The 288358-nt window shown below is 40.1% G+C and overlaps 3 long non-coding RNA genes across 10 annotated transcripts in view; all 3 read right to left on the bottom strand.

Moving 5' to 3' along the window:
- Positions 1-73899: 73899 nt before the first annotated feature.
- On the bottom strand, positions 73900-211039 carry LOC308194510. 8 transcript variants are annotated; one of them, XR_013950623.1, is made up of 9 exons: positions 210912-211039; positions 131647-131741; positions 131367-131498; positions 112067-112393; positions 105355-105448; positions 103974-104054; positions 102990-103114; positions 95822-95869; positions 73900-85454 (listed from the first exon to the last, which is right to left on the bottom strand). It is a non-coding gene; the product is annotated as an uncharacterized lncRNA (long non-coding RNA). The 8 variants fall into 8 exon arrangements; XR_013950625.1 differs by lacking the exon at positions 105355-105448 and adding an exon at positions 97487-97539; XR_013950621.1 differs by lacking the exons at positions 102990-103114; positions 105355-105448 and adding an exon at positions 121373-121483.
- A 6912-nt stretch (positions 211040-217951) lies between these two features.
- Positions 217952-263114, bottom strand: LOC308194512. Its single transcript, XR_013950630.1, has 3 exons — positions 262979-263114; positions 218943-219093; positions 217952-218688 (listed from the first exon to the last, which is right to left on the bottom strand). It is a non-coding gene; the product is annotated as an uncharacterized lncRNA (long non-coding RNA).
- A 5028-nt stretch (positions 263115-268142) lies between these two features.
- The window catches only part of LOC308194511, a 22512-nt gene continuing 2296 nt past the window's right edge, over positions 268143-288358 (bottom strand). Inside the window, exons 2-4 of the long non-coding RNA XR_013950629.1 lie at positions 288278-288358; positions 271715-271862; positions 268143-271613 (exon numbers count right to left, since the gene is read on the bottom strand). The exon at positions 288278-288358 is cut by the window's right edge and continues 92 nt beyond it. This is a non-coding gene — a long non-coding RNA (uncharacterized lncRNA). The remainder of the gene's footprint in view (positions 271614-271714; positions 271863-288277) is intronic.

Here is a 288358-nt window from a genome sequence, read left to right as displayed (position 1 = left end):
AGCCTGCCTGAGTTGGCTTGTAAGTTTTGCCTTATATGTTTATACTCAAATCTTTTTAAGGTTCCTGTTTCATCTGCGACTTGCACTTTAAAAGACCCCTTTTTGTTATTCCGTGTTATTTATGTCCTCTGAAATTTGTAGACCTGTAAGTCAGGAACAATTCCTTCCTGAACATCCATTGCCTAATGATGATAAACAAAAAATCATTATTGTGGTAGGAAGAAAAGGCTGGGAATGTCCTCTTAGATGCAATGTGAGATAGTACTGAAGTGTTTTTTTTTTGTTGTTGTTGTTGTTAATTAAAAGCTCCTATATTCTGTAATTTCCTGCTTGAAGACAAGATCTTACATGAAACTCCTCCCCTTCACTTATGAGAGGCAATGTTTGGATATTTGTATGGTACCAACCCGTTCAGCAGTACGTCCTGCAGGTCCTTCTGGGAAGTGACATAATCTGTGGTAGGACCTAGCACAGCCATTTGCCCATTCTCTTTGCAGAAGGGAACATAGGAACTGCCTTAAAAGGGGGTGTTGTGAACAAAAGGGGGCCACAGCTTTATCAAAGATAATAAACCCCTATTTACAAGCCCTGATTTGTTTGAACTGATTGGCTTCAGTGGGTCTAGTGCCTGCCCAGTACAAGTTAAGGAAAGTTGAATCTAAACATTACACAGAATTAAGTTCTGACATAGCATTCTCTGAGGAATAGCACAGTAGGAGCTTTTCACCAGGCCATCCTTAGAAAAGGACCATCAATGGCAATTAGCGTCTACCTCTCAGTGATGCAGAGATGAGCCAATATAAGGTTTATACCTAGTTTTCAAGTCTCTTATGTATTTCCCCTAACTAGCTTGGAAAAACAATTTTGCTTCACTCATATGCTTATATAGCTTAATACAAGAAGCACAACAAGACAATCTGTCAACTTCTGATAGTTGATTCTGTATTGAACCCTATTAGTAACATAATGTTTGACTAAAGCATATCTTCTGGAAAAGACTAATTTTGATTAGAAAATATGTAGAGATGGAGAATTTTTTCCCCTTCCCCGTCCCCTTCCCCATCCCCTTCCCCTTCCTTTTTCTCCAGGAGTAAATAATTAGCTTAAAATACCTTATTTAAATTTAAATATGTCCAGCATCAGTTTCTTGACATTGGATCTTGAAACTTTTTTTTTCTAAATTTAATAATTCTTTAGTGTCTGGTATTTTCTCTCAACGAAGGTATTTATATATCATTATTCTGCTCAAGTATTGTCAGTTGAAATGAAGAAAGTGAGGTCTTGAAGTGTATCCCATCTCAGTGTAAAGAATTTTTATCCAGCCTTCATTTTTGTAGCTTTTTCCCTTTAATTGTTCCAGTTTTCCTATCTTCTTTTTAGAAAGTGAACATCAAAACTGTGAGCAAATATTTTGCAGTGGATTAATCAGCTCTACAGGTTAAAACACACTTCTACTCAATACTTCTCCATTTATATATCTAAGGTTTCTTTCTTTATATTTGCTAAAGCATCAAGCCCAATTTAAATTTATACACTCATGCCTAAATCCCTTTCTATTCCTGCTTTTAAAGATCTAGCATCCCACTGTATAGGTCTGTAATGGCCTAAATACATGTCTCTGTGAAAGTCCCACTATGGAGGTCAGTAGAAATTAATATTAGTAGATCACCAATGAAAATGTTGAATTGCATTGCACCTAATACCAATTTGACAGACCTCCCTCAGGTATCTTCCATTCAATGGTTATTCCTCACTGACAAACGATTCTAAGCTACATCTTAATCCATTGATATGTCTCATTGACATTGGGTAATGCTAAAGAAATCAGAACTGCGTGTCTTACAGAAGTCCGAGATTATTGTATCTGTACAGTTACTTCCATTAATAAAACATATAATCTCCTGAAAAGATTGAATGGGATAAGATATATTTGACAAGATCTGCTTTCCAGTAAAACATGCCAACTGGCAGTAATTATGTTCCTATCTGAGAGTTCTTTATCAATTCAATCCCTTATTGGTTTTCCATTATTTTGCCTAAAATAGATGTTACACTAACCAGCCTGTAATTACCTGGGTCATCCAACTTGCCCTTTGTGGGTGCTGGCAAATCGTTAGCATTCTTCCTGTCTTGAATTTCCCCATTATTAAAAGATTTATTAAAATTACTTCATCGGGCCAGATGTATAGTCAGCCAACTCTTCTAGGAGTCAATTGGTTTTAATGTGGTTATAGGTAGCTGATACCATCTACCTTGACCCTAAACTTCATCCAGTGATGTCTTTTTTTTTTTTTTTTCCCCCCAGCTTTGAGGCTTATGCTGTTTCTGCCTTGATATTAACATTTTAACCATTGCTAACTATGGTGGACCTTGATCTCAGTACTAAGATGATTTATTTTGTTGTTTTGGCTGATTTATTAAAAAAAAACCAAAACACAACACTTGCTGTCCTTAACACTTCTATCATTCATTTTTAAGCTTTCTTTGACAGGTTTCTGCACTGTGTATAACTCCCGATTTCTATGGATTGCGGACTGCTATTTTTCCATGAGTTATGTACTGTATCTATTCTCCTCCATTATTGTCTTAATTTTGACCCAGCTGGTGGTTTAGTCAAGACACTGTCTTTCTTTGTGTATGGTTTTGTGGTCTTTTCCCATATGATACACTTTTTCCTAAATAGTTGCTGGTTCACTTGTTCTTTCCTTTGTAACTTCTCCCAGTTTAGCTTTTTTTCTTTTTTTTTTTCTTTCTTTTTCTTTTTCTCCTCGTCTCTGGGAAGTGAGTTGTTTTAAAGCAATAGTTTATATATGTATAAATAACCAACTGTGTCCCTCTAGCCAATTCCGCTTGCCAAGCGGTATGATTTTGCCATGCAGGCTAATGTGCTAGTTAGCTCAGCATGCCACCAGTGATTCTGGATGAACTTAGGAGCTCTTGCTCTGGAAGCAGACAAGCACAAAAGTATCTCAACCCCATTCTTTCTGATCCCATGTGTGGTTCTCAGAATGTTTGTTTCTGGAAGTAAATAATACTTCCCATCACATTGTGATATAGCACGAAGTAATGTGGCTGAAACTGCAGTTCTGTTACTGTTTATGATGATTATGTCAGGCTTTTTTCATAAACTTCTGATGTGTCCAAACCACTGGAGGTAGTTCTTGTTCAGTAATTCTTGTTGAAGAAAAATATTTTAAAAACAGTTTAAATTGGTGTTAAGCTGCGGCTGATGGAGGCAGCCACATTGGTTTTAAGGGTGCAATAAAAGGATCAAGGTGATCTCAAAAACTGAATCTTAAAATGTTAATATTGTAATGTTTCCCATGACTTCCAGAAGGCAGAAAACACTGTTTTCAAGAGTGCTATCTGCAGTAGCATGCACTTCATGTATTATTTTAATGGGGCTGCTTTCAGAGATGAATGCCTATCATGGCATGAAACAAGTTCTTGTAATAATAACTCTTGTTTGTAATGCTACTGCACATGTGTGTGTGGGTGACAGTAAATCCTAACTGTCTTCACCTGCTTTCAACATTAATATGGGATACAAACAAATACTTGTTTGTAATAAAAATAAATAACACATTAGATAGCTTCCAGAGGATGTGTAGCTCTTTTGGTTACTGGCTTTGGTTAATGAAATAAAATTGACAAAGGAAAGCCCAGAAAAGATTTATTGTTACATAAATCTTAGGTATATTTTGTACATCCTTGGAACAACACAACTTTAGACATTAGCTTTAAATAGATTTACAGGAGTCAAAGGTCATAGTTCCTGAAAACAGAGGAAACTGTGCATAGAGATCATGTTTATTTTCAGTCTCTTAAAAAAATCAAATGAAACCATTCAGTGTATAAAGCAGAAGCACTTTGTTATGAGTAGCAGAACCAAAGACCGTGGATATTTTCATCTCCCTGGTTACCATGTGTAACTAAAACAGATGTAGAAAACTTGTGGCTTTTTTTCATCATTACTTGCCTTAACAGATTTTTTTTTTTTCCAGTTTGTTTAAATAAATACAGTAATTCTCTTGGAATATCTGCCCATAGGGTATGCACCAGAAAATCCCACAGCAGATCGGAAGAGAAGGCAATATGCAGTGGCCTCTGAGGAGGAAGTCCAGTAATAGATCTGTCACACCTTCCTAAATGAGTGACAGTTGAATTACACAGTTTTACTTAGGACAGATGAAGATAGACTTACAGGATAGATGAAAACCCAGCACTGAGATGTTTTTCCACAGATCGAATGCCAACAATTTAATTTTAAATAACCCCTTTTTTAAATTATAAACAGTTTTTAAATGAAGATTATTTTGCTCAATTGTTGAATACCAAATGTCATGGTTATTTAAAGCTAAAACACAGAATGATTCAAATCCCCTTTCTGACTAGCCTGGGCATAGCACTAGGCTCCTTTGGACAGGCTGCATACTAGGGGCTGGGTCACTGGTACTTGCTTAGTGATTTCAGTATTGTTCCATACGGAACTATCCAATTTCCATCCATTTCCATCCATTTTAATGTAAATCTCGATCTGTACGCTAAGTACCATTTCATGTCTTTCCTAATTTCTAGTCTTTCCTAGCATTTTTTTTTTTTTTGGAGGGTAGTTAATTAGTTTGTGGTTATTGCAGAGAAAGTTTCACTCGATGCCTCTTACAGGCTTGCCGTTTATAGTGAGTTATGAAGCTGTTCTTCATAATGCTGATGAATCAAACCTAGCATTCCCTTTTTTTCTGCTACAGAACAGGCCAGTAACCAGTCATAGGATTGTTTGTGAACTTCCATCTCGTCTTTCCCACAAGGCTTTCAGCAGTATAACTCTTTTATCTGACTGAGAGAGAAATTGGGTCATTTGGGTTACGTCAGTTACTGTATCTGTGGTTCATCAACTGGGATGGTAATGGGTTCCTCCCACTGAACAGTTGCTTTTGGAGTGTATTGGTGCATAACCTAATGTACTAATGTATTTACTTATTTGCAGGGCTCTTATCTGAGTAGGGGATAGGTGTTTATTTACAAAGTAAAACTAAATTACATTGAATTAGTAGCATGGGAGCTGCTGCAGCTGCTCAACTCTGTTCTGAATACATTTGTGAGTGGAAATGTTTAGTGGAAGTATATGGCTCCTCTGAATGCACTGGATGTGGTGGACGTTAAAGGTGCCTGAAATACCTGGAAAGTGTAACACATGGGAGAAAATATGAGAAAAAAATGGAGGGAGCATGAATAGAAACAGAAAAGGGAGTGAGTACAGTGGTTTATAGGCCTGAAAAGGCTTATGTATATGTTTAGCACTTCTGCTTGTGTGTTCTGAAACATGGTGCATTTTTCTGTTGTGGACACAGGTATAACAGAAGTCCTGCCACATAGATTCTGTTTAGCACAGCTTCATGGGCAGTATCAATTGGTTATTCTTCGGGCCTAATTCTGGGCATGCCAGTCAGATGCTGGTTTAGAAATGTTGTTTCCCAAGGCTCCCTGTGTATCTAATTCACAGAAGAACATTAATATTGGCAGCAAAACTGTTCTCCTAAGCTTTCCTACACTCCTGCCTTTCAATCCTTTAGCTAGAGTTTGCCAGAGTATCTCCTTTCAGCTTCAATTAGGGCAGTTGGAATTGTCTGAACGATGTCAAATATATAATGCACAATTGATGTTTAGGATCAAAACCTTTCAGTGCAATTAGGCTTTTGAAACAATGTTTTCTGAAGTACCTTATCCTGAATTTCCCTTTCTTTTTATTCCCTCTGTGGTGCTTTCTGAAGTCGTTAATGAGACATCTGTCCCCAAAAGCTGGCTGCAGATTGCATTTGGACAGAGGGCTTCCTTAGAGGCCAACAATTTCATACTGGTATCTCTCTAAGTCCTTTTTATTATTGTGATCATCAACAAAGTTCATCTCTGGGATCAGTGACTAGCCAGCACTGCTGTCATGTATGCAGTAAGTTTCATAGCAGCTAGCGATGCTTGTACTTGTGTTTAGTCACAAAGGAAATACTTTGCATCTTTAATATGCTCACCAGTCCTTGGCTCTCACCAACAGCTAGGACTGGGGTCTGTCCTTCAGTGCTGGAGGAGAGGAGAGGAAGAACGGAGGGAGGGCGGGAGGCACTGGGCATTGTGGAGAGTGTTTAAAGCACTGTATAAAGCCAGATTTAACTGCTCTTGGCCAGTTTAAATTGACCCTATAGGTACACCCAGGGCACGTTCATAAAGAACAAAAGGTCAAAGTGTCAAAGACTTGGAATAATCAGCCAACAAATGAATGGGAAAAAAAAATACTGGTTCCTTTTCTTTCCTTCAGTTGGGGATCGGATATTTGCCACCAAGCTTCAGACATAATTAAAGCAGGGGCCTTGTTCACAGCAGGTACAGCAGAATACCTTCTTTCATAGCTGCTGGACTACGATAATATTGTTTCTCTTGCATTAGAAAGATTATTTTGTTCAAATACTTCTTTGGGGCATAGCTTTTCCTATGCTAGGGAGAAGCCCATGTTTCCAGTACAGGACATCTTCTCTTCCTTCCTTTCAGGTTATGCCTTTTTAACAAGGTGCGGGAGAATGTCCCCTAATTAACAAGGAAGTTCTGGAGAGATGAGATTCCACAGACATAGCTATTGGCAAAGTAAATGGTAATGATGTAGAGGACTGAGATAATCAGACTACAGTTCTGCTTTTGGAAGACAGTGAAAAGTCTGTGATGTAGGGAGGGATGATATCTGCATTGGTGTGTCCAAACATGTCCTGAAACAGAGTAATGAAGGTGTGAAGAGTTGTTTCTCTGCAAAAAGATGTAATCAGTTCCTGGATGTAGTGAAGCTGTTGGACATATTTCCACATTTCCACTTCAGCATGTTTTGCAGGAGACCTGCAAATAAAATGAAGTTACGAAATAAGTAAAATATATAAATGAATAACATAATAATCAATCACTAGAAATGATTTTTGTCTGTCGTGCAGTCATATCCATGTCTTACATGGGAGAGACTTAGCATCCAGAAAGCGTCTTGGGGGTTTTAGGCAAAGCTTTCAGAAGACTGTGCTTTCCCTTTACGATTGTACCTCCTGAAGCAAAGTCAGTCTGTGAAGACAGTGATGAAAAGATTGTTTGTACTTACATTTTGTGCATGGAGCTTGGGTCCATTTCCTTAAAAAGGTGCTTTACAATGCTGCAATTTTGTGAATATGTCTTCTAAGGTTTGAGGAATCCATGCTGAACTGGCTCAGTTCAGTATAGTGGATTTAAATATACTTTATTGTTTATAAATCCAGCTGGTTTCCAAATGTTCTCGGGTCCAGTCTAGCCTTCTAATATAATTATGAAAAAAAGGTCAGGCTAAATGTCAGGTGTTGACAAAGTACTGATTGTTTCCACTTTGCAGGCTTCATAAATGTCAAGAGAAAAGAACTCTGCTGTCTTGCCTTATTAGAAAAGAATTCAGTGAATGTAATGCGTCTGAAGACTATTAGTGTGGCAGCACAGCAAACAGTCTCAGTCTCCCTCTGTACCAGGTAGCTCATGGGGGATGGATGGGTATCCAGGTTTCTCCATTTTGACTTTATGCTGTGTATCTAAGCTTACTCAGAGAAGTTGGGTATGTGCCTCAAAATCTTTTTCATTCCCATTTTCCATTCCAAGTTTTGGCCTTTCTGCAGAAGTTACTCACTACTCTGCGTTGGTTTTGTTTTCACCCATCATTCTGTGTTTTTCCTTTAATTTACTCGAGCATATTTGCCAATATGCTTACAATCGCCATCACCCTTCACTCAACTTTTTCTGTCCACTCTGCTAGTTAATACCTATAGTAATAAGGTGCACATTCCCAGGAAGTCTTCTGCCTGCAGCACTCCTTATCATCTTCATCAGTCGTTAAGTTGTATCTACCAAGTAAATACTTGGCACCAGATTCAGGACTCTTGAGTCTGGTGGTCCTAACAGGTAGTAAGGGATTTTGAGAAAGTGAAGTACAGTACAGTAACTGTTCTGGAGAACTGCAACATGTGGTCACAGTGTTTCAGTTTTTCTTTAACTGAATTGTAGCATTATTTAATGGTTCAAAGCCGGAGAGAGGGATAAGAGAGCATTTCTTTATAACAGTGGTCCAGAGTTCTAGGTGAGTCCCAGAAAACGACAACACTATCATTGCAGGCAAGTATTTGTCTGTTCTTTCTTCATAGAACCTCTCTCTGAAAATGAGCTGTGAGGGTATCTCTATGGTATTCTGCCTATATAACTTTATCGGTGTGTCCATGCATGTGCATAGCTATGTATACACACCCATACACCTTTTACTCATTTGAATCTGTGTGTTTTGCTGGATATTCCTTAAAGCAGATGGTCCTTAATCTGGTTGCATGTGTGCATTTCATTCCTTAGATGCTCCTTGGCAAATGTGAGGGTGAAACAAAATAACCAGTTACCTTGAAAATAATCTCCACCAAAGCAAATTACTATTAACCTCCCTCCTGTGTTCTGCTTTATAGTCTGATCTCCCAGAGATGCTGTGCATCTGTAACACAGCAGGACAGAATACAAGTTTTTCTTTCTGTCTTGAAATTTTCTAAACCTTAGAGATCTACTCTTATCTACGTTTTCACTGAAAAGAATTGAAATGTGTGACTAGTTCTGTGCTTGCAGGTCTAAGCAGAGGGAATAGGAATTCCACCTTTTTTTTTCTTTTTTTTTTTTTTCCAAATTTGATTTAATTTTGTTTTGCTTTAGCAGAATGTATGCTAAGACTAGCAACAGGAGAGCAAAGATCTGAGTGCCCAGTGACATTCTGCTCTGTTTGTGAGGTCCTTGGTGCAGACTGCCGAATTATTATTATAACAGGAATAGTTATAGTAGTGACTGGATCTTGTGCTCTTGAAACCAGAGGTTAGGCATTGTTTCAATGATAGTATATTTGTAACTGAATGTGTTGTTCTAGTTTAGTCCTGTGGTATCTATCAGCAGTAGCATGCTGAGTTCCTAAACACAGAAAAGTCTTTTGAAGATATGTAACATGGAAGTGTAAAATGTCCTATGGTCCATATCAACACATACACTAAAATGAGTAAGAATAATACTTAATAATTTCCATTTTGTTTATCTTCTTGCATAATATTTAAATTAATAACATTTAAATTACCATCATCTAACCTTTTGTTGTTTCTGATATATCTATTATAAAATTAATGCCATTAGGTGAGGACCATTTTAGGGTAGAAGGTATTATGTAATGACTTAGACCTCTAAGTGTTATGGTCTTTCCTACCATGCATGAAGACACACGGAAATTAAGGTTAATCCTGAGAAAAAATGTATGAGTATAGGTGAAATTCTACTTTCAATATGTACTATCAGCACGCAAAGACTGGGGCTGTCCCATTTGGATCAACGGGGTCTTTTAGGTGACAAAGAGTATTCATGCACTTGATGGATTATCCCAAAAGGATTATGCCCCTGTACTCGGCTCTGGTGAGGCCGCACCTCGAGTACTGTGTTCAGTTTTGGGCCCCTCGCTACAAGAAGGACATGGACGTGCTCGAGCGAGTCCAGAGAAGGGCGACCAAGCTGGTGAGGGGTCTGGAGAACAAGTCTTATGAGGAGTGGCTGAGGGAGCTGGGCTTGTTCAGCCTGGAGAAGAGGAGGCTCAGGGCGACCTTATCGCTCTCTACAGTTACCTTAAAGGAGGCTGTAGAGAGGTGGGGGTTGGTCTGTTCTCCCACGTGCCTGGTGACAGGATGAGGGGGAATGGGCGAAAGTTGCGACAGGGGAGTTTTAGGTTGGATGTTAGGAAGTACTTCTTTACCGAAAGGGTTATTAAGCATTGGAACGGGCTGCCCAGGGAGGTGGTGGAGTCACCATCCCTGGAGATCTTTAAAAGACGTTTAGATGTAGAGCTTAGCGATATGGTTTAGTGGAGTACTTAGTGTTAGGTCGGAGGTTGGACTCGATGATCTTGAGGTCTCTTCCAACCTAGAAATCTGTGATTGAAAGCTGGCAAAAGCTATACAAGACAGCTTTTAAAAGTTTATTTAAAATACAATTTTATTTTATTTTTAATGAATAAAATAATAGTATATGTCTGAGCGGTCACAAGAAGAAATCTTCTCAGTTATGCCATTATGAATGAATTTGAAGTATATCATTTGCCTTTTAGTGTATGCTACTCCAATTTGTTTAAATCTCAGGCAGAAGAAAAGCAGGGGAAATGCCTTTTGGCAGGAAGCTGCCTCTGCATTTTAAATACATACATTAAAGGTAGCTATCACTGTTTGTTCCTTTTATATCTGTATCAGTGTGCCTATCTTTTGTGTGACATCTTGGTCTATTACTGTGAAGTATGGCATAAAAAGGGTATGTGAAAAGCAGGAATGGATAACATAGATTGCTCTTGATCTGGGAAACTAGAACAGAGAGAGAGAGGAGTTTTTTTCTATGCCACTTGGGAGACTACAAAAGGCATTCATTTTAAAAGTAGACCAGGGTAATTACCACTACATTTATGTTAGAGGTTAACATTAGTGTTATTTCCTCTATTGCCTGGTTTTACAGAATGTTATGCCCCACTGCTTTTATTAGATCCAAGCAATGGATGAAATAAGTGTTATTAACCTCTAACACTTGAAAAAATTAGTCTTAAGGAAAACAGAGACAAAGCTAGGCAGTGACTTTTCTTTGCTAGTTGGGCAAGGTGCTATAAAACTTCGCAAATTTAATAGTTATTTCATAACGTATCCATGGGGGAAAAAAAGTGAAACAAAGTAAGAACAACGGAAGTCAGTAAAATGTTTGCAGCTTTTCTTAAGTTATTGAAATTTTACATAAAATAGAACAATAGAAGGTTTTTTGCTGAGCATAAGATCGTTAGAATCAAAGAAAAATGACTGAGTCTGAGTCTTAAAATGTTAATCAGCTGTATTCACTAACATCATATTTGAGAGTCAAAAACATTTTAGATACTTTACTTAATGGTTACATTCAGGACCTCAAACAATGCTAGCTAAAACTAGTCCAAGCCCTGAGTGCTTAGTATAGAAAGGGAGTGGTTACAGCATCACCAGAAATAAGAGCTGAAGAGGTTCCCAATCTACACAGATTTAGCAAAACTGCATATCCTGTCATTGTTAGGGAAATCCTCAGGGGATGAAATCAGAAGAAATATGGCTTGATATACTGGAACTCGGATTCCTGAGGTCACATCCTAGGCTGGTCACAAACCTCATGAATTTATGACCATGGATGCACAGCTCTCTCTTCCTGTTCCTCACCTGTAGTGTTAAACAGTGGTGTTTCTTACCATACTGTTCTGAAGTTAATTTGATTAATAAGGTAATTAGGGAAAATGAACAATAACATAGAATAATAACATACAGGGGCCATAGATGTTCTGGTGTCCCTGGGCTCATTTGAATTATGATTTTGAAATTTTTTGAACGTATTTTTTGAATGTTTTTTGAAGAATTTTGAATGTAATTTTTTTTTCTGAATTTAAACTTAGATTTAAGGTCTTCTAACCAATTTAACTTAACTAAAAGTAAATAAAATCTTAAATAAAAATCTAACTTCTCTCTCCCATTTGCCACCACAGCCTTTGCTAACCTTGCAAAGAGTTAGGCATGCCCTACTCTCCCTGACTCCAATCAGAACTGTAGATTTGGACGTAGTTTGACTTTAAATGTCTGTTTAAACTCCACTTTCTTCCATCTGAGTTAAGTCTATACTTAAGTACTCTTTGAAATACAATATCTTTTACCATTATGTTTCTTCATTTCTTACTGTGAATCCTTCATACAGTGACCTTAGGAATGAAAAAGATTTTGAGGGAAAATAAAGGTGTTGTTCTAAGGCCACAGTCATTGTTAGGAAGAAATAGAAACAAGAGAACAGATCTACCAGAGAATTTTAATGTATTAAATACATGTACGCAACAAACTACTTCTAATTACTGGTGTTTTTGTAAAAGCTGATATACCTGCCTTACAGAGCTATCACAATACTCAACATTTTGGGAAAATGGACCAATGATCTCATTGGTCCTTCCTATCTCTAACTGCTACATGGTTATATTTTATGCTGTATTGGATTTTTTAAAAAGATTATAACTAATCGCTGGTGATAAGGATATGTGTTATTGCTTGAAATGAAAAATCTACCATAGATCCATGTGGAGGGGGAAAAAAAAGAATGCTTTTAAAGGTGACTTTAAAGGATTCTGTAGGACTCGTGTAGTATAATTTCTGTGGGGAGCAATTATGGTAGAGAGCACTCCCTTGAAATATAATTTCTATATTCTAGCATTTGTTATTGCTCTTCTTTAATATTGCTGAATTTCGGAATGTAAATACCATCATTTTCTAAACACCTAGAATATTCAGTGACCCAACTAATTTACTTTCAGAATATTCAGTTTCTACTTACTTTGTTAGCTAGCTCCTCAATTGCTTAATTGAGTATTTTAAGCCAATAAATTACCCTTCAACATTTCTGTCTGGAAGCTCAGTCAGTATCCAAAACAAGCTAGTCATTAATGAACACTTCCTCGAACAAAAGAAAGGAAGGCAGCAGATCTGAATTGTGGACCTTGTTTGGTTCCCTTATTCTAAACACATTAGTACACTGTATTTCCCCACTTATATAGGCTTTTGTATGGTGAGCATGTGACGGTTTAAATGTCCCAGCAGGGCATCCAGGGACTGCAAAAAGGAAAAAAAAAAAAGAATGAAAAATAAAAGAAAATTGTTTGGAACAATTTGCATTAGTTCAAGGGCAATGTTAAGCATTTTACAGCTGGTTTATTGCTATTCTTGTGCTGTTTAAGCTGTCTTTCATGTCAAAAGTCCTTTCCTGCTTACAAATCATCAGGAAGAATTGCGGCCACCACGCTGTTCGCCTAAGCTCCTCCAGGGGTTCTGGCCCTTTGATCACAGATATCGTTTGCAATCGAGTTAAAAATAGGGGGCTGCTGAGATAAGCCGAGGCTCTGACAGGAGAGCAGCTTTCCTTTTTCTTTTGGACTTTGTTCGCCCCTTCCCTAGTATGGGAACACGTAATCTGGGCACAGAAGGAGTAGTGTTATGGCTTTAGAAGATGCGTTTGAAGGAGCTGGGGAGGTCATTAAAGAGCTCAGCCCCTTGCCAGCACAGGCCAGCTTTGCAAGATCCTTGGGTTCAAAGGCAGACTTGTAAACCAGAGCCTCAGTACATAAAATTAACAAAAGCGAGCTTGCGTCCATCTTTGAGGCAGATTCAACTCAATGCCAAAATTTTAGCATTTCCCAGTTCTTTTTACTGGGGAGTCTTTTCCAAACTGATGAACATCGCTTCCCCAATAATTCCATTACAGTTGTCAAAGAACCCTGTGTGTATTAAGCCTGATAGAAAATTGTGATTGACAGTGGTGGGCATTAGATCAAGTTTGAAGTAAGGGGCTCTGTTGTGGGGAAAATCTCCAGAACAGTGCGTGTGCTTTTCTCCTCTAGGTGTGGTAGAGAAAACTTTTCTTGAACAGTGTCTATGTGTGTGTGATTCTGAAGAAGAAAGGATGGCGTGACAAGTTAGGTTAATAACCCCAAGTAAATTCATTATATTTTTGTGCCATTTTCCTTTACAGTTATACTAGCACCTCCTTTTGGAAACATTCAGGTTTATGGTACAGAGAGAGGTCTTTAATTCCAACTGATTTTCTTTGTCCTTAAAAAAAAAATAAAATCAAATAACCCAAGATGTAGTCCACACAGAGATGGCCCAGGCAACATCCAGTCTACCTTTATTAATATTATTTATTTGTTTAGTTATATTGCTTAGGAACCTAGGTCATGAGCCCAGAGGCCTGTTGGACTAGATGCAAAACCAGAAAAACATATAACGAGAAACCAGTTTCTGCAGGCCTTTTGTAACCAACAATCTAAATACAGGGAGAGGCAGACCAGCTGTCACAGCACATCAGCAGCCTATGTTTTTAGCAGTCCTCATGGCAAAAGAGTTGTTTTAGAAGGGATTTGAATGCGGATGCAGAGGTAGCTTTGCAAGATGTGCAGTTTATATTTCATTTGATAGAGGAGAGGGAGTCAGAGAATATATAGGAGAGCTCAGTGCTGTTATAGATATGATGTTTAAAGGATATCAGGGAGGAAAGATAAGAAGGGAGAAGCAGATTTTATTAGTTGCACAGATTTATTTGGGGAAAAAAACTCGCAAGATCTTAAAAAGGGCATTTGTGCCTGGAAGATTTTTTTTTCCCAACATAGCAATTAGTATAATAGAAAATATAACTCTACCCATAAACTTTTTCTTGTTTATAGGGAGGACTTGTGTGGCCTATGAAATAGGCTACAGATATGATCATGCTGAATTTTGGCTTCACTGATTAATAATGTAAAGTAGCTCACTGTTGTCTAAGAAAGGACTGGAAGTTCTTGTCCCCCAAAATAAATGGGGGTGGTAGTTAATTGCTCTGCATTTTTTGCTGAGCGCAGTCACATAGGAGCTGTGATCTGACAAATCAGTAATTCTGTAAGTACATGATATTTTATGAAATCAGGAAAAGGTGAAGTTGGAGAGAAAAGTAAATCAGACTTGAATTTTAGGTGCAGTTTAACTGTTACAGCGCTGCCTCAGTGTATGCAAGATTAACAGGTCAAAACTTCTGCTGCTGAGTTTTGAATCTGGGACTATTTTAGCTGTATAAATACTACCAGCAGTAAAACTAAATAAAAAAAAATCACTGGAAGCTTTGTGGGTAAAAGTTGCTTTTAGTTTTTTCCCCCTTTTTTATTTTTCTGGTAAGATAGAAGCTTTTTTTATCTGGATAGTTTTACTGGTATATATCTGGACAGAAAAAGAATCAAATGGCTTCTTTTATCTTTACGACAAAAGATATCTTTTCTCCAATGTGCTCCAACCATTCACTTAAGATTTATTACCTATAAAATAAAAGGAGCGCCTTTATAATTTTTCAGAGACTGCATTAATATCTCAGATTCATTGGTCACCTTGGCAGCTGAAGGCAGCCATCAAAAATGTGAAACAGAACCATGAGCTGGAATGAAGAGAATTGTTTTTCATGAGCAAAGCACAGGTATGGCCAAAGAAACTGTTGAATGTGGAAGTGGTGATCCAGGAAAGGAGTGAGATCACCAGGTTTGCTCGTGGTTAGCTGAAAAGGTAAAGGAGTAACATGACCAGGTGCACATCTCTAACATCTTTCAACTTACTGTACTCAGCCCCTTTCGCAGTAAATGGGGAAATATGGGGACTTCTGCTATAGGACAGGCTGGTTCTGTAGTGTAGTTGATGCTAAAGCTGAAAACTGATCAAGTGAACCATGTATTTAAAACCTCCCATCTCTCTTTGTTGACCCTGGAGGGGGATCTGAGACAACTAGCTTGGCTGTAGATATGGCAGTGTACTCATCTAAGACTACATGACCTGAAATGCAGTCACCCGCACCTTAGGACTTGGGTCTCACCTCCTTCTGTAGATGTAATGCAGGGAATAAGCTTATGAATGGTTTCCTTTTGGTGGAGAATGAATGTGTCTACTTCAGTTTTTTCCCATCTCTGTTGCCCTTGAGGACTGGAAGCCTGCCCTTGGCCTAGGGGAAGGAGGTGGGACAGAAGATGGCCGGTTGTGGAGAGATTCTTGTCCCCTCAACTGCCCCTCTTTGAATCGGTACCATGTGCCATGGAGCAGCCTACTTTGGGGTGCTTTGTCTGACTGTGATCAACGGGGACAGGCAACCGCAGAAGAGGCAGGTGAAAGCTAACATCTGCAAAACACTGAATAGCCTTCTCTTGGGCAGCATTGTGTGCTCTCTGAGCTTGCTTCTGATGTGTCCAGTTACAGAACTGATCCAGTTTTGTTTGACATAATACTGAAAGAAAAACACAGAGTATATTAATACTTGTCCCATGTGGAGAAAGCAAAGCATTTATTTTAAACATATGTAAAATATATAATTAATATACAGAGAAAAAGTATTTATTGCTCCTTAATACAAAACATAATACAGTAAGTGCTAATAGCAAGCCACCATAAATCTATATTGTTGATGATGTCAGAACGCTCATCAAATTCAATTCTTACATGGTTTATGGTAATTATACAGCTCATTTGCTAGTTAAAGGAGTCCCTGTTGTAATTTCTAGTAGTGTGGTGATTGCAATTTGTGTTAGGAAGCTGCTTAACTGTGTGATATTAAACTGTTGTACTTGCTTGTTCTTGAGGCAAATGTAAGCAAAATTGCTATACTCCTGAGGCAAACTTTGGAAATGTGCTATACCTGCCTCTGTACCTACCTTCTGCTGTCCAATGTGAGAGAAAGTCTCCTCACCAGTCAGGAAGATTAAGATATACTTAGAAAATAAGCTGTGTGGTGTGTGTATCTTTGAAGGAGACGATCTTTCACATGGCTTTGAATTTAATACATTTGTGGTTTTAAACAGAATTAATTCTGTGGCTGTGGAAAGCATAATTTCCACTATGGTCCTGTAATCACTAACATGTAGGTTTGACCTACCACATATGTAGGCTTTTGAGATGGGAAAAGTATTGTAAATGGAGATTTTATGTAGGTATTCCTCTTTGAGAGGAGATGTAGACTCTACACATGAGCCTCAGCTTTTAGAACAACAGTGAAAAAAGACGAGATGTTTTGCTCTTGAAAAAAATAGCTTGTCTCCTTCCAGCCCTTTAGAAAGTGCTGCTTGAAGGTGGCCTTGCTTGCAACTTACTGGTTAGAACTAGCACCTTCTGTGAAATGGCTTAGCTCTAACATGATTGAAAACACCAATTCCTAATGTATTGCCTTTGTATCTGAGTTTGCTTCCTTGTTCACTGTTGTTTTTTTACTCAGTTTCTAATATATTGCAAGGTTATGTGTAGTGACATCTATGGCAGAAATGGCATTATGCCTTTATATAGGGAATAACATAAAAACAGTCTCCGGGATTGTTTTAAATTTCCTTCTGATGATCTGTGCCTCAGGGAGGGGAGATAGGGAAGGGATAGAAAAAGACCTTTGAAGAGAATGGAAAATCCATTTGCACAGATGTCTGGAAAATCGGTTTCCTCCCAAGCTGTTGTAATACTTTTGAAGAAATCATTATATTACCTTTTAATCCCCTAGTGCCAGCAGTTGCCTGTGTGACCAGATATTGCCAGCAGTGGTCTGTGTCTGACAATCTTTCCTCAGTGTGCACATGTTAATTAGATTTGTTCCTGTGGAGAAGCACACTCATGCACATAAACACATGCATTTTTTCATTTTCAAATTTTGACAGAGATTAAGAACTGTAAGGACCTGTCAAGCCATATGGAACACCATTTACTTCCTTTTTGGCACCAAGTATATCCTGTCCCTATAGAAAGGAAGAACTGCTGCAAAAATGTTGGCATGTGCATTGCTTGTGATAGTCCATGCACCAAGAAAATGGGATACTCAGGCTTCTTTCTTCTTTTTGCAAGACATACAAGACAATATAAACTGAATATTAGTTCAGTATTTTTTGTATATTCTATATTATTTATTTCATATATCTGTATGAGAGTTTGAAATCTGTGATGAAATAATCTGTGGCATTACTCTTATTTATGTCTAAGATGGTGCTGTATAGATAAATACGTATCACCCATGAATTTACTTGCATTTCTGTATACACATTACACAGTTTCAGCTTCTTAGTTTTGTCGACTTTGCAGTCACATCCTGGGGAAAAGAAACTGTGCAATCTGTTACTGGAAAATACATAATACTGTCACAAGGGCACCTGGACTACAGGGGGGTCTGCTGGGTGTACAATGGAATATTCCTGCATGCATTTTTGCATGTTAAACTTTTGTCATTTAATGGATTAATAGATTATATCATGCTTTGAATACCAATATCATTTGTCAGCCAAATCTCTGTCCCTTCAGTCAAGGAACTGTATATAAGTTAAAATGTCACACACTTAAGTAACATTAAAGAAATAAAGGGAGGAAATTAAAAAGAAGTCTCATGATTTGATGACTAGATGATGATTAGATCAGTACAGTTACTAATGTAGAGGTAATACTATGTAATTAGTATGATACCCATGTAAACAATATTGTCTTTGTAGTCATAATACTGAAGGCACAAATCCATACCACTCCTTCAGTAACAAGGCTTTGCTTCAATTGCTAACAAAATCCGGAAAAGTTCTTGTTGAGGATGTGTCTTCATATAAAATGCTTTATTGGGCACCCTTGGGTAGGAAGTGGTGAGCCAGACTGATTGCTTAAGCCTCAGCCACTGAAATTGTAATTGTGTGTGTTGGTGACCTTGGGATTAGGATAAGAGAAAGAAAGTCGCTCTGTTTTCAAGGTCATGTTGCTGTTCAGATTTCTTAGAGGAGACTATTTTCCAGTTGTGAGGATGTACCCCCCCACATTTTTTTTCTGTCTCTTTTACAGTTCCTTTGAAAGAGTGATGCAGATGTTATCTGAGCTTTGTTTATTCTGCCATAGACAAAGATGATATGTCCAAAGTCAGCTAAGTAACCTCTCAAAGCCACTTAAATGTGCATTATCTCACAGACGTGAGCAGACACATGGTAATTGGCTTTCTCCTGGTAGTAAGTAGAGTTATGTTAAATGTGGGCCTGAGGGGAACCCCTGTTTTGGGTTGTAGTTTATTATTAGGTGAGGAAATTACTGGACACCTCCAGCTGCCATTAATCAGCCATGGAGCCTGACTGGAGCCAAGTGAGAGGCCTGTGGGTGGATGCCGCTGAATGGCAGGGAAATACAACGAGACAGAGACAAATGTTTTCCAGCCTAGCAGCACTAAACTCTGCCCTTTCACAGTCCTTAACATGCATGTTCAAATTGATTTAGTCTGTTTACCCCCTCAGCCTAACCATCCATTTCCATTGAAGACTGACAGTTTTATGTGTTGCTACCATGTTATTATGTGTGGCTGTGCTGCCAGTAGCTATAGGATTTCAGAAGGGCTCACTTCCAGACATAAAGGGAGAGGGGGGTGGGGAGCTTGAGTCATTTAATTCCCTTTTACAGGGTGCAAAACATGTTGAGCATGATACCAATTCTCTCTCTCTCCCTCCCTCTTTCCTTCCTTCCTTTCTTCCCCCCCCTTTATTTGTTTATTCATTTATGTATTGACTTTGGGTCAACACACGCCATGAAAAAGCCTTAAATAAACTTGCGTGCTTGAGAAACACATCTGTCAGGTGATGTAAGTGTCTGGCTTATTCCTCTTCCTGTTTAGTTTACAAACATGCCATTCCTTCAGGGCTCTGGTATGCTGACAGAGAGGCAGCTGGAGGTGGGTGCTGCTCAAGCGAGAAGGAGCGCAGGTAGCAGAGCCATGAGCTTCAGCCGCCTCCTGAGCATACTTGAGGTTCTTCCCCCCACTCAGATGGGAGGTCAACGTGCCGAGGCTGCAAGAAATGCTGAACTCATTTGTTGCATGCATGCAAAAAATGGAAACACGGGGAAACTAATGGGAGGAATTGTTTTTCTGTTTTGCAGTTTTTGAGGCAGAAAGCATCAGCTCTAGAGGGAGAGCCAGGATGTGGCTCTTTCTCCCCACAGAATGATCTGTATTGAAATTGCAAAAACAAACAAAAAACTTATGATTTGATCTGAATGCAGGAAGCTCAGGAAGCCCCAAAGAGAAAGAAGTGGCAGACTGAATTTTGAGCAACCCTATGTTCAGGTTTTCCTCATGGGCTCACTTAAATCTGTCTTACGAATACTCGGGTTCATAATTTTAGTGCAGTCAAGTGGTTTTGTCTTCTAGCTTTGAATTTTTTCTTTCTCTTTTCCAAACATTTTTCCTTTCAGGGCAGCCTGTGTCCAAATTAACAAATCATTAAATTTTAAGAAGAACATAAGATGATTCCTTCCTTCCTTCCTTCTTCCCTTCCTTCCTGTGTCCATATGTAAAATACATGATTACTGTGGAGCAATTGCATCAAAGTTAGCCTGCAATAATGGCATCATCCTCTGGCTTCCCCTTACATCGCCTGACTTCATTCCTGTTGAATCATACCAAGCTCAGAAACCGAAAATGAAGGCAAAAAGTACTTACACAATCAAAATGCTAATTTCTGTGCTGAGGCTGATATGTGCCTGTCATACTGCATGTCAGGCCCTGTGTACAGACAGGCAGATCCTCTGCATGCTGCTTTGCATTGAAACATCTGCAGAAATGCTGCAGTATCTTCAGGAGAGTTTTAAAGTTTTAAATAATACAGCAAACTAATGCAATAAGCAGAACAGCTGTAATGCACAGTGCTGCATATACAAAGCAGATACATCCCTTGTGGTAGTCCTGTCTCTGTAAGAGAGAAGTTATGTGCTAAGATGTCTTCCAAAGCTAGCTTTCACACGCAGGTGATCTTGAATGACATAGTCTTTGACATCTTTTAGGGGGTAATTCCTGAGAGACATAATTCCTTTAGGGGTAATTCCTGGCATACATGTAAAATTCAAATTGGGTAATATAGCATTCCCCAGATAAACTTACAAAAAGTTAATAAATAAATAAATGAAAATGATGGTCTCAGAAAAACATTGCTTGTCTGTTTAATGGCAACTGCCTGATAGGTTTATATTAATCCTTAAAAAGAAAAAAAAGGGAAAGAAAAAAATGTATGTCTTGTAACAGAGTTGGCATAATTTCATAGCATCTGGTATTATTACATGAATGCACTACTACAAGGCCAATTTATTGAAAAACCCTCCCATTTTCAATATAAGTAGTACTATATTCCAACATTTTGCATTAGGAAAGCTAAAGGTGTGTCTTAACCATTCTAAACCTTATGTTTTCAAAAATGGATCAATTTTTCTTTCAAAAATTACTGTATATGTATTACTACACAATTAAGGCATTAAAATCAAAATGAAATTATGATCTCCTTTTGGGGGTGGAGGAGAAAGGAAGGCAGGTGCTGAAGAGGCAGGTGCTGTAAAAAAAAGTTTCTATTTTGATGGATAGTGACATTCTCCAAACTACATTTTTGTACTCTTTTTAAAATGACATTTCTACTGTGTTCACCACTTGCATTTATGCAGGACCTGTGGTGTGAAGTGGCTTCTCCTGAGTACTCTTTGCCCGTGATCACATTCTATCTGTGGATGGTGGGGTCACTGTTTACAACACCTGGCTGTGTGGTTCTGGAAAAAATATTTAGGAAGATGGTGACATAGTTTGTGAAAGCCTCTGTCAAGTCCCTAGTGCCATAAACACTGATGAGTAAGTCAGGAAGAGCTTAGAGGTCAGAGTGTTTTTGGTTTCTTTCCCTGTAGTAGAACCTCTGCTTTTGCAAAAATAGCTCTTTGTGGCTGGCTCTGCAAATCCTGTCAACCCCTCCTCCCCTCCGCCCCCCTCCTTAATGGCCAGATTGGTGAAATTTTTTGTGTGCTAGGAGAAACACAAGTTCTTAGTCCTTCCCGAGGCGTGCAGACATGGCAACCAGTCCCTTGCAGAGATCCCGTGGGTATTTCAAATTAACCACTTCCATTTTGTGTCTCTTTTCCCTTGCTGCCCTTTTCAGCTTTGTTTTACTGATCATTCTCATCTCCAGCACTGTTGGGTTCTCCAAAGTCAACAAAAGATGTCCCTGAGTTTTTCCGCTGCTCTGATGTTGTAGTTTTTATGTGCCAGCGTGAAAAAAAAAATAGTCAAACTTCCTTTTTTTAACTTTCAGATTGTGAACACTGAGATACAAAATACAATGTCTTTTCTGTTATATCCATTCATCTGTTCTATGACAGTTGCATACAAAATAACCCTAAAAAGCTTGCAGAAGGCCCAACAGTGGGGAAGGCAAAAACAAAAAACAACCAACCAACCAACCAAACGAAAAAACAAAGCAAGGAAGCTTTTATAAAATGTGAATAAAACTTTAACTAAGATTTATGTTTTTCTAGTTAGGCTTATGTTTGTGTCAGAGTCTCTGTTAGAAAAGGAGGAGAAGAGAAAGCAAAAGCCCAGTATTAGTGGATACTTCTTTTCTTGGCCCTTGAACATGAGTAAAATATTTGTAAAACCATTTGGAACCATTATACTTATTTGTAGTAAAAATCATCCTCAGACTTCCTCCACATCAAAGGTAAAGTTTCCATTATTCTGTCAATGCTATGGCATAAAGGAACCCTTGCCATTTAGTCATTTTATATTTTAATTGTTTTCCAAATGCTTGATGAGGGAGTGGGGTGAACACTGAGGCTGGGGAGCTCTGAGTGAGCTGCAGTTGAAAATGGGGAGGCAGTAACTGCAGGAATACCGAGTGGCTCTCACTATTGATCTTTGAACCAAACTGTTGCAGAGTCACTGTATTTACCTGCCATATAACGAGTAAAATAGTCACCAGGAATCCTTTGTGATGGCTTTGGTTCAACTACAGAATTGACCTCTGAGTGTGAATGAGTTGAATATTGTACATAATAACTCTAAGACTTAGTGTTTGTAAACAAGGATGAAATTATTGTGGCATCTTATGCCTGCTGGTGACTGGCCTTCGTCTGGGTATCATGCTGCTGATTTACAACCCTCTGAGCCCAGCGGTTTAGCCAGTTTTCAGTCCACCCCTGTGTCCAGCTATCTGGGCTGTTCTTCATCAGTTTGTAAATGAGGATGTTGTGGGTGGCAGTGGGCTTGACTTTCCGTGTTGTGTTTTACTGACTTAACAAGAGTATAAAGCAGGGAGACAGGCCTCTCTCAATTGCAGATTTGACGCTGGTCATTATTAGTGGATTTTTTAAATGTATTTTTTGAACATAAAGCTATGCCAGATTAAAGCAATTGTCTTGAATTGATGTATACTGCATATACAGTTCTCTTTGAACTAATCTTGTTTCTTAGCACTTTCCATTCCCGGTTGTGACTCTCAAGTCCTTATTTCATGAAAAGTGGCGTTCACATTGCAAATTGTAGACATTTTTCTCACACACATTGCTAAGTATTGCAGTCACTATTTTAAAAATTTTCTTTCAAAATGTGATTTGTGAAGTGAGAGCATCTGTTCAGTCCCTGTCTCTACTGAAATATTGCTATGTAATTCTTCAAATGAATATGCATTGAAAATATATAAAACATTTTGTTCTTGAGGAGCTAAGACTTACTGTTCATATCATTGCCTGACATCATTACTTTTTCATTGCTAAGAATTAAAAAACAAAACAAACAAACAAAAAAAACACCCCACCTTTTTAATGGTGTGCCTGTCTAGAGAAATGTGTAAAATGATGCTGCGGTATTTGAAGATATAAAATGGTACTGGAAATAGACCCTAAGATATTTAAAAATTGTTTTCCATTGAAAAGGATATGATAATACTTAAAGTCCCAGCTTTAGATTCTATAAAAACTTAACCACATGGTGAGATTTAAGCATGTGAATTGAAGGGACAGTGCTATAGGAACAGTTTTATCACGTTTCATTTAAAAGCAGCCTTTTCTGCTGGGGAAAGTAAAGCACAGCATCTCCAACATTTTCCAGCATAAGAGCAAAGGAGGACAATAGAAAAGCCAATAGTTATCAACCTATTAATAAATGCTCAGTGCACAGGTAATTTAATAATGGCCTTCCCTTAATTTTCCCTGCCTTCAGCTTGTTCCTGTAAACACGCAGGCAACTGCATGCTATAATGTAAGAAGTAGCTGTTTCTTTATGTAATGTAAATCTAATTTTTGATGGTTTACATGTAAAATTGCCTTGGTTGCTGCAGAATGTTTTAAAATTCACCCAGTGAATTTTCAATAGCTGGCCTATACATCCCTTTCATTCAGCTGTTTTTCCTTCTGGAGATACTTAAATAATATCTTGAGGGTGTTTCCTCTTAATGAGGTAATAATACCCATATCCTGGGCTAAATAAACTTGAGGCCAAAGGCCTAGGTGTTTATTAGCAGAGGATGTGGTTATTAACAAAGTTAACAGGAAGCACCCTCGAATTATTATTTTACTGACATTTCTAATGATTATGCATTTGAGAAATAATTGGTTGAAAAATAATGCTTATGCTTTTAGGAGGGCAGGTGAAGCAGAAGATGATTTATAGAAGCTTTGTTTGTCAGGAGCTGATGTCTCAGTCAGGCACCTTCTGAACTGGCTGGTGATAGCAGAGGTAGGAAGATCAGCATGCTTTCAACAATTGCTGCCTTGGGCACTTCGGGTCAGCACAGTACTTCCCTTCATGCAAAAATGCCAATGGAAGTTTTGGTTTTCAGTTCAAAGCCAGTTAGACCATGCATCCTCTTAAGACACTGCAGTTATTTGTCAACAACAAAGGTAGCAAAAGCGCATGGATTTGCTACGTTTGTGTCTTGTTAGCCTTGATAAGTGACAACCGGCAACCTAATCCTCTCTAGTAAGGGAATTGTGCCCCCAAAGGAGCAATAATAATGAACTTAGCACTTAGAGAAACTGGTTCTCCTCTCTGGATCTAAATTGGTTTTGCAGAGATAGACAGAGGAACCGAGACAAAGGGAACTTAAATAGCATGCCAAGTTTTTGTCACAAGTAAACAGGAGTTTGGAGAAGACTCTGGACTCAGTCTGGTGTTCCTTCTTCTGTCTTGTAATACCTCCGTCCTGCATGAATAGACTCAAAGGCCTTGGCTCCACTTTCCAGGCATCTACCACTATGGATAGAGTTTCATTTACAACACTTCTTCTCATTTGTTTTGTATGATGCAAATGCTGTCAGGCTGCAAACTTTACAGATGAGAATGCGCAAACTTCTCACAACCTGGAAGCTAAATACACGTACATGTTCTCAAGGCTGGAGTCTAAGAGAGATCAGATTAGTTTTAATTCACTCATATGAAATCAACAGCTGTATAAAATCTCACCAGCTTCCCTTTATATCTACAGAACAGAAACTCATTGGATTTAAACATAATAAGGTGATTCAGTGAACTGACATGTCTCTGCTGTTTGTTCGTTACGGCAGAAACTGTAGCAAACTACTTTTGAGTCAACTGGCATCTGTGATCCAAAATTTTGCCAGGCTTAATACCCTCTGTTGAAGATATGGCAGTGACTAATTGCTATGCTGACGGCTTGTTTAAGTTGAATATAGGATGTTTCTCGTGTTAGAACAAAAACAAAAATACAATGGCTAACTATGTTTTGCCTACAATTAACAGAATAAACATCTTATTAGGCATAGAGGACACAAACAGATGTTCTAATTGCACATCTGTGAGAAATTGGTATTTGCTAGTTCCACTGTAGCTTGACCTCTGTACCTCGGGAAGTTTCAGTCCCATAGGATTTAAATGATTTATTGATCTGGATGCAATGAATATTGCAGAAACAAGACGTATTTCTAAGAAGTTAAATACATCCTCATTCTGTGTAGCACTAATTCATGTTTGAAGGGAATCTACACTCTGCTTTAATCAGAGCAGAGACATCAACAGTGCTTAGTGTGTCCTTGAACAAGTGGGAGGAAAGATGAAATATGCAAAGGATATACCAGGGAACTGGGGGAACATGGAAACAAGGAAATCAGTTCCAGTAGTTACATCTTTCTCTGTAGAGTTCTGAAAAACATTTTGTAAGACTGACCAAAGAAATTGGTCGGTTTTTTTTTTTTGGTAACAATTTTTTTTTTTGGTAACAAGCTAAACAAGTTAAAACCCTCACACTCTACACTGAAGATTAATTTTACATCACAATTCACTATCCATAAACTTGACAAAGCTTCATATATGGTATGAAGAGAGTTATGATTTATACTGACAGATTTTCTTGACAAGTTTAAAAAATAGCAAATAATGAATAGCATGTGGCCTTAACTCCAAAGATCAGCTGCAACATAGGAGACTACAAAATAATATGCTTACCTCTACATTGAAAAATTAGCCATAGTGGATTTGTTTTTATTTTATTTTATTTTATTTTATTTATTTTATTTTATTTTATTTTATTTTAATTTTTGATACCTATGCCTTTGGCACAGGAAATGCTTGTTACTGTGCATAGTTTTGAGCATCTTAAGAGTTCCACTGAAGGCAACGCTGACATCAGAAGCTGGAAGACTCTATTCCCAAGCCCAGTGCTGGTTGTCAGGGCAATGTTATCAATTTAGCTATCTATCTGTTCCTGCCAACAACAATTAAACCACGTTAAAATGAAGGACAACAAACCTCTACATTTTTAACTACACTGATTTCGTATACAGCCGTCTGAAATCAGCACAGAGGAATCAACAAATGGCATGGCCCTCGATTTGTCTGACCTTCTAGAGATCACTCAGAAAATTATTATTTTTTATTAAATGTCAAACAAAGCTGAAGTTCATTTTGCTAAAAGAAAATGAGCTAGAGGAAAGTAACAAATTTATTGCAATGGAAGAATGGCTGGATCTTACCAGCTATAAGCAAAAGGTTTGTAATCAATGTGGAAGTACCCAGAGTACGAGTTCCTCATCTACAGCTTACCTCTGGCCAGTGACATGGTGGTATCCTTGTTTCAGTGTGCTCATTGCCACAGTCTGGCAGCACATCAGGAAAGTGAACTCAGAAAACAAAATGGTGAAGTGAAAATGAAATGGTGAATGAAAAATGTAGAAAGAGCAGACAGAAGATAGCAAGATGATAGGGGAGGAGAATTAAGAGGTTTGAAGTGAAATGGTGGAGTGGAGTGATTCACTGAATGAGCAGTGAGGGAAGGAAGACCTTCCTCCTGCTCATCTGAACGGGGTCTCAGGCTGGTTGTACCAGTGGCTTGTTTTGCAGGGATGTGAACGATGATAAAAGTTGTCTATTGTCATTGTCGTGCTGGCTCTCTGTGATGTTATAAAGTTTGCTAAGGGGTGGGAAAACAGAAAGAAGTGATCATCTGAGTGATCATCACACGGGTCATTGTGCCGTGTGATGGCTGGACCTTTAACCAGCTCTGAACTCTTCCACTGGGCAGGCTGGGATACTGTTAGTTTCATGGAAAACAGCTTCTTTAACAGAAAGTTATAATCCCTTTTTAGGCTTTAAACTCAGCTTACTCCTAAGGAGAACCCCAGTTAGTATTAGAAAATAAGCTCTTATCATTAAAATACTATGGTAATATATTTCCAATACAAACAAACCACAAAATTGATAGGAAAACACACCCACACATTCATGTGTGCATATATAATTTATGTAAATCTCTATCCAAAGGATGACTTCATTAATGATGGGTATTCAGTGAGAATTCAGTACAGTGTATCCTATTTATTTGTTTCATATAATTTCGTAACTTATTCTTTACGTCACCATTTTTTCTCCCTTTTTAGGAAGATATGCTCTACCTTACAGTTTTGAGAATATTTCTGTGGTGCTTTATGGGTTTTGAACTATTTTATGTGGCACATAGAAATGTTGAAATAAGAAGGCAGGTTCATTCTTTGCTATGTGTTTGAGAAGCTAATTCACGGCTTCTGAATTTATATTTATCTTTTATTTTAGGCTGGTATAAGGGCATCCTCCAGGTATTTTCAGTTAACTGTTTGGTACATTGCAAACACATTTTATACGTTTCGTGTATTTTCTGTGTACTATCTGTAGCTGTTGTAAGACAGTATTTACTGAGGAAATCTTTCAAGAGTTCATATATATGGTTTTAATGATATTATTTCCCTTTCCCAAGAAGTGATTTATACATATATCAGATTTAAAATATATGACTCCTAGAAAGGCAGCCACAAAACACAAGACTGTGGTCATATAACACAACTCCAGTGTCAAAGAAAGGCTGTATTTTAGTGTTTTGACACGATTGTAATGAAATATGGCTTAATATAAGACTAACTGAAAGTCAAATGTTGTTTTGCAAGAGAAAGACACAGTAACTTGTTGTTCTTAAGTAAAGTTCTGATGGTGATTTGGTTATGTTACATGCAAACCTTATGATTAGACACTGTTAATACTAAAAACTGAAAATTAAGAAACAAGAGAGAGATCACGCAGATCTTCAATTCCAAGGCAAGTTCAGCTGTCAGCTGAAAGCCTTCATTTACCTTTATTATTGTGTGAATGACTCTGAATCTGGAGAATCAAAGTCCTTCTGTCCTACAGAATGTACATAATGAGAAGGGGACATGCTTGTCTCTCTCATTCTCTGTCCTTGCAGAAATCTCCTAAAGCAGCAGAGCTGGCAAGGTTCCTATTTTAATTTGTTCCCTGCACACCGATGCACTTGTGCCCTTTTGAATGCCGCGACTGCTGGGTTCAAGTAACAACGCTCCAGTATTTCTTTACCTTCTAGCTAATCTATGGACAAAAGCATTGGTATTATTGAATCACTGTGTATAATTTTATGGACAAAGCAGACTTATAAAACTTGTGGTTATTATAGATTGAAAACAAACAATTTCAGTAAAAGCAGGTCCTGGATTAGCACTTTGAGTGTGAGACAGTCTCTTAGGTCAGCAGATGTTTTATTCAGAGTTTATTCTTACATATGGGCAAAAAGATGTCATTTTGTCTGTACCTGAAATGAATACGAAATAGGAAAATGAATAATTATTCTGAGCTTGTGGGACAAAAATGATGCATGTAACAAGTTTCACCTCAGAAGGCTACTGATAGTGTGAGGAGCTTGTCAGAAATATAATGCTAGTCTTACTTTGCTCTATATTTTTAAAGATATTTTTTATACTCTAGCAAAAAACAGGTTATTTACTGAAACCTGTGCTAATGAATGATAGAACTCAGATGCAGTAAAAATCAGACCTCTTCATTACTGTGGTTGATGACAGTCTGTAATTTGTCATTATGTGTTGATCCTTAAAAAAAAAAAAAAGTACAGTAGGGTTGATCTTGTAGTAAAAGATATGAGCCAGAGTATAAGGACGTGGAAAAAAAACAAACAAACAAAAAAAACACTTCAACTTATGTAGTCTGGAAAACGCACAGAGATAATGTCAACTTTAATTACTGTTTTCTTCCGAACACAGGGAATAGGCCAAAGGGCATGAATGGAAATTAAAGAAAAATGGAAAACAGATGGTAGGAAGTATGCTACAGGAACTGGAATACAGGCAGCACTGTACATAATTTACCAAAAATAAAAGGAGCCTTATGAATTATTTTGTCCCACTTTAAACAACATCTTCTTATGGTCTGTTTCACAACAATGTTATTACTAAATCAAGTCCGCATTGATAGCTACAGCTGTAATGTTGCCAGAATTTAAAATTCTTCCTTCTCCAGCTTTTATAAGACATCTTTGAAATATAGGTCAAGCAAAATTGGATGCTGAAAGATAGCCACATAAATTAATGGCCTGACATTCAAAAGTGCTGGCCACCATATATTTCAGGGGGTATTGCTTGAATACTTGCCATTTTGGAAAAGGTTGACATTGATTTAAATGCTTCAGTGTGGGATTAGGAACCTAATTTTAATAACCATTTTAAAATAAATCATGTCAATATTTACGATGATATATAGTAAAATGCTGTTGCATTGTTTAAGGGGCTTTCATTTGGATAGGAAATAATTTAGTCCAAGCAGAATTTCTTCCCCCTTTACAGCAGATTTTTCTAAGTTGAAGGAGCTGATTAGGGTATGGCCCTGATGTGTAGTGGGGAGGTTTCAGAGTCTGAAATTGGGAAGACTTTAAGTCACGCAAAGCCATAGGCTGGTGAAACACACAAAAAAGAAATAGCAGCCATTGAAATAAATCCTGAAATTCCTGCTTGTTTTGAAATCTATCTTTTCTCCTCCATGTCCAATCCTGCTGCATGCAGCCGTGGGGTGGCAAGGCAGGGCAGGTGGTAGGGCTGACCCATATTCTCAGTGTATGGCTGAGAACCCCACAGGCTGCCCCTACAGCTGTGCCCACTTACTTGCCCTCCAAGTGTTTTGGCCACCTTCAGCTGGCCAGGGGCATGGGACAGCCCACAGTCTGCTTTCCCAGCCCTGTAGCTGCAAGCACGTCTCTCTGGAGCCGCTGCACCTTTCTTTTTGGTCATCGTCTTCTTCCAGGCCAGGCCCTTTGACTCCGTACTGGCCCTGTCTCTGCTGTATAGAGGCATTCTGCAGTCTAAATACCAGCCATAGGGCCTTAGTGGACCTGCAGCTAAAAGCTGCCTTGACGTTGGCCTTCTCCTGAATTATAGGTTTGGCAACTAGCTGGTGTGCCCAAATGAAGGTACTCAGCAGTCTGGGTGCTGCCCAGGGTAACACTTGTGCCTGCACCATGGTCAGAGCTACTCGTGCTTGCTTGAGCTTCTGAACCAGGTTTTGCGTGTGGGTGTGAGTACACAGCCAAGCCCCATTTGGGTCAGCTGAACACACAGGCACAGCTCTCCCTCTCCTGTCAGCATTACCTGCATTACTCAGCATTGTGCAGGCCAGCAGTAGATTTAGTAGCAGACAACTCTCCTCTGGGCTACCTCACATAATATTTATGGGGAGCAAGGTCTACACTTTTCAGGGGAAGCTTCTACCTTGGGTTCTCAGGTGAAAGAGATTTGCATTCGAATCATGTATAAAACATCATGACCGTTCTCTGAACAGCCTTCATCAGAAGACCAGTTTCAAAGGAGAGGAAAAAAGGCTAATTGCTATTGCAAGCATGTTAACATAAGCTCAGTCATCCCTAGGCTTCCAGCACCACGATGGGAGAAGGTAATGAGGTCATGGGTTGTTTTTTTAGGTTCTGAAGACTGACTTTGAGAACTGAGGAAAAGTAAACAAAGGATTATTTATTAAATGAAGAAAGGATTATCCATTACAGGGTAAATCTTGCTTGCCTTACATGTACAAATAGTTCCCATTGACTATGAACAAGACAAATACTTACATAAGACATTTATAACTTTTTATGTAACCTTATAAAACCACATGTACTTCTGTATTCTGGGTTTAAGAAGCACGCAGGAGTTATTCAGTTGGATAGGTGTGTAGTGAAACAGAGTAGCCTCATTTTTACTACAGATATCTTCCAAGACAGGTTTAAATGAGAAAATTTCTTATCTCTCTAGCCACAAGGCAAATTTATCCAGAAAAATATCCAGATAACTAAGCAAGTTTCACTAGAGAGTCTCGACTGCTGTGAGAACAGGGTGGCTGGGAAAAGGAGAGGAGGACCAAGGCAAAGCATGAAAAAATTCGGAAGCTATTCAAATAAAAAGTTTCTCCTCCTCCCGTGCATTCCTCAGTCTTTCAGAACATGGGGCAAGGCTGGCCCAGGAATGCTTCTTGCTGGGTAACGGTAACCCTTATTATAAGACACTACAAATTCATCTTAGAGTAATTCTCTTCCGGCCAGCCAGCTGCAGTTACTCAAGTAAGATTAACCAGAATGTGATTGGTTTCAGACCCTTTCCAACAACTTGAGCTAAATGCCACAATTATACAGGATGCAAAGACAGATAATGTTAACCGTTTACTTAGTGATATTCCTGGCTAATCCCAACTGTACCGTCTCTGGGCTGAGCTTTTCCCAAGTACACGTGCAGTGCCACTGAAGTATCAGGACTGAGGTGCTTCTGTCACCCCCTGCACAGGTGGTGCATGGATTTGTACCCACAAGATACTCCATGACATATAGGTGTTCAGCTCCTGCCTCGACTTCTCTGTCAGCTGTACATGACATGTTTGTACTCAGTGACTGTGCACCAAGTACGTCTGGTTATTAAGTCACTTGGCAGTTTGTGCAGCTTTTAACTGATGCTATGCTCTGTATACCAGATACAAAAACTATTCTCATCATCTTTCATCCTTATTGATTCAGTTAGAAATCACCCTGCTTTATGTTTCCCATAGTTTATCTCAAGAATGCGTAAATAATGGCCTGTCATAAACAGAGAAGGAAACATTCAGCCTCCTATTTTAATTTTATTCAGAGGAACAGCTGAATCCAAAAGGAAGATTTGGATGTTTTCCCCTCTTTCTTTGAAAAGTCAGCTACAGAAATTGAGAAGAGCAGACTTGAATCACCACTAGACAAGTGCATTCAGTGCTTCTTTGGAGTAGCTCACAGACATTCTTTCCCCTGTGGTGAAATATTTTGAAATCCCTCATTTTTGTCTGAATGGCAAATGCCAAAACCTCAGTGTTTTTCATGAGGAGGAATTCTTGTCTTCTGGCCAGGTCAGTTAGCTTCACAGCAAGAAGTAGGAAGTTAAGGTTATGGCAAAGGGAGGATTTCCACATTCATGTGGAAGCAGACAGCAGTTGTGTTCAGGCCTTTGACCTCCTGTAGCACTAAGATGTCAAGCACTGGAATCACGACACTGTATGGAGAGTTATTGAATTAACTAATTCCTCAGGGCTTTTTTGACCATTATCTTTAATTTTTCTCTGAAGATGATTTAGTTAAGCCTCGACATTCTTCATCTGCAACTAAAGATCATGCCAGGAAATTGTCACAGCAGCTATCAAGTACTCCATGCTAGCTCTTTCAAAAACGTGGAGGGGTGGAGGGGAGGTGAAATGATGCGTTTGCCCAGTTCCAAGTTGGAATGTATTTCCTTTCTCGATCACAGTGCATGTTGCCATGGTCCAACCTGTCACCCGTAATCTGAGTTCAGTCTTCAGCTTGACCTATGCTTGTGCTGTAACTTTTGTAGATTCTCTGTTTTATATTAACTTAATGGTAAAGCAGTTTTTATCCAGCTAAAATATTTGACTAGGCTCTTCCTTGTGTCTCTTCCATGACAACTGCAGCCCTCCCTTGTGCAGCTCCCCCAGAGTGTGGTTGCCAAGATTACGCTCCTAGATCGCTGTTTCGAGTACAGCCCCCTTCCCTTGGCATCTTTTTGCTATCTGCTTGTCCTCAGGCTGAAGGCTTTTCCTCTCCCCACTATTAGTCACTATCGTGATGTCTCCATCCGGTCTATAATGCCACGTTGATCTCTTGTTTTGTCCAACAAGCACTTCTTAACGATGTGTGGGCTTGGCAATTTCTAAACATGCAGAAAGTGACTTCGCTGCTGTCCTTCAGACTCCTCTTCGTTAACATGCTACCAGTCCACGGCCTTGGGAAGGGTGATGTTGCGGGTATGGTGACTAGGATTGTTTCACAGTATTTTTGTGCTTCCATGCCTGTCTGACATTATTGTTTATTTCCTGCAGCTTGTGGTGTGGCCTTTCTCTTTGCTCTGTGTCTGTGTGTCACCTGGCATGGGGGTTGGTGAGCAGCACTACCTTTTGAGGCACCCTTGGGAGGCTGTGGCTGAGCACCAATTCTCCTCTGCCTCCCCAGAGTCTCATCAGTCACCTTTGGCCCTTCAATCCTTTCATCTCCTTAATGGATGGGCTTGTAATCATGATCCAAGAAGTCTTCTGGAGTCTGATTTTCTTCTACCTTGCTCTGCTCCAATGTGAATTCATAGGTAACTGTCCTGGAAAACTAACCTTCCTTCCTTTCCTTCCTTTCCTCCCTTTCCTCCCTTTCCTCCCTTCCTTTCCTCCCTTCCTTCCCTTCCTTCCTTCCCTTCCTTCCTCCTTTCCTTCCTCCTTTCCTTCCTCCTTTCCTTCCTCCTTTCCTTCCTCCTTTCCTTCCTCCTTTCCTTCCTCCTTTCCTTCCTCCTTTCCTTCCTCCTTTCCTTCCTCCTTTCCTTCCTCCTTTCCTTCCTCCTTTCCTTCCTCCTTTCCTTCCTCCTTTCCTTCCTCCTTTCCTTCCTCCTTTCCTTCCTCCTTTCCTTCCTCCTTTCCTTCCTCCTTTCCTTCCTCCTTTCCTTCCTCCTTTCCTTCCTCCTTTCCTTCCTCCTTTCCTTCCTCCTTTCCTTCCTCCTTTCCTTCCTCCTTTCCTTTCCTCCTTTCCTCCTTTCCTCCTTTCCTCCTTTCCTCCTTTCCTCCTTTCCTCCTTTCCTCCTTTCCTCCTTTCCTCCTTTCCTCCTTTCCTCCTTTCCTCCTTTCCTCCTTTCCTCCTCTCTTTCTCTCTTTCTCTCTTTCTCTCTTTCTCTCTTTCTCTCTTTCTCTCTTTCTCTCTTTCTCTCTTTCTCTCTTTCTCTCTTTCTCTCTCTCTTTTTCTTCCCTTATGGCTGAAATAATGCCCTCTCTCTCTTCCTCCCTCCCTCCTTCCTTCCTTCCCTCTCTCCCTCTTTCTCCCTTTCTCTCTCCCTTTCTCCCTTTCTCCCTCTTTCTCTCTCTCTCTTTCTCTCTCTTTCTCTTTCTCTCCCTCTCTTTCTCTCTTTCTTTCTCTCTTTCTTTCATCCTTCCATCCTTCCTCCCATACTTCCTCCCTCTCTCTCTCTTTCTCTCTTTCTTTCTTTGTTTTTTTTTTTTTCTTTTCCCTGAGATGGGAAGAGAAATCCTGTGGCCATTTTTTTTTTTACTTTTATTAATTCTTCTCTAAAATTGGCCACAGACTTCATTTGACCAAGTCCATCAGGTGCTTTCTTCACTGACTGTTCTGTGTTGAGATTGTCCCATCAAGTCTGGATGTGATGGGTGCCTCAATAACATAGGTTAAAATCTGCTATCAGGCAAAATACACATCATGTGTACTGTAAAATGGATCAGTTGAGAGGCTCTGTCCTACATTGAATGCATTAGAATAAACATTTTTAAAAGGGTGCTTATCTTGTTCTTGTCAAAGATCAGAATGTCAGATTAGAATCCTTTTCCTGCCACTGGGATGTGCTTGAGTTTCTGTTGGTAGTTTTATTTATATTACATAAAGAAGCCCTTGTCCTCCATACCTCCACATAAGCTAAGGGAAAGTATATCATGAGAGCTGTTTCCTTGAGGAAGGTCTGGGCCTTGGTTCTTCCAAGCAGAGAATTACCCGGAAAGGGGTTGGGAAGGCTCCCAACCTGAGAGATCTTTCTGCAGATGAGAGCCATGCATGTCGCTGCGACAAGGAGCCCAGCAGTCTGCGACCCAAGGTGACCTGCATCCTCAGTGGTCTGGGCATACTTAAATGGCTGGTCACCCACCCTTCTGAGTCAGATGAGAAGAGCTACGCAGAGGAAGGAAAATAGAAAGAGGTTTTGTCCGCTCTCTAATTAGCCCCTGAATCATCTTCATTCTGCTTCCTATTCCTCACTTGACATTGGCAGTTTATACCCGTTTGGCTGTTCTTCAGAGAGTAACTGTGCATGTTGTGTTCCTTCTTCCATTCTCTCTGCCGTACAAAGAGCGCTGTCACAGGCATAGATCTGGGATGAAATGTTCAGCCCCTTTTTGAATTTAAGGTTGCATCTATCACTTTGTTGGCCAGAAAGTCACCTGTGCAAAATCGAGGTAGCAGGCCTCCTGGTTCCCATAGCTTGCAGGTATGAACTTGAGGGGTGTGCACTGTCTGCCACAGATGAATATGGGGTTTTCTGAATGGGGCTAGAAATTAAACTTGTGCTGGGTATATTTTTTTTCTTATGTTTGATAATGCAAAGGGAAATTGAAGATTCAAATTTAGTTTAACTGGAATCAGTTCTCTGCTTTCCCCTGGATGTTCAAGTCCTCCAAACCAGAACTATTACTTGTATGACCTGGTTAGGATATAATTTATGTAAAGCAGTGGAAATGCTTTTCATATTCACATCTTATCTCAGGTTCTTCCTCAAAGCTAGAAACAAGAATGAAGATTTTGTAGTAGTAATAAAGCACATGTTGACTTGTGCAATGCAATGTAGAGACCTGCCCATCAAAACTGTCTTCCAAGAGAAGGTGGGAAAAAATCTTTGTGGTTTATTATATCCGACTAAACTTTCTAACCAGTTATAGCTACTAATTCTAAGGAATTTGTATTCTAAAACTTACCTTATTCAATTTAGTCCTTTTTCACAGTTTCAAGTATAGTTGTTACTATTACTGAACATTGCTTCTGAAGTGTCTGCCACTACAGTCTGTAGAGTCTGTAATTCTTCCAGTGGGAAGCTTAGAAGGGCAGAGAGCCCTTGTTCGATGGATGGTGTCAGCTGTTTTCCAAACATGCAGTAGAAATGAATGATGGGCTGTTTTTCTTCAGAAAAGTTATGGATCTTTCTAGAGAGAGAAGGATTTTGAAGCCACTGGGAAGAGGTGAGGGAAACATAGGTGTAAGACTGGAGATAAAGGTCTGAAAAGTAGCAGCAGCACTCTTGAAAAACTCTTAGAAGTGAAACTGGAAGTTTGAGCCACTGTAATGTTGGCCGAGGCAAACGAAACTCTTGATAGAACAAGTTGTTTACATGTGCTTGGCTCCCAGGACTGACGTCCAGCCTAAACACCACTTGGTTATGGTATCTTCTTGATCAGCACTCAAGTCCAGGTTTCTTTTTTACCTTCACACAGTTTCGTGTTGTGTAACAGGTCTCACACCCCAGGCCTGTCCTGCATCCCTGGTAAACTGAAACTCAGAATCTGGAATTCAGTCCAGTGAACTGGAATCTTTTTGGGGTGGACACAAAGTGCTGTGAGGATCTGTGTAAGAGCTGAGAGTGGGTTAAGTGCTTTGCCATACCCACACTAATCGAATGTGAATTCAGCAGCTGCTTGGGATTAGGTCTCTCTTATTGAGAAAGAAAGGAGCTTTCCTGGAGTCATGAAATACTCTGTGGAAACAAATTAGTCCCAAGAAAAGTGATTTTTATTCTTGGACTCATTAAAATCTGTAAGAGCTGGATTCAGCTTGGTACTTAAGGCTATGCAGATCTGGGTCTCAAGCAGTGCCATTTATTTGACACAGTTTAAAGCCACAACTCTAGCTGCAATTCAGAGCATGAAAAATAGTTTCCACTGGATTCCTGTAGTTTTGACTTCATCACTTGAGTTACAATGATTTCTTGTTGTGCCTGAACAGAGTCCACAAACTCTGCAATTTACTGCTTCCTGCAACAGTCTGACACAGTCCCCTGTGGGAGAAAAATAAGTTAAACACAGAACTTTTTCCTCTTAAGGAATTATATTGATCTTGCAGATGCTGAGTTGACTTACTGTGTTTTTCCTTAGAGTACTTGGCTGCAGATCCACTTAAGAATTAATATAAGAGCCCTATCATCTCATTTCCCCTTAAGCCTAAGTATTATAATCTGTGTCAGTCAATGACATGCAGTTTTCTTCTAAAGATGAGATTTAATAGTATGAAGCAGCTCTTCAGTGCTTGCTAAATTCTGTGTCATTATTTCTGAACTATGATAACTATTTCATTTCTCTCAAAAATCTGTGGCTTATGTGCAGCCTGAATTTCAAGTGCAATATATAGAAAATATAAATATTTAAATTTAAGATATGGTTTATACTGGTCTTTGCTGGAGTATCTCTTCTTGTTTCAAAAACCACAGGAGTGTAGCTCAAGTAGTCCACTTGAGAGAGAAAATTCATCATGTGTCTACTTCAGGGCTCTCTTGTTGTTTAAGGGCTAGCTAGGCTGTGGTAAATAATCCACAGACCTTAACAGCAGGCAATGCTGACTCACATTCCTCTGGAAGAGCACCAGTTTGCCTCTCTTGGTATCCTCCTCCTCCTCTCTTTTACCCCTTTCCCATCTCATTTTCTCTGAGATGGGAACAGTTTTTTTTTTTTTTTTTTTTTCTTCTCTGGGGTCTTCAGTGTTTTTTATTTAGCATAGAACTTGATAGTTTTATTTCAGCTTGATTGGGCTCCTCAAGGATGGTTTCTGTACATAACAGCTAGCTACAATACAGTTCTTCCCTGTGGACTGTTATCCGTTGCTTCCAAAATGAGAATGGTCCTTGGCATCTGCCCAGAGACCCCGCACAGCACAAATCTGTCACCTTTCTGTAAGGGAACTCCTCACAGGCTTTTCTACATGTGAAGCTCAAGCCAGGTCAGGCTATGAAGAGCACATAGCCATTAGTTTGTCCTCAACCAGGTAGTGTGCAATGATTTTTGTCTTGTCATCAGATGAACTGTGGTAAGGCAATGACACATTGTTAGTGCAATATTATTCTATTTGGAATTAATGTTCGAGAACTGATCTTTCGTGCTCGGTAATGTTAACAAATAATAAAAGAGAGAGTTTTGGTCCCAGAGGTCTGCAGTTTTAGCATATGAATCTAATGTGCTAGTCTCTTACGTGTTGTTGATGTGTGTAGAATGTGTAGCTTGAAGGCTAAACACACTGCCATGGCACTTCCCTTAAAGCTCAGTGTGTTGTTCACTGTCCACAGTTACTCTTGTACTCTGCTAATCGATTGCTTTATTACAAGTTATTTGCACACCAGTGCTGAGGTGATTTTATTCTGTTGGCAGTTTTGCCATAATTCAGCAAAAGCAAGTAGCCTTTCCTGCAGAGCTCATGTGGCTAACACAAGATGGCCCTGACATGCAACTGTTGTATTTCCACAGCAAAAGAGACTGTGTTTAGGGCAAAAGACTTTAATTTCCCTTATAAATAAAGTTAAAAAAAAATCTTATAATCTCTGACACTGTTTTACAGGTAATAGGTTTAAAAAATTGACTTGGCTTTGTTATTTATGGCTAGGAAGCAATAAAACCACCAGCCCATACAACTCAGAAATTCACCACAGAGATGTTGCAAGTAGAGAGAGCCAGGAAAAGAGAGGGTGTAAAATACCTTTTAAACCAGACATCCCATTTCTCTACAATGGTGGATTACTACAGTCATTTTCCCTTCCTTCTCAGAACACAAGGGGTATAATGCTTATAAGAATTATGTCCCAGCCCTTCAAATGCTAGCTAAGTTATTATGCAGTTTAATCAGAGATTGTAATTGCTGGAGTGAGTGAGCTGCAGACAGCCACTGGGCATTACTGTGGAATGCAGGAGCAAAGGAAAGTCCTTCCTCACATTTGGCTTTGAAAATGGGACATCCTGCAGGGCGCATTGTGCTCAGCTCAGGCTTTGGTGACAGAGGTTCAGATACCTGTCCCTTCTCTTGGGTTGCTATGTTGAGGTTGGGCTTTCTTTTTTTTTTTTTTTTTTTCCTTTCTGCCCAGTTGTGTATGGGAGCCTTCCGTGGTCTTTGAGGATAGGCTGGACAATCATGGTGGCAATGAAGAGATGATTCTCCTGGAGCAGTGCACTGCACTTGGGTAGCTGGGAAAAATAGGGGAGAGGTCAAGGGCTAGGCCTTCCCAATTTAAGCAAAGAAGCATAACCTAGAATTTAATAAAAAATCTGTGACAACACTTTCTGAACTTTCATTTCAGTGCATGTGTCTAAGGTCTCACAATGACTGTTCTCCTCTGCTTTTGGCAAAGCCTTGATGCTTTTAATTGTGCTCGTGCACAGAAAGTAGCATGCTAGCTTTTCTCTAGGCTAGCTTTTCTCTAGCAGTCTTAGATGCCAACTAGAGATGCACCAATGCCTCTTGGAAAGAGGAAGGAGCAACTGAGTAGGTAGCTTGTGAAGATCTAACCATTCCCAAAAGAAGTTTAATAGGTTTATGTGGTCTGTGAGGTGGACTTGAATTTTCTTTTTTTTTTTTTCCTTTTTTTTTTTTTTTAATCTATTAGAATTATTCAGAGGTAAGTGTCCAGCAAGAGGAGACTTACGAGGGGAAGAGGAATCAGTGATATCCATTTCCATCTCAAATCACAAAATGAGCTTTTAGAGGAGTTTTCATGGGCAGAAACATCTCACAGGACTGGGAAACGTAAAGCAACTTCCCCAAGTCTATCCCATGTCTCCTGTGAATGCTAGTCAAAGCTACAGTTTGTTTTTCTATGGTTGATAGTGGTTGCAAATGATTATGGGGTTCTGTGACACAGGAATTAATGAATTGCAACTTCTTTTTGAAACTCAAGTGGGAAAAGACTTTGAACTTCTGCAGTGACTGCTCCTGCTTCTTCTGTCCATAGCCATGATGGCCACACTCTCTCCTCCTCCTCCTCTCATTCTTCTCTCCTTTGACCCCATTTTTGGCTCTGCTGAGTTCATAATAGGATACCAAATATTGTAATTGAGTTAGGCTAGCAGTTTCTGATACATATGAGTCCAGGAGACTCCCTAAATTATATCGGAAAACTGCCTTTTGAGAAGTTTGTTTCTGGGGTGAATATTTTGTAACAGTAGAGAGCATGAAAGGCAAAGTATCGCAGAGGGCTGTGGTATTCTACAGATTGTGTTCCTTTTAGAAGGAGTCTTGCTTCTTAGAAAAACTGTTTGGTGCCTGTGTAACATCAGTTTTTCAGTTTTCTCTTTGACACCTTATCCAAGTTACTATGACAACTGAGGCCTTAGACTTGTTCACTTTATGGATGGACAAATAATGCGATCATTAGAGATGTATGCTAAGGTCAGAGGGTGGCTGGCTGATGTTTGTTTAATTGAGTCCCATGACAGAAGCTGGAAAATCCTGAGCAGGAAAGGTTGTCTTCCAGGGCACATAGGAGCACTGAAATAGGCCAAATTATTTGAGTCTGACCTTCCTGCATCTGGTGGAGCTTTGGGGTTTGGAGCAACAGTGACTTTAAACCACTTTTGCAATTTCCTGACACTAAACCTGGTAAATCTATTCCTGTGCAATACTGTAACACAACTTCAGGGTCCTAGCATGTAAGATAATTATTACCGGATTTGGTATTTTTGAATTATAATAAACTGGATTTTACAGTGCTTTAGCATTTTACTTCACATCCAGTTAATGAAGAGGGGAAAAAAGAAAAAAAAAAAAAGAAGGCAAAGCATGGAAGAGAACAAACTCCCCTTACTTGAAGACAAACCATGGCAGTTCTGAAACTGAATGAGCTACTGGCACAAATCGTTGATGAACACGGACCCAGAACAGCGTGCTGTTGCTGCTGATTTTGCAATGCAGACTGAAAAGGAAACAGAGGTATTCCTAGTTAAAGAGATGGGAATTTCATGGTGTGCATCTAGTGCCAGTTGGTGTCAGGAACACCAGAAGATCTTTAACTCACAGAAAGGGTTTAATAACTTAATGAACCTGCTGTACAAAACCAGTCAAAAAACAGCATGTAGAGGTTTTAGAAAAACATTCTGTCTTCTGGCAAGAACTGCTTATTTATTGGGCTTCACTTATTTTCTGGGCTATGACAGATCATTGTTTTCAGATGCTATATGAGGATAATTACCAGGATTTCAGTAGAGTGGCCATTTCTTGATTTTTTTGGGAACAGTTCATGTATATAGAGAAAAATGTTGATTTATGTGATTTCCCTCAAGAGTACTCCAATGCCTAAGGATGTTTTACCAAAGTGTTCTTCCTCTTGAAATTTATTTCCATGAACATATAGATCTACTGTGTGCTATACCATCTAGGAGAAGATTAATAATGAAAATTGTGAGAAAAATGTATGTTTTTGCACTGAGACTGTAGGAGACAGTCTATTGTCTGAAACAGAAACTTGGAATGTTTGTATTGTATTACTCTGCCACTACTTACCATGTTAAAGAAGTGTAGAATATTATTTTTACTTTTCACATGTCATCTATATTAAGAACATTAGATTGAAAGAGAAGTGAGTGTACCAGAAGCTCTAATGAAAACCTGGGTATAGTGATGGAAATGGTGGGCATGTGAAGGCAAAATCAGGATGCTTAGAGTATGGTCATGGAAGTGAAAATGCTGGCTTAGATACTTAGACTGTGGTGCTTGCTGTCCTGCAATGTGAGCAATACACTTACAAGACAGTAACGTGTGACATTTGACATCTACAGCTGAGAAGTATGGGAATTTATGCACATTCTTATAGTTATCTATATGGTGAAGATTGCACATAAAACTCTTTGCAAAATAAGGCAAAAGCATATTAATATATCATAAAGGTCAGACCCAAGTAATCTCCAACAACTTTTCAGCATAAGTAACATTGCATATAAAAATGGGTTTGAAATTTTACACTTAGAGTCACATCCTCCCCTTGCGTAAGGCAGAATAGATTCCGTATGTCCAGTTGAGCTGGGACCATCTATAGCATCTGGCAGCTCAGCTATCAACATTTTAAGTACATATATAAATACAGAGAGGAAATTTATTTAAGAAATATGCAAATTTTCATAGCAATGGAAACAACAGTTATGTATTACAAAGAACTTAGGCATGCCCCAGTTTCAGTTACAGAGCAAGCCTTAGAAACCTGGCCTATATTCCCTAAGTGGTTTGCAACCACAGGCCAACTTTCAAGGGGAACACGCTGCTCCCCATGGGGAAGGATTTATGATTTTATTCGGGATATATGAAACGCGATGATTTTGGCTGGATTTCAAGAAACAAAGGAGCAGGGCAGAATCAGCATTCATTTGCACCCCTTTCAGTCTGCTTGCTGTCAATGAAGTTTTACTGACAATGAAACAAGGCAGAAAATGGGCTAGAGAGAGGGAACCACTTTCTTTATAATCATGAACAAAAAATAATAATTTTCTGATCCCTCTGTGAGCAGAAGCTGCTAGTGCTGGCAGAGCTCTGAAAAACAAGGCTGCAGCGGAAAACAACAGCAGACTCAGCCCCTGTCCGGGACCTTTCTTCTGGATTCTTAAATTCTTATTCTCTCGATCTACTGAAATGATCTGTTTTAACAGTGTGAACTAAATCTTTGTAAATAGGTGAAATCAGTTGTGTTGCCAGAATTCAGCTATGTGCAGACAAGTAACTGTGTTTCTGGAGTAAGCAGGAATGTTCCGTCCCCTAAGCTGCAGTAATAGACATTTATGCATTTTGAGGAAAACTGCTTGAAACTAAATTTTTAAGACCTCAGAAAAGTGCACGGTATCCAGTCAGTTGAAGGAAATGCTTCCCAGTGTTCCTTGTCACTTTTAGTTGAATGCTAGCTAACACCTGGTAATTTTTCACTTAACGGAAGCGGAGTGCACGGGGAGAACCGCTATCTAAAATGAGCAGTTTCTGAGCTAGACCCCTGGCTTGCATCCATTGCCTTTGCACCACTGATGCAGGAGGGAATTCCTTGGCACTGCCGAGCTGCAGGAGCCTGGCCCCCAGCTCCCCCCGGCTCTGCCTTTCACAGGGGGATCACGCCTGGGACATCGCCGAGGCGAGGCGGGAGGGATTCTTAAACCATTTGTGAACTCTGGCAAGCCCCAGCTGCTGCAACAGCCCTTGAGAAGATGTTGCAGCTGAAGGCAATGTTGAGCGGTCTGAAGCGGCCCCGTGCTGCCGAGTGGGGTCCTGGCAGGCCTCCATGTGGGACGGAAAGTCCAGGGGCTCGTGCAGATTTGTGTTGTGGCACTGGGATCTTGCTGCAGCAGGTGATACCTGAGTATCTGTGCCCAAATACGCTATCGGTGGCTTCAAAAGAGATATGCAGGCTTCTCTGGGTGGGAGTAAAGACCCCTGCCTGTTGTCTAAACATATCTGCATTTTGTAAGCAGAGCAGTAATTTAATAACACGCTGGAAATAACAGGTATTGCCTAGGAGGCTGAAAGTGAGAACTGAACTGGTGAGCTGTGTTCCACCTGGGATCCGTGAGAGCCTTGAGGTCATTGACAAAGATGTCTTGACTTGAAACTGTAAACTTTCCTTGGGATGTGCTCTGTGCTTGAATAGTCAAGTATGGAATGATTTATTGACATTTTATGCAGGTAGGAGACTGGGTCTAAAGGGAGACAAATACCCTATTGAAATAGGTTTCTTTTTGATGGAAATAAAAATAAAATGCTTGGCTTGCTTCCTATCATGATGTAGCTTGCAACCTTCTACATGTCCTCAGAGAAAGAGGGTTCATGCACACTACAGAGGTATAATGTTGGCTAGCATTACATTTTTCACATAGTATCCCACACATTTTCACTGTAGTCCTTGTTATTGCTCAACGAAAAGCTTTCATAGCCCAAAATTAATTAAAAAACACAGCAGCAATGCAGCAGCATGCCCTCATGGAACGAGAAAATCGCTGCTAGAAATGTTAGCCACAACAAACTGAGAGCCTTACAGTCTCACCGTACCAAGCTGCTCATGTCTTTGTTCCTTTTCATGTACTAATATTCCTAAATACATGGTAAAATATTACAGTGTAATTACACAGTGGATATTTGACTGGAAAACTTTCCCTCACCTGTAATATATGTCTAGCTGCTTGGTTAATATTGCCATTCAGGTACAATTTAAAATCAACGGGGAAAGTTATTCCAGAACCTACACAAGAAGGTCACAAACTCCCTTTGAAAGCCCTGATACTTCCTTTTGTTCGCTCTTATGTATCTGATTACAAATTACTAAATCCTACTGCTATATGAGAACTTTTAGATTCTAATCAGCACTTTGATGAATGTACAGCACAATAATGCAGATGAGTGATGTCACCCTTTATGCATACAGCAGCATGCATGGACAAAATCGCAGAGAAGCCATTCAAAAGCACTGGGGCCTTTGTGATCTAGGAGCTTCCTTTGTAATCAATCCTGACTGTAAATTATTGCCTAACAATTAGGCATTGTTAAAACATCTAATTAAGCATTTAAAAAAAATCACATAAATAACTAAGTGTTCTGCTTCAAATGTGACGAGTTGACTTTACGATGATAAAATAGAATGAGAATGTGGAATAAGGAAATACTACAGAAATTTGCTTGAATAAACAAGAAGGAAACATGAGTAAATCCCAGTAATACCTGCAAATTAAATCTCTCTTCTTTGGCATTTAGGCATTAGGTGATGTCCCAACACTTTGTGCTACCAGAAAGAAGACTTTTATTAAATGAAGCTGAGATGAACATCATAACACTTTCTCATGTAAGGAAAGAAAATCAGTGTAGATACCTGCTAATAAATTAGCAAAATAAATCTTTAAAAGTTTTTAAAAAATCTTAAAAGGTTGGGTGTTTTCATAAAAGATAATGAAACTGGGTCATTGAAGCAAAAATGGTAGTATAAATGTAAACGTCATGCTTTTTTTTTTTTTTTTCCCTGATGATATCTTCCTCAGATCTTTTTTAGTCTGTTTACCACACTTACATTCAGTCTTTTCATTGGGTGTGAAAACACTGTAGGATTATTCTTTAAACTAAAAGCTATGCTGAAGGGATATAAGGATGCTCTGAGTTTAAAAAGGGGAAGGAAAGCTGAGAACTGCCTTTCTGCTATCTTTTCAACATCAGACGAGGTCCCAAAAGGGACAAGGTCTGTCTCTTCTTATGTCGTCTCCATATTTCTTTCCTGTGTGGTTTTGCATTATAATGTCAATATTATTTTAATGTGAATTATGAAGGAGTGACTTTTTTTTTTCTTTTTTTCTTTTTTTTTTTTTTCTCTAAGTATAAGCCTTTAAACTAAGATGATTGGGAAATTTTCTGTAAAAAGGCCCTTACTGCCACTTTGCACTGTGTATGGGTAAAAGTGTGTGTTGGTCTTTTGAGGCTTCCCATGCCCATGGAAATGATAACAAGAGGAAATGTAACCCAAGCAAATATACCAAAATGCTGTGTAGTGCAAAGCAGAAGGTTCTCTGCAGAGGTGCTGGGAATGGAAAGCTGCTGCCTTTTGGTAACCTTCCTCCTTTTCTCTGCCAGGGATTGCTGACAAGTTTGTCTCCAGAGCTGAACAGATCTTCTATGGTACCAGCTGTGGTCATAGTTATGTGGTTAGTGTAGTTTATTGGCAGTTCAAGAACTAGAAACCAGCTTCTGCACTGATTTAAAATTAACCTATATCCTGTGATTTTTCAATCCCATTCTTTTTGTGTACGTATATGTATTTATATAGCTCCATTTGTCTCTGCTGGTTTATCTGGGAAGTCCATTATTCAAACCTAATGCTTTTGCCAGCTGCAAATAGGTTCTCTTTGCAGTGTGTCACTTCCCATTATCATGGGCCGCTGTCTTTTCAACACTTAAGGATGTCATGTCACCACATGATTAACATTTAAAGCAGTTGTACGCTGCTTTTAGCAGTGAAAGTCAGAATTACTTAGGTAGTCGGGTTCCCTTGTTGATTGTAATATGGGAAGTCACTATCCTCTAACTGGACAAATTTCTTCCAAGTGAGGTTGAAGTAAATACGGGTGGTAACACAGTATCAGTTCTTTTCATTCCCCCTCCTTCATTGTCTTCCTTCACTTCTAATATAGCTGATGCACTTCAAAAGATCACAACCATAAGATAAGCTTTAAATAGTCTCCAGTTATTTCTAAAGATATAAAGAGAGTCTGAAACACTGGAAGAGGTCACCTTCAATCTGTGTAAGTATGAAAAAGTCATTCTAGCCCAGTTGGCCTTTCTTTATTCATTTTATGCCATAAAGAGAGACATTACAATTGCTTGGAAGGAAGGTTTTTTTATGATCAACAGCAGAAGAAAAGGATTTAGAATTGTTAATATGCTGCTTGAGTGCTTAGCCATCTATATTTACAGTAATTGCTTCTGGAAAAAAAAAAGTCATTTTCCTGCCAAAATAAAGGCTGATTGAATTAAGTCTGGGAACCAGTTTGATTAGAAATTGAAACAAATCTCCTGGGACTCTAGGAACCCAGTTCATTCATGGCATTCCTTCCATACTCTAATGTGCTTTAATGCTTGATACTGAACAATATGAAATGCTAGTTTCTGAAACCAGCTGTTGTGGGTTTGGTAGTTTGGAACCACATTTCAAGAGCTGAATGTAAACCATAAATACGTGCGAAGGCAGGCGTTTCAGCTTATTCCTCCAGGTACAAACCAATGGTCATTATTTCAAAAAAGTTATTAAAGGCATTAGAATTATGCCTTTCACTTTCTGAAAGACAAGCAAGAAGCAAATGGATAATGCCATTATTCCAGTGAATGATATTATATAAAATGTCAGTAATATATAACGACATATATAAAACATAGGACTTTTAATAGATGCTTGGAGGCACTACTTATCAGCATTTTGGTATTTTCTGTTTCCTGAACTGAAGTCCAGTGGCATTTTGCTGGAACGGTGCAAGTATTGATTCAGAATCTGATTTAACAAACAAACAAAAAATAAATAAAATAAAACAACACCATTTCTGTTCTACATTCTTGTTAACAAAAGTCAGACCTTAAATACCTGAAAAATCAAGACCCCGATTTCTCACTTTTCCGTCATTCTTTAAAACTTGTCAGAGATGCTTGGGTATCATCAAGCAGGGCTTGGGGCTCTTTGCCTCTAGCATCTCTCCCAGTGCAAACAGGAAAATGACTTTCTTGTGGCATTTTGTGTGCCATAGCTTGTGAGCTGAAAGCAACAACATCCTTTGATTACTAGACATAGCAGCTTGCTTCACTTCCCCACTTCCTTGCTCCTGTTACTTCTGCTCGTCACAGTTAAATTAGGTCAACTCCTTGGGCTGTCCCTGGCACAGTCTGCAGTTTGAAGACTCGTATATCACAGCCTCACAACTGAGGCTTGCAAGAATGGCGGTAAACACTTCCTAACCCACAGCAGTGTTGTTGTTCCTAGGCTTTGTGATAGTGTATGCAGAGGCAGAAAAACTGCTCAGGGACAACAAGTCTAAATAGCTAGTGAATGTTGTGGATTTCTGGTATTTTTGCCCATTTTGTGAGTCATGGACAAAACCAGAAATGTCACATGTGAAATTGTTCCACTAAATAGTAGTGGAAGTATACAAGCACTGAAACAAAGAGGGATGTTTATGGTGTATTTATGAATCACGGGTTAGGAAAGGAGTTTCTCCTCTGTCAGGCTTAGAAATGGACACTCTACTTTTGCATATTTTTTTTCCATAATAGTAAAAGTTTCCACATATTCTTCTTAAACAGAAGTTGTGTAATACCAAATATATTGCACAGGTAGCTCTGTTTTCCAAATACTCTTTGAAAATGACAAATTAACAATGATTATAATTTTATATAATGTATAATTATCTATTATTTACAGAATAAAGAGTGAACAGTGAAAGTAGAGGTCATGCCATAACATGCAGTACATGAACAGTTGGAGAAGAATACTTTTTTATGTGTCCACTTCTTTCATCATTCGGAAATTGTGGGAAAATATTTCTAAAATACAGCCTTGAAAGGCATTATATTTCAAACTGAATTCCTTGAAGCAGACAGCACAACAACTGATTAACATTGACTTCATTTAAAAAAAAAAATCTTAACTCCTGATTTTTGTATCAGCTAATTGTTGTGGAGTCTTGTTGAACATTATTTTTTACAGGATTTTTTATGACTTTTGACATATAAAATATATTAGAACCAAACAATGTAAATGCAGCCCACATTTTGGAAAAAAAAAAAAAAGATTTTCACCAACTTCATTGTGTGATGGAATAATATTTGATAATTTGCAAAATGTTGTTAGTCAAATAAAAATATGTAAAGAATTGTATGCAGAAGCAGTGCAGTAATAACTTGTATACAAGCATTTTGTGCAAGGACAAATAAGAAAAAAAACAAACATGTAGTGCAACCCAGAATTATAATGCATGGAAACTGTATATGTACTTCTGAAAAATGTTTTTATAACCTGGCTTCCTTAGGGCAAATTCATCTTATACCAGGATAATTTACTGAAGGCAGATCTATATATCTTCTGCCTTAGGAACACAAAACTTCTTAAAAAAAAAAGAGGGGGGTAGGAGCTAATCTGAAGCATTTGAATTATAAATGTTTACAAATCATTGAATTTAAAAATATGAAATTTTGCAGTTAAATTAAAGAAATAAATACGATAAAAAGCTGATGAGCTAACAGGTTCAAAAGAAAGTTTACCAAACGTTTTCGTGACCCAAATCTGTGGACTGGATGGGGCAGATAAGGGGAAGAGGGTGATGCATAGTTGATGTTTCAATCTATTCTTGTACATTTTCTGTTGTTTCTGTTTCATTTAGATGCATGTTTAATTAGATCTGCATGCTCACTTGGACTCTGCATTTTTGCAGGCACTTGATGTTATGGTTGTTGGTTAAAACCTGCAGAATACCTAAACTACATACCTAAAAGAGCTTACATGATTTTTACAGGGTTTTATGGTAATGATTTCAGTTTCAGGCTTAGGAACAGAACGGATCCATTTATCACTGGAGACTGAGCAGGAAGGAAAGGGAAGGGCAAAGAGGTTACACTGGCAGTGGAAAGGTAGGCAAGAGAAAGTGGGAGAAAGCGTCAGGTGTAGAGGTATGGAGGGACGAGACAAGTAGAAATGAAGCAAAAAAACGCAGTCAAACACACTGGTTTTCCTTGCTTTAAATGCCCTATAGGCAGAGCAGTCAACAGGCAGACAATTGTACCACTGGGCACTTTTGATTACATTAAGGTGTCAGGCAAACTTTGCTGTCCATGGTTTATGGTATCAGCTGAGCAACCTGAAAGAATAAATGATATAATTTGTGATGTGACTCATACAAGAAAGCAGACAATCAGTAGTGTGCCATAATACAAGTGAGAAAAAGACAAAATGAAACTCAAGGAGCAGTTATGGTAGACATTGTATTTCTTCTATCTTCTGGATATGTTTATCATATTATTATTATTATTATTTACTAATGTTATCATATCACCTAGCGACAGAAATTCAATGCTCAGAGCCAAGATACTAGGCAAAACAACCTAAAGCTTATGGCAGTTTCTTCCTTTGCTGGTTATTAAATTGTTTCTGTGAATGAAAATAATGATAACAAGGAGAAATGTACACCATGCTGTGACCAATTTCCTTCCACACCATGAGTGATCTGCATAACTGCCTCTTGCAGCTGTAATGACACTCTTAAGTGGAGGGAATCTGAATGTGGGCCTTAAGAGCGTGGCTGGAGTGACCTCCTGAATTGCATTGTTAACACTGAGAATGCAGATGCCTAATTTAGTACTTCAAATTGCACAGATTACTGCATACTGAAAAATGAGAATACAAGAAAAGAGGTCTTAAAGGGCTGGTAGACATTCAAACTGAATTCCACTATTGATTTGCTCTGGGGATATCAGTTTTATGATGAAGTTAAAAATTTCCAAGCTGACCATCTTCATCTTCATTTTGCTGCATGTTCTTTTCCGGTGTGTTTGTTTATCAAATTACACTGAAGGGTACCAGAGCAAATTACTGATGCAAATGAAGTGCCCCATTTTTCCAATAAATGAGTAATAGTAATAATAAAATAAAAGCTATCATCTGCAATTTTATGCAGAGCCTTGAGCTATGTTTTTCTAAAACCTTTTTGTTAATACTTTTGTAGGCACACTTGAGAACTCCAAGGATTAGCTAATGTTACGCCAGTAAAAATGATTCTTGAAAATGACAGATATAGGCAATGTTACTACTGGGGATTACGTTTGGTCATATTTTTTTCCATTAGATCATGCTTCTATGGAGTTCCTAGACTCTTACTGGAAGATCCTGCTAGCTCTTGGACTGTGGTGCAGAATGTCCCTTATGTTCATTAGTAGCTTACATTGGAAGCAGAAGGCTTCTGAGCTTTTCAGCTGTAATTCAACATTAGTCTTAGGCAGGAAAGCGAAAATGTATTTACTGAAAGTAAAATATTTATTTTGGCCAGAATACAATTTTTGGCACTGGTACTTATGCCTTTTAGGTCAAATTTTGGTAGTAGGCTAGTAAGCCTGTGATTGCAAAACACAGACCAATTTAATAAAAGTTCAGTTTAATTTCATTCCTCTTGGTGTAAATCCAGAGTATTTTGCAGAAATCCGTTACCATCTGACTAAACTTTCTGTTTCTAGGGTCTGCAAGTGCACGCAGTATCCAGTGTTATCAGCCCAGAGTAGGTATATATTTAGTTTCTCATTAGACAGTAAAGACAAAAAAGCCAACCCACTTTATGATTAACTACAAGTATAGTGGCAGCCCAGCAATCCTAAGCAGGTGACATAAGCTCGTGTTACTGATGTGAAAGTTTTCTGGTTTAGTAATAATGACCAACTGTAACAGCAACAACAATAACAAGAATATCCTCCAGAGGAAAGTGAATATTAATAGCCCTTTTACACAGACAAACTGAATCCAAAAGGTTAAACGACCCATCTAGCACTCCCGTGTAAGATGGAAATGAAACACGTGTAGACCAGTGATGACTTATGCCATGTGCATAGTGTTACTAGTGATTTTTAGATCAAGCTTTGCTGTACTTGCATATTAAAGCTGGTGGAGGTAATCAAACCAAGTCTGAGTACTTCCCTTCCTTACAAGATGAAACTCCATGTGCTACACAGATTAATATAGTAAAGAACCTGTGTTTCATTGCACTCAAAAATGTTTTCTGCATGTATGTAATGGGGTGTCTTTTTCCATTCTTTTCTACTTTGTTACCATTTTCATGCTTCCATTTCCACGAAACAGCTGCTAGCAATCTGACCTTTGATGACTCAGAGAAGACATCATTTGGATCATTTTCGATCATTTGGAGTCCCTGACAGTTAGTCTCCATGTTTTCCAAGAGACTGTGTAGGCAGTAAGTGCTGAGATTTCACATCGTGGTCAGCTGCTAGAGAAGTGTGAATACCTGGGTGCTGGGCCATGCAGAGTTCTTGTCACTCCACAGAATTGTAATCTTATCTAGAGAATTCACACAGATTTTACTCAATCCAGAATTTCAACCCTCTTTTCAGTGTCCCAGCCCTTGGGCCAGAATTTCCAATTGTGATTCCCTGAATTGAGACATTAGGAACTGGAGCTAGACACTTACTAGAGTAAACTTGCTCTGGAGGTTCTGAGCACGCTGCACTGACAACGTCAGAAGCCTAATGCAGATTTTTGCACACTCAGCTGTGGGAGCCTGAATTTTGCAGCTAAGCCTATGAGTTTTGGTTTATGCTTTTAGATCTGGCCTATGCTTTTAGATGTCAGAAATGATTTAAGCAGCTATTAGGCCTGCAACAAATTGCAGTGGAAAGATCAACTGAGCGTGGAGAAACCAACGTTCAGATTATACAAGGGATATATTATACAGGGACCACTTGCATAGCAAACCTGTCAATGATTTATAAAGTGTACAGACATAGTACCAAGGGAAGTCTTGCTCAAAACAATTGGTTACTCATTACCACGTTGTTTCAATGATCTTCTCATCTTACTGAATGTACTGGACAACAGGAAAGATCTGCCTATCTCTTTAGCACCTGATGACTCTCGGACAACTTTGTTGCCCTCTGTAAATTAATGTCAGCCATTCTTCAGAAGTATAGGACTACTTACTGAAGTACAATGCCTGTTTTATTTGAGAGTTTTCTGGGAAAAGTTTTAGAGAACATCCATATCAAACAATTTCTGTACAGCAGTATTTGTACCTTGAAGAGTTAGGTCAAGAGTTTTGGATCAAAGCCTAGCTGAGATCCAGAGACTGCATACATCATGGGGCCCAAAGAGAGAAGCATTAAGTTTCTTCCTTAAAATTGGCTGTTAAATGTGAATGCATCATCTTTTGTGTTATATAAAATCCAAGCTGAGTGTTCTGCATTTTCTAGAGGCAGCAAACTGTTGAACAGATGCCCCTTCATTTCAAGGTCTTTGGATCAGGCTCTTGATGAATTCATTAAACTATATATTCATTATAGGTGGTGAAAAGTATATAACCTTTCCGGGAGGGAAGTGGTCCACTCCATAAATAAATCTACCCCAGTAAATTACAAATGTGCTAGAATGAAATACCTGGATCCAACAGTGCTGTAACTTGAGCAAGGCAACTGTTGATAATGGTAGCTTTGGGAAGGAGGCTGTTCACAGTGGAATGGATGAACGTTACGAAGCGCCCTGATGGTCTAAAAATCCAGGCTGTACTGGATCGGGGGAAGAAGTAAATTCCAGAATGAAAGTCCCTCAGGGAAGAGGACCTGCCAGAATTTCTCTTTTGCTATATATTGAGCTCCTGTCTGAGCATGAGCTCAGATCAAAACCACTGCATTCCTACGCTTCCACAGAGGCCTAACACAAGTTGGAAAGTTTGAGATTGCATTTTGAGAGGTTATCTCTTACAACCTGTATCCTTTAGAAGTCAGAGGACAGACTCTAATGGAAGACTCTTCCTAGTTACTTGCTCTACTAAATACCAAGTCCGTTGCTTTCTGTGTTTTTTTTGCAGTTCCTGATGAACATGAAATCTGGCTCCAGCTTTGGAAGCACTGCAGTAGTCTAAGGAAGAATTAATGGTGAGTTTCCTATATCCATGTTGACCAGAAACAGAAGAGAACTCTGTCTTTCTCACTGTGGTTTTCAAGCCAGTGACTATCAGGTGGCAACTAAGTTCTTAACCGAATCTACATCCAGTAATTTTCAGGTGACAAATAGCAGATGTGCTTCGATGGAGAAGGGTCAGGTATAGTCTTTGCCATATCTTGCTAGAGATTTTCCTAACTTTGGCTTTCTGTGGATTACACCCCATGTGTATCCTAAAAGCAAAGCATCACTTAGTCCCTAATTTAACCTGTGACTTCAAACAAACAACCCCCTTCCCCAAAACCCAACCCCATTCTCTGCTTGCATTTTCAAGATTTCAGCACTTTATTACCATTATTATTTCCCCTCGTTTCAAATGGACTGTTAAACTGCATATTTTGGTTCTAAATGCGAATGCACTTCAGACACCATTCCAAGGCACAGTTTTCTGACCTTTTCCTTAGTTGCAGCTTGTTCATGGTATCATTGTCAAATTCACTGGCACAGGGAATTGGCCACAACTGGCTTATTCCACAGCACTTGCTAGAGCAATCAGATGCCAGTAAAGAATGTTTTATAGCAGTGAAAATGTTACAGCATCTCAGTGTTTTGTGTTTTTTTTTTTTTTTTTTAAATCATTGGGCACAGTCCAGTCATAAGCATGTTAGAATATAAATGTAATCTGTGTTTGTGGAAAAATAAATATCCCAGCTAAGACCTAGGTAAATCCTGCTCAGTACTGACTGTGACCAAGGTATGAGCCAGATCAAGTATGGAGAAACAAATATTATCCCCGTGTAATGTCATATGACAGCTGTACTTTATTAAATCTGTAAGTGCATTACATTTGGGTACCAATTCATGATACAACCAGTTTGCCAAAATCTATTAATTGCTACCTTCCTTTTTTTTTTTTTTTTTAAGTTGGGACTCTCCCTCCCCACCCTCTACCACTAACTGTATTTTGATCCTGTGGAAACAATTCTGCTCTCAATGAACCTCTCAGGAGCCCTGCAAAGCTACTGTAGACAAAGGGGCTATAGTGGGTCACTCACCAGATGCTTTTTTTTTTTTTTTTTAACAGTTTAATGTCGACTCAAAGTAAGAGCCACGTTTTTTAATTTTAGCATGACAAGTCATGTACACCCACAAATCATGCTTTTGTCATCAAGGTCTTAAAAATCACACTTCTTGGAGAAAAAGTAGACTAAAGCAGTTAGACAAAATACATTATAGAAAGAAGGGGGGAAACTCACAGAGGTGGAAAGGAAAATGAGTGTACTGCTTTTTAAAATCTCATTTCTGTGCATGAAATACTAAACAGTAGGCTGGAAAAATGTAGCCTCCCTGCAAGAATGTCTTGCTTCCTTCAGCATAGTAGTGTCTTAAAATGAGAGTTTGTCAAAGTGTGAACTGTACCCTTTGTGGTGCAAGCAAATGCTTCATGCCATTGAAACAGTTTTCCTTAATAAAATGCAGAGGCTAGAATGGTAAGTCTTTTGAAGTTGCTCCTAAACATGTAATATTTAGCTTGAGAAGCAATAGTGAGGAAATGAACATGATAAGAGCTCATTCAGTAACAGCCCTAAATTGATTATTTCCTTCCTTATGTAAACTTATCAGTCAGCCCTTTGGGCTCACTTCCGAATACCAGCTCAGCACAAGGGGCTTATCACAAGGAAATGGAATGTAAAAGCCCTGACAATTTTGATAAGGCACGTACTTCGGTTATGATCCTTGCTCTCCCCTCCTCCCTTTTAAATAATTTGGCTGCCCTAGAGTGAGAGATGCCTTCCCTGTTTAACTTTGTATAAATATAGTTTGATGTTGTTTTATTCAGAATAAACCCCACTTCCTTATTCTGCTGGTTTCTCAGAATATTCTTAGGTAAAGAGACTAGAAGATTTTTTGTCAGTTAAAGGCAACCTTGGGATGGGGTGGCGTAGTACTCTAAATTATTTCTGAGTTTTTAGACACACTTATTAGTCTTTTAGCATAAGCTAAAGATTCTCAGTACAGGGGGTGTCACATTTAACTAAGATTTTTATCTGCTACCTATAGTCTTACCTCATCCGTTTTGCTGTGGTTCTTGCATCTTCACATGATGGCAGAACCCAGTCTTAATAAGAATCCATCTGCTCACAGTACAAAAGCCAAGCAATCAAACCTAAAAAAACAACCAACCAACCAGTCAACCAAAAAAAACCACCAAAAATACCCTACCATGGAAACACCAAGCCACACACAGAAACACACATACCTATAGGGAAAAGAAAACTGACAGGAAAGCTCTACTGCCAGCTGCCACAGCCTGAAACTTCAGAGAACTAGCAGCCAGAAAAACAGCAAAGCACCCCAAAATACAAATTTGACTTCATTCACTTGCCTCAGTAATAATTTAAAAGTGTATGTAAAGAGTTTCATGGTTCATTGAATGCCAGAACAGCAAAACCTGATAAAAGTGCTCAAATGACAGTACTGTTATCATTTGAGATATGATGACATGCTCCTTAAGCAAATATCATAGGCAGCAAATCCATGACCCAGTAAAATACACTCCAGACCATCAAAGTAGTTCTGCAGCTTGATGAAATCTACTTGTCTCTAGCAAGAATGACCTAAAACTCTTTAGAGGGGAAAAAAATGTGTGGTGGAATTCAGAAAGAATGTTTTTTAAGCAAACAGTGACATACCAAAGTTGAGAGTAACTTTTCTAGTGAAACCTAAACCTACCTGATTTATTTTCTCCACAGAAACTCAAATTTTGAGTCAAATTTTATGCAAATTAGGGAAAAGTCTTGACTGAAACTGAACTGGCATACGATTTTTGTTGGTTGCTTAGCAAAATCTCCTCTCCGTGATACACATCACTAAAACAACAACATAAATAAAGAGAGGGCTTAGTCCTGAGTCTGTTGAAGTTAGTGGCAAAGATTGTTGATTGTAATAGTGTTATGATTTCTTCAAAATGTTCGTTCTTGTTAGCAAGCCCCTAGCCATCTCCATGAAACATCCTAAATGTTTACTGTTCAAGAAAAGGTCTGTTGCAATGGTGAGTACATCTGGTGAAGCAGTGTGATTGTGACAGAAACAGGACTGGAGAAAGGTCGTGGAAGCCTTAGGGCCAGAGATGAAGCAAATCTATGTTGTCTTTGCTCTTTGTGTGCAATATGTGCTTTCATAACTCTGTGCTTTCTATGCCATACTGATACCACCACACCTGTAACAAAAACTCTATGTACCAGTAAGAAACTGTTGTTAATGTTTGGAAAAACAAAAGATTAGAATTAAAAGGGATAAGGAAACTATAAATTTGTAAAGTGAGTGAGTGCTAGGTAGCAAAATAAAAAGGGTGTAACTGTATTTTTTTTTTGGGGGGGGGAGGTGGAGTACGTACAGTCTTCAGGGAAAGGAATTACAGTAGGAGGTGTTATCTTCCTTTAGTGCTATATTTCCTATCTTAAATTAATAGAGTGTAGGATTTTTATTATAATTGATATAATCATTTGTGAGGCTGTTTTGTTACACATGTGAGTAAAGAGCTCTATACTTCTCCATGAAGTCTAGCTTATTTTATGATGTTTAAATAAAAATCTACAATATATTAGTAAGGTAGACAAAATACTATTTACTTATTTTTATATGTGTGTGTTTTCTTGGTAGATGAAATTTCAACCCAATAGCCAAACTAGTGTTCAAAGCAGAGAGCCCATGAAAGGGCTAGGACTTTGCATCCTTGTCTGTAAAATCTGATATTTATGTATAACTCCACAGGGAGAAAATTTTAGTGACTTCAGATAACCTGTAACAACTGGCTATAGGATACACAGGCTTTGCTTTGTTACACAGATCTCAAGCACTGGAGAAGTGCTGAACAAATAATTAGAAAGTCTGTAACGCAGCACAAGCTCTGTTCACAGTAGGCTTTATTGTTGGTGATAAAAATGAGGGTGGCGTTATACTCATCAGTCATTGATTGCTCAGATGTAGAGAATGGTAAATTTGGAGAGGGCTTTCAGAGGAAGTTCCCAGCAAAGCTGTCGTCCATCTGTGCTGTGCATGGACAAGCCTCTTTAGGTTGGATTCTGCCACCTTTACTGAACGTAGTGCTGCTACACTGCGAAAAGAAATGTGTTGGAAAAATTTGTGGTCTGCTTAAAGGTGGCAGAATTGGGTATTTATTTAGGTCAAATAGGCTTGTGTACTTGGAGACCTAGGGAGCTTCTGTGATGCACTGGCTAAGTGAGCGTGGTATGAAGAAGCTACATGAAGGAGCACAGCTGGGGAGAAGCTGAGACAGGATAGCTGCACATGCTCTGAGGAGGTGTCTCCTGACATTTTATGGTGGTCTGGAGACAATTGTGTGGCCACAGACTTTCTAATAAAAAGATCTGCAGAGTCTCAAATGAAAAAAATACAACACCAAACAGCAACAACAACAAATTCATGAAAGGAACCCAGCACAGAAAAAGAAAGACTTCCACAGCCTGTGCTTACTAATAAGGAGGTTCTGGAAACAAATGAAGATCACCTACTACCTAGGCCAGCCTTCGGGCTTCTGTACTACTGTGAAAAAGGTTGGGGTGAATTCAGATCTCAGGTGTTTTAAAAGATAAAACAGTACAATTTATTGCCTTGAAACTTGCATAAACTGTTTTAGGGAATTCAGCTTGTCTGTTTGTGTTAAGTAGAAGGGCAAAAAGTCAGTCTGGTTTGTTAACTAACAATAAATGTGTTTCCTTTTTTTGCTAAACAGGTACACATTGTAGGAAAATAATACAGAACACATGTAAGGATTCCTTCAGGTATAGCCAAAATAAATTGCAAGATAGTTTTCTGGTGGCTGAATTCAGCTTTTAATAGAGCATTTCCATTACTTCTCTTGGTCCTTTTTGTTTTTTTTTTTTTAAGGTACACTTCCACTAATTAAAGCTAATTCTTGCTAATAGATGATACATTTTCTGCAGTGTTGCCAGTCCTGAATAGTTGCGGAGAAAAATGCAAAGTCTTGAATCAAAAGTATTTATTGTATACTGTAGCTCTACAGCTAGTTTTGTATCTATAAGATATGTGAAGCTGCATTGTGCATTGTCATCTGCATTTCCAACAAGCAAGTAAGAGGTCAGGTGAGCAACATATATCCACTTTTGTGCATAATTGCAAGATTCAAGGGAGTGGTATAGCTCCAGAGCCTCTGCCAGCAGGTGTGATAAGCTGTGAGGTGACGTATACGTAGTGCTCTGTGCCAGACTGACAAACTCACACGCTGAAGGATAGTGCAAAGGTTGTATAACATGGGGGCAGCATGTAGCTGCTCCACCAAGAAAATTCCCAGGGAAGGGTTGTTACCTATCCTACCTGTATGCTCCACACGGCAACATCGTGCTGTGTAAGCAATTCATCCTCACATCCTGGGGCCATCTCCTCAGTGCCAGTTAGAGTCCCGGGACTGGAAGGGTTATTGTCCGATCGGGTAGAGGTTGTCTTTTGTACGAGAGCCCTTTTCTACCTGCTTCCTTGAGTTCTACTCTTTATGGCTGGCCTTGGGGTATAAGCTCATAGTTGTGTTTTTTTTTCTGTGGACAAATTACAAATGCAGCTGAGACAATTGGGATCTGAATTGCTGCCAACATGGTGTGTGTGTGTGTGTGTGTGTGTGCATGTGTGAAAATAGCCTGGTGCAAACCAGATTCTTGTCCATCTCAGATAGTATTGTGTGATAAGCCAATATTGTGCTCTACAGTGGCCTTACAACTGAGCTGGAGATAGGCATTAAATTGACTTCCAGCTTAGTATGGTTGTTCAGTGTTTTTTTTTCTCATGACCCCATGAGTGATATAACAAAGAACATTACACACCAAAGCTGCTGAGTTTTAAATGTATGTTAAATTCTCCACTCTATACAAGCTGTACCATCCAGCAGGTATGTTTCCTCTTTTGGAGAGTTAATCTCATAAATTAGCATTACAACAAAGCCTGAAGAAATTACCTCTCCTTCCATTTCCTTTTCTTTTGTGGTAGATCAGTTATTCACAGCACATTCTTCCTTTCTGGAACCAACTCTTTGTTTTGCAAAACCTCGTTCCACCCTTGCTGTCTAGTAGAGACCTGTTCCAAGCTGTGTTCTACTGGCTGGGAACAGGTACAGGCAACAGAAATGCTTTTCTTACAAAACTGTCTTTGCAAGTATTGTATCTGCTCCCCGCCCTACAGAAGAAAGATTTTGTTGAGAACGAGTATAGTTATGTGCACTTCCCTTGGGAAATTCTCCTTAGCAGCTTCAAAAGCTATTACTGAAAATCCGCATTTGATGAAATAACCCATATATCAAAATGAGTGAACATCTTTCTCAGATATCTTCTACATGATCTGTGACACTTCAGTGCTTATCGTTTGTGCTACTATGGGAATACATTTCTAAAGTAGCATACATTGTTCTGATTTTAATGATTCCAAAGTCTTGAGTCAAGTCTGTGAAGTACGTTTTGCTTAACTGTAGCTAGTATTAAAGAGTTGCCATTCTTTCAGAAACTGGATTAACTGTTAGTGATGGAAATTACTCCTTTCATCTCATAACCAATAATCATAGTAACTATTATCTATGTTCTGTACATTTATTTTGTTTGGTATCATTGACTATTGAGGTATGCATAACTATAGGTGACTGTCCCAATGCAAATGCATGAATGTTCCCAGGGTCTGCATTGCCTTGTGTAAGTTTCAAGAAGAAAATTTTTGCTAATGTAGAAGACAAGGAATATTAGAAATGCTTGACAGGAAGTTGGATAAAAGTCTCACCAACCACTAGATACTTTTTTTTTTTTTGGTAGAATGGAAATAGAAAATATGTTTCTAAGGAAATGACTGTGCATAAGATGTGATTCAGGCTCATTGAGAAATTTGTTTAGTGCAAAGTATTACATTTTACTACAAAAATAGTATGAAACAGAAGACATGGTTTTGTTGAAGGCAGTGAAATAAATGGGATTAAGATAAAAATAATGATTATATATTAAAGTCAGTAACCTCTGTGTCTCATCCTTATGCACCTGTCCTGGTGACGTAGGTGTAGATGGTTTCTGCATCACATTCCTGCTATATATAAACTGAATGTGCTTTTTAATGGTCTGAGGGCTTGCTGAGAAATTGGTTTGTTAAGGCAAATAAAAGAAGATCTCATTAGTCAATTATTTCTTTGTCTAAAAGAGGTCATTACATTTGATGATAGAAGCTGTCAATATATAAAAATATACAACTGAATGGAAGGTGAGAACAAATGCTGACAAGTGTCGTATACAGCCAGTGTTCTTGACAAGACACAGGACTGACTTGAGCAAATGGCTTATAAAGACCATTTAGCAGGAGGACAGTAAAATCCTTCCTTTAAGGTGGCTTAGTTTTTTTAGTAAGCATTTATGTGGAGACAGGGTTCTATCCTGATAGGTGTGGGGGTGCTTGCTTTTACTAGGCACTGCAGACACCACTGCAATATAACTTTAATTTATTATGGCACTAAAATGAAACTGTTATAGTCTTTTTTTTTTTTTTTCCCTCTTGAAATGAGGTTTGTATCTACCAAAAGGGGGTAGCCATTCATTTGCTATACTGGCTATTGTTTTTGAAAGACAGTCATCTCTGTGTCTTTTTTAAAAGCATGAGTTCACTATGTGCTAAATGGTTGCAAGAGAAAATATGTTATTGGTTAAGAGAGGAAATTATATGTTATATTATATATAATTACAGGGGTTGATTGGTAACTCACGACTACAGTAGTCCCACTAAAAAAATGTTAAAACAGCTACTCCATTCTTTGTCTTCATTGATTAGCTTCACCCAGATGATGAAAATTAGTGATGGACAGCCACAGAGCTGTCCAGCTCCCTGAGGCAAATAACACAAGAGCTTTGGTAGGTGCAGAGAAAGCCTGGGTTAGAAGCCCTCCTTCCAGGGTGGGGCTCTGATACCCTAAGTAGCAGATATCTTTGGTGGCCGCAGAGCAGGATGGCTAAGGCAGGGCATACCCCCAAGAAACCATTCACTCTGCAGCTGGCTGTGGGTGTTGGGTAAGTGGCATCCCCAGATCCACTGGCATCAATTCTCCAACAAGGCAGCTGATGATGTTGGACTAAGATGGGGGGCTGTCTCAGAGGAAGCAGGTCCTCTGACGTCCTGGCCTTCTTGTGTCCACCAGCAGTGCATCACCACTACTTGTGGAAACAGTCCTTTGAAAATTACTGCCAGAATTTTCTCTGACCAGATCATTATATGTGTACAGAAAAGGAGGATGTTTTGTAATATTTATACATTTTATGTCAAACTGAATGGGGGTAAAGGTTTTGCTGCATGCAAGCTCTCATTTGGACTCATTTAAAGCTCAAATTTAAATTCATGAGTTTAGTGGAAAAAATAATAATCTGAGAACACTTACAAATCAGTGCTTTTAAAAACAGGTTTACAACAGTGTTTGAATCTCATGTAAGATTTAGATCAATTCTTTATTGATTTTATTCAGCTGGCTCTTTGGATAGAGTGTGTAAATGAAATGATATTGTGAGGAGTTGAATTTGTCTTTGCCTTCCTGTAACAATCCTTGTGTTGAGTAAGAAGAGACATATGCACTCGGTTGTCAGGAGCCTCTGTTAACAGAAGTCCTCTCATATCTACTTTGTTAAAAAAAAAAAAAAAAAAAAGAAAAAAGAAATGAAAAACAAGAACATAGGCTGCCATTACAACTCCTGAAACATAGGCTATCTGACTGGTCCTAAATCAAGGTCAGGTGTTGTGGGTCTGGTTGAATGTTTTTCACTATATTTATCTCATTCCAAGACAGAACAACAACAACACAATTGTAAATGGTCTCATCTATCCCATGTTAGCTAGGCCAGAAACCACTGGTCATATCATAAAGTTATATCATTCGTCTGGTAGATCAGTCTACCATAGCATGCTTAAATTTAAACCCATAACTTTAAACTCCAGCATGGCAGTTCTGTTCAGAACGGACCTTTATGACTTCAAGCCATCCTAATCCTTCTGATGACAATTACTAATCTAGAACTTTGAGACATTTCATGTCTTTTGTAGCTGCATAATTAAGCATTATGCAAAATGCTTAAAAATGTATGGAAAAACTGTCTGTGGTTAATAGCTAACAACTGAACAAAATGAGAGCAGTAAAACAGCAGGTAAGTTAGGAAGACGTGGCAGACTTGCACATAGAGTGAGGTCTGCTTCTTAGTGGATGAGACAGACAACTATTTACTATATTTTGAGAGCACCTGCCAATAAGTCTATTGGCTATCAGGACAACTTAAGTGAAAGCGGTGTTTATTACTGTGCCATGTTAAGTGGATTTGAGTGCAACAGAAATAAACAGAACAGCCTCTGGAAAAGTTTCAAGTTGGTGAGTGCTCTAGTGTTGCAGACAGCTCAGGTCATTTATTAGAAGCCAACTAATCAGCACAAATGACAATATGAGCTTTTATGTTTGTTGGTTTCCTTGTAAAGAAGGTGGCTTTCATACAGATATATTAGCGTGAAGTTATGTCCTGTTTCACTTGAAAGCCAGCTCTAGCTTGCCCATCTGACAGATCCTATATCTTCTTTCAAATACACTCCTTTGCTTTTCCTCCTCACAAGGAAAACTCTTCTTTGCTTCTCTACTTCTACTACTTCTTTTTTTTTCTTCTCTTTTTTTTTTCCTGATATTAGCTAGACAGTTCTGATTCCCTGTAAGTGTGGTAAACCATTCTTATTTTTTTACTTAGCATTGTGATACATGCTCAGAAATTTCAGAAGGGATACCTAAAACGGATTGCATGCTACTAATTCCAAATGTAATCATCTTGCAATCTTGTATCTTGCTTGCAAAGGATACAAGATTTGTATATTGGCTCTTTTCTGCAATTAGAAGTCACCTTTCTAGCCCTAGAATATGCCTCCCATTACTTCTAGCCAAATATCAGTTCTTCATTTCAAATGATGAATGTCAAATCATTTCTGAATCCAGCAGGTACCTGATTTACCCGGCGCTGCAATTTCAAGGAGTCCAAGATAGAAATCCAGGACTTTGTTTTGGGGTTGATGATGATGGTGGAGAGTTCGTAAAACAACCACTCAGCCTCTCTGATCTACTAAAAATTCTAGGTAAGACGTGGAAATTGTCTCTACGTTGCCTTAAAAGTTCTCTGTTGCAGACAGAAGTTTAGTGGTGGGAGAAATCTCTTGTAAGCATTTTCTTGTCAGTAGTCTGTTGTGACAGTTGCAGTTGCTCTCCCTGAATGTGACATGGAAAGATGAGTGGATAATTGGGAGAAGGTTGTGGTAAAAACCTCATTCTTCTGCACTTACTCCTCTTCTGCCTTTAGATTCCTGATTTACCTTATTCAAGTGGTAGAAATTACTGCTGACCCTGGAAAGAATTCAGGCAAAAAGTGATTAAAAATGAATAAAAGTAAAATCAGTGAATACAGACAACTTCAGGATTTTTAAACAAACAAACAAAAAAACACAACGACAAAAAACAAAAACATTGTATTTTACTATATTGCCTTCTGTAGTTAAAATTTGAACATTATTATAGTTTTCATTCTTAAGAGTTAAGAATTTTACCTTGAAGTCTAAGAACAAGTTCAGGAGGTTTGTATAAGATACCTTTTCAAAAATTTTGGCTGCTATGAGTATTGTTACTCTAAAGAAAAAAGGCAGCATGTTTACCTTTTAATGGCATGGTATGAGTCTAATTTTGATCCTTAGCAATTTCTAATTTTTTCATGTAAAATGTATTTGCATCTTCAGTTTATCATTTTGGGATAAAAGTTTGGCATCTATTTGGCTTTGAAATCCAAGCATAGTATTTCATTCCTTTGGTTTTGCTATGAGATTCATATTGTCTAATATACTATTATTATTATTTGCTATTATGTTGTTAATTCATTGCATTTATTCTAGACAGAGATAATGGCATTTTGATCAATGATATGTTCCTACTATCAATTACAGAGTCTTCTGGAGGTTTACAAATAAGGAAATCTAATAGATGCAGTATCTCATATACAGCTAATTGGTAATGTGCAGTAACTTATCAGATAACAATTATCCCCAGTACTTTTGCACGGTATTTCTGGAAATCATCCTTTGACACTTTATTTAGAGCATCTGTCAGCATATATGTTATTAGTCTCATCGGGTCATCACTCAGCAGCCACCATTCCCCAATCTGCAGAAAAAGGTAAAGAAGCCTGCTAGATGATCTGTAGCCCCGCTTCTTGAAAGATATCTGCTTTCTCTTGTCTGATTTTTTTGGGGGGTCTTGTTGCCTTTGATGAAAGTGAAAGCATGTACAGCGTTGCTGCCTACTTACCTTCAGTATTATTATTGAAATATTTGGTGATTATGATTAAGTTGTTCTGGTGATTAAAGAAGTGAAAGAATTCACTAGACAGGGAATGTATACAAAGAATACCTTAGGCTGGAAAGGAACTCCAGAGAATTAGTGCAATCCCCCTGCTCAATAACGGTCCAACTAGACCAGGTTGCTCAGGACTGGTTGAGTCAAACTTTGAGCATCTTCAGGGATGGAGATTCCTCAGCCTCTCTGGGCAACCTGTTCCAGTGATCTATCTTGTGGTTAAAAACTTTCCCTTATATCTGATCTAAACTTCTGGTGTTACAACTTGTATTCATTGGTTTTTGTCCTATGTTTGTGCTAACCTCTAAACTGGGGACATCAGACTTTGTAAGAACTCTTACATGGGCGTCTACTGGGGAAGGAAGACAGGTTGTGGAGACCATAAGGATAAAAGAAAATACAAATGTGGGGGAGTATCAAGTGCACTTGTTGAGTCTAGTGTGGCTGCTGAAGGGAAGGGATGAGTAAATGAATCTGCTTTCAGGAACTGAGAAAGATCAGAATTAGGATGGGTGTCATAGAGTAAAATAATGTCTAGGCAATATTTTAAAGCTTTCCTTGCCTATTTCTATACCAGAGAGAGACAAAACTTCCACATTTCCCAAGAGACCAGAAATTCCACCAAAATAAATTCTTATTGAAGTGGTTGAGAAAATAACGTGTAAGATATTTCATTCTGATTTTGATTAATTTTCTATTCTTACTGTATGCTAAAGAAATTGAAATAATTTTGTACAGGAAAACTGATGAGACATCTTTTTTTCTTTCTCTGTATTTGTTGGTAAATACTAATTAAATTTCAAAGTGAAATATTACAGTAATTGATCTATTTCTGCAAAATGTGTTTCTGCTAATGGTCCATATTATCTGTTGATGGATATCGGAGCGATTATACTTTAGACTATGCTCTTGAAAGAGAATGGGAAACCTTTACTAGTGTGCTGAATATTAAATACTTGACCTTGAAAGGGATGTTCTCTGTTATGCCTGAATTCTCCGTAGGCCGTGAAAATTGTTGTTCCCTTTCTCTTTCCTTTTCTGAATCCTTCAATGACTGCATCACATTCTGCTAAGTCTAGCTGTAAGGTTAATGGCCTAAAATGTTTTTTTTTTTTTTTTCTTTTCTTAAATTATTACTATTTATTTAAACAGAGTGTAGTTGATAAGAGGATGGAGAAGAGAGGACTGAAAAGGTATGGTGTCCTAAGTGTACTGCAAGTGAAGTGTGTATGCTTCTTACATAGTCATCACCACTGTGCAACGTTAGCTTCTATTTGAATGTTGTAAACTATCTTAATAAAGAGTTTGTGAGGTTTTGAGTGTTAAAAACCAAAGGGTCCTCCCTGAGTTTTTCTATATCGTAATTTTTTTTTTTTCTTTAAACCAGTGAAGATTAGGAAATTGTCTGTGCCTAAAGTGGAATGCCAGTTTGACATGATGACTTGAGTGACATGTTGAATTGTTGAATTGCAACTAAGAAGGCTATGCAAAATGGTTCTCTAAAGTATCTCATGCTTATAAATTTAAGCAGGTAAAATTTGGATATTTAAGTCATTTTGGAAGATTTTGACAGGGCCCCGCTTCAGCAAAGTCCTTAGCCCTATGTTTAACTGCAGGTAAGGAAACTCACTATGTACTAATGCCGTACATACCAAACATTTATACTAGAACTAGTACATACTAGTACATGTACTACAAATATTTCCAAAAACAGTTGCTGAATCACTTTGAGGCTATGGTAATTCCAAAACCTAGCAGTTTGTTGCAAACAGACTGCATTGTTGCAGTAGTATTGAAAAGTTATACTCTACACCATGGTTCATCTGAACCTCTTTGTAACATTTCTTGTAGACTATTCCCAGACAACTAGTGGGTGAGAAATGTATGTTGCATTAAAAAACCTTGCAAAGAATTTAACCACAAGCAAAGTTACAAAACTAAATCCACCTTAAGGGGAAATGAGAAACAAAAACAAAAATCCAAGCCTGGCTCATAATGTTGCTTTTCTGTATCACAAACTCATTATGAAGGTAGCTTTTACTTAACCTCTTAGTTCTCACATCACTCATGTTAATGGCCAAGTTTCTGATACCGGTGACATTTATCAACTGATCATCTGTGACTTCATGAGTCACTGTCTCCAGGCTTGACATAAACCACTCAGACTTTGTGGTAGGGTCACCTGGACTTTGTCACTATTTAACAATTGAAAAAGAACAGTATTTTCTTAAAACATAGGCCAGGCCCTGCAGTGATGTAAATGAGCACAAGAGAAGCAAAGTCAATAGAGCACTGACGTTTCCTATAGCTCCAAGGCAGTTGAGCAAATGGTGAAGCTCTGTTTTCCCTCTGGTTTCTTTTCTTTGCTCATTTGTTCCTTTGGTCTCTTCAGTTAAATCAAATATACCTAGATTTATGCAGTAGTTATGATATGATAAGCAACTGTCCATTTATTGCATCTGAATAGAAGGATGAACTGACCATATAATAGATGAAAAAGGTTTTCAACTGTTTGTTTTCTGCTCTAATGTAGAAGTAATGACAAGGTTATTTGTTTTTCTGCCCTTATTTATTTATTTATTTATTTTTAAAAGGCCTTCTGAATGCAGGGAATTAATATTTTGGTGCTTCATTCAGAGTATAGAAGGATAATGTAAGAGTAGACTATAGGAAGGGTTCTATTTACTTTGCTTTTTAATACTGGATTGAATTTTAGCTTTGCAAATGTTACAACTCAGTGTAGAAGTTTGGATTTTTGAAGAGGGAGAACTTTCGCCTAGCCCAATGGCTAATACTTTCCATGCCTCCATCTGTGAAGAAAATGCTGTGGACAAAGAGAAGTGAAAAGGCACCATCTCTTTAAAGACAATTCATGTCTTGCTTCTTGTGCACTTTAAATTCTGTATCAAAACTGGAACTTCCAAACTGCCATTGCCCCTTTTAAACAGATAGGCCGCACTCCACTGTAGAGCTCTCAGACAGCCACTAGGGCTCTGGGTGGCAGAGTGCCTGACTGCAACTTGGGAGCCAAAGTTTAACTATGAACTATAGCAACTGGCAAAATTTTGTTGTAATTCATCCCTCATGGTGGTGGCTAGTTTGTAAATACATACTGACTTTTTTTTTTTTTTTTTTTCCCCTTGATCACCTGAGGCTCTGAGCCCTAGAAGGTAAAAACTCTGGAACCATTTGAAAATTGCAGTTCTCTAAGGGTTCTTCTAGACCCCTTAAGTAAAAGGTGTTGATGGCATTCAGAAATTTATAGTAGGTGAACTTTCATCTAAGTGCCCAATATATATCCCTTTAGTATGTGTAGTCATTAAAATATTAGACTAGATCAGAAGAATCAGACCCCTGGCTCAATGCAGGGAGTTTCTCATTGTCAAAACACTGTCTGAAACTGCTACTGGGAACCTTGTACCAGTGCTAGTGTGCAACTACTGGCTAGTCAAAGGACATGCTTATCCATGTGTCTCTGCTACTGTAGTTCAGTCCTGCCCTGAAATATGTCACAGGATCTTTAAAGGACCAATGACCAAGAAGTCACCAAACAATCCTTTCAAATTATTTTTTTGACCAAATTAAGACTTAACTCTTCTCTAAAGACAAAAAAGGCCAAACTAATGTTGAATGCCATAATTAGCTCCATATGTTTTGAGGCATTAGTGTAGAGTGAAATGACCAGAAGTATACTAATAAAGACCATATCCTGGTATTGATCTGCATGTGGAACTCACCTCTGAAATCAATAGGGAGCACTGAAAAAATCAATAACAGGATATGACCCTAAGATAAGCTAGTTTCAAATCATTCTGTCTCCTTCTTCTATGAGAAGACAGGTTATTTTGTGTTATCTAACTCCTCAAGCATCCTCAAGAAGTTCAGGAAATTGGTAAAAAACAAAAGAAAAGGAACTGATATATAAAGATTTGCATGAAAAAAATACATGTGTTTTGTAAGATACTGACTAGTCATTGCTTTTTAGTATCAACTCTATGAATAAAGAATTTAAATGGTTTCTTGTAATTGAGACTGAAAGACCCAGAATACCTTGGGGAAGAGAGAGTGATGCAACAAAAGGAAACTGTTTATGTGCACTTCCTGCTAGCATTTTTGATAACCTTTCCCTGCATTATAACATGGTGTGAGCTCTATAGAAATAAGGCCTCCAGGCAATTGCTCTGCATGAGAATTCAGCCATGTGTTGAAGAGAAAATGGGGCTAGAAAGCTCAAGGGGCAGCATACCTACTTTTCTGAGATATATTTTCACAAACGAACACAGTATAATGTATTTTTTTTTCTCCAGTGGGTAGTAAAAAGGCCTGTTTTTGCAACACATGGATCGTGTTTCTTGGCTATATTTGCTTGTGTTAGGTCAGTGCTGTGTGGAATCTTCCAAAGACTTCAGACAGGGGCCTCACTGAAGCATGTTGCAGCTTCCTTTGGGCTCACAAACTTGACTTCCTTCCTTCAGAAACCAAAGGTGTGCATATGGACACCTGGATGACTGTCTAATACAGCACCAAGATGCAGCTGAAACTTATACCCAGGGCTAAGTGCTCCAGTCCTGGCTCACTGACTTTGATGCCCCTGTGAGCTGAATCAACGCATCGCTCTAACATGGCTGCACAGGTGCTCCTCTCACGTTATGTTTTCTATTCTTGTGAGTATTCCTTTTTTTTTTTTTTTCTTTTTTTCTTTGCTGTGAGGGAAATCATCAGGCAAATGTTTCTGGGAGTGAAAAAAGGATTTTTTGATGCCCCGAAGTTTTTATTTGGGCTTACCCTGATGAATGTTGTGAAATTCTAGTAATTTGTTAGGAGACGTGCTCAATGTCAGCTAAAAAGAAGAGTTGCTATAATATGTAGAAAACTGTAATTTTGAAGCTAAAAAAAAAAAAAAAAAGAATCAAATGCATTTACCCAAAGAGTTTCCATCTTCAGAATAATTCTCTTTACTTGCCTCTGCTTGTCTTCTGTCTTTTAAATTGCATTCACATTTAACGCATGTGAAATGTTTCACGTTGCCAGACATGGTATAAGCCTGCACTCAGAGCCTTGTGGACTTCTTGTTCCTAATGTTGGAAGATGTAATCTAGCCAAAATCCCCTCTAGATGGCTCTGATGCTTTCATTACATTACCAATCTTTGCTTAGATCCTTGTCTGACCCCTTTCCCTTATCTGTAGCTTTGTTCTCATTTAGAATTGTAAGTTTGAAGGTTTCTATTTCTTTTTATCCATGGAGGAGATCTGTCTCAGTAATACAAGCTTTTGCATGCTGCCCCATTAGTGTCTCATCTTAATCCATGCCTTGAGGGTCCAAATCTAGGGAGGATAGAATAATTCAGTCTCCATACAGATCTTGGACTCTTGTCAACTGTGCCAACAAGCATGCCAATTAAAATTGTGTTTTCTTGACATTGCAGACCAGCCTATTGCAGAGAATATAGATACATAAAAGGTATATAAAATGGATTTATAATTTAGGTTTCAGAAAAATAATGATTTTCCCTCCAAAATTTTCTGACTTGTATCGTGTCATTGTTCACGATTTAGTCAGAACCTGGAATGCTACCTTCAGATTATGGAAGCTGGCAAAATTCATAACCTGGCAAAAGGGAAAATATTCACATAACTCTCGGCAAGAAACCAAATCAAACTATTCTTTTTAATTGCAGGTGAGTAATAGCACTCTTACATTTCATACAAATAACGTCAGCACTCTCCTGCTCTGTGATTGATGGGATGTTTTAAGTGGAGTGCTTTAATTCAGCACAGCTGGACGTCTCTTGTTGGATCCCCTCCTATACTCAGAAAACTTTATTTTTAGATGTATTGGCAATAACTTGCCCTGTTAAGGCAGAAAAATATCCCTCAGAGTGTAGATGTTGTATGGTCAACTCTGTTTTGTCAGTATCTCTGCTAATGAAAACTGGCGATTACTGTTTGGCTGTTTGTCTGTTTTTTGTTTTGTTTTGTTTGTTTTTTAACCAGGCCATTTGGTCTTCAAGGTATTGTTCTAGTTTTGTACTGATTTGTAATGGTCTATCACATGAATTACTTCTCTTTAAAGGAAGTGTTTCCTTGTAGTGGTTTACAAAAGAGCTTTTCCTTTTCCAGGATCTCTGACTACCATTTTGTTGCTTGTTGGTGCCAGGATTAAGCATCTGGTTGCAGCTTTAGGAGAGTGTCCCACACTCCTTTAATCCACGCGCAAGGCAAGCGGCAGAGAAGGGACATAGGAAACTGCTGATAGGGAAAACGTTTAGGCTGTGCAGATGCTTCAGTGCCTAGTTTAAGTCCAGTGCAGATTTGAAGGGGATTATGCAGCAGTTGTTTTTGGTCCTTCACAGCACCACAGTGCTTTGCCCAGCCAATGAAGTGTGTCTAGGGAATGATGACTGCTGGGTGTTTGGAGAAAGGAGGGTGACATTAAACTATTTCTATTAAGCTTCCAAAAGAGAGGGCTTCCATTGTTAGTAAATGGCAGGGTTCTTCAAGGATTGGGCTCTTACCACTCTGCAGACTATGGAGTTCATTTAAACTAGGCACATATCTACTTAATGCTTTAAGTTCCCCAGCATCAGACTCACATGGATTTATTTACAGTCTCCGACTAGAATCAACATGAGCTTTCAGAGCCCTGGAGTACATAATAACAGGAAAATCGTGTCTCTAGTTAAACATATCCCCAGGGAAAGCCTGGTAAATGTCCAGGGTAGTGATTAGGAAAGGTTAACTTATGATGTGACAAGGAAAGTAGTACAACTAAGATAACACTAATAAATGACACCAGTGCTGAAAAATGATAGATTATTCTGATATGTTCTGTTAAAAAAAGAAATAAATAAACTGAGCAGTTTTTAGAGGAATATTGTGAATCTATCTGTGGCTATGTGCAGTTACCTACTATACTAGCATATCAATTTGGGTGTCCGCATGTGGAAAATGTATTACCAAAGGAATTATTTAATATGTAAGGAATTGTCCGGTGTTCTCCATGCAGGAAAGGACATTATACTAACTTCCAATTAGGACAACTATTATGAGTGGGGAGCCACAATGTCCTTTGCATTGGAGGAAAATTCCAGTGATAGAAAACATTTACTGAATGACTGAAAACAAGTTTGCAAGGGAGAGACAATTTACTCTTTGCTCTAGTTCATTTTATGCTCCATACATTGTAATCCTTAGATTATGGAGTTAGGAAAACGAATCATGGGGGAATTATTACCATAAACAAACAAACCCCCAAATCTCCAATATTAAAAAAGCCTTCTTTTTTAGGGAAGAATTTTATTGTTGTTGATTATTTTTTCTTGTGTTAGATTTTACACCATAATCTCCTTTCCTTCTGCTTTAGTTATACCCATTATTATCACTGTGTTTCTGGCAAATATATACTTTTAGATTTTGTTCCTTGTTGCACTGCAAGTGATTCTTGTACAGACTTTCAGATGTACTTGCCCTCTACTACTGAAATCTGAAATACAGATTTCGTTGGGAGAGTTCACAATGAAAGAGATTAGGCAGCATTATAAAGCTTGGGATCTAAATTGTTTTGTCTTGCTCACTATTTGAATAATCACTCAGTATTTGGGACTTGCTGTTACTCTGATGGACTTGGTGTTTCTATTCAAAGCCAAAGACTTCTATGGCATCCAGTTCAGTAGTTATTTTAGCTGCTGTTTATTTGGGTGTCTCTGTATTGTGCTCCAGTGCACTGTGTAGACATACTCAAGACATATTTTTTAGGGGAGTAGATGGAGACTTTAGCACAATGAAATCAGAGACTCATTACTGATGCATTGAGCTCCCATAGGTATCTGTTTAAAAAAAAAAAAAAAAAAAAAAAAAGCGTTTCCTGAAGTCTGTTCTTGAAGTCTGAAGCAGTAGTTTCATTACACTTTCACTTAATTTAAGGAAGACTCTCTCCATTTCAACAGGAAGATAAGGCTTCCTGACAAAAAAAGATGTGTTTTGAATTATATATAATGTGTATTCTATGGCACTTAAAGAGAAATATTCTCAAAATACTGACTAGAATACTCTTTCCCTACCTCCTCCAAAATGGATAAACTAAATTTGCCTGGTTGATGCTGTTATAAATCATACATCTACTATGCAGTAATGTCAAAATGTTAGAACTTGAGTGTTTACATCCAGAATGAGCTAATGTTCAGCAAGGTCCAGTATATGTGCTTTACACCATGATGTATGAGATGTCTCACTGAAGTGTAAGAAGCTGATCATGGTGTATGTCTCTGACTCCTTTCCACATTCAGGCACTTAGTAGTGAGAGTCTAATTTTGGGAGTCAGTGAGGTTTGTAGACCTCTATATCGCTGAACATCAGGCTAATTCTTCAGGGCTTTTGCAGGCATAACAAAATTTGTATCAGAAATAAGCTAGACAGAGTTACAGGTTGAGAAGGTCTCTTTTATATTAACCTAGGTATGTACTTAGAATTGCTTGCTTTCTGCTGCAGTTTCTAGTGCTACTCTTACTCTTGTAGCATGATGGTAAGAATTTCAGTACCTTTACTATGTTAATGGTGTTCTCAGTACTGTTATGTGAAGTATAAATAGACACCTATGGCAGATGTCAGCCTCTGTTAGGACCACAGTCTTTCACAGAGGCAATGGATCCAGCCCCTGCAGGAAAGTGCCTGGGCAGAGGACATCCTGTGTTGGAGGAATAGACCCTACATAGACCCCAAGTCCCACCTGGTGTTCAAGAGGCACAGTTATGTGGTGCTGGACTGGGCTGTAGGAAAGCAGGGCTTTCCCTTTCAAAGTTTTTCCGAAACAGCTTTCAAGATGTCCTCTCATTCCCACGATGGTGCCATTCCTCTCTTTCTTCAGCTGTGGTTGCCAGACAGGGAAACAATTCAAAACAAATTGATGTCTGGTCTGGGCTCCAGTAGGCTGGTGGTCTAAAATTCAGCAAGAAAAATAACACCATAAGATTTGCTTTTCAAAAAGTCAGCTAAAAATGAATATATTTGCCACTGAGACCAAATAAGACCTGATATTTACTTTATATCATCTCTGTTTAAAGGCTACATGAACAGCCTTTGTTTACATAAAGATGCCAAGCTGAGAAGAAAAAGTTAATTCTAGATACATTTCTCAGGAAAACTGGTACCTTTTCACTTTTGCTCTGTAATGATAGAATTACAAAACTGGAGCACAACACAGAAAAATTGTGTCAAAACTAAGGACAGTTGCTGTAATGCTCTAGCTTTTCCTTTAGTTACAGATGTTTGTAGTAATACCAAAACTCTTTTTCTCCAATGGCTGCAGCCACAGCTATGATTCTCTGAGCAGTGAATTGGAGCTAGAATGCTATGTGTTTCAACCAGTTAAAAACACTAAAATTACTTTCTTCCCCTTGCTCTTCCATGCTTTCTTCTTTGCAGATGGCAGAGGACAATATGCTGGGTCTGCAATAACATTGACTCAAAATTCCTTGCTAATTATGAAATAACTTCCTAAAGATTGCAAGCAAAAGGAAGTCAGAGAACAAAGCAATGTCAAGTATGCACATGTCACAACACAATGTGCTGATTCCAAGCCTTTGGAAACATGCTGAAAGACATGTCTGGAAAAAAAAAAAAAAAAAAAAAAACAGGGAAATGCTTCCACACAAACTTTCAGCATGAAAACAACAGCTGAATGCGCCTGTTCCCACCAGGAAAAAATACCCCGAAATAACAAAAGGTGGTGGAAAGCTAGAAATGAAATCATCAGATGGGGAGTATGCTTTTTTGTCTGTTCCTAAATCTTACATATACTGTACTTCCACTACATTGGAAATCAAGGGATCAATCTGGAGTAGAGTTTGACTGCAAGGTGCCAAGAAGACCAAGAAAAATGGAATGTATAAACAGGTCTCTTTTACAATGAAGGACTAGTAGAACAAAACAGAAGGAAAGCAAACAAAGGGCAACACTTTCAGATAGTGTATCTGAAGGAATGCAAACTCTGTGCATTCCTGATCACTCCTGTAGGTACTGAAGATATAAAAGACACACTCTTGAGGAGAATGGCATACACAGTGTTTCTTTGTGAAAGAGTCCGCGTACATTCCCTTCATAACCACAGGTAAACCTTTGTATTATTGGTATACTCTAAAGATTTGTTTTCAGTTAGGTCTACACTGTTGCCTTGCGGAGTCCAATTTTTTGTCAACTTAAGAGCTAAGGGTTAAGTAAATTCTGGGGGCAAATTGCAGGATCCCAGAAAAGGTTATATGTACAACATAAATGAAACACTGCATGCATCTGACTTTATATGTTGCAAAATACCACCTCAAGAAACAGAGGGATATCATATATAAATGCAAATGAAGCAATGTTCAGTAATGAATAACAATATGACGAGACATTTTTCTTTCAAAGCTGACAGAAGAAAATAAACTTATCCCTAGTTTGTGCAGGCAGAAACAAATACTGAGATGAAAAGCAAGTTGTCTAACATTATATATCAGCTCTGGAATAAATACTCTATCTTCAGCTTCTCAAGTGACTTTATAAAACTGTTGCTCTTTGTTAACTGCTAGACGCCAAAGAGCACTCATGACAAGTGCACCTGAAAGGCTTGTTTTGCATTCGTTGCTACTAGTTGTGCTCCCATAGATGCATGCCATAAAATGACCTCAGGGTTTGTTAGTGTTTCCTGCAGTAGGCTTGATATGCATGACAAGGAAACCCAACCTTACTTTAAGCAAAAGTTATTCAGATATGTTTAACCAAAATTTTCTTGATATATGTTAAAATCTGGCATAAATGTTTCTGCTGAATATATAAAAAGTGCTCCTGTGATTATAAAAGCTGAACGTGTAATAAGCTGAGGAAATATTTGTTTACCCTGGCTGCAAACTGGAGTATGGCTCTTAAACATATTTTTCTGTTCCATACTCCTTGTCAGTGTAGTTTCTGGGATTCAGGTTATTCCAGCTGATTCAAATTTAGACTCCAACTCTATAAAGCACCATTTACATTTGATGCTCAGCCATCTTTTGTAGATTTTCATGCAATTAATGGATTTTTCCTTCCCCTCTTGGGCTAAACTGGGAATATCTGACTGAGTCTTGCTATACAAGTGATGTTCATGGAAAATGTGACTGCTTTTGAACCAACACTGCATTTTTTTTATATTATTATTATTGTTATTTTTAGAGTAACCAAGAACCTGACCAAACCCTGAGCCTTATATTTTTTAATCTCACTGTTTGACATGTAAGTTTGTAATTTACTCTTCTGAACTGTAGCCTGTTATGCGTACAGAACTTTATGCATATATTGTGTCTCCATAGGCAATGAAATTTGCACTAGTTGCTGGTCCCAGGCAGGCATGATGCATGTGTAGACAGTGAGGTGATGGAGTACTGGTGTCTGCACTGGGGGCATACAACTAATGCCCACGTGTGCAACTTCACCCTACCAACACAAGGCAAACAGCTTTGCACCAGTGGTGAACTTGAGAAGATGCCAGAAAATGCAAGTATGGGTGGTAGGCAAATTGGCACTAAAAAGAAACCTTCTGCCACAGTAGATCGCTAACGCAGATGCCCTTTGAGGCTGAGACTATGCCTGACTGCAATACAGGCAAATGAGGGAGTGAGATATTCCTTTACGCTGTGCATGGCTACATAACATTTGGGAACTGGCAGGAGCAGGCGGGCAATTAGGCATGTGGAGCTGTCAGGCAGTCAAGGGAAAGAGAGATAGGGAATGAACCTTTAAAAGAGCTTTTGGTTTGCACTTTTGTTGGGCCTGCCAGAGGTTTGGAAATAATGCAGAGGAAGAACCTGTTGTCATGGGTACAGTACTCTAGCAAATTGCTTTTCCAGAGCCAATGGAATAGTGATAATTCTTCTCAGACCCCTGCATAAATTAATTGAAAGCTAATGTTAGCTTAAAAAAAAAAAAAGAGAGAGAGGAAATAAAAATTTGAATCCAAGCCATCTTATACTGTCCAAAAACACTGAATAGATTATAGCAGGTGGCCTGACCACCTGTGCTTGTCTACTTCCATTCCAAATAATCTCCTTATCGAATGCAGGGAGGAGCAGACACCCGGGAGGGTCTCACAGGAAGAGCAGAGGCTGAAAAACAGAGTGACTAGCCAGAGAGATAGGAACCTGCAGTGCAGGGAATACATAACTTGGGGAAAGCATTACAGACAAATCCTTGTCTCATTTACAACTTGTATATCTGCAGGGATTTTTCTGGCTTCAGGGGCAGCCCTTTGCGTTTATGTCATGTTGGTAATGGATGGGAGGTAAGAGGTCCTGCAATTCAAATGTATAAGCTACCATTTTCTAATGGCCTGCAGAAAAAAAGGCTAGTCAAACAAGGCTTTTATAATAGCACCTATTTTCTTTATCCGGCCTAGATTGCTACAGGAAATGCTTTAATTTAATAGAGGAGTAAGTGGATGCATTGCATGATTTCCAAATGGCACACTAACAACATAATGGTTCCTACCCTCTGCATTGCAAGGAGAAGTGTGGTTTGTTTCTTAGTGGGCTTCAGCTACAATAGCTTTTTATGACTGTCACTTTGAGTAAAAGAAAACAAAGTGCTGGCTGAGAAAAAAATAACAATAAACCCTGTTTCTGTCATGTATCTGAATATTCCCTTTCACTCATTCTTTTCTGTGCATGAAATTTCTTAGGTAAATATGTCTAGAAGGGGAAAGGTACCTCAAAGGAGCCTGCTGTTGCCAGCATATATCCTTGCATTCAAGTGAGATCTTTTGAAGTGAAAACATGCTCAAAGTTGAGGACTTCTCTGTCAAGCTGCCTGCTGGGCATGTCACACACCCCAGAGCTGATAGCTCTACCTTTTCACAAGCTGTTCTTTAGCAGACTGAAGTTCTTGCTCCTCAAATGGCAGCCAGTGCTTCTTTTTCATTACGTCTGCTCACCACAGTGCAGCATTTCACTGCTACAACTAAATGGCTTCTTGTGTGGGAGCCAGCTTGGTACTGGTTTGCACCCAGAAGTGGTCTCTAAGTTCTTTATAAATTTCGCATCTGAGCCCAGAGGCTTCTAGAGCTTCCTGTCTGCTTTGTGCTGTATAGAATAGTTTGTGATAACTTCTGAGATCTGCTATACAGTCCTCATTGCCATTCTTCCATCTGGTCCTCATTGACAGGATATCCTTCTGTCCTGTAAGGATCAGTTTGGTAACAGCTCTGAAGCTGGATTTGCTGTTCTGCAAAGTCCAGCTGTTAGTCCTAAACTTTCCTTAATTCCTTTTCCATTTAGCAACACAAGAGGATACAGACAGATGTGAAGCCAATTGAAACCAATTGGAAAGGTTGACTGGCCCTCTGGGTAAGGGTGACGGGTGACAGACCCCAGGATCTTTTTTCATTGTGATAATTATATATTAAAAAGAACATCCAGAATAGTTTCTACAACTTTTATAGCTTTTTTTTTCTTTTTTTTTCTTTTTCCCCTTTTTCTTGTTTTCCCTCAGTGGAGAATACCTTCATTTTGGATTTAACATTGTATTCTCAAAGTAAGGTATTGTTCATCTTGATAGATATTTGGCTGGTTCATTGCGAGTGACAGTCCTGAGATTCTTGAGTAATTCTGAATTAAAAGAATAGTGCTACTATTTTCTTTCATGAATCAAGAGTCTTACATTTCCTGCATGATGTTGTCAAGACAACAGTGTCCTAATTACACCTATACTGTTTGCCACAGTGTTTTGGAGCACACAATATTTTAGAGATCCAAGGTGTTTTGGAGTTACTTTTGTTATGGAAATATTTCCCAATCTGGACCCTCCTCCGTCTCCCCCCCTTCCCTTTATTTTTTAAAGTATTTAAGATCTGTATGTATTATCTATAAATATTTATTCCTGGTAAGAAATTGCTTGGCATTGAAGAGCTACGGCAAGAAGCATTTTTTTTTTTTTCCTATGACTGTCAGAATATACAGAGTTTGTGCTAAATTTTCAACCAAAAATGCCACATGTGCAAAATAAGGACTCAGGTTCTAGAAGGATAGAATTCTATTCTATTTCTGTTATTTTGAAGGGTGATGACTTTATACATTCATATACTTGTACAGTGTGGCCAACTTTGTAGTAACTTTTCATTCATCAATTTGGCACTTTTACAGGCTCAGCTAGCATTGCACTAACATGCTTTTTTAATATTTAATTTCCTTGACTGAATCCATAAAACAAAGAAGAGAAAGATTAAAATAACAAGAAGTACATTGACCTAAATTCAGTTCAAAGTTTATTCTGGCTTCCGCTGTGTACTTTTAGCAGAGGAGCAAGAAGGTTGTTGGTGAATGAAGCAGCAGAAATGCTTGTGCTCTCCTTGCTTGTGAAAGAGTCATGTCAGAACAGGACAGGCCTAGAAGGATTTGCTGTGAAGAAGTGGCAGCAGTGTTGGTGCCAGCTTCTTCAGACCTTCTTCTTCCTGGAAATGTGTCATAATATTGATCAGGAGGCTTGTGGTAGTAATCTGTAAGGTTCCTGACAAAATGAATCTTCCTAAGAAACTCTGAGCAGGCATTCAAAATTGAGTAGGATGAAACAATTGCTATTGAATTTAGTTTGAGGACTTTATTACTGGAGTAATTAACACGAGAAGAAGAATGTGTGTGGTACGATTCAGATCATGGCTGCAGGAGTATTTGTTTCAGTGTTGTCATTTCCATATTGGCTTCAGCAATGGCCAGGAAACAGAGGATGAAGAACCAACTTATATTAAGTTTCTGTTGACCCTACTCCAAGGCCATAACAGTTCCTATTTGAGGAAGAGCATTCTTTTCCAGATGAGTTTTAATCATTCTTCAGTTCAGGTAACTAGAAAGCTGTTCTGTCATAGAAACAGCTAGGGAATCACACTAGAATTAGTTTTTACCTATATATAAAAAACATCCAAAGATGTCACCTGCCAGAAATTCTGTGCTAATATTGCAAAGACCAGAACTTAAATGTTAGGAAATGTCATATTTATAGCTGCCAGCAAAACCTTAATTTAGCCCCTTTCTATGTTAAGATATAGTCTTTAATTGCATAATCACATACTATTTTTTCCAAAGGACCTCTGCCTCACTCAGGGCACAGGACCTACAAGAGGGCTGAGTAGAGGTTATGCAGGCACACATAAATCTGTCACTTCCTAATTTGGCTGTGCTTGACTTTGCAACCTAAATAATTTTGCTTTCAGTTAGATGCATTTGATTTTATTTTTTTTCTTAAACCATGCTAGAGGACCATTCTGTAAAAGGTCTCCTTTGGTGGGACTTTGGACATCAGCTTGCAGACTCCTAAAGGAGACATAGTTAAGAAATGGATAATCCAGTAAACACAGCCTCCATGCATTTTAAACATGCATAGACTAACACTTCATTTGCTCTCAGTTTGGAGTGTCACATGGTGTTTCAAGTGCTAAAAGATTTACTATGGTTTATGGCTCAAATATTTCTAACTCAATTTGTCATTTAGCACCAAACTCCCCTGTCCTGCAGCACACTCAAAGGCTAAAGGGCATTGAAGCATTCTCCTGCTTAACTGCCCATGGATTGGAATAGCTTTTGTGACCTTTCTATTGCTCTTGGGATCTTTTATGAAATTAATTATTAAAATGCTAGGCCTCAGGTCTATCTGTGACGTAATGCTTGAGGTTTTCAGAGCAAAACCAGATTCCTTCAGTCACAATAGTTTTCATACATTAAACAGTTTCTACTTGAAAAGAGAGGTCCTTCAGTATAATTTTACTTTTTAAATCAACCTTATTACCATTTTGCCCTTATATAACACACTAATAACTGAGTGCATTTCCATTAAATTTCAAAGTATGTCTCAGTCTTTATGACTGGATGTTACTTTTAAAACTCTCAAGTTCTGGCAGGTATGACCTCGGGTGCAAACATAAATTTATTTGCGAAGAAAAACCTATTTAGCTGTGAAGCCTTGATTATGGTTCCATAATTAAAGCATTTGGACACTACTACAGTGAATGGGCTGAAAATACAAGTGTATGTCAAATAATGAACAGGAAACAGAAACACAGATAATAAGAATAAAGTTTGGGGGATAGACTGTCATATCCAATTCTGGTAGCCTTGCAAATGGCAGAACATCTTTCCCAGTCAGTGCAAGTCCACCTTCAGACAGTTAAGTGAGGAGAATGTTACCACAGTGGAAGAACTGGAAAGGAGAACAAGAAAGTTTAACAGGGAGGATTTTGGAAAATACTTGCCCTTGTTTTGCACTGTATGTTAAACCACAAGAGAATGGATATCTGTCTATACTTACCAGTTACCAGAAAGAGTCCTTAAGGCCAGGAGGCTTGTGTTTAATCAGTGGCCAGATCAACAGGTATGTCATTTGTAATAAGAATATGCTACATGACTGCACATCAGTCTATCAGAACCATAAGTACTGAGTGGCAAATGCATTTAGAGGCAGGTCTGAAATTGATCCTGCAAGCAGAGATATTTTACAATCAAGGTTTTCATAGCCTCAGTGAATGCTGATTTTGAGTGGCAATTCAGCTGTGAAACACTGAAAACTTTCAGTACAGATAACTGGGGCACACGCTAGATGAGCAATCTGAGGCAGCACTGATAGAATCCTTCATTTTTCTCTTTCCAATTTCTCCCTGTCTGGGTTTATTAGATTACCCAACAAATATGAACTAATATTCTAGTCTGCAGAGAGTTCTTGTCCTCATGTTTGGAGGACCTAGGGATTTCATAACAGTTTTATGAGATGAGTTTAGAGTTGCTTTTTGGAAATGTGTTTTTAAACGGAGGATGTGTTTTATCTCTCTTTAGAACATATTTTCTTGATTAAACTGGCAAGGATTCATATTTTTGGAATAATTTAAGCAGTGTGGATCCAGGGCCCAAATTGTGTTGACCTTAAATAGAATCCTGGTGAAGAGAATGTTGAAATAATGAAGAAAAGTTCAGTTTTGTGTTGAAGAACAGGGTCAGTGAGAAATATTTCAGCTGTTATGCTATCCTGATTTAGAAAGCAAATGAAAGGCTTCTGTGCATCATATTGACGTGATGTGACTGAATGAATGCAGATGCATCATGATCTGAAGTCTGCTAAACTTGTGTTCAGAGGGGTGTAAATATATAAGAGAGCCTGTTCCTTGGAGAAGCCAACCACTAGTTCTGGAAAGACCCAGCAAATCACAGTGAAGTTATGCAACTAATCTTTATTGCTAGGATGTAGTGCAAAATAAGATGACATCAGTTTATTCAGTTTATGGGCATGACAGATATTAGAGGTTATCACCAGTGTCAGGTCAGGCACAGGGCCCAGGACCTGCCCAAAGGACTCGGCCAAAAGTGTTCTGGGCATACAGTTTGTGGTCTATTGTGGGAGTTGTTTTTTATACTATGATGATTTTTTGAGTTTTCTGTTAGGCTACTCCTTATGCAGTAGACATAAAAGAGAAGAACGTGATCAAAGCCAGGCCTAACAAAGAAGAATGATTACAGTATCTGACGATATCTAAGACCTTGTGCTCCTGCAGTACTGGGGATAATATCAAGAAAACTGAGTTCCCATGGAAAGCGGAATCTCAAATTTGTTTTTCTATTAAGTCAGTTGGGCAAAGAGTGACAGGTGACGCCTAACCAGTTGCCTGTTTTCATTCCTTTTCTGAGATGTCCATTCATTCTCTCCATTCACTGCATGGGAGCTTACAGTTTCAGCCATGTGTACACGTCCAAGAGAGTGGCCCCTGAAAGATTAGTTATTATTTCCCTGAACTGGTAGCCTTCTGATGGCTTAAATGGATCTAGCCCTTAGTGTAGGAAGTCTTGAAAGGGTAAAAATGCTACTGTCACTCAAATATTTGCTTATATAGGTGACCAACACTTGCAGTTACAATCAATCAGAGCCTAAGCAACAATCTTCCAGCCCACGGGGCTTTAAAGGCAAAAATGCTATGGGTAGATCTGCAACATACAGTTCTACCTGAGGTCATCTAGGCATACTCAGTGTAGGTGGTATTTCTATGTGGTCCAGACATGAAGCCCAGCAGCTGTATAACTGCATCAGCATGACGTTGTGCATGGGGTAGTTAGCCTCACTCAGCAGAAGCATTTGGTGTGAAAAGTCTGTAGCATGACTTTTTTTGTTTTTATTTTTAATTGGATGGAGGGAAAATGGAACACAGTGTGTTGCCCATCAGATTTTTGTTATTCAAAATTATTTCTAGTATTTGAAAAATTGCTTGCCTAGTGTTTAGATAGTGTTGGTTGTCCACTTCCATGTGTTATTTAGAAGGACTTAGCACAAATAATGTTTCATTTTTCAAGCTTCTCTGCTGCTTGAAATTAAAGTGGAGTTAGGGAAATGTTGAGATTTTTGAAGGAGGTCTGAAAACAATGGAGTCTTCCTGGAAAAAAAGAAATCAATGGAATTTGTTCAGTTCCTTTAGAAACAGCCTCCGCCTTCAGGGTTTTCTCAACAGGCTATGTTTTCCCCAACCACTAGCAAAACAAACCTAAAGGCTTTCCCAAGGGAAATCTGTTTAAGCCTGTTGCAATGTCTGTGAGGAGTATGGGTGCTGGTGGAGAGTGATACAGGGAGGAACTGTGCTGTCAACAACAGGAAGTTGGTGAAAAATGAGCGGTGCCCCTGGGGAGGTGAATGCAGAGCAGATGGCTCTAATTGTGAGTCACACTGTGACAACTGACAAGAGAAATTCTGCACTCTTGACACTTTAAAGATACCAAAAATACCAGAGAGCACATTCCACAGCTTCTTGAAGACTTCCATATCGAGGGAGTAGGGGAGGGAGAGCTCCAACTCCTCCTGTTTCCATCACTAAACAGCCCATAAAATTTGCTGTTGATAAGCTTCCAAGCAGCCAAACATTCTAATACTTAGATAAGTCACTAATGTTAATAAAAACACTGAAGAAATAAGAAGGAAGAGGTGCAAAGGGGATTCATGCACAGGACAGCACCAGTTGCTTTAGATACTGATCCTTTCAATTAAGGGTGGTTCTGGATAAGAAAAGGGAAAGTAACATCCTCGTTTGTAAGCACTGATAGATTTTGAAATCTCTTTCTTTTTTCTTTCTTTCTTTTTTTTTTTTTTTTTTTTTCAATCCGGAATGGCTGCAAGCATTTTCTTGATTTATTTCAATTGTTGCCCGGATACAGGGTTGCAGATTTATATTGTGCTTCTTTAGTGGAGTTACAAGAAGTCAAGACCAGAAACCATTCATACTTGGTTGCCAATTTTTTATTTTGGGATGACTGCCAGGCTTGGGTAGGTCTGCAGATGTCAACAGAGCTACTCCAGAAATAAGTTGTGTTTGCTGTATTTGCTTGCTTAGTGCCACTGCTTTAATACCAACACTATGATAGTCAGTCTGTCTCTTGAGCATAATCTGGTTGTTTCATGTGCACCCTAATAACACAAGGCAGCTCTTTTACTTGAACTGTGTGACCATTAATATCAGGCTGAGGCATTATTGTTATTCTCCTTGTACTATGAAAAGAAATTCCCTGGATATTTGAGGAGGGGAGGAAATTTCATAGTGTTAGAAATGTTTTTGGGAGCATCTCGTTCTGACTGGATTCAGACATCTGATATTTTGGCACTCTCTGCTGCTTTTCAAATAGTTGTTATTTGAAAGTTACTAACAATGGAAGAGTGCATCTAATCCCTTGGGAAGGAAGCTAAAATGCACAACTTTTCCTCCTGCAGATGTTAAGCTGCTGTTCAAGGGCGTAAAACAATTCAGTGTTGTTTCTTGAATAAGTGCTTGCGCACTGAGGTGACGGGTTAGCTTGAGCAGGTCATACAGTTCAGGAGCTCTAAGTTCAGTCCAATATTTCTGCATGGGACCTATCCTTACCATTTTCTTTTATGATTATTTTGCTTCATGTTATGTCAGTAAGATAGACTGCAAATTTTTCTGTGAGGAAATTCTGCTGTATAGAGATATCTAGGATGAACTAAGTTACATAAGAATCCAGCAGTATACTCTTTGTGTGGTGTTCTACTTGGCTTGGCTAAGTTGCTCCATTGTCTGTAAATTGCAGTACCCATGGCACTTTGCACTGCATCATTTGGAAATCCCACTAAGTAACTTTCTCCTCAGTACTGTTATGTTACACTTCTAAGGTTGGGTACTACTTCTGTGCAGTTCTTTTGTGTCACCAGCACAGCCTGAGGTGAGAATAATATTACTCCTTGGGCATTTCAGAACAAGAATTTCCCTTTGTAACTGCTGTACCAGATGGACATTTGACTTATTTGCTAGCAGTTATTTTATATAAAGTTGGCTGTTAGTGCCTTTTTTAAGATTTTTTAATCTATGTGAAACCCCCCCAGTTTATCGCTATTTGGAATAAACCAATGAAAATACTGCTGTTGTCATACTTTAGAATTTATTGTAGGTTGGATAACACACATGTACGATAGGCTACATTTTCTAAAAACATGAACAAAGTCATGGAGAGCTGCACAGATGCACACATCCTCCAAGTTTCCCAAGATATGCAAAGTCACAAATGCATCATTCTATGATATCGCCATTGCCAGAGAAGCCTCCTGTAACATAAAGCCAATGAGCAGGACTTAGGGAGTCCCTTACTTTCACGTTTGCTGTGAATGTCAAGGTTTGTCTGTTATGCTGTTATTTTTTTCCTGCTGATCATAATGGAGGGAGAGAGAAACAAGTAACATGTGATCTTTGGTTCTTGAATCCTTGGCAGAGATTTGAGACCACAACTCTTCTGTCCTCTGAAGCGCTTTCACTTGGAGAAGTTGCATGATGCAGTGGAATTTTTCTTCTTTATGTCTGTCTTGGCTAAAGCAAGACAGACGAGCTTGAAAAGGCTCGCCCTCCTCAAGGAACGCTATCTGATTCGTAAGCATTCCTAGAGGTTAAGGCTGGTGACTATCAAGAAAGCAAATACTTCACGCAAGGGTAAGTCTTCTAATTGTGTTTGTGTTGAATAGCTGCCAGATCCCCATGTCAGGATGTCTGCAGTCACGGCTCTGATCTCACCATTCCTTCCTAGGCTGTTGCACAATTGTGTTGCATGTTTGTGGTAGGAGAGAAAGCTGGAGAGCTGGGCTATGAAACCATCTCGGGGAAGGAAGCCATGTTTTATTTCAGTTGCTTGGTTTGGATATCAGCCTGTAGAAGATTGAATAACATTAAAAAAACATAGTGCGACCCATTCATGGAAACCCAACCTGGTCTGCTACACAGATATGTGAAATATGAGGTTTCATACTCAGGGTGGAAAAGGAAATGTCAATGAAAATGTGTTCACTGGTATAGCAGAAATCCTAGTTTACATGTGTGATAACTCATTACTTGTTGTACAGAAAATTTCATCTGTAGTTTCAGGATCTGTTGGGCTTGTGCTTGTAGTTGCAATTAGGCAGCATTTGGAAAACTGGTTGTGAATCTGCCCCTCTGATGGACTGCCGCAAAGATCTTTTGTAGCAGACAATTGAGACAAAACAGTGAGAGAGAACAGGTTATTTGTGAAAAAGGAAAGAGATGCAGTGATATTGCAGGCCATGAGCTTGACTATGGAGAGAGAAGGAAAGAATATTTATAACTCCTTCCAGCCAGAGCAGGAGAGCTTTTGGGACTCTCAGCACATGTAAGGTTTGAAGACTGCTTTGGTTACAGAAACATCCAATTTCTGAGAGAAGACAGAAGTTGTCTTAGCCACAGAAACACTGGTTAGAAGTAATATCCTGATTACTCTCAATACCATAAATCTTTCTTAGATGGTGAAGCTGTGCATTATGGCTGTTTGGTTACAGAAAACCAAATTTCACAGGAGTTTAATTTTACTACTGAAAAAAAATAGTAAGAGGCTGGGTTAATCTATGACCATCATGTTGTCTCACATAATAAAAGATGGTGAGCTGGTAGTGGTGATCCAAGAGGATGTCAGTTCCACTTCCTAACCCATGAAGTGGAGAATTATCCAGAGTAATAAAGAATTTGTACAAATAATACTGGGGAAATCACAAGTTAATCTGAATACCAGTTCACTCAATCTAATCAGTATAAATAGCTCCCTGCCAGCTGCTTCATTACCTGAAACAGGGGTCAACTGATAAACATCAGTCAGTCCTCTCATTAAAAAAATCCACCACCAAATCCCACCCCCCCCCCCCAAAAAAAAACCTCAGAATCTCAGAATCTCAAATTCCATCATTCCTGATAAGCACTACGATGTTCCTTATCTCTCATTTGCAGTTCATATCCTGAGCTACATAGATTTAGTGTTAGAGATAAGGATATGAAAAAGTAAAGTGATATTAACACGCATGTCACAACCTGCTAGCCTCTCTGGCTGCTACACCTTGTGTTGTAAATAGAAGCGGTCAGTGAGTCTGCTCAGGAGCTTAGGATCTGACCACATGTCATTTAACATTAGACCAGCTGAGCACATTCAGGGAAAACAATACGAGCCATCTCAATGGAGAAAGAGATGATGCAAAAAAAAAAAAAAAAAAAAAAGGAGGGAGGACAGCACAAGAGAGAAAGAGCAGAAGTGTGGAGGACCACTGTATCTCTGTAGGCTTCTTCTGGAGCAGGCAGATAAAATCTGCCAGGTGAAGACAGAAGAAGGGAAAGCAAGCCATAAAGCCAGGCTTTTGAAAGTTGTCACCCAAATGATATCAAACCATACAAATTATATTTTGTTGCTTATATTGTGCTCACTGGTGATAGATACTTGTCAAAGTTTTAACCAAGACAATTTTCTGTCCTTTTTTTTTTTTTTTTTGTATGGGTGACATTTTGATGTCCTAAAACATAGGTAACAACAAACAATGGTGGCATTAAAATAGCACTCACAGTAATAAATGGTTCCTTGAAACAATATTGTGGTGTTTGAGTCAAGTGCTTACCTTCACAGATCTATGTGGTATTTTTCTAAACTTTTTGGGAAGGCACAGAAGTTAACCTTTGTGCTTTTCTTGGGAACTGAGAGAAAGAAGGATTGAGTCATCACTATGATGCAGAATTCTTCTTTACAACAAGTTAGAGGTTTCCCAGAAAAAAAAATAAAAAGGAAAAAAAAGAAAAAATAAAAGAAAAAATAAAGAAAAAAATTATTTTCCTTTCTACAGACTTTTTTTCTTTGTGTGTTTTAGATTTACAGTAAACTAATCAAAACTAATTGAAGGCAAAATAGAGCACAAACAATATAATATCCTCAAACATTCTTTTAAAGGTCACTGGCACAACTATATTTATTTTTAATATATTTTTAATTTTGTTGTGTAATAAATAAGCAGAGATTATTTCCTCAAACCAACCAAGGTTTCCTTAGCTTGTTTTCTTGACTTCACATTTAGAAAAAAACATTGTGAACTTTAATTACTTGGGAAAAAATGCTGTCTTTCCTCAAACCATTATTCTCTATCACTTTACCTGCAAAGAAAAAAACAGCATGCTTTTTTGAGTGATCCCCAAGTAACTTAAATTTAACTCAATTCTGTGATTGAGGATAGAGCTCTTCTGGTGAACAGCTGCCTGTTGCAGCCTATATATGTTTCTATTTGTTAAAAGTCTACTTCTAAATTAGAAGCAATTCAAAATGATTTGGGTGAAATGTTGTCCTTTAAGAAATTATATTGTCAAAGAAAAAAAAAACCATAACATTGGTTAATTTAGATCATTGTTTGTGGAAAACAGATTTACTGTTTCATTTTGTGTTTCTCTGTAAGTTATCATTTTTTTCTTCTTTTTTCTTTTTTTTTTCTTTTTTTTTTCTTTTCTTTCCAAACACAAACAACCTTTCTTTCTTCTTCCACAGTTTATTTTGAATTTCAAAGTGGGAAATAATGGGATGAGGATTTTTTGATTTTTTTTTCAGTTGAAATGCCTAGACAGTAATGAAATAAAATATTCTATGCATTCTTAAAAAGCCAGACACCTGTTATTGAAAGGGAAATAATGGCCAAGAAAAAGAAAGAAAAGAAAAAAAGAACAGGTGCAGTTAATGGGCTGGACTAAAGTATCACGGGAGATTTTCAAAGCCGCAGATGAATTTAGCTGTACCAGTTCAGAGGAATATAAATGAACGTTGCTTACTTTTTTTTTTTTTTTTAATTTTAAAATTCTCCTCCTGAACATGGCTTCTAGGGGGAAGACCACTTGAAATAATTATAGACTTATAAGAAAAACATGTTGCCACCACCTAATATGACAAGGGTAAATGCCAGTCATACAATAATTTTTCACAGACAAACAGTATAACAGAAAATGTTACCAAGCATTGTCAGTTAGAAGAAAGAATAGCCTTGCCTTGCACCTCCTCTTTTTATTTAATTACTTTATTTCAAAACTGTCTTTGAGCGGTGATCAAGGTCTGGGCATTTGTCCCAGGCTGGCAATATTATCTTTTTGTTCCCCTCTTTTGGCCTAGCACAACCTTTAGTCCTACCTACACTCCCTGTAGCATTTGTTTTTCTAAAGCTGTACTGGAGAATGATGAGTTTATAAAGAAGTAGACTGCATCTTAGTGCATGAAATCATTATATTATTAACTAAAAAGTCTTTTGGTTCCCCATACCCGTACTCCAATTATATACATGCATTTATTCACATCTTTCAATTCTGTTAAAAGCAAGTTTCAAAGAAGTTTTGCAACTATACAAAAAATAACCCTCTAGCTTATTAATGGACAACTCTTGCTCATCTGAAGGCCTAATTCACACATTGTGCTGATTAAAACACAGCAAATTAATTTAGTGAGATGGTGCGCTTATCCCTATTCTAAAACCTTCATTCTTATCCAAACATATTTTGTAAGGTCTACCATTTGAAAAGACAGTGAAAATTGCGTAGTGAAGTGATTTTGGCTTATTCTAATCGCCATAGTAAGGGAGCTTTTTTATCATGTTTTCTACCCTTAGTAGACCATCATCTCCCTTTATATTCAGTATCATAAACTGTTTTATGAAAAAGCCTGTGTAGTCAAAAATGCAAACTGCTTTTCTTGGACTGTTTTGTTATTACTTTTATTTTCCATGAAATACCTCTCATGTATTCTTCCTGCACAATAACACACTGCATGTGAATTCAAAGCAATAACCGTGTTATTTCTTTTGTTCCAGTGACTCACTTTTGTTAGGAGCAAACTCTGTGGTGTTAGTCGTTACCCCTGAGAAAATATCATACATTGCATTCCAGCATATAATGGATTTTAATTTGAAATTATGGAAAATAAAGTGATCAAAAATAACACATAGGTGATACATACAAAATCATCTTCAGGCCTGGATTAATATGTCTGTCTTTTCTTCAGATCAGGGTGGCCTTTTTTTTTTTTTTTAAGACAGTTCTTAACGCTTGAACAAATCCCTTTTTCTTCCCCTTGGTAATGTGGTTAACTGTCTGGAATGTGAGCCACTGGAAATTCTTCCCCACAGAAGAATCCCCATTAAGCTTTCAAACAGAGTTACTTCATCCCCACAGCTGCATGGATAGAAGACTTTCTAGTGCCTAAATACTTACTGTATATGTCATCCTTAATTTTTTTTTTATTATTTTTTTTTTTATTTTTCCCAGCCAGAGCTTTAGGAGCAGGTGCTAGCCTTTTGCTTCCTTTCTGCTTCCTCTGTGGGGAATGGGCTGGAAAGAGCCAACTAATTAGAAAATTCTACAGGGAAATTAATTCTGCAAACAGCTGAGGAATGGCATTTCAGTATAATGCTCACTTTGTCTGTCAGCAGGGCCCTGGCTGGCTTGACGAGTGGCAGTTCTCCCAGATGTTACACATGTTGTGATGAGACCAGAACTGCATCATACGTTAGCCCATTTACTCAAATATGTGATGCTCTGGAAGAGTAAATGCACTAAAACCAGCATTCAGGACATACTATGTTGCTGTCACAAGGCAACAGCATGGTAGTTTTACATGGGCTTGAACTGTAGCAATGAACTTGTTTTTAGTGACTTTAGTTCCAAATGTTGTTTTTGCTTTCATGTAGGGATAAGGCACAGAGGAGGGCAGTGAAAAGAGACATACTAAACTGCTTAGTGTGAAAGGGCTAGATTCTCAAAGTTAGGCTTGCATTGTGTACACATCTAATGTAGGTGCAGATCTGTAACATGTCTGAGCAAAACACTTAGACTGTTGGCTTGTTATGAGCATGTGAGAGTAGTCAGATCTGCATACACAAACTTCCTTGTTCAGAGACACTGGTGACTTAAAACTGCAAAGACCATCCGCTCTGAAGGAGCCTGTTGTCAGATGCTTTAGCAAATGCACTGTCTTGGAGAAGATGATGACAGTCTACTCTGTCTGGAGTCTACTCTGTCTGGGTCTGGAGAACAAGTCTTACGAGGAGCGGCTGAGGGAGCTGGGCTTGTTCAGCCTGGAGAAGAGGAGGCTCAGGGGTGACCTTATTGCTCTCTACAGTTACCTTAAAGGAGGCTGTAAAGAGGTGGGGGTTGGTCTGTTCTCCTACGTGCCTACGTGCCTACGTGCCTGGTGACAGGACGAGGGGGAATGGGCGAAAGTTGCGACAGGGGAGTTTTAGGTTGGATGTTAGGAAGTACTTCTTTACCAAAAGGGTTATTAAGCATTGGAATGGGCTGCCCAGGGAGGTGGTGGAGTCACCATCCCTGGAGGTCTTTAAAAGACGTTTAGATGTAGAGCTTAGCGATATGGTTTAGTGGAGTACTTAGTGTTAGGTCGGAGGTTGGACTCGATGATCTTGAGGTCTCTTCCAACCTAGAAATCTGTGATACTGTGATACTGTGATACTCTTTTTTCAGTGGTCTTACCAGTACCTGTTTCATCATCTTAATACTTTTTACTTACAGACTAAAACCCCATTTAGCCACTTACTCTATCTTAAGTGATGTCCAGGTTCTTAGCTCTCTTCTCATGGAAGCCACAGCCCCTTGCAACCCTCAAACCAAGAACAATGTAAGAAATTCAGTCCTCCTCCCAGACGTGTTCTTTATCTATCCCTTCCAAAACCCCCAATTTTTTCCTCAAGCTATTTTTAACATGAGGTAACCCTCATCGGCAGGCTTCTCATGTACACCACTCTCAGATAGACTTGACATCTGTTGTCTCTGTCCTGCCAGGAGATGGCCTTGGGCTTTGCTCTAGTGTTTAGCTATGCAGAAGTATTCCCTAGACTCCTGATGTCTGGGAATTTACCCAGGACTTAACATAGAAAAAGGGACTTGTGAGTGCCCGTTAAGTAATATAGAACTTCTTTTCCTATTTTTTTGGTCCAAATATGATGTTGAAATTCACAGTATTGTGTTTATCTTTGTGGGTGGCAGTGGGTTCATTTCTTTTAGATCTATTATTTTCACTCTTGTATTATTGAGCTCTTTGTTGTACTCTATATCTGTCATAAGTATCTAAATCCTTTCCATTCCTGTGTCTCCTATAAACTAAGAATATAACAACTAATATGCTCATGTACAAGTCCCATGGAGATATGTCAATTTTCTGTAGCTGAAGATTTTCCAGTGTTTCTTTTTTCTTGTGTTTGTTCTACTGTATCATGATCCTCTGCCCCTTCCTGTTCCCTTCCTCTTCCATTTTCCCCTTCCCCTTCCCTTTTCCTTTCCTCTTCCGGTTCCCTTTCCCTCCATTTTAATTGTCCTGTACTTCCTGAGTGTGGTAATACTCTATATTTTGTCTCAGTCAAAAATCTATTTGCTCTTGATTTTTTTATCAGTCTGTTCTCTCCAGCACAATTACAGTACATTGCACAGTATTGGATTCAAAAACTGTGTTTAATAGTGAACAATCTATATCCTATAACCAATTCAGTGTTATCATGCATAAGGTATTTGAGAATTACTTGGATGTGTACTATTTTTAATCAAAAACTCAAAATTTTTGCTATACTCATGCTGAAGTATGTTCACCTTCCGGCACTAAACACTAAGTTAACTAAAAGGCTTTGACTTAATACAGTCATTTTCATGGAAGAAGATCACTCTTGTAGCTGCTAATAGTAACATTCCATCTTTTTCCTTTAAGATAAATCAAGCCCATTTCTATACCTACTAAATTTACTTCATGTGATAGCAATTATAGGTTTCCTAATGAGATGTAATTTCCTATTAAACCATTGAAATTAAATCACTACTGAGTATTAACACCTTCCCCTTTTCTAGTTAATAATTAAAAAGAAAAAAAAAACACCTATTTCTATGTTTTGGTTAATTTCTATAGTTACATGTATTAATAAATTGAAAGGATTAAAGAGTGGCAATCTCCAAAAGAGGTGCATGGACTGTAAAATGTAAGCAACTTGATAATTCTAAGACCTCTTTGAGCTAGAGAGGTCCTTATGTTCACAGATGGAAGATTTATTTTGCAATCGCATTTTCAGAATTAATTGACTTTTTAATTTTGAAGTCCTAAATGCATCACTACTTGGCAGTTTTCCAAAGTGCATTGTAATATATCTGATGCATGCATTATGGAAATTTGTCAAGTGGTCCATGTTTAAAATGAAGGTCTGTTTGCATTTAAAGGAAGAATACAATTGCATTATTAGGTATTATTATCACATATTCTTCTTGAAGAATTGCAACTTTTATTGTGGATTGCTTAGTAATTACAGGAATACTGCCAGATGAAATTTTTAAAGTCAAATGAGAAACAAAATGGAAAAGGTGTGATATTTATTGCAGCTAAATGTCTAGCTAGATTGCCTTTACATGTTACCTATATAAAAGTTCTAAATGATTTAATTTTCTACTTACTGCCATTCAGATGTTCAAAACACTGACCCAATTGTCATGCAATTTTTTTTTCGACTTATCACAATGGATTAAACCTAAAAAATCTATATTATGGAGATTCACTCGAATAATTTCCATTAAATGGATTTTTGTATGGGATATATTTTTTTTCCAAAGTTCAGCAAGAGTCAACATTACCTGTATGTGCTTATTAGCCAAAAAATGTAAATACAGGAGAAAGTTGCAGCTGCCTGTATAAGTTAGTGAATAATTGCATGTTTGCACTATTAGCTTAATTTTATACGTGATGAATCTTTATGAGTTCTCCTATACAGTGCGACAGAGCTAGAGCGGCATGAATAAGAATATTTTCATGTGAGGGTCATCATAAAGACCAGGAGAGTTCAGTCAGGAAGGAAGACATGTTCTGTTGTGGGGACATAAGGATGACGGGGAGGTCAGGTACGTTGGACAGTGAATTCAAAACCAACTCCCAGTTAATCAGAATACTTCCTTATGTTCTAAACACAATGCTTGTTTCCTTTGCAGTAGACTGAAATGTTTTGTTTTGTCTTTGTGTATTCAAGAATACTGAGCTTCTAATTTGTTTTCAAAAGATCTACACTTTAAAAAATGTAAATCTATTTCAAAATGATAAAGCTTGTTTAAAAATTCAAAATCTTATTTATTTACCTATTTTCACCTCAAAGAAAAGTAGTTCACTTGCCCCAGTTTTGGGAACAATGCTACTCACAGAAGTTGATTTGAGTTTGTAAAAGGGTTTAGCATGTCCCAGCCTCACTCCACTTTTCAATTCATTTTCTAGTCAAGAAATATCTTTCACCTCTATCTGTAATGTTTTGTTCTGAAAGATTTTATTTTTTTGTGGGGGTGGGGTGTATATATGTTTGTCACACATATTGCAAGAGTTAAACAAAACCAGTTTGATTTATGACTTGTTTTGTTTGGATGAGTTTGTGAATAGTAATGCTATATATGTTTTTAATTAAATTCTTTCCTTCCTCCCAAGGATGTTACTATCCAAAACAAATTGAGAATTTTGTTTAGAAAATTTACACACACCTTGTATTATTATGAATACTCTTGAGACATACTTGTACCTGGGGTAAATATTTACAAGAATGGTTTCCAAAGTTCATAATCAAAACTTGTAAATTTTCATCATGTCTCTAAACTTTAACATATACTTGGGTTAATACCACATTGCAATATTAACATATATTCTGTATTTTACATAATAGACACATACCTGCAAAATTTAAACCTTTTCTTTATACACTGTTCTAACAACTACAGACAACACTCCTGGCAGAATTTCTTAGTTGTTCAGTAAGGTCAACATTTATAAAGCATTTTATCTAGTACACTTAAAAAAATTTCCTCTAACTACTCTAAAAATATGACTGTTATTCATTTCTCTGAAGTCCCATTAATTTGTTATTTGTAGGCATGGCCTAGAAAGGAAGGATAAGGAGATAGGGGGAGTGAATCGATATTTTATTGTAGTGACACTCTTGTGTTATTTCAGCTAGTCAATTTTACTTATAACCTTCTGACTGCAGTGCTATCCATTGCAGTTGTTCAAAAATGAAAGGCCATATCTTCTTTGCTGCTAGTTCATGTGACGTAACACAGATGAGAAAATAGGTAGATATTTACTCCAGTTTAATTCTCTGATCAAAGGCTCTGAAAATTAGAACCTGAACCACCTTCCTCAGTGATGAGGTATGCAGGGGGATGGACCTGTGCAGAAGGCAAAACCTGCTAACCTTCTTTTTGTGGTCCCTATCCAATTCTTCCTCTTGAAATAATGCCTGCCTCAGACTTAATGTCTTAGGAGGCCTTGGAAATTTTATGGGTTTTTCATCTGAGCAGCTGAGGAGACTTTTGAAAATGTACCTTCAGATGACTCACACACATTAAATTTATCAGAACCTTACCTGTGTTTTTAAAACAGCATGAAAGGACGCATGTCAGCAGTACAAGGAAAAGAGGTGGGTGTTGGTGATCTAGGCTACCATCTTACAGAACAGGTAAGCAGACCTCAGCAAATACCTCACCTCCCTCACAGCAGGCCACGAGAAGTGTTATTAGCAATGCCATGTGCCCAGTGATACTAATATTAATGCACATTTGTTAGCCTTCAGAAATCTCTTTAGATATTAGTTTTGTCACTCATAGCTATTAGAGATATCTCTCTAAACATGAACACGAACAGGTACCTTAATATTTAGATGGTGTCTAATTGACAAGTTATGTAAAAGTTCTTCACCTACAGCGAAAAGAGATAAGCAAGAACCTGACTTTCAGTTTTCTTAATTTTAATCTGTCATCTAATCATTCCGCTGTATTTATCAACAATGTCCAGAAAGACAAGAGCTTAATTGTGCTAAAGATTAATCTAAGTATGCTATTTAAACAACTGCACATTGTGGCCAGAAAACCATTTTGTGAAACTCATCTGATGGCCTGCTGTTGTTTTAAGAGAAGTGTATTGAGGGTGGCTGAGTATACTAGGTCAGGTCCCTCCTGGCTGAAAGAAATAAAGGCATTGCATTTGGGTTAAAAAAAAAAAAAAAAAAAAAGAGAGAGAGAGAGAGAGAGAGAGATTCCCCAAAGGACCATGATTCTCATGCCATCAGTTAATAAAAATTTTACTGGTGACTTCCACAGAAACAAGGTTAGGACAGTATTGACTGCTTCTGAAATCCCAGTCTTAATCCCAGCCTTCTTAAATATCTGATAGATAAACAATGATGTCCAAAATCCCCTTGGCCTACCTTTCCAAATAGTGGGGGAAAAATGAAAATCTCTGCCTCTCAGTCCCACTGAAATCAAGAGAAAATAAATTGTTAGTTGTTTTTTGTTGTCTTCATAGAAAAAAAATTAAAAAAGGAAATTAGATGAACATAGAGTGATTTCTGACACATTTGGCAAATTGCAGTGTTTTCAGAAGTTTGCTCAGAAAAAACTGTTGTGTAAGCATCCACTCAGTCTGAGTACAGGAATTTCTTGCCAGGAAGGGGAAAAAAAGATCACCAGCTGGCAATATTCATCCTTTCTACTCATATTTTCTTTGCCTATGACTCCCAAAGTGTTTGGTGGAAATGGCAATTAGTCTTTTGTTGCTTGTATTTTTGCAACTAAAGGACAGGAGAATTAAAGTGAAGATATGAAAATATGCATGCTTGAAAAGTTATGTTCCTGGAAAAGAGAGAGACAGATGAGCTGACGGAGAAACCCAGTGCTCAGATCTACGTGAAGAACATTCAGATGCTTAAACTTTATGAAAGACAAATCTCTTATTTAATAGCCTAAATTATGCATTAAGCAATTGCCCCAAACTTTCATAACTCACATAGGAAGAGAGCAGGAATAAAAAGAACATAAAATATTCAGTAACCTATCCCAACTACTAGACAATATGCCTTGTCTTTCATTTAAGGAAAAGACCTGTATGGCCTGAATTCCTATCTTCCCCCTTTTCTATCCCTCCCCCTCCTTTTTCTTAATAGAAATGTGTAATCTGAGGAGCAATTTTAATTCACCCAAAATGACTTTAACTGAGTTGTTAATGAGGAGCTAGAAAAAGCTGCAAGTCTGATACTTTGCTTTACATAGCCATTGTTTCAAAGATTGATAATTACTTATTCATTTCCATTCAGCTGTAGATTATGCCATACACAGCCATGCAGGATTTGTCCAGAAGTTGACATGTCCTTTCACTGCCAAAAACTTTGGTCAGCATGAGGTGGAATGAAGTCAAATACAGGAAGGAAAGTGTTATTGATACTGAAAGAATTTGAGACCTCAGCTATCATCAGACACAACAAGTCATTTCTTCCTTTTTATTGGAAGGCGTGTAATTATGGATCAGACAAAAAATGCTAAGAAATATTTCAAGACGACATTTGCTTTCTTGAAGCTAATTCTGCCATCAGGGTTCTTGCCAGACATAAGCAGAGCATCAAATTGTGGGTCTTGTTGTGTGTGTGTGTTTTCTTAGATGAAGAGAAGTTATAGATGTAAAAAAGGTAAAATTTTGGAGCTCGGCCTGTTAGTGTCTGTTTCAAGGGGCCCTACTAAATATCTTTATGCCCTCAAAAAACCTTTTGTAAAAGAAAGATAAATTCCAAACAATGTTGGTAAACTCTATTTTGATTTACTTAAGTGGATAAGATTATGATGGAAACACCTGATTACATTGTCAGAGTCTAGGAATTTTAAGAAAAACTCAGGTACCAGATAAACTCAAGCTATCATAAGTCAAATTAATTTTCAAATACATCAATTAAAAGATGTTACGCGTGCAGTGCTTATGCAGAGAATTTTCCAAGTTAGTTGTAGAGATTTAAGTATGGCACTAGCTGCATGAATTTAACCCTCTTATGGTAACAGTGTTGCTTTCAGCTGGAAATGAGGACATATACAAAATATTTGCTTACCTAAAACTAGACTTCAGTGAAGCCATTTTCAAAATTTTATTGTCATGATCATCCTAAGTTAAAATGAAATTTTATGCAAAAGATTATCAAAATTACAACAGGATTCTTTTGCTAGTGTTACAGGACAAACATGTATAAGTCAAAACACAGAACGTTAACTGAACAAAAAAGAAGAAAATGTGTTGGACATAGATAGTAGTTATTCAGAAAATGTTAGCATAGGGGAAAACTAAGAAATGTTATGTATCTCATCTATTCTTAACTGTGATTTCAGTGTAAGCCACATTTTTCTTCTGAATACAGCCAGTTGTTATTGGTGCCTGCATCTTAAAACTACCTTGAAGAATATTGAGTGAAAGCTAATTCTAATTAATTACTATTTAATCAATTAATATTTAAAAAGAGCAGCTTTACATGCAAGAAATTCAGGGGTAAATCTGCAAAGAATACAATGCTGGCTAGTGCAACACCTAACTTGAAGGCATCCTGCCAGCTGGTAAGGATTTTTGTTCCAAGTGTAGGCACTTCTCTTCCTTAATGAACGGACGGGAAGAGCTAAGTCAGCTCAGAGTAATGTCACTGGAGACAAGCGAGCTGAACTCTTCCAGAGAAAAACAGCAAGAAGTCAGCTGTATCCCTTAGAGTAAGGCATTTTACTCTACTTAGGTTTCTCTACCGTGAATCTGGTCTTTGAATTAAACATGTTCAAACTGGCCAAAGGAAATCCCATCCCAGTATTTAAAGCACTCACCTAAGTGGGGACCTGTTTTCAAAAATCCTCTTTGGCCTGAAAGCATATGTCTCTGGCTCCCAGCTTCTGATCTTACTGAGGTTTTTTGCTTAGTGTGTATTGCTTACTTTGAGGGATGGGGAGGAGAGTGCAACTGATCGATCAACTTAGTTAAATGTTCCTTGGCAGAGGAGGGAATGGTACTCAGGTTTCTGTTGCAATGAGTACTTTATTAACACAGAGTACATCAGATTGACAGGCAGGTACTTGATGGTCGCAAACTGCTAGGATTACTGAGGGACAGCTGCATCATTCAAGTAAATTAGTGCAATCAGTATTCAATCACAGGGTCATATACATATGAGGATGGAATATCAAGCCAGAGACCTGTGAAAATCATTTTCTTCACCCATACCACAATGAACACTGTCTCAGTATACAGAATGAAATAACAGTGAGTCGTTCTATTTTTTCAGAACTTTTCTATTAAATTCAGAAAAATCATGGAAGATACCATTGTCTGATGAGAAAAACTTTATTAAGATGAATAAAAGGAAAAAAACAGCAAAATCCTTTACTCTGTATACTTCTACAGGGAGCACAGAGAAAGCCATATGTGCAAATTGGCAGAGAGATCAGATTGTTTTGACTACCTCTGCAGTGAGCTGAGCTGTAACAGCCTGGCAAAGTGAGGAATCAGTGCTGAACCAAACTCATATCACACGGAGAGGTACCATTCTCCTGCTATTTCATGAGAGCACATAGTTGAATGTTTGTGTGAACGTGTGGCTGGAGGGGCACTCCATTTATGACAGGCTACAGATGTCTGTGGAACGTTGCTCTGGAAGAATTTGCAATGAGATTTCCAGCAGGAAGCACAAATGCTAAGCAGATGTATTTTATTCCAGACCTAAACTGTTGGACTCTTCAGTTTTAGGCTCAGATTGGCAGAAAATCTTCACTTTCTAGTTTAACATTTTTAAGATAACAGTAACAAAGCAATGATTTTTCAGTCCTATTAAGACTGGAAGCCACTGGGGAGGTCCTGTGGGTCTGTATTTCCCTGAGGGTACACAGACTGCTCATTGAATCTGCTCAGTCATCACTTCTGCATTGAACTTAAAAAAAAATCAAAGCAAAAAAATGAAAGAAACCCAACCCCCAAAAGCAAGTAGCACTCCTGCTCAAAGGATGTTCAAGGGAGTTATTCCAACTTGATCTTTTTCCCACATACCCACTATGGGAGGAAATATTTATAGAGGAAGGAAACTGAAAAAGATTGCAAAGATCCTACCACATAGATTTCCTGGTGTTATTCTTTAGACGAAGAGGCAAAAGTTCTTTCCTCAAATTCCTTTTCCCATGCAAGCAGAGGGAAGAATGTTGTCTTTTGTTAACTTTTTATTTTGCTTATTTGCCATTATCTTCAAAACGTGCTATATAAAGATGCAATTTATTAATCATGACTGTGTTGTGTTCCATAACAAAAATGATCCTTTGGGACCATATTTGTAATATGTGCCAAAATGTACTGTTAGCTAAGTAGCCTTATCTATAATTCAGAGAGACTTTGTGTGCTTTGGAAGACTGTTTGGCAAACTGTGCAAGGAAGTCATTTAGTTATCTGGCTACATTAAGGATGAAATCAATTTGAGATGAATTAGTACTTCTAGAAAAGTGGTATGAAAAAAACAACCTAATCTCTTGGCTTTGGAAGAAGTAATTAGCTAGAACTGCAAAAGCCTTGGTGAGTATGCAATCGGATATCCTTTAGTGGATCTAGAGGAGCAATTTAAGAAACTATTGTCTCAATTTTTCATTCCTACTTTTTATCTGGTGGTTACGTTTTCAACAGTTTAGATTTGTTATATACCCTACCGAGTGCTTCTACCCTGCTTCAGTGAAAAAGTGGATTAATTTAAATCACTGTCTCAGATTGTTTAGCAGGCAGAGAACAAATTACTTTCAAATGGTCTGAGACTTTTTTTCAGTTTGATTCCCTGTCTCCTCCTCTTGTTGCTACATGGGACGTAAAAATATATGGAGAGGGTGTTGCAACCCAACTAAAGGCAAAGCTCCAACTGAGATTGACTTCAGTTCCAGAAGGCCCAGGTTCATAACGTGAATGTAGTGTATTAAGAATGCACTGCAAAGTGTTTGTTAAATGAAGTTGCAGTTTTCTTCACAAGCATTTATTTCAAGTCCTTTGCAATATAACAATAAACCTGTGCAATTTTATTTCTAGCTCAATGGGACATTGGACATTGCTAATCTGTTTAATGTACATACCTTAGTATTCTATCATAAAAATGATTCATTAGTGAGCTGAGTGACAAAAAAAGCATGTCTAAAAAAAAGCTTAAGGACAATCCAAGATCGTTTGCATTTATTGTAATGATATCCAAATGGCGTTCTAACTAAAGATGTTAATAATTATGATGAGCAATAAAACTGTAGAAAGAGTTAAACTTACTGGCAGGCTTTATTCTCCTAGTGTTCTGTTTGACATAATTCCATAACCTCTTCCCTTCAATAAATGTCAAGTATTTTGTTTTATTTTTTTAATTTCTTAAATGTCCTAGCTGTGAAGAGAGACAGAGCATGAAAATTGTCAGGGATATATCACGTTTTGCATTCACATGCTCATGTTTTTTGTTAGGGTGACGGAAAGGCCAGAGAAGACGCTGCAGGAAGACTTCCAAGCAACAATAAATATGGAAGTTCTTTCCAACTCAATGTTTTGAAATGTTTTAGAAATTTACTCAAAAGGCCTTGCTATGATCATCTCTTGTAGAGGAGTAAGAGTAATATTTCCACAATAAATATTTTATTCTTGATGGTACTTTCTCTGAAAACCACCAGTGGAGAAGTGGTGGGATTTGATGACAACACAGATTTTAAAAATGTTATAAACTTATCTAATGGCAGAAGATGATGACAGTTTTCAAAGATATGCCTGCCAGTCAAGAACTGCTTCAGCCAGATGAAAAAATTCATTGCTTTTGCTTTGAAGCTTGATTAGCTCATGAAAGGATTTTTGTGATATAGTAGTATCTGACACAGGGCACCAGCTTCAAAGACCTTTGATGTGCTTTCAACTCAAATGTCCTTTAGAATAACACGTTAAAAACAATGATTTTTTAGAATAATGTTAAAAAAAATGATTTTTGTGCTAGGTCTACATCAGTGCAGGGACCCCTTTACCCATGGTCATGGATTTCAGTGCTCCTCTCTGTGACTGTTGTGACAGCTTGGGACTGGAGCTAGTCTCTTATTTATGTGATACACTTTTGCAGACCACATGATTCATAAATGTTATAAAATGATTGAATCGTAATGGTCTAACCCAACTTTTACCAAGAAACATGAGACTCCTACAGCTTCTCTGAGGCTGAAACTGAATGAGTTTGTGAACAAGTCACAGAAAGCACCAAGCATGGTCTATATTCACACCCTGCCTCAGTGTTTGGTAAATGATGAGCAGAAAGGCACAAATGAAGAGGTTTAATTTCTATACCTATTTACAGTGTTATTGATACAGAACCTCTAGATGCAGGTGCATCTAGATTGGAAAACTGTATATTTTGGAGTGTAAACCCAGGAAAATAGACTGTGCCCTAAATAATCACTTACCATACACATCTCGGAAGAAACCAAGAAAATAATAATCTACCATTTTGCACAAGCATGAACTGGGATCCAAACAGATAATAAATTGCAAATGAAACTCATTGTGATAAGTGAAATCAGATTAAACAGAAGGTTGTCCATGAGTGTCTTTCTCCTACAATGAAGACTGATAGAAATAAGAGAAGTGAATAAGCTTAATCCTTGATTCAGCTTTAACAGTATTTCCAAGGGCTGTTTCATAAAATCTAAACACATTAAAAAATAGCCAGAAACCTAATCTGCCCAGAAATCACAGATTTCTCATCTGTGTGTTGAAGACATAGCAACCCAAATTACCCTTGAAATGACTCTATTTCAAGTCATACACTTTTCTGAGTTATATTTTTAGAAGACTTCTACTAGTAGTCCAAGAACTTTTTTCCAGACAAGGATTTGCCTTGGGTTTATGTTAGCATATAATTTGTAAAAGTTTGTAATAAACATGCCTCACTGGGATTGGCAGAGATTATAGGAAGGAAAAAAACACTGCTAACTTTGGGCTACTTGCTTTGGTTCAGACCTCAGGTTTGTTATATTAGCTTCAAAACTGCAGTGAATTGATGAATCATTTTGTAACTAAGACCAGAACTTCCAACATGGCCTAATCTTTTCAGAAATTCTCCTTTGATTATGGATTTCTGTTTCCAGTGTAAATATTAAAGAGTTGCCTGGTGCTTAGACTGGGAGGTATACTACCAGAATTTCATTCAGATAGAAATAAATACACAATGAGTAATTCAAAACATTAGGCCTGAGCTGGCTATATACCCACTGAAGTCAATGAAATTTTAGGATGTACGAGAAGTGCCAACTGAAGTCTTACAAATAAACAGTGAATGTTTATGTAAATATGATAAACAGAAAAACACCATTATGAATGTGGGTGGTTGATCTAAGTTAGTAGTCTTCTCGGGCCAGTTTTTATATTTTTTTTACGATAATAGAGCCATCATTATTTTTCCAATGCTTTTCAGTTCATGGTAAGTGATAATTTCCCTTCTGTTAGTCACACAAACTAAAAGCAGTAATCAGTTTAGCTGCATCTGGAAAGTAATCTTGTTTGTAAATGATGAAAGGAAACAAGGCAGGAACCTATTTACAAACCTCCTCTGTAGAAGCATTCAGTTTTCCCGAAGTCATTCTTTTCAACAAAATGACCTGCTTCTCTGCTCCAGGTGAAGTTTTCAAATCCTTCAACATACCAGTTAATAATTGGTACAACTCAGGAGCTGAAAGTTTAAAGCATCCATCGATGTTTTTGAAAGTAGCATTTAGAAATTACTGTGATAGTGCACTTTTTTGTGTTTTGTTTTGTTCTTTTATACAAGTAGATGTTTTTGTCGAAATTGAGTGTGACACTAAGACATTGAGCAAGCTCAGAATGGGTCAATCCATTGCTTTGAGGAGCCAACACTTCTGATTGTTTAAAGGTATGAAGTTTTTTTTTCTTCAGAAATAAAATTTGGTTTGTTCTTTCACTGTCTAGGAAGTTACTGTTCTACAGTGATGGATAATTTTGTATTAAGTGGAAAAAAGTTTTTATATATTGAATAAATATTTAATTATAATAAATGTTGGCATTCTGATAACTAGTGAGAAGTTTTGTGTTTATTGATTTTTCATAAAATGGTATGTAAATAATGAAAATCAAGTGTTGAAAAAATCAACAAACAGAACCAGTTTTAGAGGTATAACATGAAAGGTATCATAGTCAAAAGAGAGTGAATAGTAAAAGTATGTGACAAATCATGTAACAAAATTGAATGGAATATAAGAATTCACAAGCATTCAAGTAAGTTACCTTCTGTTCTCATTGACATGGAAGAAATAACTGTTTCCCTATTTAAACGTGCTGTTTAGAAAACCATTTATTAATGCCAAAAGCAATAATATCCATGACCAGCCTCAAACTAGAACATGATTTGAGTGATCACTAACATATAACAAAGTGATTATGGGGGCAAAAAAAGACCACAGGAGTTCTTCCAACTTGCTGAAAAATTAGAAGTATTACCTTGTGCTTCATAGGCATGACCACACCAGTAACACAGAAGAACAGGGGAGTGGAAAGAAAAGGGAGTGTCTGACCTTTTCATGATCACAGTGCTTGACAAAGCTGGAAATAGGTCCTACTTCTCCAAGTCGTGGTCTCAAAAGGCTACATTCTCCCTTTAAAGAAACAAATCCATTAAAAAAGCCTTCAAGAAGAAGACCAGGGACATGTCCAGTAATGTTTGCTGTGAGTACCTGCAACAGTTTAAGTCCCCTACAAGTGAAGTTGCTTTCTGACTTAATTCCTAAACTATTACTTTTCAGAAAAATATTAGACACATTGATTCATTTAAGAAATTACTTCTGGGACTGATGGTCTTGATTGTAAGAATGATCACCTCACTACGAAGCATTTAAGCAGGTGATAACTTTGTCACCAATCTCAAAAGGCTGCTGGTCTCCCAGGGTTGAGTTACCTTGTTGTACAGATCTGATAGAGTTCTGAATGTGGAAAAAGCTGGTAGCATGCACTAAATACAGATTAGTAACGGTGGGGTAGTCCCTAGGGACTTGAGATCAAAAGTATAAATTATTATGATAAATAATTTTAAATGAATGAGCTTACATTCCTTATTACTGTTTCATCCTCAGCCACCACACACTCTGGCATATTCTGAACAAAAATCATAAACAACAATCTCAGCAATATTTGAAGATTTTTGAGACAGGACCTTTACCCCACTAGCTGTCTGTATTAGTTGTTTAGCTCTGGAGAGCCTATGTTTTATTTGGAAAAGCTAAGTATTATCTCAGCACCAACAATAATAAAGACTTGCAGGGAAAAAATGCTGTTCCTTACAGAATGTGTGACACAAGTAGTGGTGTCTAGAGCTCATGCAGATGGAGGGAGTGGAGTGTGGGACCCTGGAAAGAGCTGAGAGGGGAATTGAAAACCTAGAGATATATATGTATGTTTGTGTGTATACATACATAAGCTAACCAAAAGGCTGTTTATCTGAGGTGTTTCAGCATCCTTGATGCTAGGTACTGCTTTGTTTTAAATCACGTCCTCCAGGGGCTTTTCATTCAAATAAAGACATTAATTTTTTTTAAGGGCATTGCATGTTCTCTATTAAATGGACAAACAGATGGAGGCTGTGCCACAAGCAAAGCCAGCCAACCCCTGCCTAAAATGTGCAGGTCACAGTTTTTATTGGCACTTGCTTTCTGATTTGCTTTTGGTAGCGTACTAGTGACCAAACAAAGAAACAAACAACAATAAATAATAAAAACAAAACAAAACAAAACCCTTGATATATTCAGGGAAAAAGAAACTACCAAGAACCATCTGTAGTGTTTTCTCCAATGATAACTGTGATAAATTAGCTGTAGTTATAACTGTATATATGTATATATACTGTTATAACTGTAGTTATGCTTTCCATTTTCCCAGAGATACCACAAATATCTGTTGAACCTGCTCGTATCTTCTGCTTCACGCCACTCCAAACACCAATGGAGATAAAGCACGCACATCTTCCTCTTTACAACTTCCTCTTTACAGCACCTTTCTGCCAAAGAGATGGAAGAGAGCTTTCTTACTCCCCAGTCATCCCATGAAGTCCTACATGAAATAGACTCCTCTAGCCTACAGGTCTCATAGCAATAGTTCAGTCAAGAGCACAAATTCTGCTCTTGCCCCTGTGTTTCTTATGCTAATGATGACAATCTCTTTGGGGAATGACAGCAGGAGGCTGAATGGCTTGAGGTATAACTGATGGGCTGCTGAAGGTCTGGCTATGTTTTTTATAGATTTATCAGGGAAATGACTGTGCAGTGTCTGTTAATCTCTGGCTAATTCAGCTCATGGCTGAATCCCACAGCTAACTGTGAGGAACGCAACCCTCCATTTAGCAAATTTGGTCAAACACAGGCTAGTGGCAACTGAATACAGCTAATGGCTATATTGAATGGTAGTTTGTGGAAATTGTGTTAGAGGCCTCCGTCCAAATTTTACTGACATCAATATCTCAAAGGAAATCCCTTCAAAATAACTGCTTACTGAAGACTCAGGGACAACCCAGGGGTTTAAAAACAAGGAGGATGAACGTCTCTTCCCTAGAAGTACTCTCTGTAAGCCATCAGTGAAGTGTAAAGGGGCACATTTGTGTTAGCACCACCCAGGCTGTCAATAAAGAACTTCTGTCCTCCAACTATCAAATCAGATTCATATGAATTTCCCACTCTTCCAAAACCACTTTCCCACCAGGCAGAAGAGATCACAAAATTAAACATAATTCCCTCCTTCTCACATCTCTGCAGTTTGTAAGTGCTGTGCCTGTCACAATGCTCCCAGGAGGCTTCCTCAACCATAATGTCTCATCTCTGTAAACAGCTGCTTCGTTTTTGCACAAGAGTTCTTGGAGACTTGCTTCGCTTATCAGAACTGAACTACTGAAAAGCTGGTAAATAACCAAGTAAGTTCTGCTGGGAAGATGAAATCCCACTGCAGATGGACAGATTTGCTTAACCTATAAAATAATTTTGGACTAGCTATTGTTTTGGCAAAATTCTAAAATATAACAAAGTCTGATTGTTCTTGGCTCCTCCTAATTTGCTTACTTCGTGGATATAGCTGACCATCAATATGCACGTTAGTCCCATTACTGTTAACATGAGCTATATGCATACACATAGCTGAGAGAAGCTTGACCATTTACTTTCAGTGTTCCGAAGTCAGCTGCACTCTGGACCTTTTACTTTCTCTATGCTTCACTAACTGAGACCAAAGCTTATGCAAGACTTCCTTGGGGAACACAAGGTCTGAGGTTTCCACCATCCAGCAGGCTAAAATTCAAATATGAACCACAGCTGTTTGGATAGGAGTCCTGGACCTCTTTGTTTTGAACTGTAGTGACCTGCTCAGCCTTACCAACACGTGAAACTCTGAAATCCCTGCACGGCTAATGACTGGGATGTGAACATTGCCTGCCAAGCAGACCTGGGTGAAGTGACCAATTCATAGAGCACTGGGATTTGCAGGTGGAAGGGCTGTTCTCTCTCACTTTCTCCCACTGTCCCTGACCCCATTTCTATATACATCATCCATATATGTATATTCCACGTGCAGATTTGAATACATGTTCACCATCCAAACAGCTGACTCAGTGTTCTTGTTGAAGATGGCGAAGTGCCTCCCTTCTGCCAAGTACAGGTATTTTTAGGACTCCTCAGTAAGAGGTAAAATAAGAGAAACAGAGCATGGGATAAACTAGTCACTCAGTTTAAATGGTGATAGACCTCCAGTGCCCTAAAAGCTTTAAATACATTGTCTTCACTCAGCTATGCTCTGTCTAAGTAGAGGAATGCCACTGAGATAAATAAGCCTGGACTTTGACCACTGTGAATTATCACACCAAAATATTTGTGAAGTGGTGGAAAAAACATTTTTTGGATCACACTGCAAGAGGAGATATACAAGAGCTTGTGGTGATGCAATCTTGCACTGCTCCACACATCATAGGGTTACTGTTGGGAGCTCAGATGCATCTGTTATCTGTTTCTGTTATGGTAATCAAGGAAAATAATCAGGATTGAAGAAGAATAAGTCTCTTCAGTAAAATGGTGCGAGTCAGAAATTCTGTGACAGAAGCTACAAAAGCTACAAAAAATGAACTAAGTCATGACTCTATTTCCATGCTGTGACATGCACTTTGAAATAATATTATGTACAGAAGTGTCTTTCCTTTGGTTTAACTGCAATTACATAAATATTTAGAATAACACTAATGAGTACTTTTGCAGAAGTGAAACATGATAGGCAGGATGATAGCTAACTATTTAAAGGGACTGGCAGCCCACCTTCCAGTGGCCACTGTGATTATCAAGTGATAATCTCAGTAGAGGGTGCTTGGCTGATTGCGTTTTTCTTGAATGATGGATCTTCTTATATCCCCTTACATTTAGAATCCAATTCCATTATTTCATTTACAAAAGTAATAATAAGTATTTTTTCCATATTTATAACTTATTGTAGCAAGCAAGACAAAACAGATTTTGGATCTTGGTCTGTTTTGAGTGTCTGACCTTTCACATTCATTTTATTATTGCAAAGCACATTAAATATTGTGGAAAGCAGAAAAAGAGAAAAAAAAAAAACAACAACACAATTTCTTATTTATTGATATACTAAATGTTTTTGTGCATCCAAGCACATCCAGCATTCATGCTTACAATAAAATATAGCAAGCAAAGACTAAGTAAATTCTGTTTGTTTTAATACGGAAATAATTTTGACTGCATCTTTGGCTTTGTATGACATGGAAACTGATGATTGTTTAGGCTTTGCTACTTTTTTTTTTTTATGGTCTGCATTAAAATCCCACATGAGAAACAAATTTTTCTCTAGGAACAAAATGTTACTTTTTTGGGGGACTGAGTTCTAATTAGTCGTGTAGTACTTCTGCTTCTTTTCAGTTGGGAAAACACAATGCATATAAAATCCAGATGGATAGTAAATGAGGCTGGAAGCATCCCTGGCCAATTAGCCGCATCACTTGATTAAAAGAAGCTTATAAGAATTTAAGTAAAAAAAAAAAAAAAAAAAAAAAAAAAAGCAGTAAGAGCAGCAAACTAGCTGGAATATATGATTTCATCATAGCTCTGATAGTGCTTTTCTTTTGCTAGTTGGCCTCTCACAACTTATTGTAAGTTAACCTGCAATTTTATTTAAATTAAGCATGCATAGGATTTGTGATTAATGCCCTAAATACCAATGATGGAAGATATAAACAGGATGGGGAGAAAATTCACCATCAGACTACAACGGGCCACAAGGACCACAGCTTTAGGACAATTGGCTTCTTGAAGGAACTCATCTGAGAGCAATGCAACAGAAATCTACTGGCATGAGCCGTAATATCACAGACCAATTCATTTACAATAGATTTTGTTTGCGTCTTTCAGGAAGCAAGTAAGCACATTGTTATAGGAATTACAGTGTCACTGTGCACAAAAGCTCCTGAGTATCCCAGGAGGCTCAGCAGATTTGAGGGTGACATTTTCCAAGCGGTCTAAGGCAGCCTATAAAGATGTCCAAAGAAGTCACAGCCAGGACTTGCAGAGGGATGGAGCCACATCTGGAATCCCTGGACAATTGCAGGGATGTTTATTATTCTTTGTTTATTATTCTGAGTGTGTGCTCTCCCTCTTCCTCTCTTTGTCTCTCTTTGTTATTTGTGTAATAAAATTCCTCTAGGCATATAAAGTAAGTCATCTGGAATTGTGCAATTCCCTCTGCCAGGAAGCTGGGAAAGCTTCTCTCCTGTGCAGAGACAAAAATACGGGCTCATCTCAACCACTGAGACATTACAGAAATATACAGCATTTGTCTTTGGGTTGTATATTTATGTAGCAAAGAACTGTGGCAAATAAGTGTGACTCTTGCTGTTAAAAAATTGGCTTTTATCCTGTCCAAGGTGTTATGTTTATTTAAAACTTGAGAAATGATTTGTACATTTTAAAATAAAGCATGCAAAATACATTAAAAAGGCTCAGTGTCAAAGTCATTTTTTCTGCCAGCGGGTAAAGAGAAGGAAAAGGAAATGTGTAAGAAGAGAGGAGTGTCTTTATAGCCACATGGCTAGTGAAATTTTCTATTTATTCTTTGGGGAAAAAGCAAAGTAGCTGAATAGCTGCTGGTTGGGTAGGTGCCGGCACTATTTTTATTGGCAGGCAACTCTGAGTGGCTGAAAGGTGGTCATTAACACCCTGACACAAAGTGCTGACAGGGCGATTATAAGATTAACACCCTATGTTATATTAACAGTGTCAAAACCTCCCTGTACCTGTCAGGAAGAAATAATGGCATGAAGGAAAACATTATAGACATTCTGAGATTTTAACATTGAAATACCACACAGCTATTAACTTTTTGAAGTTGGCCTAAATATCTAGATAACCTACTGAAGTCCCTGTAAAATAAAATAATGTAATTTAAATGATAGGTTCACAGAATGAAAAAGATGAACACAAATGTTAAGCCACCTGGCTTGCTTACTGTCTTGTTGACCCTTTTTAGACCTGATCTCCCTGGGAGAGGGTCTTTCACTGCCTTTCACTAGTCTTCTGGTTTGAGAGCTCAGAAACCCTGGGTTTGACCTTAGGATTTGACAAATTTGACAGAGCTCTTGTGGAGAATCTCATTGCTGATGTACAAGGCAAAATTCAACCAGGATCTTCCTACAGGTTCACTAGTTCAAAACCCACACCTGGTTTTATCAGTGAAAGAGTTGGGACTCCGAGGACTAATTTTCCTTTCGAAAGTGTTTCTACTCCATGTCCACTGGAACAGGAAGGTCAGATCCTCTAGCATAGCTTCAGCTAGACTGGTTTATACTGCACTAAATTCTGCCAGTTTGGTTAAACAAAATAAGCTGGGGAAAAAGTTCTTCCTGTAGCTCTAGACTTACACTTTTACTGGTAGAAAAAATAGTCCAAGTGTTGCCAGATTAAGCATTCTTTCTGTATATTTTTATTATTATATTTTATGTTGTATATTGTGATGCTATAGCCTATATTCTATATATTTTTATCTGTAAGATCAATAGACACAATGCACAACATATATTCTTTAAATATACTTCAGTTTCTAAACAAGATCAAGTCATGGTCTAAGCACCCCAAATGCCAGGAAGTTCTCCTGAGTTGTGTAAGAAAAGTTTGGTAGTTTCAAGAAGGATTTTGGGTGCTTACAGAGTGTTGCAATACCATCATACCTTCAGGTTTATTGAAATCCCTTAATAAAAAAGTGTATGTAATTAACTTAGCACATGTTACAAATGACTAAAGCTACATCTGAAAAGTTCAAATGTCTCGGAAACAGATCCAACAGAAACATTTAATAACTAAACAAGATAAAGGATGGATTTATGACTGCTGTTTAGTTTGGGGGCTATTGGAAGACAATGCAAAAAAAATCACAAACTCTTTCAGAGCTTCTATGAAATGAACACCGTGCCTGCAGAAAATTGAGTGGCAACTGATGAGAATTGCCAAAGGTAGGGAGTTTCCAATAAATAGGATTCTAGTTTTAGGGTATTGGAACAACCCGTTAAAGTGTTTGTATATGTAATTTTATTACAGCATCTGCTTTGGCTGAAACCAAGGTCTCCAGGGCAATTTTGAACTTTCAAGTCATCTCTAGAATGGAGTTTTTTCATCTAAATATCTTTTCTACTTAAAAAAAAAAGAAAAAAAGAAAAATATGACTTAATTCAGAGAAAATGCTGTTTAATCATGCTTTATTAATGATATGCATGCAGTTTTCCATGCTGAGAAGAGTCTCAGAATAGTTTCTGAGATGTTAGAAATGTCTTTAGAGATTTTTGGCATTTCATATATTCAAGTGTTTTTCAAAACAGGAAAAGTCAAGGAATGCTATCAAGATAGCTGAGTATTCCATGTTCTAATTTATAATAAGACCAGGTGGCAACTGAAAAGACATTCAGGTGGTAGGAACTTGCATTCATTGCAGTTTTTGGGGAATTCATGTAATATAGAAGTGCTTTGTTTACCAAATTAATGTATTGCTTTCCATTGACTTTAGCTGTCAATTGCATGACTGCAGTGTTTCAGATGTTCAGTGAAGGCACACTTCACTGTGTTATTTTACCTTTCTTAACAGCCCTGAGTGAGTTTATGGGAATAAGCAAAGCTCAGAGACGTGGGTTGTTATCCTGTTTTAGAGGAAAGGGAAGATTGTGCAGCGCTCCTGTCCAAAGGGCCTCTCTGTCTGCTGGGTGAGACGGAGACGGGCTCCTCAAGTGTTGCTTCTGCTAGGAACAATTAGGAGGGGATTATGGCTTGGTAGAGCTAAAACCAGCGGTCAGTATACTCCACAGCATTGCTGGCTCTGTGCTGAATGGGAGCAGAGCAACAGGCTCTATCTGCTAATCCTTATCCCTTTCTTTCTGCACATCTTCTGCGTGATGAGAAGAGAGCATGGGTCACGTTCTGCCCTCTCCTCGTTCCTTCTTTCACAGTTGCAGATCAAGACACCCTTCAGCAAAGCCTGCATGACAGTCAACAAAAACAGGCACAGCACAATCAAAGCTACCAAATAGTTAATAAAGTATGAAATCTGGTGTAGACAGAAAAGTGGGAGGAGAGCTACATAAGGGCTTACTTACAAAGGAGTGAAGACATAAGAGATGACCTCCTGTGACCACTAAAGGGATAACTTCATCAGGCTATACTTGTGCCAGAACATAAACAGATTTTTGCACGTCAATCATGCTGAAGGGGCAGAAACTTTACTGTAGTCATTTGCAAGGGTTTTCAAATGAACAAGGTGTATTTTCTTTTATTTTATTTGGAGTACTGTGCTTGCCATTGATAGGCAGTTTGGAATCCTCAAACTTAGGTTCCCTGTCTTTGCTCTGATGTCTTTACACACCGGGAGGCAAATTAATGTGTGCTCTTCAGCTAATATTCATGCTTCAGCAACCATTTGCATCCTAGGCCAAAAACAAAAAAAGAAAAAAGAAAAAAAAAGAGCCATTTTAAAATGTTAAGTGTAAATCTGTATTGTTTTAGCATTATTTGGCAAGCAGTAAATCATTTTAGTGCTCTTTAAGAAAATAGCTATATACTGTATCTTTGTCTCAGACAAACTGCTGAGTGACATAAAACCCATCTACGCTGAAAATGAAATATCCTACTTCTCCAAAAGAACCATGTCTCTATTGTTGGGCGCACAGAAATCATGTCTTCTGCCACCCTGACATTATTCTTGATGTAGGGTGTACTTTATCAGCTAGTAACACTTTGCCCAGTGAAAGTGCTGAATTCATTCTGATTTACTTAATTTTATAAAGCTGGTAAAAATGAGAAGCTTTGCCCTAGATATACTGGCGTGTGTTGTGCAAGGTCGCCTCTGTGCATTAAGACTGCAGAGGGAAGAATTGGACCTGATCCCACAGTTAAGCTGTGTTTGAATACTGAATAGGTAGTTGACTACCTATGTGCCCTCTCATCCACAATGTTTTGCCTTCCTTAACACATGGGTAGGATAAACTGGATTTTAAGCGTGATATTCAGAACAACATTCAATTTTTTCATCTCTTTCAAAAACACTCTGTACGCTAATAATTAGGAGACTCATTTTTTATAATTGCTTTAGGTGGATCAATTTTATTTTTTCCTCTTTAACTTCCAGGCTATATTAAGCACACAAGCAGAATGCTCCGGGAATCCTATTTACACTAAAAACACCCTTACACATATCAGTGACATCATGGTGAATCACAATAGCAATGGGAAGTAGCAGAATTCCTGCTTAGATTACTGCAATTTTGAGATGAGTCAAAACTGGACAAACTACTGAACAGTGACTACTGTTGGCAGCTGTTTTTTTTGCCAAAAGCGTACAACTTTCAGAACCAGAGTGGGAAGTTTACATCATCAAAAAAAATCCCACAAATAGTGACGGATGAAATTCAACCCCGTCCACGGTACTGCTTGGCGGCACAGCAATATTTGGCGCACACCACATCACGTCAACACGAAATAGCTACACGGGTACATGCCCGTGGACCTCACCATGCTCTCCGTGTATGTTGAAGTCGAGGTTGTATAGCAGACAAAATACATCCGCATTTGTGGACAGGAACAAGGTGAAGAGCCTGTGGTAGCTGTGTTGGCTCCATTGTTATTGTTGCCATTTGTTTGTTATTGTTTGTCAAGATTTATGTCTGTTTAGAACAAAACAAGCACTGAAAGTCTTGAAGGGTTGCTTAATGGAGGGAACAAGTTTCAACTTTATTCCCTGCTTTCATGCAATCAGAGGTTATGTTTATTTAGAAAGCTAACATTTATACAGATTATGTACTCTCAGTGCTTCCATGCCAAAAAATACATAACTAAAATGGGTCTTTCCATCACTCTTTCAGTTTTTGACCTATGATTGTTTTTACAGGAACTGGATCTTTTAAGCAATAACCTCTGGTGGAGTAAGGGGAAAGCACAGCACCTTGTGCAATAATTTGCAAACAGTGGTTTGAGCAAAAGGATATGCAAAATGCATTTAAATCACTCAACTCTCCAGACTACCCCAAACTCTGTTTGATTAGAATAATTTCCAGTGAGAATGGGAAGGGTCAAGCAAAGCTGGATCACTGTGGAGGGGGCCACCAGTTAAGAAAGTCAATTCTTTTATGCAATGTGAGATTTTATTTGATAAAGCCTCCCAACAAACTTGTCAAGGCATTAAATGCAGCAGAATTAGAATTATTAGAGATAGAAAATTGAGCCTCAAAACTCAGTGAGTAAGTATTCAAGCTGTAAATTTGCTTTTGTTGTATGTGCTGCTCATTATCCTGCTCTTGAAAATATTTGAAATGTTGCTGTTCTGTAAGCAAGTGAGCTAAGTGAGCATTTCTAAGAAAGAAATGTTTGTGTCATGTTTGTATGTGAGTGCGTACCTAAAACGCATTTTTAAAATCTACTCACAGTAAAAATGGAAGATTACTATGGTCAAAAGGCTCTACCTTGCCACTGTTTCTTTTAGTGTCTTGTCTTCAGGTTTAGATATCCAGCCTGATAGATGCCTTGCTTATGAACCACTGTGTAGAGATCATACTAAGCCATGTGCTCAGAGGGCTAGAAAACGCATACAGTTCTCAGCTGAGGCTCTTCCCTAGGAGACAATGGCTTTCCTATGGAACCATTCAACAAACCAAGAATGTGTGAAAAAAGAAATGTCCTTCTACTTTCCAATATTTTTCCAGCTGAAAAATAGTGACAAAGCTTAAGGATGTGATTTTTTTTTTCCCTCCCCATTCTCACACTTTCTAAATGTTTTCCAACTGGCAAAACAGTCGGTGTTACTTTGTGTTCTTTCCTGCCTTTACAAAAGAAAGTCTGAAGTACAGGAAAGCCCTGTTTGGAAATAGTGCTAGTATTCCTGTGTTTTGAACTATTTTTGGAGAAAAGAGTAGGATCAGATTATTTTTTTTTTCTTAATGACAAAATGAAAAATTCAGAAGCATTTGTCTCCGAAACACCTTCCTGAGCTTGCCAGAGGTGTATTTTTAACTGGCAGTTATTTTTCACTCGCCTTTATGGGACCATCTTTATTTCAGCCAAGTCTATCATACAGAGTCACTGCCTCTCAACAAATTTTTCAGTATTTTGCTTTAAATAGAGGTCTAGAGGCTGATTTGCATCAGCAAAGTGTTCATTAGGAAGGATTAAGCATGGTTAAGTGCCAAGGCTCCATGAAAGATAGCAAGGCTAAACACCATGCACCTTGTTTCCATTGACAATGACAACCCAAGCGTCATAATCAGAGGCTTTTTGCCTCCAATACATAGGGAAACCTAAAACTTTCATAATATAGTGCAAATTACCACTTTAGCAGCAGAGTAAATAATCACCGTTGACTTACTGCCTGCACCACATTCACCCCAGGCTAGTGTGTTGGTGGCATGAAATATGCTGTGCCGGGGGTGACGGGGGGTGTAGAGTGGTCTCACCCCTGGGGCTCCACCGATCAGCAAGACTTTAGGCCTTTTGTCTCACCCCTTTATGATGGGGTCTGTATTTTGTGGCACAGCTTGCACTCAGCACACCTTTGCAGGGGGGTTGGGAGCATGGATGGAGGCAGACATGCCTCTCCCCAGCCTGGGGAAGTCTTGCAGGTTGGGGAAGCTCCTCCAGGCCCAAGTGAGTGAGAGGAGACCTTGGCCTGAAAAAAAGAGGGCAAGGATTTCATTCTTCTCATCTCCCTTGCTTGCATTGCCACGTGGGAGGAAGTACTGAACTCATTTTGTGAGTAGGTCCTGCCCATTTCAGAGCCAGAGGTAAGTGATGCTTCTGAGAGCTGGATCTGGAGCCCACTCAACGTGCTCTGGCTCTTTACTCAAAGTGCACAACTGCCTCCAAGTGAGGAAAATACCCCCAAGTATATCTGACTACTGAGCTGCCGCATTGCTTTGTGTTGGGCTACCCTTCTCTGTTCTTTCACGTAAGTGCTGCAATTAACTGGCATGCTGCTGTTAATGAAGATCTTTGTTCCAACAAAGGTGAGGAGGGTTCTGACTTTCAATAAATTTCTGATCACCTACAATCCTACAAAGTTTACCAAAGTGGCTGTAGGATTTAGCAGCCTTTCATCCTGTAATTACATGTTTTGTCTCAAGACTTATATTAAAGCTGGGGATGGAAGGTTCTCAGAAGACTTAGTAAATAACTGGAATGTGTAAGACTCTCTTTATTCAGAAAGTCTGCCTGGAAAGCTCATAAGATTAGGCTTTCCTGCAAGATTTTCTCTACTTCCTACTTGAAGACTGGCTGGAAATCTGAGAAGAGCCTTTCTGTTTCAGCTAAAGTGAGTAGGTGCCAAGGTTTTAGGAGGCTGAGAGAGGTGAGGGGAGGAAAAGGGAGTTACAAATTTCTTCAGAAATTCAGGTTCATCTTGACTTTTGGGAAGAAGTTACAATTCCTTTTTGTTTTGTCTGAACAAATTTATTCACTTTTATTTTGTCTAAACCATCTGGCTGAAGTACAGCTTGGGCATGACTTCCCTGAGATGTCACATTGAATTAATAGGTTTGTTCACAAGTCATAAAATGAAGCCTGTTTGTAAATCTTTGCAAGAGCTCGTCTACTCCATGCACCACTTGCCAGGCACACAGGAACCTCTTCTGCACTGCACAGAAGACCAACTCAGCCCAAATTATTCAAGATGTGCTTGTGCTGGGCTTGAACCAATTCCAGATCTGAACTGTGCCTCCAGGATGACCTTTGGTACAGGATCATCAGTCAATATAGAATTATTCTGATGTGAAGTGCTACATTTTCCAAAGGAACCAGCTTCATTTCTCCCTGCTTGTGTTAATACAAGTGCAGTTCAGTTTTTAAAGTATTGAAACAGCCAATAACCATATAAGAGCTTTGGAACTATGATCTGAAACCAGCTAGTCCTTGAATGGGACATCATCTGAAAATCCTTCACGGAAATAATGGTGTGGAAAGCAAAGCACCTGGCAAATATTTTACCATGTTTTCACCGCCAAAGAGGAGTATGCTCATGTATAGAAAGGTGTGCACTGTGTGTGTACATGTGATATAGAGTAAGATTTCACTACAAGAGAAGCTGTGCATCTGCATGTGCAATTTGAGTGGCCAAATAAGAAGTCATATAAGAACATAATGTCCCAGTCACAGAGCAATCACCTTGAATCATGGATAATGGTCAAAGGCATTTCAATTGCAAAATTTATGAAGCTAGGAAAGAAAATGGGAGTTAAATTGCAGGCAATTTACAGAACAACCAATTTTTCCCAACCAAGCTTTGGAGCTAACTTTTCAATAGCAGGAAATGTAGGTTAAGGACATGCAATGTAAATGAGCTCAGAACAGCCGCCTTTTTTTTTTTCTGTTTTTTTTTTTTTTTCCTCAGAGACTTCACACAGTATAAGCGTGAACACTCAGGACATCTCCTGGACGCTCCAACCCATATCATTTCTAGACTTTGAGACCAGAAAATCAGAGAGAACAACCTCACTCAAAGCTAGAGAACAATTCAAATGCCATCCTTACAGATGAGAGATCCTCCCCCCACCAAACCCCAAAAAAGCACCATCAGTAGGACAACAAAAACATTTTTTTGAAGAAGAAAGGTATATGCCCTCCAGTTTTATTTTTGCTTCAATGATAGTCAATGACAGTGTAATTAACATATGAAATCACTTCTACCAGCTAGTTGCTACGACCCTTCTCCAAAACAGTGATGGGTTCTGCATTTTTCAGGTGCCCATCTTGAAATAAGGCGTAGACTTTTTTTTTTTTTTTTGATCCTCCTAGTCTTCCCTCTCTCAAAAACCAGTCCCAGGTAAGGTGTCTGAGCCTGATGGCCACAGCTCTTTCAGTAGAGAAGCTCTGTCCTATACTGTGCTACCAAGAATAAACACTGTGTTGAGCATAAGAGCCAAAAGAGAGGAAAAAAAATCCCTCCCTTTCAATTTTTTCTTTCCTTGCAAGGCCAAACATGCTGTCTTTGGACAGATTTCAATCCTGCTTTAATTCATTAAAAAAGTGAAACAAAATCACCATTTACATCCTTGACAGCTGGCAGGTTTTATGTGTTCTTACTGTTCTTGCCAAGTCAAAAAAAAAAAAAAAGTTTTCATTCAGCTCTGTCATGGATTTTTGGAGTGCTGGAAGTGTGAGAGATGTCAAAATGTACTCATAACAATGACATACAGTACCTGAAGGCAGGAACGTATTATGCTAATGTACTGGTGTAAAGGAAGTTACAATTCTCCTTTTTTTCTGAAAAAAAAAAAAAAAAAAGACCCACGACAACATCAGAAAACATACCAGTCCTGAAAGAGGGAGCATTTTGCTTTCTACAAAGTCATCTGACATGTTCCAAGATCTTTCTGTTCATCAGATTGCATTCCAACATATACTAGCGAAGAAGGAAAGAAAAAAAAAAAAAGGAAGGAAAAAAAAGCCAAAAATCTCATGTTTTACTAGCATTTCTGGATTCCTATTGCATCCATAAGGGGAGAATGGTCTTGCAGTTCAGGTGCTGGGAAGGGCTGCCAAAGTGCCAAAGGCGGATCCTGCTGTGGCCACAGACCCAGCCGGTGACATGGAGAAATGTGCTCTTGGCCGCTGTGCATCAGTTGTCTGGGTAGGAAGAGTTCACTTCCCTGTGTGACTATATTTGCACCATGCAACACAAGAGGACACTGGATGCAAACATTATAGTGGCAAGCAATGCGCTGAAGCTATTTCAGCAGAAATAAGGAGCAGAAATGGTCTCCAACTTTTATTTTCTGTGGCCATTCCCTGGTCCTGGTAAGACAATATGAGGAAGAAGAGCCCTTCTGAGTAAAAAACACTCATGTAGAAGGCCTGAGGCAAGATGCAAGCCCCCAGTGTTTCATGCCACGATACACACAGACCACAGCCTATATTGCATTGCACAGAACACATACCTTGTGTGCATGCAATCCAATTGTATGCACCTGAGCTGTATACAGTCAATTTTTTTATTTGTGAGAAAGGGGTTGTACAGAAAAGCTTGGCAGCTGTTTGAACTCTGTGGCATTAGGAAGAGTTATCTAGATTGTAGTTCAACGAAACCTTAGCTGCCCCTTGAATTATGATGGGGGCAAAGATAAACCAGAAATTGGACCTGCTGCTATTGAGTTTCCTTGTCTCACTGCCCATCCCAAGGAAATGTAAGTTAAATCTGCTTCAGTGCAAGCATACGAGATTAAACCTCCCATTGCAGCACTGTGCAGCTGTTTACATTAGAGAGAATTGCTACTGAAAAAAAGAAGAGAGTCCTGTGATATAATTACAATCCACGAGCACCCCATCACTATCATTTCCAGAGGCATTTGGGAGGCAGTTGTTGCAGATTTCAGAACTGAAGCTCACTCAGGAAGGACAGATGCCAGATCATTATTCTTGGCTTTAAGATAGAAAATAGCTTATGGGCATAGGTGTTATTTACTGCCTGCAGTACATTTCAAAGAACAGCTATCTTGTCAATCATATACTCTTTGTATTATTTGACTAGGTCATTTTAATTTTGCTGTGGTTAGTTACTTTAAAATCAGTGTTATTCTATGATCAGCTACCCCTTATCTATGGTGGTGAGAATAGCTTGGGGTTGCGAGTTAAAGACCACAAATATGACTAGTCTTGGCTCTGAAACTTTGAGGCCCATAGGCACAGTCTTCTCTTACAAAATGCAATCATTATGGCATGCATATAGCCCTAAGCTATTTCACTTATTAAGCCAACAACTGCTTAAAATGGCAAGCTGCTCTTGGAAAAATCAACTTGCTGCTTTTTGCCTGTACAAGATCCCTTCTGATACACATAAATTTTTAGAAAATCTAAGCCTAGGGCAATTGTCTACCTCTGAGATACAGTTACAACAGAATAATAAGTAGACTCTCTGATACACTTCTGTGCTCACCTTTACCCACAGTATGTGGGTGCAACAAGCAGAAATGATTTGTTCTCCGCAAGGCTAATTTTAAAAAAACACCAGTGGAAATGTGGCTTTGTGTGCATATTTGGTGTGAGGGCAATCAAGAAAAATATTAGCCTGAAGGAGCAGAAATAGTGCAGTATCTTTCTCCAGAGCTGGTTCTGAGAAGTGTGGAAATGCAATTGTTTAAGATTGAGACACAACCAAGCTCATCACGTTTAGGTCATTCCTCTGTAGGAATGAACGTGGTACCCCAAATTTCAGTCTACAGCAAGACTGTAAAGTCCTCATACAAGTGCTTTGATCATGTTACAAAACTGGTGAGGTAAAAAGAATCAGAAAATAGAAAGGACAAAGCTGGAAAAGCAGGGAAATGCTGAAATTTATTTCTCCTTTTCCTTTCATTGCACTTGTGAAAGTTGTATGTAGCAATAGGAGAAGATCCTGGCTACCAACAAAAAAACTCCACACTAAAGGGCAATCTGAAGCATTGCTATGAATCACTAACATAGTTCTTGATAAAATTAGACCTGTGACAAGCCAAGGCTCATCAACTGCATGATGAACACATTGTTGTGCCTGAGCGGACACTGTCTGCTCTCTGGATGAGGAGTTTGGATAGGTGCTAACTTCCTCCAACCAATAAAACTTCGAAAGTATATTTTCAAAGGAGGAAAATCAGAAGTGGAAAAAGATGGTGGCATTGTGTCATGGTGTTGTCCCACGATGTGGTCTTTCGGACTCTGAGACTCTGATCTAACAGAGAGGTAGGCAACCTCCCCACTTCTTATTGTAAAAAGAGAGAGAGGAAAAAAAAAAAGTCTTTAGCTAAAGCATTTCTTCAGATTTCTTTTATTTTCTTCTAGATTAAGTATCAGGTTGATGAGGTTGCAGATTTTTTAACCTCAGTGAGAAACCCCATCAGACTGGGAGAAATCCTCATTATCCAGGCTACAATCATGAAGTCCAACATGCTGTATACAAATCAATGCTCAAAGTGTCTATGTGGAAATACAGAGCTTTTAATGCTGGTGACCCAGCATTTTACTATGAGGGTAAAATGTTGGTGAGGGTAAAATGTTGGTGAGGGTAAAATGCCGGTGACCCCATTTACTCTGAGGGTGGTGAGGCACTGGAACAGGCTGCCCAGAGAAGCTGTGGATGCCCCGTCCCTGGAAGTGTTTAAGGCCAGGTTGGATGGGGCTTTGGGCAACCTGATCTAGTGGGAGGTGTCCCTCCCCAGGGCAGGGGGTTGGTATTAGATGGTCTTTAAGGTCCCTTCCAACCCAAGCCATTCTGTAGCTCTGTGAGCCAGCACGAGGTACGCACAAGGCCTCTGCAGTGGCTCGGATTGCACCAGCACTCCCTTTCTGAGAAACAGCACTGATAACAGTCGTGTTCCCCTCCCTACGCCAAAACTGGCTTTCAGTTCCCCCATGATCGGCAGGTTACAGTGCATGCCATGACGAACACTGACCGTCCTCCCCGTGGGAAGGAGTGCCTTTCACCGGCGGTGATGTATGGCTGGACACGTGCAAAGTGCTGGCAGCTGTGGAGCTCTGGAACTCTTCAAGATAAAACACACTTTCTGAAAGTAAGATTACTTTTATTACCGAGCTGATGTGGAACAATTCATTTTATGAGGTATCTTTTCAAATAATTTAATTATCATATTAGCTGTTTTCATAGATTGTATTCTAAGGGCACAATTTTGTGACTGGATGAAAGATTGCCTCTCACCAGCTTCATTGTACAAACAGCCTGAAGCTCTCTCTGCCTTAAATATCTACCCAGAAGTGGGCTGAATGTGTCTGGGAAGTGGAGAGATACTTTGGAAACAAAATGAGCTCTTGCACAAGCACTGTTTTTCGAGAGTTTTGTTCAGACATTCACATTTTTTAAAATAGCTAATAATCCTTTGGAGACTGAAAAATGAGTATTTCCATACTCTGTTTAATACTGATCAAATGATTTCACAATTGTTTATGGTCAGTATAATTTTGCTTTGGCTATATCAAGGTCAATATTAAAAATCACAAAAATCTGTGATTGCATATCTGGAAAAGTTCTACTTTTCCACATGAAATATAATGCAACACTGGGAATGCCAAAAAGCATATCTCTACACCTTATAAATGGTGTAGTTGCAAAAATTATTAACCTATGGAACTTGAAGCCAGAAGGGTTATAGAGAAATTATATAGGGCTATAGAGAAATTGGTCAATAGCATTGTAATCAAACTATTATTATTATGTATTCTAAAGTTATTATCCCTTTAAGTGAAAAGGGAATTAAAAATGTCATAGCACAAGAACACCGAAATATTCCTAGTAAAGATAAAACAACCCCTAGAAGATGCAATCCACTATATGACACCTCTGTATTTCAAAATGATATTACTCATTTTTTTTCTTCCAAACATAGTTTCAGCGTGGTTGGAATTTTGATCACAATATGATTGCATTTATCGAAACTGCATTTTGCAGGTGAAATGATCTTTTTGGAAGAAGTTTCGTCAATACCTTCCCTTTTTCCTCATCTGCTGCCATATCACACTTGCAGGAAAACTATCTCCAGTGTGCTGGAAAAACCTGTGGTGGCCACCATGTATTCTATTCAGAGAGCCCCAGAGGGCGTCAGACACATAAGCTACAGCTCCATGTTGTCAGCCGGTTGTCCCTTGCTGGGACATGGGTCTCACCATAATGGCAGGTGACTGTAAAGGAACTGCATGGAAACTGTTCTTCCTTTCCAAGTGACCGCAGCTGCAGGAGCATTGCTGTTTGCTGAAGTACTGAACTGTGCACTCAGAGCAGGCACTCCAATATGCTAACCCAGCTGTGCGCCACTGGACACTTCATTAATGAAATGAAGGAAGATTGCAGATAGCAGGGTGACACTAACATTGGCAAGCTGACAACCAAAAGTTGTCTGTACACACCCTCAGCTGGACTCACTGTCCTTCCTTTGACCCTGAGCTCCTTCCTCTAGCTTTGAGTAATGTGTGTAAGCACTCCCAGCTATTTCAGTATATCTTCTTCCTATTTTTCTTCCAGCATAAAAGATACTCCTCCCTCACTGCTCTTACTCATATTTGCCTTCCTTCCTTAGAAGTGAACACAACTTGTTGTGGTTGGTGACCCTGAGCTCCATCCACTGGGAGAGATTCGTGAAATAGTTGAGCCCAGATCTGCAGAAACATTCATGTGCTCGGTTTCCAATGCAGCCTGTAAGAGTCAGCCCTCACCCTCAGCCCTCAGGAATGGCAGCTTCTGCCATGGCATTAAACTCCGTACCACTTTGGTAGATTGTGATATCAACATCCTCACAGCTGGAAGATTTTTTTTACAATATCTCAATGAAAAACACCTGCTGAAAAGCATGATCCTACACTACCTGCAAACTGTTCTGTCTAGAAGGACATGTTCTTTGTGCTTAACCTCCCATATGATACCAAAAAAAAAAAAAAAAAAAGTGGGGGGGGTCTGTGAAGTCTTACCTAGCTTACTGAATTTCCCAGGGGATTATGGCTGAACTTCTCTGGGTGAAATGAAGTATGCAATGAAGTCATTTGCCTTTTCACCCTTTGAAGTCTGTCTCTGAGGATTATACTTCATACAGATGTTTGGATGGTCACATGAAATCTAAGCCATTTTGGGAACATGAGATGCTTATTATTTCAGTCTGATATCTTAAGTACATCACTAGCATGTTTTACGTTCGGTTAGATGTGCCGGAACTGGCATACACCTGAAGTTGATCCTGAGATGCCTCCTGTTCACAGCTGAAGACACCCAGAAAGAAAAGTGGGCAAGGGGAGCCATCCAGTGAAGGACCAAAACAGGTCTCCAGCTACCCCAGCATTTGGTAGTATGGCTGGGGAAAAAAAAAAAAAAAAAAAAGCCCATGGAGCTTTCCTTCTTGCCATGTAAGATACCTTAATTTCACCAAGTATTCAGACTGAAGAGATACTGGCTCCAAGCAGAGCATCTGCCAGTGGCAGGATCACCACTCCTGTGTCACTCACACAGGGAGGCAGGTAAGAAAAAGCTGTGTGTTAATCTCTAAAGCTTTGTATGCAGCCAATAAAATCCATAAGCAGTAAACCCTTTTTTTAGTTTTTATTCCTCAGACTTTTACAAGTTGCTACAATCAATTGTATAGTCTTTGCAATTTAATTTCATGTTTTTTTGGGGTTCCCACTGCCAGTAGTGGAGAAGTCAAGGATGGCTGCAGAAGACAAACATGAGGGGTATTGCCACAAATTGCTTTTTACAGCAGCAAAAAGCTCCTCCATGTTTCTACATGGGAAAAGTCTTTAATGCAAAGACATAAACCTCTGTGATAGATGAAATTTCCCTAAGTAGCTGGGGAGCAGAGAGAAACCCAAAATTACCCCCTGAATTATATGGTGTGTTTCTGTCTGAACAACAAAAAAGACTGAGAAAAAAAATGAAGAAATTAAAGACAAATGCAAACAATTATCAAGTGTGTATGAAGCTTTTCATTAATGTGGGACCAAAGTTACACAGTAGCATATAAAATCAGACAAATACACAAACTGCCAAATAAAAATTGCATTGTGGGAAACAGAATCTTAATTACATTTTTAAAATAATGATGGTTCATTACATAACAATTTCTTATGTTGCTGCTCTGAGATCCTATCCTAAAGTTGTCTGCATCTAAAAATCCAAGGACCAGAGCAAGAATATTAGTGGTGGCCAAAAGGGAAGGATTTTTCTCTTCCTCGGTTTTTTGTCATGGAAAAATATCTAAAAATGAATGTAAGTAACGAGGCAGCAGCTTGCAAAAATGCAAAGTCAAGCTTACCTGCGGCCCACCTCTACACCAATCTTGTTTACCCATCAACACCTCAGGAACAATTTCTTCTTCATTCACATTCCTCAACAGCAGCCTTTATTATATGGTGTACCACATCCTAACATTAATTAGCACTTCACTGGCAGGCTAAGTATCATTTTTCAAAAGGACTGCAATTAACAAAATAAAACAAATCCCTTTTTAGTTCAAGTAGCATTGCTTCTTTCCCCCTCTTCAAAGTGATGGTGTCAAATTGTTGCTTTCCTCTCGCGGTTTGCCGTAAACTAGCAACAATGGAAATATTTTCCAGTGCGCGACGGTTTTCACTTGCCTAATGCCTTTCACCTGAATATTTTAAAGCACTTAGCAAAAGCAAAGGGTGGGGAAGGATATTGATTTTCTTTGATTTTTCTTCAGTTTATATGAGGAGTTGCAGGCAGAGAGGTGGTAAGTAACTTGCCTCAGGTTACAGAATGACTCATCAGCAGAGTCAATAATAAAACCCAGTCTTCTGGAGTCTCTGATTATTCTGTTCACAAGATAATCCAAAAAAATGCGATGATTTCACTTCAACTCAAAGTTTGGTAATGTGTGTTTCTTGGAAAAAAGTGTTCTGTTTGTGTTGGGGAAACATCCTGGTTTATTCATTGTGTTGATATAGTAAATTGCTAGCCCGTCCAGTGCTGGAGAGTAGTGCCAGTGACGTTCTGGGCTTAGAGTTCGTGAATGACTCTCACACAGTCATCATCTTGAAAGCTGTGTGGCAAACTCACAACTGTGAAGCCGCTGGAAAGGGCACAGCAGTATTAGTCTGCAACAGCTGGGAACCCACAGAGTCTTAATGGCAAAGAACGAAGCATAGTCACTTGAAATAAATACTCTTTATTTTTTTTTCATGTACTTGTTTGCAATATGATCTTCTCTCTGTGGAGGAATGCCTTAACAGAGGCAGCTTAAAGGTTTCTTTCCCTATCTTTGGAAACAAAATAACTGAAAAGAAAAAATTGACTTGAGCTCTTACATATAAAACCAGCTTAGATTTGTCATTAAAATACTATGGCTGAAAAGTGTTGATAAAACATAAAAATATTGACTGGCAATATTAACCCTTGTGAGCAGTCTGAGATCTTTATGGTATCGTGGTCTTTGGAGAGGATTTTGTGGCTGGACTGGCTCTCCTAAGGGGTGGCACGGGCTTCCCCATGCTGTGGCTATTGCAGGCCTCCCTGAGGAGCACGAGGACCTGAGATTGCCACCCCAGAACTCCCACAAAGTCCGATGAGAGACTTGCTGGTGCTGTCTGTTTTTCTGAGGCATGTCTCTCAACTGGTTTTGTACTTAGAGGTGGGCGAGAAGAATACAGTATTGCCTCTGAAACATAAATTTCTCTTTTGGACAAAAATTGTATTTTTTTTTTTCCATAATAAAGAAAGAAAGAAAGAAGGGGAAAAAAAAAGCGCTCCCCAGTAGTGTCTCTAGAAGGCCAGCCCCATTTTCCTGGGGGAGCTAACAAGGCAGCAGCTTCAATGACTTGTCCTCACAAGACAATTAAAGGTTTTCAACAGACTTCCTAGACCACTAAATAATCTTAGACCACCACAAAGAAAAAGACATTTGTAACATTCAGATCCTTTCTACTTCTATTTGAGATGAAATGCAGCAAAGCCACGTGGCAAGTGGTGTTGCTGAGCCAGCTGCCAGGTAGTACCTCCAAAAGCCTCCTGATGCATCCCCTGACATAGCAGCTGGTGGGATGTGCACATTGATCTACCCAGGCCTCAGTGAACTCTAAGGTTGGTCCAAAATTGTGGTACTTCAAGAACTGCTTCAATTGCTGATTGTTGCTCCGCAATTCTATACTTTGTCCTCCTTTTCAAGACTTTCCTGAATTTGGGTGTCCTGAAAGCTATTGCAGATAGCACCATATCTGTGCTTTGCAACGAACTTTTAGGGCCTCCGTGCGGAGAAGGGTGCTGCTGACAAGCACAGTCCCCTTCCCATTAAATACTCCTGCGCTGTGAGGAAGTATGACTCCTAGTGGCTTTTTAGCCCATAGGAAGAAGGGTGATGCTACTTCTCTCTTTAACATGAAACTTGTCCCTTGGGCAGACCTTGTGCTGCACACCTTGGAAAACATTCTGACTTTTCAGGACCCAGACTTGTATGGCACAGCTGGGTCTTAATCAACCCTGTCACACAAATCTCTCAGCTTCATTTCTATACCAAAGTTTTTGTTTAAAAAAAAAAAAAAAAAAGATCTGGGAGAGACATCACAAAGGGACTAAAAGCTGTACTGGAGGTATCTCCCCTGCGGGCATTATTCCTCTGAATAGGGCCGAGTTTAGCGCAGGTCAAAAGAGAACTGCTGATCTGGAAATAATGGTGCATGCCGGAAAGACCCCGCCGTCACACCCGGCCCCCCGGCTGCGCACCCCCACCAGCCAGTGCCACAAAAGGAAACACAAACAAGGATTAGCTGCAAAATTGTTATTACAGCTCTGTGGAAGTAGCATTATTATGACGGTTATTATCACGCTCAGGTCATTAAAGACTGCAGCTCTGTGCCAGAGATGTGAAGCAGCAGCGTCAGAGATGCTCTTGGGAGTGATAGGTCCGTGCTGCCTCAGGCTGCTCACTGTTGCATTGCTTTCCAGGCAGTCTTGTAAAGTAGCCTCTGATAACGCATTCTAACAATATTTTACCATCAAATATAAAAAAAGTCATATTTGCAAAAAGCTGAAAATGACGCTATCTTACACAGCACGTGTATATGTTGGGCAGTCCAATGGACATTGCTCTGGGTTAGCTTCAGTGTATATCCCCTTCTAAAAAGAAAGTGTACTAAGAAAGTCCCTTTACTTTGTTTAATTACATCATGATGTGCACTATAAAACTCTATCCTAAAGGCATAAACTATGTTCAGGGGTGAACAACATAACAGGCGTTAGCACAGTACTGGTGGGACAATTTTTTCAACTGTCAGGTGTTTTCTACCAACTGTAGATATTCCATACCAGCCTGCTACTAATCTCTTCCCTTCCCTTCCCTTCCCTACTAAGGCCTTCCAGCCAAATGTTAGATAAGGCCACTGGGTGTAATACTAACTTTAGCAGAAGTTCCAGGAAGGAAAGCTCTGTGATAATCTGCCTGGTTAAAACTTCCCTGAAATGAAGGTCAAAATGCCAGACTGAGTTACATCGGGCTAAGGGAAGGGACACAGCCAATCTCCTCCACCAGCTGGTTCCCAGAGACTCACACTCAGTGGAGAAGGGTCAGGAAAGGAATGGAAAAATACTGAGTGCTGTTTGGATTTGACTCACCCCCATCTTAAACTTCAGGTTTTTGGCCGCATACCTGGTGGGTGTAAAATGTCATGTAAAGGAAATTACAAAGAAGCAGGGAAGTAAATCATCACCCTGAAGACCCAGCCAAAGCGAGGGCAGTGAGCAGTGGACATCATCGTTTCTTCCAGAAGTGGTCTCAGAGATGCCTCTCATCCCTGCCATCCCTTCCTTTTAAATTCTTTTTTTAACAAACAAACAAAACCAGCAGAAGACCCATTTGAATTTACACCACCAAGCCTAATTTACCTGTTGACAAGGCAAAACCTACACTGATATTATCTGTCCTTAAAGCAGGCCAGCATGAGGCTAGCTATCATGCAGGAAGCACTCAGTGACGGGAAGCATTTCCTAGATGGATCTATTTCAATAAGAGAAGAAGCACCCTGCCATCTTGACATCTAAATGTGGTAAAAGACAAAAAGCAACGTAGCCTCCACTGGCATGCTTCATCCCCACAGACCGAGGTGGTGAGGGCAGACTGATCGTGTGGTGTTTTACACTAGAAACCTTCTCATCCTGGGGTCTCTGCTTATGCAAACACAAATCTTAGATGTCTAAATACATTTAAAGTCTGCTTGCACTATTATCTGTAGTGTTCTGTGTGACCCTCTTAAGCACTAGCTGTATATATTGAGGTTATCAGAAATGGAAGACCTCCATGTCACCTTGTGTTATTAAAAATCCCTGTAAAATAATACAATAGTCACTTTACAGTAATACTTGCGAAGATACACTTGGAAAGCTCCCAAGATCTGTGGAAACAGATCAAGAAATAAAGATATATATATTTAACGGGTGAAAGAAATCCCATAGTATATAGCCTGCATCCATCCAGGAGAGCCAGGAAACTTGATCTGTAAACTCCTGTAAGCATGAATGGAGGTAACTACTTCTTTATACACAGAGGAAATCTTGTGCTTGTTAGACAGAAGGAGTATTCCAAAGCATCCCTCACCTGGTTGTGAATCTTGCTTTTCCATATACTTTCATCTTGCAAAGGAAAAACAGGCTTCAGCCATCCTAAGGAGATTCCTTCAGACTGCATGCTAGTGTACACAGCAGGGCAGTCATGACCGTAGTGAAAGATCTGTATTTCATTGGCAAATATGCTTTCTGCAGTACCACTTGCCTTTTGAATATGTTTGAAAAATACGCGCTAGAACAGAGTGTTCCTGTTTGCTTTTCACACTGACAATTACCAGAGCTCAGGTTACAAGTACATTAAGTCCCCTATACATATGCCAAAGAGAAAAAAATGTGCTGCTTCCAACGGAATATGGGCTTTCCAAAAATCTTTTCCTATTCCCATCCGGGGCAGTGTTGCTCCCTGCATGATATTCTCCCCTCTAAAACTGGGTAAAAGAGGGTGATGATGGTTCATACCGGGTAAGCCTGGTATTAGTGGGCATGGGACTATGCTTTCAGAGAAAGTGTTGTCTCTGTAAGAGGAAAGGAAGAAAGCAAAAGTTTTGCAAGACGACACAAGTCCTAGGGTAAAATCACACCATGAGAGTGAGCGAGTAATGAAATGATGCCCTGGTTTTAAGCAGAGGCTGGGCCCTCCTTGAACACAGGTAATAAGAAGGCTAAGTTATAAAATAACATTGGAATGTCATATGCTTCATACATGCACGCCTTTGAGGAAGAAGTCAAGCAAAGGGGCGGGAGACCTGCAAAGGACCTGCAAGGATGAGCAAGGAGCTCTTGGAAAAACTCAAACAGAAGAAGGAAGTACACAGAATGTAGAAAAAAGGGACAGGCCTCTTGGGAGGAATACGGGAACGTTGTTGAGAGAGTATGCAGGGATGTGACAAGGAAGGCTAAGGGCTACTTGGAATTATATCTGGCAAGAGATGTCAAGGACATTAAGAAGGCCTTCTTCAAATGTATCAGTAGCAAAAGGAAGACTAGGGAAAATGTGGGCCCACTGCTGAATGGGGTGGGTGCCCTGGTGATGAAGGATGTGAAGAAGGCAGAGCTACTGAATTCCTTCTTTGCTTTAGTCTTTACTGGTAAGGTCAGCTTTCTGGAATCACAGGCCCTGGAGACAAGAGAGAAAGTCTGGAGAAAGGAGGCCTTTCCCTTGGTCAAGGAGGATTGGATTAGAGATCATTTAGGCAAACCTGACACCCACAAATCCATGGGCCCAGAGTGCTGAGGGAGCTGGTGGATGTTACTGTTAGGCCACTCTCCATCATCTTTGAAAGGTCGTGGAGAGCAGAGGAGGTTCCTGAGGACTGGAAAAAAGTCAAGATGTCATCTCTAAGCATGTGGGGGAGAAGAAGGTGAACAGGAGTAGTCAGCATGGATTCACCAAGGGGAAATAATACTTAATGATCTGACAGTCCACTCCAGGCATCTCACCAAAATGCTCCAAACTGCTTCCCAGGGATCCCTCCCCATATTTACCCACTGTAGACTGAATTTATTCTCCAACCTCTGGCTCCCAGCTATGCAAAAGGAGCAAATTGGCTGCTGCATGTTTCCTCTACGTGTCACTGGGCTGTTTTTAAAACCACATAAAACTACTTTGATGGAGCTGGACTCAGCCGAGCAATCCCTGTGCTTTTTGGGAAGACTGAGCTAACGTTGGTACACAGTGTTGATGTCTCCACCTGCAAGCAGTGCTGGCTTTTGAGCAGGAACTCAGGTAGTGGATTTAACCAGTCTGTCCTGAGAGGAGGATGAACTTAAAAATGGAATTCCAGCTTTAGAAATTATTTCCAGGATTAATGACAAGGGATATGTGAGCACCAGATCTACAAAACTGCTATGGAGCATTCAACAGAATTTACACCTCAAAACATGCACATAGGAAACAACGCTTCTCAGAGGCTAAGTTGTTGTCTAACTCTGTAGTAAAGTATCAGAGGCACGTCAGTTTGGAGAGAGAAAGCCTCAGATGATCTGATCTCAAATGCTATGGATAGGAAAGGATTCCTACTTTTGTTTCCTTTTAAAGAAACCTAAGGCACATCAGCCTCAATAAGAAGAAAAGTTAGCCTTTTCTTTTTTTTTTTTTTTTGATATTTTATGTATGTTTAACTTAACATGACATTGGGAAAGATATTGATTCACTTACATCAAATTAACTTGTTGAACATTAACATTAACCAAGCCCAGTAATTCCTGTCAAGCCTCACGTGTTAATAAGGACACAATTATACAATCCTGGTCTATGCCACTTTGAGTTAATTAGAGCACAAGCCTTAACAATGTGTGACACTTCACGCACAACAGCCACCTTACTACATCCAATACCCATGTGAGACACCGAGTTTAATTTCAAGCTGTGGGGTTACAGCAGAGCTGGCAGATGAAATGTGTTCAGGAGTGCAAATGATGACCCTGGGAAGATGCAACAAGCAGCTAGGGGCGAGCCCCCGCATCCCACTCTCCGCTGGACCCATGTGCCCCACTGCTGCCTTCCTGCCCTTTGGGGAGGAACAGCACAATGGTTACATTTTTCTGAATCTTTCCATCCGTTGACATTAACACTAATTCCTTTGATTACTACAGCTCAGACCATTCTTCCCCCACCCTTTTTTCCCCTCTTTGTGCTGCCGAGAGCGCTTTACTCACTGTCACTGTTTCCTCTCTATCACCCATTAGTCAGCCAGCTCTCCCTGGTTGTGTGGGCTCTTCATGTGAATGTGAGAAAGCAGGCATGAAGAAACCTAGGAAAATATGAATACAAAACCACAAAAATAATGGCAGGCATCGCTGAGTCCAGGTGCAGCCATTGAATATGCATTTAACTTATTTCTGAGTTATCTTAGCATAAACTTGTGGTTGATACCGTCACTGTTGTCCTGGCAGACTCATTATGCTCTGAACACTGTGCCTTTTTTTTTTTTTTTTTAAAGAACATCCTAGGAGATTCAAGTCCCACCTACCAAAGATATTCAGAAGAAAACATATTGCTGCGACATTTCTTAGGGAACTTGACTGCTGCTTATTCATACGTAAAATATTTATACCTCATTATTTCCTACCAGCCTTTCTTCTCTACTGCTCTTTTTCTTCCTCTCATCCAAAGAAACCCTGCCTGAAGCCACTGGGACAACACCCTCATCCCCTGACAGCTGTGCACCAGGACCAGCTCTGGAGGCCTGCTTGGACTGCTGGGGTGTATTTGTGCACAGCCATGCACCTCAGACACCAGCTGCACCCCTGTCCTGCTTCCCTTCCCTTGTGCAATGGCCACCAAAGCTGCCTGGTGGTGTGAGGACGAGATGGCTTGTGAGACACACACTGGCTAAAATTTATTTTTATTTTACCCTCCCATTTACCCTTGTGGGTGTGCAGAAGGAAGAGCACGCGAGCAATGCTGTGGAGTGCTGGTCACACTATGGCTCCTTCAATAATAGTGACTTACTAAAGCAGATCACTCTGATTTAGTGCGGGGTACCAGAAATCCTTTGGATGGCTGCTGCTGTATGATCTCATGCAGACAAACCACCTGCTAGTGGGCTGCAGAAGCCATAAATTGGTCCTGGGGATGTTTGGATGAAAAACCGTCTTCTCTGTTGTCCGAGGAGATCTGATTTACCTGGATAAAATATCTATTTACTGCACATAAATTACCATTAACATATTAGCTTAATAATAACTTCCACTAGTAGCTCCTGAGCTTTCTATACTCCCATTTTTGTGCGGATATATGCACCCACAAATGTGCAAACTATAGTGTGTTGGAGAAAAATACAAGCATATACAGACCATATAAATGCTGCTAATAAGGTTCATAAAGGATAGGAAACCAAGCCCCACTAAAAAAAACAGCATCAGAAACAGATAGCAAGGAAGATTTAAGGTCAGTTGTATACTTGTTTATGGTCCCAGTTCAATTCCTCTTTTTTTTTTCTTTTGTTTTTTTTTTTTTCTCCCCAGATTACAAATTTTGATCGTTCTTAAATTCCAGTGTTTTGATTTTTATATACCTTTAACAAATTATTAAAAGCCATTTCTGCTTTATTTTTAATCCTTCATGGATCATTTTCAGAAAAAAATAATATTGATGTTCTAAATTTTTAATTTTTTCCCCTCTCTCCCCCCCAACTTTTTTTGCCATCATCTGCAACAGAAAATCTAGTAGGCTTGTATAATCTCTTTCTTTTTCCCACTCTGCACCTTTTCTCCTTTTTCTTTTTTTTTCAGGTTCTGAAAAGCCATACTGGAGAGAAATTGTATTTTTCAAACCTTAGAGAGTTGCAAAGTGGCCCAGAAAAGAAGCAGAACCCCACTCTACCTGGGATTGTTCAATTCACAGCAATCATGAGCAAAGAATATCAAAGAGAAGTAATGATAATGCTGCCACTGCTGCCAAAGTAATACTCTTTTGAATATTGCCAAATAAAAATAGCTGCAATGATTCAGAATGTTTCTCGGGAACACATTCCTCTTCTTTCGTTAAACATGCATGAAAAAGAAAAACCTGGCTTTTGCAAAACAATTGTGTTTCATTAGAAGCGTTAAGCAAACTTGATGATAACATTGCACAGTGCATTTATAAAAATGCAGGCCAGGAGATGTGCTGGCCAGAAGTGAGAATCTACTGCACCTCTCAGCTATCAGGCAGAGCTGGTGCTCTTGGAACAGATCTGTGCTGCGGAAAAAATACACCTGACCCTTCCCCATCCACACCAGCATCGTGCCAGCTCTGTGGAAAGCTTGCTGGGGTCTGGATCCAGCACGGCTCCCTTTTAGTGCCCAAAATCAGGGGTCTTTGACTGCATTTCACCTCAAATCTAGCAGAAAACTTATTCCTCAGACACAGATACTGTGCCAGTTTCGAGATAGATATTCCATTTTGTGTTGGTTTTGGATGTGAAACCAACATTGGTCTGATCATGGAAACTGAGTTGCAGCTTTAAATTTGGAGAGGCACTCGGCTCTCCTGAATGCTTTTAAATGCTCTCAGTCCTTTGGATGAAAAATGCTCACACCTGTTTTACCATTAGTCACTTGGCAAAATGGTGGCAAAAATGCTACCACTGTCTCCAGAGGACCAAACCCCAGGGCTAACCCTTGCTAGATGCATAGCTTCTTCTTGAACACCCTCTTCATTGTACTAAGTACCCAAAGAAAAGGTAATTGTACAATTGAATCACAGTCCAAGTGGCATTTTCTTTCACTCCAAACAAAGCCACGAGGTTTACATATATAAAACACAGCTTCCTGCACCATATTATTCCGAGGGTGTTTTCAGGCAAAATAACATGCTGGATGCCAAGACTATGAGCCGCTGACAGAAAATCCAGCTATCATTAATGCAGGTATCCATCCTCCAGTGGAAACAGACTCCATCAACAGCAGACAGTCATGGCTTTTAATATAATTCAGCGGCAGATAATACAAAGCAGCACTTTCACAACTGGAGCATGGATGAAAAATGACACAGTCCAGGAACATGAAAAGTAACAGGCCTGGCGGGGTGAAGTCCTGACTGGCTTTAACTGGAAAGCCTGTTTTCTCTTGAGCGCACGTGTTTGCCAACTTCAAATGGCACTTACTATTTTTGGTAAAGTTGTTGCAAGCCCTCACGCATGCTTCGTCCAGCACCAGTTCAATGGTATATGATAATCATTTGGTATTAAATGCTGGCAGCAGAGCCAGAAGGTTTCCTTCATGCATCCTCCTACAACTGCCAAGGCAATCAAATTAATACTGTTAACAGCCCGCCAAGTCAACCAGCCCACTAAACTGTCCCGTCTTAAAAATGAAACTGAGACATTCATATCAAATCATGCCGTTTCCCCACCGAGTGCGATCGCTGGACCCCAGCCAGCAGGAATGACTGCTATCATCATATGATGCCATGCGATGGCTCTAACGAGCTGACATTTCCTGTTGCTAAATTGCCATGTCTGAAAGCCAAACCAAATAGTGTTCTACTATTGGAAACCAGACGATGGTTTCTGACTTTTCCTTTTGCCTTCTGTTTCCTCGCTTTCAAAGTTTCTCCATCCAACCCTGCCTAGATAAAGAGTTGAAAGCTGCTCTCACACCATATGGAATATATCAGACTGGTCTGTAAAATGAAGCTGTCTCGTGTTGCTTCCCTAGGCCCTGTTGTCTGCTCTAAAACTGAGCCATTCCCGTGTTAATGGAAACAGGCGGCTGCCAGGAGTGAGCAACGCTGTGGAGGCGACACACAGCTGCCCAGCCATAGTGTTGTGCCCAGGGTCCACACCTGAGCTTGATGCCAGCCCATTTCCCTGTCCTCTGGCCACGCATTTCAGCAATTAACAACAGTGGCAGAAGAGAGATTTTAAATACCCTTTCTAGGATCTCAAGGGAGTCAGTGGAGAGCATTCGAGTTACTGTCATTGTTACATCTTTTGGGTCTCCCGTAATCACCACTTGGTATAGTGAAATGTTCACGCCTCTCTTTAGAATAATTGCCTTAATTTTTCACCATACATTTTTCATCCAAAAGAATACTATTTTGGAGGTCAAATCACCATTGCATGTTGAAATCATTGTGGTCTCAACATGGTGTCAGTGATGTAGATGATTCTATTGAAGCAGGAACACAACAGATACACTCCAGGAATACCAACAAGAAGAAAAATTACAGGCTCAGGCATCCCATGGCAATTCAGAGCTAAAAAGTAACGTTCTGTGATAGGTTCTTAACACATGCTACTCGGCATGGTTAGCAAGATACCAGACAAATATGAATTGAACAAGGAAAAAAGAGATATTTTGCCAGAAAGAGGATGGAAAGTGGGAAGAATAGCAGAAAAGTGATCTTATTTTTATTTTTTATTTTTCCACTCGTATACAAAAGGTATGGGGAACTGTAATTTTTCTAGTTCTCATTTGCTATGCTAGGGTATAGTCAGAGCGGGGATTTTATCTAGCTGCACCAAGCTGCTCTGTTAAGACTATGAATGAAATAGGAGCCTGTTTAGCTGGCAGCATAGTTTTCTTCATAGCCTTTACTTTTGCTCTCCAAATGGTGTATGGATTTCATGTACCTCAAGCTGTACTTGCAGACTTTTTCCTAATCCGCTGCACTGGTAGTTTTGGCTATCCTCCATCAACTTAACTATTAAGTCTCAAAAGTCTGTTATACATTTTATAGACTTGGGGGAAGCTCATTTTTCTAGTGTGCAGGCTACTTGCAAAGGGCTGACCTTCATCTGTTCAGTTTGGCTTGCTCTCTTTTGAAGTAACACATTTCATGTTAGCAGCACTAATAACTAATAAAAAATTATTTCACTTATTTCTTTGGAAGAGATCTAATTTGAGTAATGAAAACTCTCTACCACAGGAAAGTGTTTCCTCTGGCAGTAACACGCCCTATACAGCAGCAACACTGAAAAATCCTTGCTAGTAACAATCTATAGCACTGGTAGGCACTGAACACACCTTTACCATTTCCAGTTGTCTATGTCATGAGCTGACATAGACAAGTCTCCTCTTTAAGGTTGCATGAGGTGACAAAAAAGGTGAACAAAACCATGAACACTAGGAATAAGAACTCTTCAGATTTTGCTAATTTAAGAGGTTTTCAACGTAGGCCTTTTTCTGAGAAGGAAAATAAAATGGCGGTACCCCAAAGGTATCTCAAATAGACTTTTACCTAGGCTTTTACTGTAAGATAATCTATTCCTTCCCTGCCTGTTCTGGGATGCAGAGGTCAGTGCGCTGTAGTTCAATACGATCACCAAGTATGTCACGTGTTCCTTATAATTTTGAAAGCATCCACTTTGTTCCTTTCTAGTGTGACAAAGATTTCTAGGAGGTTTAAGGGATATTTAAAACTATTGAAGAAAATAGGTACTGGCTCAGATAAAAATAATTTTCTTCTCAAAGCACTGAGAAGGGCTACCAATGCTACATACGGTCCTTCTTCCCACCTCAACCACTTTTCTTGGCTAGGGATTTCTATTATCAAGACACTACAATCTAAGTTACAAGCCTGTATGGTTTCATGGAACCAAACCAGTCATCTGCCTTTGTATTTAATTAATTTTCATCTTCTGGAATTACTAATTAGGAAAAACAGATATTTTTCCTAGGTAGTGACACATTTCATTAAACCTGACTAAAAGTCCATGGTATACATAATAGATGTTTTGTACTCTGTAGTTTAAACAGAACTAGATATTGTGTCAGACAATCAGAAAATAATATTCGCATTCAACCATCATATAGTTTTTGTTTAAAAACGTTGTGTAACAAATAGTAAGCATAGATATAATAGTGTACGCAATGCAAATAAGAATGCAGGGTTGGGTAAATTAGTCCATTTAAAACAGGAAGTGTCCCAAATCTCAATAGGGTACTGAAAAAACAGTTCAGGACAAATTTGCTTAGCTTAGCCACAGGGAGAATTATTTGCAGTTGTTATGTTAATACAGATAACATGTTTTTCAGCAAGTGGGCTACAATGTACGCTACTTTGTGTTGACACTTTGTTTTCTAATGCAACAGCTGGGTTCATATGGAATGAGTTTAATTACAAGAGGTGATCTTTCAAACTACTGTTTCTCAGAGAAGTTCCGGAGAAGAAAATGGGATCTTGGTATTAAAGAAATGCCCACAGGATTAGTTCTGTTCTCTATTGGCCAAGAGGAAAACACATGAAGAAAAATTCAAGCAACTTTCCACTCCTATTTTCATGATGCTTGCATTCATTAACAGGCACACGTAGACACACTGACCTGTTGCTGGAAGGGTGAGTACACTGAAAAGAATGAGAGAAGGAAAGTTACATCCCAAGCTGACAATGTCTTTTAATTAATTAAGAGAATGCTAGGTCATTTCTGAATAGGCTTAGTGTCAAACTCATGCTTCCCTCAGACTCTGGCAGCGTTTACAGCATGTTGTTGATAATATAACTTGAGGTCTCACTGGCTTTGACAGCTCCGCAAGGGTATTTTGGAAGGATTTAGTGTTTTTGAATAGCTCATTTCACTAACCCATAAAGAAACACTTTCCTTCAACACAAGCACAAGTGGTTATTTTCTATACTTAATAAGGCCAAGGTAAAGAAAACCCAACTGCATATTTTTAAATATTTTATCTTTACACAAGCCTAGGTTATGCAGAACACAGAGCCATATACATACTTTCACAGAGAAGGTAATAATATCTGACAAAATCTCAAGAACTGCCTAACCTGAATGTCAAATTATTCAAGAAGGATTTTTTGTTTTTAAAAAAAGGCACAACAGAAGCATTATTATGGATAAGAAAAACCCTGTCAGATGAAAAGCTGCATCTTCTGCTTGTCTCTAGGGTAGAGAAGCATCAGAAGGTCTAAAACTTCTGTACATTTCCTACAGCACAACACATAGTATTAAACAACCACTTTTCTTTGAAGTATGTGTGGAAGATCTATGCCTATAAGTGGTTCTGTGGCCATATACAGGGCCCAACTATTTACCCTAGAGATTTCCTTACTTACAGGGTAAGTGTGTGGGGAATATGGAGAGACTGAGCTGTAGGAGTTAAAGAATTTGGACTTTTCCCCACGCTTCTAGCAAGTTTTTAGATGTCCCTATTCTGTGGTAGACTTCTCGTAGTGTACTGAAGACTTTTTCTATCCACTACAATAAAGTCCTCTGTAACCAGTATTGTAAAGTTAGGTTTAACTTATTTTCTCTTATTCTTGTTCTTATTTATTCTTATTCTTGTTCTTATTCCACGTGAGAGAGTTTAAAAATGCCTCCATGTTTCACATAGGTTTTCTAACATGAGATGAGAGACATGAGCAGACTAAAGACTTCTATGAAATATGTTACTACAGAGTGAAATTAACATCCAAATCTCTAGCTCATCTGCATGTACATCCTGGGGAAAGAAAAAATAAGAAGTAGAAATAATTATAAATAACCATGATCTTCTACTTCCTGGAATTCTCTTTTTTTTCACTAGTCGCTGAGTTTTTTGGTTGTTATTTTTTCATTTTATTTAGATGAAAGGTCATGGTGATGTCCTATCTTCATCACAGTACAGCGCGTATGTGTCCCAACAACTCATACATCACTGTACTTAGGAAGCTAATTAAAAATACAGTAATTTACTACTAGCTTTGGATTTCTTTTAAATTAACTTTCACCTCTACAAGAGCGTTTAAATGCTTTCTCATAAGCACCCAAGACCTCTTTTAGTGGATCAGCAGAGGCAGTTGTGTCCCCCTTTCACTGGGGCTAAGAGTAGTTTCAGATGTTAGCATCTTCGTATCCTGTCCTGCACTGTCCCAGTAGAACTGGGATCCATTTAGAGCCCTGCACTTAGTCATTACGTTAGTCATAGATGATGAAAACATTCTGTTCCTGTTAGCCGTCCAAGCTCTAAATCCCAGCCCTGGAGGATATGCAATAAATACAACACAATTGTGCACAGAGAGAGCCCGGCTGGGTTGGGTAGTGCAGGAAGTGCATTGTGTGATTAATAAACACACATGAAACGCTTTTTAACGGCAAACTTCTGAATCTGCAGAATCTATATAACCTCCCCTAAGTTTCCTAGCATGACCTTCAGGGGCATTAAAAGTGAGAACTGAAATGCACCAAACAGGATTCCACCTCAAATTGGCACCGTGGAGCAGTGCATGTGGCATTCCTCAGTCAGCTGTGTTGATACGCATTTATGCTAGGCAAATGTGGTAAAAGAAAAAAAAAAGTATTCCAAATGCAATCATAAAACATATTCTATTTTAATCACTGTGTTTTACAGAAAAAGACTGTAAGCGGGCATAGCCAAATGCAGTCTCCATAGCTTTGACCAAGTACAAACACTGAGTGTACTTTTTACTTCCAGGATTTTCTGTAGCCTTTGACAAATATCTTTACTCATTGTTTGAAAATAAAGGATAAGCATTGTGGTAAGACCTGTGAAAGGCAATCAAATTAAATGCCATCCATATAAACCTGAGAAAAAGCTGAAAAGTCAACAATGCCTCCATCAGAGAACTGTTACAACACTTCACTGTTATAATTATTATAATGTTATAATATCTTCCTTAGCAACAGCCTACAGTTTGTTTAAGCTAAATAAATTTTAAGAGGTTGACATTGTGATGATTCAGTGCATAATATAGTTGGGTGCTTGTTAAGCTACAAGTAAAATTTAATCCCATTTCATTTCATAAATGACACCTGATTAAGCTTGCCCAGCATGTCATATGCCAGAGAAGAGCCACCCTGATACAAGAGCTGAACTGACTGAGAAAAATGATGGGAGAGGGCCGAAATAACAGCCACCATAATTCATTCTTTCAGTTAGGATAATAATAATTCAGTTAGAAAAGGAGGTGACTATTCCTGTCTTGCAGAGACTTGAAGAAAGTGACTTTCCCAAGGTCACCCAACAAAGCAAGTACTTGAGTCCAAACTGATAGGATCCTACCCAATGCTCTCCCTGTTAGGTCACAGAGGATGTGCTTCATTTTGACATTCCTTTGTGTGCAATGAATGCACACTGTATCTCCTCATTTCAATTCAACATGCTTTCTGTTTGCATTTTGTAACTGAAGCACCTCGTTACGGTCTTGTCACAACCTACTCATTAGGCAACAAGTAGTTCAGTATGCATCATTATCCTCTTTGCACTCATGTTTCACAACACTGTTGGAATTTGCAGCCCCTAAGCATTCACAAAACAATTTATTTCACTGTAGAAGTTACGCCAGTAGTTGTGGAAACCCCATCGCTATGTTCTCCGGAGGGCCCCCAGCCCCAGATCCCTGGTAGCTGGAGTGTGGTGCAGCCATTTCACACCGGGACTTCTGCAGCCATGAAGGGGGTTTGCATCTGGCTCTGCTCTGAAACTTCCTCTAACTCAGCCACAAGTCCATTCACCTAAGTTTCTGCGGTTGTTAAGCTGTTAAAACGTAAAGGTTGGCATTTTTGACAAAGACTAGCTGGGAAGGTGCCTGGCTTTCAGTGACAATCCCTAATACAGATATTTTTGTGATTTCCTAAGAGAGCTGTGTTCAGCTTCACAAAAAGCAAACAACCTGAGTCAGTTTAGAAAATACAGGAGAGGATTGCTTGGGAAGGCCATGAGAGCACACGTTCACGTATTATCAGAATAGCTCTGGTAAGGCCCTTACACTTCTGTACAACACAGCTGCACTTGGAGACGCTGAAAGAGAGGTGCGTGAAGAGGCAGCCTGTATGACCTCGATCTTTTCCAAGCACTTCATTTATCCCCAGCGCAGCGCTAAATCCAAGAGATTCCTGTGGCCCTGTAGTAAGAGCCAGCTCTATTACAAGCATAGCTAAATCTTCACTTTGGTATCAGTCATGCCGTGGTCTGTTCCCCTGCTTTACCATCTGGAATTACAGAGCAGAGGCCTGAGAAGTTTCCATGGTGGCTTCAATAACAACCAATTGCTTCTCTCTGACTGGGAGCCATCTGATCTGTTTTGTATTCAAAGTCTTTGCTGGAAGGAATTATGGTTCTGTGAATATTATTGTGTTCTTACTCACACATTTATTAGATACAGAATATTTTTACTGAGCACTTCTTAGAATCATAATAAAGCACTTTAACACTTTTATATGCTTTAGCCAGCCCTGGTCTCTGCCTTGGCAACTGCGCCTTCCACTTTTTCCCTCCCCTTACCCCCAAATAAAAGAAAATAATGATATAATTCAGGAGACAAATGCTGAGAGTATCAGCAGATGTGTTTGAGATCCTCCACGTTCTCTCTGACTCAGGGTCTTATCCAAATCCCCAGATGAACTCTATGCAACTGATTTCACTGATTTGAAAGGGTTTAGATCAGGCCTTTTTCACTGACCTGGGCAAGTCCCTTTGTCCCCTCTACTTGGCATACACTTTTGTGGAACATGGATGGCAACAGGAACCCTTCTTCAAACTTCTTGCCTGGGAGCTGCCACATAACTAACCACATGTTATTAGGATGACAGACTAGGAAACAGTTAACAGTCCAGCCACTATTACTGCAGGTTGAAAAGAAGTATTTTTGTTTACATTTCCCTATTGCTTACAGCACTCAAAACTAAAAAAAGAAATATGTGATGATGAATGATGTGTTTATGTGTTTGTTTCCCACCCACATTTTCCTACCATAAAGAAATAATTCCTCACCAAGAAATGCGGGATTAAGAGCAAGGTGTCAAAGGACAGGACAAACGTTAGAAGCCTCTTTTGCATGAGGGCTCTGTTCTGCAATTTTTGGGACTCGAATGTGAGGAAGAAGCCATTCCTCTTGCTCTGTTAGGGCTGCTGCAAACATGCTTGGCACCAGTGGTGGTGGGTGGTTGGGTGTAAGACCCTCTGGGAGCTCCTCACTGTTCCTGGAGAAGGTACGAAGCTATGCTGGCCCACTAGGGCTAGCGGTGGCTCCCCAGTGCCGGGAGGCTGGGCTTGCAGGGGCTTTGCTGCTGGGGGATTCCTGGTCTCTCCTCATCCTGCTGCTCCGCATGCCTCTGCCTGCTTGCTGCAGCCCAGTCCTCCAGCTCCACTGATTTATTTGTTTCCCAGCGCAGAGCTCTCCGAGACCAGCCCTGAGCCACGGGTGAGCTGCAGGATAGCCAGCAGAGGAGGAGAGCAGCAGGCTCTCCATGGTGATTTTCTCCAGCCGTCACAGGGCACGCTGGTGTCATGACGGGAAATGATTGCCTATCTGCACTTTTGGGAGGGCGCGTTAACAGCTTGTGGCTCCGTTCACACTTCCATCCGTCTCCCTTCCCCCTTCCCTTTCTTCCCCTCCCCTTCTCGCTCTCTTCTGCTGCCGGATGCTTCAAGGAAAATAAAATTTATGGAAGTGGTTCCAAGAGCTGTTTTTTCTGCGCTGGTGCTAGTCGGTGCATGCTCCTCTCGGGCTCAGCCCTCCCTTCCTGCTGCTGCCCGGCTCCCAGCTTGCTCACCCCGTACCAAAGACAGCTCACATTTCCATTCACTAGCTGCTCCTCCTGCACCACAGCCCCCAGCTCTGGGGAGCACAACCTTAGCAGTGCCAGGTACTCGCAGCTCCCTGCCTCTCACACCTCCTTATCGGATAAACTTCCCTTGGTTTCCGCCCTGGGAAAAGCTTGAATCTCAAGTCTGCTCTGAGACAAAACAGTAAATGATGTTAACTTTCTATGTGTGAATGAGCAATAAGAGAAAGGCAGGACCCCTTGCTTCCTTCAGCCTCTTTTCCTTCCTCAGTGTGCCACAAAAGTATCTCGCTTTTGTGGATGCCAAAATTCATTTTGCCGGGACTTCTGAACTTGCTCTGGTCATTTAAGCCCAAGAAACAACTGCAAAGAGCAGTTCCTTCCCCGTCCTCCTCCTCCTTTCCCAGCTCCAGACTCTCCTACATCTTTGTCCCTGTATTTTCTCCCTGTATCCCACTGCAGGGCTTTTGGATTGCTCTATCTCTGTCGGTGATAAGATTGCAAAGTGCAGAACTTGCAAACGCTATCATAGAGGTGCTTTATGGTACCTTAATACATCTTAGCATTGATCACATGGCGATAGCTGTTGTTATTAAGAGTACCTACACGAAAACTATTTCTTTTAAGCAATGTTAAATATTTGTCATGATTGATTTTCACCAAGAGGGATCCCCAAATGGCCTAGTCTGAAATAATAGCCAACAGCCTGTAAAATATTTCATGTAACAAAATGATAAGTACACAAAGAATGTGTTTATGTGACTATAACAAATATAAAATTGATATTAAAACGAGCTCAGAAATTAAGATCCTGTCTGACAGGAGCCAGCTGGAAGTGGTTTTCTGGAGGTGTCCTGGAAACCTGAAACTGGAGCAACAGTGCCAGCGGGCCCTGGGACCAGGGACACTTGTGGTGCCGTTATAAGGATTGCCCAGCTAACAGACAGAAGCAATATGAAAACAAGTCCGTTTTTAAGGCTTGTTTCTTGGCCTTCCATCCGCAATGATGTCTCACCTCCAATATAGCCAGTGAGTCATTCTGCAATTATTGCTGCTGTCGTTCTGGTCCAAATTGCTTGGAGGAAGGGAAGTACTGATAGAGACACTTCAGAAGATTAAAATAACTGTGTCTGTGATGCTTTATAAAAGCTTTGCTATAAGGAACCCACTTTCCCCATGATTACTTTGTTTTGAATTCACTTGTGCAACACATTCTTGGAACAGTACAGTTTGTCTCTGGAAACGGGAACTAGTGACAGGAGATTCATTATAGCCGGGGAATATTTTCTTTAAAGAAAAGCTGTCAGGTCAAGTCAGGCTTTTATATTACTGTTTGTAAAACAAGGTGTTTACATACCTGTAAACCTACCACATTTTTATTTTTTTATTTTTTTATATTTTTTTCTAATGAAAGTCACCTTTAGAGAACTAGGTGGAAACGGTGCTTTGGCACTGGAGGCAGAGCACGAGGAGCAGGAAAGGCCAAGTGGAGGGATGCACTCCCCTGCCCCATCCTCCCTTTGCAAGGTGCCAGCACCCCAAACTTGGCTGTGAACCCTGCCAGCAGCAGGGATGTGCCACAGGGAGCTGCATGCACAGCCTGCCCCAGCAGTTCTGCACACGGGTGCAGGGCCAGATCCTGCCACAGCCATCCTGTGTTTTTGGGGTTACGTTCCCCCTCTGTGCCCCACCATCTCCAAGGGGCAGGACAAGGTGACACACAGACATGTGGCAGGGCAGGAGCACAGCCTCTGCCAGCATAAATCATACATCTGTCCCCAGCTCCTCAGGAAATGCCTGAGCCTGTCTAATGCTAATAATTAAGATACTCCAGATGATAAATAAAAGCGCTAGGAACTCACCCTGCTGTATATTCCTCCTCTGGAGGCAGCTAGCCAACTGCTTTATCTAGATTATCATCTCTGAAGGAAAGCATTTATAACTTGGCAGTTGTGGTCAATGTGTTTAGACAATTCAGTCAATGAATGCCCCTGAGAAAGCAGGAAAACTAAAACAACAAAATGAAGGCAGAAGGATGCAAGGGCAATGCAAATCCCATTTGATAAACTGTGTCTTTAAACATCGCCTAGTCTCTCTGGCCCACGGTGAATTCATGAGGATCGCTGCTTTCTTGGCTTCGGAATGTTTTGCCTTCCAAAGGTGAAGGAAAGCAGGCTTCCTGGATAAACAGTATAAATTAATATATTAAATGTTGAAACCAGAAACAGGAAAATTGGAAGCCATGCAGGAGCTCTGCACTTCTGCTTTCCTCACTGCAGGACTGGCAAAGTCAGCACTAGACATTTTTATCCTGGAGTGCACGCTCCTGCCCCCTAATTCATCCCGCCCACCCCCGCGAAAACAAAAAGCGTGTTCAGATAAACACAGACCTACTTGCAAGCCTAGGCAGACTATTTAATTAAGAGCTTCCAAATGGAAACCACACACCATTTCCCCAAATTAGGGCTGCTGCATATGAACCCTCCAGTCTGCCTTCAGATAAAATGTGAGGGATGTGTCACCCCCTCAGATTCTATCCCCTGAAACTTCCATCCCCGTGCAAGGGACCCACAGCTCTACCAAATGCCCACTGTGCCAGCTGCTGGCTGGGCTCCCAAGGGCTAGAGGCAGCTCGGGGCTGGGATCTGCTCCCTTCCCTGGCCTGACTCTGGTCCTGGTCCTTCTCCACCTGGCCCTCCTCCTGCTGCGGGGAGGAAGGCTCTGGAAGGCAGCAATTAGTAATCCCACTGCTACCAGGAAGGATCACTGGGAAGCATAAATAGGGCCACTGTTTATATGCAATTTAGAGGAGGAAGTTGTGTTGATTACAGTTCTTTTTATTTTCTTTCTTTTTTTTTTCTTTTTCCCCCGGAAAGCTGCCAAGCTGCCTACATAGCGAAGGTCTTGGTTTGTGGGATTTGCAGCACCTGGGTGAGGAAGAACTTCACGAGATCGTTATGCACAGTGGAGGTTTTTGGTTTTTTTTAGGCATTTACCTCACCACTATTACACACATATATAATCCTGCATTAATGAGCTCCACAGCATAAGAAGCAATGTCTTTTTAATCAGTATATACTGAATTTTATGCTTACATCGTGGTTTGTAGGGGAAGTACCTTGGACTTTCAGAGTGATTGGTTTGTCTTTTTCCTTTGTCTTAGTGGCATTCAAATATTATCTTATGCACAAAGATAGTCCACAAAGGTCCCTTAAGTTTTCAAGGGATAGCTTTTCCAAGTGTCATGAAAAATAAATTCATACATAATCCACAAAGTAGTCATCATAAGCATAGAATTAGGAGTAAGACAGTATGGGTGTTAGAAAGGGATTGCCTCCTTAGCATGGCAATACAGCTCTCAAGAAACTGTTAGCAACATTTAATGACCCAGAGCCCTGAGATGAAGAGAAAATAAGGATCACCTTCTCTTTCTCTAGAAGTGCAGTTCCTCAGAAAGTCAGAGGACTATGCTGCTGCTGTGGAAAACTGTGGGCATGGTGACCCCAACTTTAGGAGGTAGACAGAAGCTGGGGGGTAATTACAAATAAAACAGTAAGAAGACAAATGCTAAAATATAGAAAGTAGAAATGGGGAAATCAACTTACCTATCTATCTGACCGAAGGAAAAAATAGATGCCACGGGGGGCAAATTGGAAAAGAAGCACAATTAAGAATTTCCCCAAGTTCTTATGAAATATTAACGCTAATTTTTAAATAATACTCAAAATGAACTATATTAGGCTAGAGGACAATGACAAAGTATCTCTTTTGGAACACTGTCTCATACTTTTCGTTGCAAATCTGAATGTGAAATCAGTCTCTCATATATACCAGCCATTTCCCCCCTGGAACTCACAGCCATGTGTAATTTGGCTGGTTCATCTAACCACTGAATTAAAGGGAAAAACAGACATGCTGTAGGGTGCAGGAATTATTAGCGATGACATGTATCACATTTGGAGCAGTGGGGCAGAATGACAACATGCCATAAGAAGGAAATTATCTCTGACATGCTCATTGCTTTCTTTAACTGAGTATCGTTTCTGGTCCAAATTATGTAAGGACCTCAATCGCTATTTGACAGTACCTGGAGGAGACGTCCTTAAAAATCTGGCAGTTTTGTCTAAGATAAATAGATACAGTTTCTTCAGTATTTCCTGCACTTCCTTGTACTTACTTTAGAGAATACTCCTAATACTGAGGCAATGATATTTAGCTTTCAAGCAGTTGGCAGGTTTTTATAGAATCATTGTATGTTTTCATGCTCAAGTGATATATCTGCATGTGAGTTCCTGGCATGGTCAATGGGAATGTGGATGTGTGCTGCAGAAGACAGGTTTACAGCATTAAAACCTGGGAGAAATAATTATGTGAGCCACTTTGGATGAAATAATAATTAAGCCTTATTGGGGTTTGAAAGTTTGGATTTACAATATATTTCACTCCCCATTTTTCATTTTCATGAACCTCTGGCAGTTTCTGCTTCCAGCTGGGACAAAAAACAAAGTGGCTAAAAGTGGTATGAGGAAAACTGTGGGAAATCCATATGCTTTCAGGAAGGCATGCTGATGACTCAGGAGAAACCTTCCTTTGAGACGTGTAGCTCCACCGTATTTCTCAGGCTGAATGAAGAATATGAAATAAAGATTAAGAAGCTATGATACTTTGGTGGTTCATTCAAAGTGAGACCCTTTTTCATGCAAGGGAAAGCAAATACTGGAGGTTCAGTTATGTTTTCCTCAAGGAATACTTGCTTTGAGTCAGGGCAAAACAGAGGCTAAAGAGTTCTCATCCGAGGCAATGGTCAGAGAAAAATGGGCCACATTTCCTCAAAATGAAAGCATAAAGCACTGCTGTGTAGCTTTAATAGCAATCACATGCCCCAGTATTATATCCTCCAGTTTCTCTGCACTGTGCAAGCAGGAACAGTAAATTGCCTAAAGTAGGAAGGACTGGACTGATAGCATTGCTAATAAAATTGTTCATATTTCAGACAGCACAGAGAGGGGTTTATTTACTGTGTTAATGTAAAAAAATTGCAATATTATTCCTTGGATCGTTAGAATATGCTACTACCCTTACCTAAAAAATTGCCATTTTAAAGGCAATTTTAGATTTCACTCTAGGTAGGTAACGCTCTCTGAAAAATGCTGCAAGAACGGATCCATGGTATCTTGCAAAGGAGAATTAAGTAGTAGTCCAGGAAAGGGACCATGTAAAAATATGTTCCATTGTCAGACATATGGGACTGGCAGGTGTTCAGCTTTTATCCACGCTTTGTGAAAAATCTGGGACTGCTTGCATGCTCACCATAGCTGTGAAATGACTTGACAGAACTTAACATCTTCATCCTATCTAGGCCTCTAATCTCAGTGCACATGCACATAGAAAAGTTGATTCTGCTCACTATCTCCTTCATTTCTCATATGGATTAGGGGGCAGAAACTCCAAGGTTAGGCTTCAAACAGTACGACTATGCACTTGTTTGGAATTTTGGCCAATATGTTCATAAACAATGTACATATTAAAGAATGTAAAATATTGTACAATGGCAATTCCTATTACCTCCAGCACTAGCAAGGGTTATATTATATAAACATTTACCTAATACTGAAGTTCCATTAATCTAGATAATAAAGATTAATAAACTAATCTAAAACCACATATACCTAAAAAGATCTTGAAAGATTTTTTCCATTAGGTTCTGGAGAAAAAAAAAAACAAACAACAACAAAAACACCCCCACCTTCTGGTTTCAAATGTCTTGCATAGGGATTAGCTTTTTGAGTCATTTTAAGCCTAGAATTTGCTTTGAAGCTGCCTGTGTGCCTTTTTTTTTTTTTTTTTTTTTGTAGAATTCATAAACTGAGACTGTTGTCTCCACAGGTAGCTGGGGAAGGCTGAAAAGAGTAGACTTTCTGGTAACAGAAGCAGAAAAGAAGTGGTGGAGATGAAGGTCCTGAGTCAGGAGGGTGCCTAAGCACCTCCCCAGTGGTGGACCTTACTGCGCACATACTGAAAGCTGAAGAGATGCTACCTTATCTGCTTGCTCCCCACACAGGAAACAGGTAAAAGAGATCCACTGGGACTATCTACTCAGGCAAGAAAAGGAACAATCAAGAGGGAAAGAATCACAGTGTTTGGCTGTGAAATGTGAGTACTGGATAATAATGGGGCAAATGCTCTGCTAAGATTAAGAATGCAACAGATATTTCAGAAGTTAGGTTAACACTATTTGCATGGTGTTATGCTCGGATAAAATTACTGGGACTTCCCAATTTTCTTTTTCTGATAGCGTAATTTAGGCTTGGGAGGAATCACCTTCCACAGGGGCAAAGTCAGCCTCCCCACAAAGGCAGTGCCTGGTCCACCCAAGTTGTTTTGCTCCCACAGACTGTGATAACCCCATTACATTTAAGGAGATGACAGTACATCTGAGGTAAAACATCCTGAGTCTTGCTCAGAGGAAAGCACCCTATCAATTCAGATGCCAAATTTCTCATTTCCAGCCATGCAAATCAAGGAGTTGAAAAAAAGGTGTAGAAGGATGCAATTAGCTTGGTGCATGGACATCAGGGACTCAGCCTTCAAACTGAGGCCTATCGTGAACTTCTTTCTCACCCACAACACATCCACAGCTCATCTATGTTATTTCCTCACTACATGGCATTTAATTCAACAGTTGCTTTTATGTTGCTAAATTTAAGTACATGTAAAATAATATGCAGTGAACTTCTGTGCTTGGGACTGGGCAGGAACGTCACTGCCTTCCAGAAACAAGATTTAAAAGCATATTTTAAGAACTAAAAAACATGCAATACAGAAAGGGTATGGAATTAGGCTTCCACTTCAAGTGTCTTAGTAATCAAAGCAAAGTCCAAACCCTCCATCTGGTTTGGGCTATCTGGAAGTAGTCCAGCATGCTTGATTATCAAGATAGTGAGTTATGTATGTTAACAGGGAATTTAAATAATATGATTTACAAATGGCAAGTATGCACTCCAATGGTTTCCCAGCTAAATATCAGGAATGCGTTGCTTGGAATTTCATACAGCAATCATAACCCCCAGCCACCCACCCCCAGTACTTGCCTTTTATTCATTCTTAGGGAAATGCAGTACTGAAAATCATTATACCTCCCTCTTCAGAAATTATTTTACTACTTAGGTCTAATTCTATAGAAACAACATCATGACACATGATAAAAAAATAAATCTTTGCACTTTCTTAGTCTTTACCATTCATGTACACACAACTAATAGTATACAAATGAAGACTAAAAACAACCAGTGGAGTGAGAAAACCAGATTAATAAAGATTTTGCTAATAAAATCCCAAGCCATTCAGCTTCAGACTGAGTTTAATCCTCAAACTTACAACCTCACATAGTCATGGCAGTGTTGGCTGCTTTCTTTTAGAAACAACATCGCTAGCTATTGCTGGAGACAAGGTATCTAGATTGGATTGTCTCTCAGCCAGGTATTGCATGGCACCAAAAAGAGTGGAAATAGCCTCCCTGAAAGGATAACAAAACACACACTGTAAACTTCTACTGAAACTATACACCTTTCATTATTCTTCTATTATCAAAATCAAGTTTATAGGAATTTTATTTAGGAGCGTATCAGTTATCTTTGCTTGTAACATTAGCAACTGCTATTAAGGATAATAGGTAAGAGGTTAGTGGTAACAGGGAGAAGGTGATAGCTCGGACTGACATCTTTACTGGCATGGGGTAATGGAGCAGTTTATGAAGCTTTTCTAGCGGTGGCCCAGAAAACAATCAAGATTGGCTCCATGATGTCTTGCCAAGAGTAATATAGTCTTCCCCTACAACATCTCCAGCAGGAGTCTGTGACATAAGAGCTTCACAGGACGTCGCACCATTGCATCAGAAGATGCGCACAGGCACACTCGTATATGGCCCTCTGTGGGGAAAATCCCAGCATGCAGCACGCTAGGAGCACCCTGGGAGGTGGCAGAGGCTGTCTGCTGTGGGGGGTGATTTCAAGGAAACAGTGATGTCCTGCTGGCTATGGCAGGAACAAGGGAAGTCTCCCACAACATGAGAAGGAGAAAGCCTTCCTTTCATCCCCAGGTTTGCCCAGAGCGCACAGCCCTTCCCAACAACCCAGGGGTCCCCAGGCTGAAAGGATGCCCACTCCCCTTTGAAGGCCTCCAGCCCATTTTTTCTGCCCCTACATGCAGACAAGGCTTTGCCCAGAGCATCCCCTTAACCCTGCGTTCTCCTTTGGGGGTGTGGGAGTGTTTGGGGAAGGTTCAATGCAGGGGTAAAGGGTTTATGCAGGTTTATTTCTTTTTTTCTTTGAGTAGATTGATATGGGTCTGCTACCACTGATGAGAATAAGTCTGAGGCTGGAGTAAATTTTCATTCAAAGGATCAAGGAGAAACTGCTTTTCTGATGCACTCTCTCTTCAAGGCCATATTGTTTGCATTTTCTGCAACCTCCAAGTGATAAAAGGAGTATAGTCATCTGTCTCTTGCCTCCTGGCCAAACTGCCAGCTCAGCTGGTCCAGCAGACCAGCAGCCACAGAGATTTTCTAAGACAACTTCCAAGCCATACATATGAGATACAGAACACTTTATAAAGCAAAACCAGATCATTTCTCAATCTAAAGCCACCCGTGAAGTATCAGTCTACAGGAATCAATTCACACGTGTTTTAATCAACTTGTAACTTACCCTAGATATATGGGAATAGTTAAATTTATAGAGCTTGGAGACTGGCCCATTAAACTCTGTCTATACTGTTTTAGCACTTCTGGAAACCTACATTCAAATTTGCCTCGGGTCATGACTGAAATGAATACCCTGTTCCAGTGAAGTACCCAGCACAGACCCATCAGCATGTACCAAATCCCAAACAAAAGCTTCCCTATGCAGTCTGTGGGAGATACTGAAGGAGAGGGGAGTGGGATGGGGGCACATGGAGCTGCCCGGCTGTGGTGTGCCTGGCTCTTCCCTGATCCCCTAGTTACATACTTCAGGCAAACCAACCTCACGAGCCATGCATGAGCAGAAACACACACTGGTATAATTGGCTGAGATGAGCCCCAGCTGTTTTGGTGAAGCAATCTCTGTTACTGGCTGCTAATACGGACATTTTCTGAGCCTCCGCTGCTCTTATCAACAGTGTGGGGTTTTCTAGTGCATTTTTCCTACTTTCTCTTGGAGCACATTTGGCTGATAGCATCAGCGTCTGCTCGGTAGCAGTAACGGCCCTGCCTATGCAGGCAGGGCTGGAAGCAGAGACGGGGCTTTTGCCAGTCGGGACAGGAATGTTTATTTAAATGTAAGGAGAGAACCAGATCTGCGGCTACTCTATCTGCCATGAGTCTCCGAGGGGTACCCAAGGCAAAAAACGACTTACTTGGAAAAAGGCATTGTGCTCTGTGGAGCGGAAAAAAAAAAACAACAAAACCCTTGTGAGAGTGTGCACTCCCCATACTGGAAATGCATTTTGGGTTTCCAGAAAAGACGGCTGCAGTGTGCATGCCTCAGGTTGCCCAACGACAGGCAGGCTGACATGCTGGGTATCAACAGGAGACTTTGTCGTGGTAATTACTTCAATTATCTTGTTGCCTTGGTGACCACATAACACACACACACTTGGGCTTTAATGAGTCACTGGGACCCACTAGGCTCACCAGCATGGCAGGAGCATGAGCCCTGCCGTGCTGGGGGCTGGCCAAGCCGGGGAGGGCAGAGGCACCATCCCCAGCTCCATCACCCCACAGCTGGACAAGGGAGCCCAGCAGTGGTTTCCAGCTTGGGGTGGTGAAGGTGCTGGTTCCCTGCCTCTGACATGTGCTTATTCAAGTGGCAGCTGATGTGGGTGATACCCATTAGCCCAATAAGTGCATGTTTGTTCTTCCCAAGAGCTAAGCAATTGCAGTCTTTAATGTATTCCTGGTGACACCGTTGTGAGGGTATTGGATTGGAGCAAGCATCACTGTCACCAAAAATGCCTAATTTGCATTAGCACAAAATCAAGCAAATATGAGCAACATCATTGGAACTTTTCAGGTACGTGGACTGTATATAAAATCGTCACCACTGAGCCAAAATCTGGCCCAGATGCTAGCTGTGTGAATCTGGAGCCCTGTCACTGAGTCACTGCAGATTTTTTGTCTACACTCGAGAGCACCAGCTGATCAGAGATGGATAAACATTCATACTGCTTTCAAAACGCTGCAGTGCATAGCCTGCATAACTTATTTTGTGTATTTTAACAACAAGAGGCAGAATATATGGCTTGTATATTTTAACTACAGGATGCAGAATATATGGCTTTCATATCTCCATATTGTATACAACTATATATACTCCTATGTACCTAGGCAAAAATATTCTGAATATATAGGTTGGCTTTCCTTGTCTTATCTTAGTTATATAGCAACTGCAAATATCCAGAAAGAGCAACAAAAATGATCTGAAGTTCCTGGGAAAGTTTGTACTAAGATGACAAGTAAGAAAAATATGTATTCAGTCAAAGATTTGAGTAATAGGAAACATAACAGAAATATATAAAACAAGGCTTATGATAATGAAAACTGATCTGGGCTCTTATTCATCTCTTTGTGCACTTTGACAAGGAGAAGACCTGAGAATAAAAGCAATATATGCAGAGATCCATTTTTGGTGTGTGATCCCTTGCCACATACAATCCTCACGCATACCTCTGCAGCAGTATGTGCAGGTGATGGCGTTTTGGGGAACACCATTTACTACAGCCGCTAAATCAACAGTTTTCATGGAAAACCAAATGCCATACACCAACAGACTAAGTGAGAAAGATTTGAAAGGAGTCTCACTGCAGGCCAGGTAAATCACTATCCAACACCCTTAGATACTCCAAGGTTTCTTCTTTGAAATGCAGGGGGCAAGGACATGGGTGATCAGGGTGAGGATTCAGAGTTAGATAGGTGGTCATCCCACCAGCTTAATAAATTGAACTAGTAATAAAGTTAATAAATTCAGCCTGATGTAAAATCCCTACATTTAGTACACATCTGACTGCAGGAAATAAATGCTTTCCCTTACCTATTTCTCTCCCTTTCTTTTTAACTTTTTCTTGCCTAGCTTTCTTTTATTTTTCTAAGTTGGACAAAAAGATCAGGAAAATCAGAAAATAAGTTTTCAAGTAAACTGGAATAATTTTGATTACCATCCTATTAATATCACCGGCCTATTTTTAGCAAGATGGAAGAAATGCTGCTATGGTAGTGGCATATATTTTCTATGAAGTTGGTAGCAGAGGAAGAGCTAGGAGTATACACAGGTGATGAACAGCTAGAAATCTTGAAAACATACTGCATCATAGCAGCAGCTATGGGGTACTAAAGTAACAACATTTCACCATATAATCACAACAAATTATTTTTAATCACAAACAGATGGGTTTCATAATCAGTTTTATAAGGTCAATCTAATGAGAACCCCAGCGACTCCCAGCTGAAGAATTACTTTAGAGGGCAAGGGAATACCCACAGGTCAATTTACATACCTTGGCAGCAGAATGCAAGTCAATGGGGATATCCAGAAGGAAATAAGGTCACAAATTGGCAGGGCGGCAGCTGCATTTACCAGTTTAAACAAGATTCGTTTGTTGAAAATCTGCAACTCAAAGGCCAATCAGCATCTCATTGACCAAACTATGAATCTATGAAGTAACTCAAATGTTATTTCCATGTGAACATATGGATCTGAAACCTGGACATCCCCCAGAGGCACACAGGCAGACATCTTAAAGCTTTTGGAAGAAAATGCCTCTGAAATCCTAAATGGAATGAAAATACGAAAGAGAATGGGTTTGTAATAAATGCCAGGAGCTACCAAAGAGCTTGATAGCTCCGAACCTCTGACAAATAAAATGGGTGCGTCTCAGACATGTTTAGAGTGAAGGCAAACATCTGCCATGTTAGGGATGCTGTTGGGTAATGGAGAAATGGATGCGCAGGGCTGACCCCACAACTCCATCAAACACTGCTCAGAGGATGCATGAGAGCAGCACTAGGATGGACATGCATGGCAGCATTGCCTGTGGCAGCTGAAATTTGGTGACACAGGGTAAAGTCTGAGTCAGATTCTTGTATGACTCTTCTATCAATTGATCAATCTTGCTAGCCAGCTATCTCTTGACATGCCAAGACATGATACGATGTGTACATATACTCTTGATCCTAACTGATATAAAGCTTTCCTACTATTTGCATATTGTTACAGGAGTGAAACTCAAGCTTTGCAGGTACTGTGTAAATGGACAAAATTTTCCTTGACTTTTTTTTTCCTTTTATTCCCCCCCCCCCCCCCCCCCCGGCAATTAGTTAAAATGATTTCTGCTTTTTCTGGATGTTACTTCAATCTACAGGTTCCCAGAAATATTAACACTATATAGAAGAAATACTGGAACTACCGAGTTTATAACTGATTTCTGCTTGAAGGGAAAGATAATTATTTCAGCAAACCATCCAATTCTCTCTCTGCAGAGGTGTGAAAGTGACTTCCTCACCTCTGACTATTATCATGTTTCTAGAAAGCATGACTTCTTGTACAATTATTTGCTAATACTCAACATTGACTCCAAAGGTCTTCATGGCAGTACCTGAAAAAAAATAACATTTTCTTTTTCTGGTATGTGTACATCCAAGGTGTTGGATCTGGTACACCTACATCTAATGTGTTGGATTTTCCTTACAAGAAGTAATGATAGGGCTCAAACTTTGTCATTATCAGTCAGAGCTAGTGAAAGGGCTGCTTTCCAGGTGGCAGAAACAAGCTCTGTTTGGAAATCCTTTCCTAGCATGGTTTCTTGTGATTGTGGGAAAATATTCTTTTTTGTTTTCTGTTCTCAACATGAGGGTATTTCAGATGCTATAAGCAACCCACCATACTGGGCTAGATGCATATTCAAAGAGAAAAAGAGAGAAAATAATGAATTACTGGAATTGTGTTGGCCACTTCAATAGGAACACCAGTAATCTAATGAAAATATTGACATTTATGGGAATCCACAGACAGAGTTAGACATACTTGTGGTCTGCACTACTGTATCACTTTTCATAATGTTTTATTTCTGTTTACCTTCCAAAACAAACTACTGTAACTAATATGTTTATAATAATTAAGGAGGAGACAGCCAAGTCTGAGAAAAGAATGGCCTCCAAAATTCACGCTTTTCCCAGATGGATTGTTTAATTGGGCTGGGGACTTCTTTTCTGTCCCTAATCAGATAGGAAAGCTGGGAGAAATGAACGGGGGCCTTAATTATCTCTGGTATAACTTCATGAAAAACAATGTGCTTACACAAGGGATTCATTTAATGCATTGTCCTTTGCTAATCATCCAATTAGCAGCTAAATAACCAGAACTAATATATTTGCTTCTGTGTGTATATGTGTTTGTAAGTGTATATATATATATATGTATATATATATATATGTGCATGAGAATGTCATATAGGACACCCTGATTCCTCCTGGAGGTTGTGCATGTTGTCCTGAATTGCTCTGATAGTAACTACCTCAGGGACAGTCTCTCTTCAGGCCTCAAAGCAGCTTTTGTGGTCTGCCTTTGCACTGGAGCTGACAGTGCACAGACCATGCCTGCAAGGAAGGGGAAGATAGCCTTCTCAGTGAAAGCTCTGTGACTATTTTGCAACCAAACATTGCCCCCAACCTGAGGGGTTTCACTCCAGAAAGAATGCGATTGCACCCAGTGTGATGAAAACACCGGTGTGAGGACATGACTGTGCTGCAGTTTTGCAGGGCTGACTCAGGCTGATCTCCGTGGCAGGAAAGTCTGTCCCATGCACATGTCGACTCTGATCCCTTAATCTCACTGAGAAAAATATATTCCATGCACATTCTCCTCATTACTCAACAGAGAAAGCCTTACTCAACACGTAGCAGAATTCAGCAATTCAGCTTATTATACTGCCTTCACTCTTCTTCCTCTGGGAGAAGAACAGAGCTACCCTTCTCAAGCTACTGGTGGTGAAGGCTTCCTCAGGTTTGCCTATATGGTGCCAAAAGAGCCGGCTGTCACCACAAGGCTAAGCATCTATTCCTCTCATCAAAGGCTCTCTCATAGCTCCTTACCTTCCCAGCCAGGCTCCGCTAGCACAACGCTCTTTGGCGAGGTTACTGAAGAGGTGATTTCTTCAGGATAATCATGACATGTATCTGCCAGTTATGAAGTAATGTTTAATCCCTCTGGATCAGAAAATGGTCAGGAGAACACGGTTTTAAAGCCAAGGCACACACATCTCTTCTTCCAAAAGAGCTGTATGCCATTTCAGTAGTCAGCAATCTATTTTTTGGCACTAGACCTTTGTTAATTGTGTATGTCAGCTTGTTCCTTTAGAGTATTGATCTTGTTTCCAAACAAGCGACCAAGTAAATTAGTAAAGCCAGTCAAACCAAACCAAACAGTGAAGGTTTCCTTCAATGAAGATTGAAGGGTCTAAAATGAACCTGACAATCAAGGTAACACTGTATTGCTAAAAGAGATTAGTTGACATGCAAAAGCAGCATGCAGAAGAAACGCATTTCTTTCTGTCAACATTTCTTTCAAATTTTAAATTACAGGGTGTGCACAAAAGTTTTCCTCAGGTTCAGTACAGAGCATAAGGGAAAATATTGACCTTGGAAATGTAACTTTCTTTCACTACAGTAAATATTCTCTTCTACAGCATAATCACTGTTGTCTGAAGTCATTTATCGTGTGTAGACTACCTAGCAGCACCGACAAATACTACATTTCACATTACCTCTTAACAAACTGTTCTGTTATTTGCAGATCCTGAGTGCTTTATGCGGTGGTCACAATTAAACCATCAGTTACCACATAGGTACGGGATTAAGTCTCTTGTTCTAAAAACAGGCAGGAATTCTGTGGCAGCTAGAAATTTAAATAACCATATTTTGAAATAGGCCAACCACACTTAGATTTGGGAAATATTTGAATATTTGAAATATTTAATTTTTAAAAAAGACAGTACAAAGGATGAAGTTTGCCATTCATCAAATTTGAGGTGGCCAATCTGATTTGTGTAGCTTTTTATGTTATGTAGGAGTCATGAAGAGAAGGTATATCTGTGATACCGTAACTTTAGAAGAATCACAACAGAGCTTTAAATCAAAGGTTTTTACCCAATTCAGTGCTAAACCTGCAGTGATGAAATATGGAAAATAAAGGGATTCTATAACTGAAAAGGGTTTCAATTAACATATTCATAAATCCAGTGCATCTTCACACCTCCTAATTTGAGTTGGAGTTGTGTTTGCATGGCTAACACTGTGAAATGTTACTTCTTAAAAACGCTCAAATTTACTTAGGTCTCCTGTTCTAAGGGCAGGAATTTTTGAGTCTGGAAAGCATTTAGGTTTCACAAAAGGATATGAGAAAACATTCCTGACAAAGCTGCCATGCTCCCACTTGATGTTAACTTTAAATGGCGTGTTGCAGGCTGCTGAGCTTTCTGATTGAGACTGGGAGGGTGGTGCACGCTCTGGTTTTCAGCTTTCTGTAGTTCTTGGAACTTGATGGGTTCTTTACTGTTCTGCTGAGGTATGGTGGCATGAAGCCCTGTCCGCCTTGCAGGGACCCCTGTCTCATTGCCTCTCTGGAAAATTGCTAGCAGACAAGAATTAGGAGAACCTGTTTCTTAAATCTGTTTTTGAAACTTCCTGTGATACTTTTTCTTCTTTACGGGGTTTATCCCATGACCAATTTAGGAAGTTGATGGTTTGCATGTTGGAAAATGATCTTGCTGGTTATTTATGCCCTATATCTCCATTTCAGTTATGCATTCTGCAGCTGGAGTCCATATGGAAATGTTAGTCACTTTAACTTAGTGAAGACCTTCGCAGATAAGAAGTAGGAAATAAGATCTTTTTTTTCCTATTTGGTTTCCAATCATATATTATTACAGAGAAGTATATATGGAATAAGATTTTTTTTCCTAATTCTATGATATACTGTATCAATTTCAACTAGCAACTTAGGCACACAAACAAATGTTTAATTTTAGAGTTGTGATCAGGAATTAATGGGACTGAACATTGCACTACCAGTCTGAAGGAGCTTGGCCTTGAGCAAGACCTTGTTCCTGTAGCAATCTTCATTTTTTTATTTATTTTTTTTCACTTTTCTGCCTCCCTCAAAAACATTTCTGCTTAGGAACCAGCTCCTAAAAAGCCCTGTGATCTCCAGGCATCACGCTGGTTTGCTAACACACACTGATGCCAAAGTGAAGCTTTGTTTGGTTAAGTACTTAAGCACGGTACTAGACTGGCTGCTTTATTTGGGTGGCAGATAATGGTAGCTCAGCTGTATACACAACCCTGCAAAGATCCAGCAGAGATCCAGAGGACACACCTGCCTTCCCAACTGGTGTCCCACTGCAAACACAGTTGCTCCTGCTGAGCCCTGCTATCTAGAGGGAGGAGGTGACATGGCAGCATTGACCTTGACTGTTTATTTACAAGGCCCTCAAAAGAACATGAGATGTCCTGCAAGAAATGGAAGATTCTAAACTTTGTCCTGGAAAGCTAATAATCCTTGGCGAGATACAACAAGTGATAGGATGAAAGACAACCAATAACATGAGAGACAGGGAGAAAAAGATTCAGACATACAAGACCCGGAGATAGTTCAGTGAGCATGCCTCAGGTGGGAAAAGAGGAAACGTGTATTTTTACTGATTCAGGAAGGCTAAAGTCACTTCTGCACAGGGGTCCAGCAGAAGGAAGTATGAGTGGTTGTTAGGGGTGCGGGCTCCCCCAGGATGGATTTCACCCTGCCCCAGGGAAGCTGAACACAGGCACTGCTGGGAAGAATGGGACCTTTCCTCAGGTATCACCAAGTTACACTGTGGCCAGTTGAACCAAACAGACATCGGAAGAAATGTATTTTTCCATCCTACAGTCATTTAGTCTCAGATTCTGCAGATGTTCTTTTCTCACAGAGCCTGAATATTTGATTTCAATTAAACATCCATGCTCTTTGAGCCCCTATTAACCTTCAAACCCAATCTTAGGTGGCCTTATCATGACAAAGTGATGCCTAGTTGTCCTTAGTAGACTCCAGGTTTGGTCAGCAGAAGACGCAGAGGATGGTAAGAAGTGAAGCAGACTTTGTTTAATTTTCATTTTATCTCAGGAATGTAAATGAATTTGAGTTTCCAGTTAAGTATCAAACATCTGTATGTTTTACTTCCTCGAGAAGCTGACAAAATAAATTCAGCATTAAAAGCAAGAAGAAAATGAGTCTGACATTCATTCTCGTCTGGGCATCCTTTCCTGGTTTACTCTTTGCCAAGCCATGATTGCAAAAGCAATTCCTTACTCCCTTGAATAAATGCCACAGAGCTGTTCCAACAAGTACAACCAGATAAATCAACATGGGGGTGCTGTATTTAATATGGTTGATAGTTGCGTGCAAAGAGTTAGGAGCAAATGGCACTACTGGAAGTCCAAGACAGCATTGGAGCTGACAGGAAAAGCAATTACAGAGCCACAGTGAGGCAGTGGAAAGAGAATGATGGAGATTTGAACATTAAAAAAAAATATATGCTAGGATTTCAATTGAATAACCATCTTCCACCTGCTATGCCTACTCAGAAGAAGAATGACTTGAGCAAAACCTTCTCAGTGAGAAAGAAGGGATATAAAAGCCATAACCTAACGTTACAAAACTTTTCAGGCCATGTGGAAAATCCATGTAATAGTAAAGAACGAGCTAGGTCTCCTGGTTTTCAAATGTAAAGAAAATGAACTGCACATTAGCTTTATTAAACTTAAGTATTTCAGGTCAGTTTAACACAAACAGCTCTAAGATGCTGCTGAAAGAAAGTCACTAGTATCTTTGTAAATCCCATAACTTACAACTTAAAGTGGTTTTTTTTTATTATTTTATTTTCTTTTTACTGACAAATTCAAGTCTGAGGATTCTGGACTCTCCAAACAGCATTTTTTCAATAGCAAGTGCCTACTAAAAGTCATTATTTGCTTTCAGAAGCATAGAAACTGTTGCATATAGAAGAGCAAATATTTTCCTAATAAACTTTTTGGTGAGAAGAAATCTCTTGGACAACTTTTTTTTTTTCCTCCCCAATTTGAAGTCAAGCCCATTGTTTGCTTCAGGGGGAAGAAAAAAAAAAAAGGAAATTTAAAAACAAAGTTTTTCACTTTTCCATTCCATTACGAATATTATCTGAATTGCTTGAATATTATCTGAATGGAGAGAGAGAGAGCATGTACACACAAAGACAAGAATAAAATCTAGAAAAAAAAAATAAACTGTTTAATTTGCATTGAATTAATGATTTTCTTTGACATGATGTAATGTTTTATCTTTCTGTTTTCCTTGGAAAAAAAAATATATTTTGTTTCAGGTCAAACAAAATGAAATGCTGTTTACTCTCCAACTTGGCCAGCAAACCAAAGAAAATACACAGCAGTGCTTGTGGGTGCCATACCTGCAGGTGCCAAGAGGCATTAGATGGCCACTAGCTCCTGCCCAAGAGCTGGTCTTTAGCAGTGGGGCTCTTTGCCCTTGCTGCAGCTGTCCCCAGGCAGGTTTGGGCTCCTGCACCACCTGCCATGCCCATGGTAGCCCTGCCTGTGGGACCTTCCCACCTCTGCACAGCCCCGAGTGTCCCTGCTCCCACGCTTTGGCTACACACACTCAAACCATGCTTGGGGAATGGTATTTACAAAAGTCCCAGGGAGCAGGAGCTAGCACAACCTTTGCTGCTGATCCAACCAAATTGCGATGTTCTGACCACAATGGTGGGCCCTACTTGGCCATCAAAGACAAAACCAATAGCTGAAGGAGACGAGGCCACGAGCAGGCCCCCATAGCCCTGGCTGTGTCATGCTTCCCTCACCGTGCTCCTTTGGGAGCACAGTGGGGGCTGCCGTGTCTCACCAGAAGACACGCATGGGTCTGAAGAGCACCACTGAGGAGCTTCAGGGAATGGTGTGGCAAGCACCACAACACCATGCTGAAGGTCTGGCTGATGTCAAAAGGCAGCTTTTGCCTGCACTGAGCCTGTTCTTTCATAGACTTCTGCAAGTACTATACTGAACTAGTGGGATGTTATCAGACCAGCTTCACTGAACATTCTTACACCTAGGTGAGCTGACTGCATCACTGCAGAACCTGGCCAACAGAAGGACTGCCCATGAGCCCAAGGTTTTGTGTAAATAAAATTCCTTTTACCATGCCATAAAGCTTTAGAGCAAATAACATTGCTACTAATAATGGCAGCTCAAAGGAGCAAGACACTTTCCTATCCAGAGATAAGCTTTTGACTTACAGTGCTTTAACTACATGACTCTTTAACAAGAACATATGACTTTTTTTTTTTTCCCCCAAAGAGACGCAGGGAGTTTTTAATACATACACTCAGCAGGATCCGATATTTATGATGCACTAGTTTTCTAGCTATATAAAATGTGTTTCATAAATATAGACATGACAAAATTTAATTGTTAGAACTGAATGGGTTTTGGTATCCTTAGTCATTTTGAAGAGGATACGAATAAATGTGAATACTGCTTCATCATGGAATATTTTACTTATACAGTCAATTAGGTGTTTTCACAGCCTCAAGATACCTCAGGGTGGGATTATTCCCTGCAGTGTGGTTTCAAATAGTTTGTCTAAGTGATTTTAAGGGGCCCAAGTGCCAGCATTTTCTACACATTCTCCTTAGCACATTATTCCAGATCTTCACAGCTTTTACCATTTGGAAGTTGTTTTCAGAAGCCAGTCCTCATGCTACCTCATTTAATTCTTCATAACACGTGCACAGATTTACAAGGAGGAATCCCAAGTCCCTATCTAAACTTAATAATGGAAGAGAAATTGAGAATACAGTAGGGAAAGAGAAGGAAGAAGAATGAAGATGGAGCACCTCTTTCCAAGACTGATATAAACCTCATGATAACCAGCAACCGAGACCTGGGATTTTGACAATTCCCCTGCCCAAGTATAATCATCAGAAAGACTTCTTGCTCTTCAGAGCTTTCTAGAGATATCAACCACTGTCAGAGTGCCTGCCTTTTAACCTGAGTATTGATGTGTTTCTTCAGGTGACAATTATGCCACTAACAATTTAATCATGCTTTCCTGCAGACAGTAGAGGGGTTGGGAAGGAGCAGAAGATGTACATAATGAAATTCTAATTGGTCCACTGATCACCTTTGGATCAAATTGGTCCACCTAGGACACGTGTGATACAAAAAAAACATCAAAGTGATGTGGCACGATGTCCAGCAAAGCTCAGGTTTTTCTCTTAGCTGTAAGCACCTCTGTGAATTGCTTCAAGTTCGTTGATTAATTTAGGAAGGATGAACAATGGAAGAATTAGTCCTATTTGCTAAGCTTACTGAAGCCCATTCTTTGTATAAAGTCGCTTCCTGGAAATGGGTATCTGGAGCACAATTTCTAATTAAATGAGTTCCCTAAAGCTTCTTGGGACCACCTCTATTCTATGACTCATGGACTTATAGAGGAAAACACCTTAACTATGTATACTTCAGCCTCCCACTCCAGTGATTTCTCCTTTACTCAAGGTCCCCAGATCAACTACTGCTTGGCAAAGCCAGAGTAAATGCATCAGAGACAAGTAAAGAGCTGTTGACAGAGCTCTGGTTCAGCAAATGACTTTAGTCTGATTTAGATCAAGTCACGGGAGTATCTTTAGGTCTGATCTGGAGGAGGCATTTGCTAGCTTAGCAGGGAGCACAGCAAGCACCAATCCTCTCCCCAGCTCCTGCCACAGACCCACTGCGGGGATTTGTGCTGCCTTGATGCAGCAGGGCACTATGTGGAGCTCCAAGAGGATGCCTGTAGAGCATGCCAGGGAACACGACCTTTTCTCCTGTCTGCCAGCTCAGAGCTCACAGAGGAAATCATTAAATTGGAGCCAAGCATTTTTGTTGCAGCAATGAAGGACCTGGTAGGACAAGAGAACAATGGCCAGGCAAGTCTGAGCTGCAAATTGTTTAGTACAGTGTAAATTCTTTTGTTCTGGAGTTGCTAAATGTCCTAATAAAAGATTGCATCATTAAAATGGAAATAAATACTAGGCTTATGGCCTCTTTACTGCAGAGTGCAGCTGCCTAGCTGCCCCATGCACCCAAACTGAAGATGAGATAAAAGCGGATGCCGAAGCTCAGCGCAACAAAAGGCTGAGCTTCCTCTCGGCTAGGGTGCGGCTGATGCAATCACTGAATGTCAAAGCATTTTGTTGCAAGAGAAGCAGACACCATCCTGAATATTTGCTGCAAAAAAACAGGGGGGTGTCTTTGGGTTTCAAAAGCCATTCATGTGGAACTCCTGGTGGCTGCAGGCATCATGCCAGGATCCAACCCGCTCAGGTGATCTGCACCCTGGTCTGTGCCCGGCTCAGCCATCCCCATGGGGCTGCTGTGAGCGACAAACCAGGTGCAATCACTCCTGGGGCCAAGCTGGGGAGGGACAAGCTTACAGCTCATTTTCTCAGGTGTGCTTGAACATCTGGCAAATTCTGTCATGTCACCTACATGTCTCATTTCCCTTTTTTTTCTTCTTTTTCTTTTTCATGGGCAGTTTCACAGTATGAAGTTTGCAGAGCTGAAAAAATATTGAAAGAAAAAAAAACCACCTTCTTTGCAAGGTAATTTGAACTCCAAAAAAAGTTTGGATATAATGATGTTTGCAGGCCTTTTGTGTTCATTTTTTCCCTGTGCATTTCAACACTCCAGCCTTCTTTGTGAGACTACTCATGGAAAGTGAATTTCAGGTAACAGCTCACTTTGGACTGTATAGTTGACTTTTATGCTTGCCCTTTGCAAATCTCATTATAGCAATTAGTTAGATAAATGGCGGAAGAATGAAAGTATCCCATGAGGGAAAATCTGGTTGAATGAAATTTGGGAGAGCTTTTACCAATGGCAGGATTTCAGCCCACATTTGTAATATAGCAAACAAGACAGCTGCAAATTTCAACTATCCACAACTGTCGAAAAGAAGATTTCCACTCAGGAGAAATAAAAAAGTAGTCAGATAGTGAGTGCATCTAAGTCATTTACGGACAGGAAATTTGTGGACAAGAAAAGAGCAGTAGTTGTTTATTGTAACGCAAGTTATTGGCTCAGGCTAGAATTCCAAACCAAAACAATTTTGCCAACTTTATACAGAATTTGAGTGAATTAAATCTGTTCCATATACATGGCCCCAGTAGTCGATCTAAAATTCCTGGGATGCATAACTTACGCTATGACTCTCTTTACAGTTTGTGAAGCTGGCAGTTGAAAAGAAAGCAGCCCTCTTCTTGGGTTGCATTTAAAAACCCCGAAAAGTGTTGTGAGGAATTGTTGTGTTATTGTTATGACATTGAATTTCAAATTGACTTACAGGGTCAACGTGCAGTATTAGTGTGTTTGTGGGAACGGGGGGTAGGTGTTTCGCCTATTCCTTCTGATATTTTGTTACTATCATTGATAGCAAGTAGACAATTAAAACACAGGCTTTTTTTTTTTCCCAGCCATTTATCAGCTTTGATTTTGGATTAAATTTGGAACAAGTTTTGAGATTATTTTACCTTAAATACCCAAACAAATTTTCTCTGCTAAAACCCCTTTTCCTATATACTGGAGTTTGTTTCAGACCTATTTATTTCTCCCATCAGTGGATTGAATATAAATAATAAAGAACTTACAGAAAATAGTTAGTCATTTAGTCACCAGCCGCTTGTTTGGATAAGATAGTTAACTGGAGGGCTTACGGTTTTCTCTGAGAAATATATGCATAAAGCAGCCACGTGTCTGAAAGCAGCCAAGTCTTGAGATGTTTTTTTCTCTCTGCTAAATAACCAAGCACTCCACGTACACCTGCTCATTAATGCCCATCCTCGTTACTCACTGGAAAGCATTCCTGCCCTGGTAGTGCCCCACACAGCGCTATTCCCACCCGTGCCATTTGGCAAGCACCCAAAGCTACCAGGTCTGTGCAGCCACGAGCCCTGAAGATGCCGGCAAGCCCCAGCACCAGGGCTGCAAAACAAGCACCTTGAGCAGAAAATACAACCACGTTCTGAGGGTATGGTTTATAGCTCCTAATTACGCTTCAAAGCCCTGGAGAACATGACAAAAGACAAGTATGGGCTATAAACTGACAGTTCACATATGTTGCTCAATTCTTCCAAAAGCTGAGTTTTTGCATTGGGAAAAAAATCAGTGTGCAAACCCAGCAGTTAAAAGGAGCTGGCACCTGGTGGCTAGACCATAGGTCCTCTGGAGGTTTCATATCTCAGCGCTCTTTTCTAGAGTAGGAAAACAAGATGGGCAACCTAGACGCTTAACACAGAAGTGCAGTGTCTCATTTTATAATCTCTTTACTTTATTGGCTCTAGGGAGAAGGGGAATTATTCAGAGAGGAATTGTGTAAGTGCTGTCTTTGTCAAACATGTGCAAAATGAGAAATAAACATTTAAAACAGCTGAAGGGCAAAGAAGGCACTGCCAAAAAATGCTTGTTGGAAAGAAGAAAATTAAATTTAAACCAAGTGCTACTAGTATTGCAAAAGAACAAGAAACAGAACCTTCTCCTATAGCCAGCCCAGGAGCCACCACGGAAAACCTGAGCGGGGAGGGGAGGGAGGCACCAGCACGGAGCAGAGCCACAGCCAGCCCACGTGTGCACAAAGCCGAGTGCCAGCCGGGGCAGGTTTGGGTGCCCTCTGCTGCAACTTCTCTTCCTGGCCTCCATCTGCCCGTGGTGGGGGCTGGCCCCAACGGGAGTCACCCACTCTGTTGCAACTGCTTGGGCAGCCCCTTACACCACCTTCTGGCCGTCCTCGTGCGTACCCCAAATGCCTCACCCATCCACGTTTCCAGAACACAGCCATTATAGAGCAGAACCATCTTGCCTTGCTCCACAGCAATGGGATGTTTATCCCAAATCGTAGGACGCACCAGACTGAAAGCATTCCCCTACGTGCTTTCTAGGAAAAACGGGAGTCCCAAATCAAGGGACTCTGTGGTCCGCAGCAAGGACGAAGACACAAACAGTAAGACTGTGAAGCAACTGCAGCATAGCCTGTTTTCCTCTACAGCCCCCTGTATGTCCAGCAGAATAGCATATCTTAAATAACACCTTTTGGGGACTCCTCCGTGCTTCTGCAGACTCCAGACTCACCATTCCATACCTTAAACTTCTGCCCTGTGCAAGGAACCTGTGCCATCAGCATGGAGAAGTTCCCACGTTTGAATATGGAACTGACAAGGCTTGGTAAACTGCATTTAATGCTGCCCTTGAGTTTGCAAGCCAGTCTGGAAAGGTCAGCCCTCAGGAACTGTAGAGAGTGTGCCGAGGAGATTAGGGTAGCTGCTGCAAGAGCAGCAGGAGTCCCTGGAAGATGTTCAGTCGTATGGTGCCAGCACAGCTTGCTGGGGCCCGAGGTAATAACAACCATCTGTCTAAGTCATTTTTGGTGTTGTCAAGTACTGTAATTGTAGGTAATTTTGTGCCTGAGTGTTTGATTACCTCTAGACTTCGGAAGCTAGTTTTACACCTTTTTTCAAGACTGAAGTTCACAGATCCTCCGAGGTGGAGGTTGCTTTCCAAGCAAAACCCCGATGCAGGATTGCCAAACTGGTGTTTTTATATAAGAGCATTCAGCTGAATTTCTGAATCAAGTCAAAGGGTGGTGGTACAGAGTGCCCTGTCTGGGGAGGGCTGACAGGAAAGCATCAGCATTTTGGGAAAGGTCATGTCTGTAATCATGCCTTTGTGCACAGTTGACTACAGGCTTGATTTCAAAGCAGTTTATAAATAAATTAAGGCAAAAAGTTGAGGAAAAAAACACCACCACTGCTTTGAGCCTTGGCAAAGGTGGCTCTGGCAGATCCTTAGTCCAGGATCCAGAGGAATAGGACCAGCCACTCATCCCTGACCCATCCTGTAGAGCCACAAGCTGCAAGGAGCTCCTCTCTCAGGACGAGGTATCTGCACTTGCCTTACAGCCTAAACTGTGCTCATCCTATCTGACTTTCATCTTTCCATCCTACAGATGGACATAAGAACAGCCAAGACATAATTTGGCCCCGTCGCTGTCCTTTTGTTATGATTACAAAATATCATAATATCTTGGTCAGCCGAAGGAACAGGGTGTTTAATTTCTCTCTCTCATTCTTTATGGAGATGGGCCTGAGCCATGAAGCTTGGATCCGGACCCAGGACTGAGCATTTTCAGAGCTGAGGGCTGTTTGGATGTGGGCTTCCGGCTAAGGCCTATCTCTTAATGCTTCACCGCGGCGCTGCCAGACACAGCGTCAGTTTGCAAAAGGACAGACATGACTCTATGTCTGACACTTGCGATGAAAAACTGGGGTATGACACCTCCAAGCAACATCCATCTGACTTGTAGTGGATTTCAGGTTGTGTGTGTAATCCCTGCCCTAGCACATGTTTTCTACAAGCATCTGACAACTGATGCTCCGCTAACTGAAGTACTTGGGGCAGAGGAAAGAAGAATTATGAACACGCAAAATCAAGTATTTTCAACTGCAAAACAGACGTAAGCTTTTAAGGGGCCAACTAATTTTACTTGTACTGCAAGAGGCTTCTGCCTTCTATATGCTAAGTCTCTAGCAGGGAGATGAGGAGACAAAGCAGCCAGAGACCTGGAGAGGCTCAGCTCTCCGCTGCTGGTATCGCAGTCAGCAGTGGAGCTGGTGCTTATCTTGGCAGGAGCAAAGAGGGAAAGGCAGCCATGCAGGCAGCCAGGAGAAGCTGCAGAGCAAGCAGCTGCTTCCTTCCTGCTGGTTACAGCTAGGGCAAGCAAGGGGAGGATCTGCTCTGCGACTGCCACCTGCACCCGGCCTAGGGGATGGGCAATATTCAGCTACCTGACATCTGCTGTGGGGTGGGGGCCGGGTCAAGGGGGAGTTGGAAATAGCTTTTGTGGGCTGTGGAAGGAGGCAGCAAGATATTTCTTCTATGCAAAGCAAGGCACAGCCAAAGAGGTGAGGGAGGTGATGCTAAAGGTGGTCAGAAAGACCCAAGGAAAGGGAGGGAATACAATAAAGGGTAGATGAAGGATCAGAAGCAAGAAAGAGTAAAGAGTAAAAACCCTGCAGACAGTGGAAGGGAAGGAAAATGTCTCCTATGAAAAGAAAGAAAAACTAAGGAATGGACTGAAAGGAAAATTGTAAGGAAAAAGGCATTGTGTGGTAGATGCTGCCAAAAAGGGCGGAAAGTATACTGGATCTGTCAGAAGAGTGAGTCCAGGACATTTGTCTCCTACACTTCCTAGGGACTGGTCCCCAGAGAAGAGCTTCTGCTCTTCTCCAGTGTCTCAAAACTGCAAGATGAAGAACTGGATTGTGCTAGGCACTGACCACAACTTAAAACGCACTGCAAACATATTCCTGTTAATAAAAACCAGTTACTATTATTCAACCTCCTTATACGACAAACTGGAGGTATAAATGAAGGAGTCCTTCACAAGAATACCAGGACAGGAGGTGAGAACAAGCTGATCTTCAGAGATGCTCTTCCTTTGCGGTTCTGATTTTGGGAATAGCTCTTCAAACCCTGCATCCAGTCGTAAATTGAGCTGAGTTCTGCCCCTTCACTTATGTATGTCATATAACCAGGAAACGGGAATTATACAAACTGCCTCTGGCTGCTGTAGCTAAGCAAAACACTGCACAGGCTTACTGCAACAAACTAAAGAATTCCTTAGTAACCTGGAATGCAAATTAAATGAGATGGTTTCCCCTTTCTGATGATAGATGTCTTGCATGAAGAAAAAAGCTAGCATTTGAGCACACAATTATGTGTGAATTCCTCACTGAGCTGTACTTAGTGTGTTTTAAGATGGTTCCAGTATCCTAGTCAGACACTTAAAACCAAAACATAAACTCAATTTTTTACTTTTTTTTCCCCTGAAGTAGTTGGATATATTACCATGTAGAGGCACACAAATCTGTACAAATTTATGTATATGTTTTAATTCAGTTTATTTGTTGATTTATCCATTCCACCTCTTTGAAGAAAACAGAACTAATGGCTCTTCAAAAGCCGTGTTTGTGCCAGAGGATGACAGCTACAGACACTCACTTTATATGGGCAGTGGTCAGCTCCCTGGACTTCCCACACAAAACTCTCTGTCTTGTTTTAAAGCCTGCATGCAATAAGTTAGTACCATCTAATTCCAGGAGCAAATGCAGTGCACAGCAAAGCAGCACACAGCACGTTTTGTCTGCACGTACCAAAATAGAGATCTTTTAAGATCTTTTATTTGGGGCATGGGGCTTAAAGAGAGGAAGTAGGTGTGTATTTTCAGGCACCCTGGCTTCTGTAGGGCTCAGCGCTGCTCCCACCCTGCTACTCTCCTGCAGTCTTCTCCCAGCCAAGGGGGGGATGAGGCTCGCAAGCCTTCCTTGCGGGCTCTCATCAGCATCACTCTGGGGGTCAAGCAACAGGGTGTGATCTCAGCTGCCTCCTTCCTTCCTTGCTTCCTTCCTTCCCTCTGCTCTGCGGGGACCCAGGGCCCGATGTAAATCCACTGACGTCAACGGGAGTCTGATCAAAGGGGCCTGGATTAGACCCCAAGGGCACTGCCTCCCAGAACTATTTATGGCAAATTGATGTGACTTCGGGGAAATGTCCTGACTTTGAAATTAAACAATCTAATTTTAAATATCAGGTGGAGCAATCTTCTCTTTAGGTCCTGATCCAGGAAATCATTGAGTACTTATTTAACTTTAAGCATCTCGTTAAGTTCTATGCTGTCCAATGCGAGCCCAGAATAAGAGCATTACGCAAGTTCACAAGTCCTTGGTTTAAGTACATAATTAAAGGTAAGCATGTGGCTAAGTGTTTTGCTGAATAGAGATGAAATTACTTGCATGCTTAGATGCTGTGCTGAACCAAGGAACAGGGGCTGCTTTGTGCTTGCTGAGAGCAGAGAACAGGGAGCACGTACGAAGAAGCAGTGCAAATAAGAGAGAAAGGCACTGAGGAAACTTGAGGAGCAGATGTTTCTTTGAGAAATCAGGACTTCAAGACCTGCTGGAGAAATATTGATGGGTATAGGGAAGCCTGTGCACGCCCTGTCACTATGAGTGATTTCTGCAGGCTTTCCCCTGGCTGGCTTCTCCTCAGTCTCCGTTACTTTTCTAGGGCAGATTTGCAGGGATGCTAAGGCACATGTGGTTAAACACAGAGTACGAAGAAAAGTTAGCATAAAAAAAAACCAAGACGGAAAACAACCTGAAATACACCGAGGAGCTTATAGCTGCTGGCTACTCCCGTCCTTCTGCAAGGTGGCCGGAGAGACCCGGCGGCCCTTAACTCAGCTACGCGGGCGCCCCCCCAAATCTGCAGCTGCTCCCGGAGCAGGACGAGCACCGCGGCCGGGCGCCGCCGAGCGGGGACGCGGAGGAGGGCAGGGCTGCGGTGGGAGCCTCCGGCCGTGCCGTGCCGGGCCGTGCCGTGCCGCGAGGGCCCCCTGCCGCTGCCGGCCTGCAGGGCCAGCCCGGGACTCGCGGCCTCCACCGCCCCCTGGCGAGCTGCGGCCGGCTCTTCGCTGCAAGGCTCGGGGGGCCGAGAGAGCCCAGAGAGCCCTTCGCCTTTTGTGCTTCTGGTTTAGATGCTCGGAGCCTTTTACAGCAAGCGATGCTCAAACGCAGGCTCGCCGCGCTGCTAAGGCGTGGGTGCTGCTGGGCGCGACGGCACGCTGTGTCTCGGTTAGCTGCTGTGCCTTCGGTTATCGCGTGGCCCGCCGAGCATTGCCGAAACAAACCTGCAGCCCCCCCCGGGACAGGAGAGCTGCACAGCCCTCACATCCACGTGGAGCGTGAGAGCGGTGCCCTGTGCCACCAGCTAAACCCTCCCAGGTTCCTCCGTTAACTTCACACCGGTGCTGGGACTGCCAGGCGTGCGGGAACACGTCCTCCCTGGAGTCACGGCAGGGGTTGCAAGGCACTGCCACGGTGCAACGCCACGCAGCGCACAGGCAGGATTTGGTCACCTTGCCATGCTGCAGTAACAGAAAGAGGCAGCAGTAAGGGGAAGGACAGATTAACACAGAAGCAGACTGGTGTGAGAACAGCGTGGTGGTGGTGGACACTGCAGCTCGGACAGTGCGGGATGCCCAGATTGAAACCTCAGGTCATGTAAAACACTGTAGCCACATGAACTTTAGCTCCAGTGACTCACACAGGACCCGGGTCATCACTCTGTGGCGCAGCAGCTCAAGCAGTGGCACATAGCCACCAGCCCACGGATGGAGTTGAGGAGGGAGCCCTCCAAAAGGCCTCCCTCCTGCAGGACATGCTTTTCAGGAGCACAGCCTTCCCTCAGTCACAAGATCAGTTTCTGGGTGATGGTCACAGACACAGAAATATCACCCACACTTCCTCCCCGACAGAGCCACCCAGTGGTTTTTCTCATAAGGAGGAGAAAAAAAAGTTGTAAGAAAAACATAGTAGCAAGCACTACTATGTTTTTCTTACAACTTTACTACTATGACCCCTGCAAAACATTTGCTGGATGATCCTCCTCTTGATCCTCTGGTCCCACCCTGGTGAAATTAAGAGTTATCTCGACAAACTGAAGCTGTTGTTGGACCCCCCTCTGCAGACCAGCCACGGGGCAGGGTGAGGGAGCAGAGCCAAACCTTGCAGGTGCACCCCAGACGGCAGCTCCTGGGGGCCTCACCCCCAAAGGAGGACAAAGAGGGAGAGCAACACACCACTGGGTATCACAGTGTCAACAAGCACAAGAGGTTCAGATGGGCTTTTTGAGAAATGCTCATTCAAAATATTTAATGCAGCGCAGCATGCATATACCAACAGGACAGGGCTACGCACACAGAGGGCCCATTCCTGGTCTGACACCCAGCTTAGTGTCCAAAGACACTTTCCTTCAAACGCTGTGCACTCGGATTTACTAGGCAGCTTTATGGACTGATACTTCCTTACACTTTACCAGTCTGATTAATTCAGCTGGCACCTCTGATCCCACTTCCACCACTAACCTTTTCTCTTGAATGGGATGACTCTGTAGTCTCACCATTCATGTGTTTGAGTCAGATCTTACATCAAAGATGTCCTGGGTTTTATACTGTCAGAAGCAATTTTGTCCCAGAAGAATGAAGATTGTGATTATCCCAGAAGGAAAGCTGTCAACTCAGCTCTATGTAGAAAAACTGCTGTCGACAAAAGCTTATATTGGACACCCTTTGGCAGACTGCCCTCCTAAAAAAAAAGTCCACTGTTACCTACATGAAAGACTTTGTCTAAGAGCATTTGGGTGTTTGCTGACTTGGTTCATACAGCAAATTCAGATGAGAAGGAAAGGAATAAGAATATCATGTCTTTCATAAGCATTCCAGTTCAGGACAATGCACAGAAAAGCAATAACGGTGTAAGGAAAAGACCGGTTTGGAGAAGGGACAGACAGACGCTGAGCTTTGATGATGCCTTAATTCTCAGTTAGATACAAAACACTACTGGATCACACACTCCCCAAAAGTGACTAAGCCTCCGTTCAGGCTCTCCAAAGGCCTCCTTTTCTCATTTCACCAGCTTTTGCCCAAAAGTCACCACCGTGGGTGTCTGTGCTTCAGAGGACAACACCATGCCACTATCTGCCAGGGAGGCAGCTGTGGTGGCTGTCTTTCGCACAGCATCACGCAGTAAGCTCTCACCTGTGAGTGGGCTGACAGTGAGCTGGTTGGGAAACACCACCCACCATATGCTGTTATCATCCCAGCAGCATTTCTGTCATGCTGTGGAGGGGAAGAACATCTCTTTTTGCAAGGGGAGTTGCTTCTGTTCTGCATTTCAGACTGGGGAGTTGCAGTGGTTGCTTTTCATGTGTTTAGGAGCGTGTGACACTTCCCAGCCCTATAAACCAGGTTTGTCTCCAGCTGAGCCAGTGTGGCCATCCAGGAATCTACACGCCAGTGAAGTCTCAACAGGTTCTTTTCCTTTTGACTTTTTTCTAAACATACCCCAGAAGAAAATGCTGCCAATGAGCAAACCTGGCTTGTCCATATTGATACAAGGTCTATGGAGCTTTGAAGCTCTCCAAGCACAGTGAAATACCCTGTCCCCATAGTAATAATGCCTAAGAACAAGGATCTTGGTTATGATTTAATGGAGCACTTAGGCAAGACCTTAATACCCACTCATTTCAAGAGGACCAAGTACAAGCTTACAGTAAAATATGCATTTAAGTGTTTTTACCTTTTACTGATTCTAGACTTAATTGCACAAAGTGCAGTAAAGGATAAGGAAAAAAGTAAAAGGTTGTGAAGAACGTAATAGTAAGAAAACTGAGCAAATGTAAGGTGTGTAGGACCATTAGTTATTTTGAAAATATTACAATGTGAAAAATATAAACTGTCACGCTGTTCAGAAACACGGGTTTCTCCCTTTAAATGCATGCCTTCCAGGCTTAACCTAATATGGCGGTATTCCGTACAACTTCAAAAAATGTCCGCTCAAAAGATGACAGGATGGGGTACATTTCTATGACTGGAAATGGAATTTTAAGCACCGAGTTTATCTTGTCAGGTTAGCTCAGTGATGATGTGAGCTCGCAAGGGGTGAAGTGGATCACTAATTGCCAGCGAGCACAACAATAAACTGATAAGCACAGAAGCTAAAAGTCTTTAGATGGGAGACGTTTCAGTAAAGTGGGGACTGTTTGAACAGGTACTCCTTCTGTGCGAATTTGCTTCTCCCACAGTTCAGCAGTGATTGCCTGACTTTTGTTCTCTGATCCCCAAAAGGAGCACACCATGGGTTGTTTGGGCCAAATCAGAGAGACAGGTATATACCTGTACACCTTGCTGCCATGCCAGCTCCACCCTGCAAATCTTGCAGCTCTGTTTATGCTACATTTTTCCATGGCTCCAGACAGCCACAATTTTAATTGGACTGGCTGATTATTTTTTTAACCCTTTTTATTTACCTTATTTCATTTTATGATGCTAATCTTGGCACCGGAGTCTCCCGTAATTCAAATTACGATATCAAAATATGCATCAGCTAATATAACAAATGGCCATTCACCTAAAATTAGGCAGCCTACCCTAAACAATAAACCAAATTAACCCCCCCGCCTCTCCTCTCATTCTTTTGGCCTGAACTGCTCCCCGCATGTCTAAGGAAGAGACTCCTCGCGCAGGGAAGGTTAGCAGATGAAGAAAGGCAAGAAGGGGAAGTACCAACTTTGCCCTGGGCTTTTAAACCTTGCCATGCATTTTCCTCCTCTGGAAGAGCATGTAGCAGAGAGCAAAACACTTGGCCAACTGTAAAAAGGAAATCCTAGAAGAGATAGGGGACTGATTGGATATAGGTTTTTCCTTCTAAAGGTTTGCCACCACTGGCAGGAAGTAAATAAAAGGGAGGGAGAAGGGGACTGGCCCCACTTTGGATGCTTTGTTGTTGCCTCCTGAAGCTTCCTCCACATCTCCATTTCTCAGCTATCAGAAAAAACAGTCAAAAAAAAAAAATCAGAAGCACATGAAAACACTAAATCCCTTCCCCTAGACCACTTGCAATGGGCACATGCTACAACTCAGCAACTGCAGAAAATGCATGTGGATGTTTTTCTCACTTTCCCACCACTTTTCCTGCATCTCTTACCACAGAGTGTCCAGAACTTAGCTCTGGCCCTGCAGGCAGTTTGTGCTGGTGGCACATTTAGGGCTGGTGAGTCAGTGGCCATACCCATGCATGCAAATTGAGGACTGTGAAATGGTAAGACCTTGCAGCCTCCGTCCCTCAGGAGCAGAAGGCTGGGTCTTAAACATGTTCTGGAAAGCGCTCTCCAGACTTGAGCTGCTTCATAAATAACAAAGTTGACCTTAGGGAAAGCTGGAGTAGGTTTAAAACTAGATCCGTACTTTTTTTTTAATTGGCTCAGTCAGAGCATATATATAGCCAGGGAAGCAACCAGGAGCCAGCGTGAACACCTCCCGTGGCAGCGAGCACGCGCTGATCCATTGCAGCACACACTGGTTGCCCCAGCGAAAGGAAGCAGTGTCTCTGCGGGGTCCACAGGTAGCAGGCACAGTGCCCAGCTGTGACAGCAGGACAGGGGAATGGTAAGCCGACACTCTGCTAGGGTGTATTTCGTGTTTTTCATCCAGGTTTAGGCAAAGGTTTCTCTCCCTCCCTCCCGTTTGCTCAGAAGGTTATTTATGAATTAGTGAGCTGGTTTTATGGCACATAGCATCTCATAAATTCCCCAAGATCCCACTGGGCCACTCCATAAAATACTTACATATGCTACCAACTGTCAGAATAATGAATGATTTCCAAATAGTCTGAATGCTGGCTATCACTAAACCCAAACTGACTTGCCATGGAGGTTCTCACAGCTTTGGATGTTACCTCGGCAGTGAAGCTCACTGCTGCACGACACAGGACAGCAAGCATTGCATTTCTCACCCAGGTTACAGTTCTGCCTGTATGGTTCACACTCCAAAGGAAAAGTGCAAAATAATGCACTAGACAAAACTTTAAAAGCATTTTTGTTTAAGGTAATTATGAACTCTATTTATGCCTATTAAATTACAAAGATTAATATTAAAGAACACACAAAAACCGCCAGAAGGCAACACCTGACCTGTGTATGTTTAACACCCGGGCTGTTTCTAAAGTAACTGCTCACTCATCTCCTTAAAGCTGCTTAGATAATTGCAACTTTTTTTTTTTTGTCTAGAATTCATTTGAAATGAAAGAAAGCAGGGATTTCCTATTCCCTTGCCTGGGAACGCTTACTTTTTTTCCCACATATTGTATCTTTGATAATGCATACGGTAAGATTTTATTCACCTAAGTATGATGAGATGTTTGCTGTAGTCATTCCTGTGCCAGGATTTTTTTCCATCCAAACCTTGCACACACAGACATGTGCATATACACAATTGCTGTATATATCTTGAATCAGAAATAATCATTCATACATAAAAATATTTGTGTTTTATATCACTGGGGATACATGCACTGTAAAGCTCCTAGGGACAGCAGTAGCAATGACATTTTATAATTTTTCTTTTAGGTATTTGTACAAGGGTCATGATCAATTCACCCAATTTCAGCTCAGAAGCTATACTGTAAAGTGAGTATCAAAAACCTTGACACACTGCCTGAATTTTGTGTAGGCCCCAAAAAACCCCTCTCATTTTGCAAGGAAATATTAGAAATTAAATTATATGAGAGCAGATGAAACAATTCAGATGAATCTTTACTGGGTTATGTTGCATTAAGAAAAGGTTGAGAAGAAAAATAAGTCAGCCAGATATTAAGTATTTCCAAAATGAGCTTTTTTCTATAAGATATACCTATTCTGGAAAAAGCTCATATCAGGCAATACTATACCTATATATAGCAGATATAATAAACATCTTGAAAAAAAGGTATTTGTGAATTAAAGTCTATTCTCAGATTTTGTGCAATTGAAAGTAAAAAGGACCAACACAAACAAATTCTTTTGCACAGGCTCAGCAGCAGCAGCCAGTGCTGTCGTATTTGTGCTGCCTAAACCAGGGCTTTTCCCCCATGCATCTCCCAGTGATTGAGAAGGTGGTGGCAGCATGGCCAGACAACATTGTAGGTCTGGGCAGGGGACAGAGCTGTCGCCAGGGCTGCTAATAGGTGGTGAAGGCCCACAGGGCTTCAAAAGTAAGCAAAAGAAGCGATGTGGGGTCCCGTCGTGCCTTCCCAAAGCACTGGTCCCCAATGAAAGGGAAAAAACATGAGTGGACTGAGCTTTAAATGTTGCTCATCACCAAGATTCACCTGCAAGAGATGCTAAAGATTCTTCCCCAGTTTCAACAATTTATAGCAGATTCATTTCTCTTGCTACACATTCTCAATCCTTGGACATGTGAGTGTCCACTTCGGTCTGTAAGACAGTGAAGATTCCCATCTAACATGCACCAGTCCTCCCAGTGAAAGCTGATAGCTGTGGCTTGTTTACAGACACTGCCAATGATGTGTAAACTTTTGAGGAGCCATATTGGCTTGAGTGTTTTTAGCAGCTGCTTCAAGCTAAAGTTGAAAGAAGAAAAGGAAACTTGGCATCTTCTACCCCTCTGCTTGAACTGGAAACCTCGATTGTGGAAGCAGGATGGATAATAAATGGCTCTGTCCAATTCTCATGCAGACTAATGTGATTAAAAAGATTAACACATCACACAGCATGTTTATTTGATTCTTCATTAGTGAAGGATTGCTACTTATTCAGCTCTGTTGGTATGGTGTTTTATTGAATGCCAGAACTTATATTCTGCTTGCAACTATTGATTTAATCTTTCCACAGTGTTTATTTGTGCAGAGCTACTCACACTTCATCACAGACATAGGAAGAAGGAAGAACAGCTGGATACTTCACACATTTCTGTAGGCAATAAGAAAGTCTAGCCTGACTGGTATTTGCTAGGAAACTGGTTTGGGTATTAGGGCTCAGCTTTTATTCTCTGACACTGCACAAATCTGTTTTATCAATGCTTTTAGGAGCTGGGTAGGCAGGTTAGCAACATGCCACAGTGAGTGCTTGTGCTGCCAAACTCCAAAAACAGGATCTGAAACCTCTGCCCAGGCACTGTGAATGTTTACATCTGGTACTTTGTAATACTTGTTGTTAAACAGATGGTACAAGAGAACACTTACATGAAAAGAGCAGTTTGTGGAATGAGGTATGCGAGTTTATGGGGGGATATCATATTTAATTCCCCCACAGGATCTTTTCCTCACATTTCTCCATGGATTTACCTCTGTATTGCAATTGCGGCAGAGCTGATGTAGCAACAGAATCAACACCAGGATGAAGAGAAGTGGGAGGCTGGAGTTAGATGGGACAAGGGGTAATGAGGACACTAAGCTGAGATTCCCCACTTGCACCAAGACCTCTGTAACCTTCACTACATAAAGTGTACATTAGACAGGTCTTTAACAGGCAGTTTTCAGAAGACCAAACCTGACAGAAGCATCCAGAAGAAGAAATCTGGGGCTCTGGATTTTGAGGTGAGGGTAAAGGGCTCTACTGTCTCAGAGGTTCTTGAGATTTTTGAGATTTACTGTCCTACTGCTAGGAGTGTAGGGGTGCTCCAGGGTGCCCTCAGGCTTACCCAAGAGGCCAGGCTATGCACACAGCCTCTGTAAAACGGGTGACAGCAAAGGGCTTGGCCCTTGCCCTGAAGAGATTACATGACACCTGACAACCAGAGCCCTCTCACACATCCTTTCACCCGCTGCCTTTGGCAAGGCTCCTACCTGAAGGTACCAAGATGGTGAGTAGCACAGAGGTGTCTAGGCAGTCTTGGGGCGTGCTGAGGGCTTTCCCTGGAGGAGTGAGCAGGGCCCCTCATCAGGGGCTGCCCTCAGGAGCAATGCCTCCATGACTGGTGAGGTCCCAGCCCAATGCCATTGCAAAGCCCATGAACATTTCAAGTGAGTCGTCAGGAAGAAGAGTGTAAATTACCTATTTATTTTCAAATGAAAATAAATGCTGCTGTATTGTTTCTATTATGAGCAGCTCTCTTCCCATAACATTTCCATCAGTGCTTTGGCAGCAGTGACTAATTCCATGTGCCAGAAATGCAAACTGCTCCTTCCTTATATCCTTTCCTACATTTTCTACCTGCAGATAGAAGAAAAGCTTCTTCAATTGCCTGTTTCAAGGCTGTCATCAGTTAGCAGTTTTTCTTCCTACCAGATGACCAGGCATGGTAGAAATTATAAAGCTACATTGGAAGATTACACGTTTAGCTTTTCAGAGTGTGGAGGTATGCAACCTTTCTTTCAAGCATCCCTCTGTCACCTTCCCACCCTCTCCCCGAGGCTCATTCCAGCTTGTTCACAAATCAGAGGTAACTGACAGCAGCAAATCAGACCACATAAATCACTTGGTAGCGGCTGAAGCACTGCAGCAGGTAAGGAGAGGGTGCACGGTGGCTGTGTGAACCAGAGGTCACCAAGATGCTCTTAACTGCCCACGTGGGGACCCTGGTGGTCCCCAGTCCCCTCACTGCCATATGGGAACATGCTGGGGAGCTCCACGCTAGCCATGAGAATTGGTGATTTCTGAATTATGGCTGAAAGGTCAAAGCCGTGGGTGTTAAGAACTAAATCCTGACTTGATCCTCATCATCTTTCCAAAATAAGGCCACTTCTATTAACATGCTTCAAAACAAATTTTGACACCGAGCTCTGCATGTTTGTTTCTAACTCCAAGTTATGGAGGAGTGCTCAATAGATAGTATATCATCCTACACTGACGTGACAGTTTTGTTACACGGTGACTAATACACAGCACAGCGATTGCTTTAATAATATCTACCAACCTGACATTAATGAAAACTGTGAGCATAAACCCACAGATGCAAGAACCACTGTGCCAAACCAATAAATTGGAAGTATACGAAGTAAGCAACATAAACCTCAAAAGTAATGAGTGGCTGTTTACTGGTTAAAGGCCATCAGTGAAATGATGTGCTTCAATGGATCACTAAATTACCAGCTAAAGGAGGAGGGAATTAAAGGTGAACATCTTAACACCGTTTTTAACATCAAAGTATTTTCTTTTTAACAGGAACCCCCACCACCTGCAGACTGACATGTCATTTACAGAGTTTTATACCATATCAAAACTTGACTGATTTTTTTTTTTAAAAAACAACATTTTTCTCCACCATGTACCTAGGTCCTTCAATTTAATAAATGATAGTTTTGTTCAGAAAATCCCTAAAGGTATGTAGGTAGAGGTGCTGAAGTGTAGATACAGCTGTGAATTCTCTCCAAGATGCTCATCTCTTCGAATTGCGTTGAAAGTTTCAAGAGGAAAGAAAAAAACACCCTAAAAACCCAACTTTCCCTCTGTGAAGATTTAGATGCTTCAAATCATTTTGCAAGTTAAAAGAAAAAAACAACAAAAAAAATCCTGAATGCTAGTATAACACTGATATACACTGATGTTATTGGGCCTGGAACCAGGAAAATAAAGGAAAATAATTAAAAAACAAAAAACTGCCATCCCCCTCCCCCCGTGCCATGCTCCTGAATTGTAACAAGCTTAATGTGTTATTTCTTATTCTGACCTGTGCAACTTTGTTCTAGGAATTCATATATTGTTTTCAAAGGATACCTAACCATCAGCACTCTGAAGACTCCATGTTGTCAAATAACTCACAGAACACAATCAGTATAATATCTTGTCTTTGTAAAACAAAGTTTAACTAGAACAATGTGAGACCCTACAATATTATTTCCCTTCAAGATCTTTCATGAAGCTCTACAACGTGGATTCATGCCATTTGTGAATGCAACACATATTTCCCCTTTGAGAGTCCTCCGTCTTACTAATTAACAGAGCCAAGTGCAAATATGTTAAACAACTTCCCAGGGACTATACAAAACTGCAGAGCCACTAGATAAATGGCTTTTTTTTTCTGATGTTGCCTGAACCCTGTACCATCAGGTCATCCTGCCTTATTAGGCTGAACGTTCAAGCACAGTGCTCCCTGAAAATGTCAGATTCACTCATTATGAGTCTCATTTTGTTTCTAATGCTGTGGCCAAGTGAATATTTTCCTTTTCATCATTTTTATTTCTGGCTTAGCTTCAAGATCAGATGTTGAAATGCGTTAGTACTAAGAGAAGCTCTTCTTGTGTTATACTAGTTAAAGCAAGGATGTTCAGAATCTTTTATCAAATTTCCTGAAGTGAGGGATGCTGTTTTGCTGTATTAAAAATCATGTAAGAAATCATACTAACCATAAGAAGCTACAGTTCCCTTTTTTTAAAGCTGTTAATTAAATTAAGATTTAGAAGCTGTATAAGGCCTCCAACTGAACATCAGAAAGCACTATGGAAGGCTGATTTGCTGAAGTAATGGCAAAAAAAGAAAAAAATTAGTCTGGTGAAAAGAAAGCTCTAGGAAGCTCAATGGAGACCCTACATTTAGTTTGAGTCCCTGCATTTCCCTAGTTGCTTCCTGATGCCCTTTTTCATTCTCACACCTACACAGAGACTTTATGCTATGTCCTGAAGTAACTGTTGCAATGTGTAAGGAATTACTAGTTTATACTTAAAATTGTTATTGCACAAGAAGATACGCCAGTTAGTTCCATACTGTGTCCTGCTCTCATGTGACACACAAAGAAATTCAGGTGTCGATGGTGAAGTAGAAATAGTCCTACAATAGCATTTCCATGAAAAAGTTATCATCCCTCTCTGCTTCTCCGGTTTAGCAATCCCCATTTGTAGGTGGGATAGCTAGACTTGAGGAGCATGAGTTGCTTTTGTTGGATGTATTCATGCGCCACATGGCCACTAAGCAAGAGAACTTGTATTCTTCATTATTATAGTTGATTAGCATCAACTTGGTGAGTCTGCTACCTGCACAGTTAGACCATCTTTTTTCCCACCAAAGATCCCCCCCCAATCTCTTCAAACTTTAGAATAGTTGTACTATTGAAAGTGTTGTACAGTATAGCTGTGCTGTATTATTTTCTCAGGTGTTTATCTCTAATTGTAACTTGTTGTAGCCCAATCATTAATACAGGTTTCCCCCATGTCCTTCTATACTTTTTTTTTCCCCCTTTGTCAGATGTCTCACTGACAAAATTCTGCAGTGCAGCTCTCAGACAAGGCTTGGAATATCTCACCTGCTCCTTTCTCCTTAAATACCTGGTGACTGTATTAGTCTCATTAAATCTGTCCTTGAGAGAAATGGAGCTGCCCCAAAGCAGCTAAATCTAAAGACCCTTTAGTCTTTCAGGATTAAAAGAAACTCGGTTTAGAATCATTGACAATTGGTAAGCAAAACATCCTTGTCCAGCTTATTTTGCACAGGCAGTTTATTGGCACCATCAGAACAAATAAAAATATTTTCTTTACACTGGAAAACTGTTTGAAGTACCATTCAGTTTTTTTTAGTATCTAAAGTAGTACACAATTTCCTGTTGAACGTTTATTTCAAAGTGGTTAAAGCCAAGCAAATGGAGAGGAAGAAGAGAAGAACATGCCATGTACCAGCTGCAGAAGACAATCCTTCACCTAAACATGGTTGTAAGTGATCTGAGTCCTCTGCTGCTGGTCATCTTGATTTTCCATCATATTTTGTATCTTGGAGGAATTTTGACAGGTTTGTGAGAGACACTAGGTTACCCTGTAAAGTGGAAAGCCTGTAATTAGATGCTGTGTAATCAGCAACCTCCCATTGGCAACCACTCCGCCTTAAATCTGCCATCACGCTTAATCAAGAAAGTGCCCCCAGGGAGACCAGTGTCTTCACAAGCCATGAACCTGTCTGTCATCTGCAGGATTTACCCTGACATACTGCCACCTCTGTAAAGGACCTGCCCCAAGATAGACAGGAAGGCCATGGATGAGGACAAGCACATGACCTGTAAAGCTAAAGCCACACCAACAGGACCCTTCACATACTGCATGAGGTGTGACTACATATCTCATGTAGGAGTGTGTTATGGGATATGTTTGATGGCTTCAACAAGAGTTTAGTCTACAATTATTATTTGAATTAAACATTTTTAACCATTCCTAACAGTATTTGAAATAGCTGGAACTACACAGTGTAAAAAAGACAGGCATAACAATAACACAGCTTCAGGAATGTGACAGGACAGACTGCAATGAAGATGTGAGTTGAGAAAGATTTTTTCCTATAAAACCATTACTGTACTTATAGTAGTTTTGTCGCTTCTTAAATGTCAACTACAAAAAAAAGCATAAGGGAGAGATATCATTAAATACCCAAACACATCCACAAGTCAATAGAGTACCATAAAACTTCAGAAGTGGGTATCTAATATAAAACTAATATTTTAAACAAAATTTCTTGGAACTGGTTTCAGCGTGCTCAGATATATAGATATATATATATATACAGCTACTTACTTCTCAGATAAAAACATGCAAAAAAAGAAAAGTCTGCTACATGAATGTAGCATGCATTTCATTGTTTTTGACGTAGTAGCCAGTGAGGAGAAAACGTATTTAGAGGCAAGAATGAACTCCAATTGTAGATAGCAACTGAAGGCTAAGAGGACCATAAAGGTCCTGAGCTCCTCCCAAGAAGTTTTATTTACTGATACCTGTCTGAGAAAGGGATAGTCTTATCACAGACCTCTCTCATTACAGTGAAAACAGAAATTTGGACCTGCATAGGCAGTTGCTGGTATACAACCCCCATGACGCACAAGTGGTACAAGATGACAGTGATTGTTCCCCTTGGCACAACGCCATAGTGCAGAGCGGGCAGCCATGGGTCCCTGTAGGCAGCCTGATGACCCAAGTTCCATCCCTTCCTCATAAATACTTTTATCTCATGTTTAATACAAAAAGCTCAAAGGCTAGTCATATAAAACAGCTCCAGCCCGAGCTGCTGCTCCCTGCTGGCACCAACCCGTGCACCTGCCAAGGTAGAAAAGGCAGTGTGTCGATGGTCTTGAATTGCAGTATAGAGATGAAGTGGAGGTAAAAGTTGTTTTGTTTTCACTGATTAATACCACTTCTTAAATTACTCTATATCAGCAGTGATTGAAACCCCCAGAAATTAAGCATTTCTCTGCATCTTCAAAATTATTTCACAGGAAGCATTTTTTATAGCTACAACAAATTTTCTTAATCATAATAGATACCAACCAACTGGTACTGCTTTGCAACATGTCTTGAACATGTGACTACACTTTCCTTCATTTTAAAGTATTCTGTTCAGATCATTTCATCTAGCTTCAATAACTCATGCAATATTTATTACCTTGCAACATTATGGAGTCTGTTTTAAAGAACACTAAAACCCTTGGGGGTGCAGATTGACCATTAAAATCTTACTAAAATATATTGATACATATATTACTAAAATATATTGATACACACATGTATATATATATACACACATATAAAAGGAAAGGCAACATGAAGAAACAAGCACCTTATTCTTTGGAGAAAGACTGGTCATTCAAAGCTTTGGATATATCAATATCAAATATAACAATAGAGAAATTAAAATTGATATATTTGAGGAAGACCATATCCAGAAAAAGATGTCAACCAGTCTCAATGGCAAAGTTAATAACTTTTGAACAAAGTTAATAATTTTTTAAGTTAATAATATCTTGAACAAGGAAATAGTAAATAAAAAGTCACTACCTTCACTCTAAATCTTTAATTAGAACTTGAACTATGAAACCTTCTTTGTCCCCTCCACAGCAATAGTCAGTTTTGACAACTTCCACTCTCTCCCAGTGGTTAACTAAGTGGAGATTACCAAGATCAGCCAAGTGGTTATGCAAAAATGTGAGAACCAGCACAGGCAACTGCTAATTAGCAATCTCTATTTATGTTTCGAGATGACTGCTGTAGCAAATTAACTGAAAAGGCAGATGGCACTAGGTTATCTTAATGATGTACTACTTCTTACTTTTGTTATTGTGGCAGCGGCAACGCTCAAAATGATCCAATTCAGAGTACTTCTGTGCCCTCTAGTGGCTCCATGATCTAGTGACAAGTACTTACTGCTTCATAACCAGAGCACCAAGTTCAAATGCAGTCCGGTGTGTTGTGGTATGTTATTAGGACCTGCATTTTTGTTTCACTGTGCAGAAATCAGGGGGAGAGGAACACAAGCCAAGTGGAACCACAGACCGAAAAAATCCATGGTCAGCCCTATATCCCTCAAACACTACAGAGGAAGCAGTGGCTGAGCCAGAATCTACCTTGTATAACTTCCTTAAAATGATAGCAGATGCCAGCATCCTCTGCAAATCACCAGGCTTCCTTCTGTTATTTCATTTCTCGCCCCAGTAGGAGGCTGCTGTGCTCCCACCTTTGGGCTGAACACATCAGGAGCAAGGATTATTATTATTGACAAGCATGTTTATCTCCTCAGGTGAGATGCGCTACATGGCCACAGCTCCCTCCCCAGGTTTCTTGTGCCAGACAGCGGCTGACCCACAGCCTACTGCTGAGGCTACCATCACCACATCTGCACTCAGGGTTTTGCTCATGTTCCTGCCCACCTGGCATGGCTGGCAGGGGAGGACAGTAGGGAGCAACTCTATGGAGGCGTGAGTAGGGGACAGAGCCACGTACTGTGTTAATTCATAGCCTGAATGCATCACTCACAATTTACCTTGATATCTAAGCATCTGAATAGAGAACACTACTTCAGCTGTAAAGTCTCTTGTGAGCCCTGACAAACCGTGGAAGGAATCACAAGAAATTTTCCTGGAGCTTCACAGGTGGAGTGTTTGCTCTTGCATTGATGGAGAGGAATCACCATGCCACTGGGACTAGCTACTTATGAAGCCCTGGATCCTAATTTTACATGGAGCTCTTGGCAAATAAATAAAGAAAAAAACAAAAAAAGCATTTTATAATCAAGTATGATCCTGAATATGATAGCATTCCCAGACAAAAAAAGAAAAGAAGGAAATATGAATGGGACCTGATGCATTAGGAATATGAGTCAGATCTCATGAGTTACTACAGAAGACAGAGATGGATCCTGCCTCTACCACAGCCCTGCCATAGTGGTATAGGTTAGTTCTCAGAGACACCACTTCTCTTTGAAATTTAACAACCTAGCACCTCCAAGTACTAGGACTTAAGAGAGTTCAGGACCACAGGAAAAGTGTGGGACAGCACTGGTGGACCCACAGCATGCCTCACAGCTACCACAGAGCAGGGAAGACTCTGTTCTTGTTGATGTTTCTGGCTGACAGGGGACCAGTGACTACCCCGTAAATTTGAACTGGCATAGTGGTGTCACTTGAGTCCCACTGGGAGGGCCCTGCTCTAAGAACTAAAAACTGTGAATCAAAGTTTTTTCTTTACCACCTATGAACACTGAGTTACACACTACGCTACTAAATACTCATATATAGTTCCTATACAGCTAGATTATATTCTTGTCTGATGAAAACAGTAAGAATTAAATAGCCGCAAAGAAACTAAAAATGCTACCCATAGCAGGAACGTACCAAAGCTACACACATTGGAAGTGACAACTACAAAGTGATCATGCTAGGTGCAGGCCTAGGGGGTTAAAGAAGAACATGTTCCTCTGTTCTAGAAGTGCCAACATGGCCTTTGTATCCTTCTAAGGATCTCCTCTTAACCTGAGGGTGGCAGGTCTTTTCTGGAGGTGGGATGACGTGCCTTCTGAATTAAGATCTTGGTGGCCCACATTCTCCTCTCTGTAACCTAGAAGTGTTGGAATATGGAAATGGCTTCCAAAATAATTCTGTTACAGCCAAATTTGACAGTTTTCCTCTGGCCTGATGAAAAAAATCACAGCTCCAAAGGTGTTTGGAAGAAGGGCATCACCTCCAAAAGGCACAGTACTTTCCTGAGAAATTACTGCATGTTATTTGCAGTATAGCTGTGATAGCACCTTAAGAGCCCCTCCATCAGAAAGCAGTAACCTGACCTTGCTAGGGACTATAGGGATACCTAAAAACATTGTCTGGGAATAGTGCCAGTGGCTGCACACACTGTATTCAACTCTACACACAAGAGTCAGGACCCGATCTCTGGTATGCTAAGCACTGATTATCCTAACATTCATGGAGGAAGAAATTAACTCCTGCAGTTATCTTTCTCCTACCTGATTTACTCTTTGCTGGTAAAAAAAAATGAAATAAAAAATCCCTCGTACCCCTTTCCTTTCTGCCTGCAGTCATGCTGACAGATGAGTCAGTGCCTTGGGTAGTCTTCTCCAGGCACTTTGATGAATTACCTGTCTGCACTGCAGTGTGCAGCCTTTTTGCATGGTCCTGAAAGTGAGTTACACAATTATTCTGGAATATTTTATGTGGTTAGAAGACCCTGTCCCCCCTATTATAATAGACCTGCCAAGAGACCGGTAAATAAAGCAGCCCAAACTCTACTAAATGTTAGCAAAATCCCTCTCAAGAGTATCTTTAAAAAAGACTAGCAGTGCATAGTGCAGTATGAAATGAATAAATCCCATATTTCGTTTGAAATCTCTGCTCACTTTTTAAATCAGAACAATGAACTCTGCCTTACATGGCAAGATTTTCTGACTTCTGTGAAACGCCTGCCAGACTTCACAATGACTTACCACTGCCTCCTTAAATAACCGCTATACCAGCCTACAGTAGCAATCCAAAACCTGATGTAGTTTGACTAGGAGAGTGCGCATAAGGAAATCCAGTGCCTTTAAGAGCAACTAGGACAGCTGAAGTTAAAACAATTCAGAAGCCAGTGATCAAAGTGAAGGTGGACTTCAGGAGCACATCAATTGCAAACAGGCCATCAGCACATGGGAAAGCAAGCAATTCTCACTGAAGCAAAGGACAAAAAAATGATAGTAAAGTGGTAAGTAGAAAATCTCTTAGTACAAGTGACAAGAACTAGAAAAACTGTTCTAGATGTAGAAGTTCAGTGTAGCTTATTTACATGTTTAGTCTTAGTGTTTTGCTGATAGAGCTGGAATAAAATTGAGGTCTACCTGCAACAACAAAATACAGAAGACAATACTGAGACTCATTCTGGTGACAAAAAGAGAGATCAAATAACTAAGTTACAACCTTATTTCATCTTTCAATTGCCCTGAAAGACCACCTTTGCATGCCTGACCATTTCCACTGCAAATCCCAGTGTGACTGGGTGGTGGTAGGTCTGGTTTGCACACCTGGGTGTGTTTCAAGGCTGCAATGAAATGCAGAGCCAAGCAAGCCCAGCCCTGTTTCAGGAAGGGTTTTGTGCAGCTCCAGCTGAAGCCGGAATCCAGAAGTACAAGCTAAACAGCATTTAAAACAGTATGGCTGCAGCTACGGTCTGCTGGAACAAATATTCAAACACTAATAAGCTCTGTTTGAATGAAAATGAGCAGTTATAGTACACTTGCTTTCCACTTCCAAAAGCAAAATTCCCTCTAATTTCATTTAAAATAGCAAATCATTTTCCCCCCATCTGAGTACAAACAAACATCTGGAACTGCTGTGCTTTGGTTTTTGTTTACATAATTATTTAGCGGATGGCCAGGGGGTTAGAGACTGCCAAATGACTCTAGTCTTAGGAGTTTACAGTAACTAATTTCTGTGGGATTTAGGATTCACTCGCCAAGTTTCAGACACAAGCAATGCTTTTGCAGTTGAGTTGTAACTCCTGGAAAGAGCAGTCAATAAATGAAAATGCCAGACGTGCATCCCAAATTCATCTCCACCCCAAGCATTATAGTACTAGGCAAAGCTGCAGTATTTAACCCTGCAGGAATCATACTGAAGAACTGGAAAACAGATTAAGTCACTCTGGGGGTCCCAGAGACTTGGGAGATGTGGAAGTAACCTCACCATGGTTCTCTCCTGTATCTCCAACTTTAGAGATAATTAAGCTTCCATCTGAGTTTTTATATGGACAACCCATCTCACATCATCACTGCTAAAAGCAAGTTTACTTGGTCAGCTCTTTAGAACTGTGGAAGTCTAGAAAGAGGGACTTGAGCCAGTATTTGAGAAACAAAAGGTACAGGATTCTGAGAAACACTGCATGTCTACAGCTGCTTGCTGAATTAAACATTTGATTGTTACAATCATTTGGCTGCAATGCTGCCTACAACAGTCAGCCTGTGGGGGATCACAAAATGTTGGGAACAAATGTACATCTTGGAAAAGAAGGTTAAGAGGTAAAAGCCTCTTGATATAGATACCAGAGGATATAAGTCTTGCAGAAAGGCAATCACCCAACAGCCACTCCAGCAGAAAGAAAAACGAAACACCTCAACTCCAGAAGGAAAACAAAAATGCTTCTCAGCCTAGACTCAAAGCTACAATGGTACCTAGGGGGAAATGGAGGGTGGTCCACCAAACTAGACTCAAGACTCAACAAAAATTCCAGAAAAAGCCCTGCCACCTGAGACTTAGAGGTCCAGAAAAAGCTCCTCCAGACCAGACTCAAAGTTTCATAAAAGTACCTCTAGAAAAGTCTCCATTCTAGACTCAAGTGTCTAAGAAAGCTCCAGAAGAGCATCACCAGTCCAGCTTTGAAGCTCAAAAAAATCCAAAACAAACCAAAAAAAGAGAAGCTCCAGGAAAAAAAGATCCATGGGGTGACCAGCCTCAGAAAAAGCGCTAGGCTATATCCAGAGCACCAGAAAGAAGCACCTCCACAAGACGAACCTCAAGAAAAAGTGCCTCTAAGCTAGACTCAAAGTTCTAGAAGAGCACCTCTAGGAAAGTGCATCTAGGCTAGACTCGAAGTTCCAGGAAAAGCACTAGCAAAAGTACCAGACTAGATTCGAAGCTCCAGAAAAAGTGCCCCTAGAGAAATCATCCACAAGAAAGCGCACCGAGAAAAAGCATATCCAAGCTAGATTAAAAGCACTAGAAAATCACTTCTAGGAAAAGGTGATTCTGGAGCTCAAAGCTCCAGGAGAGGGAAATATAAATATATATATATGCAGAATATTGCTTTCTTTGTACAGAGTACCATTTTTAGTGCAGGATTCATAATAAATGGATTTTTCTTGTTTTCCTGAAGATATATATATATTTTAAAATCCTCATGAAAAAAATGCATTTGAATTCTATGTAGAAAATCTTCTGAAGATGTCTGTATTCACCTCACGTTATAATACTGATTTTTCTCTTCCTAGGTACCCATCAACCTCTAACATGTGAAGCGTACCATACAGAACAAAATGGCATTCAAGAGTGACAGATATTTTTTTTTGAATTAGTTTCCATTGTGTCAAAGTTACATCATTTTAACTTTTCTATGTACTGTACTTAAATGTTTGATTTTGGATTCTTGGTTGATTTATTTTTGTATTTGTGACAGAAAAAAACATCTTTTTCCCCCCAAACTGATATACTAAACCACGAGTAGAAGAGTAGTGTATAGGTCATTTTTTGGCTGCCTCCTGTTTTATCAGGCTATTCAAGACCACACAAATATAACAGCTATGAGAAAGTAACAAATCTTCATGGTAACTACCCAACTGCATATTGTCCTGGATCACAATTCACTGAACTTGTACCTAAAAAAGCATTATTTCTGTATGTAATCCATCCTGGTTAAGTGTTAAACACAGACACCAATCTACATTTCCAAACGCAGTTAGCAAATTGATTCATTTTTGAAAAACTGTTTAAAAAAATGGCCTTAGTGTTATGCTTATTAGTCTTCAAGTGGGCTGCTGTAGTGCACTGAGAACAAAAATTGTTACTTGATTCTCATACGAGATGTGGCACAGTATTCGAATGGGAAGATGTATGAAAAGGAAAACAATATAATTGTTGTAAAGAATAGGAGTCTATTAGAGAAACAAAAGGGAAGTCTAAGTTCTCATTACTAATGTGCTGTTATTTATATATGAGAAGTGATTTCCAGTACTTTTCAAAGTAAAATAAAATTAAAACTTGGAAACTCTCCTGTTTAGTGTATTAAAAGTTAAGCTTCCAAAGAAGGTATGGGGGAAAAAAGCCTCTCACTACAGATCCTGAAGTCAGTCAAGCAGAAATTTTAATCTGAAGAAAAGCAGCTTTTACAGAAAGTACAGACCTGCAGTTTTCTTCTCCCCCTTACAGTTACTGAAAGATTTTTACATCTCACAACAGTTCAACGCCATTCAAATGATTTAATTCTTTAAGTGACTTAATTCTTTATCAAGCCTGCTTATTAATGCATATGAAGAATTGATTTCTTATTCCAAGGTTTGAGAGCCTAGTACTCCAGAAAAATCAGAAAAAAATATGGTTGCTGTATTTGTTTTTTCTTTCCCTCTTCCCTTTTAGTCTTTTGTTACTTGATCTTACATTGATGTGCTGATGCTTACATTACACTGCTGATGCTAGTGATAAAAATCCCTCTTTCTAATGAGGGCAGAATCCTAATGTTATTCACAAACAGTAGAAGGCACAGGAGACTGCATTTGTAATACCAATGTAACTGCGGGTCAATGAAACCCCCCAAAGTGTTCAAATAGATTAAGAAGTCTAAAACCATAAGATTTCAGACTTAAGTGGTCAGTTTAAGAAGCCTATTTACTCCTGAATTGCTTCCTTCCCTTCAGTTAGATCTACTGATTGCTCAGTATTTCTAAGCAATTTCTGAGTCCCACATCCCTAATAGCCTACATATATACCTTGTACCCTTCGCCCCAGACCCTTTCTTGAACTGAAGTTTTCAGAGAAGACCTAAGGCTTATCAGTTTTCTTCCCACAAGACAATAGCAGAGTCTGCATAATAGTGGAAAGGAAATAAATTCTCAAGTCAGTAATATGGAGGGATGAAGGCTTATACTTTCTGTAGACTAAGCCACCATTTTTTATATAAGATTTTTCTATACAGTGGATTTCTGAGAATACCAAACATTACCATATTCCGCATAGCTATGACCTAGCTTTACACCTTCTGAATTATTCTTAAAGTACTTGATCCCTATAAACTGTGCAAGTTCAAGATGAATATTTCCACCTCACCTTTAAGTCTGTCTCAAAAAACCCCACCCCAAAACAGCATAAAGATCGTTTTCTTCACTTGATCCCCCTAAAATAAGTAGCCTTCTGCCTTCACCTTAATGTTTTTCCCATTGTTTGTGAAACAATTATCTTTCTTTAGCTATTGTTCACTTAAGTCATAATAATCTGCCTTGATAAATCCTTCCAGTCTTACCGATTTTTTTTTCCTGAATTCCATTCAAGTTATTCATATTTTTCAGCATAAAAGTTTGTTTTTCCATAGATTCATTGGTGATATTATATCAAGTAGTTCAGGAAGTTCATCACTCATTTCTCAGATAAGCAGCAACTGTCTTCTGCATTACACATTTTGGGAATAATGCCTATCAAGCAAATATTCATCTTAAATATTGGTGAGACATTGAAAGTGCACTGCATCAGAAGGAGGCTGTACTGGTTTGCTGCTCATGCAGTATTAGCCTCCCATTCACTCCAAGGCTAGTCCAAAGTCTGAGACAATAGAAACAAATCTGCTAACTCTATTAAATATTTTTTGGCTGACTTCATTGAATTCAACTCTAAGCTAAAGTTGTGTGCTTGAAGAGTATTATGACAACACTAAAGCTTTGTAATTAATAATGCTATATGCCTGGTCATTAGGATACTTACTGTTTAAGCATTAACTTGGCTACTTGGAAATTACTGGAACAATTTTTAAGAACAGATGGAGAAAAGCCATTTCACACCAATACAGGAAAAAACATCTTGAAATATGGGAAAGTGAAGGCAGCTTTATGTTGGAGCACTTCCCACACCGAAAGCATTCAGAAATATTGTTCATGGGACTGAAATCCCCTTGCAGACTTAACTGTAGACTTTGCATTAGCAATCTAAGACCAGCTAGTTGTCATCTGATCTGTGGTCCCCCCTTTGCTAGGGCTGTTTCCTCAGAGGTGTGCATGTGTGGGGTGGTTGGGACACTGATCTGTGAGGTGCAGTGGTGGAAGGGTGCAGAGAAACCCTTGCACCCTACAGCCAGCAGAGTAGAAACACCTCAGTCCCTTTGGACAGCTAGGGGCAAAGATTTGTGAACTGTCAGCAGCATTCATATGCTGGAGGTCTTAGGCCTGCAAAGGTTAAAGAAAAATCTTTTTGGTATCCTGAGATCAGTGAGAAATAGAAGAGGAATAAGCTGGATAGGCTTAAATATCCACCAGAGAATGGACCTACATGCCCACTCCACCAGTGTTTACTATTGACAAGCTCCCAACCACAGCTGGAGTTGCAAGGAATATTCTGTGCATACACACACAATATGCCTAGGAGCACATTGCAGAGATACTAGAATCACAGAGAAATCCTGTTAATTGCTCTAAGACTACATTCAGCAATCACTACTAAGTACTTGTTAAAATATTCTATTGAACTAATACCTGTCATTTAATGATTTTTTTTATTTTTTTTTAAATTGTCTCATGCTCTTGTAGATTACTTTTCCTACTTCTGATGATGGGTTCTAAATACATAATCACTGGGAAAGGTGTGAGTGCCTATGAAGTGCTGAGAGTGGATAGTGAAAACAGCCCCTGTATAGACATGTGGTAGTAAATCGGGCCATTTCCTAATAGGTTAAATCACACCACATTGTTATTTTGCTTATTTGTATAGCAGCCTATGTCAGAAAACTGGAAGGCAGCAGAAATCATGTTTCTTTATTACAGAACAGTCAGATTAAAAAACTAGCACATTAAGAGAACAGCTAGATAAAATTCACCACACTTAAAAAAAATGCATAAACAGCTGCAAAACAAATACCCAGTTCCTTGGTCAAACCTGCCACAGGTATTTTCAGAAGGCTTATCTCCAGTTTGTTTGCATTTGTTGTGCTGAACCTAACATCCCCACCGTTACATTCCCTAAGTACCAGAGCAAAACCAAAAACTATTTCTCATGCATATTTACAGCCATTGCAGAAACTCATGACAACATTTTAAGGTTTCACATCCAGAAAAGCAATTTTCACTAGCTGCTTTGGCAAGTAGAACCAAAACCTTTCTACAGCAGAAACGTGAGGAACTAGAAAGGCCCATTAATTCTCTATGCAGTTAGACACTGCATTGACAAGAGACAGCCAACAGACACACGCGCTTCATCCCTGAGGTGGAAGCTTTGTACCACAGGCACTTAGGCTGATCAAAGAGCATTCTGCTGTTCATTGTGATCACGGGGTGCCTGACAGTCCTGGTGAAGCTCTTCATCTCACAGCAGACCCACCTGTCTGCTCTTGCTCCGCAAGCTCTCTGGTTGAGCCCCTGATGTGGTTGACCACTTGCCATGGCTGGGGCTGCCAGTAGACCTCATCAGCAGCCCCCTCTGCCCACCACATCCCAGTCCTGGGGGATGTTGCTCCACAGGCATGGGCACAGCCAGCACTGCTGTCACCCTCAGCACTACTCTCACCACTGTCTGGCAGAGGAGTTGGAAAACACGATGACACAGCTACCAAATAAGCTCTCAGAAGTCACCAGTACTATGCAAAGAAAAAGTGTTTACTCACTAGCAGCATATTGCAGGAGTTCCTGCTAAGCCATTAAGGAGATCTGTAAGCACCAGCTGGCCCACAGAGTGCCTGGGCAGTAATTGATTTCATCCCAAATGAATGCATTAAAAAAAGTAGGACAAGTGCTTACCTAAGTTGTCTAAGAAGTTCCCTTCAGTAAACAAGAGACAAGGGCTGGAATGATGGAAATAGATCTAACTGGAGAGGCAAAGCAGCACAAGGAGTGCGTGATTAAAACAAAAGTGAGCTGTCTTAAAACCCAGAAAGTGAACCTTTCTGATCCTAGAGACCATTAATTTCTTGTCACTCTTTTTATACAGACAAAAACATGTATTAGAGATTGCCAGCTGCTGGTTCAGCATTTGATAAGAAAAAGTAAATCCAGATACTATTTTCCAGATCACCACCCAAGAGCTTAATGGAACTACATGGGATGGAGAGGGATCTGTGTGCACTCCCACCCACTGCACTTCCCAGAAGTTACTGAGCAACATCATGCTTCCCTGTGAGCACCACATTCAAAGCCCTGTTTCAAACAGGTTGAGCTCAGGGCACAACAAGGTGTTCCAGCACCTTTTGGGTAAAAAAAAAAAAAAAAAAAAGGTCTACTACATTACTCACATCCTTATTTGCAATTGTGTTGTGCAAGGCCAACCAAGAGGGCCCAGAGCAGCCCTACCCACACCTGCACACATGCATCATTTTGTGCAAACACAAACAAGTATCCTTACCCCGGTTTTTACCAGGAAAAACTTGCAGATGAGGCAAATCCTACAACAGCATCTTGAAACATTAGTCAGGCCATCTTGCAACTCTGCAGAAGTTTCTTCTGTTGCCATAGGACTGTAACCTCATGATCAAGCTTCTTGTTTTCAGCATCCTTTCAATTAACTGCTCTAAAAATAACTTATTTTCAGGACCGAGTGCAGGTTCACCTCTGACAGCATCCTTTCTGACCTTGTTGGCTTAGATTGACTGATAAATCGCACATATCTGTTGACCATTTCTAGGTATTTTTCCTAATTCTTCAGTGATTGCTAAACATTTATCAAGGGAGACCAATAATGCCTTGCAGTTGTTAGTGTAATTCCTTAATTTGCTAAGGGTCCACAATTGTCTGGACATACAAAAGGAATTATTTTCTATCCACCAATTAGCAAACCAGAAGTTCAAAAGCCTCTGTGACTGCATTAACACCGAGAATTCCTTAATCCATAAAAATTAATAGAGATTATGTTAAAGAGACTTAAATATTTAAATCCTTTGCCACATTAGTCACTCTCTTTTATGTGCAGGTAAGTCCAGCTGAAGTCCTTGGGAGCACTGTGTGTGTGTGGCAGAACAAACTAATCTCCCCAAATGAGAAATCCGAGCTTCAGACCAGCTCTCCCCCAGCAACAGTAGGGGGCTGCTTGCTCCACAGCTTTTGAGGTCTGCCTTTGCCCTCCACCGAAGCCTTTACCATATGACTTTAACATGCAGGCTTAATTGGCTTCTGAAATCCTAAGTGGAACCATTTCTAGTTGTTGGGGATGGTTGCCCCGGTTACAGGTAACTACAGTGTGCAATTAAATACAACTGACCTCATAACACCGCCCAGCTGCCAGACAGAAGTTTGGGTTTTCAGTTTTGCTTGGATCTGAAATTTGGCTTCCCGACTGTCTTATACCAGTCCCAGGACAATACTACCCCAAAGTATACACACTGCACACAGATACTTTACACTGCTCTTTTTATGGCTACATACTTTTAACTCTAGTTAATAGGTGTGTGTGAATTTAAAAGGTTTGGAACCAACTTTTTCCTCTCAACTTTAAACAAACACATTCTCAGAAACAGAAGAGATTTTAGAACAGAGTAATTATCGTTGAAGATAAAAAAAAGTTGCGTTTCAAAGATTTGCTAGAGGGTATTTTTTGAACTATACCTGCCAAAGAAAAAAAAGTTACAGAAGTGGGATTTTTTCCCCGTCTTCATTTCTCCTTTCTTCCTGGCCCCTGCATGCATCTCCCAAAATATTTGGTTTCTCTTGACGCCACAGAGACTCCTTGTGCAAGCAATCAAGGGGCAGATTTCCTATCATTAGAAAGATGAAGAACCACATTTTCTCAGACAGGTCCAAACCCAGATTCACAGCTAACCTGGGACTCATTTTCTCTGAGCAGCTCTGTTGCCACCAGCAGGAACAGCAACATCTAAATTCCTCCAACACTCAGAGACCACACTCATATTTCCATGCTGCATTTCATTGGGGTGCTTCTCTCCCTTTGAGCCCACAGATACAGAAGATACTGCCTTCCCCTCCTTGCTGGCAGAGTTTGCACAGTTCTGAGGGGCAAAGAGCACCAGCTGCAGACATACAGTTACATCCAGGAGCAGGACCATCCACATACATTCAATGTGTGTGTGTGTATATATATATATGCAACTACATAGATAAATACACACGCACACACTTCCCGCTCCCATATGATTTTGCAGAAGCAGGACAAAACACACGTCAGGAAAGTAAGAAAGCGTCTCTGAGCTCTGGAAGAAACCGCCGGAGTCTGGTCTCTCACGCAGTTGCCACCAGGGGTCAGCTGGAGCCTGGCAAATCCCCCTGCAGAGCCCAAGCCCCGCGGCTGCTGGCCCCAGCCGGCCGTGTGGCTGGGTCTGACCTCCCAGACTATTCTGATAGGAATTGAGCATAAGGCAAGGCAGCTGTGAATATGATGCTTTGAGCTAGTTTACGGTGCTACCTTTGAAGGAAACAGGTTGAAAAACAGCAAAACAAGCCATATAAGGTGAAGACGACAATTCTTTTGTGTGCAAGAGGATCTTCTGCTATAGCTTCACAGCACAAATTCAGATAGCCATGACTAGGTGTTGCACAAGTAGCAGTTCAGCACAGCACCTTTACTGGCAGATTGAAAAAATCGTAAAAATTTGTGCTGAAGTCCTAATGGCTTATCACTATTAATTTAGAATAGTTTCGTTATTATCCAGGACAGTCAGAAAATGCAAAATATCATCCTGCTCGAGACATTTGAATTGCACTCCCACACTAGTTTCACTACCTTGCAAGAATCCAGAGTAGCTGATTGCTTTGTCACTAGAGTCAATGTTATATTAGTTTAAACACAATGTGATCAAACATAGCAACGACATACTGTAAGAAAACAGATTTTATTCTGACACATTACAGTGGGCATTGCACTAATGTACAGCACAGAGCTCATGGGAAAGGTCAAACATTTTCAATGTATTTTTATCAGGCCAAGTTTTCTTCCTACTAATTTGATGTTTACAAATTGGTGTTCCTTCAGTGAAGGAGTCGTGTACAGATTCTAGTACATCATCTGGGGAATATGTTGTTCTGCTCATACAGCTAAATAAATTCTTATATTCTTTTCCAACCTTTAACAAGGATTATCCTAGAAGCTATTAAGTTACACGAAGAGTGGCGTGTTTTCATATTGGATTTTTTAGAAGCCTTGAAGACAAAAATCATGCAATACACCAAGAACAACATTTAACCCTTGTGAAGTGAGAAGTGATAGTGATGTTCATCCAAGGTGTGAGAAATTGAAGAGTCCTGACCTCTTTCTCAAATGAAGAGGAAAAAAGAACAAGAAAATGATAGATGTTTTGGTGAAAAAGCTTCAGACCTGGGAAGCCTCAAGTTGCCATTTGGGCTCCCTCTTAAAAATTGCTAAGCCTCCTACTATAAATATAGACCACTTTCTGGCTTCTTTTTCAGAATTAGCTTACTAATCAGAAAACAGAAGAAATTCAGGTAAGGACTTCTCATGGTGAGACTTGAATAGTTTGAACATTTGACTGGGTCACCTGCAGTTCACTTTCATGCAAAACGGGGAGAAAAAATATGTTAAGGTTAAATTGTGAATGCTTTGAAAGAAAAAAAGTGTGGAAGACCAATAATAATAAAAATCTTTTAGCTTTGGTGATCAGAAAATATGTGAATGGTAACACATGCAACAGAGCCTCATTTCTGGAAAACAAGTAGCTTTTAAGTAGTGCCTGCCTTGCAATTACAAGTCAAGCAGTAAACTACTTAGCTGAATAAACCAAAAATGAGAGAGCGCAGCAGGACGTGTTTCTCCATCTAATCAAGTGCTTTGCAGTCTTTGTCAGATGTGCAAAGCCAGGAGAACTGGGGCTGGGAATTCACAGAAGGCAGGGTTAGATTGATCACTAATCCAAAACTGAGCAGTCAAAGGATGGTCCGAAACATGGATCACTCCCATTGCCTAAGTACTCAGGCAAAATCTAATGACCTCATCTAGTGAGTTAGTGGCAAAGACCTTGCCTGCATTGCAAATATATTCCTGAGTGCATTAGCAACAGAAGTAGCTGGTCCCTTAAACCAAATAAAGCCACTTAATTCTATAGTCCCACTCCTGTAGACCTCAGCTGAAACAAAGACGCTGGTAGAACAAACCACTTACTCTGCCTTTTGCAGAGCAAGTCTCTATTGTAGTTCATTAAGATCTGTAATGGCTCTACAAGCTTGTATACACTAGGCATTTCATGAATAACAAATTTCTGGCAGCTGACCAATCATCTGAATATTTCAAGGCTTGGCAATATTTCAGCACACTCTCCACAGCAAAGGAGGTCATTTTCTCTCTATTCCCTGAAGTGGTAGCTTACAGTTCAGTTAAATTCCTTCAGCTGACCTTTCCATGTATTTATTTCAAATATTTATCTTTTAAATAACTTGTCAGTCTGCTCCATTTTCTGTTGAAGCAGTTACAGAAGAAACCCCCAAACCTGGGATAAGGTTCTGGTTATAGCTCATACTGTTACTGAATCCTCTCTGACAGAGGCTGATTAGAAATGACCAATTAACAGCCATCCTCCAGTCTACGGAATAGAGCTAATTAGCAAGATTGAGGCGTGCCTAGGAAACTAATGACATTTTCCCCTATTTGCATCGGAGGGGAAGCCTAGTCAGCAGTTTGGCATGAGCAGCCAAAAGACACAAGGGGTTGTCAAAAAGCAAGATGACTACTTGAAGCACAGACTGGAAACATAATATTGAGTGAAAAGAACCTTCAATATGAGAAATTGTCCCAGTATAGCACAACATCTTGCTTGGCAAGGATAATCTAGCATGGTTTCACTCAGCGTAAAGAGAACTGATCAACTGAAATAAAACTAGAGTAACTGTTAGATTGTCACATAAGAGCTTAGTAAACTCTGTGGATGTTTTTGTAATATACAGAGAGGTAAAAACATTACACTGACTGCCACTAAACTTAGCATAAAGGTACCTTCTCACTTGCTAGAGCCTTGCTGAGAAATATGCAAGATCCAAGAGAAACAGAACAAATCTCACGCCATCCTAAGCACTACCTCTTTCTGTAGGCTAGTGGTTAGATGACTTCCTTCAAAGCCTGCCTAGATAACTGCTTCACTCCAGCCCTTAATATCTTTGCAAGCAGTAGCATTGCAGGGCTTGCTTAGGTTCCATCCTGGTAGGTGCTCTGCAAACACTTTGGAAGACAAAGCTCAGAGTCCACAGTGCTTGGAATGATCAATCTACTCTCTATTTCAATGATGCTGAAATGACTAGGGATATAATAATTCAAACGATTCCCAGATGAGAGGCCTGGGGCTTCCAGAAGGACAATAGGGTCAAGAAGAGGAAGTACTGGGGACAAACATTTTAGCTGGGTGTGAGAACCCCTGCTATGTGTGATTTGTTCTTTTTTCTCCTTTAGATGCAAGTCCAGTTTGGCTAAACAGGATCAGACTGCTTTCCACTTGAATGAACAAGCAGTTTTGTAATAAGAAACACCCCTCCGTAATTTCTATGAAGCTGTAGGACTGACCAAAATCATTTTGCTATTGTTAAAACTACTAAAATAGGATTCTTTTTTGACTGTTTTTGCTGACTTATGAAATGTTTTTTGCCCAGTAATAAGAGAAACTGTCACTTAGGACTGGAAATTCCCACAGTTGAACTGAAAAAGGCAAAATCTTTTAAAGATCATGCCTCATACAAAAATATTTAACAATTAACAGGCTCAAGTTTCTTGTGCATTTTTCTAAATATTGCAGTTGTTTTGCGAAGACCACTGTGAACACAGCTGTGCCAAACCAACAAACAGTTCAGACCATTGTTGGTATTTTGGCAAAACTATCTTACAGAAAAGCACGAAAGCCAGCTGGGTTTGAAACTGCAGATTCAAGCTTTAAAGCTTTGAGGAATGGAGTATATAAAAATAAAAAGACTTTATTCTGCCATATTTCCTCATGCCAGTAACAGTCCTGTGAGACCACTCTCAGCAGGGGATATATCCAGACTGCAGGGCAGATATGCTCCAGGAGGAATAGGGAAAGACAGCCAATGCATGTTGAGGGGACAGCCCAGGGCTGGAATGCAACCTGGGAATACACTGAAAGTCCCAAGTTTTAGGTATATTCATGGACCCTAAGTCCATTAATGGAGAACAGTAGCACTCAACACATACTGGCAACAAGATCTGCCATGGAATATGTTGTACCATCCTGCCCTATGCTGCACTGTTATTTGCAAGTAGTCCAGTGGTTTCAGCGGCTGTTTTCAGCAGCTTTAGCTACAGAATCAAAATACCCTTTGCAAGTAAATATATCAAAACTAGATTTATCAACCACATCAGCGCACAAAACCATCCAGAATGCTCTAAAGCATACCAAAGTGCCTGGCTGAGCAGTCACTGTGTATTAGTACACAGCCATACTAACCATATTTGCAGTTCACTGCTGTGTAAAGCACCTTGAAGAGCAAGATTCAAAGCACAAAGTGTGCTGTGCAGCAACTGCCTGTGGGACTCCTAATAAAACACCGCTCATTGAGTTTAGGCCATTAGCAAGTCTGTCTAGTGACTGGACAGAAACAGATGGACACAATAAGATCCCTAGCTGGTGCCACGTCTTAGAGATGATGCCATGGTAGCAAAGGGTGGCATACAAGTTGTAGTCAGTTGGTCAGTATTCCTGTCACCAGCACCAATGAACAGAGTATGGACTCCTCCATCCCACTGGAAAGCAGATAAATGTAAGGGTTTAAGACAAGTTCAGTTTTGATAGGCAGTTTTTTCCTTCTGAGAACATGCTAACAGATGCATATATGATGACTGAAGATGCTATTTTTCCCCATGGCAAGAGTCCTTCTGATATTTCTAGTGGAGTTACCTGCCCCATACCTCACCTGCTGGAAAGAATCACGCAAACAGAGCTCATCTGCTTCAGTGCCCAGTCCACCAGTCCAAATTACCAATTTGCCAGAGAGTGTCATCACAAAATCACTGCAGACTATGTGAGATGCACATCATGTATGTAGACCCAGTGGATTACTGGCACCACTGACAGTCCTGGTGGTCGGCAGAGATTTTAGTGTTTTCTATAATGAGCAAGACAAGTCACCAGCTAGACCTAATAAAAGCCAGTCCTCATAAGGAGAGCAACATTGATGCCAATATTCAAAGCACTAGGGAGTACACTTTTTTTTTAATAGGAGAGGACAAGAAAACATGATGCAATTTGTGTTGAGGGAAACCGATATTCTGCTGTGATGTTTGATCTGGCAAGAAACTACATTTCCTTCCTGCAAGCTGGCTAAACACAGGGAATGCCATGCACAGATAGTCTCAATTAAGCTATCTTTTCCAAGCTGTAAAACATCACTCGGCACACAAAACAGCAGAAAACACATTGGATTCCTCTCCATCTGCACAGGCATATATAGTAATTCAGACTCACACAATTTACAAGACAACAGGAAAAACAAACATACGTTTTATGTATGTTTAGGACCGCCTTACCATGTATTGGCTACTGGCTGCTTTCATTTTCAAAATGAATTGGCAGTGGCAACCTGAGCATCCTGCCTTCAGATGAACTGAAATCTGGAGCTAACAAGTTCATTAATCATAGCCTGTGTTACCCCAAATAGAGCACACAAACAACAGAATTGCAACAGGGTGTTAGGCAATTAGCATATACCAAAAAAAAGTCACATACCTACTGCTTTAGCTCCTAGTCACGGAATTAAATTAAGCAATGCATTTTTAGAGCTGATGCAATACCTTTTTATAAGCTTTAAAACTGACAGCATCTTGGAGGCTGACATATAATTTAAGCAATAGGTTACCTAAAATTATAGCAGTCCATGGCATATTAAGTTATTCTACAGCACTTGTGATCTGATGAAGCTGATTGCATCAGTAGCCCTGACAAAGTAATATGCATGCAAAGTTTCAGACTGCTGCAAGACTGAAAAAGGTAAGCTTTCACCAACTGTCACAACAAAAGTCTTCTTACTCGATATTTCATGTTTTCTGCCCATTCTGCCTATGGCTATTTCCACAAATGTTTGGGTTTAAAATCCCACTGATGGCTGTTGAAATTAAGAGAGACTAGACCAATGCCTAGCCAAAAAGAAGAGCTATTTGTGAAGTGTGCCAGTTCACTCACTACAGCTACACATGGGTACAGTCATCAGACCAGACTTAGCATATGTAGGGAAAGGAACAGAAATACAAGGAAAGAAGAAAGTGTGCAGGTAGGTATATAGTATGGCACAAACGTGGGGTCTTTATCTAGTACTAAGTCTGAAAGCTTTTGAGTTTGCATATGGGTTCTTCAATTGACCAGCCTCCAACAGGAGATACAGGGAACCTGAAATTTTGCTGGTTAAGTAGAGAGCACACAAACTGATTTGGGAGACTAATTACATTAGTAACCCCTTTACAGCCAACTACTTCTTCCACAGTATTATTGCACTGGCACTGGTCAGCAAGGAAAACACATACAATAAGATGAAATGCAAGTTATTACCTATTAAGCAGAAATTTAGTTCTGTATTTTTTCCTCTTGTATAACTAGAGCCTACGTGATTAGTACCACTCAATGATAAGAAGAAAATCACGTTCAAATTCACTTTGATCAGCAGCACTTTTCCTTTACATGAGAAAAAGTTCACTGTGGGTTTAGCTAGTGCTTTTGAGATAAACAGAGAATTCCCCTGAAAAGTTGCTGGAAAGTTTGTACGGAACCAAGCCAATATTCAGCTAAAATTAATATTTAGAATTAAGATACGGGTGCTTCAACATTTACTCTCCTCTAGATTTTATGCATTAGAACTATAAATACAAATTTCATAAAATAAGCAGCATTCTTGTAGATGTTTCCAGGAATTTCATCCTTGAAAATGGCCTATTTTAGCTGCATCTTTGTTACTGTGAAGCTGAACCTGAGAACTGCCCTGTTCTGAGTATCCCACCTATTCCACATTCATGGCATGTTAAGCTTATCTTGCCTGACCTGGACACAGTCAGGGCAGAACTGGGGAAAGCCCAGGTATCACATCTATTCCATGAGCCTTTTGACACACCCATTGTTTCCTTACAGCACTTGCCTTGGCTTTGATATATGCATAGCATATGAAACTACGGGCTTTCTGTGAAGAGCAATGCTTGACTTGCCCATTTGTCCAGAAATGCCCTTTGGCAAAAAATGGGATAGAGATCCCAGGCCAAAAACCAGTCTTTAGGGCTCTTTCTCAGGTCTCCTGTCTACCTGCATGTGATAGCACAGGATGAATAAGTAACAGCCACCTGCCATGCTTAGACTACCTAAGAGCCCTCACAGGCCATATTCCTCCCTACAGTCTGGGGCCATGAGGTACCTGTGGAGACCACAGAAAGCACCTTATCAGTCTGACCTCTGATGACATTGCCTAAATGTTTTCTTCTTTAGAGAGAACCTGTCAGCCTGTTGCACCCAGTGCTCAGTAATAGCAGAAGAAAAACAGATGCTCCCAGAAGCAAGGGTGCTGTAGAGACTTCCACAAAAGGCAGGAAAGATGGAGCACAAAATCTGTAGTCCTTCCCAACAGAACTGAGCCAAAATACAAAACATGTGGCAGATGTTATTCCTGACAAGATCCTTTGCTCTCCTCAGATAAACAAATGTTAGAGAAAGCATAGACCTTTATTTCCAGCCCTCAAGCAAAAACAGTAGCAGAATTTCTAACAGAACTTATTTCAAGGCTGTCTTTGAACTGGCTCTTTCTTCTTTGTAGTATTAAGGAATGCACATGTCTATCTCAGCAGTCATATGAGCACCCTATGAACTGCTTTTGTATCTAATCACAATAACTTACTGTAGATTTATATGCAGTCAGACAGATTCCCCTCTTGTTTATGGCAGGACTAGCACTTTATCCCTTTAAGCAATAACCTAGGGCTCAAACTTCCTCTCAAAAACCTCATAGAATACAGCTAGTTTCAGTTTAGGAAATACTAGGTGATCTATACTAGGATCTAACTGACAGTCTACCAAGACTCAAGTCTCATGTAATCCTGACCTTAGCCAGAGATGAGATCAGCCTATTCCCTTTCAAAACTTGGCACAAGCAACTTCAACACAGTAGGATGCAACTTTCTTAACTACTAACACGAAAAACCTGAAAGCACTTGAACAAATGCTGGTAAGAAACTGACAGAAGGTGTTGGCAGAAAATGACTTTCCCGACCATCAAATTTCAATTGAGAAAACAAAAGTATAAATCCAAGATGCAGTATTAAGAGACGTCATCTGAGCAATAGCTGTATTTTAAGACAGCTGATGGAGACAAAATGGGATTCAATTGTGACATACAGCTGACAAACTCAAGCAGATGTTTTGGTAAAAACATCTGTACTACAGCCCATACGATACAGTAAGGGACATTTTAAAAATGAAAAGGATATACCACCTGCCTGGGGAAAAAAGAAAAAAACAGAACTGTAGTGCAGTGACCACATTCCTTCCAAGCTTTTGGAAAATTCACATAATCTGGATTGAAAACCTCTATTTCACAACTGAGCCTGTGATGTGGACATGCTAGAGAAAGACATTAGTTCATTTAGTTTAGCGTAGAACTGATCAAAAGGAAAGAGAAGTAAAACTTACTGAAAGGTGCTTGCCGCAAAATGCGGAACATTGGCTTACACAAATATCCAGCAATTCACAACTCAGACCATTAGGTTACACATATAGACTAGAAGACCAGTCCCAATGCAGTGTTGTTATAAGTATATATTACTCTTTTTACATATTACCTGTTTCAGAAACATGAGCCCTTTTGCTTCTTCACATATGACACCCAAAAAAAATCAGGTCACTTAAACATCCGTTTAGTAGCAACATTCATTAAAACATAGAAAAACAGAACAGATAATTTGGCTTCCCAGTATTCCCAGCTGTTCAATGACAGGGAGCAAGCCATCATTAACCACATATTTTGGCAGTGCTACCAAAATAGTAAACCTTTTTTTCTTTGATAAACAGCATCTACATCTTCTTCAATACACATGAAGCTGTTTTAGATATGGCACAATGATATCTGTCATCCACGAATCAATGACAAGTTTTGCAAGGAGCACCTTTTATTAAAGAAAAAGAGTCTTCTGTGCCCAAGAGAATAGCACAAAACACTCAGGATGGAAAATAAAAACTCTGGATTCACAGCCACTTCTCTCTAAGGGGACCCGGATACCCCTTACTTCAGTCATTCACTTCTCTCCATTTGGGCAGAAGATTCATGACATTCTACTTGGGGACTTGTAGCAGATGTCCTCACCGTGTCCCTTGACCCCCTTTCATTATAGGGAAGACTACATTTTATTTTCCAGAAGGCCTCATCCTAAGACAACATAGACACTGAGCAGTAGTGTGTAGTTTTTTCCTCACAAACCCATTTCAAAAGTTCCCCCTCCCAGTTAAGGGAGGAAAGAGGAGTCAATTATAATATTTTAAGGAGAGGCTCTTGGATTCCTCTCAGCCCCAGGCCCTTCCATTACAGAGAGGGCTTGCCAGCACAGAGGAAGCCAGCAGAAACACTGTCCATGCATTCCTGGGACAGAGTGACTTCTTTTTGTGAGATCCTGGTGGCAATTAGCATCAGATGTCTAGTGCAGAACAACCATGACAGGGACAAACGCTCTTTTGTCTATCTATCTTAGTAACTTGGTTACTATCTTTGTGGCTTCAACTAGTACAATACGTGAATTCATTATGGTGGCCCATGCACTTCTACTATGAATAGCAGCATTTCTCCTCTCAGTACCTCTGAGAAGGGGTACATTACCTTTACTTAGGCAGAGGAACAGAGAGGATAGATGTCTTGACCAGAGTGACAGAAAAGGTCTACAGGGAGAAGTTAAGTCCAGAGACCAAGCTGACCACCTTAGCCCAGACAGGCTTTCCCCTTTGTATACCAAAGACACTCCATACATCCAAGGATGTTTTTCCTTCTGTAGGGGATTTTACAAGCTGCTTAATATACTGAAGTTAAAATGGAAATAGGGAGCTTCTACTTTATTAGTTTCTCTTTTTATAGCACTGAATCCTCAGTTGATTAGAAATTATTTTTTGTTAGTCAAAGGTTTTATGGCCATCGTGGGTATTTGGCAACTCTTGGGATAAGGTCATTTCTATCAGCCCATCCCTCCCTCCCTCCCCCCCATTTATAGTGCATCCATCACAGCAGTACCTAAGCACAAGCTGTCACCTGACTAATGGCCTGTGGCTTTCAGATTCCATAGCAATTTAAAGACACATCAGCATACACCTCTGTCACTGCAGTGATGCAGTGCATTTAATACACAGCACCCACAGAGCATGCTCTGCTAGCTTTTTGCACAAGGTCAGGATGATCTGCACCAGACCTCCTGATCCCCATGCCTTAGAGTTTCTACACAGTAGTTAAGATCATTTCTCCACAGAGTACAAGTAAGTTACTCAAGGTTTAAGTGGTTTTCCTACAGAGGAAGAGGAAAAACCCACCCACTCCAAACAAGGGTGCTAATGGCAGTGAGAGCTAGTTTCACCCTGCCCCTTCACAAGCAGGAAGGGGCAGCTAGCACACATAGCAGACAGGAGGTGGCTGAATCAGCAGCATCTGCATCAGCAGCATCTGCATTTAATTGAACTGTGCATCCTTCTCCCAGCAAGCAAGGGTGCGCCCAGGCCACTGGGGTGGCTCAGGACACCAAGCTGTCCTCCACACAATCTGAATTGTTCAGTAATACACAAGACAAAACTCTTCTGGTATGCTGCCTTTCACAGACAGCACCCCCCACCCTTTCTTCTCTGCCTTCCCAGCCACATGGTTATTTGGTATTCAGCCCCTTTGTCTCCTTGCTCAAGTCTACTCACATAATTGGCAGTGGAACAATTTCCAACTGAAACTCCAGCCATTAACATACAGAAAGCAGAACACATTTAGAGTGCTTCGCTGCTCTGCTTGGGGGAAAGGAAACATTAGTTCCAGGAAGACTTAACAAGAATAGAAGAACGAGAATGGCTTTGAACTGAATCGAGGCATTTACATCTTGTTCCCCCCTTTTATTATATATAACAGCAGGATTCTAACTATTACCCTAAAAAAAAAAAAGACATGGACAGCCCTTACAAAACACCTAGAAAATGACTATTGCAGTCTTCAGCTGGATGCTTATATCTGCACTGAAATACTCAGGCATTGTAATCACAGAATAATCAGTATTCTCATCTGCATTATAAACTGATCTCGCATTCATCAGATCAAAGCAAGTGCTTAGCCTGTGAGTTTATGCAGTGCTGTAATATATTCTATTTCTCTTGATCCATCTGTCAGCACATTTCTGCTATTTACAAAGTATGGATGGCTACACAAGGATCTGAACAGAGGGGCTGGATTTCTTCATCCTCATGGGGAATCAGATGAAACAGTTTGTTTTACTGTCATGCTTCTCTTTCCACCTGTCTTGGCAGAAGATCACTATATGATGTACAAGTACCAGCACCTTTGCAGATACTTTTTGCAAAGTTGTCTCAGTGACTTCTCACAACCCATGAACTGGACACTATCTCGGAGTGTAGTACCTTCCTTTTGTCTATTTGAAATACATTCCTTCCAGCTATCAGCATCCTGATAAGATCAGGTTATTGCTACCATCAATCGCTCCCCATTCTCTATTTCTCCACCAGAACTTTTTATTTGAAGTCATATAGTAGTTTTGTGTCTTTGAGCCTCATTCTGTTTTTGTCAGGTCTAGAACACGTGGATGGCCACCTCTTTCCACAAAGGAAAACTTTGAACTTTTATGAATTACAGACAGTAAGAAGTGTTCTGCTGTTTCAGCATCTTCCTGCCCCCTCCTCCCCTCTTTTTGCAGTCATTTAATTGCAGAGTCAAGGCCTTTCACTCAGCTGGGGCTTTCCTTCAAGAAGCTCACACACCGCTGCACACAAGACAGGATACCAGCCAGCTTTGCAGCCTTCTCTACACCAATACACACATACAGGTTTCCTACTCAAAGCACTGTTTCCTGAGGAAACAATTGCTGCTTTCTAAAGGCGACTTACCATCACACAAAGTTATTTTCTTTGTTCAAACGCTCACAGGAAACTTATCAGTTCACCCCACAACTATTTACCTTACAGGTCTGCAATCCTGCAAATACCACAACACTGAGGGTAGAGCCCAGCCTCCTAAGAGGGAGCTGCGGTAGGGAGAGGGAAGAGCAATGAACACGGCTTGGAGTCAGCTGGCAAGGATGCTTGCACCATGATTACACAGATTTGGAGGTTCATCTGCCCAACAGAGCTATTTACAGTTTTAGGATGTCACCTGTGCAGACTGCAAATGGAGATACTATAGAACTAGCTTTGTTTTCCAATCCTTACAAGTCTTCATCCCCCACTGAAAGAGTATGGCTAACAGATTGCCCATGCAGTTTGGTCTGAGGAAAGAGACCTATGGCCTGACTGTTTTGATGCTGCCCATCTGCCCTGCAGGCAGCCTTGTCCTCTCTCCTGCCAGTCCCCCACAACTCCCAGCTCTCCAGGAGCACAGATGCTGTTCATTAGTGGTTCACTGCAACAAGACCCACATGGGAGCACTGCGCTACAGCAACACAGGCAAGCAAAAGCCACCCCACTCCACATCACCACTGCATACCACTGCACGTTACAGGGGTATCAGCACTGCCACAAGATAGCCTTGTACACACACTATTACAAGTGAGGTGCTCTAGAGCCAACTGATAAAATTCCTTTCCATAACTGCAGTTCAGGAATTCCATATCTATCCATCTTCCTTATCAAACTCATTCCACCCAGACACATCAGTTAAGGTGCTGCTTGAACTGGGACATGAATACCAAAAGCAGCTGAAAGTAGGCTTCAGACAAAAACGAAGCCACAGATTTAACTGTGAAATGGCTGCATAGAAAGCTTCAATAGCTTCCCCCATCTATAAAAAAAAAAAACAAGCACACCTACATTTACACAAAGAAATGTCAAGCTACTTTCAAAGTGTGTTAAAAATATCACGAAGGACATCAAGGTTTTCAATTTTTACTTTTATATTTTAAAACATTTTCAACTCTCTAAAGGAAACTTCAGTTATCACTCGCAAGATACTTTACACAGTTCAATTGATCTTATTCTTTTTCAAACCACTACAATTTCTGGATAAGAAAACTAAGTAAACAAACATTTACCCAATACTCCAGGAGTAGGAATATGTTTAAATAAGTAAACGTAAATCCAAGTTGCAAGAGCAAAGATGGAAAGTGAATCACATTTATCACAACCTTAGATTAAATGGGTTTTCCCAAGTTTACTGCTACATTTTTGTCAGGCTGCATTTAGTCTAACCTCTTGGTTAAAGTTTTTTATTTAAGAATGAGAGAGGAAAAACCTTGAATGCGCTCATTAATCCTGGTTTACTTAAGCCATCATATGGATTATACTACAGTTCTCACCAACATTCAGATACCCTTCCTAACCAAACTTTAAAAAAAGACCCTCATTGAGACCCATTGTAATTACCAGTTGTGTTTCAGGAAGGTTAGAAGGGAAAAGGGCAAGAAGCTATTATCCAGCAAAACTTACCTCCTCTATCTTCCATCACAGCAGACAGTTTCCTTGCTCTTCAGGAGATGCTGAACTGCCTCCACAAGTTGGCAGACTGAACCCTCTAACCTCAACTGCAAGACCCCTGACAACAAGACCCCCAGGTATCCCACCTGCTGTTCCTTATGACCTCACTCCCACATTATTGCATCACTGCAATCAGCTGAGGTCATCAGCGGTGCAAGCCAAGCGTAGGGCTAGGAGTACTCCCTCCTTTTCCCTACTGCTGAAGACAAAGGGTTTGGAGAGAAGTAAATCCTGAAGTCTTTGTTATAAATCTATTGAAATTTAATTTCTACGGAGATGAGTTCATTTGGCCCTGAAGTTCCAGTGCATGGTTAGTCCAGGAGGTCAGCTTGGTTATGATAGTTGGTCATGTTGTTCCTGCTCTAATGTAATCTTTTTGTGTCTATAGCACCTTTCTTTTTTATTTTTTTCACGTCAACATCATCCAACAAGTCAATTTATGCAACCAAACACACAGGATGTGTCTGTCACTGAGTTTCTGAAATCTATTTGAACTAGTCAGTCTTCAACCACTTTTATAGGGTAACTGCTGACTCTTGCTAATGTTACGCATCACTTTTTTACTTTATTAAATATAAATCAATATTAAATATAAACAAAATTAAATACAATATGGCAGATAATATAATCACATATATTTCGATACACTTCTATAATTTAAGTGTCTGTAGCATTTTATAGCTTTTAATTTTCTTTGTATGGGTTATTTATCTCAAAATTCTGCTTTTTCTTTTTCCTTCTTTTCAAAAAAAGTCCTGATAGTTTTCCTATCCGTGAGATAATTAAATTAGATTTTCCAGTCCAGGTGTTTTCACTGACCTGTGCCCTTACTTTCTCAGTTTTTCTCTCTGAAATCCCAAACCTGTTATAATTTAATTCTATTTAATTTAGACCAAATCAACACATGATGGCTTGATCCAAAGTTATTTCCAATGGTGATAACTCAGTTGACCTCCTTCAATTCCCTGACCAGACTGGATAGTCATGTATGATTAGGTATCACCTACATGATTACAGCTTTCACAAATATTTTCTTACAAGAGGCTGTTCTCTGACAGTCCTACCATCTCAATAAACAATTCTGCTAATGGTGTACAATGAAGATGGAAATGAATTTCAACCTTTTTACTAGTTCATTCTGCCACTCTACCAGGAATTCAGTGGTAGTAAAATCTTTGGTTTTGTCATTAACATGCATGCATGTATCTTTTATCATATGAAGCAAACAGTCTGATAAGCATTCCACCTACCTTTTGGGAAAGATTTCTGTAGTATATTTCAGCTCCACATTGGCTCTGAATTTGCTCGTCCTATGGATTTGAGTCTTGTGGTGAAGTGAATTTGAGGTCTAAGAAAATGCAGTCTGGGACTGTGAATTCTCTATATAGTTTAACACCTGTAGTTACACAAAATTAGACTTCTCTCTTTAACCTCATCTCTTACTTTCACAAGGCATATAAGAAGGTTATGAGTCTTTGGAGACTATCTCTGACAGCTTTTGGCTGCATCAGCCAATGGGCACGTAATCTAATAAGGTCTGGGAACTAGATGAAAAATAGATAGTCATCATCTTTATGTGATGCTTATTTCCGTAGGAAAAGAAACAAAACAAACAACGGGGTGGAATATCTTAACATAAAGTACTTTTATGAGGTCCCTTTAGAATCTAGTCTATATTAGAATCACAGTGAGATGGACCAGTGTACAGTAACTCATCTCTGTTTGTTATCAAAAACCTGGGGTGAAAGGAAAGCCAAGTACAGAGGATAGCTAATGGGGACTTTCTGTGGTGGTGAGATAGGGATTTGTGTTAGAGTAACTGTGGTTTCTACTTGTAGTTTTATTTGTGCTGTTCACTTGGAAAATACTCATCAAGCACTCCCTTATGGCTCTTCTGTACAGTTTGAGTTTCCCAGTCTCTCAGCATCCAGCTGCTAGACATATGTGGTAACTAACACAAAGGCTGTTAAAATGTACTTTGCATGCATGAAGGAGGCATTATGACACTGAGGTTTGCTTTCAGCTGGGCTCTAAATTTGTACGTGCATGTGAGTGACTGTGAAGTGCTGCACATTCTCAGAGCAGCAGACCGTCCTATTCACAGTTTTTGTTCACGTCCAAAAGGTTGCAAAGAAGTCTGAGCATATGCACAGCTGTAAGTATTCATCACCCTAATGAGGGATAATGGTATGCACTGTCATCGGTTGGTAGGAACACACAGGTATAAACAAGCCCAACTGATTTTTCTTTCCAAGTGAGGCAAGAGCATGTGGATAAAGAAGCTTGTGTACTTAGGCATCAGAATGAGGAAATGGGAAAGAAAAAGAAAAAGAAAAAGAAAAAGCTCAAAACAAGTAATCAAGTGTCTCTAATGAACTACCAAGCCCAAACCCAACCAAAACTCTTCAAACTGACATTATATCTTTTAGCTCCAGAATAGTATAACACAACTTCTCTTTAAAGTATGGAACTAGTCCAGGCCTTTTTTATTTCTTCCCTGACTGAGATAATTCCATTCAGTGTTCAATCTAATACCATTTTTGGCAGATACATTATGCTAAAAAGGAATCTTTAAGTCTTGTCTTCCTTATGTGAAAAAATAGTGTATTACCCAACCTAAAGAAATCTATATGATATCAATCAAAATGAAAGCCAGTTAGTTCATAATTTGAACATGTTAACAGGCAAAGATGACATCCTGTTCTTAGGATACAATGAAGAGGCTTTGAGATAGGCACAAATGCAAGTTAAGCATTAGTAAACTCATTTAAAAATGAGTTTCAAATTCTCAGGATTTGATGACTTGGCTTGGAAAACTACTGGGTATTTCAGTATCACAAGACTCTCAGGAATGTTTGCAGACATTTGAAAGGTAACTGTGATATTTCTGGCAGCAAAATTGAAAAGAAATATCCTGCAAGCGCTCTGTTCTTGCAATAGTTATAGTTCCATTTTGCTGGAGAAGAGCTATAGAGCAGCATTGGCTAGACTTTGGTGATGCTACTTTCTGAGCTGGCTGAATTTCCAGCTGAATGTCATGTCATGCTTGCTATTTCAATTATTTTAGATTTAGGTAAAAGCAACTGGCTGGCATTCACTACAGACATTCAAATTCTCAGGTCTCTAATGAAAAGTGGAACAAAACTACCACTATTTGTTTTCTCACTGGAATGCCTGGCAGATGTAACTAAAGGTTTTAATAGATTTTTTTTTCTTTTTATTAGATTTTTTCTGGTTTTGTTTTGTTTTGTTTTGTTTTTTCAATTAAAGAATGGAGTCTTTCCTTTAGAACCAAATAAATGTCTCTATCTTGGCTGTCCGTGTGGTGCCCCAAAAGGGAAGATGAGAAGTCTCACCAGACCCTCCTGAACTGAGGGCTGTGCATGTCATTAGGAAAAGCAAGTTGTGGAGAGAGCTTTCTCCACAGAAATTCAAACTGAATGGCAGCGGGAGCTGAGCAGAGCAGACCTGACAGCTAAGCAGCTGGAAGCAGGATATGTGGACGAATTCTCCAAACCTGGGAGATAAAAAGACAACTGCTCCAGCCCTGTGCAGGCTGCAATGCAATGCCTTAGCTCAGCCTTATTTCTCACTTCCCAGTTCCTTGGAATGACGGAGGGGGATGAAGCATGAGAGGCAAAAAGGGGCTTTGGGGGAGGAAGGGCATTAGCGAGAGAACCAGAGCATCTGTTGCTTGCACCCAGGGTCTTTCAGACACGCAGACTGGAAATTGGTGTGCATCTGGGGTGGGTGTGGGAGGGCAAAGGAAGTGCGTTGGAGGAGGCACATTGCGGGAGCCTTGCAGCACAATGGGCTGTTTGCTGCCCTTGCTGCCAGAGGGTGCATGGGATCAGCTTGGTGATAACCCCACAGCCCTTCTGAGGGCAATTCTGCCTGGGGAGCAGTAGCCCTGGCTCCCACAGACAGAGCAGGCACTGCATTGCTCTCTCTCAATTAACCAATTTGTTGCCTTTCATGTTCAGTCAATGAGTTACAGTGTATTATGGCTTCAGTGGATACAAACTAATTAAGGGTGAACGAATGAGCAAACATTCCTTTAAGTTCAGATTCCTCATTTGAGCTCCGGGATAGCTTTGGTATCATGCATGCAGGGCTTCATTCCAAGAGCACTGAACCTTTCTCCGGTCAAGAAATGTCATGCACAGCATCTGCATGCTGTATGTCACTCCTCTCTAATGAAGAGTCCCTAGGCCTGTGTTCTCTGTTCAAAGCAACAACACATTCATAACCATCAGCAGAGCAAGAAAGCCCACAAGATGTTCCCAACAGGAAAATAAACAGGCGACGCCCCTGCTTTTATCGGTGACTCCAAGCACTCCAGTCAAATGTTATGTTTAATGCTGCAATTCAAATCTTCATGTCTGAGGTAAACATTTAGTTTTCAACAAGCTGCCAAGTATTCCCACAAGGTCTGGTCTTGCTCACTGCTGACAGTGAGGGACACCTCTGGGGGCAAGACGAGGCATTTCTGGTTCAGTATCTCACGTCAGAGGACATCTTATCAAATGTGAGACTCCATGAGGGAATATATGTCAGCATATAGGTTGGGGGACTTGATGGAGCGGTGTCTCATGCCCCTGGCTGGCACAACAGCCTGGTGGAAGTGATGCACAGCAGAAGCACGAGAGAGAATTGTATTAGCCTGTGTATTTGGCCTGTGCCAGGTGGAGGGCCCAGGGTATGGCAATGTGTGGAGGTAATCCCACCTACCCTGTGAATGTGCTCACCACTGAGATATTTTCCTCTCCGAGGTGGCTCTTTCTGGGAAAATTTCCCCCCTCTTCCTTAAATCTCTTTGTCTGGTATATTACTTTTCCCCTCAGGAAGATTTTATTAACATCCCACTGGAGGATGTTTTAGCAGCTGGCCTACAGAACATATAAATCCCAACATGATAACAAAGCTCCTGCAGAATATATCTAGCTAACTATCTTTCTTGCTCAGGGAGTCCTATTCTATGGAATTATTTTTTTTATTGTTATTATTTTTATAGTTACTTATATAATCTTTTTCAAAGGAAGAAGTTGCCACGTACCCGTCTCAGCATTGACTGGTAAGTGCTGTGTAACCATGGTGTGCAAGGTAATTAAGTGTGATTTTTATCAATAAAAATGTCATGTACTTGTGTGTTGGACAGTGTTACTATGAATGGTTTAAACTCAGTGGCAAGGGCATGTAGCAGTGGCTCACGAACGCTGCGTTGACTTAGATGGCTTTGATTTAACACATAAACACAGTCTAAACAGCGTATGTGTCTGGTTCAAGATGATGTAATGGTCTCCATAGAAGAACAGCTCTATATGAATGTTATTTTCATTTTTTTGGAGTAACAAACAGTTTGACCAGCATTTAGCAGGCACGCAGATAACGTACAGCAGTTTCAGTCTCACTTCTGCAAAATATTTGACCTTTTTATTTTACTTTAAAAGGTAAGTATACCGACTGTTTTACAAAACATTTTATCAACATTCAGTGCATGGTTAAACCCCGAGGGCTCAGTCTGTACCATGCAGGGCACGGGCTAAGAGGCACTTTAGTCCTAGGACTGCAAATCAGTGAGTGGGAATGATGTGTCCATGTATCCACATCATTGGCTATATTTTGCTACCACACAGCTCGAAAACCAATGAATAGCTTACACCCTGGCAGGCTACAAAATCCTACTGCCTTTGCAGCAAAAAGATAAAGGACTTTGTAAGAAAAGTCCCATACTCCCATGGCCAGCCTGTCTTCTCACTATTGATAGCGCCACTTCACCCCCAAAACAGATTGCATGTGTCTGGTGCATGCCTGTGACTGTCAAGGGCCAGTCATGTTCTGGTAGGAACACACATGGGCTTGCGATAACAGTACATGGACCCCATTAAATTTTTTTCCTCGGAGTTACTCCCAAACTTACTAAAAGCACTCATATGAGAGTGGCTTTGAATTTAAATAAGGTGGGTGCGAGGAAAAATTGGAGCTGCAATTCTGCCAATTGCACAAAATAACATTAGACTTTTCCCTAAGATTCAGTCCTAATATGTCAAAGGGTAAATTCTCAAGTGAGCTCCCTCAACTCTGGGATTAGAAGCCACTATTTTAAAAATAATTTGTATTTATGTTTTGCTTAGGATATTCCAAAGTTTTCCAGGAGCAATTACCCTGAAGTCTGTGACTTGGTTAATACTGACAATGGTTATGAAATTCTGAAAGGCTAAAAAATTATGGCTTACTTCTGCTTCTTATTTTTGGAATTATAGCTTATTTCTGTCAAGGATACAGTCACAGTCATGTTTTCCCAAAATGGAAATGCAATTGTTTAACACCTCCCTAGTTTTTGCAGTATGTGAGGTTAACAGTCATTTTTTATACTGCCTCTGCCACATAATGCAGATGTTGTTGCTTTTAACATTGTTATTGGAGTACAGCTGAAGAATAATTTTAGTCCCCTGTTTTACATAGTTTCTTTCATGTGCTGGTGCTGCAGCCATCAGCCAGACAAGACATTTGACTAAGCAAACTGTCAGTTTATTTCACACATCCATGGGACATGAGTAAGATCTGATTCCAAGTTTATGTATGAGATGCCTCCAGTTTGTTCAGTTCTGTGCCAGACTTGCTTTCCTCATTAGTTTCCCTTTTGCTATAATTGGTAGATTTTTGACAAAACAGCTTTTAATCTGAATATTCTGAAATGTTTCTTCAAAATAGAAATATTTCACACAAATGTCTCAAGTTTTATGACATCCAAAGATTTCTTTTTAATTGGTTCTTTTGAAACTCCAGAATTAAGGGTACCTCAGAAACTTGGCTATATTATCTGTAAGATGAGGTTGTGCATATATGTTGTATACCGTCAGCCTCTTTGTATACATGTACACATACAAAAATATCAGGCTTTTCTGGAAGAATACAGGCTAAAGACGTGACTGTTAAGTCCTGATCCAGTATTTGGTGCAGTGCTGGGTTTTCATCAGACCCTGGTTTAATGGAGAAGGGACTTCAGTATACTACAGAAAGCACATGAGGCAATGCACTTGCATAACTGGATCAGCAACTAAGGGCTGAACGTGTCTTTATGGCAGAGCAGTCTGCCCCTGGGACACCAGCATCCCAACAGTAAAGACTTTGTCTACCCCTTGACTAAGAAAAGTCAGGCTAAAAGAGGGGCAATCCAAAACACTCAAGACTTTCTGCCTGGATAAGAATCAACCATGAACTAGAATCCCTTGAAGTCTCTTAGCAGAGTGTAATTTGTGTGAGAAGCCATCTATTTCAAAAGATTTCCTGTACTGTGTTCCCCAGCAGATAGTGCCAAGAGAAGCCTCTTACAGCATCTCAGTGCTTTGCCTTTTTCTTGAAACCTGTGAGTATGGGAATGGAGGAATGGAAGCTGATTTTTAGAAGCATGATCTGAATGCCTGCAAAGCTTCAGAGTGATGGCTGCTTGTACATTTGGAGAGAGGAGAGGGGAATCTATCTCTGGTATAGGCCTATGAGCCAAAATGATCTAGATACGAAATTGAAGAAGGACATACAAAGAAAGGGTTTTCCTTCCCATCCCCAGAGGCTGAGACACTGGGAATACGGCAGTTCACAGCTTATTGCTTCCTGGCACCAAAACCCACAAATGTGACAATAATGCTGTATGGATAATCAGCCCAATTTATGTTCCAAGTGTGAAATGTCCAAATCCCGCACAACAGGGAGCCTTTCATCGTTTCATCTGTGTGCAATGAATGCAGAGAATAATTAGTGGAATGAATGGAAAGGCTTTGGACTCAATTTTAATCCACCTCTACCCAATGGTAATAACACCCCAATTCATTAAGCATCAGATGCACATTAGTAAAACACAGTGGCAACTTAATTCAGCTGGGAAGGGCATATCCCTAGGGAGAGCTGAAGCACGCAAGCCCATCATTTCTCCATAGGCAGTTAACTTTAATTAGACTTCTCAAAACAAAAATTCGCACTTACCTTGAAAGAAAACATGAGAGTATAACTTCTTAAAGCACCTTCCAGTTGCATTTTGAGGTGGTTTCCTTGTCCTGAGAGAGTTAAAACAGTAGCAGCAACGAACATGGTGATGGAAGACAGCTCAGTCTCTGGAAGAATGTATTCAGGGAACCTGTGCAATAGTCAGAAAAGAATTTGTGATAGTTTTAGGGAATATTATTATTAAATTTCACAGTTTTATTTATTCCTCTGGATCGTTCTGCTCTTGCTCTTGTCACTTCTGATCAAGTGCTCCTTCATGTGTTCGTTTTCTCATTTATTAAAGGCCAAACAGTATTGTGTTTACCCAGTTCCATGGGAAAACACAGAGTGACAGATTGCTGTGGGCCTTGGGTTTAAGAACTACAGCCTGAAGTTTCATTTCCTTCTATTAAAGCAATAAGTGGGAAGAGTGAGCCAATTTTCTTTTTCTCTTAATTTTCCCTAAAGGTTTCTTTAGTGTCTTTAGCTTAGACAAAATCTAAATGGAAAACACTCGTGCGATCTGGTTCTTGTTTTCTTGGTAAAGTATCTTGGAACTTGGCAAGTGCAGGGAATGGGGGGAGAAGTTAATTTAACTGATATCCTGCTCAGTTGGAATCTTCTTGTCTTCTCAGTTTGCAGGTCTCAGTTTGCAGTTCCAGTACTGTAAAAATTGGCCATTACAGAAACTGCTTATTAATTTTCCCAGGGTTTTGAGTTGCACCCCTGACTTCTTCAAAATTCTCTGGGATGCTATGTGAGGGAGAGGAAAGGAAACTAGGATGCAACGCTCCCAGGGTCCGTCCTTGACTCCAGAGCTGACTCACTCCTCAGTTCTCTGCAAGACAAATCTTCTTTGCCTTGGCCATAGCATGCAGAATGAAGGACACAGAGTAACTGTTGTCCCCAGAATAGCACAGGCACCCTATGGCCAGTCCAAGGAGAGAAAGCAGCGTTTGAACAGCAATCCTCACTTCCCCCTTGTTTCTATACAAAAGACATTTGTGACTCAACAGCAGACATAATAGATCTGTGTCACTGCTGGTAGTTTCAGGGAAAGTTGTTCCTCTCTTCTGGGTCAGCTGAGAAAGCAGAAAGCTGGGGAGTCTGCTGCTTCTTGCTCCACCAAAAGCTGGAAGAAAAGGATAGGCAGGAGTTCCTGGCACCAGGATACAGGGTATGTATTCCCCTTAAGATATAATCAGTTGAGGGGGTTGTGCTGGCACCCCCAGCTCTGTCTGTTCCACATGTTATCACCCCCACAGACCTGGCCTGAGCAGTCCCTTGTGGACTTCTTCCAGGGATTACAGAGAAAATCTCACCCCAGCCCAGCTTTGAAGGAGCGGCTCCTGCTCTTAGCCCACATAGGAAGCAATGTACTGTCTGATTTACCTCTAAAACTGTCTATTTCCACACATTGAGAGAATATAAGAATTTATTTCCAAAGAAAATCTTAGAGAGGAAAATTAGACATGGCCAGGAGAACCAACAGTACCCAAACTCTGTCTGACAAACCCAACTGGAAAAAAACAAACAAAAAAAACCTGCCTGAAGATCCAGCTATTACATTGCTTAATAAATCAGGGGAAAAAGAATGTTATGTCTCTCACTGAAAACAATCATTGGACTCCATTTTGAGGCTTGGTTTTCTCGCGTGGTATCAATATGCCACAGCTAACATAAAGGAAGACATGGAAGTGTAGTCCAGAAGGGATCGATTAGGGCAGAGACGTCCTTCCTTCATTACACTTCCTGCACAACTCTGTGCCATCAGAGACCCTTCCACCACCAGCCTTCTGACACAGGGCACATTGGGCACACTCAGCAGACATCAGCTACCTTGTCCAGAGCAAGTGGCCAGGTTTGGTGTTTGTTGTGGAAGGGTAAATCACTACCTTCCTCGTTGTTCCCACTGCCACATAAACCACTCCTTCTGTAGGAGCCCCTTCTGGGAAAAGAGTGGTTGGGGCTGCATCTCAGGGAATGAGCACGCTGCTGCTCTGGGTCTGTGACCGGCCCTGGGGAATGTTCCTTGTCTGTCCTTAATGGTATCAGACATTTCTGACACCCATAATAAATGTTTTTCCTATTCTGATTCCTTGCCGCATCGCTGTATGTGGTGTCTCCCTGAACCTTCTCCAACCTGTCATGCAGGCCATGGATGTCACAAGAGGTGGGGACCCCATATGCTGCAGCAAGCTTGGCTTTCAGTAGTTTTAGTCTGGCAACTTTGTCCCTCTGTATGGGCTAGGCTGAGGCGCTATGAGGGGTTAAAGCCTTTGGATGTGGCAGTGATGAATGGAGCTCAGCATGGAAAGCACCCAGGTGATGTTAGGGGCTTTTGAATTCCTCCCCTTTTTAGCATTTCACTCCCACAGGAAAGCCTTGAATTGAGCATGATAGCTCTTTTCAGTGACAGGGAGGGCTGTTTATAAACATGTGCCAGGGAAAGGCAATTTAGGGGACAATAACTCTGAGGACCTCAGAACTTCCCTTTTGTAGCTGCCGTTCTGCAAACCACTGCGGGCAACTAATGGGCAAAATAAATGAAACCCAGAAGCTGTTCTTGCCCTTATAGCCCAGGCAGGGGGCTGACGACCCCTCTTTCTCCTTCTCAGAAGGCACTCCGGCTGCAAGGGTCTGAAGCCAACCTCTCTCTTTCCCCCCTGCAGGCTGCAGAGGCCCGTCTTTCTTTCCTCACCTCCTCCCTGCTGCCCAGCCCCATCTGCAGATCCTGGGGCTGGAAATGGCTAAAAGGACAAAGCAGGCTTCCCTTCCCAGCAGGAAGAGGAAAAGGCCTCTCTCAGACAACAAAACCGGGCAGCTTGATTAATTGGGGGATGGCAGGATATCAGGCAGCAGAGCTGCTGGGAGCTCGGAGAGAAGGGGAACCTCAGGGGGCTGAACGCTGCTTTTCAGTGCCCTGTGGTCAGCTCTGGGTGGGAGAGAAAAGGGACCTTTCCACAAGGAGACCTACATAACGTCTTCGAGATCCTATTATTAGCAAGCACTCTTTAGCCTTCCAAAGCATCCTGCAGCCCAAAGCATCAAAAGCCACTCCCCCCAGCTGTTAGATTACATGCATAATTAGAGTCTGCAGACGCTAACGTAAGGAACGGATGTCACTTTCGATACATCACGATAAAGGATGAAAGGCTTTTTTGGGGCTTCAGAATGGCAAATTGTTAGTCTTTATTTCCTCATTGATTTTATCCTGTGGAGGTAGCAACCTAGCCCCCTCCATCAGTTCGTACTGAATTAAGTTTTAAAAAGGGATGGTGCTCAGAGGCTATCTGAGGATAAACATTTTGCCTGCGGCCGTTGTGTGAGTGGGCAGTCAGAGAAGAAAGCACCTGGGATCAACCCTAATGTGGCCTCTCAGGGACACCACTCAGCTTTGCCATCTTTTACAGGCAAGGCCAGGCTGCAGCAGCTCAGAAATGCCCCAGGGGAAACCCTGGCACACTACCACACACCTCTCAGTGCCGTGGCTCCCCTCTTGGTCCAGCCTCTTACCTCCCTGTTTGGCTGTATTTGAGCAAGGCTGAAAATACCCTAAAATCTCATTTATCCTTGTTTTTTTTTTTTTTTTTTTTTTTTTTTTAAGGGACACATATTTTGCATATCATCCTATGGGCATGTGCAATCTCCTTTTTCCTCTTGTGCCGCAGCCGCAAGAACAGTTGGTGCCCCATGATTATAGGCTTTAACTCAGACTGGCCAAAAATAATTTGGAGAGTATGGATTAGAGGGCTAGCCACCCTACAGAATTTTAAATTGCTGAAAGTATTCACAAATGTGTCTCCAAATCAGAGAGCATTGAGCCAGCTTTATTTTGCAAGAGGAAAGTCATAGCACATTTCTTTGATGGAAAGCCTCCTGAACACTAAAGAAAGGAAAGGCAGGCAGGCATATTTTAAAGACATGTTCCTTTTTATCATTTTCAAAATGAACACTATTAATTTAACATTCACACATTAATTTTTCACAAGCTTTTATTTGAAGCATGGGGCTATAATTTTGTCTCAGATTTCTGGTGACTTGAGGTTCATTCTGTTTGTTTATAACATCACCAGAAACACTTGATGGAACTATCTCTGTAATTCATGCTGCCTTGCAATTCAATCTGCCTCTTCAGTATATGGGACGCCTCTGTAAAAGTCACAGAGGTAATTGCACTATTGAATTTGTACTGCGTGATTAAATGTGTGTGTATATGAAGTTTGTCAGGAACAAAAACAATAAGACGACATTCTAAAGAAAACTCTCACATACATAAGCGAGTGGATATATTTCTCCTGATGCTGACATTTCAAACAATCATAGTTCAAGGCTGAACAAAATCAGTAACAGACTGTCTACTAATGCATTCACCATTTTTCTTGACTTTCTTTTACCTTGCCCAGAGACTGCATAGTAACCGGCACTGTATAGACCAGAGAGCATAAAGAAAGCTTAGAATAGGTGACAATAACATTAATTATAAAGTACTAGAGAGAAAAGATGCATGCAGGGAAGACTTATCACTTTAATTTATTTATTTTTTTCAATTTTCCTGTCCTCTGAAAGAGAACATTAAGGATTCAAATTGCCTGTATTCTTTGTATACACACAATGCATTACATATTATTTGCATTAGACGAGCGCTTTTTTTTTTTTTTCACTCTGAGGAGCTTTACCAGCCAAGGATGGTATAAAAACCATTTAATGTGGAACACTTTTTCATTTTTTACCCTCACACTTTAACTGCCGTGACATCAAAGATGATTTCCCAATGAGCATTTCCCAGACCATAAATGAGGTGCTGAGAATAGCTTTAATAACTTCACCCCAACGTCTGCTTCCACACCATGCTAATGCTTGTGCAGGTTGATGACTGGGGCTTTCACAATATCACATCTCTGATCTCTGACTGCCTATGTCATTCTAAGCTTGCTTTTATTATTAGTGATAAAGAAGGAAGCAGGATGCAAACAACAGAGCCACATAGACTATGTTTCTGTTTTGAAAGGAGGAGAAGAATAATTGCTGCAGGCTTAAAGCAACTTCCCTTGTATACATATGCCTTTCTTCTATATCGGTGTAGTTGTTAAGGACATGTCTATAGTGCATGGCTAGTATGCTTTGTGGTCAGAATACACCAGAACTTGTTTTCAAGTGTCCTTACTAGTGTTCCCCACTCACAAAAAGCAGGATATGATATGAAGGCAATGCATGCCCTGGTCTCCCCCAGCACAGAGATGTGGTGGGAGACATCAGCAGGCCCTGTGAGCTGGGAAATGCTCTCCAGTATCACCATTTAGAGATTACCAACTCACAATGACAGCGTGGCTCTCCAGGCTGCTGGCTGTCACCCAAATCTTGAGCATTGAAGATGACATTCCCTACAGGTAAACTGCTACTAATATTTGTTTTCTGGTAGCCCCAGAAGAGGGTCAACATGTTTATATGACATCAGATGGTATTATGTTCCAGCGTTTCTGAGAAATAATTATTTTCTAATTTTCTGAGTTAGAACGGTTAGTGTATTTGTTAGAACAGCTGCTGTGGTAGGTGGCACATCCTACCCGTGTATGCAGTATGAAAGTAAGGCCTCACCTTTGTACCTCTGAAGTAGCATTTTGGGTAGCTGCTGTCACTTAAGAGAGTGTTTTCTGTGAAGAGCTTAACTGATGTTAACTCAAATAGCAATAGTTACCAGCAGGTATTTAATAAAACTGAGGCATTCCACGTACACAAAAAGAAAAGAGCATATGCCTTTCGGATCCTACAGATGGAGTTTATGGGATGCATGGTCTATGCCCACTAAAAAAAGACAACAAAAACCAACACACAAGTATTCCTTCTCTCAGGAATTTACTGCCTCACATAATATTCCTTCTGAAGACTGATACTAAACTACTTATTATTTTTCATGCAAGAAGCCTCTTTCACAGTTCCAATTCTCCTGGTTATTGACTAATCTCTTGCCATTCTCTTACATCCTATATCCAGTTACCCATCATTGAAAAACAGATGATATTCTGCCCCTTCCTGGCTACAGAGAAAAAAAAAATGATGACATTAGCTGCTGTGAGAAATACATATGGAAGCATTTATGCTGAAAATATGTAGTCTTGATAAGTTTTTTTTTTTTCCTATATTTCTTTCTAGTGAGGAAAGACAGGAAGACAGAGGGGGATGAGGAAAAAGAAGATACATCAGACAGAAAACAATACAGCTACTGCATTCAGTCTGAAAATGAATTAAATTCTGGACTCTACATTAGTTTTCTTTTTTCTTTTTTAAATAACAGAAACATTAAGAATCTTTGTAAAACACACATTGACCTTCATCCTTCAGACACAACATATTCATTAACAACTGTTGTATCTCAACCTTGCTGGCACTAGATGTGTACAACACTTACGTCTACACCAGAGGTAAAGCTACCTTTAACCTTGTGGCAGGCAACTGGGAGGATGTATGGCATAGCTTCATTGAACCTGAAGCATTTGCAAATAGTTCTTTTTTACTGATTGCCTTTTAAAAAGTCAAGTAGCATGCAAGAAAATGTTTCACACCTTGTTGTCACACCACTGATGTGACCAACTCAGACGTATTTAGAAGGAAAGAGACTTTTTTCTGACAAAGCCATTTGCAGAAGAGATCTTTGCTAGATGTTTGACACAGAAAGACTTCTTATGAATCTCTGGAATGAAAAAAAAAAAACACAAACCACCATATCAAGACCAACCCTCAGGTGGCTGTTCTAGCTTAGTGGAAGGCTGTGGGACTGAGGCAATTTATTCTTTTAAACCACGGTCATAGGTACCAAGTGCAGGCAAGAAAATTTCTCCTACCTGTGCTGGTTCACCTGCTGTTCTGGGATTGGAGCATGCTAGTGATTGCAGGCACTCTGAGCTCAGGAAACAATCTAACATTTTCTGCTCTGGGATTCTGGTCTCACCTGAATCAAATTCTGAGGATCCCTTATACACAGACTTAAAAGTCAAATGCATTCATAAAGGCACAGCATTGCTTAAGCTAAGCTGCATACATTCATATCTAGATGCAGTCAGATGGCTTCCTGTCATTTACTGTTTTTAAGGAATTTTGTCCTGATGCATGTGCTACATATGCAGCAGGCTGGCTCCATTTGCAGCTGAGGTTTTATCCTATTTTTCAAAGGTCATGGCAACTCACGAGGGTATCGCTCATTCCTTGTAAGTGTTGCTTCCCCATTAAACATCCTCTTTCCTTCCACATTCTCAGCTGAAACACGGTGAATAAAAGGACATGCCAATGATCTAAGCTACGCAACAGGAAGGACACAACGCTATTTGTCCCTGTGGATCTCCACGAGACCCTACATTCAGTAGTGCTGGAGTAAGCCTACTCTCCAATATTGCATGTGAACATTTCTCATAAGCTGCCTTGTAGGGCAGTCGCTAGTGAACTGTGACTGTACAGGGTAGGCTATCTTTGAAAGTGTGGCAGGAGCAAGCACTCTGTTGCATCTGAAATTCCCAGGCTGGAAAGCCATGCAATGCTAGAGAAGCACTGTGATAAATTTAGCAAGTGATAATGTAAACAGCATGGAAAAAATGCATGTTGTACTGGAGGGCACAGGCACATTTGCTAGCTGGGATATTACTGAACATTTGGGAGCAGGATTGCTGTACATTTAAACTTGATCCAAAGACTCGCATGAGCCCTCAGTTTTATGCTCTACAGGTCATCCCGCTGAAGTCTGCGAGACTCCGTGCAGTCAAATGCTATAGAATTATTTATTTTCATAAGGATTGGGGATTTATAGGGTAAAATGTCCTTGGCTTCACCTCCCAGATAGATCAGTAATGTAAATAGGCTGTTACTTTTACTTTTGTCAGTGATTAATCTGCCTAAGGAGAACCCTTAGTTTCTCTGGTAAGCTTTACAATGTCTTTGTTGGTATTTGACTGACATGCCACTTTTCCTGAAACAGTAAAAACCTCAATTTGCCAGAAGCCAGTGAACAGTCTCGCTCCCTTTAATTTGTGTATTTGTTTTCACTGTCAACTCACTTAGATCTCTAAAAATTCGGCCTCATATTATATTTTCCTGCAGCTGCATTCATATCCCCATCCAGAAACTTGATGCAAGTGATTTTCTCAGAAGGAGGATATTTGAAATGTCACAGATAGTTAGTCAAATTGCTAAACTGCAAGCATTAACAGGAAACAATTACATAAACTCTCAAACTGTAGCCAACCCTGCCTGTGGCAATTTATTTGAACTCCTCTCTTTCTGTGTCTGTTGCTTTTCTAATTGTCTTTAACCGGTAGTTTTATAAAGATCACCAAATATTTTCATTGCATTGTTATATTATACTGTAGACACAAATGCGACTGCTAATTCACAGTTCTTACAAGTATTACTTTCTTGTCATTGTTTTTCCACAGTGACCTTCAGTGCCATTTGATTTTTATTGACAGAATGATATCGCTTCCTCTTATAACTAGCCATTGTTCAGAGCTGAGCTGGGAAATACCCGTGCAGTCAAATGCAGTAAGCCAAGCCTACTGTGAATGTGTAACTTTCTTCATTAAATAATCCTTCCACAGAGCTCATCTACTTAAAGAAAGCAAGGTAGTCACTGTGCACATACACGTGAATGCATATATACAGATACCTCTATAGGTATGTGGATTTGCACACTCCCGTGCACGCACGCACACTGAGATCCAATTGGTACTTACAATACTTCTCATTTCCTTCTGGAGTTGTTTGTTCTTAGTGACGTTAATATGATACAAACCCCTCCCTTAGGATATAACATCTGCACTAATATTTTGTTATCTACAAGATAAAATGAGAAGACCATTTTTTTTATTAATATTTTTAAGAGATTTTCAGACTACAAAACTGATGAAAGGAGAAATACACAGTCTACAGCTGAAGGATCTATTCTTAGTTTGAATCCAATTAAAACTGGAAGCCACTGAGTTAGAAGACTTTAAAAATTGTAGTGGAATATTTTGGTGGTACATGGGTAGGGTGATGAAGTGAAGAGGAAGGATGAGACAGGGAAGCAGAAGGATGCAATAACTGAAGTCAGCATGGAGCATCATTTCTAAAACTTAAACCCCTCAGGGACTTTATTGAGTTTGAGATCTAGATTTGAACAAATTGCAGGGTGTAGAAAAATTTCTGAAGTAGCTATATCCTTTCTCACCCTCATCCCAGAAGAAGCAAATTTCTCAGTGCCTTGAGAGAAGTAAAACCATAGTATGCTCCAGCTGGAACGAATGGAAGCCTTTGCAAAGATTTCAGCAGATTATGGATTAAGTCACATGTGTTTAAACATCTAGGACATGTAATTTTGTAAATCACTCCTCCTGTTTTAATGACAAAAGAGCACACTTCAGTTTCATGCAACTCCTTTTGTACAAATTGTATGACCTGAGAACATTCTTTCACTGTTAGCAGGAAGTTGCCTTATTCTGATTTTCTTGTTTCACTCATCTACCTCAGCAGTAAGAGACAGCAAATCATATGCGTTTTCTCATGCATAATGAACAAGTTTTTTATAAAACCAATGAGCTCCTTCCTTGTTTATTTCTTGTGGTAGCTGGTGTCATTGCTAATTGTGTTAATTAGTTCAAACCTGTCCTGCTCTCTTTTGATGTGACAAAATATAGTGTGAAATGGTATTGTGAAACAGAATGCACAAGAATCCTCAACAGTTGATTCAAGGCTATGCATTAGCATCAGAAAGCAACTAGTTGTTTGAACTCAGATAATTGGCAGGGTCATAGTTAACCTACTGTAAAGAAGGGGAACCACGTCAATTAGAGAGAAACTTCCCCATCAGACTGCAGCAAACACGTGGCAGATAAGGCCTTGATAATTCAGAAGGATGCACACTGACAAAAGGAAAAAAAAAAAAAAAAAAGGTACTGAAGAATCCAGAGAAGGAGTTTAAATAGTCATCTTGGTGAAGGAAAGTATAGGAAAGGGAGAGGCTGAGTAGTCAAAAGGGCAGAGGGAGGGATAGTATTTTTTCTGTCAACATCATCGTAAAGAAAAGAAAATGTCAGTGAGATTGATAGGAGGAAGATGAGAAAGAGAAAAATGTCTGGTTCTGTTAAACACTGAACAGTGAACTGTGCCGCAAAGCTCAGCTACACAGCAGAGATACTATAATGGGTATGAAAGGCTGGACTGTTCGTTTGGATGAGAAGATGACAAATTGCTAACAACATGAGACTTGCTCTTGTTCAATTGCATTTTAATAACATTTAAGTGTTCAGTGCAACTGGCAAGAGGCACAGAACAGAAATTACCTTACAAAAAATCATCTGCCTCAGTATCTGTGACTGCTGAGCAGGGAGAACACAACAGCAGGGTAAAAGATCAGGGTGCCCTTACTGTTTTTAAACACAGTGCTGTGAATGCCCAGATGCACACGGATGTGGTTAAGGCAACAGGCTGACTGATTTCAGTACCTATTTTTGTCAGAGATTCTGGACAAAAGCTACTGAGGTTGAGGTTGCCCAGAGACAGAGGGAGCAATGGCAATCCAGCACCATGCAGGAACCAGACCTGCGCTAGCCTCTGGTCCAGCTTCAAAATGAAGCTAAGGAGCTTTCTTTCTTTTCTCCCCCGCCCCCACATTGATTGAGGTCCAGATCATGTCTCCATGTTTTCAGAGATAGGAATTCTTTAGTAATTGGTTATAAAAATAACCAGAATAACAATGAAGGTGCAAAAGCTGTCCCCCCTCTTCCTTGACACAACCATCTTCCCTGTCTTGTTCTCTCTCTGAACACATACAGAAGAGGTGCGATGGTATTCTGGCTTTCATTCAATATAAAGAGTTAGTCTTTTCCTCGTGTTTTGGATGCATAAATTGCTGAAGAGGAGGGAGAAAAGATTGTGAGACTGTCTGTACCAGTCCAGCTTTGATTTTTGAGGTGGCAATCTCACTTCTTTTGTATGTGCCAAGAGGCACACAGCAGGAGACCACATCTGCTGATGCACTGTCCTGCAAAACACTTTTTCTGGTGCAATAGCCCAGATACTCTGGAATTTAACTCTGCTGCAGACCCAGTCAGAGAACACTCCACATCCCTGTTGGCATGCCAAATGTGAACAGCATGTTAACTTTTGGCGACTTTATTGAGAAAGGAAATTCCATGCCTGCCAGAAAGGCTTGGAGATGCTACACATCAGGGCTGCACTCTGTTGCTCCACACTGGCAATGAATGAACACGACTAGGCTAGCACCATTTTGGTACAATATCCACATCAAAATTAAGGTTCAGTACATGGCATACAAATATTCCTTCAGGTCTGTTAGGACTTCGGCTACATGGACTGAATACAACTGCAATACCTAGCTCTTCATGCTGAAAATAGTCTGTTGTGTCACCTGTGAGAACAGCTCATACTGTAATTACAATATTCACACACTGAAGGCTTCCCAAAATCTGGAAAACTATGAAGAAGATAATAAAATATGTCAAATATCACCCACCAGCCAACAAAATGCCTAAATTCTCCCTTCAGCGTTGCGCTGAGCCCTACGCTCTAGACAGAGAGCATCCAGCCTGAGATGAGAAGCAGGAGGTTTGAGTAAGCTTTATGGTTCCCTTCCCAAAGACATTCAGGCCCCAGACAGCTCTGTGTTTGAAGGGGGTAACAGATTTCCCAGCGATGTGATAGCTTTCATCATCAGGTCTGGGGCTAGACAAAAGAGCCAATACCTGTCCTGACTTACACCTCCGACAGCCCTGACGAATCTAGTAAGATTATACAGCGTGTAAATCAGGGCAAAACCTGACCCCAGAGTATTCTTTCACCTTCTTTAATAAAAAAAAAAAAGGAAGATATAAGGTCTAAGCCATATTTTTCCCTGTCACATCCATGGAGCACATACATAAGCCAGTCCTTTTTTTTTTCTGAAGGAATATTCCACGCTCAAGTCCTGATCCTCAAATACAAAGGCAGAGGAGAGCCGTCCGCTTACAGATGACTGCATGCCTACCAAGGGCAAGTGCAAAACCCCAGCACTTTAAGCCACACTGGGTTTGTGAGTTTCCCCAAAGGCTGTCTCATCAATGGGAACAAAATATAAGGATAATGATTCAAGTTCTGAGGGAATTTTTCTCTGATATTCTTTCATTTTTTTTTCTTTTTTTCTTTTTATATACACTGCTGGCATAATTCACTGTGAAATACCTTTTCCATTACCGCACGCACACCGTGGCAGCCTTTCTTGGAAGGTTCCCTCCATGCTGCAGAGCAATGTAGTACTAACGGGATTACTCACAGGGTAGAGCTAAGAGTTTTATATAAATCTTTGCAAGACTGGGGCGTTAATTAACAGCTCCCATACCCAAACCCAAATAATGAAACATAATAGCATACACATTTCCCCAAAGTTTTCTGGATTCCTCTTGGTCAGAGCACTGGTGACACAGGAAGGGCTCTGCAGGAGCCCAAGCTCCATTTGCTGCCACTATTGTGTATAGCTCAGGGACTTTTTTTTTTTTTTAAATACAAACACGATACTGGGTAGTATTGAATGTGTAGATCTGAAAGTCCAACAGAATGCATTTAGAAAGTAGTTTTCTCTAAATAACTCTTTGAAAAATACTAAAGGCGTTTGCAAGTGTTCCCTGTCAAAGTCCTGTATCAAGATTTTAATTCAGAGGAGCATGCTGAGGCACACAAAACATAACGATAATTATTATTAAACAAACAAACAAACAAAACCCTCAACAACTTAGAAGTTTGCTTCAGTTTGGAAATGGAAAAATGTCCAGTTTCCGTTCCAGGTTTCCTTCCTCCTCACACCCTGCTCTCCCCATTACAAGGCAAAGGGAAGGAAGCGTGCAGGGACATATTTTTCATCCTCTTTTATTGTTCTTTTTCTCTGACATGTATAAACTTTACTGAGCTGGAATCCATTTTCAATAGAGTATTTTTTTTAAACATGCTTTTGAACATTTCTGCTGTGTTACAGTCTGTAGAATGTTGCTCTGTCTTATCATTTTAATGCAAACTGCTCTCCCTCTCCCTTAATGTTATCTTTGATGTTATTTCTGAGGAAAGTAACTTAAGAGAACTTTGCACTGGGCAGATAAGAGAAGCAAGCTGTGGCACTTGCAAGGTTTTAACAATTATGAATAGTTTCATTCTGTGATTAGCCTATTCCTCCCACATCCTCCCTCTTTTCAGTACTGGACCAAGAGATGCCTTTGAAACTCTGTGGAGATTTATGAATTCAGTTAGGAATGCCAACTCTTACAACTTGCACACCAGCATTAGACAAAACTGAGGAAGCATTCACATTGCCTAATGCAATATGGAAATCAATTATAACCAGACACAACACATGCCAGCAACTGCAAAATATGTTATGAGAGAAAGGAAAACTGTAGGGACAAATTATGTAAATAAACTATACAGGAGATATGTAACTGACTGAAAACATGTTATTTGTGGACTCCTAGCAAATTCCCCAGGGAATCGTTAACTATGTGTAAAATAAGGAAGATTATTTCCAGGCTCTTTTCCCTATTGTATCACTGTTCCCATTGTCTCATTAATTAACACACTTCTCACACTTTCATCTTTTTTCTTCAAATTGTCTCCAGCTAAGAATAAATGAAAACTACATTATAAACTAAATTTTATGTCATTTGCAATCAATGGGAAGTGAAAAAGAGAAAGTCAATGGAATACCTTTACATGCACTACAAATAAATGTTAATGACCAAATATCCTCAGTTGAGCGTTGTCATCATTTTGAGTTTGGTGCCTCTTCTGAAAGCAGGACTGGAGAGTTAAATCTGCCTCTGCCAGGGTTGAGTGAAACCCTGAAAAAGCAAAATGTCCTTTCTCTACCCAGAAGTGTAACAACCTCCCTGGTGGAGCAGGAGAACTGGAGCCCGTACCCGGTGGGCGCGTGCAAGGCTGGGACAGAGCTGAGCTGGGCAACTGGATAAATTTCCCTTCTGCTGGGAATCAAAGCCCAGCCCTCAGAGCAGGCATTTTTCAGTGGAGACCAGTCAGGTATCTGATGGGGAAGGCAGCAATGAATTAAAACCATGAGCACACAGCAAAGATGGAGGGAGGGAGAGCAGGGGCACTGGGGACACAGTCCTGCCCAGCTCGGGAAACTGAGCAGAGCCCTATCCATCTTCCAGAGATGAACTTCCTGAAGAGTCATGACTGCACAGAGGAAGCACCCAAGCAGCAAATTCTCCCACTTAAACCCAGCAGCAAAGAAGAAAAACAACACCCTCACAAGACTCTCTCTGTGTGTGGTTTTTGAAAGGTGATGCGCAAATGTCATCAGAAATGACATTTCAGAGCTGTAAGATGCGGTGTAGTTCCTTCAGTAGTGCTTATTGACTGGCTATTCACGGTCACATAGCTTCTTGCTTGCCAGCACCGAATCAATGAGATCTGAAATACTGTATGTGCATAAGGGTTAATCCCAAGTATCCCAAGTTTTTTTTTTTTTTTTTTTAAAAAAAAGCACAGGAAACATCCAACATCCCTTTGCTATTCATCTTCCAAGAGGTATCCCGTGCAAGGTGAATGCTCAAATTGTATGTAAACCCTTTCTCGAAGATGCAGGAAAGAATTGGTAGGTACTTCATATTAGGCTTTATATTAAATCTTCAAGTTTTTCCTTAACTAATAATCTCCTGACAGTTGCTCTCTGACACACTGTAGAGGCAGGGGAAAAAAAAAAAAAAAAAAAGCATAACCCCCCATCGATGGTATGACTTTAGTATAGCTTTAGATGCACTGTAGTTTTTCAGTTTTCATGAAAGACCATCAAAATGACCACTGCTCCATGACTTAATAGATCTGTCTGACAGTGGGGCCTGCTTTGTTCCTATTGTTTTCTCATGATCCAGAGTATCTGGGTGCAGACTGAAGTCTTTCTGACTGGGCTGCAAATGCCTCTCAGAGCAATTTCGAGCTGAAATTTTCCAGACATTTATCCAGACATTCTCAGGACTGTATCAGCCAAATGGCTATCTCCCAATGTAGAATTGAAAGACTGATACTGAACAGATTATGTTTGGGAGAGTCAAAAGGATATAGAGCGTATTCTTCTGTAAAATTGGAATGTAATTATGACTTGTGGGGCATGGTAAAAATAAATTATAGCATTTGTCAAATGTTTTGAAAAATACTATTTTGTATCCAATCCAATGGGCGTGCAATATTTCAGTAAACACAACAGTGCAATTTCATAATGCCACAGCAGATACGAGAGTATGAATTGCCATGCCGGAACAAAGAGCCAGTCTGTCTTCATCTTCAGCCCCTTTGCACAGTGAATATGTATAACTCTGTAACGTGTATTTTACAGCAGAGCACCTTCCAAATCCCTAGCAAAAGCTGATGAAATGAATAATATAAAATAACTAGATGACCTGAAAGCTTTCTCTCGTTCTTGAGATTTATTTATTTTTAAGTGTGTGTGAGCAGGGTGTGACTTATTCATAGCTCTGTGCTGCAGCTACTTGGGGTATGAAGGTTGGGGTGATTTTATTTATTTATTTTTAAAATGCAAGCATAGTGGTGGGCTGAAGATGAAGAAGAAACAGGGAATCTCAGCAACCACCGTAAGAGGCTGTTCCCTTGTGGACTGAACAAACGTGTTTCTTGCAGGACTGCTACAGGTGAGCAGAAGCACAGGGTAGCAGGGATCAGCTTGTAGGTTTCACATCTGAAATTCCTAGGAAATGCAGGAACTTTCCTCCTTGGTGTGTTTTTTAATTTTAATTTTAATTTTTTGCTGTGTTGGGAGTTTGGCAATGTTTAAGCTTAGGATAGGCACTAAGAAGAAACTGATATGATCCACCAGTGTTTATAAGCTTCACTTTCTCCTACCTTCTGTTAACATCAAGAGAAAAAGATGAGCAGGAAAAGGTCTGAAGCAACACTGAATCTGGCATCTCTCTCCTGTGTCCTCCAGTGTCCAAGATATAACCAAGTCAGAAAAAAACGAGTCATGCTAAGGTGTTTTTAAACAGAATAGAGACATTCCTAGCTTGTGAAGAAAGAATTAAATTCTCCTCAGAATAAGTAAAAGCAACATTTTTCACCACAGATAGCTAGAAAAGGAACAAAACTGCACAGCTTGAGCAGCCAGCACTGCCTGACTGGCGTTCCCTCTCCCTCCACAATGAGCCTGTACCCACTGCTCCGCTCCTTGCTTCCCTCCTGCTAGAGAATAACAAGCCTCAAGGACACAGGTGTGCAGCGATATTAAAAATAGACACTGCCTTTCAAAGCAACCCCTAAAAGAGTCTTATCACAGAAATGAGCCTCCACCTGGGTTAGCCCATCCATTAAATATTCTGGTTTTCAGAAATGAAACCAGGCTTTTAGAAATACAGCTGTCTCCTATATAAGCTAACACGGCCCCTGTTCTTAGAGGAAGGGATGTCTTCTTCCTTCCTTCCTTCCCAAAATAAAAGCACCACGGACAACTTAAAAGACAAAAATGTAAACACAGCTTTTGTTAACTTATATAAAGGAAAGTAAACACATCGAGACCAATAAAAGATGAAGAAATTCATCTATCTGATATAATGCTTTGATGACACCCCTTGGTTGCTCAGACAAGAGTCGTAGACTGGTGTATTTCACATCTCATAGAAAAATAGCAAAACAAGACCAGAGATTTATGTTTAATCACTAAGGAACAACATTTAGAAAGCTGAAGCCTGGAAATGAGTCTTCTATTGAACTGCAGAAGGACCCAAGTTGGAGGATTGCACAAAGGAACCAGAAAGCGATGGAAAGTGAAGGGGAAATGAGCAGAATTAGATATAAGGAGTGGCAAATGGTGGGGAGGAAGGTTGGCATTTCCCCCAGGAAAATTACTTAGAAATATTAATATCTAAGAAAAACAGTAAAGGAAGAAGACAAATAGATAGAATTGCATAACTGAGGTATAAGATATCGTATAGCTGCATTTGCAGCTGGTGGAGATTATGTGTAACATACAAGCTGTTGCCAATCCCTTTGATGAAACCAGTGCTCCCTTTAAGCTACACTTAGAAATAAATGAGGTGGTGACCGGTTACCATTAATCTTCCGAAAATCACAAATGAAGGCCAACAGTTTTCTACCAGCCTCCTCATGAAAATACAGTTGAGGTTAAGATCAAAACCCACATAGTCTGAGCAGGAATGCCTGATTTTGACAAAATGTATCTGGAGTGGCAGGAAATGAAGGACAAACCCAGGATTTAAGCAGGTGCCTCACTGTGCCTGGCATAGGCAGCACACCTAGGACTTGGTGTAAATTTCCCCCAGCTCTTGAGGACATGGTTCACTTCCCCAGAACCTCTTCCTCTCTCCTCTTTCCCCTTCTCACCAACAATGAGAGAGGCTCCAAAGGGCCAAGCAGAGCCCTTGAAGTGACTGGAAAACCGAGGTTCTCATCACCAACATCTCCTTTTGGCTGACTTACAGTTTCTCTCTTTGCCTTTCCCATTTGTGCTTCCCTGCTTCTTAGACTGGTCTTCCCCATTAGGCCGGGTTAGGCCTCTCTCCAGATGAGATGGAGTATTATATTTAATATGGAAAAAAACAACCCAGCAGCATAGAGACATGAGAGCTTGAGGTCGCTCTCATTCACACAGATGCAGTCTCATGAGAGACTTGTGGGTGCTGTCTGAAAGAAGTGAGGGACAGCAGGCAGGTTTTCTGCTCTTGTTTGGCTGCCACAGTGCATGGGAAACAGGAATTTGTGCATTCCTGGAGAGCAAGCAAGCAAGCAAGCTGTTGTGAAGAAACACCAAACTCATCAGCCAATTTTTTCCCCCATGTTGGGACAGCTTACCAGACTTTGAAGTTTCACTAACCAAGGAGTATTAGTGTACTGTGACAGCTGGCAACACATTCCAGTGGGTAAGTGATGGACTGACTCCGTAGAGAGTAAAATAAATTATGAAGTGGGTGAAATTTCAGCCCTCTGAATAACAGTCAAATGATTTCATTGGAATGGCTGTGTCTGGCAACGTATTCAAACACATACATCTGGGCAGAGCACACAAACACTCCTATATAAAACAGCCTCATGCATGGGAAGAAAGGGAGTTGCTCTTGCGTAAGTGAGTCCAAGGCAGAAGACAGAGAGAGGGGCTTTTCAAAATATGTTTGCAAGAAAACCAGCCACTTATGGTTCTATATACACGCAAATATCGGAGCCAGCAATGAACACCTTATGTATGTTACCTTATGCTCAAAAATATCTTCATGGTTACTCAAATGTTCTGCTTAGCCTAGGGGATGTCATCTACTGGCTGCACTGTCAAAGCACCAGCATTTCCAAAAGACTGAATTTTTACCTCAGTGAGCACAATTTAATGGATTTTTTTGCACCTGGAAAGATGAATATGCAATGCAAATCAGAGCCTATGCCTGAGAGTTTTCTGACAAGCAAAATGAAGTCAGGTGCCTAAGTCCCATTTGGAATTAAATAGGATTGATAACACCAGCCCCTCAGGACCCATGCCTCCTGAAATGACCAGTCTGTGGCTCTCAGTACAGAGTGAATAATATGGAGTTAATTGCCTTGATTTGTACCTGAGACTAGGAGGAGGGCTGGTGGTGGGGATGGAGAAGGAAGAGGAGAGCAGTTTTTCAGGTCAGGAGCCTTTTCTGTTTGTGTCCATGAAGCTGTATATTCTGAATGTACCATCAACAAACGGTGAGCAGCCTGCTCTGCTAATATTCGTTGTTGTACAGGATCTTATTTTCTCTTTTTGTCAAATATAGTCAACATAATTTGTTTCGAACAGGAAACAACTGTGGAGCTTAGTTTTCCAGAATTCATAAATATTTTTCAGTCAGTGGATGAGACCCATAGAAGTGCACAACACTCTTACGAACAGATTTCATTGGAGGTGTATTCACTTCCATCTCTTGTCTACTCCCATTTGAATAGCTGACCAGAAGTAGCTAAAATCCATAAAGGTCCAAACATTGAATGAATGTGTTTTCACCAATACAGAAAACATGTGTACGAGGAATTTCTGCAAGTTTTACATTTGGCCACGGAGGCACTAAGGTCTTTAGCAATCCCCATCAGTGCAAAATCGTCTCCATACTTCCAGTGATCGCATGGGCTGTGTGTGCTGGGCTGACCCCGCTGCAGAGCAGCTGGCTCCTCGTCTTTGCCCCCTGCACTTGTATGACACTGAAATCCTGCAGCTTCGTAGCTTGTGGGTCAGCTGGCTGAGAAAGAAAACTCCCCTTGGAAAAATGGCTGCACAGCTTGTAGCTGCTCACATTCATTTTGTGGTGATTTTACTCATGGTTAGCCACAGCTAATGGATATATTGACTTAAAAAAAAAAAAAAAAAAAAAAGCTTATTTCTATTGTTTTATTGCTGTGTTGCAAGTTCCATCAGGAACTTAACCTTCAGGGATAAACCATTCTTGGCTCGAGTGACGTTGCCCCATTTTGTCTCTTCATTGTGCGCTGGCATGGTGACTTTTGTCTTATTTCAGTCTAATTTCTTTCTCTGACATAAGGTAATTACTAAGTCTTCTTTGAGGAATACCTGTCTGTAAACACATGCTTTTGTTTTGGATTCATACCTCTGATGCTTCTGCTACTGAATTCAAAGCCAAACTAAATCACAATAGATTTTATGTTAGCCCATTAAACAACTCAAAGTATATGTACTTCTGCAAAATCCTAGAGGACTAACAACATAAAATCTCTTTTGGGCCATCAAATTTCCAAGTTTAAAGTCTGAGAAAAATGTTTTGATTACTTTTAAATGGTCTGCAGTGAGGAAAGGCTAGCAAATAAGAAAACAATCTTGAGGTTAAAAAGTATATGAACGTTTTAATGTCTTGTTTCCAAAGGTGCTTATTTATGTATTTATTTTCCACTTTTGAAAATGAACAGATCTCTTTCACGGTTAAACAAGAGGACTGAATAGTCCAGAATAGCTAAAATGTTTCAAGCTGACTTACAATGAAACAATGGTTGGGATTGAGGTTTTTTTTTTTATATATATATTCATATTTATTTTTATTCATTTTCTTTCCAAAAATTTCAGCTATCAAATTCAAAATTATTCTTCAGTGATCTCTGCCCTTATTTTTTTTTTTCATAGAATCATTTATGCTGCCAATTTCCTTTGCTATATTGTGTGTTTCAGTTTCTCCTCTGCCCTCTTGCTGTTAGACCTCCTGAATATCTCTCCAGCTAGGAAGTCCTAAGATCACGAACTTGCATGAATGCTTTGATAGTAATCAGGAGCACAGAGAGCAGCACTTCTGTTTATTTAAACAGAACATGTAATTATTATCTTTGGGATTGTTGCAAGAAGAAAAAAAAAAAAGCATTAAGATACTATTGGACCCCATCCCAGCTCTGCTGGAATTCTCCGTGGTTTTTCAGGGTTTAAAATTACCAAGATGTTAATTTTCACTGAGAACAGTCAGCTCTGGATAAGGAGGTGCATCTGTATGCTATGCTTTAAGAGAGTAAATTACTAGAAACATTCTGAGGGGCATTTGCTGACATTCAGACTTGTGAAATAACAATGGGGCTGTCACATTTGTTTCACTCTCCATCAGCTCTCTTCTGTAACATGCCTCTCAATTAAGCTCTATTCACGACTGCGTTATTTTTAGCCTGGTTTCCAAAGGAAACACAGTGCTCGAGACCACACTGTCTGTCTGTCTGCTTATCGCTGTCCCCATAACAAAGCACTACTGCCCAGTCACAACTGAACTTGACAGTGGGGTAAAAGTCTCCAGGATGTGAGGTAGCGGCGAGTTTCCAGAGAGCAGGTGGCTGATCGAGAGGCTCAGCTGCTGCCTGGTTCCTGGGGCTGGCCAGCACCTCAGTACAGCTGGCATGTGCTCCAGTCACAGCACCAACTGCCCCGATGACAAAAACTGCTCACGGGCATGGGGAAGGGATAGGACATGCATACATCAGGCCTTGTTGCTTCCGCTGCCCTAGCTGAGACCTGTCTGGGTGGAGGGATGAGAGCTCATGGGGCCAAGCTCAGGCTGGTCCCAACCTGGCTGTTTCCTCCTGGGCTTCCCTCTCTGGAATTTCTCTGCATTTTTTGTATCTATGCACAAAAATGAACCTTCCTGCCATTATTACCACTTCGCATGGCTTTAGCTTTCCATCTCACTGCATATTGCCACATATGTTACACTATGCAATTTGTCATTGTCACAAACAAACTTCATTGTGCTAAGGTGCATGTGAAATGCTTAGATTCCCCCCCCCCCCCCCCCATTCTTGTGTTTGCCACTTGGTCCAGCTTCAGTCATTCCATCTTTATCAGGAAAAAATATAAACGTGAATCCTAATCCTACTCCACTGCTGGTGCTTCATTAAGCAAAACGTACTGATAGAGAGAAAGAAGATTGAATTTACACCACGTGTCTCCTGCTACACTCACAGAGGGTAAAAACCAGCCAGCAGAAAAGTCAGTATCTTGACTGGCTGGGCAGAAATCAAGCTGACAGGGTAACTAACCCCAGGTGTGGCTCCTGGTGGGAGTCAGGAGGCATCCATCCTCTCCCTTGACACGTATGGCTCAGAAGACTGCTCCACAGTGCTGCCATGGTTGGAAAGAGTTAAACATTTCAGTAGAAGCTCCCCTCCCCATCCTGTTTCTCCTCTTAGAAGAAAAATTTAGTGCTTCACAGCATTATTCTTTTCATACTTTGCCATGCTTTGGTTTGGCTGGCCCAAACCAGGACACTCTCAGCAAGCAGGAGCTGTCAGGTTTAGGTGCCTAGAGGATAACACTGCCCATGGAGCAGCAGTGAGGAGAGCAGGGGTGTGTGAAGTTTGAATCTTCCCCTGCCTGAAATCGAGCTTCCCAGTCCCACCCAGTGTGAGAGGTAGCATCTGCATGAAGAGCTGTTTGTGGCGCCTGTAGTTTAAACGTTACAAGGCTATACAGAACATCTGTTTTGGTCAAAGTGAACAGACCTGGGAGCCTGCCTCCTTTGGGGATGGTTTTATTTATCCTTTTATTTATTTCTGTTTCACCCTTAGTTCTCACCTCAACAGAACAAAGATCCTGCAGAACACTGTGGGGCGAGAGATGCCCTCCATATCATGGCTTACAGGGCTCTTTGCTATTTGCATTACAGCATATTTTGGCTACCATAACGTAGTGTGATCAAGTACTGAAACTGTTAATTTCAGTGACCCCTATGCAAAACATAGGGTTATTTTCCCAGATATTGATCTTTTGAGCTGAAATTGTCCATGCTTGATCTCTATCTGGAGCTACATTCTTGGAAGCAAAAGCAAAGTGCTTTCAGCTGTTTGAAATAAATAAATAGAATGATTTCTAAAGTTATTTATTATTTTTAATCACATATAGTTGCAAATAGTATTTTCCAAAGCCACAAGAAAAAAAAAAAAGGAATTAAGTTTGACCACTGGTTCGGGAAATGCTTTCATGGAGATCTACTGCATTTGTTGGACCTGAAATAAAACGAGAATCTGCCAGGTGAAACATGTATCTCCCGGATTCACATGAAGTACATCTTTACAAAACACACATGAGTATATAGTGGGTGGTAGCACGGACACAAGTACACAAAAGACAGAGCATATAGAAATCAAAAGGAGAATCTGACACCACAGCTGTGAGTTTCTCATGTCTTTTATCCTTGAGGCAAGGTGAATTGGTGGGGCAGTGGAGGAAATAAATCTATTAAACTTGGGTGAAACTAGTGCAAACTAGGAAGATCCAGATTAAATAAAGGTGAAAAAGGCTGGCATGCATCCTAGTAATTACCAAACCAAACAGGAATATTAACTCCCTGCATTATGAGAAGTAAAGTATGTACACAAAATAGATGCTGAAAATTTTGGAATGAGTTTCTCGGGCTTGAGTTCTTATTCCCTTTTAAGTTGAATGAAGAGAAGAGATGCCACATGGTTTAGCTACTGAGCTAAACTTAGAAACACCCTGTACACAAGCTCACTACCACACCCCAGATGACCATTAGCTATCACAAAGTGCACTGTGTCATCTGTTCTCTGTATTTCATATCACTTTAACAGAGGCATACTGGTTAACAGAAGCACATTATTTTTGGAGGTAGGGGTGGAGTGTGGAAGAGAACAAAAGAAGGAAACCTGAGTCCCAAGAACAAGGATAGTGCACTAAAAAAAAAGTCACTTTTAAAAAGAGATGCTGTAATATTCTGGAAAGCAGTGATTACCCTTAAAAATCTTTCCTCTGTATCTGGAATTTTCACTGGGAAATGAATACTGAAATTACTAAATTCCTTTGAAAATCTCCATGTAAAATCTGTTCCCAGAGTGCTGGATCTTGCACTTGTGCTCATTAAAAGTGCGAAGATGTGAAAAACTTCTGGTCTTTTATTTTATGCGCTTGTGCCAGGAAGCCTTTCTAAAACATCCATAGGGGGACTTTTCCCTGATTTCTTCTCTCGAGTTAAAAAATATCCACGTTAATTCTGTTTATAGAATTGTTCACTGAAAGCAGGAGAGGATACATGAAACCACCAGCAGTGAAATGACTCCCCCTTTCCTCACGGAGCACAGCCTGCTCTGTGAAAGTCACTGCCACAGGACATGATGGAGACCCGCTTGGTCTCACCAGGGACAGTTCGGTGCTTCCCATGAAGAGTGGCTCCAGGAGGCCCTGCACAACTGCTGGCCTGGAGCAGGGAAGGATCACAGCCACAGGAAAGACCCTAAGCACCTTGCAGTCCTTGGGGAAAGCATCTGCTGGTGCACTGCCCCGTGTCCATGCCTGCACAGGTGGAATTGCCCCAGTCCTGTCTGGTGGCAATGCTTAGCTCCTAAGTCATGCATTTCCTGATAAAGTAGAAAAGCCGGAGAGGATTTTGTCTCATGGTGGAGGTGGGGTGCAACCTCTGACTGCTGTCACAGAGTAAGTTGTTATTCTCATTAAATCATCTCTACAACATTATGCGGCATTTGTGGACTGCTGCAACTGTTTCTCTGAGAAATGCTCAAATGATTATAAGCAACCATATTGTCCTAAGGTCATTCAGGAAGCCAACGGCCTCCCTTTCCTCCTGCCCCTCTCATCGGCTTCCTGCTTTCCCTGTGCTCTTCCTAATACACTTGGCTGACTTCAGCACAGCACTGCCCTGGGGCTAAGAGCTGCTCAGAGGCTCACGTTGCAGAGATTACCTAAGAAATAAGAAGTTCTTCCTGGAGCTTTCCACTAGCCCCTTGGGTACAGCATCCTTCCTGAACACAGCCAAACTCCTCCTTCGCTCAGGATCATAAACATCTGTCTTGCTCAGCCCTGATGGGATAGCTGTGCTCCCAGGAATGCCAGCAAAGCAATTAGTTCCAGAGGAACCTTTTTGCTACACCCCAAATTGCATCTCTTCGTTTCCCTCAGAGTACAGGGAAGATGAGGGGTGAGCAGGCATTTGCCTGAGGGCATTGTGCTGACCAGCAGTGGGGAAGGTGACCCATGTCCTTCGTGATTTGCTACCACCTGCCTTTCCAACCTTGCATCGTGAGTCTTCCCCTCACTGGAAAGACAGGAGGAAGATTGGAGCAATATTGATAGGTGACAATTCCCTGGGACCTCATGCCGTGCCTCTCCACCGGGAAGTAAACCCAGCTAGGCACAACAAAAAATAGGGCGTTACAGAAAAGCTGCAGAGGGCAGTTGTCCCTTTGAGGCCTAGTGCCTGTCCCGTGCAGTAATAAGGAGCCAACTGGTGGAGGAAGCGAGAGGCAGTGAGCTCTGTGAGGGGAATGATGGGGCAATGAAGGGAGTTTGGACCTGTGTCTGGCCTTGGAGTGACACCTTGCAGGCATTTGGAAGACCACCAACATTTCTGCTGTGCCAGGCGCATGCCTCTGGGGACAGGATGAGGAGGAGCCAAGCCCAAGACTGGCAGTGCGTTCACCTTGTTGTGCTGACCAAGGCGCAAGCAATTGCGTTGCTTAAACAAATATCCTCACAGAGCCGAGAAGAGCAGAGCAGCTGTAGGCACGTCGAGTGCCTGCGCCAGTGGGAGCAGCTCCAGAGAGCAAACAGGAGAGATGAGAGCCGCTGGCATGTGAACGGCTTGCTAGTAATGGGCCTATGGACATGAAACCGCAGCGAGAGGGAGAGCGCAGCCAGGCAAGGGGAGGGGGGAATTCCCACGGAGCACTTGAAGATGTTACAAAACGTTCATTAAATTAGGTTTTCGGTGATTGTCAGCACTTGAATTATAAGGACCAAATGCAATTGGAAAACTACCTTTGCTTTCATCTGCGATGGTAACTGCACATCAAACGTTTTAATCTTCTCCAGTGACTAAATATGTGGAAATCTGTAGGTCTATTTATATAAAAACTTCCAAAGGATATGTTATCTCTGTGATTTCTTCCCCCACTCTTTCCCCAAGGGATTTTTCTTTCATGTCTTCTTGCACCATCTACATTTATTTACCAGTGAATATCACTTCAAATGAATTTAGTACCAGGGATGTTTATAGAAATAGTACATTTTCAATGACTTGTGGAGAATACTTATAAAAAGTGAATGTTGTAAAACACAAGTGTGTTTACATTAGAAAACCAATAACAGACTGGTTAACAACCAGTCGAGGCGTGGATCAAAATAAGAGGCCTGCTCACCCACTCCAAACCAGCCTACAGCCTTGAATATCAAAATGCTCTTCAGTAGCTTTACTGCTTTTGTAACAAATCTGTTTCCAAGTAAGCCTTAGACCAAGAATTTTCCACTGAAGCTATCTGAGGATCACTTGAATAATAATTTGAATAATCATTTGAAAATACATTATTCTGGACTGCATGGAATAAAGCAAACCTTTTCCAATAAGCAATTTGGCAATAAATTATTCAGTCACCTCTAATCAAAAGTGCATAGCCTGAAGGAGAGTAAAGAAAAATATCTCAAAGCAACAATTAATCTGTTATATTAACGAAAGGAATGATGTGTGACAAGTGTACAAAATGAACTTTCCCGGAAACCCTGGTACATTCTTGTTCCGCTTTGGAGAACAATGATTTAGATATTAATTTCTTTGACAGGGAGCATTTGCTTCCAGGTCATCTGGTTGCTTGGTGGTTTGTAAGAGGAATGAAGTGACAAAAGAAGGGACCACCTGGTTGCCCCCTTCCGTAAATGAAGTTTAACGTAGCTGATGAATCCTACATCCCTTTCAGCCTTATGGAAGCCCTCTACCATCTGGCTATCAGGTTAAACTATGTAGCTAGCACCCAGAGTTTAGATAACTAGTTATACTATGTGAATGGAACAGAGAAAAGGGCAGCAGCAAAGGGTTTTAAACTCTCAACAACAGACAGCATTCATGACCCTCTCATGGCCTTGCCCTCATGCCCCAGCGAGGAGACGAAACCTTTGTAACCCTTACAAGTGCACGTGCAGCTCTGCAGCACCTCCTCCCCTTCCTTCCTCCCAAGTGAGGCTGTTCAGCACATCAGCTCTCTATTCACAAATGGCTGCAGGATGACAGAGGCTCTGCTTTTCAGGATGTGTGTTATTGCTGGAAGTATTTCACCAAGCTTTTAAATGACGAGCAAGTAGATGTCTTTTGTAGCCCCTCTATGGCTCTGCCCACCCTGATTTTGACTTAAGGAAGTAAAATAAAAAGAGAAAGAAGCCACTGCACTTCTTGATTTCTTCTCTGATACACCTCAGAAGGAAACAAGTCATCAGGTTTCACAAGATCCTCAGAGTCCTCTCCACTTCTTTTAATGATGATGTAGCCTTCTGGTAACCGGACGTATTTTCTTACTATGCTCTATTTTGAAAGCACAATCAACTAGGACCTAATTCTGCAGTCCATTAAAAGACAGCTGAAAGAGGGACCAATTATACCTCTGAAGAATATCTACAGTATCAAGAATCAGTTTCACTTGAAATACACGTTTCCACATACTTAGAGAAAAAAAAAAAATCAAGTAGAACCATTCTACTTCCAGCTGTAAGAACTCTGACATCTGAATTGAAGCAAATTGAAATGCTCACTGTAAAGGAAAAGTTGCCATGAACAGGAATTAATTTCAACAGCTCCTGGGTAAATTGGAAACAAAATCTTTATTGTAAGAGGAAGAAAAATAGTTTAAAACATACTGAAATGCAGGAAGCATACTAAAGACACCAAAATGGGAGTATTTCCAGTTTGGGATAGATAAAGAGTATGGATTCACTCAACAGAGGAACCCTGACCATATTAATATCAACATTAACCAGGCAGAGCATGTAGATGGACATAGTTGACATATTTCCAAGATGAGTAACACCCTCCTCCCTTTCTGTCCACCATAATATTTGGGAAGCTAACTTTTGTTCCATGTCTTGACTTAATTCCCCTCGGGCCAAAATGAAATCAAAGTTCAATCAGGGAAGAGACAGCAAGCAGAACAAAGAGGGACATGCTGGAAAATGTGGTCTCCAGTTATCCAAACATCCAAGGCAGAAACAGAACACGAGTCAGAATTAACACAAAGGCATGGATTGTTTGTGCTTTCATCCAAAAAACTGGAAAATAATCAGCACATACTTCTCTATAATTCATCAAGATGGAGGTGCTACTGAGACACTGAAGGAAGCTTTAAGTGTCTCAGGTACATCAGGGATGTTTAACTAGCAAGCCACCAGACAGGCTACGGATATATCAACACAGTGTTGTTGGTAAGCATCAGGACAAGTCTCAGCTGGGAAAATCAAGAAAGTCAAAATCAGATATACTGAAGCAGTGACTTTCAAAGCACACTAAACCCTTCAATAAACCCCTTTTTTCAGGGGAAAAAAAAAAAGTCATCATTTCCACTTTTTAATCACACACCACTGGAAGAGCAGCATTTAATCTCTTAGCAAGCACAGAAGCCATTCCTGGGAGGCTTAACAAAGCTTTCCAGTCCTCCTGTATCCTTGCAAATTTTCAGCCCATCCAGCCATCATCCTGTTTAAAGCAGAGAGCTTCTTTTAGTTATGCACTGACTAGAAGGAAGCTGCTACCCAGAGGTCAAGTTGTAAAACAGTTCTGATAGGAAACAACATTAAGTACCCCAAAGCAGCATTATCCTCTGACTGTTTGGGGGAGACACTGCTACCACCAGCAGCACTTCAAACACTCCAAAAGCAACACACCAGGAAAAACAAGTCCTAGCATCCAGCCAAATACAAAATGAAAATCTCCCTTCCAGGGCCTTGTAAATTCCAAACAGCAGAGAGGGCTTGAAAATGTCCAGGAGGATTGGCTGAAGTGGTGGCGTCACTGATGCACACCCCTGCTGTCATACCAGTACACAATCCCAAACTAAAGTAGGCACTGATCTGAAAAAAAGAAAAAAAATCCTCTGGATCCATCATATTCCTTTTTCCAAGCCTAAAACAAACAGTCGTGCAATGTTCCAGCCCAAGTTTCTAAAATGAATAATTGCATTCTTCAGAGCTTTGCCTTATAATTATGGACACCTTCAGAGAAATCAGATATCCTTGTAGGTTTGGATTAAACTACTTGCAGAATGTTTACACAGAGTACAGATATCTCCTTATGTTGTTAAATCTAAATAACAGCAGACACTGTTCACATAAAAAGAAGAAGAAAAAACTACTATCTTTTGAGGACAATTTCTGTGGTGATCTTAAAGAGTTCCAAAAAATCAAGAGAAACAGAGATATTTAAAAGAGTAAAATAAGAAGTGAAAAGAGCATTCCAGAAAGTGCCCCTGTTTCACTGACACAGTACATGCAAATGAGAACACTGCATCCTTGTTTCTTCGAGGCAAAAAAAAACCACCACCCTTCATGCTAGATGAAAGGAGTTGCTAAATTATAGCTATAGGTTTTTAACAAGAGTTCACAAGGTTTTCTTCCTTAAGCTCTGTTTAGATAAAGTGCTTTAAAACAGAAATTCACCCTTTCTCAAGTTCAAACGAGATCGTAGTTTCCTGTCGTTCTAAACTTCTCTGTACCTCTCTCAAACCACCACTGCTTGTTCTCAGCAGCAAGGGTTCACCAGAAGCTAACAACCCAGCCAGTGCCCCTCACACAAGGTGGGATGGGGGGGACACTTCACATATTTGAGACATGGCATTTCCATGGATGGGAAAGCAGGTAGAGATAAGCATTAAGAAAATGAGAGGGAACAATGCCCATGCAAAGCCTTCTGTATAATGTGTTAGTCCCCCTTGCTTTGTTGCTGTACCCATATGGATGAAAACCAAGTCTATCTACCAGAAATTAACAGCCATGCAAGGTGAATTTCCTGAATTGCCACTGTCCAGGGCCAGGAAAGGAACCTGTGGCAGTGTCAACAAGCTCTCTTGTCATGCCATGCCTTCATGAGAAGAGATGCAGAAGATTGTACATTCACCTTTCCATCCCTCTCTACTTCTAAGCAGTAATTTCCCCTCATCCATCAAGTGAGAGAGCAGTAGAGCACCAAGGTCCACAGCATTCAGGAATAAAAGGTGGGGGGATGAGGTTTATTAGAAAACTGCTCATATTTCATTCAAGTAATCCTGTCTGCTTCCAAGCAGATTTCAGAAAAATATCTGTGTTCTGCTGAATAGCTTTAATGGGATTACCTTTAAGGCTTCTCTAATAAATGGTGTTATTAAGTTGTCTGGCTCATACTGAGACTTATATATATCCACTGGCACTCCCCTCTTTTTCAGGTTTTGTTACAAATTGGAATTAGTGTCTATCTGGTGTTGGGTTTCGTGTTTTAAAGAGGACTGAGTTAAAGGAAATCTTCTAGGTAAAGCCCTTTTTAAAATTTTCCCTATGTTAAAAAATTTCTTTCACCCTACAGAACACGTCCTAAAAGGGATTAGATGCTGTTCAGTACAAATCTGCCAGGAAGTCTAAATCAAGATTTCACAGATCAAACACCGGTACAAATGACTGTAAAGAGCTAAGATTTTGCAGGAAAATAAAATTATCTCAGATTTCTGAAGGCAGTCTAAAAGTCCAGTAGAAACTAAAAAGAGTGGGCAGGGTTTGAAATGACATAATGTAATTCTTTCAGCCTCTTAAGGTGAGTCATTTAAAAAAATATTTATATATATATATATTTTTATAGTGAATACTCTTAGAGGGCTGGGCTGGACTGGAATGTTTTGAACTTGATGAAAAGTCTCTGTAAATGAGAAAAAAAAAGACATTACATTCAAGAAGGTCTTGATTAGATGCCCTCAAAATCAAAAATAAATACATACTTGTGGTATCCTAATACTGAAACAAACACAAATGAAGAATTGTTAAAACGGTTCACCTGCATTAAGGCAATCCATGGAAACAACACAAAACCCTAGAGCTACTGTATCCAGATAAGGTTTTATTGAAGGAAATTCCCTACGGCATTACATTTAAAGGGCCTATCCTCTTGTGGGGTGTTCTGCAGTATAAATGGGGATCATAAGGAAGGCTATGGCTGTGTCAGTGGTGCCAGCATCTTTGACATACATCTCATTTACCCGTGGCAGGAGGAAAATGGGCCCTGACTCTAGCATGCCAACAAATTTTAGGGCAAGACAATTCATTTTTCCTTTTATGGCTTGATCCTCCTCCTCTGTTGTCAGGAGAAGCTTTTGTTGACTCTAAGAGGTGTCTATTTCAAATAGTTTTACGTGGCACTGCTGAAAGATGCAAAACAGTTGACTGCTTCAAAAGCTCTTTTTACTTTAGTTTGGATAGCTAGGCTTACAGGAGAAGATGCTTTCTAAATAGTTACACTCAGTTAACGTGTTGGTGTGTAGAGCCAAACCCCTAAACCAATGAATTTTTAGGCAAAGATTTTTCTTAATTATTTGTTGCCGTAGAGAAACAAAGAACACTGTTGATTTTTTTTGTTTTGTTTTGTTTTAATTTGGGGTCTCCATTTTGATATGTGGGATCTCAAAAAGCTAGAACTTCAAATAGGAGAATGCTAATATAACACAAGAAACCTGTGTGGGTTTTGTTTTACACGTGGAAATAGAACAGATGAGTTTCAAAACTGCAGTAAAAATAACTGAGCAATTGCCAAGACCTGTAGTCATGATCCGAAGATTTCACTCACTGAGCAAATACCCTTGAAACTCCCATTATGGTTTGTGAATCAGCCGCTGCCTTACTTTCGTACAGATATCATCACTACAAATAAAAATGCTGAATCTCTGGGGAGATCAGACGATTCAGGTCTCTGTTCTCTGGGCCTTTTATTTTCTGGGGTGTGCATGGGATTCCTATTCTATTTCTTGGAAATAGAAAAAAGGCCCTCGAGATTTAATGCACCAACCAGCCTCCTGTTTTCTCAATATAAACCTGACCTTTCCTACCTACCTTGTAGAAGGAGGAGTTCAAAATACAAGAAACCATACTTTGACAGCCCTATACGTTCTGCTCAGCATTTTATGCTGTGAGGAATCTCATTACTTTTAGTTGGACTCCTCCTGTTTTTCACTATTTATCGTGCAATCAAAAGCTCACCCTACATATATCAATCTAGTGTTGTATCAAATATCCTGTACATTATCAGTTCAGCCTGAAGATGCCAGTAATCAAGGAAAATATATCCTGAAAACATGATTCTGAGGCTTAAGTATAGATTTACACTACTTCACCTCTGTACACAGCATAAGGTGAAATCATTCTTTTTCCAGTTGCATTGGAAAAATCTACTCATGCACAGCTTTTATATGTTTTTCTAGTGACTCCCAATGGACATTACCAAGCCAGCATCACTCCTGAATTTCCAGGCAAAGATATGGGTCCCTGAGGTAAAAAGGGAGCTGTTCAAGAGAATGAGTCCTTTTTTGGGGATGACTCCTTTCAAAACAGCGTTGCTACTATATCTGAAAGATCAGAGAGCCGTTATCCATGATTCATTTTTCACTGACTCCTCCATATAGATATTTAGACAAACAAACAAACAGTGGAAGAGAATGCAAAATAAAACCATGAGTAAAATTTTCATAAGCACCTGAGGAACACAGGCCCCTATACTCCACTTTAAAGAATGATTTATACATCATGGCCTTGTTAAAACTCATATTTGTGATCCAAACAAATTTTCATAATTTGACCTGTGTTTCTAACTGGATGGTACAAGCAGTGAGTCATTTCTGAAAGCAGTTCAACATTTTTATTAATTTATCTCAGCATATTTATGGACTCAAAGTTTTATTTATTTTTCTCTCTCTGATATTTAAACATCTTTGTTGCACATACTGCCATAGAACATCACAGCTGTTCATTCAGAGCTGGGCAAGGGGAGGTAAGCACGTTCGGATTATGGAAAGAAAAAGGAAACAAAGTGATTTTATTTACTTGCAGAGGTAAATGGAGAACCTTTCCATATTAAGAAATACTTTCTCCCAAGGGAAAGAATCTGGCTATGATCAAGAGAAGCTGTGAATAACCACTGGCTGTGATAAATGAATATATGGAGATGGAAAAAGAAGGTATTACTGATAAAAAAATCTTTTGCTGTAATTCAGTGTCAAGATTCAAAACTCAGCAGGACTTTCTCGATATCTGATCAAGTTTAGGATGTTCTGATGACATTTCTTATTCTTTTTTTTTTTTTTTCCTGTGAGAAGGATGGAAAGTCACAAGTATGAGTAATAGAAATGTAATAGTCTTTTATCCAAAGGACTCTAAGTCCAGTCCTTTTTTAGATGTGCTAGAAATTTCCCTCTCTGTTCCTCACAACCTGTTTACATTTCTAATCTTCATGTGGTGCCTATTAGCAAGAGCATAAATATGGAATGTTAAATTTCTGTGTATCCCAAACTATCTACAGCCCTGAAGGATTCAGGAAAAATTAAACAAGAGAGTAGGCATGCTTCCAGAAATAACACAGCTTTAACAAACACATGAAATATTTATAGAACATGTAAAGAACAAAGGAAATGCAGCATTTCCTCCATGTACGACTTCTATCAGTGTTTCAGGAACACTAGTTCCCTCCCATGTTGCTACTCTGAGGAGAAGGACCACAGCTAATAAATTCTCCCAGATTAACCTGATTTTGTAAAGAATACACATTCCAGTGACATATCAATTGCAATCCACAATTGTTTTGTTAGTTTAGTTAAGCTTTTGGAAAAGGAATCTTCCAGTATATCTTTTGGCTGCAGAAACACGAGCCTTACTGGTAGCAAAACCCGCAGCAGAGAAGTAATTGCATATTGCATTGTGTAACCAAACAACGTTATAACTGAATATGCAAAGTGTCTGTTGCTGTAACAGCAAATACTTATGTAGTGTAACCTACAGGAAATAAATTAATAATAATAATAAAATATATATGCATGACCAGAGTCTCATTCAGATACCTTGGGCTACACAGCATCTCTGTAAAAGACTGGAAAATATTACAGAGGACATCCTATTATTGCTTGAGTTACCTAAAATCGCTACATTGGTCTCATCTAGTACGGTGCATGTAGGATTGCTCCTTTAATTTTAAAATGGCATATTACAAAGGAGAAGGTACCTTAGAGAAAGTTCAGAAGATGGGGAATATAAGTAAAATATAAATAAAAAGCATGGTTATGGGTCCAGGGACACAAGGTATCAAAAATTTAACAAACTTCAAAAACAGTTTTAATATTTATATCAAAGCCAAAGTTTCCAGATTTTTTATTTATCTGTAAGAATATTTTTAATGATTAAGCTTTTGTACTTCAAGATTTAAGCCATGATCTATTAGAGATGCAGATAAGGCCAACTGAAAGTGAATTACCCTATATTTGCATGTAGCAGAGTTCTTGCACAGTCTCCAGTAGTGCTTGCAGTAGGTTGTGGACTACCAGAGCAAAGGTGCCTTGATTCGAGTCTGAATAGCAATGCATGCCCATTTCTGCATCTGTTAAATGAGGCACAGAAACAACTCTAAATTTAAAGATGGCCACTCCGTGGTAGACCAGAAGAAAGTCTAGACTGTTATCTCAGTTATGTAGTTCATCAAGATATTAGATATTTGGATAGCAAATAAAGATGTACCCTAGGGCAAGAGGGGAATAGAGATGTACGTTGGACAGAAAGAATTCTTGAGGATATATGGATGGAGGCCACTGTTCTTGGTGGTGAAGAAGGGTGAAGCTGAAGTGCTACAGGGTGCTTTCCTATAGATTCAAATGCTCAACAACCCAGTATCCTACAGTTTATGGGTAAGTAACCAACACCATGGGGCCCTGTAATCATGCTGCAGGTGACTCTCCCATAAACATGAGAGGATAAGTTATAGATCCTCTGCCTTTGTCTCCCTCTCGCCTGACAAGAGGAGTCTGCTTATAAAACATGCAGGTCAACTTGCATGCAAAGCAGCTCTTCAGCTTCTGCTCAGTTATGATTAGGTCTAAACAGTGCGACAGCTTATTCACAGGCACTTAAAATTTCTTAACTCTATTGTCTAGGCACTGCTTCAGGGACGGAAAAAGAGCCTCATTTACACATTTAAAATATACCTATAATAATGAACTAGGTCAATCTGAAAGTCTTATTCCTACAAGCACAGGAGAATAAACTTTAACTAACTTTTCTTTTCTCAAAAAGAAAGAAAGAAAAAGGCAAAAGAGCACATTGCCAAAGAAGCTATGGCCTCCACAAATGCTCACTCTCCTGATAGGACATAAACTGAAGGCACACAATCTTCTCTCCCAGATAACAATCCATGACACTCAGCAAGTCACCAAGGGGTGCCCTAGGACTCCATTTGTCAACCAGGGACTGCTGCACAAGGAGGTTGAAGCTAGTGAGCTTCTCCCAGTGCTCTTTGCTGAGCTGGTGCTGTGTGCTGAGCTTTCTGCAAATCCATGTGTAGCTGTGACTGTTCAAAGATCGAGTCTCACATCAGAGCTTTCTCACAATTCCTGACCTTGAAAAAAAAAAAAAAAAAAGCCAAAAAAGGCAGAAAGATAGAAAACTGGAGCAAAAAACTGACCTACGCTGAGAAGTTTGAGCTTCTTTTAATATATCTAAAAATGAAGATGGAAAGAATTACAAGTAACTATTTGATTTTTCATGTAAGTGAAAGATTATATACACACTTACAAATATCTTTTGCCTGGGCTAATGGAAATCTTTAGGCAACTTTAATTTAGCTGCTGTTAACATTCCTGCTACAACAGAGTCAAGTGCAAAGTGCATTGTAAATACTAGAGCTGTTTATAACCTGAAGGGCAAATTCAAATCCTGTTTAATTTCCTTACCGTTGTTCGTAAAAGTCATTTCAAGAATAGAAGCATGATGTGCAAACACAGCAAATCTCCCACTTTTATCACCACATCGGAACAAAGCAGTTCTCTTTTCCAGCTTCGCTACCATTTTTGGAAGAGAGAGAAAATTTTATTCCTAATGGTGGAGAGGGACTCCTGACAATCCAGAGGTTCCTGGGCTTAACAGCGACAACAAGTCCCTCTCAGATGTGACAGATCATTCGCATTGGTACTTCTCAGCATTGAAAGCCACGAATGGTTGCTCAGCCCATTACCCGGCTGATAGGAAAGGCAGTGCAACCAGCAGCATTGTGGCCCATGGTACCGGAGGCTTGCTGGCATTTGAGAGCAGGAGAACCCAAGGGACCCAGCAGAGAAGTCAACACTTTCTTGACAAAAATAAGTGGTTGCTAAAAATAAGAGGTTGTACACATTCACAGGGATCCAGGCCTAGTTGCGAATGATTCATGCACATGGGAAGGAGCCAGATTCATGGATGCATGAGGTTGCAGCAAATAGTTCGTGAGTTGCACTCCTAATGCTGAATGGTGCAAACATCTTCTGGACAACAGAGATGTGGACGGAAATAATCTGATGTCTTTTTCATTCTGGGAGACACAGAAAGTTTTAGGATGCTTGAAAACAAGGTCTAATCTACCGCAGGATTTATAGACAGTCTTAATCCAGGAACGGGGACTAAACAGAAGGTAGAATGGAAACTGACTAGTCATCACTGAGAATATATCTAAGTTTTAACTTGAAAACAAACAAACAAGAAAACACTTCAAACAAAACATGGAAAACTATTAGAAAGAAAAAAAAAAAGTGAAAATCCTGGGGGCAAATTGGGATTTTGGGTTCTATTTATGCCCAAAATAACCCCAATAAATTCTGCCTGGCTCTTTGACCATTAAAAGTTCTTAGAATACTTTGTCTACTTGCCAATTTGTCAGTCATCATTTTTATAGTCAAACTTGTAACTTTTATTCTAGCTCTTTTTTTTTTTTCCTCCTTACTGGGGATATTGTTGGGCCACTTAATTGGTGATTAGATCCATAATCAGTGCTTTTTGGCTGTGTGAAGGAAAGAGAAACATTAAAATAGCGATGAAGGTTTAGTTAAAGGTGACTGAGTTCATCTGAAAGCACTGTCATTCTGTACTTCTAGGGTAAGAGCATTTTGTTATCCATTTGTTATGCTCTGGTTTTGTAGCAATACTTACTTCTAAATGGACTGGATTAAGAACAGATTTCCAGCTTTTAAAAAGATCTTCACAGTTGGCCACACAGAGAAGAAAAGTTGGAAGCAAAATCATCTGCAGGAGATAAAATATCATTTGCAGCTCTTGTTTTCCATGCCGTCTGTGATGAAACTATATTTAGGTGACAATGGGGCCTTTTCTATCCAGATCTTGGCTGTTGCTCTGTGATGCCCTTGCGAGGTCACAGCCCATACCTTTCTGATGACGCTCCGCTGCTACGACAAGCGTCCGCATTCCTGGACGGGCATGCCAAGCTCAGAATGGGACCACTGGAGAGAATGTGGGTTATGAGGGTTAAAGTCCTTATTTAGTCACTGACAGGACTGAAGAGCAGCAAATGTAGCATGAAAAATGACATACGAAAAGAAGACAGAATCATCTGCAGAAGTACTTAGTTCAAAGGTTACCCCAACAGAAAAGACCCCTGATAATTTGCTATTAACAGAGATCTTGCATGTAGTTCATGCTTTTAAACTGAGGGAAGGAATCCATTTCTTTCTTGGAAAGATATTTCATTTCCAGAATTTCTAAATCTTTGAACTGTCTGGACAACATTACATGTTGGGACGATGATTCCTTGGAGGTCCTCTGCTCGTGTCCCTTCCCAAGGCCCAAAACAGAGCAGGGCAAACAGAGCCAGGAAAAGAAGGTCTTTCTCAGGTGGTGCCCACACTTCTACTGCACAGGGCTGCAGCTTGCCATTTCTGACTATTTAGGTGTAGTGACCCCCACTGGGTGTCACGCAAGCCATCAGAGAGCTCCAGGGAGGCGGACATCTCTTGAGAAGTGGGGATACTGCAGCCGTATGCTCCAACGAAACATACTGAGAGGCACTGAAAAATGTTATCTTGCTCCTGGAAGAGGACCAGCTAAAGTATATTAATGCCACATGCAGCCTGAGGTGCAAGTCATCAGACACTGGGTGCCAACAAAATGGCATTGCTGCACTGTCTCCTGCCTAAATCACATACACAATCTCATTCTCAAGGAGAAAAAATTGTAAGTGCAGTAGTCTAAACAGATTATTGTCAACTAGCATACTTGTTGATGTTGAGTCTATGTAACGGCACCTCTGAAGTGACTAAAAAAAATACCAAAAAACAATACAAAAAAAAAAACAACACACCAACAACACCAAACCAACAACAAATATGACACACAATGAAAACAAAACAGATTATAGTTGAGAATTAGGTTTACTATCTCTGATGGATTTCTTTCTGTATAATGATCTGCAGATGTCTGCTTATAATGTAAGTTAAATACAAATGAGGAACCTCGGACTGTTTGCTCCTTATTTGCAACTGCTTACATTTTGTAAGTACTGTACAGTACAAGTGGGCTGGGTAAAATCCTGACCCACGCTGCAGTCACCATGTAGGTGTTGGTGCTGAGCCTCAACAAGGCCAGCATCACCCACAATTTGCTAATTCCTGAAAACATCCTGTAATGTGTTTAAATAAACCCCTGAGCTCTGCAGAGACGTATGTATACAGACATTTATATTGTCTCTATTGATGTGAAAAGAATGACCGGATTAGGAATAGAAAACCCAAACACCATGCACCAGCTTTTGACAGTTACTCTGTTAGCCCAGGTCACAGATGCAGCACGAGTTCAGGCAGTATTTCAGGGAAATATTGTTTGAAAGCCACGGCTCCTCTCTGTCCAGACCCATTAGTGTGAGAGACTATTGTCCACAAGAGATGGTGCCTGCAGACACCAAAAGCAGGGGACAAACTGAGGACCCACCATTGCAGACCACACGCGGACACTGCCCTGCACCCTATGCAAGCGATGCCAGTGCTGTGCATCCCAGAGCCCAGGCAGAAGAGGAAGCAGCTTCCTTTGGGAGATGAAAAGCTCTGGGGATAGGATGCTGCCTACCTTTCTTTAAGCATGCAGATTTGTTCGAGGCTATTAAAGAGCTACCGCACGGCCTAAGATACCAGCATCTGACCTGGTTACTTTAAAAGAGAGCAATTGGAAAGAATAATCATGGCAGAGTTTGCAGAACGGCTAATGTCTCAAAATGAGCCATGCTGAAGAAACTGGAAGTAGGGCTGTAATAATGTTTTATACTGTACTTATTTTTATGATCCTTGCATAGCATATTGGAAGCAGCTGTGCCATTTTTGAACACGGGGGAAATGTGATGGACCTATTTATTAAAGGGGGTTAAGAGCCCCAGGTGGTCTAGAGATTTAAAGACCAGGAAATACCAGAGACAAATGAGAAAACAGGACGATCTAAGCCATACCAGTTGAAATAGATTTTGATGATAAGGCACAGCTATATGTCTTACAGTCTAAGATGGATATGTCGCAGCAGGGACAGCATTACTGAATGGTATTGTGAGCGATAATTGCACAGTCTCCTTCCAGAGGTTATATGCCCTCTCCCTCCAGATTCACTGAACCTTGTTATACACTGCTAACAAACCTACAGTCTTTTTCTAAAAGCACAAAAATACCTGGGATTTTTATATCCCAGTGTTATAAAGTAACAGTAATTCATAGACTTTGTGCAAGAGTGTTTCCTTGCCAGGAATTGAGCCCCGAGGAAACCCAACACATTCAGATCAACACAGAAACACACAGACAAGGTCAGCCTCCACATAATACACTGATGTTGCTGCTTAATACTAAAAATCAGGCTTTCCTCTTTCTATCATTCTTATTCCGTGGAAAATACACATGAAAGAGAGAGGCTTTTCAAATGCGTTTTAGTCCATCAGGCATCTGTAGGTCATCTTGTTCTGGAAGCCTACATACTTTGCAATACTGCTGGTTTTTATCCAACCTGAATTTGATCATTTATTCTTATTATGTAGAGAATTGTTTAGCAAGAAAATTGCAAATCCCCACAGAGAACTTACAGATCATCTCCATATATTTGCTATATTCCAAGCTAAAGCCATTCAGAGTGAAAACTGACGCAAAATTTAGACAGTGGAACAAATACAAAGCCTATGGACGTCAACTGATTTCAGAGCTCGTTTTGTAAGGCAACAGCATCTTGCTGCATTTTATGCCACTAAGTCTCCACTGAACTCAGTCAAGTGTTCTGAGTAAATACCATCAGAAAGGCTAGTATTTGGCCAAACTGAAGGCGGTGGGAAAGCTGCCACCCACTTCAATGAGGCCACGATTTCACCACAAATATCTCAACCGCCTACACGCGCATAATGATGCCACATAACTCTCAGCATATAGCCTGCCTTGCAGGCCTTTCTGCTGCCGGCTGTTTCTTTGTTTGCAAACAGGCTCAGAGCAGCATCACCTACAGAAGTTTTCATTAACCAGATCAGCGATGGACCATTATCACTCCCACGTGCAATTGGTATGCACCCAGCAATTGTATGCACTCAGCATACAGTGACATACTCAGAATGTCCAGCTGATGATTCATTTTCATACTGTCTGGAAACAGCAATGTGTGGCTTATAGTCAATAAATAAAGCCTAGGCACAGTGGAGTGAGTGTGCTCAAAACACAGTCTCCATTTGACCATGAGATGGGGGAGTTTCAGCTGCTAGTCAGGATGGGAAGCAGAGTCCCTGAAATTTGTTGCAGAGGGAGAATTCTGTGAAAAACATTAACTACAAAAGCATGCAACTATGTGAATACAGCCAGGCTGCCCTGAAACTGCAACCCTGGCAGCTCCAGGGGAGTCTCTTGCTGGAAGCAGCCTGAAACAGTGGCCCCTGGAAGCCTGGGACATGGAGTCGCCCTCTGGATATGATGACAGCATCTGACAGGGGAGAGAAACCCACCCCAGGCACTTGCCTTTTGAACCTCGGTGGCATTTTGATCAGCGTTTCAATGTAAATACATGCTTTGGCCAAAACACACTTTCACTCCGAATAGCTTCAAGAAGAATTTAGCTTTCAGACGTTCATAGCACCAAGTTATTTCTTTCAGGGAAAAAACAGTTCTAGTGGCAATTTGTTCTAAAAAGTGCCCGTACACTGGATTTACACCACTGGGAAATGAAGAATCAGTCCCTCTTATAAATTACTGCTATTTGGTAATTGCTTCCTGAGATAATCCACGTTATATTCCTTCCAGACATTTTAAACCAGCTGCTCAGCTATTGCAATTTTATACTGGAGCAGTCTGTGTGGGTCCTGGCAAATAGACTGATGTTCTGGACGACCAGAAGGCTTGGTACTTTCTCTATCAAGACTACCTTGTTCACAACAGGCAAAAATTAATCACCTGCCCTTTTAGTGCTGGGAACTTGTCACGAGTTTAACTCCTTACCTGTCAGGAAGAGTTATTGCATTAATGACCTCACAACATTTTTCTGAGTGAACAAGTGCTTCCTGATAATGGCTAGGCAAGGTATTTGTGCTAAAATGCTGTAGGTTTTATAAAGCAATGTATGAAATGGGACAAGAAAATGAAAGTACAATAAAAATAAATAATGAGTACCAATGAAAGCAATGAAAATAATTTAGATAACGAGTATGTTTAGATAGCAAGCATATTCATCTTTTAAGTTTATAATAGCATATTTTAAAATATAACATGGTACTAGGTGAGGGTCCTGAGAAATCCTTCAAACTGGCATTCAGACCAAGATTTACAGATTTACACAGCTGGGGTTTGGTCCTTCTCTACCCCAATAAACTCATTTACTAGGACAGCATTGTAGAAATGAGCATCCAAGTGTCTGTGTGCCCATGCTAACTATGTGTCTGGTGATTCCATTTTAAAAAGCAAAACAAACAAACCAACAATTACGAATCAATACCATCTTATACAAATTTATTAAATGAAATATATAGTAATCATGTTTTTAAGTCTTTAAATGAATCTAGAAGGATTGTGGGAAACCTCAGCTAGGAGTATTTGTTCTTTTTTGTCAGAAGAAAACAAAGCTCATTGGTATTTATTTTTTCCACGTTGCTATTAAAACTTACCTATATTTTAACCTGAACTTTACTACTTGAAGTGAGGTTAGATGGCCAACTGATCCTAAATACCTTAAACGCACATAGCAAAATTTACCATTTAAATGATCAGAGGATAGCGGTTAAAAGAAAACAAAGCACTATTACCGATAACTTTTACCAAAGAGCATAAATAACACTTCTGAGGAAAAAAATGCATGCACCCAACCCAGTTTTGCATAATTCTCAGTCAAGTGGTGAGCCTTTCTCAGAAAACAGTTTGGCAGAGAAGGGAACTCGGTGCCCTTCTGCTCCAAATAAATAACAGCTAGCTGTTTAGCCTTTTCCTTCCCTCTTTCTCCAACAATGCTTTACAGCAGAAAGGCACGTTTTCCTCAGTTACCCACAGATGGGGGGTCAAATTTGAACTACTGAGACTATCCCTTCAATTAAATAAAAGAAGTCATCTCAGTGTCAGCCCTGCTATTGCCTCATGAGGAGTTGATGAGGTTGATCAAGGTTGATATTGTGAGAATAACTTACTTTGATGGCATCATTTCATGTGGTTGACCAAACTGTAGTCTGATAGCCATGGTTTACAGCCACTACTGATTGCTAGTTGTTTCAGTTAGCGATCACCAGCTAACATTGTCAAATTTCACTCTCACAGTAATTATTTTACAGATCAAGCTATACTTTATTCATATTTATATACCCTGTTCTGAGATACAAAAGAGACATATAAGTTTAAAAAGAGATTGGACTTTCTATTTTAGATGTCCTCAAAATGATCCATCCTGTAATTGTTTCTCCATTTTCAGAGTATTTGGACTTTAAAATAATTTCCCAGTTACATAGGTAATAAAAACAAAAGCAAAGTGGTACTGAAACTAAGGTAACTGCTCTGGCTAACAAAGCATTAGCCAAGCCTGGAGGTAATGTGAAAGGAGCTCTTTCCACGGGATTATGTAGACATGATCCAGAAGAGATGTTTCTTTCAAGACTTCTTCCACTCTCCTGAACCACAACAAACCTTGTAAGACTCTTCAAACCTATAACATGCTTAGGAAGCGCAATCTCCAATGATCCTATTAAGAATAGCTAAGTGTCTGTTGGAAGGACAAAGAAAGCTTTAACGTACATTAAGGACAGAGATTACGGAAAGTAGAATTTTAATCCCCAGAGAAGAGATTACAAGCAGGAGAAAGTAATGAAAAGTCCTCTTTTCCCTGTTCCCTAAAATCTTTGATGGAAGCCAAGGCTCAGCATTGAAATGGGAAGGAGAAGAAAAAAGGAAAAAAAAAAAAAAAGACTAATGCATAAGGATCTGTTGGTGAGATATCATCCAGGAAGGGTAAACAAGGCTAGGGAAGAACTTCACTTCCTAAATCATCTTTGGCTCAACTTTCTGTCTTTCAGGGGCAAAAAAGAGTTGTCCAAAAGTAGCAGAACAAACAGAAACCTTTTGTTTTTTTATTCCACCATCTCTCAGCTCCTTCTGACTCAATGTAATTTTAACAGTCCCGACAGGGAACAAACCATTCCTAGGTACTCCTCTTCCCTGGCTAACACAGAGTTAAGAGTTTGGAGATTCATACTCTCCTGCTGCTGCTGTTGCAGAGTTCTTGTACAATAAGCATCCTAATATTTGCTATTAGAAAACACTCTTTGAATAGTCCACAGCAGTGCTTAGACTAAGCAAACAAACAAGAAAAAAGAAGAAAAAAGAAAAACAACAACAAAAATATTTTTTTAAGCTTTGCTGAGTCCTGAAAATTTAAGATTGTTTTTTTGGAAGAACAATACCACATACTTCCACTGAAGTTAGCAGGAATTAATGTGTTATTTCAATATTCCATTTTCAGGCTCACACCCAAATAGCTGGGTTGATTATAACACATATGACAGTTTAATGAATAGTAACAAAATAAATCTACAAATTATTCCATGTCAGGCAATGGAAACGTTCTGAAATCCTGAAAATACACCACCTTGCAAACAAGGAGGAATAAAACCCAGTGGTAATGAGATAACAGTTGTCAGAACCATGTGCTTTTGCTAGCCAGGTTTAGATAACTTTTCTTTGCCTGAACCTCAAAGCACATTTTGCTCACATTTTTGCCCATTCAGTACAATACTACAACCTCTGATGAAACAAAACAAAAGGGAAAAATTCCTAGTTGCACTACAGGCTTGTGCAATACAAATGTATACTATGCTTGGCATCAGAAAAGGGAAAGATTGAAGCTGCAAGGAATATATTTTACAGAGATGCAAAATTCTGTAACCAAAGTCTAGGGTAGGCAAGGCCAATTAGGCTGACTAGGTTGAATGTTAAGCTAAATTTGAATATTTCTCAAGAGATGAGAATGACATGTAGAAGGTTCAGTAATATTATTATTATGATTAAAAACAATATATTTGCATTCCGGTCATCATTCCCTTGGGATATGTACTGCTGGCAGATTATAGAGATTGCAGCTAGATGCTGCCACTTTGAAATATCCATGCACTTTGAGCCAGTAAAATACAATCCCCTAAAGAGTCTCTTATATGATATCGGAAATGTAAGCTGTGACTTCGGTTTCCAGCACAACACAACCAAAAATGCCATGTATCAATTGGAGAAGGAAATTATGAACATTTCCATTTGCTTACCTTTATTTGCCTTTAAGGATTAAGCATATAAACTGGATTAAAACAAAAAGCAACTGAAGGCCACAAGACAATTTCTTCAAAATTGGGAGAGGTATTTTTTACAGGTCTTTCTGTTTCAGTAGAGTTACAAGGAGGGTGGGCCCTTTACTCACTCATAACAATTTGCATCAGCTGTTAACCAATTCAGCTGCAGCCTGCAAATAAATTGTAGGTAAACATGGATCTGTTGTTTTCATGAGCTTTGAAATATCCATCCTGGGTGCATGGTTTTGTACTGAATCTACAAGATAGAATATGCAGTCCTAATGTCTGTTTGTGCCTTATGATTTACATTTAGAAGTAAACAACCACTCTGTATATTTCAACAAAATGACAAGTTTATAGTGCAAAAATCTCATCCCCCCGACCAGCGCATATATAAATATCTGTGTTCCTCAAACCCAGTGGTAGACACAAGAGAAATGATGGCTTTTTCTCTGACCTCCAAGATCTTAGATTGGGTCATGTGTTCAGCCTCAGATCCATTTGACCGTAAATACTTGCAAACCTCAACAACTCACAAGGCAGAAAATAGATTTAAGGTAAATAAACACTTCAGGCCCAGACAACATAAAAATACTCAGATTTTAATCTTGTGACTGCCATGTTATTGATATCTGCAGAAGATTCATATGCTTTATAGCTCTTCTTTACAATAGTAGTGCATTGTCCTCTTTTTATCATCTGATAATTTATGATACAACTGCAAGGCAGTAACGTGGTGTCTTTACGTGCAGTTTAACACCTGACAAAACAGCTTCAAGAGCTGCTTTGGATCTAAATCCAATATAAACAATATAGGCTGCCATTTAATGCTTAAAAACATTTACACCATAAACAATGAAGTCCTTTCACTCCCCTTTGGACATTGCTTAAAGAAGCATGCTGATTTTGATGTTCCTTGAAAGTGACAGAAGTAATATGTAATTTAGACATTTGTTCAAGGAAGGTTCTTTGAATTCAACTGTTTTACTAGTTTTCAAGATTGCCATCTTCTTTGGGAACAGTGCATTGGAATATTAGATTTTGATTGTCATGCTGTAGCACTTGACATTACAGTCTCATTGTTACAGACATCTAGAAATCTATTTAAAATCGGAGAAAAATGCAAAATCAATACTATAATTTTAAATCTCTTTCTGCTTTTTCTGTTTATGCATCATATACCAATAAATTCTGATCGCCATTTCTAAAAAATATCTTCCAAATTTTTTTTTTTTTTAATACTTAATTATTAATCTTAGTACTCCTTTGTAAGCAGATCATTGCATCTGTGGAAGTCTCTGAAATGACCAATGGGTCAGAGGAGCCCAAGGTGTAATTCTCTGCTGTCTGATCAGATATCACTTCCAAATCATTCTTTTTATGAAAACAATTATCATGGACTCAAAATTTGTTTCCCACAATTACTCTGTAATATTTGCTTTAAATTCCAGCCATTGCCCTCACTACGTTGAGGGGCTGAGAAAAGAGATTACCACAGAAAAGGTAATCCAGGCATAGCCAGAGATGTTTAATCTAAAAGCCGAGCATGAAAAGTATCATTCAGGTTTGACTTCAACACTTCTTAAGCTAGTTTGTTGTGGAAGTTGTTCAACCACTGAGACACCGAACTGATCTAGATGTTCACCACCTGTCAGGCTACCGCTGAGCGTAGGCTGGTGTGAAAGACAGCATGGGTTAAAGGAGCTTAACCAACAGAAAAGCAAATAATAACCAGCAGATTTTATTTCTATAAACACGCTTTAGTGCCAACTGGTGACTTCATGTCTATGGAAAAGTTTAAAAATTCTTGTCTAAATTAAGCCTTGGAGATTTTATTTGAAGTGATGTTTTCTAAAATATTTAGTAGGGCAACCGGAGTTGTGCCATGGATGGGGAAAGAAAGTCCCGAGTACAAGCAATGGGAGAATGTCGTCCTTCTTTGAGGAGAGCACAAGCTGCGTTAGCAATAGGCAGGTATGTGGCTGAATGTTGAGACCCTTCCTTCAGACACCACGGGTACAACTGCTATGCGAGGCCAAGCAGTAAAAGTTTAAAGGCCTAATTTCCCTGTTAGCTATATCCCGCAGATTTTTTGCTGAGGAAAGAGGAAATTGTGGAGAAGGCTGGGACACAGATCCAAAACGTATGGCAGTTTCCCTGGAGAGGCAGAGCTCACAGGCTGAGATTTTTAAGCCCCAGGGGAATTGCGCTCTCCAAGTCACCCGTGTGGAAAGCCTGGCCTCCTGCCCAGGCAGAGGAGCTCCGCAGCACCAGGGACGCTTCTAAGAGCAGGAGGCTTAAAGTCTGCTGGGAGTTTGCAGTTTGTGTTTCATACTTGTACAGGAGGCCCTGTCTGTCTTTCTCAGTGTTAAGTTACGCCTCCATGCTTGCCCTGCTTCCAAGGCCTGCAGTCACAGGCCCTGCATCTTTGGGAGGGCCCACCATGTGGTCCCCTTCACAGCTGGAGGCCTGCAGTTCTAGGACAGCCCACAAGGCCCCATTCCCCCTAAGGCACTGCTCTCTTTCGTGAAGAATTCAGAAATCCTTGGGTTTAGGTTTGGATTGGAGTGGTACCAAAATGACCAGACTCAAAATCCTCCACAAAAGAGGATTGTGTTTCCTCCTCCAGTCCAAGATCAACAGCTGGGAGTCAGCCGCGGTCGCTGGTGCTGTTTGCTGGTGGATTCACCCCGGGAACTGTTTCTGAGAATAGCCCAAAGAAAGGCAGAGCAGAGGAAGGAAGAGCTGTCAGAAGTGGAGGCACAGGGAAGAGGCTTTTTAAAAAGAATTACTCTTCCCAATAACAAAAAGATTTTACTTAACCAAAACAGCTCCATATCAGCTACTGAGTCTCTGCTGCAGATGCAGCCAGAGTGCGAAACACAAGAACTACAGCTCCTTCCCACACACCCTCCCCCAGAACATCCTCCCCCAGATCTGAATGAATTCAAACTAGGCATGCAATTCAAGCCAAATATAATTTCTTGGTATCTGTTCCACTTTCAGTAAGAGAGGTTAATCCTCCTTTCTCCCAAGCTATTTTCTCCTCTAAGCTTCTTATCACCTTCTACACCATCCACAATATGAGACACAGCTTTCGTACATCTCTGAAGTTTGCTGCTGCCAGTGCTGTGAGGAGATTGCATTATAGGAATGCAATTTGCTTAAAATATCTCTAAGAAGGAAATACTGAAATAATACGAAAAAAAGATGCTGAACAGTCATAGCTACTGTCCTCATTTTTAGAAGAACTTTATATAGAGTAATAAGAAAGGTATATTAAAAAGACATCTATACAAAAACTTTCTTGGAAGTTGGATCCACAAGAAGAGAAAATGCAATTCCCAGGAGAGAATTATGACTTTACTGCATGCCAAATTAAATGTAAAATTGATTTCTTTGAGTAAGTTTTCTCATGATAGTACCTTCTCTTCAGAATCTATGAAACAAAACCCTTTTAAATTAATCAGAGCTATTGTTCACAATCTGCAGAAGGAAGGAAGCAAGCTGCTTTTTTTTTTTTTTAAATAAACCACGAAATGTAGACTACACAAATACCTACAGCCATGCAAGAAATGCAAGACAGCACACGCCCATGCATGATGACTACAGATATCTTACACAGATACACATCAACAAAGTGAAAACTCAGTTATGCAATAGCTTTCCCTAGCACCTAAGGAGTCAATCTTACATGCTTTTTAGAGATCTCAAGCTCACAGCCAGGTTAATGAGATGTACAGCAGAGCAACAGGATAAAAGGTAAAGTTACTCTCCAGTTTTAATGGCAGAGGCAACACCAGAGTCATCAACATTCTTATTCAAAAAAAAAGAAAAGGAAATAAAGCTTTTCATTTTAGCAGTCTTTTTGGCCAATGACAACAGAATCTGAAGGGTTTAAAATTCTCTGCTATGTTTTTTAAATCAGAATGAAGACACAAATACTACTAATGGTCCAAATTAAAGCTCTTACTATAACCTGAAAAAGCAGGCTGCTCGCAGCCTGAATCCAGATTGAGAATGACATTTGGAAGCAGATCTCTAGCTGCATATGGGGCCAAACCGAAACACCAGATGGAAACTTTCTCCAAGACTTGGTATGAATCAAACTGTGGTTGAGGACCTACTTCCTGTTTCCTAGACCCATACGTATGTCATAGCTTTCATCAGTAGGGTATTACACCATCTGTAATTTGCCTTCCTCTCCAAGCCTTTTTTTCCTGAAGTCTCTACTCTCCATAAGGGAACCCATCAAAAAGTTGCCTCAGCTACATTATGCTCGGCTACCACCTCTGTACTCACAAGGAAGGCTCAGAAACAGATTGCTCTTGATGGCACAAACATTTTATGTTGTCAGCATAGCCAGAAGACAACTTTTCTGTGCAAAGGAACACTGTGCTGTCACTTAAGGTTCAGCAGTTTAACGGCATCCTTTCATGTTCAAAGGCACTGCCAGCATCTGTTAGAAAAAATCCGTCTTACCTTTGCAATCTATCCCTGCCACCTGATCCTCAGCTATGATGAATGAAAACATGACCTGTTTAATTTGCTTATCATATGAGACAGAGCAGCTGTCTTACATTTTTGGAACATGTTTATACTATCTAAATTAATCTAAATCTAATTAAAAGTACTTTGGCTTTAAAAAAAAAAAAGTTACCACAGAAATTAAAGCTGCCAGATGTAGTTATAATATTCTGGCAAAGAAAAGTACACGATGCCTATGAATTACACAAGTATTGGTGGACAGGTTAAGCAAACGGTTAAAGTACTTGTCCAGCAGAACAAATATGTCTGCAAAAAGAAGGTCAAGGCAGTCTCTCCAAATGATGGTGCTGTTTAGATAACTTTCCAGCTTTACTTCTGCACTAAAACAATTGCCTGACATAGATTGTATCAACATTCAAGAAGGGTTTCATGATAAGGATAGTTTTCAGAAGAAATGATCTTTTCTGCTCAGCACCACAGCAAAAGGGTCAGGTTCCTTCTGGAGCCAGAACAAACAACAACAAATCAAGCTCCCAGAGTCTGGGAAAATTAATTAGACCTCTCCCAGGTAGAAATGTTTTCCCTGCACAGACAGCAAATCTATTGTACAATTAAAAGGTAATTTTACTGGGGAAGGGAGAAATGAGGGACGAGCTTGGGAATTGTCAATAAAACTAGTGTTTCTCCCTCCCGCCATGGTATCCTGGCTTAACCATGGCCGTTGTCCCATAAGGGCTGGAGGCCCCACAGCTTGGTATGCCCACAAGAGACAACTAACTACTGGTCCCAGTGGCTGCCAAGAGCTCCCCCCTGCCCCTCAGTGAAAGCTGTCCTACTGAGAGGTTGGGCCCTTGGAAGGAGCCTGCAGGCACCTTCTCCGCATGTAGTTGCTCTATGCAGCATTTGCTTTGTGTGGCATTTCCTCAGCTGCAAAAGACTGCAGACCTGGTCGGGGGGAGCCATTGAACCTGATGCATCTGCAGAAACATTTACATTATTTGTCATGGTGACACAGTTTGGTTACTGACAAATTAAAAACGCAAGTAATTTTGATTTGCTGTCTCCAACAGCAGTGCAGAAGTGCCAGGAGCAAGGTCTGGTCCATGCGCTCATTTCCTCACATTCACCGATGGGTGGTGATGGCCAGACTTCTTGTCCCTGGTCTGCAGTCCTCTGTCTGACAGCCTGGGCCCATCCAAGGCCACCAGCAGCTCAGTGCTGGGCCTCTCTGCAGTGGGTAGGAGGTAGCAGTAGGAAGCTTATGTCCCACTGAGACCCCAGGGTTTGAGACTCACAGCTATGACCTAAGCTTAGGCAAATACAAGTAAACACACAGAAGGTGCAGAGTAGAAGTTTCTTCCTGAGCAGCTTTGAGAGGGGAAGAGAGGCCAACTGCAGATCTGTGTCCAGAGCTGCTTTCTGACTTAGACAGATTTGACCTTTGTAAAGGGCTTAAAACATAATACTTTGTTTTGCTCCTGTGCATCTCCCTCCATGCCTGCTTCTCCTCTTCCTTCCTTATCTAAAAATTACTCTCAAAAAAGCCTCTCCTTGAGATACAATCTTCTCTCTCCCACCCTCCCCTAACCTGGTAAACACAAGGCTGTGATCAGGCCCGGAGGGAACAGGCCCTTGGCGCAAGCAGCAGCAGCAGCTTCCAGCCCCACCGGAGCCTGCTGGCAGCTGCCCCGCCGCTCACCGCGAACGTGGCATGAGGCGCCGGCACTGCCGCTCTCCTCAGAAAACCTGACACCAAAACTGGCTGCTCCGGTAGGGATTACTTCCATCTGGCTTTCTGTCCTGACTGGTCTGGCATTTGAGGCTCCTCTGCCAGCCCAGGAGCTTGCCTTGCAGCGTCCTCGTGGACGTGGGCCGAGACCGTCGGCAGGCGCAGAGCTGGGTGTGGAGCTCTGCCTGGCCCCACAGCTGGGCAATTATTTTATACCCTCTGCTGTAAATTAAAAGGGAGGGAGGGAGAGAGAGACAGCGCATAAGGGCTGCGAGCCAGAGGCAGACCAAGGTGTGGATCCATTTAGAGGAGAAGGTGCTGCAGTAGCAGCCAAGCGGGGACGCAGCAGAGGATGCCCCCAGCCAGCGACCACGCAGTGAGGGAGCGAAGGGGACACCGTGGGGGCAGCGCCCTGTGTCCCTGTGGCACGGAGCTCCAGGGGTGGCAGAGGAACCTCACATGTCGGGAGGACATTGGCACCAAAAGAGGATGTTGGCTGCCCTAGAAACAGCAATGTGGGTCCTCTAGTGGAAAATTCGGAAGAAAAAAAACATAAAATAAAAAAAAAAAAAGAGAAAGAATGTTCCAGACAGATGCGAACTGGTAATTTCTGAGTGAACACACACCTAATGTAGAGACTTAACAGGGCCTGGATGGTTTCCTCTACCCAAGGCAGTGGTGGTGGCCCCAGATGCCCACAGGGACCTCACCACCCAACCCCACAGCACAGCTGGTAGCAACAGCAGGGATTGACCGCCGGGGGACAGCCAACGAGGAGTTGTTGTTCCTGCTCAGTGACTGATGAGTCCTGCCATGTCCTCACCCACCCTTCTCATTCACACTTTGATTGCCTTCTTTTTTTTTTTTTTTTTTTGGTGCAAGCACACAGTATTTCCTTCTCATATATTCATTTCCATTGCACCCAATCCTGATTTCAGCACAATACAGGGTAGGTGTAGGAGCCCATTTTATGTTGTGATAATCTGTTCTGCAGACATTATTTTTAACTAATTTCTACTATTATATAATTTTAAAAAGATTAGCCTATTTGCCTGGTTATCTAAGAAAACCTGTATTTTCTATAACACAAAAAACTATTTCATTTTCTATTTCTACACATTATCATTTTTTCTCATAGAGTTTTAAAGTCCTGTTCTCATTTATTTTTCACAGGAACATCTAGCTGAGTGTATTTAGATAGCATTATAGAGTTAGGCAGGCAGAAAGAAAACTATAAATGAAAAATGGAAGGCACTATAAATAAATATGGACTATGTCTAAATGAAAAGGCATTTGTACTTCACTGCTCTCAAAAAGGAGAGAACATCTCTCATACCAGAATGACCCCAGGTATTACATGGCATTGCATCTGAGTCATCTTTCATACATGAAAACACCGGGAATTTCTCATAGTCAGCTAGAATGCTTTCTGAGGTCTTAAACTATATGTTAACATCACAAAGTTGGAGCGTACATTTGATATCATTTGGTATGGGTGAGCAGGATATTTGCTAGGGATATGTTTTCTGAGCTACAGGTTGCATACTCACAGTGTTTGTCTTTCAAATGTTGACTTTTAGCATCTGAAAGAAATTAACATTGCTGCGGTATTACACTCGTTCCCTTATTAATCATTTGGCAACCTTCCCTCTTCCAAAAACAAAGGATCCACTTACATCCAGGGGAGCAGCCTTCAGATTATTACAAACAAGATATAAGAAACGAGTGCTAAAGTGTTACTTCTAGTTCTGCAGCTAGTGTGTTTTGACTGCATTTGTGTAACACAGCAGTGCACGCATGCTCATCACTCAGTCCTTTTCAACCTGTGCTTGGTTTTGGCGTCCTGCCATGTACAGTTCTGCAATGATACGTCAAAATGCATATCATAAGGGTGAGATTGATACGAGAGAATAATGGAAGGCTTCCTTATTTCTACTAAGTAATAACAATTCATAAATAATTGATGTCATTACAACAAATGTAAAATGATTAGAAGAATTTATAGCTGTATTTAGGAAAGACCATTAACATGTGCTTTTTTCAATCTAGGAGAATAAGAAGTGAAGAATCAAACCTGGGTAATTAAAAATGCTGGAAGACTGAAAACATATGCATGAATTATTTTCTCTCTCTGCCTAATGTGGTTGGGATTTGCTTATTTGTTTTTACTAACAGGTAATATAAACCACAGAAATGTCAGACTTGTCAACCCAGTTTTTCCATTCAGAAGATTTGTTCTGCGTTTCTACCTTGTCTCATGGAAGGCACACCTCAGAAACTGCAGCAAAGAGTGCAAGCCACATTGTGAAACCTGAAGGAGTCCACAAGCTGCAGAGGGGAAATGTTGAAAACAACATGCTTCCTGCCGGGCTCAAAGAAGTAACATGGCTGGTGCTGTGGAATGATTAAGAAACAGAGTTCTAACAGAGAAATCGGGGGGGGGGGGGGGGGGGGGGGGAAGGGGGGGAATATATATATATGTGTTAATTAATTACCCATGTTTAGATTAATTTTTGATGAAAATGTTTTTTTTTGTTTGTTTTCTCTAATGAAACATAGATGCTTTTTGTCCAGTCCTTAAAGTACAGCTCATTTGCTTGCTATTGCTTCATAATTTCCAGCTTATTTGGTAAAATTTGGATTCTGCTTGAGAGAAAAAAATGCAAAATTAAAAGCTCAGCTACAGACCAGTCCAAATTCACTCCTGCTATGAATCCTCAGACATCCATTTTACCTCTATCAAGAATTTAGATTGTATTGTAGTTATTTGCTGTGAAGTTCTGAAAAAAAAAAAACAACACAACAAAACAAACAAAAACAAACAAACAACAACAAAACCATCAAAGAGTTATTTCAGTTCCAGGAATGTTATTATTTTGTCATTTTCATTATTAATTGTTAAGTTCATCGCTGACCTATCAATACATACCTAAGACATGCTGTAATAAAACATATTAAACAGGGATAACTAAATGTTCTAGAAATGTGAATCTCCTCAGAAGCGTCAATGATTTTTGAACAACGCAATGAAAAAACTCCACATTTTTATCAATTATATTAACCAGCAATTTTCACAAGGTCCTGCAGCTGGAATCAATTTTCAATAGTAGAGCAGATTTACGGTGAAATGATCATATCTTAATATAACACTACTTTACAGCAGTTACATTTGGAATTGAGCCACTGCAAAGATTTTTCACCACCTTAAACTCGTTCTCAGGACAGCTGGTATTACATCACATTAGCACCTTTTAGAGCACAGGTCAAAAATGCTCTTTTGTCTTGGGAATCAGCTATACATGAAGTCTGATCTAAAATCTCCTGCCAGCTCAGGTTCTTCAGGGAAGCCTGGATCATGTTCAGGGCTATCTGAGCAGATGTGGGTGGACTCACCAACATACTGGGAAGTTGGGCAAATAATGGTCCTGTTGCTCAGTGCTGCTGCTTTTTTTCACTCAAAGAAGTGTCTCTATAGTTAGAAAAGCATTTCCAAAAAAAAAAAAAAAAAAAAAACAACAACGAGAAAGCAGCTTTAATTCTGACAGATTAGTAAAATGCAGTGTTTTTAGATGTTTGAAGGGCAGAAGGATGGATTTCTCCAGACCGATGCACTACTTTAGACCTGTGTTTTCTCAACCTTCTAACAACTTCAAACACCACATCTTGGTTATAATAAATATAATTTATGTGCATTGATTAGATCATCACTCCCCGGTGTTCCTGTGAATGGGTCTGCTAGTCCTTACATGTAGAGAAGCAGAACTATTGATTAATTTATTATATATAAATTATCTGAAATGTGCATCCTACTTCCTCATAAGAAAGCAATTTCAGGCTGCTCAGATGGAAGAAAATGTGTTTGTTACTCATAAACCCTTAATGAATAGCATAGGAAAATATTTTTTCAGTGCATAGTCAGTTCCCAGACTTTTTGCTCCAATTATTCTCCCTCCATGCCATGTGGACACATAGGCCATGCAGTATTTTTGTGCTTCCTGGTTGAATACGTGATAATAGCTCAACAAAAGGTGAATGGTGATAACTACTGTCGGTTATTCTTCTCCCAAAAAGTTAATGGCATAGCCATGCCTCATTAAAGGCAGGCATGTGATGGAGCAGAACCACTCTCCAAACTGAGATGAGTGTTCAGCAATACTTTGTTTGCAACAGTTGAACAGTTGTAAGCCATTAACTGTGTTTGCACAGGGAAGAAGGCAGAAACTGTAGCTGAGGAAGAGAGAGCAGGTTTTGGCCAGCTAGTTTGTTCAGCTATTTTTGATTCCCTACTGAAACTTCTCAAGCCATTTTTAAGCCATCTCTCTGTAGTGGGAATTTCTGATTTCTGTAGAAATCAAAGGTTCAATGGACAGTATTTCTGTTCGATCAGCAGACTTGGATCAGCAGAAGTGGCTCTTCTGCTTTACTGCTTCACTGGGAGCACAGAAAAAAGTCCTTGCCTGCTGATACTGCCTTTTAAAGTTATTCTCACACATGTTACCACTGACAGTGCACCAAATGAAGCTTTGTCCTCAGAAAGATGGCTTGAAATTGTTTGGACAGGTGACAGCAGAGTTTTACCACCTTTGTGCCAAGCCGAATGTGTGTCACTGCAGCCCCTTCCAGTAGCATGGTGCTAGATTATTCAGGTCACTCAAAATACTGCCAGCCACCTGGTCAGATGGGGATCAGCCCTTGCTCTTGGGAAGGCCCGTACAGATACCATATATATACACTCCTCCTCCTGCTTTGTTGCCTAAATTGGATTTACAGCTATTCTGAACACGTGGCCACTGTAAGACATTGATTGCAAACATTTTCCTGACATTTAGCATTTGCCCTCCCTCGGAGGGTCCTGGAGCCAACAATGCTTTCAAGAAAACAAACGCAAGCATGATCTGCTTTCTTTCCACCCTTACACGGAGCATGACCACTTCTCTAAGAAGTCAACTGCCTTCTGGGATCACTGGTGTTAGAGAAGCATTAGGCTGCCTGGCTCAAGCAGAAGCAGACTGGCCTTTCATTTCTCCTCCCTGGGAACAGACCCAATAGGAGCAGGAGTGCCTTGGTGGGAGGCAGAGCTGTGAGCATCAGACCGGCTGAGGGGTTTTAGCTGGAGTGACACTACTACTGTTACACGCCTACCTTTCCCTAGGTCTTGCTGGATATCACGGAAAGCTGTCAAGAGGATACAGAGCTCAAGAGGCACTGAAAATACGGCAGATTTCACAGTAACATCACTGTGTGCCATGTGGGGAGATAGGGATGACTGATGGCATTCCTAGGAGATGGATGGAAGGCTTAAAGCTGACCAGTGCAATGTACAAAGAGGAGCTCAAGAGTTCAACATAGGCATGATGTGACGAGACAGAGCAAGCATGCTCGGAGCAGTGGTGGGAGCTGGAGGAGAGCTCAAGATTAAATTTTTGCCAAAGTAGCAATTAATATAGCATCATTAATTTTCCTCAAAGCACAGGGGTGTCATTTGTTAAGTTGTTTGTATTTCCCTGGCCCTGAGCCACACTTACCTGTCTCTTGAGTGAGATGCTGCCCTAGAAGTTAAGTATGGCATTTGTAATCGCAGTGAGTGGGGGCCTGTGAGACTGCACAGGCACCGTGACCTCCCACAGACGGTGCAAATCACCCACCATTCACTGCCTCAGCTTCTCCGACTGAAACATGAGGATAATGTCTCTGACCTCCTTCTCAGACACGTTGCAACCCACTGCCAAAAATTTGCCTGTAGGTCCTACACATTATTATATTTTAACTACTCTCAGGATAATCTGGGGCCCTTGCCTTCATTCTGTTTTTTGAAGAGATTTCCCTTTCCCCAAAGTATGTAACTTTCCAGCTGCCTAAAGAGATTTGTTCAATTTCTATTCCTTATCGAATCTGCCATGAAACCCAGCACAGCTCCAAGGTACTCCTGTAGAGCTGATGATTCAGCATACCCAGATGTACTTTAAATGAGCCAGCTGACAACTGGTATATCCTAAAAATTAACATAAGTTCAACAACAACAACAAAAAAAACAACAAACAACGACAACAAACCTTTAGTCCTCTTTTAGGATGCCAGGAAACCTCAGAAAATGGGATCAGTAGCTTGTCTGATTCCCTGCTTTAACCAGACAACTGGTGACGTGCTAGAATATAGCAATCAGGGCTGATACTAGAGTAAAACTAGGAATTTTCATATGATGAATTATATTTAGTTTCTACTCTGCATATGCATGTGGGAGGTTATTTACAACTTTTAAGGCAGGTTATTTGACTAGGTTGTATTTTGAGATTGCTTTCTCCAGACACTATGCTGATCTTACCCCTGCCCTCTCACTTCTGATAAGAGCAAAGACAACATAAATTCACACTTCCCAGAGCACACACTTAGTGATTAAATAGCCTGTTTAGGTTATCCAGCATATATTTTTGCACTTTAATACCACAAAAAAAAAAAAAAAAAAAAAGCTGAGGTTTCCAAAGCCAGTTATTTAATGATTAACTTTTTATCAGATGAAAATATTTAATGTGAGCCCATATCCCTTCATAAATATGAGAGTTTCTCACTTTCTAAAATTTCTCACCTTGCGACCTCAGAAAAAAAAAAATAAGGGTTTCACTGACATGAACTCTAAGTCATAACAGCATATTTCCACAGTGTAACACAGCTCTTACTACCGTTCTCTCTCTCAGTATTTCCTGGCTAGTACGGATTAAGAAGCAGTGAAACAAAACTATTTTTACAGGTTTGGTTGTCTGGCACGCTCTCTATTTATTTAAGCTAGCAATTTACGAGAAAGCAGTCTGCCTTTCTCCCGCACCACCTTGAACAGTATTACTCCCACCATCCACACCCTTAAAAATATGTGCATTTCTGGGGCAAGAGAACTGTGCTAGGTTAAACTCTGAGCACAATTTAATATCTACGATATAATGTAACGATAGTAAACCAAAGCCTCTTCTTCTGAGGCACCTCCTTTCAGCCCCTTGGGCTATTGGAAATTCAGCAATAACTTCCAACCTAACCTGATCACCTGTAGTTTTCCCATCTGGGAAAGTCCCCAGTCCTTGCTCCACATCAGGAAGACTTCAAGACCTGGGGAGGAGCAGGCCAGCCTCTTGCGAAGCCTTATCAAAGCTAAGCTGCTTCCAAGGCTGGGTGGCAAGCACAAATGGAGAGGGATGAAAGCTCTCAAGGTCTTTCCATCTCACTCTGAGTTCTGGAGGGGTTGTTGGTTTTATATTTGTTTTGTTTCTGCAGGAACAGACTACAATATCCATGGAGATGACATTAGAATGCCAGGAAATCCTAACAAAGATGACTGTTGTGGTTTGCTCTGAAAAAAACAGATGTTTATTAAAATGTCAGCCAAATGACTTATGTGTCACTGACTCTGAGGACAGCAGAGCGGTCTTCCTACGTTTAAAAAGTAATAATAATGGAAAACGGTCACTCATTGCTGTTAAATGATGACTAGGATCCTTACCAAAATGGTCATTTTTGTTTAAGTCTAAAGAGTTGGGGGAGATGGCTGGAAACTCATGGATGAAGACTCTTATTTGTTTTCAGTATTTAGATCCATAGGTCAAACTGGTTATTTGGAAGGGACTGACAGAGGCTACTTTATGGTTCTGACATTTCTATTTCCCCAATGGATTGCAATAAAGGTTATTGACCTGTTTGGGGCTGAGTAAGCCCATAGAGAATGTGCTCTCGGAGACTTTGGCACTAAAACCCGAAACATTTCTTCACTTCAGTAACATTTATCAGATAATTCCAATTACTGGTTGCTTTTGCAGTTTCAGATGGAGGGAGGAAGGGATTTACATTTACAACTCAATTCCCAGCATGCTTTACAGTAATGCACTGTCTCTATTATTTATCTTGTGTCCTTCACTCTCTTCCTCCCCTCTGCTGGATTGATACTATTTAATAAATCACAATTTTGCAGCCTGACTCCATAAATTGTAGCCACACCAGCTTTGTCCCTATGTCACAGAAGAGCCGAGAGTGCTTTCTGAACCATGAAGATTGAATGTTTAAGCCATAGCCTGGTGTGATGATGTATTTAGTAAATAAGACTAAACTAGAATACACCAGTCCCTGATTTCAAGAGCTGCAGGCACTTGGCTTCATGAATATGTTCTTGTGGATGAAGTGTACGTATGTGATCTGGAGGATAAATGAGGAGAGCAAAATAGTTTTCTCTCTTATAATTGATAGGTGATGGCAGTTAGTAAACCCCTCTGCCACAAAGTACTGCTGGAGGAGAGGGTTTCGTCAGAAATATTACATCGCTTTCAAAATCCTTTAGCCTTCCCAGATTTGAACTGAACCAATTGGACTCCCAACGGTGTATTGGATGTTAATTGCAGACAATTTCTCTGACTGTTTCTCATGTCTCATATAAATATATTCATAATTATGCAATTTCCACCTGTAAATTCTCTGGAAATCAATACAGTAAGTTAATATTCCTTTCATTAACTAAAACAACAGTTTAACAGTCTCAGGGTATTCTTGAGAGTTTCCTTAACAGTGGATAGAGTAGTCCATTAATCCTTCCCTGGACAGAGCAGTTTGGTAGATCAATTAATTGTGTGTGGCTTTTTACGGTCAATGACATTTATAGTTGGGTACCTTACTCTCACACCTCAATGATTTGATGAAAAACCCCAATAAAAAAAATACAACAAATATTGTTTTACACTTACGGAAAAACAAATCAGCAATTACCGAAAAGTAAACATATCCAGATGTGTTTATCAGTCATTCGAGTATTCAAGTGTAAATAACTCATTTGTTTTAAGTTATATTTCCGAATTTTGCCAGGAAACACATTGGCAAGCTAAGGAAGTTTAACGGGTTTGCATTGGACACAGGAGACTGCATTTGCTCACTTTAAACATTGAAAGGGGTACACAAAATTGTGCTTGCTTTGCTTTTGTATTCTTATCAGGTGGTGTCTAAATCCAGGAAGGAATACTACTGAATAACTACAACATTATACAGAAAACTGAGTGTATCTCTGCATAAAGACACAATGGCATTTGCAATGTAATATGTTAACACTGAAATTCAAGATGGTGAATGCATTTGCACATGTTATTGAATTGGATTAATTCCAACCCATTCACCCCCTTCTGGTTACAAACTCTTCATTTCCTATAGCTAAGTGATTGAAAACTGCATTGTCACCAGAAGTCCACAACACAAAGTGTTAAAACTTCTGTTTTATTACATTTGTATGGGTTACAATGACAGCTTTTATGAGAAATTTGTGTCTGGTGAGCTAGTCTCCAAAGCTCAGGCTAGTTATTAATAAAGCTAAGTAGGCTCCTCAGAAACAAACAAAAATTAACACTTTCATCAAAGACTATCAGAAATGAAGCTGTCCAAACAACATTTTCCTTCTCTCTTTCCAAGCTTCCCTCTACCCCATCTGCCCATAGAAATGGAAAGGTCTACGCTTAAGGCCTTGTCAGCTAGAAACAGCATAAATCCCGACTTTTCTGTTGGGATTTTCTGTCCTGAATTCATTCATTCATTCATTTTTTTTTAGACCACCTCCATTTTGCAATTGTTTATAGTCACACAGACACCTGATTATGTGATTACATTTAACACTCAAAAATTGGTATTTAAAAATCCACACACTGGAGAAAAATCCAATTCTGCAAATCAGTGTTTCAGATAATCCAGATACATTCAGAGATATTAAAAATCACCGTCCCTCTCATAGCTATTCTGACATCAAAGAAATTAAACAAGTCAAAGCTAAGTAGAGGGAAAAAAGACACCAATTTACATTGAATTTTGAGAATCTAACAATTCTAACAAATCAGGAGTTGCTACATATAGTTATGAGTGCAAATATCTTGATATGAATGGCTTTCTTTGGTAGATGTTTGGCTGTTTGAAGACACCAGCTAGGAAGATATTTTAAGATGCCAACTAGTTGTCATGAGGACAAGTAGCAAGCACAGTTCACAGAAAGATCTGCAATTCACATTTCTGTCTGGAGGGAACTCTAGTTAATAAGAAGATCTTCATTACTTTTCATTTGTAATCACTAAGAATATCTCAGACTCTCTCCAGAATCAAACACCAAGGCAAAAGTCTGTGATTACTGCTATCAGTCTGTAAGCGTTAGGCTGGTGACTGACTGGATGTTTTGTGTTTGGGCCATACCAGGGAAGCTGCTTTATTCTGAAAGGGGTGAATGGGAGGAAGGGTTAGGACATGGCACCAAGCCAGTATTCTCAACAAAGGCCTAAAACAATTAATTTCTTTCTTTTACACCTGTTATGAAAGGTGTAAACTTCACCAGGATAAATCAGGAGAATGGAGTATGAGAACAGGGCATTGTATTTTTTGGGAAATGCAAGGCAAAATTTGGCCAAGATCCATCACAGCCCTACTGAGTACTCTCCTGAAAAGGAGGCATATTCCTTCTAGTATTTTGTTGTGGCTGTTGAAAAAGACCATCCCAGTTGCAGTGAATAACTTCAGAGAAGGGTTCACAGCTGTAATTTCATTTTGGGATTAAATGCTACTCTCTAGCCAGGAATTAGGTTTCTAACTCTCTCTGAAAGATGGACTTCAAGCAATAACTCCCCTCTCAGCCTTTCCCACTTCTGCGACTTCTGGCTTAATGTATAGTCTTCCCTGAATTTACTTCTCAGATATTTAACTGTTCCCACGCTTGCACATAGGCAACTGTTCCCAGGAGGAGCTTAGTCAAGGAGCTTGGAGCTCTGTGTGTTCCTGCTGCTAATACAAGATGTGTTGCATCCCTGTGCCTACAGCCTGACTTATAAATTATGTGAATTTAATGACTTTGCTTTGTGTGAACTGGACCCTTTTAGGTCAAAGTTTCTTGATAAGACAATTGGCTCCAGCAACCTAAGTGCTGTGCAAATCTGGGCTCACAGTGTGACTGCTCAAAGCTTCTGTGTTTTATTTGAGTCACTAAGCTCCTAATATTCTTCAAGCAAATCAAGGCACTGTTCCTGTAACATGTGTTGTTTTTCTTTGAAAAAGTCAGCATGAGCTCCCTCACAAATCAATAGAAACTTTTCGAGTAGGATGGACAACACCTACTCAACTGATCTTGTTGAATTCTGTGCTCAGGAAACATAACTACTCCTCCCTCTTGTCTCTGTTTTGCCTGAATTAAGCACATCAGATTCGTTCTTAAGCTTCTTCACCAGCCTTAGAATATGGATGAGTAAAACTTAAAATGGGGTTTAAAAAATTTATTTTAATTTCATTCATGTATGCAAAAGCTTACCCATAGAAAAATCTGGAAGAAAATTTCCATCCTCCTTTTATTTCGTGGGATTTAAAATGTAAGAAAAATATGCCATGAAGTCTATTTCTAACAAAAGAAGAGTACTTATTTATTCAAGTCTCCACACATACCTTACACCTAAAATGAAATTGCATCTATTAAGACAGAGAATTACATAAGTTTAAAAGAAAGTTTATGGTGTTGAGATTGGAATTTGCTTTATGGCTCAGCAACTATATTTGTGGCCCCAGATCTAAAATATACATATAAATGCTTTTATTTCTAAAAGCCATGATTTGGAGAGGAGGTACCTGATAATGTCATTGGAGGAGAGAAATGAAATTGCTTAGGTTCAGCAATTGTTCACTGCAGTGATGCATTTTGATTCCTTTTCAATTAATCATTGACAACAAATATCCAACATCTGCAAGTATTTCCGTGGTGGGGAAAAGTACAGCCTAATAGTTACATAAATATCCAATCTAAAAAACAATTTGTTTTAATAAATATTCCATTATAAACAAGAGTTTCAAATAAGGAAAAACTTCCAAACCATCAACATACACTTTCCATTTTAGCAATTTGATCTGTGTGCTTTATTTCCATTTGGAACAACATTTCAATACCCCAAATAAGGCAAATAAGATTTTCAGACTGTTTCCTGGCCTTTAAGATTACTAAATGTCACCAAGTGCTCTTCTAGCTGCTATGTGCAGCATGATGCCAGCAAAAACAATAGCTGTATTTATTAAATACATTTATTGTAGTTACCAGCTCACAATTCAGAGACTTCATGGCTGGAATCTAAATTATGTGCCAGCATGCATTCAGTAGTTATTAATCCACAGTTTGAAATGCAGGCCAGTTTTTAGTATGATATATTCTTCTCTGTAAACTGGTGAACTATTTTTGTAGATACAAATTATCCTAATAATTTACCAATCCACCAATTTCATTTGGCAAATGAGCAGTGATAAATGGTCTAATCTTAGACATTGTCTTAGAGCTTATAAAGGTCACTTTAGGTAAATTTTTAGCAGTACATGTGCATGCCTCAGAATTTCCCCCCCCACTCTGTCTGATAATTAATCTCTCAGCGATATGTTGTCTTCCAAAATTTCCTGACACTTACTAGAGAACGATTCTCAGCTTGTCTTGCTGGCTACATTTCATTCACTCGCACACAGATTGCATCAGTTTTCTTTCTTTAAAGATTATAGATGTAATGATTCTGCTTAGTAAGTCGTAGATTCTGTGGTGAATGACAGCTTTCTGGCGTGGGCTAGAACTATTCAGAAAGTGACACTTGCTCACTTCAAGTGACGCTGAATGAACACCACTCAAAACCAAATCCAACATAAAATTATTAACCAGATCAAATTCTTACAGAAATACCACAGAATAATTTAGCCTGTATGGGACCCCTGGAGGGCATCTGGCCTACACTTTCCTTCTCATATCCATGCAATCAAGAAACTAAAGCCCAGGAGCACTGCTTGCTGCAGCTGCCAGAGGTGCTCTCCTTTGAAACACTCCTGAAATGTGCTTCTCAGGTGGCCTGTACAAGACACCTCCAAAGCAGCAGCTTGAGAATATGCCAACCGTAAAAGAAAAAAGCAAGAACCGATGACACAAATAAACTAGTTTTTCCATCCCTCTACTGCCAGTAAGCCAAGGTATCCTCTGCCATTAAAGCCACTGAATCTTGGAAGGCTTCTGATCTGGGCAAAGACCCCAGACCCTTCCTTTATGGGAACCACTGATTTTAAGTTATTACTTCAAATGCAATTATCATACACAGCTCAGTGAATGTGAGCATGCTGATTTCTCAGGTCACCAAAGCCATTCCAGTAGTAGTGCCAACATACTTTGATGCCACAAAAAGACTGTCATTACACTCTTCACTACAAGGAGAACTATCTAAGAAAAAGCCGCCCAGTACTGCTGCCTCTAAGATCTACCACACTAGTGGCTCACATCAAGAAAAACAAATTCCCTGAGCATTGCTAATGACTGCTTTCTTTTTCCATCTCCTTATCATTATGGTAGAAGTCTCTGTAGGAAAGTCTCAAGCCTGGTGAATGGCAAGTGTAATTGGATATGCACCACTCCAATATTTCTATTTTTGTTTTTCTAATTAGAGTGGGAAAAAAGACAGACCATTTTTATATTCAGATTGCCTTACAGACTGCAGCGTTTTTCTTTTATTCTAAAAATCACGTGCCTATTTTAAGATCTTTTCCCTAAAATATTATGTCCTGGAAACTGACAGAAGCTTTCTGAAGAAAATACATGAATGGTAATTCGAGAATTTAGGTCATTTATAATCAATGATTCAAAGCAAGACACTATAGACAGCTGAAACAATAGAAGGTCTGAGGAAAAGTGCATGAAAGAGTACTGCTGCTCAGATTTCATTGGAGCAACACAATGATACTTCCACATTCAAGATGGGTGTCTCCATAATGTTGCGACTTCCATCTAATCTCCATCTCCCAAACCTAAAATATACATGGAATATTCGCTTTTGCCAGGACAACGACAGATTCTTCCAACTAATCTGTACATAAAGATAACATCAAACAATTCTTGCTCCAGTCTTCCCTGATCTGGGGCAGAAAGAGGCTGCTTCAATAAGCTAACAAAAACTTCAACTCATTATATGTCAACTAACGTCAAAAAACAAGTGGATGCTGTCTTACACTTTCTTGAGGTCTAGTCAGCCTATTCTAATCCAAAAATTTGATATGCTATCTACTCCTTAAGTTTGTGAATATTTGCCATTTTTTTGTTGTGGGAAGGAAGAAATGCACAGTGAATATATTTTGCTTTTCTCTCTCAACTGATCTGTAAGTTTGAAAGGAAGGGGTATATTGTGAAAAAAAAGGAATTTGAGCCTGAAATTAATTTGTAGTGGGATAACAAGAATAAATTTTAAAATGGTTTATGTCAAAGAAGGAAAGATAAACAGTCTATGTGTGTATTTTTTTAAGGAGATGTATCTCTTATAGAGCAGCAAAGATACCAATAGGCTTGGGAGTTTCTTTTTTTCTTTGATAACTAAATCAAAACCACAAATGTTTGCAAAAAAAGTGCCTTCAATTGTTTTACAAAAACATTTAAAACCACTTGTAATTCTGACCGAATCACTGCTGGCTGCTCTCAGGGCAACCCCAACACTCTCTATGGCATTGGTCCTGCTTTCCCACCCCTTGCTTGGTGCCTGCGAAGATGCTGGAGGCAGTGGGATTTGTTCATCTCTGAGGGCACATGGCCAGCACAATCCTGATGAAGAATACCAAATACATTTACTTTCCAGTGCTCGTTGTGCAGGCTGATTTGTCATTGCCCTTCCTTACAAGCCATCATTTGTATTTGCACAGGCGGCAATGCCTCCATATGGCCGGCACTCCTCTGAGAGGATGGGCTTGCACGCACAGCTACTGGTGGCATATGAGGACATAGGAGGGCTGTCGAGACCTACAGCGCAGAGGAATATTATTGCCCTGCCAAGACATCACATTACTGCTGGTGCCAGGACTCGAGTGTAAAATGTTGCATTTCCTCTGATAAGCATCTCGATGTCGCAAATGCTGAGAGCCAGGGCTGGATCTTTCCCTTTTCACTTGGGAGCACGTAGTGCCTGCAGCTGCTGCAGTGGGAACAAAAAGCAAGGGAGGGCGAGGGACAAGGGGCCAGGATTTTGCCCCTTTTGTATTAAACTAATGAGTACTTTGATGCAATAGATGCTTTCGTCAGATCTGTTAAGTCTGTTAAGTCAGTCACCTGTCCAGTGAGAGAGCTGAATAGATACAGGAGAACACAGGTTCATTCACATTTGATTTTGTGAAGCCCCTGGTGTCTGAAAAGCATTTTTGTATTTGAATGCTGACTCTGAAGTAATAAAAATAATAATGAAAATATCGGTCATAGGTAATGGACCTAAAGTTATTTTATGATAGCAAAAGCATAAACCTGAGACAGCAGCAAGCAAAATACTATCCTTGTCTGCCTTATAAATGTCAGTTTTCCTTTAAAATGTTTTGGGTGAACTTCTGTATTATCACACCCCAAGTGAGCCTGGAAAAGCACCAGGAATTTTTAAATGGCTGTAATAAAACACAACAGTATCCTTGGAAGAGAAATACATCAGACAGATGGAAGGAATCCTATTAATGGCCAACAATGCACCAAGCAATGTAATTACGTCCTGTAGCCAGGATGCAGTTACTAATGCTTTGCAAGGTATAAAGGTATACAGAATCAACAGTTTTTACAGCTGTCATAAAACTGCATTCTTCATAATATTCCTGTACCTTTCCTAAGATGTTCTGTGCATTACAGTAAGTAAGAATTCTATGTATGAGCAAAGAAAAAAAATAAATTACAAGACTGAAAGTCTGGTTTAAAACCATAGCACAGCAGACAGCAATGTACCGATGTGGTACAGCGTGAAATCCCCTGACTGAGCCCAGTAAACTATGTCTACCAACTGAGAAGCAAGTTCGTAGAAGTCTAGGGTTAACACAGTCTCATCTTAAATGCTAGAGGCAGTCTTTTGCTAGCAGAAGAACATAACATTGGCAGAAATTCGACAGCTATTACCGTGAACACACATCACTCTGCACTGCCAAGCTGGAGCATCCCTGGGTTGGCACAGACCTGCTGGTGCCCCCCGTCTTTCCCAACGCCTACCCAGGCACTAGCTTCCTCAGTGAATAAACTCAATCTGCACGCTGTATAGACATATCTCTGTATAACTCTCTATATCTACACTTGTGAGGGTACAACCAGCATCTTCCAAAGGGGCCCTACAGCTGAAGCACTGTGCTCTCCATGGCCAGGGACTTCCAGCCTGCAGCCAGGCTCTGCTCTCAAAGACCCTGAACATGGGTCTCGCTGAGATGTGGCCAAACCGAGACAGGCATTGAGAGAAAGAATTTTTGTTGTGAATAATACTCAACACATGCCACCGGGAAAACTGGAACCAGGTTCAGAGATCATATACTGGAAAAATAGCTGTGATTATGAAACAGATACATTTGCAGGCTATGTTGTTGACTCCAGATTACAGATACAGATTTGCTGTGCACAAAACTCTGGTGCCACGATGGTTCAGTTATGAAAGGGAACTGCATAGATGGTATTTTAACACGTTGTACCTCTACATGTAAATATAGGCTTCCTACACCCGCATCTGTTTGGAAAAGTGCATTGAATAATAATCACTCTCTTTTTTTGTTGTTGTTTTTTTAAGATACTTTTAATATAAAAATAACATGAAAGGAATATTTTCTCTTGTAAGTTCTCTTTTGCTTACCACTTTAATCTCATTAATTCAAAAGATCTGCTCTAGAGATGAGGAAGCCAAGGAAGAGATTAGAAGCTAGCGCTCAATACTCTATTGCACATGGTAGCACTATTTTTTCTGGAAGATTTCACATTTTTCTTTTAATAGTTTTTCCATTAATTTCAATCTCACAACAGCTAAGTTATACATTGCTATTTGCCAGAATCTGTTACTACATATCTAAAGTATATAATGATTCGTTATATTAATTTCACAAGTCATTATATACCAAATACATTATTAGCTATTTAGAATTATTATACCCTCCCCACATTTCAGTATGCTGTTCTAATTCAGTTCATATAGATATGAAACATCCTGTCTAATGATTGCTGCTTCAGAGGTCATGAAACTTGCTCAGATAGTTTTTCTTGGCCATAATAATGAAAAACTTGAGTTCAGAGGTGAACAAGAGTCATCCCTATACTTTGTTGTTATAAACATATTCTAGTTGGCATTGTTTTCCAGCTTATTTACACAACAGTTTTCCTGATTCATGTTTTGCCTTCCTGTACAACTAGAGTTCTTGTTTTGAGAAAGCTAAAAGATACAATTTACATGATTGTTTTATATGCTGGGAGACAGCAAAGAAATATCTGAATTCCTCAGGTTTCTCCTTGCACTGAACTCTAGCAGCATCTTTATTAAATAACTTTCTAATTGAATCCATGCAGCATTTGTTCCCTTATAAGAGAAAGGAAGATGTCAGATAATTCTATGCTTCATACCAGGATGGAAGTGATTAGATAATTATGTATTTTCAAAAGAAGAATCTTCTGGAGGAATTGTTTCTGTGGGTACTTTATCCGTTGTCCCTTTCCTTTCAGAGTTTTTGCTTAGTAGAAATATGTCCTTGGGCTTTTCTTTAACAGGCTGACTGAATATTGCTATTGGAAAGCTGTGTTCTGCACATACCAAAGTGCAATTAAATATAAACAAAAACTTTAGAAAAAAATATAGAAAAAGATTGTATGTGATGATAAACCAGTAGCACTTTTGCATACATAGTACAAAGCACACCCTGTGTTAAAGCAAGTGCCAAAAAGAGCAATTTCTATGATCCTTCAGGCGTATTCATCACAGATTTTGTTGGACCTAGAATTAGCTTGGATAGTTACAAAAATCAGGAGTTTTAAGTCAATTTCATTTGCAGAGATTAAAGCACAAAGATTAAATGAATAGCAAACATTGCTGAAATTAAAGTTTGGATATCCACATTGTCATTCTTGCAAACATTTCCAGTGCTATAAATCTTCCCAAATTACACTCAAAGATTATTTTTTTTTTTTCCACAGTGGTTTGATGAAAGGTAACAGTACTTTCTAGATATTATATATTGTGTAAAATAATTGCTAGCCTTGGGAATTCTCCTCTCTTTGAATGACATTTTAAATCTATGAAATTTAATTAAAAATACATATATCATAATTGCTGTGCCTAATTTTCTTCAAGATTTTATTTTCACGTCTAAACCATCTCATTTTCTGTATTTCCTACACAATGTCTCTCAGCTGGCTGGCTGGCACGAACTATTATGTTTATGTTAGAAATAGCCAGTGCAATGTCAAAGCTTTTGTCCTCTGTTAAACCAAGTCACAAGCAATTTAGCACAATACAGCTGGGGATTCACAATCCCTAACACAGCACACTGAAAGCATTAAGCTACTGACCAGAGGTCCCTTCAGAGATATTCAGCTTGTCTAATCCTGAAGACAGCTGAAGCTTGAAGGCTTGCAACCTGCTTCCTTGCAGACCAGAAAACCCTCTTGAAGCACATTTTTGACTTTTTTTTCTCATCTAGTAGCTATAATAATTTACTTCATGTTTTAGAACCATATAAATAAAAATGTTTTTTAAAAAAGTGTTTTTTTGTACAAGCACATATATGCATTTTGAGGATAAGCATGTTTTGGAGAAAGCGTGTGATATCAACTCTTTTCTCTCTGTCCAAGGAACACTGACTACACTGTAGCAAAAATAAAAATTACAATGTTGAGCAGCACAGAGAATAAATATGAAATAAATATGAAAATCTTGCCTGGATTTTGGTTCCTGAACCACAAATATCCAATCTTTCCTTGTTGTACACCCAGAAGCCTTCACAGCAACACTAAACATAATCCATTTTCTTCGATTATTATAAAATCTCTTGCCTATGTGTCAGAAACCCTGGTAATCATAGAATGGCTTGGGTTGGAAGGGCCCTTAAAGAACCACCTACCATCTAATTCCTACCCCCCTGCCATGGGCAAGGGCACCTACCACAAGACCAGGTTGCTCAAAGCCCCACTTCCAGGGATGGGGCATCCACAGCTTCTCTGAGTAACTTATTGGATACAAAATGGATGGATATCACACTGATATCGTTGTTTCCTTTTCATCAACTCATTGAGAAACTGGACATTCAACTCTTACCTTTCCTTTTACTCCCTCAGCTCATTGTTTCTGTGCTTGATGTTGTGGTACTGCTGTAGGTGAATGGAGAGAGCCTGGGCT

This window comes from Anser brachyrhynchus (genome assembly GCF_964034855.1).
Source record: "Anser brachyrhynchus genome assembly, chromosome: 4".
Classification (NCBI taxonomy): Eukaryota; Metazoa; Chordata; class Aves; order Anseriformes; family Anatidae; genus Anser; species Anser brachyrhynchus.
The sequence above is the reverse complement of the archived record's forward strand: the minus strand, read 5'-3'. Positions and strand labels throughout refer to the sequence as shown.